General features: G+C 36.9%; 2 protein-coding genes across 4 annotated transcripts; one reads left to right on the forward strand and one right to left on the reverse strand.

Annotated features, from left to right (window-relative positions):
- Window positions 1-81,001: 81,001 nt before the first annotated feature.
- Window positions 81,002-224,479, forward strand: LOC131078261 (indole-3-acetaldehyde oxidase). 3 transcript variants are annotated; one of them, XM_059209217.1, is made up of 6 exons: window positions 81,002-81,351; window positions 81,549-81,689; window positions 167,272-167,367; window positions 167,447-167,545; window positions 182,556-182,636; window positions 224,197-224,479. In XM_059209217.1, the coding sequence occupies exons 2-6, from the start codon at window positions 81,678-81,680 to the stop codon at window positions 224,356-224,358; spliced, it is 450 nt and encodes a 149-aa protein (XP_059065200.1). In that variant the 5' UTR covers window positions 81,002-81,351; window positions 81,549-81,677; the 3' UTR covers window positions 224,359-224,479. The 3 variants fall into 3 exon arrangements, with proteins under 3 accessions (XP_059065200.1, XP_059065201.1, XP_059065202.1); XM_059209218.1 differs by having other exon boundaries at window positions 81,602-81,689; XM_059209219.1 differs by lacking the exon at window positions 182,556-182,636 and having other exon boundaries at window positions 81,015-81,351.
- Window positions 86,562-224,038, reverse strand: LOC131857118 (probable folate-biopterin transporter 6). Its single transcript, XM_059209216.1, has 6 exons — window positions 223,610-224,038; window positions 183,329-183,399; window positions 182,920-183,124; window positions 179,142-179,417; window positions 178,701-178,892; window positions 86,562-87,559 (listed from the first exon to the last, which is right to left on the reverse strand). The coding sequence occupies exons 1-6, from the start codon at window positions 223,931-223,933 to the stop codon at window positions 87,077-87,079; spliced, it is 1,551 nt and encodes a 516-aa protein (XP_059065199.1). The 5' UTR covers window positions 223,934-224,038; the 3' UTR covers window positions 86,562-87,076.
- Window positions 224,480-288,358: the final 63,879 nt, after the last annotated feature.

A 288,358-nucleotide genomic window follows, 5' to 3' on the forward strand; every position in this document is an offset into this window, starting at 1 on the left:
ACTGAACAAATGTATTGCATAGAGATCAAATCAACTATAGGATTCGGTCATTGACATATTATTTGGAAACATAAGATGTTTCAATATGTCTAGTATATTAAAATTGTGTTATACAATATTCACATATAACCTAGCAAGAAACATCTCACAACTCAATACATTATGCTTGTTAAATATATGTAATTTCAAAGAATTCAAGATGTAGCATCACAAACTAAAATAGGCAATATTGACTATTAGACAACTTCATGTGTTTGTCAATGTGCACCCCAATTAGTGTCAATGAACTTTTCACTACCATGAACTTTGAACACACTTAACAACAATTTACTATTATCTTTCCTATCTATATTGTAATAACCCACTTAACTTAACCCAAAATATCAATTGATTTCTTATTCTTACTTATTCTTAGTTGTGTTTGATTCAATCACATACTCAGGTACATCTATCCAAATGAGGTAGGCATCCATCCAACTGGGATGGGCATCTAACTATATGAGTTAGGCATCTAACCATATGAGACTACGCATCTAACCATACAAGTTAGGAATCTATCCATATGAGACAAGAGGTTTCATCTATCGAATCCGGGATAGGCATCTACCTAAACAAGGTAGGCATCTATTCATAAGAATAGGATATGCTTTAGCCAAAGACTTTATACTCATCGGGACCATCTGATTCCTAAGCCACTCTCTAAATAATCGCTCCCCTTCTAGGAGTGCACCGAGGTCACTGTCCTTAGGAGTATTAAAATAATTACATAAACAAGCTTGAGTTCTGCCTCAGAATTTGGCCTAAAGCCTCGGAACATCAATGGAATTTATATGAGATTCCTTCTGAGTATGCATTGAATTAATTTTAACCTTTCAATTAGTATTTGTACCATTTTATTAAAAGACCAAGGAGCTTCGAGAAACAACTACTCACCCATAATGAAATCCTAATCCCCATCCCCGAATGCCTAAGTACAAGGGGCAACTTCATCCCTAGATTGCCTACATATCTATTTTGGCACAGGATCAAGGTTTAAAGTATTTAGTTCTCATTTCTAACTATGGTTTAATGTAAACTATTTGGTGGGTACGCAACCCTTTCTAGGGTCAATGTACAAGACAGTTTCTCGGTAGTTGCTACCCATGATGGCAACTCTATAGAAAAAAGGCACAAGATGGCCTTATGCTTGTGGCCTAAAATAACTAAGTCCTATTTCCTATCAAATGTGTCACCCTTAAATCATTATCATTTTTTCAAATCATCAAGATAAAATAAATTTCCAAATTCATAACACACAACCAGACCCTAATGGGGTTTTCAAAGGTTTAATTGAGTGGATGCAAATTCATTTAAAATTTATCTTTTTATATTATTGATCCAAGGGGAATTACCCACCCCTTGAATTTTAACTTCAAAATGACCCTTATTTATCACCAACAATTTAGAGGGATGATGCCACAGAAGTCATTGTTGTAGCTTTATAAAACATTAAGTGCAGTAGTTCAACATGACAAAATTACCTGTAAGTGTAACCTAGAGGCACCATAGATACTGAACACTACTAAGGTTTTTGATTTCAACTCCTATTGTTTAGTTGTCTATTGAAGAATCTAACTTGAATTCATGAAAAAATTTAAGCAAAGAAATATACTAATACAACTTTAAAAATAAACTATTATATACAAGGAATTATCGCTCGAAATTAAAAATGAAAGGAACATAACAAATCAACCACTTTGGAATAGTATTTTCTTAAAATTATGATAATAATTAAAACTTTTAAACTTGAACTAAATACATGAAGTACTAATTGCTTGGAAACTATGATACTTTTAAAGATAACTTATGAAAATGACTTGATTTATTTGCTAGGCATAATTGCTTTGGAACAAACTATTACACATTAAGTATGAATCCTAGTACTGATTTGCTTGAAATAAAATTAAATGACTGAATAGTAAGACTTTGGAAATGAATTTTTACACATACTTGCTTGAAGTAAAAAGTATTTGATAATAAGCCCAACTAATTCTTCCATATGAAGTAACATAAATTTAATCTACAAATGATAACGTTACTTTAAATATGAATCCCAATACTTGAAAGGTACTAAATTGATTGAAATAAAATTTAAATTATCAAATAATAATACTTTGGAAATGCAAAGCCTCTATTTTATGAATTAATTAATGGCTCTGCAAGAGAAATACTGTCACAATGTCTATGTGACATCTAATCTGCTATTGAGTTCTCCATATGGCAACTTTCTGGGCTTCGGGAATAGATTTTCTGTTCTTTCTAGCAGTCACTGGGAAGATGGCCTTATCTTTGCAACAACAAAAACTCAGGAACAATAGACCTTCTTCACGAAAACCAAATATTCACTGATAGAGATGGGAAGGGCTCCCCCTCCTCCCCCATTCATTGATGACTGAAAGTGGTAGAAGGCTAGACGCAAGCAACCCAAATGCCTAGCTAGTGGGTCGAATCGTCAGCCATTATGCCATGACCGCCATCCTCTATATTATTCAGAGAAGGGTTTTTTAAAACCTACCCATAAAGATAGAACCTTCAACTGGGGAAGCACTCTTCGGCGGAAATATACAGCAAAGACTCTGAGGGGCATGGAAAACCTTGCTAGTCATTCACTGCAACACCATCAGAATTCAGTGGTGGACAATCATTTTAAGGTTGTCCAATTGAAGCGTCCATCAGCCAAAGAGGATTGTTCTATGTTAGAAACCCTTGGCCATCACTCTTTCAAGAATCATCACATTTCAAAGGAAGTTAAGCATCCTATGATGGATTTACCTTCAAATCCTCCAGCTACTCCTAACGGATTGGTCATTGAAATTGATACCTATACTCAGGCTAAGTATCAAATGCATTGCAACGACCGAATGATCTTTGCTTGGTGGAAAGGATGGGGGATCCCGTCTGATCAAATTGCTAACTGGGTATCATCTTCTTTCAATAACCAGGTAAAAATTGACATCCTTCCTCATAATTTCTTAGCTATTGAATGTGGTAATCAGAATTTGAGAAATTCTTTGCCAAACAGGGACATATTAACATTCAAGGGTCTAGGGTTTGATTGCTGGGAATGGCAACCCCTCTTTCTTCCATCTCAATTCAATTCCTGCATGGTTAATAGAGCAATTTCACTTGAGAAATTTCCTGTAGAATTGTGAAATAATGATTTTTTAAGAATAATAGGCAACAAAATAGGTAAATCTGTAGAAGTTAAGAAATCAGCCCTAAGCTTCTTTAACCAACTTTTGATCATTAACATGAATATTAACATTAAATCTTTAGAGCCCATAACAATTATATGCGATGATTTTTGTTTAACCCTAGAATTACCCTTTTATAATGGTTCTTTTGAATATACTATGCCAAGGAAGATCCCCTCTGAGAAACCTTCCCCTGAATCTTTTCTCAAGTCTAATGGTGCCCCATTCAGATTTGTGGAAGGAGGGGGTTTTACCTTTGAGGGCTTTAAGAATAATATTAACACTAATCATCTTACTGCGAACCTATGTCCTCATAGCTCCCCTATTAAGACCTCTCGCTCCCCTCTTCCTCCATTACCAACTATTAATCCACCTATAGTTGACTCTTTTCTTAGGGATCGAGACCTGGAAGAGGGTGAAATTAGTGAGTGACTCCCTCAGATAGAGCAGCTCAGATTGACAAATATGTCATCATCTATCTCTCTCATCCCACTAGAGGGGGTGAGTCCCTTGAGGTCTCCCCCTTTAATGGAACTAACCTCCTTTGAGCAATTAGCGGATAAGGATAATCTTTCCCCAGATCCAGGAATGGCATCCTTGCATGGTCAACCAATATCTCAAGTCTCATGTATGAAGGCCACTGAGGAGGAAGATGTTCACCCTCCATCTCTGATGGTTGTTTCTGATACAATTATAGAATCTAAGAGTGATCGTGTAGCCAGGGAAGTTAACATCATTGCCAATTTTGTGGGGGAATAAATAGTAAATGACCTTATGGATCAACTGGTTGATGAAATCTGTGATGATGAGGAATTGGAAAGATAAATGGATCTCTTTGTCAAAAATCTAGTAGATATTGTCAGAGTCGACTTAGAAACAGATGAACTCTTTATAGCATTAGATAACTTAGAAAATGATAATCCAAACACCCTAGGCATTCTCAGCTCTGATAAAATCAAAGGCTCTCCTGACTGTGCTAAACTTGGTAAGAGAAGAGGCAGGAGATCCCATGCTGAACTAAGATCTAAGGATGGAGAAGCAAGGGGTCAACTTTTAAAATACCTACTCTTTTTAATGCAGGGGAGGGGAATTTCCTCCCCACAGAGCCATGAAAATCATAACATGGAATGTTAGGGGCCTGAATGCCCCTAACAAACAGTGCATATTAAAGCATTTCATCTCTGATTCTAAACCTAACATAATTTTAATTCAAGAAACTAAAATGAACTCCTCTGAGATTGTCCTTTTCGAGAAAAAACTAGGCGTTAGACAGCTAAAACATTCCCCTACCATAGGGGCCTCAGGGGGCTTAGCTATCATTTAGGACTCTAGATTCATCTCGTTTACACCTTTAAAGATTAAGAAAAATTGGATAGGAGGAGAAGTAGTAAGCTATAAAAATAACCTAAGATTCAAATTGATTAACATTTATGGCCCTATCCAGAATAGGGATAAGGCTAGGGTGTGGATGGAACTTGAGTCTTTCCTTAGAAGTTTCCCAAATGATGTATGCATCATTGGTGGAGATTTCAATGTTATCACCAAGGTAGCTGACAAAAGTGGAGGTAGCAGCAAACTCCCTCCAACAGCTGTAGATTTCAATCATTGGATCAATAGGAATTCCCTATTGGAAATCCAGACAGTAGAGAATTCTTTCACCTGGAACAATAGAAGGACTGGTTTATGTAACATCACTGAGAAACTCGATAGGTTCTTTATCCATGGGGGGCTCTCGGAGCTTAATTACTCCCTGCAGGAAAAGCCTCTCCCTTTATGAGGATTTGACCATTTCCCACTCCAATTAAACTTAATATCTTACCACTCCCTTAAAAAATGCCCCTTCAAATATGAGAGCATGTGGTTTAGAGATGATAACTCTTTAAACCTTATTGAGAACTAGTGGAGAAGCTCTATCTTCTCTAGTTCAAAGATGTTTATTATCATATGCAAGTTAAATCTTATCAAAAGGAAGCTCTTAGAATGGAACAGGACTAATTTTGGAAATATTTTTGAGAAAAAACTCCTAATAGAAAATGATCTTAAGAATGTTAACATTGAGGTTCTTGAGAAGGGGATGGATGAACATCTCTTCCTCAAAGAAAAGGCTCTACTCTCTGAATATGAAAAGACACTCTCAAATGAAGAGATCTTTTGGAAGCAAAAATCGACGGAGACCTGGTTGAGTGATGGGGACTGAAATACTAAGTTTCTCCACAATAGTACTAAGCAGAGGCTATGGGTCAATCGAATTTCTAAAATTAAGAATTGCCAGGGTTCCATCCTATCTGAACCGGATGATGTTGCCTCCGAGGCAAGAAGGTTTTTTGATAAAATCTTAAACAATATTGAAGGCTCCAACCTCAGAGGCCAACTCAATATTATCAAGAATCTTCCAAAACTCATTAATGATGATCACAACAAAATCCTGTCAAAGAAATTCTCTAAGGAGGAGGTTAAATCTGTCCTTATAAAGATGAATCCAGACAAGGCCCTGGGTCTAGATGGCTTCCCCACTAGCTTTTTCCAAAAATGTTGGGGTTTTATGGAGACAGAGATCACAGATGCCTTAGAAGGTATTAGGAATGCTGGTAAGATTCTCAAACAAATCAACTATACCTTCTTAGCTCTCATCCCCAAAAAAGTGAATCCTGAAAGCTTTAATGATATTTAGACCAATAGCCCTTTGCAACACTCTGTACAAACTCTTAACCAAAACCCTAGCAGCCAGACTCCAGAATATTCTCCCCATTATCATTAGTGAAGAACAAACTAGCTTCATAGTAGATAGATCAATCTATGATGGGGTTATTATAGCCCAAGAGGCCATTCATTCGGTCCAGCTCAACCGGGGCCCAAGTATGCTAGTCAAATTAGACATAGCAAAGCTTTCAACAAAGTTGATTAGCACTTCTTATGCAAATTCTCGTTCTTGGTTAATGGTTCCCTGGAAGGTTTCTTCAGCAGCTCAAGAGGGCTTAGGCAAGGAGACCCTATGTCCCCCTTCCTCTTCATCATCATGGCTGAAGCCCTAGATAGATCCATCTTTAATGCCAAAGAGGAAGGTGGGATCCAAGGAATCCCCATTACCAACAGCCTCCCTTCCTTTACCCACCAGTAATTTGTCGATAATACGATGCTTTTTGGGTAGGGAAGTGTAAGGGAAGTGAGCACCTTCAAAGGCATCCTTAATTCCTATATGCTAGCCTCGGGTCAAGTGGTGAATCTGGCCAAGTCTATAGTTTTTATGTTCAACATAGACCCCTCCTTAGGAAAAGTGATCAGCAATGCCCTCAAGATTAGTGAAGGAACTCTTCCTTGCAAATACCTAGGCATTCCCCTTAACAAGGGGAGAAGACCCTCAAAATTATGGGACAACTTGGTGGAAAAAATCAAGTCTAGGATTAACACTTGGAAAGAAAAATGGCTCTCATATGTAGGTAGAGCAACCTTGGTTAGATTGGTCATATCATCTATGCCCATTTACCAGCTCTCCTGTCAACATTTATCTTCTTCTAAACTTGTAGAGCTCAACAAGCATCTTAGGACTTTCTTTTGGCAAGGTGCTAATGACAATTGTAAAATATCACTCATATCCTGGGACAAGCTATGCAAACCTAAAGAAGAAGGAAGAGCTGACATTAAAAACCTTCACGATTAGGGCAAAGCCTTGGGTGCCAAGTTGGTCTGGAGGATGTTCAGATCCCCCCACCTCAAATGGGCTCGCTTGCTGCACCACAAATACCTTAATGGAGGGAACCCTATCCAAATCTCCAGAGAAGCCAACCCTCCCAGAGGGTCCTGCCTATGGAACTTTATGTTAGACTGCAAGAGGATTATCTCTGACAGACTCACTTGGAACCTGGGGTCTGGGGATAAAGCTCTCTTCTGGTCAGATTCATGGGGTGGATATAAGGCTATTGATAATATCCATGACTTTGGTGCTTCTCGTATCCTTCTTGAATCTCATAGCGGACCCCTATTAAAAAACTATGTCTCCCCTTCGGAGGATGGGGCTAGTTGGTAGTGGGGTGAGAAGGAAGATGAGGATATCTCGGTAAGGGATAAACAAAAACTTATGGCAATTCTAAAATCAAGGAACATTGCCTTAGGTCAGAATGAGGACAAGCTCGTCTAGGATGGCTCCCTAAGAGGAGAATACAACTCCAAGGATAGGTACTCTCTCATCTCCAAAATATTTATAAGACCTATGACTGAGCTTCCCTTGAAACTTTGCTGGGATAAATACTGTCTGCCTAAGGTAGGTTTCTTCTCCTGGCTTGTGGCTCAGAACAAGCTCCTAACTGCAGACAAATTTAGAAGAATGGGTTATGAGGGCCCTAGTAGATGTCATCTTTGTGAGGCAGAAGAGGAAGACACCAATCATATCCTCCTTAATTGCCCCTTTGCTCACAAATGTTGGATCTGGTTCACCAAAAAACTTGAATGGTCAATGCCCTTCCCCCACACCATCTTCGAAATGCTTAAGGCATGGCCTCTCCCTAGGCATGGATGTCTCTTTAAAGTTTTATGGATAGCTCTTCCTTCTTCCATTATGTGGGAACTATGGAAGGAGAGAAATAGACATCTCTTTAAGAATGAAAAACTAGAGGTTCCCAGAATCATTAACAAGATAGAGTCAGCTATCACTGAGCTCATGAACAACCGACTATCATCAGGCACATTGAAGAATGCCTCTATTACTTACTGGGATGAAAATATGATAAAACGTTGGGAAGGCTTATCCTTTCCTCCCTTTGTAGGAGATGGTCCTATTGCAAGTCTTCAATCAAGGGATGCTTGCAGATGGCAGCCCCCAGGCAAAGGTTGGATGAAGCTAAACTTTGATGGGGCATCCTATGCCAACCCAGGGCAAGCAGGGTTAGGATGTGTTGTTCATAATTGGGAAGGCAAGGAACTAGCAATCCTTGCCTCTCTGGCTGGCATCAACACCAACAACTGGGTGGAACTTATGCCCTAATGGAGGGCCTACATTTATAAAGGAAACTAGGAGTTAAGAACTTGGAAATTGAAGGAGATTCGGCTATAATTGTCAATGCTTTGAGGAAAGGTAGTATGGATAAATGGAGACTAAATACTTTGCTGTCAAAAGATCTTGACTTATGCAGAGATTTTGATAGGTTCACAGTTAATCATATTTATAGGGAGGGCAATAAAAGAGCAGATGAGTTGGCCAACTTGGGAACCGATGGCATCAATCTCCTATCTGTGGCACCTTAAGGCACCCCCCTCTTTTGTCTTCATGTCCTAAGTGGTCATTAGCATGTTTCTCCTTTCAACCTCCTATGTTTCTCTTGCCTAGACTCTGTTTTAACCCCTTATTTATTCCTCTTCCTGCCCCCTGTATTTACATATAGATACTCAAACAAACATTCCGTTTAAATATTTTTTGTTTCACCGATACTCTTCCCCCATCGAAATCATCATGCCCTATCGGTGAATGGATCTATTGTCTCACTGAAGCCTTTCCTTTCCTCCCTTATCATCTTCCACTGATAAAGTCACATCGGTGAAACCATGCGTATCAGAGGCATGCCTTTTAGCTCCCTCGAAACCTATTTCCTAATCGATATCTTTTATCAATGTAGTTTCCTTTTGTTTGATCGACATCATTCTTTCAATGAGAACATCCCTTTCGGTGAATCCCTTTATGTTGTACCGATGCTATTATCTCCTCGAAGACCTTACCCCGTCGATGGAAACCATCTTCTCTTTCCTCGATATCTTTTCTCAATGTCATTTCTATCTTTGATGAGTCTTTTCTGAAGTTCATCGGTGCTCACTTTCTTTGATGGCCCTTCTATATCGATGAGACATCGTTGGGCCTCATCGATATTATTTGAACTCCATTGGGTTTTTATGTCAAAGAATCCTCGGGCTCCAGTGATCTCCTTTATTTGCTCCATCGAAACACTTCTCCCATTGAAATCATCATGCCTTGTTGGTGATTGGATCTATTGTCTCACCGAAGCCTTTCTTTATCCTCCGTTATCTTCTTCTACCGATAAAATCGTATCGGTTAAACCTTGCGTAACGGAGGCTTTCCTCTTAGCTCCCTCGAAACCTATTTCCTCATCGATATCTTTTATCGATGCAGCTTCCTTTTGCCTGATCGACATTATTCCATCGATGAGAACATTCCTTTCGGTGAGTCCTTTTTATAAGGCACCGATGGTATTATCTCCTCGATGACCTTTCCCATCGTTGAAATCCATCTCCGCTTTCCTTGACTTCTTTTGTCAATGGAATTTCTATCTTCGATGAATCTTTCTAAAGTTCATCAACACTTCCTTTCCTTGATGGCCCTTCCACATCAATGAGATACCGTTGGGTCTCATCGATATTATTTGAACTCCATTGGGTTTTATGTCAAAGAAACCTCGGGCTTTGGTAACCTCCTTTATTTGTTCCATCGAATCACTTCTTCCATCGAAATCAACATTCCCTGTCGGTGAGTGGACCTATTGTCTCATAGAAGCCTCTCCACTGATAAAGTTGCATCGGTGAATCTAGGTGTATCGGAGGCTCCCCTTTTAGCTTCCTCGAAACCTATTTCCTTGTCAACATCTTTTATCGATGTTGCTGCCTTTTGTCTGATCAACATTATTCTTTTGATGAGAACATTCCTTTCGGTGAGTCCTTTTATGTTGCACCGATGGTATTTTCTCCTCGAAGACCTTTTTCCATTGATGAAAACTTTCTCTACTTTCCTTGATATCTTTTGTCGATAAAATTGCTGTCTTCGATGAGTCTTTTCTGAAGTTCATCGGTGCTTCCTTTCTTTGATGGCCCCTCTTTTTCGATGAGACATTGTTGGGTCTCATCGATTTTATTTGAACCCAGTTATCTTATAGGTTGCTATTGCACCTGCTTGATGACTTGTGGGCTACCATGGTATTAATGAAAATGATGATTTCTTTTAACAATAAGTGGCTTTTATAATTAAACTCCACAAATAATCATTCAAAATTGATGCTCAATAGGTGGCATCACTTATCTTCCTTTAAAATCTCATGTTTCATCGTTGTTACCTTTGTTTCGATGAAACCATCACCATCATCCATGAGCCTTGTGGTTTCATCGATTTCCTCATTTTCATCAAAATCTTCAAAATTCTTAAGGGCACCCATCTCATACTCAGATGTTTAAGTATTTCCTCCTTATATTTGACCACTCCTAAATTTAGCTTTTTTAGTATTGTCGCTCTACTAGGATAAGCTTTAAGACTAGAAGGAGGCAATACCTTACATTAATGAGCATAGGTATATAAACATGCTGGCATATCTCGCTCCTGGATATATGTGAACATGGATATATAGGTATTATTATTTATGTAGATATTGCCTTCTTTTAGGACTTACACTTACCTAGATATCCTCATCTCTATTTATGGAATTTGCCTCATTAATATTTATTAAGTTTATGCTCTTCGATGGGTAATCACTCTCACATTATGTTTCTAGAGATTTTTTGAGACTAATATTTTGAGCTATGTATCCTAACAGGTGACCATCTAGACAGGTATGATATATTGTATAAGTTGACCTATTCGGTTTTTCTTTTCCTAACAGTCTAGTGAGAGATTTTCTCAAGATTTTGTGCAGCATAAGGAGTAGAGCAGGCTTAACCATGTGTTTCAGGAATAGCAAGAACTGTTGCCCACAAATGGTAGCATCACCCCAAGAGATGGGCAATCTACTCCTCATCTTTACTTAGAGGATTTCTACATACAATCTTCATTATTTTGGACAAGTTCCCTTTGTGATCTTGTATCTCCATTTTGTATCGCATTCTTAATTTTTTCTAATCCTTGAGGGATCTGGGCTAGACTGGAGGTTTTCTTCCCTCCATTCTTTCCTACCGGTGCCCACACCGAATGGAGGTGTATATGTAATTCTATCTATTTTTTAAATTAATAAAATTCTTTGGCCTTGGCCTTTTATCAATCAAAAAATAATAATAATACTTTGGAAATGGATTTAATACTCGATTGTTGAAGGGAAAAAAAACTATTCAACAATAAGCTTAAAAATAACCACATTATTCTTAATTACTAATTGCTTGAAAAATATATTAGAAAACAATCTAAACACTCTATAGTTAACCAAAGTAAATAACAATAAGTCTCATAATAAACAATTCTAATCAATCTACTTCTAGTTTCTTTTGAACTAATACCTTTGCAAGATTATAAAGTGATAACTAACTACTCCTTCCACTTCAAGTAACGTTAACTTTATCGTTGGATACTTTCTACAAACAATAGATTTATCAATTTTAAATACTTAGAAGAGAGCTTTTTTTTTCTCCTTAAATTACCCTCAATTAAAATTGTTATTTATAAGTGATCACAGAAATAGATTTCTTGAATTCATTTGATAAAACAATTTCAGCTTTGAATAAACTCTCTCTGCATCCTAATTAATACTAATACCATATGAATATTTTATTATGCAATTTACCTCTAAATTTAACGTTAATTAAATTTATCCTTACTAATTACTTGTATTTTTAAGTGTAACTTTTTGTTTTTACTAGTCTTATGTTTCTTTTTAGCTAGAAGGTAAATGTTTTTAACTATTAAAAGAATTGACTATTCTCAATGCCTTGTATACTCATATCTTGAAATATAATTTTTGTGAAAATATATTCATCTTATTGAATTGAGGAAATCCTTAACTAACATTGATTCATATTTCTTCGAATGCGCAAAGGGTATCTTTGAATGTAAACACAATATACTTGAGAGGTCAATTATTTTAAGCTTTAATACTTGCACTAATTTGAAGTATACAATAAGCTATTTGGATGGGTAATAAATAAGGAACTTCAATGTTTGAAATGTATTGAATTCTTTGAAGGGAATCTATTTACTACTAAAATTTATTTGAGATTATCTAGTGATACTCGATGATAAATAGCTAATACTTGGAATAAGTTTATTTATTTCAACTTGTGCAAAACTTTTCCAAGGTTCCACATGGATGCAATATCCTTTCTCATTACTTTTTTCTCTTAATCAAACAAATTTATTTTATTATCTACTATATCTACGTCCTAAGAAGAATTAATTCTAGGTAATAGATTTCTTAATGTTTTATTATCCATCTCAAGTTCATATATGTCAATTGTCCACTAGCCTCTTGCAAAATTTATCCATTTAAAACCCCAAGAGGCTCTTTCCCATCATTAAAGAGAAAATATCACTTTAGAAAAAGATATTTGCTAAAGGAAAAGTCCAAATTTGCAACTTAATTAGATTCATTATTCAATAAACATATTTACTATTCACTAAAAATAAATCCCTTGTTGTTAAATTTAGTAACCTATAAAAAAAAATTAATAATGTAATTAATTCTAAACATGCAAAATATGTAATTCCTCTATTAAAATTTGAAATCATGCAAAATATATTTCCTTTATCAAATCTAAACAAACAAGGGTATATGAAATTATATTTCATTTATCAAAACTAAAAACAATGAAGGATGAGAATGTAATTCCTATATTATTTAACCCTCCCTATTTTGATTTAATCAAAATATCAAAATATTCCTCCTTTAAACTACATAATTTTTAATGAAAACAACATGCATAAATATCCCCAATATTTTCTATTTAGAAATAAAACATGAAGATACAAGTATTTTAGAAAGATTAGAAGAGAGAGGAACCTGGATCTACATGATGAATGAAAACCTTGTAGTTGAATCGACTCTCATTTCCCAGCCAACCTTCTTCATTCCTCTTCTTGTAATCCAGTAAAATAAATCTTCTTCAAAGCCTCTAAAATCTTATCTCATTCTATGCAATATGTCTACAAAATTAATCCTACGACTATCATGATTTGAAATCAAATATAAGAATTCAAAGACTACTTTTCACAAAAACAATGACCTCCCCCTTTTCAAAAATCTAGAACACAATATATAGAAAAGAGAGTCATTTTTCCACTACAAAAGAAATAAATTGATTATGAGATTATTTTCCAAAATTAATTTCATGAAAAAATGATTATAGTCATAGTGGGGGTTACATGCAAAAAATTGAATTTGAGATTCTCTTCTAGAACCTTCTCATTTCCTCCTAAAACATGCGCTAAATAACATATTGAGAAATTAAGTAATTTCTAAATTAATTTCTTGGAAAAATGATTGTTGTCATAGTGGGGTTTACATTTGACCATGCATTCAAAATTTGAATTTAAATTCTCCTCCATTTTATCAAAATGCATTTTGTAACTCATTTGTCATAAAAATTTCATGAGTAGAATTATTCTTGTAATAGAATAATTTGCTAACTCCCATGTCATATATTTGTTAAATATAATATTTATTCCTTAATATTTTGAATTTCAATTTCTTTTCTAGAATCTTCTTATTTCTCCTACACCATGTGCTCAATTATGATATTGAGAAAATAAGTAATTTTCAAATAAATTATGACCTCATGTGTGTGTCACCACTTAAATTCATTTTTATTTAAAAACTTCAACCTCATTTCAATTTATCTTTACTATCTAACATTACTCATAAAATTAATATAATAATAATAATAATAATAATATTTTGTATTAAGTATCATAGAACAACATTACAATAAAACTCATTTTTTGCTCATTCAAGCATCCACGTTACAAATTTATTACAAATACTAGCTCCTTTCAAGCAAAATTATTACAAATACTAGCTCCTTTCGAGTACCAAACTAGAAACAACAATTGGAAGACCAAGGGTCACAACTTAGAAATCCACTTTAAACAATGTGACAAATACAACCAATGGAAGACGAAGAGTCACAACTTAGAATTCCACAAAGGTGTCCCTCATGGGAGTTGAACTTGGGTCTCCACATTGAGAACTCAATGCTTTAACCAACTAAGCTCAACCCTTAAGCTCAACCCCCTAGACATATTAATATTAATATTAATATTAATAATAATAGTAATAATAGCAAGTCATATCAAGGACCAAAATGAAGGTTGTGACATAAATTCAACAAACATGACCTATTTATTATAAATTTCAAATGAATATTACACATCCTGACAATGGGTGCCCATTGTAGAATATTCAATAATACGACATGCTTTTGTATTTACATGGTAAAATCAAGCTATTTTGGATAACAATCACATACAATTAAAATATCTATCAATGGTCAAAATAATCCCCCCAACAACACAAATCCATGCATAAGAGGAAGTGCTTGTTAAAAAGGAAAGGGTCATTTTTTGGTTTGTGACTAGTATGCATAAAGAGGAAATAAACCATTCATATCAACACCTCCTATTAAATAGAGTGATGTGCACTAACCATTGTAAAACACGTGTTCAACATTAATAATCTTAACTTGTATTGTTCCTTTATTGTCAATTGTAATAAAAAACTTTATCACTATATACTTGATACATTGATAGAAGTGTGTGGAACTACTCACTACGTAATAATCCCCCCACAACACAAATCCATGCATAAGAGGAAGTGCTTGTTAAAATGGAAATGGTCATATTTTGGTTTGTGACTAGTATGCATAAAGAGGAAATAAATCATTGATATCAACACCTCCTATTAAATAGAGTGATGTGCACTAACCACTGTAAAACATGTGTTCAACATTAATAATCTTAACTTGTATTGTTCCTTTATTGTCAACTATAATAAAAAACTTTATCACTATATACATGATACATTGATAGAAGTGTGTGGAACTACTCACTACATAATAATCCCCCCAACAACACAAATCCATGCATAAGAGGAAGTGCTTGTAAAAAAGGAAAGGGTCATTTTTTGGTTTGTGACTAGTATGCATAAAGAGGAAACAAACCATTGATATCAACACCTCCTATTAAATAGAGTGATGTGCACTAACCATTGTAAAACACATGTTCGACATTAATAATCTTAACTTGTATTGTTCCTTTATTGTCAATTGTAATAAAAAACTTTATCACTATATACTTGATACATTGATAGAAGTGTGTGGAACTACTCACTACATAATAATCCCCCCACAACACAAATCCATGCATAAGAGGAAGTGCTTGTTAAAATGGAAATGGTCATTTTTTGGTTTGTGACTAGTATGCATAAAGAGGAAATAAACCATTGATATCAACACCTCCTATTAAATAGAGTGATGTGCACTAACCACTGTAAAACATGTGTTCGACATTAATAATCTTAACTTGTATTGTTCCTTTATTGTCAACTATAATAAAAAACTTTATCACTATATACATGATACATTGATAGAAGTGTGTGGAACTACTCACTACATAATAATCCCCCCAACAACACAAATCCATGCATAAGAGGAAGTGCTTGTAAAAAAGGAAAGGGTCATTTTTTGGTTTGTGACTAGTATGCATAAAGAGGAAACAAACCATTGATATCAACACCTCCTATTAAATAGAGTGATGTGCACTAACCATTGTAAAACACATGTTCGACATTAATAATCTTAACTTGTATTGTTCCTTTATTGTCAATTGTAATAAAAAACTTTATCACTATATACTTGATACATTGATAGAAGTGTGTGGAACTACTCACTACGTAATAATCCTCCCAACAACACAAATCCATGCATAAGAGGAAGTGCTTGTTAAAAAGGAAAGGGTCATTTTTTGGTTTGTGACTAGTATGCATAAAGAGGAAACAAACCATTGATATCAACACCTCCTATTAAATAGAGTGATGTGCACTAACCATTGTAAAACATGTGTTTAACATTATTAATCTTAACTTGTATTGTTCCTTTATTGTCAATTGTAATAAAAAACTTTATCACTATATACTTGATACATTGATAGAAGTGTGTGGAACTACTCAAAAGCATACGTAGTGGACCACAAATTTGAATATTCCACACGCAAATCAAATAAAGTACAAGATTTGATCATTCATAATTTTTTAAATATATGACGTCTTTGAGTATGTCTAACTCGATGAAATTGAGTTGTACAAAAGTTGCATACAACCAAGAAGAAAAAATTTACAACTTGATAGATTATGCTCGTTAATTGTATGTAATTTCAAAGAATTCTAGATGCAACATCGCAAATGAAAATAGACAATTTTGATTGTTAGGAACCAAAATGTGTTTTCCATGTGCACCCCAATTAGTTGGTCAAATAATCTTATTAACTACAAGATGATTCAAATAGAGGATATTAATTATAAGAAAACAATATATAAGTCAATATAATAATACTGAAGAAGAATAAAGCACAAGATGATGTAAGTAGAGGATATTAATGACAGAGGAAAATACTTTAGAACACCTCAACATAATAAAGTAGAAGTGAAGTGTTTACAAAACACGTTGCATTTTTTAAAAAATGATGTTTTTCACAACATGGTGTGTCTTCAAAACACATTGTGTTTTCAAAAAAGTATTTCAAAATATGCTTTGCTTCAAAACAAAAGATTTTTTTATTCTGGATTTCCATTGTATTTTTGGACAAATAGATTAAAACAATTGTAAGTTTTTCCTACTTTTTCATATATAGTTTACTTTTTAGTAAATATTAGAAAAGTTTATATTCTAATGGTTTAATTTTCTATCTTTGTTTCAAAACATATTATGTCAAGTAAAACTCATTTTTTTCAAAACACAAACTGTTTTGAAAAATGTGTTTTCAAAATAAGTTGTGTTTTAAAATGCAATGTGTTTGCAAAATACAATGTGTTTCAAAACACATTGTTTTTCAAAAGAACCTTAGATAAAGGTTATTCTAATGATTAAGTTTAATTAAAATAACCTTAGATAAATTAATTCATAAAATAGAAAGCTAAATGATAAGATTTTTTGATAAATATGTGCCTACAAATGAAGGTGGGATAGTGGAACATTAAACCTATTTATGTACAAGAAAATTTGAAGGATGGAATATTCTATAATCAAACATTGAAAATAAATTCTATGAGTTCTTTTGGTCACTAAATTATTTAATTTGAACTACACATTGTAAATATGAAGTTTTGGGTTAAACTACATATTGTGTTTACAAACCTAAAAAAGTAGTCTATAGTTGCTAAGATTTAATTTTTGTGCTCATTTGATTTTATCTCAAACTAAAGGATGGATATCACAACTTTCCTCTATAGGTAAGAAAGGCATTTGCACCTCAATAGGATTTCATTGTAAATATGAAGTTCTAGGTTTAAGTACACATAGCATTTTCAAATCTACACAAACTTAGATCATCATTGATAAAATTTACTTTTTCTTCTCATTTGGTGTTATCTAAAATTATTTTTTGATATCACAACCTTATTTTTTAGGTAAAATAAGTATGTGCACCTTAACAGGATTTTATTCTAAATATTAAGTTCCATGTTTAACTACACGTCATATTTTTCAATCTACACAAACTTAGTTCGTGGTTGGTAAGATGAATTTTTTTTCTTATTTCATGTTATCCAAAATTAAAGGTTGGATATCTCAACCTTCTTCTTTAGGTAAGAGAGGTACGTGCACCTCAACAAGATTTCATTGTAAATATGAAATTCTTGGTTTAACTACATATCATGTTTTCCAACCTACACAAACTTAGTTCATGGTTGGTAAGATGTAATTATTCTTATCATTTCATGTTATTTCAAATTAAAGGTTGCATATTAAAACCTTCGTATTTAGGTAATAGAGGTATGTACACCCTGATATGATTTTATTAAAAGTATGAAGTTCTAGGTTTAACTATACATCATGTTTTTCAACATACAAAAACTTAGTTTATGTTTGGTAAGATGCACTTTTTTTACTAATTTTATATTATCTCAAATCAAATTTTAGATACCACAACCTTCCTCTTTACATAAAATATGTATGTGCACCTCAATACAATTTCATTGTAAATATGAAGTTCTAGGTTTAACAACACATAGTGTTTTCCAACCTACACAAACTTAGTTCATGGTTGGTTAGATGTATTTTTATACTCATTTAATTTTATCTCAGATTAAAGGTTAGATATAAAAAATCTTCCACTTTAGGTAACATAGTTATATGCACCTTGACAAGATTTAATTGTAAGTATGAAGTTTTGCTACTTGATCAGGCTTATAGTTTAATGGAAAACTTAATGTGTTTTTAAATATGCACCCCACTTAGTATCATTAATTTTTTCAATACCATGAAGTTTGAAAGCACTTTATAACAATTTATCACTAGCTTAAGTGTCAATTCAACATTCATGGCCCATTTGATATGCATTTCAATTCAACATTACACATATTGTCGAAGGTTGCCCATGGTAAAATGATTGATAAAATGATGTGTTTTTGTGGACTATAATAACACATTGTTATCAAATATATTATTAATGTTCAAAATAATGCCCCTAACCATGTGGGTCTGTGCATAATGTAGTTTATGATCAACACTACAACAACATCATTAATCATAGAGAATAAGAGTTTGTTGAACAAGGCACCCATTATTTTTTTGATTGGTATGCATAAAGAGGAAACAAACCTTTCACACTTCTTGTTAATTAGAGTGACACATATTAACCATTGTAATAATCGGGTGTTAAGCATTAATAAGCTTGCAACTGTATTGTGTACTTTTTGCCAATTTTAGTAAAAATACATTATCACTATATGCCTAATGCACACCAAAGTCTTATTTAAAACATTTGTAGCTCATATAGAGGCCCCAAAAGATAAATAGACTAAGTGTTGGAACACATAGAAGAATAGCTTAATAGAGGAGAGGATATATTGTAGACATGTCAATCTCTTCCTAGCGAGGTGAAATCATAACATGATAACATATAAATAAATGCAAGCACAAAATCATATAAATTATCTATACTATAGTGATATTAGTTTGGAACAAGAAATATGCATATGTTAGTGATAATTTAAAATCTAGATATCAATGGAATGTGTATAGTTGGCTCTTAGAAAAATAATGTTTAGTTGGCTCTTAGAAAAATAATGAATATTAGATTAATGTAAAACAAAAGTATTCACCTTAGTATAGAAAGATCTAGGTTTCCTTATTAAATGATAAAAATTTGAAATTTTATGTAGACATATGACTCTCTATGGATTAATTCCATGTCTTTGAAATAAATTTTAACAATGTGGATCTAATTTTATGCACAGTCTTGATCTGTTGATTGCCAAATTTTTCTACTTGATTTATGTAATATGTACTCCTCACTAATTGTTAAAGTAGTGTTATTTAGAAATACTTGATGGAGATTGATAAATATCTAGTAAGTGGAAGAATAAATATATGTCCTACCAAAGTGAGCCATATGAGAAAAAAATTGGTGAATACCTTTAAATGAAGAAACCTCATTCTTCAAGGTATAGGCAATTGCATGTAAAAATGGGGTTTTAATGAAGATACCTTCAAATGGATGTTAAGGGGATTTAAATGAATGTAATTTTTAGCATTTTAATAGAAAAAAGTACATAGAACTAGGTATTCTACTAAAGCTACCTTGGAATGAAATGAAGGACCTTCCATCAATGAACCTTCATTATAAGACCATTGTTTTAACCTCTTCATTTTACTATTCCTTCTTTTGATCATCCATTTTTTCAAAAAATTAACTATATTAGGTAAGTTTTGGAAAATTAAAAATGTCACCATGAACCACAATTTTGCTTGATTGTATTTCTCATAGAATTTTTTTATGAAAAATATAGTATGTAATATTTTTTTATTATTTATCTACTTTCTATTAAACATATATTTATACTAATCATCTAAAGCTCTAAATGAGCACATGAAAAAATAAAGAAAATTATTAAAAACTAGCCTTTTATTATAATGTTCTATATATATATAAAAAAAAAATTTATATATATATATATATATATATATATATATATATATATATATATATATATTTATTTATTTATATATATATATATATATATTTATATATATATATATATCATATATATGATATATAAAAATAAAAAATAATATATATTATTTAACAAACTCTTTTAACACAAATCTTTTGTCAAAAATTGTATATATTATTTATTATATAACATAAGTAATAAAAATTACATTTATTTATTACTTACTTAATATATATTTTATATAAATTAAAAATGATATATATAAAAAAAAAATAATATTCTTTTATATATAAAAATAAAAATGGTATATGATAAGTACAACCTTAGTTGGTCTAGTGGTGGAGAACTTGTGCTCTTGAAATAGAAGTCACAAGTTCAAATCCCACAAAGGGTGCTCGGTATGTACACCTTATTGGCTTCTACCCATTACCTATAAAAAAAAATGGTATATGATAAAATAAAAATAAAATAATTTCATGCATACTTTAAGAAGATTTGTGCATGGCAAAAATTGCAAGCGGCAAGTGATTCATACACTATTTCCTTTATTTTCCACCACTTCCTCTATTTTGTTAAAAAGTAAACACCCTATATGGCATCGTAGATTGGATGTTATCATTGTTACATAATTAGACAAATTGGGAACTCACAAATAATGTGCAAATACAAGTATGTAATGTGGTTCAGCAATTTGGTTGCATCCATAGGAAATCAAAGCAGGGATATTTATTGTCATTGCAACTTACATACATAGGGATTTACCCTCACATATCTACAATAATCTTCAACTAAAGACATAGAGAGAAAGATGGGAAGATGAAATGAAGAGTTGGAATTCATATTGCAACAATCTCCCACTTGAACTTTGACTCATGTACTACAACTTCACATCTAAACAACCTCCCACTTCAAGTTTGACTTATGTTGTGACTTCACATCTGATCAACCTCCTACTTAAAGTATGCTTTCCATGGCCTACCACCTTCTTTCCATTCTTAACCAATATTTAAAATGCAATCACCAAATCTCATGGTAATAAATAGGTCAAGTATCAATCACTATAGCTAGAATAACAACCACAGCTAATTGCTAATCACATCCAGCTAACCATACAAAATCAATGAATTCGTTCCAACATATCCATCCCATACAACAATTCATTTTGTAATTCATTGTCCTACTAAAAAAAAAACAACCATCTTCTAACAAAACACACCAAAAAGTGTTGATCTGGAAAAAACTAAAAGGCTCTTATATAGTAGTCCACATGTTGCATGAGAAATGTCAACAAGAACAACTCAAATTTGCCAATCAACATTAAAATAAAAATGTGTGCCAATAATTAAATCACAATGATTTTCTACTTGTAACCAAGTTATTGCAAAATTTCACTCCACATCATCCAATTCTAGATGAAAATACTTCATACTATTGTTAAAAAATAATAAAGAACAACAACAATAGATGAACTCAAAAAAACTTCCCGAAGGAACATCAATACAAACCATATATCCTCCTTCTACCAACAACACCAAGTGCTCAACTGTGCCAAGTATGATCTCCCTTACCTCCCCAAATGAAATCATTTACAACACCAAACCAACATGGATGTAAGCACATATATATAAGGAAGATCAAACTCAAAATCATTCCAAAACTAGGAACCATCTCAAAAATCTCCTAAACTCAAATCATAAGATGATAAATCTATCAAGTGGGCCAAGAGTGGGGACTAAGAATGCTCCTCTAGGATACACCAAGTGGCAATGACTCTCTCCAAGAACAATCTCCTCTAGGTCTAGAATAAATGTGTGTCCATCACCAGGTGTAGACTACTTAGTCTTCTTCCGAAAACCTCCAAAGAGAAACCTTCTTAGCAAATTCTCTCTAATCTCAAGAGATATCGAGCCTTACCCAAGTATCTTAGTATTTAAGAGCACCTCCAAGATCAATCCATTGATAAGCTTTAAAACAACAGTACACCATCATGAAGCTCTCCATGCAAATGACCAATGTACTCAAAACTAGGAGCATTAACAAAGACCAGTGTCAAAGCCCCCACTAAACATCTACATGACTTGTAAACACAACATGACAACATGATCTAACATCTCTACAAAAGAATACCACATGCTTCAATCAACATAACCTTCCAAGAGAACTTGGATCATGCAAATGCTCTAATCTACAATTAAGAGCCTAAGATGGCATCTAAGAATCAAAATCTACAATCACATGAAGGTAACCACCTCTTGCGCATCCAACAAAAATTCTCACTACCAAAATTAAAAACTCCTGCTACAGTGTGACACCAAATTATTCATGGTATCATAATAAGCATAATACAAGTCTAGAAAAGACACCCTAATTATTCATTTGGATAATCTATAGACTTAAAGAATCAAAAACTAGATCCACCTTAGATTGAATTTGCCAATCTAGAATGAGTAGTCAGGTTCATAGACATCATAAACAAAATCTGTAAAATGATACCAAAAATATTGCATTGAGTTGTGATAACTTAAAAATGCAATTACTCAATTTCCCTACAAAATTTGGGCCAAATCCAACACCTTCCCCCATAAACTTTGAGAAGCTTCCACTATCATAATAATTCCCAAATCCTTTCTTCCTATAGCCCTCATTTTCATCCATGCATGAGGTGGAGGGATGCACTCTCATCAATCAACTCCCCATTTGGCATGCCAATTTATCTTTGTGACAAATATAGGTCTTTATAATTTGTTGAGTTTTCATCTTTGAACTCATCATAGTGATAACCATCTATTTTTGTTCTTTCAATCTCTTGCTGGTGATGTAGATTGTCACAAGTTTCTTGGGGTTTTGATTCCCCAAGACAAGGGCCATTTGTGACTGAGCATGTCTAGTTTTGTCACCATTCTCTTAGTCTAAACAGAGCTACTCATCTTCCTCCACTACGACAATTAAGCCTACACCCATTTTGTAAATGTCTGAGAAACTCTCTATACTACACCACTTTCTTCCAGGTTATAAGATTGCAAATTTCCTATAAATCATGTATTGTGTTTTTATGTAGGTGTAAAGATCCCAATTTACTTTCTTGCGAGCTTTCAGACCCAAAGTTGTACAAAAATAAATTGAATGAACAAAAATAAAAAGTACTAACCACCCAACACCATTGCAAAGGTTGACATTTCATCCATATAAACTAACCTTACTATTGTGCCTCTTCAGCTTGCATATTTAATACCAAGACCAAAAATGATTTAAAAGAAAGGAAAATTCAGTGTCATATGCAATTGAAAGATGCAGGAATGCAAAAAATTCATCATACCAAATTAATAAATAATTAGACAAATTGGGAACTCACAAATTATCTAAAAACATAAGTATTAAACATGGTTCATCAATTTGGCTACAACCACAAGAAAGAAGAGCAAGGATCTTTATTATTATTGTAGGTTACATACATAGGGATTTACCCTCATATATATGCAATAGTCTTCAATAGAAGATGAAGGGACAAACATTATGGTTCTTGCCATAAAAATAAAAACCCCTACATTAGTGCTATTGTTCCATAGGTATTTTGATCTTCAATAGTTTGCAAGTATATTTAGATATATGTTTTTAGGTTACCTATTTCAAGTATTGGATAGAGAATTTTGACCTACTGCATTTTCTTCAAGCAAATTAAATTTTTGCAATTTTGTTTGTCATTTTCTTGTTAAGTCCTTATTTGTAGCCTATAATGTAGGTCTCTAATTATTATCATATATTCTACAACTTGCAAAAAAAAATAAGAAATGAGTAATAAGTTGATAGGAATTGAGAAGATTGTTATTGATTTTTCATTAGTTTTTGGAGAAACAAAATTGTTTACAATTTTTGTCTTTATATTGCAAATGTAGTATTTCTTACATTGTTGATGTTTGATTTGAGTTTAGTTTAAAAAATCTCTTGTGAAATTGCTATAGAATTTCTTATATAAGATTTAGGTTTGTTGAAGCACATAAATAGAAGATTTATTTCTTCATTTATCCATTTCATCATATTCCATTGCAACTATAACTTACTATTCCTCAATATTTCAGCACTAAAAGTATTATTGGTCACTTTTGTATTAGATTGGGGATTCAAATTTGTTAGTGCAACACCCCAACTCACATATAACTAATACAAACTCAAGTTTTCAAATTATTGTCTTCAATAGATGGTTAGATAGATCAGGGAATTATAAATAAGATGATTGTATAGTAATATTCTTGGTATTCTCTATTGAACATGATAAAAAATGACAAAATAATATGAATTATTACTGTTGTCTAATTATTCTTGTGAATGTGTTTTCTATGTGTAGGAAAGTAACAAGGACTTCGGGAGAAATAATTATCCCAAATCAATTTCCTCTATGAGAAAATTATAATTTTGACTATTGTTGACTTAGATGGGGTTTATTTATTTGATGTAGATTTTCTTATGAGGTTTTTTTTTCTAGGCAAAAGGTTGAGGCCTATAATATATTAAATGTAATAATAAGAGATTACAACAAGGTGGTAGGGTGCTTAATGACTATCACTCAAGTTACAATAAAGCTTCCACGATCAGTGACCAAGAATAAACCATGCAAGATAAAAGAGGACAAAAGTTACAAAATATGCTATTATGGAATGCTTCTCCAATACATGAGGAAAGAGAAGCTAGATCTGAAAATTTTGAACACTAAAGATGTATTGGGACAACCTTTGTCAATTACCAAGATCAGAAGATGGCCTATGAGCACATACAACCATTGGCAAAAAAGAGAGCTTGAGAGAATTCCAAAATTCTAACTTGCCACATCATTGCTTTGGAGTGCCCACTATGAACAATAGCATCAATACCACCCCATCACAAAAAAGAACATCCCTTATGCACAACCTATAGGAAACCATAGGCTTGCATCCACCCACACCACCAGAAATAGTAAAAAGCCGTGAATCCGCTCACACCACTCAAAAAACAACAGAGAGACCTCCACTCACAAAACCAACCCCACAAAATTTGAAGCCCAAGACTGATTATTGAGAAATTATGGATTCAAGAGAGGTGGTTGCTTCGCTTTGCAAGGAGAAGAAATTATCATTCCCAAAAAAGTCTAGCTCTACAAATTTCCTCAGAAACCATACTGTCATGAACTTCTCAATTAGAATCGACCGCAATGGATCTCCAATAAGCCAAGTGAATTGTTGAACCCATTCTAGAAAGGGGTGAGGAGATGAGTACTATAGGCCATGAACAAAGGATAAGAACACTGATCTAGGGGTGGATTCAACTCGAAAAAAATCCTTGTTTAGGAAGCCACCCCACCACAAATCTCCATTGGCCAGATTATAATTACCCAACTGTTGATTCACTTCCTCCCAAGTGAATGCAAAGGAGTGGATGAATGCACAAATCACCAATTTTGTGAGGTCCCATGAGTGGCATAAATCCATAAAATTGGAGGCAAATGTGGACATGGCAACGCTAGGAGGAGCTAGTGGGTTAGTCGCAATCCAATTCTCCTCAATAACCGATCTCATTGCCCATTCTAGGAAATCATTGGAGATTGCAAAAGTATCTACCATGTTGATCAGATAAACATGTGCAAACAATAATGGTTCATTGCGGTTCCCCTGAAGATGGATTCTATGTGCCATGAGTTGACAGGGCAAAGAACACCCCAAACCAAACCAATTCTCCACAAAGTAATGACTAGACACCCAGAGTGACTACACACCACCCTTAATCAAGAATCCCAACGTGCTGAGGAAAAGTTTGAAATGAGGCTGAGGGCAGTCCACAACACCGACATCGAAGGAATTGAGAAAACCAGTGCAGAACATCACTAAGGCCCTGTATTTCAGTGGAGTTCCCATCTGTGAAGCTCTGTAAACTGCCTAAACCATGAGAGGAGCTTGAGATTAATGCTTGGAATGACCTACACTTGGCGGGGATTCTACGACTTATTTACTACCGCCCTCAAATCATCAACAAACAATAACAAGTCTGAGATAATTAGAAATACTTTAAGCCACCATTCCTTTCATAAAGTGGATGAAAACTCATTAGTATGACTGATAATCTTCAACTCATGTAGAGTTTACATCGAATTGAAACTAAGATCATCCATCCAACTTGGCATTGTACCAAGCACGAGTTAAGATGGTGCCACATAATCCTTTGTCGTGCCAAATGGAGTGCACTAAAATGAATATTCCCACTAATTGACATCTCTGAGAAATTTACTTCATCTAAGATTGGGACTCCTATGATTACCCACATGACACCAGAATAACATTCACAGATAATCTGACATCCACTGAACAATCGACCTAGCAAAAAATCCATAGGAGGTGAGGGAGAAATTGAAGCTCAAGCCCATCCACACTAGCTTGTCCTTGGAAAGAAGAGTGAAGACCAATGTGAAGGAGCAGTTGAGTTATGTCTTATATAAAAAATTGAGCATGAGTCAATGATAAAAAATCCCATTCAACCTTATCTGCAATCAAACAAGCACTGAGTTAATATTGGGATGATCAATTATGCGACAGGTCCCTATCTGCTTGATCCTTGAGCAATTTGATTTTTTGGAAATCTTGGTGCGACAACACCACTTTCTTTAGATCTTGATCACAACCCAAATTTTCTAAGGTTTCCGCCACTTTGTTGGCTTCCCTATAATAATAAACTATTTGATAAGGGGCTAATGAAGGAATTAATTCTTTGGCCTCCTGAATGATGTAATCTACTTGCCAATTGGGAATTCTTTTCTTGAGGAGAGTAGATAAAATATTCTGAGAATCTCCTTCAATAATTAGATTGCAGGCATTGACTTTGATTGCTAACTTGATGCCTAGAAGGAGAGCCTTTTCTTCTACAATGTTATTAGAGTCATTTGGGATCCTTCCATAGCCTTCTACCAGTATTATTCCCTCTTGGTTTTTGATGACACATCCGATACCTGAAGTTTCTGGATTCCCACGAGCTACACCATTAAAGTTTAATTTGGAAAAATAGCCCATGGGGGGTTTCCATCTAATTTCCTTTCTATCAATTCTGGTTGTTTGATTTCACACTAGGCTCTCCTTAAAAGATAGCTTTATGAATTTCCATTTTTTTAGTATGTCATCATCCCACAAGGATAAAAGTGAGCTTAATTTTTTCTTTCTGGATGTGCATGCATTCACTGCTTCTAAGATTGAAGATTTGATTCTGAGCTTTATATCAGCTAACTTATTTATTTATTTTCTAAAGATTCTTTTATTTCTTTCCCACCAAATATTCTATATCAAGACAACTAGGGAAATTTCCCAATTGACTGCGAAGAATGACTCCTTATAGAGTGAATGCCAAGCTTCAAAAATCTCTGAGACTGATTGTTGCATAGGGGAAGACCAGTCTAGTTTTTGGAAAAGCCACTTCCAACATTCTTGGGCTACTTAACATTGTAAGAGGAGATGATCTAAAGTTTCAATGCATGAGTTGCATAGAATGCAATTGAAAGGTGCTACTATTTTCAGAAGTGCCAATCTATTACTTGTTAGAATGTGATCCTTCAAAGTAAGCCACACAAAAGCTCCCTCATTTTGTAGGCCACAATCGTTCCAATAGAAGGAAAACTTTCATGATTGGGGAGAAAGGTCCTGGTTTGAGAGGACTTTCATACCATCTTTGACTGTGTAAGATCCTGATTTTGATGGAGTCCAAACCATCTTGTCATCCTTATCTTTGAAATAGATCTGTCTCATTTCTAAATCTGATTGTAGTTTGTGAATTTGGAGCAGTGGTACTAGAAAATGAGAAAAACATTTTCATTTTGCTTTGGATTTGCCTTTGACCGAAGTGACATAAAAATAATCCTTAACCAAATAACCCAACTGGTTTTGCAAACATTTCTTGATGTCCTCTAAACCCTAGATTTTAGCTAAATCTAGAGAATTGTTCCAAGGGTCTTCCCAAAATCTTGCTCATCCACCATTGTGAACTACCCAAGCTAGATTTGGAAGCAAAATCTTTCTGCAGTCCACAATGAAGTTCCACATTGTTGATCCTTTGGGCGGATTGGCAAGAGTAAAGATCCTTTTTGGTTTGTTGGAGTCCAGGTACTTGCTTCTAATAATAGAGGCCCAAATGGAAGAGGGATTATCATATATTTTCCATACTAGTTTTGCGTCAAGAGCAAAATTTTTGTCTTCAAAGTTTGGGATGCCCGCTCCACCAATTCTTTTTGGAATACATACCTTTTCCCAAGCTAAAAGGTGGATTTTATTTTTGGCCTCTCTGTTTTCTTGCCATAAGAATTATTGAGGTGGGATTCAAGGATATTTCTTGTTCTAGATGGCATTGGTAGCACTGACATAATGTAATTGGGGATGGTAGACAACACTGACTTGATCGGAAGTATTCTCTTGGCTAGTGATAACCAATTATTCTTCAAAGAATTCATTTTATTTTGAATTTATGTAATAATGGAATCCCAATATTGATTTCTATTTACTCCTAAAAACAAGGGGATACCCAAATACTTACAGGGAAGTTTGGCCTGCTTGAATCCTAAGGTCTTGATCAAATTTTTTGACAAGATAGGAGAGCAGTGGAATAAAAAAACTTATGATTTTACCTCACTGACTTTTTGACCTAATACTTCACAATATGATGAAATGATATCCTTGATGACCTTGGCCACTTTAACCAAAGCTGCTGCAAACATGATTGTATCATCGGCAAAGAGGCAGTGAGTAAGGACAATTTGAGATTGGGGAATGTCAATTCCCTTCCATAATGAGGACTCCTAACTGGCCGAAATTCCTCTACTTAAAGCTTATACCATAATGATGAAGAGAGATGGAGACAAGGGATCTCCTTATCTCACTCCTTGATTAGATGAGAAAAAAACCCACCAGGGATCCATTCAACAAAACTGAGAATTTTGCATCCAAAATGCGGGAAAGAATCCGTTTGCTCCAACCTATGGAAAACCCAAATTTAATAAGGACTAGATACAATAAATTCTAGTTTACTCAGTCATAAGCTTTTAGCATGTCTAACTTGATAATCATAGCTTCCATTTTATGTTCCAAGATTGTGTGAACTATTTCATGAACCACCATTGCCCCTTCTGAGGTATCTTGGCCCTGGACAAATCCTCCTTGTTGTTTTGAAATGATCTTGGGAATGAGGGAAGCTAGTCTAAGGGAAATGGTTTTAGTGGTGATTTTGTAAATTGAATTACAAAGGGATATAGGTCTGAAATATGCAAACAATAAAGGATTAAGAATCTTAGGGATGAGAACCATAAGAGTAGTGTTAAATTGATTCAGCATTTTGCCATGTTTTCTTGATTCCTCTACTACCTTCAAGATGTCAAAGCCCATAAAACTCCAACATTGTTGAAAGAAGAGGGCAGGAAAACCGTCAAGCCCTAGAGACTTGTCTAGATGCATGGAGAAGATAGTATGTCTTATCTCATCTAAATAAAATGGTTTCAAGAGAAACTGGTTATCTTGCTCATTGATTAATTGAGGTATGTGTTGAAGAATAGCCTTTGATTTTTGCCTTATCTCTATCCCATTTGGAACCCCATTCCTGAATAAGGATGAAAAGAAGGATATTGCTTCTTGCTAAATCTTGTTTGCATCGACTAAGATATTTCCCTCATTATTTTGGATTTGACGAATTAAGTTATGAGCTCTCCTCATTTAGACCGAAGCATAGAAATATTTTGTGTTTCTATCCCCTTCCTTAAGTCATGTTTCTCTGGACTTTTATTTCTAGAATAGTTCCTCTCTAGTAAGAATTTCTTGGAGCTGGGCATTTAGTTCCTTTTGCAACTAATAAGTGTTTTGGTCTATTCCATTTTTTATTATGAGAACATTTAAGTCATTGAGCCTATTTTCAATTTGACTTTTGACTTGGAAGATATTTTGGAAAGAGGATGTATTCCACTCTTTAATTTTTTATTTTAACCATTGGAGCCTTTTATAAAACTGAAACATCTAGCTTCTTTGAATAAAAGGTGCCTCAACCCACCATTTATGTAGGAGAGGAAGGATGGAGAAATATTTGAACCACATCTTTTGGAATTTAAATGAAGGTTTTCCCTTCCTCACAAACGGGATGAGTGGGACTTCAATCTGAAGAGCAAAGTGGTCAAACCCTGAAAGTGGTAAAATTGTGGAATTTGGGATTCCAAGAGATAATATCCAATTGGGGTTAACAAAAAATCTGTCCAAGCGCTCGGCTATATATGTAAAACCCTTCCTTCTATTTGTCCAAGTGAAGGAGCCATTGATAGGGATACAATCTTTCAGTGCAAAATTAGAGACAAAATTGTTGAAATCTTGCATACTTTTAGGAGGGGGGATGATGCCCCCGGCCTTATATTGAGAAAATATAATAGCATTGAAGTCCCCACCTATAACAAAGGGGTCTAAGGGAAAGCTCAAGAGGATTTGTGCAATACTATCCCAAACTACTTCCTTCCCTGTTGTAGAAATTGGGCCACATACTACTATAAGTTGAAAAAAACCCTTGGGAGTCTGGACAAAACTGTGAATGAAATTTACCGTAGTTGATCTGATTGAAACATTTTCCACATTTCAATTCCATAATATGGCTAATCCCCCAGAAGTCCCAATGGCTTGTGAAGAAGAATAGCTCCACTGATGCCATTTTTGGAAAACCTGATCATCTCTACTATCTGATAATTTTGTTTCTTGGATGAGAACAATATCTTCCCCACAATTATCAATTTGAGATTTGATGTGGCATCTTTTATCAGGGGTATTAATTACCCTAACATTCCATGTTATTATCCTCATTGAGAACCCAAAGAGTGACTCACTCTCCTTAAATCTAGTTTGTCCTCTAGAGTGGATTGTAGGCCTGCTTTGATTTACTCATTCATCTTTCTTGTGAGTCTCTTCCTTTTTGGAGGCCTATCAACCTTTCCTTTATGTTTTGGACTTTGTTTTGAAGTTTTGGATCTTTTTTGGTAAATTGAGAGTTCAAAGGTTGGGAAAGCTTGCTGATCTTGAGAGGGTACTGAAAGGTGATCTAATGAGAGTTGATCCTGATCTTGCTCCAAGGGTATGGAAAGGTGATCTGGAGAAAGTTTATCCTTATCCTGCTCCACTATTCCAATATATTACAACTTTAGAAAGGAGCTATTGGGATCCGCCTTAAGCTTGTTCTTTGATATGATGTTATCAAATATTAGGTGAAGGTCCTATATCCATAGATTAAACAGTTCTTGTGCTAGTTGTTCATCAACAAACATTGAAACAACCCTATGAAGCTATTCTTCAATGATTTTACATTGTGAATCCCATAATTTGGGAGCTTTGTAGTGCAAAAGGAAATCCCTATTATTGATCTGATTAAGGGACATGAGGGGACATCTTGTAGGAGTTGTAGCTATTAATAATGATTGAGTTTCCAGCTTGCCAAACCCATTAGTGATCTTGATAGGCCCTACGGTATTAGACTGCTCAATGACTATCTAAGCTTGCAAATAATCCTTTTCTTTATTAATATCCCTCAATTTGGGTTGCTCGGAATGCGCATTTTGAATACTTGGTCTATTCTCCATCTGAAGCTTATCTTTGGGAGGGAGAATAAACTTGCACAACCTTTGTTGGGCACATTTCTGCTAGTATCTCTTTCCCTCAAAACCTCTGAAATTGTGTCCAAACTTAGATCAAAAGGAAGGGTTGTGTCCAGGGATCTAGGGATTAAAAATTTAACCCTTATGATTCTATGATAATTGTCCCACTATTGTCTTACTTTAGGGCAACTGAACTCCATTTTTTGTGGTGGGAGAAATGAATCCTTGCGAGCACTTAAGAAGGACGTTACTAATGGGGTCTCCTCTACCCATCTTAGCACTTCCTGAGGGCATGTTCTCTTATTGACCAAAGCTCCAAGTCCATTCCCCGCCTCTTGAGGTTGGATCTCGATTTGGAGAGGGGTGTCCATTGAGATTTACGCTGAAATGTGGAAAAAAATTTTGGATATATTTTGCATAGGCGAGCTTCAGAGGATCGGTCCTCACAGACCATATTAATTTTGCAATCCTCCCCCAAACATTCCCCCATCAAGTGGCCTAGGCATTCCAAATGCTCATTAACTGATTCTGTGTCGTCTACTAGAATCTTCTGAGAGCATCTTCCAAAGGAAGAAGTGAGAAGGATTGTTTTAGCCAACGGTTTTGAAAATTCACGTAGGAGGAAAACCCTAATGGGGAGTTGTGGATTCTCAAATGGGATAAGATCATGTCTTATGAAGATCCCCAATTTATTTGCAAGAATCTCTAACAGGTCTAGCTCTCTATATTCAAGTGGGAGATTCGGTAGGGAAATCCAAATTGGGGCAAAATTCGAGTGCCACAATATGGTGAAGAGCCCAAACCCTTTGAGGAACCATCCTTTATGTTTGTGAACTAAATCTTTGGTAGAATTTGAGTAAAAAGTAGAAATTAAAAAACTAGAGGCTTGATTGCAATAGAATATTTGATCTAAACTGAGCCACAGTTTCTAAGCCCATAAATTTAACAGATCATAGCTGGGAATGAAGGAGTTGAACTTACCAATCAATGCATACTTTCTCAGTGAGCTGATTTGGAGCTCTAGCATGGCATCTGGAAAGGATATCTTAGAAAATTTATCCATCTCATTCCCATCCGATAGAGATCCCTCAGATTTGGCTAAGACCCCATCCCTTAGGGGTTGTTTAGGCTGCCAATGATAGTTTGAAGGATGATGAGGATAGTTGTTCTGAATCCCTCTACTTTGCGACCTTTGCTTGCTGTGGAGAGATTTACGCCCTGACTAGTGTTGCTTCCTGCTAATAGAGAGACGCGGACCCAAGGGGATGTTGTTAGGAGGTGAGAGAGCTTGACCTGAGAAAGAGGTTTTGAAAGCTAAGCTATCCTTCCGCAAACTACGCAGTCCAATCAGGATGTTATTCAGGAATGTTAGACACTTCTCCCGTGAACCGATCCTTATGTTATTCGAAAAGGTTAAGCATTGCTCCTTATTTAGCCTCTTGCCTTCACTACCCTTTTCTTGATGCTTCTCAGGCCTACTCAGGGAGTTTTGTGAATCTAATGAGTGATCACTTCTCAATCTGTCTGGTATACAAATGTCAAAAATAGGTTGTTTGGCTTTCGGCTTTCAAAAGTAGGATTTTGAGGGCCAGTTCTGATTTTCATGACGAATCCTGGGATGACTTGATTTGTGATGGCTTCCTCTGCTCCTCCAATCAAACTCAAAAAACCCTCTTCGATGCTTTGATCTAAGGTACGGTTTGTGTGGGAAGTAACCCTCTTCGATGCTTTGATCTAAGGTACGGTTTGTGTGGGAACTTCCCGCCCAAACTCCTCCTCCTCCTCCTTCGCCCATTTTTATTAACTTTCATTTATGAAATTTATTATGAGGTTTATTATTGTGGGTCTTGTGGGTCTTTGATGTGAGTTTTTGAGTCAATTTGTATATTTAAATTACAAAAATATACCCCTAGGGTCTATACTCTTAAGGCGGGGCCCTATTGGACAAGCAAGAAAGGCTCTAGGACTTGATTTCACTTCGTGAAATTCCCCATTAATCTGAGTGATGAATTTAGATGATAGATAAGTTTAAGGTACCAACCACAACCCCCATTCCACATTTATGAGGGATGACTTGGGGAATGGGGTGTCCTAATTTTTGTCCCCTCTTAAATGAGGAAAAGAATTTATGGGAGAGAGGATGGGAATGTGACAAGTATCACCTCCCCATCCAAGTATTCCATGTTAATCACCCATATGATGGGTTTGTGAAAAGAGAATGGGTTGTTACCCACATCTCCTTTTGGGGAATTTTTAGTTAATTATAGAGAGAAGGGAAAGTTGGGAGAAGGATGAACATTGTATGAGGAGATGGATATCTTTATTCCTAGCTTTAGAGAGATAAGTCTTTGTTACTCTCTTTTCCATTCTTATTTATGTGTTGTAAGATTAAGATACACAAAAATTATTTCTAATTTTGGAAAGAGTAAAGTTGGTCATGTGATGTGTGAGCAGTATTTTTAGTTGATTGTGAATCTTGTTGTCATTATGTGAAAATGTGGAGAATAATTATCATTGGTCATTTATATCATATGAGAAGACTCCATGATTCTAACTTGGGTCTATATTAGTTTTCTTTCTCAAGGGTTTTGCTAGAGTGCATGAGGTTCCATGACACCAATATGATAGGGTGGAGAGAAAGCCATTTGTATTATTTTCCCATTAGTATACCCATTTCTGAATCAAATTATTAATTTCAAATAATAGTTGAAGAGACATTTCATAATGTGTTGCTTTGGATTTTTACAATGGTATAGAAGAGTGGGACCTTTGTTGCTCTCTTACATTGATATGCCTCAATTAAGCATCATAAGATTGTGTTTGAGGTGGTATTTTAAGAATTATTTTATAATGTTTAATAGAGAGATTCATTGTAAAATAGAAAAAATAGTTTGTCTCCATGGGTACAATAAAGTTGGAGCCTTCAAAATCATTCCTTTTTGTTGGAGTTATTTTTGTTTCAACATATGTATCTTTGTGGAAAACAAGAATTGTGATAATTAATGTATCTGCTCTGAAATTCATAGATATATGTACTAGTAAGATATTTTATTTCTTTTTGGTTTGTTAAGAAAAATAAAAAGAGTTAAAATTTCTATAGTGATAGTAGAAATAATGCTTTTCAAAATATTTGAGAAAAGAAATGAGAATAAGAGTTGGTGCAATAAACTAGCTAAAAAAATTAGCATTGCAAGAACTTAATGGTTGTTTACAATGAATATGTGTGACACAATTTTGCATTGTATTGGCTTGCAAAGTTTTCCCTCCATCTTGCAACCTATCTCATGAAATACACATTTAAAGAAGGATTATCCATTTATCTTAACAAGAAAATACATTTCATTTACTTCACCAAACAAATGTACAAATAAATATAAGTATGAATTAATTTTCTTCCCCTTATATGCATTCCTAGATGTAAGGGGTGAAAATTGCTAATTTGTTTGAATATTATTAGTAAATAAAATATGAAATATTCTTATTTTCATAAATCCATGAATATGTATGCATATTGTCATTCACAAATTAGAGGTTAAAAAAAATAGAGTAATACACCATTCCCGTTGCATATAAATGAAATTTGTTAAGTGAAAAAATATTTACTTTTGTAACTTGTTCAAGATAGTGCCATGCAAGTGTGCTACCTAATGTACACAACTATTATAGAGGGTGAACACAGTGGTTCATGCCCTAAATATAATTATACATCTTAACAATATGATAAATTTGCTTCAATAAAAGTAGAAACATAAAGAAAAATAGTATTCTCTTTGTAAAATATATTTTCATTATTAGCCAACCTTAAACCACATGTACAATAAGCAATGTATTAAACCTAGAGAATGTCAATCAACTTTGAGTGTTTGTCACTTTTAAACCTAAAAATCAAAACTTAGTGTGTGATTTAAGCCCTTTGTTCATTAAAGTATGGTAGATCTGTAGGAAATGGAGGTATTTTGCCATGAGAATAGATTTACTCTTGACCATCTTTGGATCCCCCCCACAGGCAACCAGTGATAGGTCACAACTAAAGAAAACAATAAAAAATATCCTTTTAAATGGCTACACATCACTATTATAATAATCTGACAGAAATTAGTGCTATAGCTAGAGTCATTAACACTAAAATCAAATATTGAAGCCAGACTTGTTATTAGGTAGATTTGCCTCTAGTAAATTGGCACATCTGCACTCTCCTTTAGGCATTTTAAAATAGGGGATATTAAAAATGACTAATGAACTATTATCTCACCAATGTACCATGCACGAGCCCTAGAGAATCAAGTCAACAAACTTAGCAACTATGAGTGATATTGTTAACTCCCCATAGTGTTCTCAATCTTATTATTGAATATGATAAAATAGGCATCTTCATGCATACCTACGTACTGAATCGATATATATATTTTTTAAGAAGAATATTAATTATTCAAGAAATAGATGCTTCTTCCTGTCGTGGCCCATTAAAGAAGATAAGTGCATTCATTAATATAAACATTTTCAAAACTATTTCCTCCTAGGCCACTATAACCAAGCAGGCGATAATAGTTTGGCAAAATTTGTACTCTCAATTTGAGGGGCTTTCTTCATGAATGGTTCATTGCGCCTAGGTGAAAATTGTGTAATCCACATTAAATCTAACACCAACCTCTATCTTTGTAATTGTTTCTCACTAACTATACTCATTGTGAAGGGATGTGCATGGGAGAAATTGTTGGTGCGAACATCACTATTAGAAGTAAGGTTGTCATTGCACCAAATGATTGACCTGTCAATACCCAATACAACCAATAGACTTATAGAATCCATAGGAGGTTGTTAAGACATGTCACAAACCCTAGTGTTGCACTTCACAACACAAGGAGACCAAGGGTACACACCTTGCAACAATCCCCCCCGGCGCAAGCGAGGGGGTTTGAATCTTTGAACCAAGCTCTAATACCACTTGTTAGAAGTCTAGAGTTGTCATTGCACTAAAAGATCGAGTTGTTAATGCCCGATATAGCCACTAGACTTATAGAATCCACATGAGGCAGTTAAGTCATGTCACAAACCTGAGCATTGCACTGCACAACACAAAGAGACCAAGGGCGCACCTTGCAACACAACACAATGCATCACTTTGACTATTGTGCAAGAAAAATAGCCACCACTTCACCAATAAAATTAAATTCATTCAATAACTCTAACATGTAATATAGCATGTGTGCCTAAAACGATAATTATGCTAAGATGAGTATTGTGTCAAAAAAATTATCAGAAAAAAAAAAAAATATAAACAAATAAACATTAAGAGAAAAGTACAAAACCATCAAGCACTAAAGAATAAAAACATATGAATGATAATTTATTTTATCATTATAATTTTCTATCTAGAGAAAATCATAATAGAATTGTAAGGAAACATTACACCAAATTAAGTAAAGGTTTTAGAATTGTGAGGAAGAAAAAATAATAACATAATTTATTAATATCATTAATATGTTCTCATGAGAATGAATGACAATCAACACACAATCATAATAACTATGAGTGTGAATTATAATATTAGTAATTTTATTGAGAAATGATATAAGTAGTAGTTATATGCTAATAATCAATATGAATTGGGAGTTTAAATGAAAGATGGCAAATAGTAATTTTTTTTAATGAATAGTTTATTTTAAAATATTTTATTTTATCTTTTTAAGTGTTAGGAAATAATAATAATAGAATCATTTCCATTTTAAGACTCGATTATTATTATAAAATTATAATGAAAATCTTTTTTTTTAATCCTATTAAATTTATTAAGAAATTATAATAGAATAATTTCTATTATATAACACAATTCTTGTTCATAAAAATAAAATGAAAAATCTATTTTTCTTTATCCTATAAAATGCATTATAAAATGATAATAGAATTATTTCCATTATATAAAATGATTTTTGTTCATAAAATTAGAAAGAAAAAATATTTTCCTTTATCTTATAAGATAGTTAAGAAACCACAATAGAATCATTATAGTTTACTATGTGATTAATCGGTTTCACAAATTAGAATGAATATTCATTTTTTTTATCCCATAAAATAATTGAGAAATAACAATAAAATCATTCTTTATTATGGTGTGATTATGTTTTAATGATTTTTTATGCATTTCTATCAATTGTAATTTAATTTTGCTAATACAATTTATTTATCTAATATTTAATGTGATTTGATTTGAAGTAAGAATTGGAATGGATAACAATTAGGTGTTTATCAAATAAAATATAAAATTAGAAATTTGGTAATTTATTTATGAGTTAAAGAAATTATAATACAATATTTTGAGAGACAAAATTAATGATGAACTTACTGGAATAAGTAGGTTTAAGAAATTGACTTTGGGTTGATATTAGTAATGGAGGCCATTTTGAAAAATAAAATGGGCAGCAATTAAATATGTTCATCTTAAAATAATAAATGGGTGATTTATTTTTTAGATGATTCATTAATACTACTATACATTTCCCAACAATATTAGTAAGTTTAATATGGGTATTAAGGCTATTCATTATGATTGAATATAAAAAATAGTAAAATGTCTATTTTGTCAAATATTCAACATGTAGAATTAATAAATAAGTGTACAATTGTATGTAAAATATTTTTATAAATTTGTCATTCATTTAAGTATAATTGACTTCCTTAGTGTTCCTTCTTATACATCAATTTAAAATTATTTGATGTTGGTTATTTTACGTGTACAAAATTCAATTTGTTATTATATATTAAATATGTCATTTGTTGCTAAATAAAAAAAAAATTATATTAATTTTCTTTTTAACAATGGAAAAATTGGACATGATAATTAACGTTGTAGTTATATAAGATTTAGTAGAAATTTGTTAAGATGGTTCAAGGATATTCCGTTAACATTATTAACAAATTAATAATAGGAAAAATTGATTCCATGTAACTTGACAAACTTAACTACAACCCCAAAACATAGAGCATGTCGTAAACCATAACAACAGACAAGATAAATCCCACTAGTAGCAACTATCAAAAAAAGAAGTATTTCTCATTTTAGAAATATAAAAACTAAGTGAAGGGATGAAGGTACTATCTTCTTAATACCTCTTAGTGTATGTAGTACCCCTACCCTAGTCTATCTCTAACCTTGGTTTAATCTTGATTAGTTAATCGTAATATTATGTTATAGTCAGATGCTGATATTACGCATAGCTATTGATGTGGTTTTCTCACTAGTTTTATGCTAGTTGTTTAGTGTTTCTATTTCATGGTATTCATCGAGCTAACGCATTCATTAAGTTATTATATACGTATGCATGTATGATCGTTGGTTGCAGGAAATTTCAGGTACGAAGTCGCATGAGTGCGAGGTTCGTCGTCACCTGGTTTTACAGGTTTGAGCATACCCTTTTTAATCCCTAGAGTCGGATTAGGTGGTCGTAAGACCTTAGTCGGCCTTAGTTGTGCTCCAGTGAGCATCGCCAGTCGTCGTCGGTAATCCCTGTTTGTTTGGGTTTGCGAGTCGTCTGTTTGGTTGACTTTCTCGATTTGCGTGCTTGGTGTGCATGGGTAATTTGGTTAATTAGTCCTTAGTAATTATTTGAGTAAATATGCGTTTGTGCATTGATGATTAATGGATTAAATTGATTGAGAATTCGTTATGCAATTTTCATTGTTAATGAATTGCCTGTTTTAAATTGGAAGTAAATTTGAATTAATGACTGTTTTTGAATATTAATGCATTTATATATGCTGTTGAAAAGGAAGTGATAGATTTTATCGCCATAGAGTTAATTGTGTTCTGTCGGCTTATTTGAATCGAAAGATTAAATTGGTTTAATTGAGAAAATCGTCTTGAATTGATAAAGCAAGTTAAATTGTTAATAATTAGAAAAGGATTAATTTTATGAATTATTTGTAAATAAAAGATTTTATTCCAAAAATAGAAATTGGGAGTCAACTCTTCCATATTACCCAAATTTGGGAAAATTTTGGGGGAGAGAAATTTTGGAAGGAATTTGGGGATTTTGGATGGAGAAAGATGGTTTTGGACAGCTGGAGATGGGGACTCCTCAGCAGATCTTGCCAGGAACGCGAGATCAGGTAGGATTCAATTCCCAATTTTAGTTATTGGTTAAATGGATATGGGAGTTGGATTTCATGTTTTTGATTGGTTTTGTGGATTAACCAGCTTGGCTGGAAGTGCTTTTGAGATGTTGTTTTCCTCTTATCGTTTGGGTGTTAAAACCTGTTTGTGCTTGGGAAAGAAACGGTTATCATCATATATCTTGTTTCCCAATACACAGTTCGTTTAAAACGAACTTGTTAATGCTGAACCTGTGTGTTTTATTAAAGAAAAATACATATTATTTTCGATCTATGGTTATATTGTTCTAGCGCTGGGCGTTTTGGTTCGAATCCGAGCTGGGCTTCGTCCTTGGTTATTATTTCGGACTGTGTTTAAAATAAAATTTATTTGCTTTTACTGTTTTGTGCTGGGCGTGTCTTTGTTTTAAGAAACCTGTGGGGTTGCGGTTTGGAGGCGGGGATCGGAGCTCCCCCGCACCTCCTCCCCCTTCCCCCGCGCGTAGCCGTTCTCCTCGCTTCCCCCCCCCGTTGTGCTTACCTTTCGCCAGCAGCAGCCGTGGCTGCAGCCCACGGCGGTGGCCGCAGGGGCCACGGTGGCCGCAGGGCGCCGTGGCACCTGCGGGCACCACCGTGGCGCCGCCCACGGGGACCCTCATTGCTTGCGGCTGGGGTAGGGTTAGGGCACGGCCCGCCCTCCCCCTTCGCCTAATGTTTTTTTTTAATTAAGTTTTCGTTTAAATGCATTTTTCGTTGGTGTTTAAAAAAAAAAGGGGGCATAGATTATTTTAAATGCATTTTCGTGGTTTTCAACGTAGTTTTAAAATGCGTTTCTTTTTTATAAGAACGTAGTTTTTAACATGTGTTTTTTTTAATGTATTTTTTTTATCAATCAAAAAAAAAAAAAATGCATTTGATTATTATATCATTTTTATGTAAGAGATTCATAATGCTAAGTTTAAAGTGCTCTTAATTACGATCAAGAGGCAATATTTGGATCGATGTAAATTTGGATATTAAGTAATTCTATAATGAAAATTTATAAGTTAGTCATTATCCAAACTCATTTTGTGGCTTATGTATTTTTGTGGTTAAGTTCTAAAATTGATAATTTCGTCATTGAATCTAATTGGCTATATTTTGGTCCAATCTTGGATTAATAAGGTTATACCATGTGCGTTTGGAAATGAGTATCTACAATTGGATTTTCCTTACGTTATATTTTCGTGATCCGCAATTATGCAACTGGGATTGAAAGTATGGAATTGTAGAGGTCGATTTTAGACCGGTATGTTAATGTCGTTTGTTGGAGATTAAATGTATCCTTGTTTAAATTGCTTACTGGTTGTCTGAATTTGATTAATATGAATTGGTTAAAACTCTTCATGGCTTAAATTGCCTGTTCGATGCTTGAACCTTAGGAGTTAGAAAACCAAGAACAACTTATCCCTTGATGAGGTAGATAACTGTAACCTGTTTTTAGATCTTGTAGAAAACTTGATCGATTTTAATGCTTAAATCAATTTGAGAAAATATTCTCTTTTCTGATTACTGCATTGCGGGTTTAATTTCTGTATTCGCCTTTAATTATGAAATGGCATGTTTTGTTTGTTTAAATAGGACCCTGTCGTATGAATTGACTTGGTGTACCTGTTTCAGTCCTCGAATGTTGAGTTGACTATGGTATTGTGATGTTGTCATAATTGGTCATATCCTCTTTGAGTGAGTTGAATAATGATTCGTGGTTAACCTTAGTTGTCAGGTCTCTAGTTAGAGTGCCGTCAGTAAGTGATTACCCTTGAGTCGTGTTTGACCTGATGATTGTTTCTCTCTTCTTGAACTCCGTTTGTCTGACCATGTGTATTCCTTGGTTCGAGTTCGTCTGAGTTAGTCTAGTGTCGTATGGGAAAGTGGCTTTCGATTGGGGGCCGCGCCCAAAGTGGCTGCTGGATAACCCGTCGAAAGTGAGTCTAATAAGTGAGAACCTAAGTAGAGTAGAAAATAATCTCTAATTAAGATAATTGTGCCTCACACATGGGACGAGTGCTAGCATAGACTCGACATGCTGTGAGAAGGCCTGAAATGGCAAACCATCTTCCTTGTCTTCACGAGAGGATGTGTGGGTCCACATGAGGCTTGGATGGGCCGGAAGTTCGGATTAGGTTGCCAGGGTTACCAGTGTATGGGCCGGGACCTATGAAGACTTGCCATGGTATCCATACCAGGTTGTGTGATGACACTTGTCCCTACGTTCGCTAGTGTGTTGTCGTTTTGTCCTGTTTTGAGTACCGTTGAGAGTCGTCCTTTGTCTCTGCCCTTGTGAGTGTCGGTTTCATGTTAGACCCTTGGGTGGTGATGGTTCATTTTTATGGATGCCCTCATGGACTCTTATGTTATTAGCTTTGATTATGTTCAGCTGGATCCTGTTCTTTGTAAGGATCGTTTATGTATTATTGACCGTTGTGGTCGTTGTATATTGCTTATGTATCGCCTTGATGGCTGGATTGTATAGTGTAACCTCTTGTACTCTTAACCTTATTATTTAGCCGAGGGGGTCTTGCAGTTGCGCAGACCCGGAGATGTAGCCCTTTAGGGGTGAACTCCGAGATCATTATGGTGTTATGTGGTGTATTCTCTTATGTCTCTTTATTCAGCTTTTTCATGTATGATTAATTTATGTAGAATGGTTAAGTGGATAATTGGAAATAACTATAAAGGCTTATATTCAGTTCTTTCTTGAATGCCATGTTGATTGAATGCCTAAGTGGTTCAGAGGATATTTATCGTAATGCATGTGTGAAATCGTCCTTTTAATGCAATGAATTGGATTATGAATGAATGTAACTTAGAGTAATGAATCATACTCAGTTGTTGTTAAGGAATTTAAATATGCTTGGAAAGATCTCTTATGTTATGATGTTATCCTAGTGTATTAGAATGTTAAATGTATGGTTTGTAATTTTAAATGAAAAGCTTGAATGAGAATTATGAATGGATCTTAATGGATGAATCTTTGTTGTGATTTATATTTCCGTCCTTTGAAAGAAATTATCCTGATTATGAATTATCTCGTTGCTATGATAATTAGCTTATTGGATTAATTGTGTGAGTTAAGTGTATTGTGAAATTTAAGTAATCTCGTTGGGAAACTCTTTAGGTGATAGTTGATGAAGTCTTCCGCTATGTAACCTGAATCTTTGATATCTTGTTGCATCTGATGTGTTGTAATTTAAAAAAAAAAAAAAAAATTTGCACTCTATTCTTGTGTTTTGGCTTAATCCCTTTGGGGTTTCCTGGCGGGGCATTACATTTGGTATCAGAGCCCATGTTGCAAACATTGGGATCTCTGGTGTCGTGTGTGCCCTCTATTTGTGTGAGGTGTATCGACCTTATGTGTATGCTTGTCCTCCTTTTGCATGTGAGTGATTGAGCAGATCTTGACTGGTGTGTAACGTGTGTGTGTTCACACCTTGTTTTCGCCTTCTTGATGTTGGTGTTTGAGTGCTTATATGTGCTTTGTTTGTTTATTGATGTTTTGGTCTACGATTACTATTATTTGGAAAGAGAGTCGTATGTACCCTTCCTTAGTGAGTGTTGTACTCTTTAGACTAATCCGTTTGGATTGGTCCGTGCTTGTCTTGAGTCTGAAAGTGCGAATTGTGTTTGTTTAAAGACTATGATATAGCTTAATGATGTCCACTTGAAGGACTTGTATGGCAAATTATTGAATGCTTATTTTGTAGAAAATTGAATGATGATCACCATTCCTCTCTCTCTTTCTAGAAATTGAAATGATTAGGATATGTGTAATTATCTCTGATTTGAGTTTCTTGTCTGCAAAAGAGAAAAGGTTGTGATTTCTTGTACCCTTGTGTGAGCCTTATGTCGTCTATGCTTTTAGATCATTAATGGGCTATGGGTTTAAAAAAAAGGATTATTTTGGTTAATGGGAGAAAACTGTATGTGTATGTTTAAAGAATTCTCCATGTGTATCTCGTAGGAGTAGCATGATTAAATTCTACCTTAGTAAGGTGCATTGATATGCGAATAGATGACTTATGTGAAACTGCTTGATTGGTAGAAGAGGTGTTAAAAGGAGCATGTTATTGTAGCTTCGAGAAAGTATTATGTGTTTTCCGAAAGATTGTTTTATGTGTTTTATTAAACCAAATTGATTGAAGATTATTTTAGCAAATGCTCCATTGAACTCGCTTTTGGGTATGTGGAATTACCTTAATGTGTTTAGAAAGTGCGAATGGAAAGCTTGTTTGATGTGCATGCATTAGTATGTTTATTTGGGTAATAGCTTTTTGATTATCTTTGATCATAATGTGATTTCTAATCGGTTGCAATTATGACTTGTGTCTATATTGCATTATTATTAAGTGAAGTGTTCTTATGAGGTCTTGCATTATCGGAAATATTGCCTCTCTTGATCTCTGCTTTGTTTGTAAACTAGAACCTCCTGTTGCAACCATAACTATTGGAAATGTTTTTGTTAGACTGATTGTCATCCTTCTAAACGGTAGCGAAATGAAAACCATGTAATTAAATGATAGGCTTATAGTGGGAAATTTAATATTATAGCGTGATCTTGTTTGATCTTGCGTGACTTTGTAGGAAATAGTTTGGTTATCAAACTCTCTTCCCTTCTCTTTGCCCAATCATAAGAATTTTAGAAATGGCATTAAAGAGTGCATTGATTTAAATATAATGTTTATAAAACATGTGAAGTTATGTGTTTGCTTTTGGCTTCATAGTGATAGATGAAAGTCTTAAGCTTTAGAAGTGAATTTGCTTAGCTAGTAATTTAATTATGAATGTTTAGTGAGATTTGAGAAAGCTATAGGAATGATGTTACTTCCTTATGTAATTGTGAATTGTAATAATTTCAGTACTTGAATCTAGAGTAAACTTGATCCAGTTAATTATGTAAAAAAGCGTAATTGGAATCTTCCTTGTATAGATGTTAGCGTACTGAAAAGTACTCCCCGTAAATGTGAATAAACCAGTATTGGTGTAATTGTGTGTATTGTAAGAAACCAGTGCGTATTCTATGTGCCCATGGATTGGTGAAGTAATCAACCATGGAGAATATGTTGCTTATGAGTATGGGAAACCATACTGTTTATGTGATGTTGCTTATTTGTTCCCTACTGAGTACCAAACCTCGGGTTGTGGGTAACTCAGTATGTTAAGGGGTAGTATTCGAAGCGACCGTTCCTTGAATAGTATGGATTGGCGTACGAGTAATGTCAGCGCGAAGCGACTTTAGCTTCTCTACTTCGAGGAATGATATAGTTGTACTTCTAAACTGTATCAAGGTGTACTCAATACTTTCCCTTTGATGAACCTATTTATAGGTTTATGTGTGTCAGCCTATTCCTCTTCCTTAATTGAGCATATAGATGGCAGTTTTTGAGCATATTGTTGGATTCTATTGGAGCATCTGTTGCCTTGTCTTCATGAGAGGCGTGTTATTGTTCTTACATAAGTTGCCAACTGACCAGTGTTGGTAGACTTGTGGGTAGACCATAGTCATGTATACCTCTGGCTTACGGGCGAGTATCCTTCTAGATATGTCGCTATGCGGGATGTGGCTTGCGCGTGCTTTTTCCGCGAGGTGCACTACCATGCGGGATACGTCCATTGTGTGTTTTCTCCACTTGGGGTATTGCCATGCCACGTGACGACGTGATGCGGGGTGATGTCGAGGTGCACACCGCCATGCCAGGTGGATAGTGTGACTATGTCGCACCACATGATGAGCTACTGCAATAGCTAGTCAGTTGTTCCTTCCTTCCTCGTTGGTGGCTAGATGTTAGTCACATAGTGATGTTACGTGCAGTTGTGATATTCCTTATATTTCTTTGGGGATCAGTAGTTTATTTTACTTTGACTTTGAAGGTTTGGCCATGATCTTGTGATCTTTTGCACTTTGATTTGGTGTTGCAATTCCAGATTATTTTCTTACCTTATTGTTGGAATTGATGATTTATTATCTTTATTTCATCTGTACTTTGGTGGCTAAACTAGTTTATCATTATTGTTTTCGGATGCTGGTCTTGTGTTGAAATGTGAAATTCCTCTCCAAGGACGTATGATACGGAATTGGTAGAGTGTGTGCGAGGAAGTTGTTGTAGGGAACCGTGAGGATGGGGGTATGTGAGGCTGTGATGCAGCTAGGATCCACTACCTACCTATGTGTGGTGACTATCTCTTGGAGGCTAAACACCTTACACAACAAGGGATATTCACAAAGGTCTTGTATGGAAGGTAGCACCGCTATGGTGTGCCTAGCACCATCGAGCCTTTGAATGAGATATTGGATATTTATGACCATATTGTTGTTATGAGATCAGGCATAGAGATGTTGATCGTGCATGTTATCATTGACCGAGCATTAGACATGCTCACATGTGGCCTTTTCTGTTATGCATTCCAGTCATGTGGATGGTTATTATTTGTATCATGGAGTAAATTGTGTTAGCTTGTCGCTATGTTATGGGACATAGTCTTTGGAAAGGTTATCTTATGCCTGGCAAGTGTAACCATTGAGTTATTTATGTTGCTCTTATTTCATGAGAGTTAATTTGGCTGTAGAAATTGATATTTTGAGCTAGTTCTATGTTGTTAAAGTTTATGATAAAGATGGATTGGTAAAGGAAAATTGATCTTATGGCATGTTTTTCTGTCATTTGTGATCGATGATTATGGTAATTGTTGTTTACCTCTTTGTAATGTTTTAATTTGGTGTAATGAAAGGAAGGAATTTCCTGTTTCTCTGCTATGATTGTGGATGATTCCTAGAATATCTTTAAGGAACGTATGGTTTAGATGTATCTTGCCAATGGATAATGGCGTTTGTGAAGGATTTTGCAATTATATTTCATTTATTTATGGAAAGTTTTCTATGTGCAATTTGATCTTTGTTGAATGAGTTTCAGGGCTGATGCGCACGACATGTTCTTCATCTAGCCTTACGACTTCCAGGAGTAAGTCGGAACCTAGGGGGGGAGAATGTAGTACCCCTACCCTAGTCTATCTCTAACCTTGGTTTAATCTTGATTAGTTAATCGTAATATTATGTTATAGTCAGATGCTGATATTACGCATAGCTATTGATGTGGTTTTCTCACTAGTTATATGCTAGTTGTTTAGTGTTTCTATTTCATGGTATTCATCGAGCTAACGCATTCATTAAGTTATTATATACGTATGCATGTATGATCGTTGGTTGCAGGAAATTTCAGGTACGAAGTCGCATGAGTGCGAGGTTCATCGTCACCTGGTTTTACAGGTTTGAGCATACCCTTTTTAATCCCTAGAGTCGGATTAGGTGGTCGTAAGACCTTAGTCAGCCTTAGTTGTGCTCCAGTGAGCATCGCCAGTCGTCGTCGGTAATCCCTGTTTGTTTGGGTTTGCGAGTCGTCTGTTTGGTTGACTTTCTCGATTTGCATACTTGGTGTGCATGGGTAATTTGGTTAATTAGTCCTTAGTAATTATTTGAGTAAATATGCGTTTGTGCATTGATGATTAATGGATTAAATTGATTGAGAATTCGTTATGCAATTTTCGTTGTTAATGAATTGCCTGTTTTAAATTGGAAGTAAATTTGAATTAATGACTGTTTTTTAATATTAATGCATTTATATATGCTGTTGAAAAGGAAGTGATAGATTTTATCGCCATAGAGTTAATTGTGTTCTGTCGGCTTATTTGAATCGAAAGATTAAATTGGTTTAATTGAGAAAATCGTCTTGAATTGATAAAGCAAGTTAAATTGTTAATAATTAGAAAAGGATTAATTTTATGAATTATTTGTAAATAAAAGATTTTATTCCAAAATTAGAAATTGGGAGTCAACTCTTCCATATTACCCAAATTTGGGAAAATTTTGGGGGAGAGAAATTTTGGAAGGAATTTGGGGATTTTGGATGGAGAAAGATGGTTTTGGATAGCTGGAGATGGGGACTCCTCAGCAGATCTTGCCAAGAACGCGAGATCAGGTAGGATTCAATTCCCAATTTTAGTTATTGGTTAAATGGATATGGGAGTTGGATTTCATGTTTTTGATTGGTTTTGTGGATTAACCAGCTTGGCTGGAAGTGCTTTTGAGATGTTGTTTTCCTCTTATCGTTTGGGTGTTAAAACCTGTTTGTGTTTGGGAAAGAAATGGTTATCATCATATATCTTGTTTCCCAATACACAGTTCGTTTAAAACGAACTTGTTAATGCTGAACCTGTGTGTTTTATTAAAGAAAAATACATATTATTTTCGATCTATGGTTATATTGTTCTAGCGCTGGGCGTTTTGGTTCGAATCCGAGCTAGGCTTCATCCTTGGTTATTATTTCGGACTGTGTTTAAAATAAAATTTATTTGTTTTTACTGTTTTGTGCTGGGCGTGTCTTTGTTTTAAGAAACCCGTGGGGTTGGGGTTTGGAGGCGGGGAGCGGAGCTCCCCCGCACCTCCTCCCCCTTCCCCCGCGCGCAGCCGTTCTCCTCGCTTCCCCCCCCCGTTGTGCTTACCTTTCGCCAGCAGCAGCCGTGGCTGCAGCCCACGGCGGTGGCCGCAGGGGCCACGGTGGCCGCAGGGCGTCGTGGCACCTGCGGGCACCACCGTGGCGCCGCCCACGGGGACCCTCATTGCTTGCGGCTGGGGTAGGGTTAGGGCACGGCCCGCCCTCCCCCTTCGCCTAATGTTTTTTTTTAATTAAGTTTTCGTTTAAATGCGTTTTTCGTTGGTGTTTAAAAAAAAAAGGGGGCATAGATTATTTTAAATGCATTTTCGTGGTTTTCAACGTAGTTTTAAAATGCGTTTCTTTTTGATAAGAACGTAGTTTTTAACATGTGTTTTTTTTTATGTATTTTTTTTATCAATCAAAAAAAAAAAAAATGCATTTGATTATTATATCATTTTTATGTAAGAGATTCATAATGCTAAGTTTAAAGTGCTCTTAATTACGATTAAGAGGCAATATTTGGATCGATGTAAATTTGGATATTAAGTAATTCTATAATGAAAATTTATAAGTTAGTCATTATCCAAACTCATTTTGTGGCTTATGTATTTTTGTGGTTAAGTTCTAAAATTGATAATTTCGTCATTGAATCTAATTGGCTATATTTTGGTCCAATCTTGGATTAATAAGGTTATACCATGTGCATTTGGAAATGAGTATCTACAATTGGATTTTCCTTACGTTATATTTTCGTGATCCGCAATTATGCAACTGGGATTGAAAGTATGGAATTGTAGAGGTCGATTTTAGACCGGTATGTTAATGTCGTTTGTTGGAGATTAAATGTATCCTTGTTTAAATTGCTTAATGGTTGTCTGAATTTGATTAATATGAATTGGTTAAAACTCTTCATGGCTTAAATTGCCTGTTCGATGCTTGAACCTTAGGAGTTAGAAAACCAAGAACAACTTATCCCTTGATGAGGTAGATAACTGTAACCTGTTTTTAGATCTTGTAGAAAACTTGATCGATTTTAATGCTTAAATCAATTTGAGAAAATATTCTCTTTTCTGATTACTGCATTGCGGGTTTAATTTCTGTATTCGCCTTTAATTATGAAATGGCATGTTTTGTTTGTTTAAATAGCACCCTATCGTATGAATTGACTTGGTGTACCTGTTTCAGTCCTCGAATGTTGAGTTGACTATGGCATTGTGATGTTGTCATAATTGGTCATATCCTCTTTGAGTGAGTCGAATAATGATTTGTGGTTAACCTTAGTTGTCAGGTCTCTAGTTAGAGTGCCGTCAGTAAGTGATTACCCTTGAGTCGTGTTTGACCTGATGATTGTTTCTCTCTTCTTGAACTCTGTTTGTCTAACCATGTGTATTCCTTGGTTCGAGTTCGTCTGAGTTAGTCTAGTGTCGTATGGGAAAGTGGCTTTCGATTGGGGACCGCGCCCAAAGTGGCTGCTGGATAACCCGTCGAAAGTGAGTCTAATAAGTGAGAACCTAAGTAGAGTAGAAATTAATCTCTAATTAAGATAATTGTGCCTCACACATGGGACGAGTGCTAGCATAGACTCGACATGCTGTGAGAAGGCCTGAAATGGCAAACCATCTTCCTTGTCTTCACGAGAGGATGTGTGGGTCCACATGAGGCTTGGATGGGCCGGAAGTTCGGATTAGGTTGCCAGGGTTACCAGTGTATGGGCCGGGACCTATGAAGACTTGCCATGGTATCCATACCAGGTTGTGTGATGACACTTGTCCCTACGTTCGCTAGTGTGTTGTCGTTTTGTCCTGTTTTGAGTACCGTTGAGAGTCGTCCTTTGTCTCTACCCTTGTGAGTGTCGGTTTCATGTTAGACCCTTGGGTGGTGATGGTTCAGTTTTATGGATGCCCTCATGGACTCTTATGTTATTAGCTTTGATTATGTTCAGCTGGATCCTGTTCTTTGTAAGGATCGTTTATGTATTATTGACCGTTGTGGTCGTTGTATATTGCTTATGTATCGCCTTGATGGCTGGATTGTATAGTGTAACCTCTTGTACTCTTAACCTTATTATTTAGCCGAGGGGGTCTTGCAGTTGCGCAGACCCGGAGATGTAGCCCTTTAGGGGTGAACTCCGAGATCATTATGGTGTTGTGTGGTGTATTCTCTTATGTCTCTTTATTCAGCTTTTTCATGTATGATTAATTTATGTAGAATGGTTAAGTGGATAATTGGAAATAACTATAAAGGCTTATATTCAGTTCTTTCTTGAATGCCATGTTGATTGAATGCCTAAGTGGTTCAGAGGATATTTATCGTAATGCATGTGTGAAATCGTCCTTTGAATGCAATGAATTGGATTATGAATGAATGTAACTTAGAGTAATGAATCATACTCAGTTGTTGTTAAGGAATTTAAATATGCTTGGAAAGATCTCTTATGTTATGATGTTATCCTAGTGTATTAGAATGTTAAATGTATGGTTTGTAATTTTAAATGAAAAGCTTGAATGAGAATTATGAATGGATCTTAATGGATGAATCTTTGTTGTGATGTATATTTCCGTCCTTTGAAAGAAATTATCCTGATTATGAATTATCTCGTTGCTATGATAATTAGCTTATTGGATTTATTGTGTGAGTTAAGTGTATTGTGAAATTTAAGTAATCTCGTTGGGAAACTCTTTAGGTGATAGTTGATGAAGTCTTCCGCTATGTAACCTGAATCTTTGATATCTTGTTGCATCTGATGTGTTGTAATTTTATAAAAAAAAAAAAAATTTGCACTCTATTCTTGTGTTTTGGCTTAATCCCTTCGGGGTTTCCTGGCGGGGCATTACAGTGTATCTTTTTAATCCTTTCCCTAATCATCTATGTATAGAAAAAGAAACCCATATCATCTAGGTAGGCATCACAATTTAGTAAAGCAAGCAAGACTGCATAGAGTCATTGGACATTCCTTTCATACAAGAGACATGTATAAGAAATGAATACTTATTTTGCACAAAATTATGATTTATAGAGGAGTCTAGGGAGAGGCATAGGTACAAGCATCTAATATTTTTAAGATTTCATGACCTTTCCTATATACAACACAAAGAGTGATTTAAATTCAAGAACATCATATTGCACTACCCACGTGATTAGGAGAAATGTTTGAAAATATTAGAATATTTTTTTATATATTTAATAAATATTAGCAATGGGCATTTTGGAGGTCTTCAGAGAATTTTCAGCCCTTGAAACTTTATTCAATCCTTTAAAGTGTTACCGTAGGCAGACTCTTATAGAGCCCAAGATACAACTCTTAGAGACCTTTCCAATGATGCAAATGGCTCGCAATTTTGAGTACTAAGTGGAAAGTTATGACTAGTCAAAGCTAGGATAAATTTTGATATAGATTTCTATGACCCTTGGAATCTCATGAACTAGTATGTGTTCAATTTCTAAATAGAATGGATCACTTTTAGGTTGTTACAATTTTGTTCTTCTAAGCATATTTTGTCAATGTCGTCAATACTCACCAAGCATTGTAATCCAAAACCATAACCCGGATCAGCATGAATAAGACACCCAACCTTAACCAGAGATCCCAGTGTTTCTGACATGGGCTCTAATATCAAATAATGTAATGCCCACCAAAATACCCTAGAGAATTAAAGCTAAACTACTCTAAAGAGGGCTATTTTTTTTTTGGTTTAATAAACTAAAGTACACTTAACTCGTACTAACGGCATGATTGGCATTGGTTAATTTAGTTTCCAACTTAATGTCGATATCTTTATCATTGGCTATTTACTAAGTTTTGCGCAAGTGGAATTCTCATTATGATACCACATCTATTTCCCTAGGGTACATTAACATTATTACTTAATCCCAACAGTAACATCTACTTAATAACCTTAATTAACCCTCATTAGCTATTAACTTAGCCATTAATAACTACCATTGTCTATCCTTATCTATCATGAGCTATCACTACCTATCCTTTGTTACCATGCAAATGCATAGATGCAATCTAGATATATGTTGCATCATGACATGCAACTACATGAACGTGGATGCAATCTATTGATTCCATATGCAAGATTATGCAACACTAGAAAACTCACTAACTTATCTATGTACATATGCAAGTACACAATTAACTACTCTTCATGATGGTTTCTACTAATCTCTATATTCTATATTATATGATGCAAGATTATCCCCTTTAGCCTAAAGTCCATTTGAGCACCGAATCCAAATACTCCTAATCCCTTAACCATCTCTTACCTATGTGAAACGTTATGCATCTATCATTATTAATCGTGTCCTAATGCATGATCATTAATTCCATTAACCTCTAACCCTATTTCTCATATATATAAATTTGCTTAGCATGATCATTTACTATCATGAACATTACATGCACAATGTAATATCTAAATACTACCCTTTTATCCTTACATAATGCATAATATGTAATACATACATTTCCCTATCATTACATGCTTCATATGAGATTTATACTCCTATTATGATAATTTCTTTCATGCAGCCCACCTACATAATGCAATGGTCTATATGCCTTTCCTATGTATTATTAGTATGAGATGCATGGTTGCTAACTTAAAAATGCAACTAAAAGAATGTTAACATTGCCTACACTTGATATGAGTCATTGAACCCATCTTAATTATTTAACCAATGGATTATTACATTCATTACTAATAATATGATTTCAGCCATGCATCTTATTTAATTTTTATAGTGTTAATCTAAGGTTCATTGCCACATAATGTTTTAGTACAACTACACATGATTTTAGCTATGTTTCTATTCCAGTTTCCATTCCACTCTTCTAAGATTCTTGCATAATATTTCTAACCACTAATTTGATTTCCACTACCTAAAAATGCTACTAACACATTGTCATGGTTCTAAGTTTTCTTCCAACATCAATGTAGCATAATAGAATCAACTTAAGAATCAATGCCTCATTCCAACAAGAACATAAACAATACATTATATACATTGCATATCAAAGTCATTTAATGATTACATTTCTTGTCCAATACTAACATGAGCATGAGTACGCTATGATTAGAGCTCATCACATAGTTCTTCAACGTGAGCATAGATCACCAAGTGTAAATACAAATAATCACCTACAACTATCACAAATGTTTACATCACATTTACTCGATCATCAATTACATCAAGAGTTTCATCCTTTCAAGTCTATGATTACTAATACATATATATGTTACCATAAATATCCTAAGCCATCAAGATGAAGATACAATCCACGCATGGGGAGAAGAACACCAGCCAAGAAGGAAAAATCCCAATGGTAAAAAGCACCAACCACCCGACCAATGTGGAACCTACAAGGAATCACCCACCATGCTAGGAAATAATGTAAGGTCCCAACACACACTCTACATCTAGGTTGATGCTCAAAGCCAAAGGAAAAGACTACCACAAGACACTCATTCATGAAACAAACACAACCAAGTAAAATAAGAAACTCCTAGAGGCTATCAACAATAAGGTATAGATGTAATGCAAAATAGCAAGGGATCACATGTAGGAGTGGAGTGTCATCACATTTCATCCATAAAACACATAACATAGGCACTAGCTTGATGGAGATGTGGAGTCATCTCAACCTATGAGAGACTAAGGGAGATTAGCCTACCATATTCACGGCCTTCTCATGCTTATCCTAAAATATCCTCCCTAGAACTAAGTCATGAGGCACAAATAAATTTATTATCTTATTAATAAACCTATCTACCCATCCCATGTTCATTTTTAGGTTATCACTTGTTTACAATGCAAGGTAAAACCCCCTTGTGCCCCAACGGTCTAGACTTCATGTATCCTTACAAGGAACCTCATGATAGTCCATCTCTCACGACCCCAGTCATCACAAGGAATCCCACTCCCCCAAAACATGAACGAATACAACAAGGAAAATATGCCCAAGAGGTCCTAAAACAAGTATGCAAATCTTGAAATGAAATTCATAGCATGCAGCCCAAAAACTCACACATAAGCATAAACATGAACAATGCAACAACAATAAGGAAAACAAAAAGAGGAGCCTCTTAGAATGCAATATAAATAAAAGGGCCACACACAAGACCATCATAATCTTCTGCCAAACATAGAAACAACATCACAACAAGGTCATTCACTTGTTGGAAATAAAACATCAGGGTGCAGCCTTCTCTCATGGAAATCTCAACATGAGAGGAACCAATAAAACCACAACATGAAGATCAGAAGTTCATATACCATCATAAAAGCTCAAATATGAATAAGATAAATTTTGGAAGAGAATAACTAATAATCAACTAGCCTCTCATACGAAGAACAATATGGAAAAAAAATCAATTCAAATAAGCAACATACATGAAAACTTTGTAAATACACAGTCATAGTGTTTTGGTCATATCTCAAAAACCCATATCCTCAATTTCATGATTTTTACATAGATTTAGAAGACTTTAATTAAAAAAAAAACCCAATTAAATTAGCGCAAATTCAGTTTCTACGTTTTGAGATATGTTCATCAGAATGCTGTAGACCTGAACATGAGAGCAGCAAATCGCGACAAGAAAATGAAATTTTGGATTTAGCTAAATGACTCGGTAACATAGACATAGAATTGCCCAAATTAGATCAACACTTAGAAAGAGACCCAAATGAAATAGACCAAGTGTGGTGAAGGTTAACATCTAGAAAATCTCACTCCTAACAAACCATGAACAATCAGCAACTCTCATAGAGTGTAAATTCCAACAATAACAACTTCAGCACTCTCACACAACAATATCAAACACTCCCAAAAGAAAGACACCAATCAAGGAAGCCCAAAACTATAACCATGATTGCATAGGAAGGAAAAGGCATTTCCATTGTCATGAATGGCACCCATAAGAAAAATATGTAGCATCAAACCATACAATATGCACAATAAAATTAAACTCCTTAATCTAATAATACTCTATTGTAAACGATATTCTATGTAAAGAAATGTTCAATACTACCCTATATCTTTCAAGAAAACACAGGCACGGAGAAGACACATGTAATTTCACAAATTTGAATAAAAATAAAACAAATGACAAAAATCCCACCTCAACCCTGTGTGATGGAAGGCAAGAGATTGATGAAGAGTTTTCCCCCAAGTCCTCCAGCGATCTAGGAAAGCAAAGCCAAGACCAAGCTCTAAAAATCAAACCAAGAAGTTGTTAAGCCAAAAACATTTCTTGTAGAGAGGAAGAAGAAGAGCCCCCAAAAATATCATGACAACAACATAAAAAGTAAAGGCAATTAATCCAAAACCCTAGCCTCTCTTCTAGCCAATGAGATTATTTCATTTGAAATATATCTCATCCCAAATCTTATGGTTAGATAATATATTTTTCCCATTGACTTTTTCAATAAAATTTAAAAACAAAGAAGATAATAATATAATATTTCAACACATTATTATGAATGGGGAGGTATTTTATATTAATTTAACCTATAATTTTATTTCCCCCTTATATAATATTAAAGCAACGATAGATATAAATGAAAATGTAAATTAATTAAATAAATCAAGGAGGTGTTATGAATAAATTACCAAGTCCCCCAAAACTATATTAAATAAGATTAATTTAAACACTAAATAAAATAAATTATAAACAACAAATAAATAAATAAATTAACTGCAAACATTAAATATCAAATGAACCCCAAGGCAATATAGAGTAATAAACATTAAACACTAAATGAATATGGTAAGTTATAAACAATAACTCAACTCCTATAAATAAAATATTAATTTTCAAATAAATGAACCAAATTCTCAAATATCAAATAAACAATAGATATTAAATAAAGCTTAAAGAAACCTTAATATCCAAAAACCATTGAGTCTAATACATCAAAATACACATAATAATCATATAATCATAAATTGATATTAAGGTAATTAATTTAACATTATTGATCACATAAATGACCACAAACTCATTCCACATACTCACATACCAAGGTGACCAAGCTAACTTGGTGATTAATGTCAACACCGATGACACACGCAAGTGAACACATAGACCTAGAGTGTGTAAGGGGAAACAACATCATCTCCGGAGCCACATATTACCATTGGGAAAGGACACACTCGCACCTGTAAGGCCAGGGGAGCTCGCACCTAGGAATCCAGGAGGAATAGATGTCCAATACCTACATGTTAGGCCCAATATGGAAAGCTAATGTATTGAGAGGGGAGGGGTGAATCAGTACTTCAAATTCTTTTATCAACAATATCTTCATTGTTATGTATAAACCACACTCTGTTGTAACATAACATAAAGCTAAAACAAATAAATAACAATCATACATGATTCACTCCATAACACATATATTTTGGTTACTTAGAAACTCTTGGTTAGAGAGAAAAACTGCAGTGGGGATGACACCCACAACTGCACTACTACAATAAAAAAGAGTGCTCAGTTAGAGCTACATGTTTAGCTATTTCTGATAGCTTACCCTATTAGGAGTATCAAGATCTTTAGATCTACCTTGCTAAAGGATTTTACAACACTTAAACTAAATGTTGCACCTAGTTAAAGGCTTTACAATTTATAGACTTTGTTAGAGTCTTTTACCCTATTAAAGGTTTCTCTTACAACTTCAAAATATTACAATAAAATCTTTACAAATATATGCAACTTTACATCTGAAATGTTATAGCAGATTCTATGTGCTCAAAATGAGATTACCTTGCTTATAGCATACCTCGGTAACCCTTAAAGTAACTCGGTAAACCCTTCTGTTTACTCTGTTCTTTGACTGTTCTCTAAAATCCTTCTCGGTGACCTCTGTGTCTCTGTAACAGTCATAACACTTAATGCTTCCTTATGTATCGCACATGTCTAGCTTCATACACCTCTATATCTCTCTCTTTGTCCTCATTTTATCCTTAATCCATGTTGTATAAATAGATCTCTTATGTCGGTGATCAAGTTCATTGCTTCAATCTTACAAACATGATTTATCGAATGAATAACCATACAAAATATTTCATTGGTTAGATGACCTCAAAATCATACACAATCTTTAAGTGCAATTTCCAATGTGATAACGGTTCTATGTTCCTCGATCTTATAACATGTTTCCACATGTGTGTCTAGGTTCAGTGAATCTGGTAACCCGTTTCACTCGGTGTATATCAACTCGGTGTATCATTGTTTATGCTCGGTAGACATGGAATGTTACTCGGTAGACAGCTCGGTGAATACTGGGCACTGTGATTACTTTCTTCTATAATCAAATGGTCTGTGCACACCAACTGAATGTTTCGGTAGTAGTAACCGACTAGAGCATATAGAATGACTTTGCATATAAAACTAATGGCAACTATAATAAGTAGTAACAATCTTGCCTTTTGACTTTAGTTGAGATGTTTGACAAAACTACTTTCAAAGTCATAACTCAAAAATCTATATACTTACAAAATTTTGACAAAACTGATAGCATATACTTTTGTCAATGAAATAGTATATTTCAGATATACTCCCCTTATCAATATACTGTACAAAACTCTGATTTTACATGCTCAGTGATCAATGTTCTGTGTTAACTGCTTGGTTCACTACTTTGTTCTATGTTCCCTGTCAAAATTGACTCTGCATTTTAATACTCTATTCTGCTCGGTATATACTCCCCCTGTATACTGCATTCCCCTGTATACTTTGATACGATACTCACTCCCCCTTTTTTACAAACATCAAAACTTAGTTACCATTCGGTGGTGGCAACTGGTCAAAAATGGATTTGTACTTTGTCTTGGCATCGGTAAGGGTGGCAGAGATGGTATCCTTAACACTATCCATAAGTGAATTCTGAGCTGTAAGGTTAGCTAACAGTGAAATTAGTCCATCTAAGGTGCTTCCCTCTTGCTAAGTGGATAGGGAGGTAGCTTTGTTGATCTATTCTTGGACAGATGAAAGATCAGGATTGAATAATGTTTGAAGTGTTATTATGTCCATCCTTATCTTGTGCTCTTCATTCCTTAATTCCAATTGTTGAGCCGTGAGCTTTTGTAACTTTGTATAAAAATTCTGAATGGAAGTTGGCTCAGTGGTCAACTTATTTGAGAGATTGGTGATCTCTTTCTCAATCACTTCAGTTTTATTTTTAATGTCCTTAATAAATAGAGAAAATGTACAGAGTTTCTGAAATAAATAAAGAATGTGCTTGAGTTGAGGGGACAACTCAGCAATAAATTTGACAAGTTTAACTTTGCCAATAGCAATAGCTTGTTGTACCTCTTTAATCATTTTAGCAGTGAGCTCTTTGTCCTTTAACTTGCTCAAATATTCGGATGCATCTACTTCAGATGTCTCTATCTTTGTTAGGAGTTCATCCAGTTGAATGTGGATGGCTACATCTTTTGTTACTATTGCTTCAGGTAGCATATCTGTTAAGAGTGCTTTCACCTTCTGAAGTACTTTATTTTTCTTTTGAATAGCCATTTGCTTCTCTTGTTCAGCTTTGGCTTTGCATAGTTCACCAAAGTCAATGAGTGCTTGCCCTTTTAATTTGGAAATATCAACATTTGGCAACACTATTGGTTTTGACAAATCTAATTTGAAACTATGCTTTTTCATTTTCTTTTCTTTACCTTTTACCGGTTGGACTAACACAATGGCTTGTGAGGATTGTTGACCCTCGGTAGGTTGCTCAGTAGAGGCAACACTTTGGTCGGTTCCTTTAACCTCTGCAGTGTCCTTTGGTGTCTCCTTTGGTGCTTCAGTGCTTGGGGTTTTAGATGCAACATTTTCAATGCTAGATGGAACTTGAGAGGTCTGTTCAAGAGAAGTAGCTTTTCCTATTGTTGACTTGTGACCTTTTGTGCCTTGCTCCATTTCCTAAGGGGCCTCAGTTGAAATAGGCTGATTGACCAGAGGATAGGGTTGAACTTGCTCCAAAACTGATTCACTAGATAAAAGTTGGGCATATGCATTCCCTTCGATCATTTCTTGTTCAGGTGCCTCGGTGTCCATGATATCCTCATCAACTTGTATAGTGTCAGTAGGGTCTTGCTCGATGATATCAGGATCTTGCTCGGTGACATCAACTATTTCAACTTCAGCTTGCTCACTATCATCCTTGTTTCAAAATATTTCCTTCCATTTTTCTTTGGTCTCATTCTCTACATCCAAGTAAAGGCCATTCATCAATTTCAAGGCTCTTTGCTTGACTAGGAATTTTGTGTGGCAGTTTTTCAGATGTTCAGTGATCTCATCTACCGACATGTCTAGGAAAAGGTGTACCAGACTTCTTTCTCTCATTTGTTTCTCTAAGTCAATTGCATACTTCCACCTATTGTCAATATGTAAATATAATTCATTTGGAAGTGACTTAGATACTTCCAGTGGGACCAAGCCGAATTTTAGAAGTGTGCAAATGACGACTTCTTCTATTTGTCTCTTTTCATCATCACATCTGGATTCATATTTTACATAGTTGAATGCTCCAAATCCACCATATTGCTTTAGATTAGTACAAAAATTGTCAACACTATGTACATTTACCTTTTTCCTCTTAACAATCTAAAATTTACTTGCATCTTCAGATTCGGTGTCACTAGACTCTTTAGTCAAAATGAGTCTCCAAGTAGATTTCTTTTAAGTTTTTGTTACCTTGGGTGTGGCAACACTCTTTTTTTTCTTACTCGGTGATGTTTGCAAATGCTCTTGTGTTAGGTCGCTTTGCTGGAGGAGTCGGTGATACCTTTGATGTATCCTGTTTCTTTCTTTTAAAAACTTTCCCTTTAGGCAATTCGGTGCTCAGTGTTATAGCTGCCTCTTGGGCTTCAGATTCCTCTTTGGTGATGGCTATAGTGCCCTTGACAGGTGTGGAGGAAGAACCTTCTCCAAATTTCTTCATTAATGTCTTGATCATCTTTGTTGCCTTCCTTGTAGCTTTGGGCACTACAATGCTCATTTTTACTTTTTCCTTCACTTCTTCATATGTTCCATACTGCAGCTCGGTAGCATGCCTTGGCAATGTCAGAAAAGCATCTATCTATTGTTGTTTGATGTCAAAATCAATCTCATAACCCATAGGTGGCAAAGATTGAGTTCTCGATTCCACAGCATTAACATAGTAGTAATCAATGTCCACTTCAAAACATATGTCATCATTGTATTTCTCCACTAACTTGGGTGGAATTCTATATCTGTTATGCATCTTCTCTTGAAACTTGCTGAAATAATCATCCATAATATCATTAAAATTATCACCTAGCTTCTTGATGAAGTCATTGATTTGATGGGTGATTGGTTGGTGTAGCTCCCAAACAACTTTACCGATTGATGGAAAGAATTTCTCAAAATAGAAAAACATGCATACTAGAAGTGATCCAAAATTTAGTGTATTAGCCAAATTGTTCTTATTTGGCTTCCTTATGGTATTGAGATTCTCAAACAAGTTTTTCAACAATACCTCACATAAATCAATTTTCATGCCTTTCTTCACAATTTTATAAGCTAAGTCTACTACTGCATAGGGTACACTGTTTTCCCTTGCTGATTGGAAGAAACAATAACCTATTACTCTGATGGAAAACTTTAGCTCTGCATCTATTACATTGTTCAATTTCAGTCCCCTGCAATCAGATTCTACTCCAGTTAAACTGACCAATTCCTTTTGTGATATCATTTTCTAAGCTCGGGCATGATCATAAATGGTGCAAGAGCACCTAACCCAAATGTACACCAGGAGGTTAAAGATCATGCCATGAATCATTTCACTCATATTTGAGTTTATATGGTCATTTTAATGTATTTTGAGTCATTTTGTGAAGCATTGTAAGACATTTGGTCAAGATGTGTATTTGAGTCCATTTTGACAAAATATGTAAAATTTGTTAAAAGTTGTCAAAATGCAACATTTGGAAAAGTTGTAAATGGGAAGTTGAAAGGTCTTGGAGGTAGTTATAAGGTCCAAACTGACCAAGATGCTATAAAATATTGTATTTGGTCGAACCAAGGGGAATGAGGAGGAGGTTAACAATTTTGAACAATTTATGTATTCATAAGCTTGCCATTTTGATAGTTTCCATTGTTACTTTGTTGTTTTCAGGCCTTGTACAGACCTATACAACCTAGAAACTATGTATAATTATCATGGTTATATAGTTATTTTAATTATCTTCCTTCTTGTTTTGGTTTGGAGTGATTACATTGAGAAACAAAGAAGTTATGGATGTTTTATGGATTGCAACTTCTAAATTTCCTGAAAAATAGTCATGTTGTAGCATATGGTACAGACGCATATTAAATATTTATGACCTCTAAATGGATTCATTGGAAATATGTGTGATTAATATTTAATTGTCTTTTGGTTTGGGTTGATTTCATTCAGTTTTGAGAAAGTTATGAAAATTTTGGTGAAAACAGATTGAAAACCATAAATAATGGAGGTGTGTATGAGGGTTTGTTCATATCTCAAATTATAACCATGGTAAAAATCTAAATCTTAGTTATTCTGAGAGGAGATTAAAGGGGCTTTTAGATGGATTTTATTTCATATCAAATGGATTTGTATTTGAGAGATATTTGATGCCCTAGGTAGATTGGGCATGCACATTTCTTGTTTTTTCTATGACAGTAAAAATAGGTCTCAATACGGGGGGAATAACTCAACAATGAACCGTTGGATTGTTCTAAATTTTTGATATGGCTTTAGAAACCTAGGTTTATACAGCCTCACCGAAGCGATCTTTCAAATATGCTCAGATTTGAAGTTATTAATGTCTGTGTGCATGTATAGAAAACTGTCATGTGAATAACTATCACTTTAATGATAGTGAATTGGATTCTTTCAATGAACAATGAAGTTTACTGGTTTGCAAAGGTATAAATGATTGGATATGTTTGAGACAGCATTAATGAACCCCTTTAGCATGCATGAAAGTATGATGATAGATTGATATTGATGGAGAAGTTGTTTTTATGCCTTAAATGAATAGTTTGGAATGAACCTTGAAGGGTTCTTGAGTGAATGTGTTTGGAACTATGGTGCTATGCATCAATAAATAGGGTAACCGGTGATCAAATGAATGATTTACTTGATTATCTTAAACGGTTGCTCTTCTAGCCACATGAAGTCATCATGAACTCTGCTTAGAACAAACTTGACCCATTGGGGTTTGAATACACGGGGATAGGTTAGGGCTTCGATCAATCCCTTGATTTTGATGTGTTCATATTTGCTATCCATTTTACCATCGGTACACAATTCATCATATGTGTCTTTGATTTCAACATGACCTAGTTCTTCAACTCAACACTTAGTGAAGAATCTCACATCCTCGACTAATAAAACTCTATCCGGAATGAGTGAAAATGCAGTTTTGTCATCTGGTTCAGATGCAATTTTGGGAGTTAAATAGTATTTTAGTGAGGGCTTTTCGATGTTCTCAACAACAATAGGATTCCAGATCTTAGGTGCCATTGCAGATTTCAGATAAATACTAACAAAAGATCCTTAGGGTTTGAAGACTTTCAAATGGAAGACGCTTTCTACTTAGAAAATAATAACAACTTGATATGATCGGTAAACTATCTTGATAATGTGTTGTGATTGATGTAAATACCTTTGAATTTGCTTCGGAGGAGGTTTGATCGCCTTTGATTCGCTTTGCTCTGCTTTCTTGAAAACTTGGTGAGTGAAAAATGACCACGCAATAGCTTTAAGTATTCATTATACCTCATCGGGCTTCATGCAGTTAAGTCAGAAAACATTAAATGCACTTGGTACCACTACTTCCCTTTTTTTTGCTTTTACCAAGTAGCCAAACTTCCTGCATTTACTACCTAGATAGACTTCCTATTTTTTTTTACCAACTTGACAGGTGTCCAAAAGACTTTGATAAAATTTCAAATTTTCTAATGCATCTTTAATTATGCAGATTTTGAATTAAGTATAAGATAAAATAGGAACTGTTAAGATTTGACCTTTTGAAAGAATTCAATCCCTTCATACCTTTACCGATTAATTTGGAATAGGTGCACCTAGCTCGATAGATAAGGTGCTTTCTTCATTTGACACAATTTCCTTCTTTTTTCCAAATCATCTATAATTTGCCTTTTATTTCCTCAATGTCTCCTCTAGGTTGATCTCTACAATCTCTAGCCAAGTGTCCAACTTTGTGACAATGAAAACATGCCATACCAAGATTTCTCCATGATCTTCGGTTGTTCATTCTAAACCTTATAAAGCAGTTGGCACTTATATGTCCATATCTTCCAGAATATTCACACCATATCCTTGTATTGTAATCCCATGGTACTGCAGAATATTGTCGGTAAGGATCTGTGTGAGTTCGGTAGCCTCTAGCATTTGCTCGGTGTGCAAACCACATATAGTTATTTTGCTTAAACCAACACTCCTTGGTACTATGTCCATATCTATTGCAGTTTTTACAAAACCCTTTGAATTTTGCCTTCTGATAATTGTTAATAGACTTTGTCCTACATTGGTTAGATGTGTGACCATATTTATTGCAATTGTAACAATAACCATTAGACCTAATGACATTCGGTTTCTTACCTTTTCTAATTTGGCACATGTTAGTAGTATGACCTTGTTTTCCACAGTAGTTGCAAATAGGCTTCTTTCCTTTGATATTCTTCTTATTTCCAACTTGCTTTTATGATTCTCCTCTTTTGGTTGTATGAATTCCCTTCTCGGTAGAGTCTTTTCCTTTGTAACCAAGTCCTGCATCTTTGTTGGGTCTTCTTGTATTCAGTTGTTCATCCAACATCTCTGATGATTCATAACTCTTCTTCAGTGTTTCCTTGGATTTCTTTTCTGTTTCAAGTTCATTGGTCAACCTTGATACCTCAAGTTTCAATTCTTGACTCTCATCATCTTTCAGATTTTCTTCATGATGTGCATAACCTAATTGATCTGACAGATTTTGTTGAATCCCAGTCAACCTTGTGATTTCATCATTGTTTTCAGATACTAATGCTTCAAGTTGTTGTTTTTCTCTTTCTAGTTCTCTTACTTTCTCCCCAACTATCCTCAATGCATCAAGATTCTCAATCATCTGTGTGCTGAAATGTTCATGTCCTCTTTTCATTTCTTTTAGCTGATCAGTCAATGCTCTATTCTTTTCTTTTAGTTGTCAAATCATCTCTTCAGTCTCTCCAAATATACTTTTCTTAGATGATGTTTCAATTTGTTCCACTAGCTCTTGAGCGTCTTGTAAATCATCAGATAATCTTCTTCTCACTTTCAATGATTTTTGCATTTGTCTTTGCATGTCTGCAATCACTTGATTAGCATGATCCAACTCTTCTTGTAGATACAAAATTCTTCGAGATTGTTTATAGCCTTCCATTGATAAGATCTTCCTCTTTAGGCTGTTAAACCCTTTTCCAAGATTCGAGCTCTGATACCAATTGTTAGGCCCAATATGGAAAGCTAATGTACTGAGAGGGGAGGGGTGAATCAGTACTTCAAATTCTTTTATCAACAATATCTTCACTGTTATGCATAAACCACAAACTGTTCTAACATAACATAAAGCTAAAACAAATAAATAACAATCATACATGATTCACTCCATAACACATATATTTTGGTTATGCAAAAACTCTTGGTTAGAGAGAGCAACTGTGATGGGGATGGCACCCACAACTTCACTATTGCAATAATAAAGAGTGCTCAGTTAGAGCTACATGTTCAGCTATTTCTGATAGCTTACCCTGTTAGGAGTATCAAGATATTTAGATCTACCTTGCTAAAGGATTTTACAACACTTAAAATAAATGTTGCACCTGGTTAAAGGCTTTACAATTTATAGACTTTGTTAGAGTCTTTTACCCTGTTAAAGGTTTCTCTTATAACTTCAAAATATTACAATAAAATCTTTACAAATATCTACAACTTTACATCTGAAATGTTATAGCAGATTCTATGTGCTCAAAATGAGATTACCTTCCTTATAGCATACCTCGGTAACCCTTAAAGGAACTTGGTAAACCTTTCTATTTACTTTGTTCTTTGACTGTTCTCTGAAATCCTTCTCGGTGACCTTTGTGTCTCTATAACAGTCATAACACTCAGTGCTTCCTTTATGTATCATACATGTCTAGCTTCATACACCTCTATATCTCTCTCTCTCTCTGTCCTCCTTTTATCCTTAATCCATGTTGTATAATAGATCTCTTATGTCGGTGATCAGGTTCATTGCTTCAATCTTACAAACATGATTTATCGAATGAATAACCATACAAAATATTTCATTGGTTAGATGACCTCAAAATCATACACAATCTTTAAGTGCAATTTCCAATGTGATAACGGTTCTATGTTCCTCGATCTTGTAACACGTTTCCACATGTGTGTCTAGGTTCAATGAATCTGGTAACACATTTCACTTGGTGTATATCAACTCGATGTATCATTGTTTCTGCTTGGTAGACATGGAATGTTACTCGGTAGACAGCTCTGTGATTACTTTCTTCTATAACCGACTGTTCTATGCATACCGACTGAATGTTTCGGTAGTAGTAACCGACTAGAGTATATAGAATGACTTTGGATATAAAACTAATGGCAACTATAATAAGTAGTAACACTATAAATCCTGCAACCTTAACAACAATACATATACATATATATATATATATAGCAGGCAAGTGATAGAATTTTGCAACGGCACATCTCACTCGCAATGAGTGATGTGATGTTGATTCTCCACAAAAATAGTCAAACAATATACAAACAATAGTCTATATCTCATGACATCATCTTATCATATGTACTCAAGAATGGGGTTAGTACATTCATAATATCATTAAATATATAACCAGCCTAATCTACAACATAGTTAAGCATGTATAATGCATCAGTAACATAAATGCACATAAAAACCATCAATATGGAAACTGATCAATCCACATAGATAGTAAGACAATATCCTCATACATAGAATCATCAGAGCAACATACGCGCACCTAATGTTAAACATTAAAATGAGTAACTAAAACATATGGAGTCCTAAACTTAACTTGAGACATCCAATAGGAATCTAAACAAATATATTAAGAGCAACACTTAGAATGGATCAAGGAAGGGCACTACATCCCCCCCCCCCCCCCCTTGAATTCGACTTACTCTTGGAAGTTACAAGGGTAAAGGTAACAACAAGCATTATTCAACCAAAACAATTTCTGCAAGCATGGACAAATTGTTAGTGTCTTTTACATGTAATTACCAAAAGTAGGCCTATTTCATTATTTAAGGTCTCATCAATCCATACATATTATTTTAATTCAAACATCTGCTAACTCAAGGTAAGATTTCAACACTCGAATTTTCATTCTTTACCTTATTTGTCTAGGATAATGCATTTCACAAGAGACAACAAGTTACAAACCTCCTACTAGTTACCATATGTATGCTAAATTTCTATGATATTATGAAGGAAACTTCATTCACAAACAAAAAACTCATAATTTCTATCATCGAGTAGGCAAAAATCAAAATAATTCATACTAGCATGCCAACACTCCTTTAGTATCTATTTGTACACACATAAGAAGATAATTATACATTTGTACAATATTTTCCGCATAAAGTCCCTAAATCACTGAAGAGGTCATAACACAGGTCTAAATGAAGGATAAATTTCTCAAAGGCACACCTTTTCAGGTCAATTTAGCCAAGACAACCAAAAATATTTAAAATTAGGTGACCTACTTATTTAGAAAAGAGGGATTCATGACACGTAGATAACATAATTTTCCACCATGCTTTCTCTATGTTACTCTGATTCAATCATCCTTATTTATATTAACCATGCATAAAATATTCACATAAGTTTTGAAGACATAAGATCAATCGACTGGTTTTTGCTCACATATTGGTGCGTCGTAAGCTACTCTATCCCAAGCACTTCTATATTTATTAGATTCGGAAATTTTCCAATACATTTACTTTACTAACATATTTCATCTATTTAACTAATATCATCATTGTCCAATTAAATGTTTAGTCTAGTGTAATTCTCTATGATGTTCTCCCTTGTACATACTATCAGACGTCTGATAGGAACATGATAGAAACAATACTTAACACATAATGAGGGTCCATAAGACATTCACATTTGGAATGGTCGCCATTAATAGTATAAGAGAAACCAGAAAGAAAAATACTCAAATCCAAAATCATGAAAAGAAGAAAATTTGTCGGTGAAATCCAATAAAGAATGAAGTATGACAAGTGCCACTTAAAGGTAAATTAAAATAACAAAAGCAAGAAATTTGTGATCAGTCCAAGGTAAGGAAAATCCAAAACCACATTAACTCCATCAATACCACTCACAAATCATAGAAAAACAAAACCAAATAAACAATTCATTCAATCCACATCACGAGGTTGCTAATGTTAGTCACACCAGAGGGAGTAACCATTGCACAACACCCAAGGGTATGATGCCCTTGAATGAGTAGAGAGTGCACGCCATGCATTTAAGATCTTTACTTAAATTTCACACTTTCCTAATTTCCTTTAATGTAATGCACCCCTTTTAACAAAGGTCTATATGAGTATCTTTTAGGAAAGTGACAATTTCAAGGGAGAGATGGAGTAACTACTACACCCAAACTGGTTATTAACATAAATCTCTTTTGCATGTTAGCTATCTCTACTACGGTTGTCACAATCCTATTCATAGAACTTACTTTTCCTTGTCACATCATTCAATGTGTACACACATTACCCTATTTAGACTCACTTCCTAACATTACTTTAAATGCAATAATTTATGGAACAAGTATTTTCAGCCTTTCTAGGGTATTATCATTTGGAAGACATATTACAAATTGATTCAATTCATTATCCTTAAATCCCACTAGAACTCTCATTGATTAAACAAAATATTCCTCCAAACCACACTAATCCTATTCAAAATCAAGAATTTTATTTTTATGAAAGGATGAAAGACACAATTGTATCATTCTCTATCCATGCCATGTATCAAGCTTTATTTTATATATCTACATTGTATGGTGGTATTCTCACTTATTGTTTTGTAAACACTTGCATCTACATAGACAAACATTCTATCTAGCTAGCTATTTTGCTTTTTAAGAAATTACAAATTGTGGATTCTTTAGCTAAATCTTACACTTCAATGCAAATTTATTCTATGCAACTCTTTTAATGCATGCAAAATTTATTTCTACCAATGACAAATCAAGATAGAAATAATCTTCTAGATGCATAAATATTTAACCAAATGAAGAGATGAGGGAGAAAGGACATTGCTAGTCAATCAACATACACACCCATAATTTTAAACATGAACTATTCAATTCTTAAATATGCTATATGTAACTAATACAATCCTTCTACGATATGCAAATCCAGCTTCCCTTGGCATTTCCTAGTATTGCAGATGCACCTAGAATTCCTTTCCATGAACGAATGATATAATTTCACCAAACATCATTTTCTTACATGATGAATCACACACAGGTAGAACACTCGATAATTCTTTTAGGTACCCTACATTACTAACCAATTTTGTGCTTCTCCAAGCTAAGCATATTCTATCAACTATCCTACTGAAGCCATGTATTAAAGGTATTCATTACGACCATACATTTAGAAACAACATAGTTATTCATACTTTAGAGGCATCCACCTACAAGTAGGCTATTACAAAAGAATTCGTTTTCACTTCTATATTGTAAGTTAGAAGAAATAGTACAACACCATCTAATGTAACTTTCACGGCCATAATCAAGTTCCACAGTAACATTCACCACCATATTTATAATTATCCAGCATACTAAGGGCTTAGCTTCACTAATACATGATCAATAACCAAATCTCCTTTCTAGACTATCACCATTATTGACATGCTTACTTAATTCCTCCCTAAATTAACTTAGCATGATCTCCAATGACATAGTCCTATTCCAGTTTCTTAACACATATCTTACAACTCACGAATACATTCTATTTATCTATATATATATATTACATTAAAACCACTCCATATACTTAATGTTCTTTACTAAACCGTAACCCACTTCATAATTAATGACATGTGTTCCATCTTACACATATCTTAACCAATATCATGAGTTAATTCTATTTCCAACATAAACCCATAACAAGATAAGATCTGAAATCACTTTCTTTCCTATTATGAATTATAACATTATAACACATCTCAATACATATTGAGGACACATCATTACTGCACTCTTCACCTAAGCCTAGGGTATCACCCAAAATTCATTAATACATCTACATACACTTAATCATTACAACATGAGCTTAGCACTTCTATTACATGATTCACCTAATTATCTATAAGGAAGTCAACATAACAAGCAAATCTTTTAAAAATAGATAGCATGAGTTAAGAGTATACACGAAATCCTTTCCCTAGTCATCTATGTATAGAAAAATAAACCCATATCCTCTAGGTAGGCATCAGAATTTAGTAAAGCAAGCAAGACTGCATAGAGTCATTGGACAATCCTTTCATACAAGAGGCATGTATAAGAAATGAAACTTATTCTACACAAAATTATGATTTATAGGGGAGTCTGGGGAGAGGCATAGGTACAAGCATCTAAGATTTCTAATATTTCATGACCTTTCCCATATGCAACAAAAAGAGTGATTTAAATTCAATAACATCATATTCCACTACCCATGTGATCAGGAGCAATGTTTGAAAATATTAGAATTTTTTTTATATATTTTGTAAATATTAGCAATTGGTATTTTGGAGGTCTTCAGAGGATTTTCAGCCCTTGAAACTTTGTTCAATCCTTTAGAGTTTTATTGTAGGAAAACTCTTATAGAGCCCAAGATACAACTCTTATTTCCAACGATGCAAACGGCTCGCAGTTTTGAGTATTGAGCAGAAAGTTATGACTAGTCAAAGCTATGATAAATTTTGATATAGATTTCGGTGACCCTTGGAATCTCATGAACTGGTATGTGTTCAATTTCTAAATAGAATGGATCACTTTTAGGTTGTTGCAATTTTTTTCTTCTAAGCATATTTTGTCAATACCGTTGATACTCACAAAGAATTGTAACCCAAAACCCTAACCCAGATCAACATGAATAAGACACCCAACCTTAACCAAAGATCCCAGTGTTTCTGACGTGGGCTCTGATACTAGATCATGTAATGCTTGCCAAAATACCCCAGAGAATTAAAGCCAAACTACTCTAAAGAGGGATAATTTTTTTTTGTTTAATAAACTAAAGTACACTTAACTCGTACTATCAACATTATTAAGCATTGGTTAACTTAGTTTCCAACTTAATGTCGATATCTTTATTAGTGGCTATTTACTAAGTTCTGCGCAAGTGGAATTCTCATTATGATAACGCATCTATTTCCCTAGGGTACATTAACGTCATTACTTAATCTCAATAGTAACATCTACTAAATAACCTTCATTAACCATCATTAGCTATTAACTTAGCCATTAATAACTAACATTGTCTGTCCTTATCTATCATGAGCTATCACTACCTATCCTTTGATACCATGCAAATGGATAGATGCAATCTAGATATATGTCCCATCATGACATGCAACTACATGAACGTGGATGCAATCTGTTGATTCCATATGCAAGATTATGCAACACTATAAAATTCACTAACTTATCTATGTACATATGCAAGTACACAATTAACTACTCTTCATGATGTTTTATACTAATCTCTATATTCTATATGATATGATTCAATTTATCCCCTTTAGTCTAATGTCCATTTGAGCACCAAATCCAAATACTCCTAATCCCTTAACCATCTCTTACCTATGTGAAATGTTATGCATCTATCATCATTAACCGTGTCCTAATGCATGATCATTAATTCCATTAACTTCTAACCATATTTATCATAAATCTAAATTTGCTTAGCATGATCATTTACTATCATGAACCTTACATGCACAATGTAATATCTAAATACTTCCCTTTTGTCCTTACATAATTCATAATATGGAATACATACATTTCCCTATCATTACATACTTCATATGAGATTTTTACTCCTATTATGATAATTTCTCTCATGCAGCCCACCTACATAATGCAATGGTCTATATGCCTTTCCTATGTATTATTACTATGAGATACATGCTTACTAACTTAAAAATGCAACTAAAAGAATGTTAAAATTGCCTACACTTGATATGAGTCATTGAACCCATCTTAATTATGCAACCAAGGGATTATTACATTCATTACTAATAATATGATTCCAGCCATACATCTTATTTAGTTTTTATAGTGTAAATCTAAGGTTCATTGCCACATAATGTTTTAGTACAGCTACACATGATTTCATCTATGTTTCTATTGTAGTTTCCATTCCACTCTTCTAAGATTTTTGCATAATGTTTCTAACCACTAATTTGACTTCCACTACCTAACAATGCTACTAACACATTATCATGGTTCTAAGTTTACTTCCAACATCAACATAGCATAATAGAATCAACTTAAGAATCAATGCCTCATTCCAACAAGAACATAAACAATACATTCTATACATTGCATATCAAAGTCATTTAATGATTACCTTGCTTGTCCTATACTAACATGACCATGAGTATGCTATGATTACAACTCATCACATAGTTCTTCAATATGAGCGTAGATCACCAAGTGTAAATAAAAATGATCACCTACAACTATTACAAATGTTTACATCACATTTACTCGATCATCAATTACTTCAAGAGTTTCATCCTTTCAAGTCTATGATTGCTAATACATATATATGTTGCCATAAAGATCCTAAGCCATCAAGATGAAGATCCAATCCATGCATGGGGAGAAGAATACCAACCAAGAAGGAAAAACCCCAATGGTAAAAATCACCAACCACCCAACCAATGCGGAACCTACAAGGAACCACTCCCCATGATAGGAGATGATGCAAGGTCCCAACACACACTCTACATCTAGGTTGATGCTCAAAACCAAGGGAAAAGACTACCACAAGACAGTCATTCATGAAGAAAACACAACCAAGAACAATAAGAAACTCCTAGAGGCTATCAACAATAAGTCATAGATGCAATGCAAAATAGCAAGGGATCACATGTAGGAGTGGAGTGTCATCACATGCCATCCATAAAATACATAACATAGGCACTAGCTTGATGGACATGTGGAGCCATCTCAACCTATGAGAGACTAAGGGAGGTTAGCTTACCATATTCACGGCTTTCTCATGCTTATCCTAAAACATCCTCCCTAGAACTAAGTCATGAGGCACAAATCAATTTATTATGTTTTTAATAAACCTGTCTACCCATCCCATGTTAATTTTTAGGTTAACACTTGTTTATAATGCAAGGTAAACCCCCTTGTACCCCGGCGGTCTAGACTTCATGCATCCTTACAAGGAACCTCATGAGAGTCCATCTCTCATGACCCTAGTCATTACAACAAATCCCACTCCTCCAAAACTGGACTAGTACAACAAGGAAAATATGCCCAAGAAGTCCTAAAACAAGTATTCAAATCTTGAAATGAAACTCATAGCATGCATCCCAAAAACTCACACATGAACATAAACATGAGCAATGCCACAACAAGGAAAACAAGAAGAGGAACCTCTTGACATGCAATCATAAATAAAAGGGCCACACACAAGGCCATCATAATCTTCTGCCAAACATAGAAACAACATCACAACAAGGCCATTCACTTGCTGGAAACAAAACATCAAGGTGCAACCTTCTCTCATGGTAAACTCAACATGAGAGGAACCAATAAAACCACGACATGAAGATCATAAGTTTATAAATCATCATAAAGCCTCAAATATGAATAAGAGAAGTTTTGGAAGACAATAACAAATAATCAACTAGCTTATGGTATGGAGAACAATATGGGAAAAAATGAAGTCAAATAAGCAACATACCTGAAAACTCCCTAAATACATAATTAAAGTGTTTTGGTCATATCTTGAAAACCCAAATCCCAACCTTCACGAGTTTTACACATATTTTAAAATACTTTAATTAGAAAAAACCCAATAAATTTAGCAAAAACCCAATTTATAAGTTTGGATCTATGTTCATCATAATTTTGCAGACCTAAACATGAGAGCAAAAAATCGTGGCAAGAAAATAAAATTCTAGATTTAGCCAAATGACTCAATAACACAGACATAGAGTCACCCAGACCATATCAACACTAAAAAACAAACCCAAATAAAATAGACCAAGTGTGGTGAAGGTTAACATCCAACAAATCTCACTCCTCACAAACCATGAACAAGCAACATCTCTCACAAAGTGTAAATTCCAACAATAATAACTTCAGCACTCTCACACAACAATATCAAACACCCCCAAAAGAAAGACACCAATCAAGTAAGCCCAAAACTATAATGATGGTTTCATAGGAAGGAAAAGGCATTTCCATTGTCAGGAATGACACCCACAGAAAAAATATATAGCTTCAAACCATACAATGTGCACAATAAAATCAAACTCCTTAATCCCATAATACTCCATTGCAAACGATATTCTATATAAAGAAATGTTCAATACTTCCCCATATCCTTCAAGCAAACAAAACCATGGAGAAGACACAGGTAATTTCACAAATTTGAATAAAAATAAAACAAAAGACAAAAAGCTGACCTCAACCCTATGTGATGGAAGGCAAGAGATTGATGAAGAGTTTTCACCAAGTTCTCCACCAAAGCAATGCCAAGACCAAGCTCCAAAAATCAATCCAAGAAGTTCCAAACCCAATTTTGTTTTAAGAGCTTCCCGAAATCTCTCTACAACAACATAAAAAGTAAAGACAATTAATCCAAAACCCTAGTCTCTCTTCTAGCCAATGAGCTTATTTCATTTGAAATATATCTAATCTCAGATCTTAGGGTTAGATAATATATTTTTCCCATTGACTTTTTCAATAGAATTAAAAAACAAAGAAGGTAATAATATAATATTTCAACACATTATTATTATGAATAGGGAAGTATTTTATATTAATTTAACCTATAGTTTTATTTTCCCCTTATATAATATTAAAGCAACTATAAATATAAATGAAAATGTAAATTAATTAAATAAATCAATGAGGTGTTATGAATAAATAACCAAGTCCCCCAAAACTATATTAAATAAGATTAATTTAAACACTAAATAAAATAAACTATAAACAACAAATAAATTAATTAATTAACTACAAACGTTAAATATCAAATGAACCCCAAGGCAATATAAAGTAATAAAAATTAAACACTAAATGAATATGGTAAGTTATAAACAATAAATCAACTCCTATAAATAAAATATTAATTTTCAAATAAATGATCAAAACTCTCAAATATCAAATATAAACAATAGATATTAAATAAAGCCATAAGAAACCTTAATATCCAAAAACCATTAAGTCTAATACGTCAAAATACACATAATAACCATATAATCGCAAATTGATATTAAGGTTATTAATTTAATATTATTGATCACATAAATGACCACAACTCATTCCACATACTCACATACCAAGGTGACCAAGCTGACATGGCGATTCACGCCCACACCGATGACACACACAAGTGCCAACATAGATGTAGAGTGTGTAAGGGAAAACAACGTCATCTCCAGAACTACATATTACCATTGGGAAATGACACACATGCACCTATAAGGCCAGGGGAGCTCGCACTTGTGAATCCAGGAGGAATAGATGTCTGATACCTACAAGTCCTGTAACCTTAACACCAATACACACACACATATATATGTATGTATGTATGTATGTATGTATATGTATTATACATACATACATACATAGACATACATACATACATACATACATACATACATACATACATACATACATATATATATATATATATATATATATATATATATATATATATATATATATATATATATATATATGTATGTATGTATATATGTATGTATGTATATGTATGTATATACAATGGGCAAGTGGTAGAATTTTGCAACAACACATCCCGCTCACAATGAGTGATGTGACATTGATTCTCCACAAAAAAAATCAAACAATATACAAATAATATTCTATATCTCATGAAATCATCTTATCATATGAACTCAAGAATGGGGTTAGTACATCCATAATATCACTGAATGTATAGCCAGCCTAATCTACAACATAGCTAAGCATGTATAATCCATCAAGCACATGAATGAACATAAAAATCATCAATATGAAAACCCATCAATCCACACACATAGTAAGACAATATCCTTGTACATAGAATCATCAGAGCAACATACGCCCACCTAATGCTAAACATTAAAATGAGTAATTGAAACATATGGAGTCCTAAACTTAACTTGAGACATCCAATAGGAATCTAAACAAATCTATTAAGAGCAACACATAGGATGGGTCGAGGAAGGGCACTACATTTTCTAGCATGAACTAGTCAAAAATCACCTTATTTCTTGTCTTTGGATTTTTCAATCTTAATGATATAAAATAGTTCATGCAGAAAGTAACAATTATTTAATCTGTATATATAAATTTTAATTTTAAAAAATTATTATTCATTTATTCTATTAAAAATAGTTTTGAAAATGTAGTAAATATTATACTTATATATCTTCCTTTTTAAATCTATGCCAAAAATAAAACTAAACACTATATTAACAACACTTCAATCAAAACATATGTGAAACTATAAAAGAAAAATAGTATTAAAAATATAGTAAATATTATACTCATATGTTCCTTTTTAAATTTACATATAATATTTGACATTTTTTATTTGTGTGATGCTAAAAACGTGGTAAATAGAAGCAAGCATACACATATAATGAGACAATAAAACTTAAATGGAAAGCTTAATTGAAAACTAAATTAAAGATGCAAACCATAAGCCTCCCTTGAAATGTCCCATTTTCCTCTATTCTTGAGGACCTTGAAGGTGTTGGATTGTTTGGCTCTCAGCGAAGCAATGACCTCCAAAGTGGCAACTCAAGAGTCGAGTAGCTAATTGATCATGATTGATTATGCAAATGATATGAAATGTATGATCTAAGAAACTAGATTAACATGCTATGATTAATCCAAAATGCTAATTACTAGATGATTGAAATGAAAATGTCTATAGTAATGATGCTAAAACTATGAATGCAAGGGATCCTCATTACTCCAAAATGGGGGATATTTATAGGAATTTCAAGGCCAAAGATGAGGTGGAAGGAATGCACGGTCCAGATTTGATCTAAAGATATCAAGGATCAAGATTGAGGAAGTTGGAGAAGAGGTTGGAAGGAGGGACACTTGTCATCTCTTTGGTGACAAGTGTCAATGAGCCTTTCTCATGAGAGGGCAAGTGTCCAAGGGAGGAGACATGTGGCAAAACTGCCATGTGTCTCAAGGGGAAAATATCCAACTCATAAGATGTTAGGATGTGCAAAGGGATAGGGTTAGTTAGACACTAAGATTAGATAGAATGGGTTAGGTTAGAGAGTGGTTAGGTTAGGTGGTTAAAAGTTAGGAGCCATGTGCTCATTTGAATTTAGAAATTCAAATAACTAGAAAATGATAATTAATCTCAACAAACTTGAGTTTGTTAATTTTAATTAGGGATTAGAAGAATTGGTTTAGACAGGGGTGGAGGATTAATTAATTTAGATTAATTAATCAAAAGGGGATATGGAATGAACTATATAAATAAATCATGTAGATTTATTTACTAGTAGATGAATAGGAAAATTAATCAAATTGCTTGTGAATTCAATTAATTGGGAAGGGAGATTAATTAAATAACTACATATTTAATTATCTTTAGACCATTTTTAGGTGTATACAATTTGTATAAATATTTTTAAAATAAAAAATATTATATTAATAATATTTTAATAAAAAAATTACTATAAATATCAAAGCATATAATGATGTTATTTGATTAATTTAAAATTTTATTTATTAGGCCACACAAAATTCAAAACTCTCCAAATAATTAATAAAAATAAAAAGGAAATGTTCATGTACCAATCAAATTTAATGTTTTAGCTTTATGTATAAGAACATTTTTTATGTTGAATAAACAGGAATCTATGTTTTCTTCATTTTGATTGTTCATATTTGAAATCCCAACATTTTGTGGAGGCATAATAAGACTATTTCTAATGACACTTATACTAACTTATTTATCCAATTTTTTGCTTACAATGACAACTAATTAGGAGAATGTGAGTGCTTTTCTAACATGAACCACTAAAAAATAACCTTATTTCTTGCCTTTAGATTTTTTAATCTTAATTAAATAACAAAGAAAATAAAATAGCCGATCACAAAATAACAATTATTTAATCTTTATATATTTTTAATTTTAAAAAAATATTATTCATTATTTCTATAAAAAATAGTTTTGAAAATGTAGTAGATATTATACTTATATCTTTTTTTTGAATGTATAATAAAAATTAAACTAAACATTATATTAACAACACTTCAATCAAAATATATGTGAAACTATAAAATATATATATTAAAAATTTAATAAATATTATACTTATATATTCATTTTTAAATATGTATATAATATTTGACATTTTCCTTTTCTTAATATTATTGATTGTATAAATATTTTAAAAATAAAATTAAACATTATATTAACAATATTTTAATCAAAACATAGATGAAATTAAAAATATCAAACTTTATAATGAAGTTATTTGATGGATTTAATATTTTATTTATTAGGCCACACAAAGTTCAAAACTCTCCCAATAATCAATATAAATAATAAAAACAAATGTCCATGTACCAATATATTCTATTTGACATTTTTCTTTTCTTAAATTATTATTTGTATAAAAGTTATAAAAATAAAATTAAACATTATATTAACAATATTTTAATCAAAATATAAGTAAAACTATAAATATCAAAGCATATAATGAAGTTATTTGATGAATTTAATATTTTATTTTTAGGCCAGACAATTCAAAACTCTCCAAATAATCAATAAATAATAAAAACAAATGTTCTACAAAATTTGTTTTTACAAAATTTGTTTTTGATTTCTATTGAAACCTGACATTGATTTTTCAAAGTTTGGAATTTCAATTGACTAAACAAAATTGTTTTGAGAGAATTTGAAGGAACTATGCTACAATGCGACCTTGTTTATATTTGTCTTTATGAAATGTAAGATAGATAACTATATAATTTAGTTTGGATTAATATAATAATTATTCACATATATATGTACTTGATTGTAATTATTTATAATATATTAATAAAATATAATATAATAAATATTGATCTATCATGATATTATCAAGATAAATAGTTTAATATAATATTATGTTAAATAATATAAGATAGAATATAATTAATATAGCTTAGTCATTCTTGAACAAAATCAATATAATAAAATATGATTCTTAAACAATTATCAATCTAGTATTAACTTACTGTTATCTCAAAAGTTATCAAATTTGAACCTTCTTCATTCTTTATATATAGTTACTGATTGTCTAATTAAATATATTTATTTTTCATTTTCATTTTTTTAATTTTAATTATTATAAAATATCAATATTAATTGTCATTTATCTATCTTATTAGAGAAAGTTGTTTTACGTAATAATTTTTCAAAACAAACATATTTACTTTCAAATCACTTTTTGATACGTTGGTCATGTACTGTTGTGTTTCTATCACTCACAATTGCTTTTATCAATATCCATTTTATGCAACTTTTCTCGATGGTGGGAGAAAGTTGTAGATATTTACAAACTTTTTGGCTTTTTCTTAATTTTTTGTTTTGGTCATAATAGATCATATCAATATTAAACATCACTTGGGATAGAGTTAGAACAAGTGTCATGTCAATACATTTTTTTTAGTATTGTAATATAAGCATTGAGTAGCATAGCTAATAAAGATGTTAGTTTTCCACAATCTATATTAGTTTTGTTATTGTTTCTGGATTAGATTGTGTGTGTTTTTTCTGCATCAATGTTTCAGATCACACTCTATGCTACATGAGCTATTCTATCACCTTGATGATGGATCGTAGAATGTGATTTTAAACATTGAAGCAAATAAACACACACAATTTAATCTAGAAGCAATAACAAGAGCATAGTTAATGTTTGATTTGTTTCTTATTAATAATGGAGTTTTTTTGTATGTAGATGGTAGAAAGTAGTAGAATTGCTATTTGACATTAAATATTCGAATTTATATGTAGAAAACCTTATCTAAAGATGTACTTCATTTTCAATAAATTTAATACTATGAAAAATTAATTACTATTTTGTTCTCAACTATTGTTGTGTTGACAAAGATTAAGTATTTTTGTTTCCATTTAATTTACATATATAGTGTTATATATATGTATATATATGAGGTATCCATGTATTCTAGCAAAATATTCCTCAATAGATAACAACATAAGTAGAGCCATTGATTTGACATTATGTATATATGTGTGTGTGTGTGTGTGTGTGTGTGTGTGTGTGTGTGTGTGTGTGTGTGTGTGTGTGTGTGTGTGTGTCATCACCCATCCTAACACCTTCCACATATTCTTTTAGGAAATCTATGCCTACCCAAGCTTCACTCCTCTCTATCATGTCCATGCCAACTCCCCACACCATAAACAACTACAATTGATCATCATCCTCTTGTCCTAGCTTTGTCCTCATGTTGCCATCTGGAATCAAACCACGCCCTAGGATGGCATGTTGTAGATAACCCATCAAACACTTGCACCACCATGACCAAATCTTTCTCATAAGAGCCTTCACCGTCTTCTCCACTTTCCTGGCATCGAGCAACATTGCAATGAACATTGAAGCGATGTTTGAGTTCACACGATACAAATTCTCCCCACTTAGGTAATTGTCACCCAAAACTAGTCTTAAAGAATGCAACACCACCTCCACTCTAGTTTTGAACAATTCCATAAACCTCCTCTCAAAAACGTCACCATAAAATGTCCTCTACCTTTTCCTTGCCTTTAAACAAATGGAGGTGTCCATGATAGCCACCACAAATTACATTTGGTGTCGTCCATGTACCAAATACTAAATCAGCCAAGTACCATCATGAAATGACGAGCCCACTTACCCTCCATAAATGATCCACCTTGGTTTATAAAATTGTTGTCTCGTTTGCCAATTCTAACTATGAGAGTTTGTATATTAAAATACTTCAAACCCTTAGAATAAAGAAGTTAGTTGAATAAAAGAGAATAATTCTACATCAAACAAAGATGAATCTAGACTCAAAAGATTACAAAATGATTGTAAACTTATAACAAACCTACAAACTTATCCTCTAATATAACACTAAATATAATCTATAAAATTGTTATCTAATAAAGAAGATGCACTTTCTATAAAGAAAGTGCAAAATATTTGATAAATCTTCATTCCAAAATCCATGTTCTCGATCATCAAACTAATTACTTTTATCTCCCCGTGTTCTAATCAAAATATAACAAATACGCTTATCAAAAACTCATAATTAACCCATTATTAATTAAGCTAGATTGATTTATATCCATCTATATGTATCTTTTAATTTAATATAGGCAATTTTCCTTTAAAGCATAAACACTTTCAAATTTCAATTCCATAATTTTGTTTAGATCTTCCTAAATGTGGAGTGGACTGTAAATTATCTGTTAAATACATATTGCTTGAGAGTAATATACAATGTTGAACCTATGCTGATATTCAAACTTCGGCCAAAGTTCGAGTCAATTGGCACAACTTTTCCCCGAAATTCCCAAAACCAAAGTTTTCGACATATTTAATTTGGTTTTTGAAAATCTCTAAAAATTGAAAAAGAAAGCAAAAATGACCGTTTGTTTTTTCAATATATCTGGCGTCTGCTTTCCTCCAATCTGTATATTACATGCTATGCATGCCATTTTAGCTGCAACAGGTTTTCCTCAGACCAGCTGGAGCTTGCAGTGATTGCAGAGATCAGTGATGAAAATTTCAATAATTCATTGGAGGCTGAGCAGATTCACTAGGCAGTGAGGTAACTTTAATTTCGGAATTAAGGCATCAAAACAGGGAAAGTAATTGTATCTAAATGTTCCCAGTTCCACTCATGCTAGAGTCCGTCCGTACCCTAAAAAGAACACAGCCAAATTCAAGATAATTTTCTTCCCATCAATTCCTTCTGCATTGATATAATTTTCATTGAATTGAATAGGACCATCTGTTCTTTTACAGGCAAGTAAAATTTAACAATGTAAGGTTTAGATTCGGTTTTTTCTTCTGGGCAGTTTCAGAAATGCTTTGGATTATTAGCAACTTGAAGAGTAGATCCATAGAGGGTGTCTTCCTCGCCTTTCTCATGACATGGGTTGTAGGGTAAGCAATCAGTCAACCCCTTTCAATCAAGTGCTTGCACATCTTTTTAACATTCCCATTCAATAGTGTTTTCTGATGGTATTGTTTGAAGAATATTGATGTATGTGCTTTCACAAGAATAGATTCAATACAATTTCTGTTCAATCTGATTTTCAATTAACAATATTACAGGGACCTGTTTAATCTTATTGGCTTCTGGCTGGGATATATAATTATCGTTACTTTTTAATTCTTGTTTCTTAAAAGATATTAATAATTATTGCATAGTTTACAGTTCCAGCTGCTACTGCTAGATTCTCTGCTTTGAACATCATTAATCATAAGTTCTTCACTTCTTTATTGTCATAGACTCATTACATATGTATAATGTTTTATCAACAGTGTTATTCTTGTAAAATGCAGTGCTACTGCTCACTGGCAAATGAATATCTGCCTCTGCCTTCAGAGTGGTGATTTTTTTATAAGTGTTATGTGATAATTGTTCATTTGTTTGCCCCAAAATTAAATTAAGCATATTAATGTCATTGAGATATGGTTAAAAGATTCCTAAAATCTGGTCATTGTTATGTATACAATTGTAGTCCTCTGAAAGGAATCTGGATGTCCATCTCAAAATAATTGTCTATATCTTGCTAACTTATTTATTTTTCTGTATTTGCGGCTAGCAACACAATTATATATGGCACTGGTAAGAACAGTTTCCAGCGATTAAAAATAACAAAGATTATATAGGTCCAGGCATAATAGGGAGATTGAAATTCCATATGTATTTTATATCTTCCCAGTTTATCAATTATTATTACGTGCTGCAGTTGCATACAATTACTAAAACATTTCTAGTTTGCTAGACAATATAGAGGTTCACATTCGCAAGTGATGGAAAATGAGGAAAGCAAAGTTTCAATCTGAGATTGTGATCTTGATTGAATTATTCCACTCTTTAAATTGTATCATTAAATAGATATTCACAATTGTTTTAGGATGATTTTCAAGTGAAGGATGATGTTATTTTTACTTAGTTATCAGATTCAACCTAAGCAAATCTCAAAATGTGAGAAAAATGTTAATAAAAAGGCAGAGCCTGTGAGCATACCAGAGAGTAATGTTAAACTATTCATCTGAAACTACAAAGTAAGAGGATTTTAAAGTGAAGGATGATGTAACTTTTACTTGTTGGTTATCAGATTCAACCTAAGCAAATCTCAAAATGTGAGAAAAATATTTATAAAAAGGCAGAGCCTGTGAGGATACCGGAGAGTGTAAAGTTAAACTATTCATCTGGAACTACCAAGAAAGTCAGTGCAGACTCTAACATCAAATTTTTAAATGGGACATTACTATCCAGTTTACACAATCCTATACCTGCTTTTTCTAGCAGGCAGAGGCCAAATACATGGAGGGATCTATATAAGATGAAATGGATTTGTATTTCCTTTCTTATTTATTACTTGTAGTTAATAGTTGCAGAAGATCCGATACACCATGACCATTGCTTAATAATAGGTATTATATTTGTCAGGTTTGGAAATTTAGCTAGCAGTCACTCTCATACTTATGTTCCACATTTGCTACTCTGCCCTGGATTTGGTAGGAGTGGTCAAAGCTATATGTTAGATCTGAAACAACATGCCCATTGCTTAATAATAGGTATTATATTTGTCAGCCTTGGATCTTTAGCTAGCTGTCACACTCATACTTATGTTCCATATCTACTACTCTCCCCTGGATTTGGTAGGAGTGGTCAAAGCTATATGCTAGATGAGTCATAGGGAGGAGGAAGAACTGCCGCTGATATCTCCAAGTCGTAGGAATTCCGGAGTTCTCCCTATAAGTTTACATACATATATTTCAACACATTTGATTGAAATTTGAATCCACTTGATTAACTACATTTAGTTATAATTTAAATGGAAAGTTTCTTTCCCTATCTCTATTCAGGTAGCTTCAAGAGCTTTAACCTCTTGCCCCACTCAAGCAGAAATGAGATCTTTTTTATTATAGCTGAAAGGAAACTTTTGCAGGTGCCTAACTGCAAAACTAATTATTCAAATTGTCTTTTGCTACCCATTCATGTGATGTAGATTGATGAATTTCAAATACTGCTTTAGTGAAACTTTTGGTGTAGTGTAGAGGTTTCTGAAATACCTGAACAATAGAAGAATAGGCTCATATTTACATTTATAACTCCTGTAGAAATCACAAAGAATTTTTCATAATGAAGTTCATTCGATCAATAGGATTGTAAAAGTACAGTTGGCTTTGAACAAGCAACACAAATATAGTTCAATCAGAAGAGCCAAAATGAATTGAGGAGGTTATAAGAGATCAACTTAAGGCAAGGAAATTCAAATATGAAAAACTGGAGCTTGAAATTGTCTCCTTAAGAAAGAATTTGGAGAAATCTATTGAACAATTGAATCGAAGCTTGAAGTTTAACAAAAGCACCAAAATATTGGATGACATCATCAATTCTCAAAGCTCACCATTTATTAAGACTATTCTTGGTTTTGTTGAACATCAAAAGAAGACAAAGGAGGCTGCAACTTCTTAGGCTACAAATGTGCCACAAGAAGGTAAACAAAGAAAAAACCAAAAAAATACATCAAGGCTCTCATGATTTCCACCAAAAGGGATGACAACAAAATGGAGGAGAATAAAGTCCCATAAAAGAACAATACACCTCCAAAGGCAAACAAGGACAACTTTAGGAGGCCCTTTCATTAAAGACAACCACATAGAACAAGGTTCTATCGTTCCTTCTTACATTATTGTTTTTCATGCAATTGGTTTGGTCACAAGGAAAGAGATTGTGGAGCATATTATGGATGGAACAAAAATAGAAGTTCTTATGACTTTTCAAAAAGGAATGAAAATTCCTTTACCCCCTTAGTAGATTATAATGTCATATGTTATAAATGTAATAATCATTGACATATAGCCCAATTTTGTAGAAGTGGTTTTGTGGAACCATCGAGATAGAACATGAAAGAGAATACCATGGCCAAACAAAAAAGGGAAATATACAAGAGTTTGGAAAGGAAGGAAGAGAAAGACAACCAAAAGAAGAATAAACCTATGCTTGTGGAAATTGCACTCCCTGCACAAAATCGAGGAGCAACATGTGTTCAGGGGGAGCTATTCATTGTATTATCTTTCAACTCCATGGAGAAGACAATTCAAAGATAGATCAGCTATTTCATTGCTATTGATTCAAGCATGAGGGAGAGTTATTGGAAAAGGGAAAATGATGCCAGACCCAAAGGACTAGGGATGTCCAAAGGACACCAACATGCCATGCTAGTGTTCCTTTGGTGTGCTAGTGTCCTAGTTGGGCACTCAAATCCACCTAAGGCTTCAGTGTCCTTAGTTGTTTATTGACACAGTTTTCGGGGCCTCAGATAGGTGAAACTTGTCCACCAAAGTTGATTGTTGGGTCCTAAAGTGTTTGGGGAACCTCTGAGGGGGTACATTTGTGTATGCAATGTTTAGTTGTGGTGTTGATTGCATCAATGTATGTGCCCTTGTTTATAGGAGCTCAATTGTCACACCTAGGACCGAGGAGATGGTTGAGATTGTTTGGCAACGTCTTGTGAAGTCTTGAAGATGTTAAAACCCCTTGTGGATCACCCCTATGGTTGGTTGACATTTAGGGATCTTAATCTTCTGCTTGTTTGTCATTGAGTTACAATAGGATTTCATATGTTTGTAGTTTGGGAGTGAACTCTTGTATGTGTCAAAAGAGTTTGGGCTTGAGTTGGTCAGCCTAGTTTGATGTGGATTGGAGGTTGATGATTCCCTCATCCCATCCTGCAGTCATTTTGTGAGAGGTCATGGTTGTGGTGTGTGTCGATCGTTCTTGAGGAGTCGTCCTTCCTCTCTTTCTTATGCCCTTTCACCATGGTGAGTGGTTCCACATTTGTTGGTCTTCTACTATTGTCACTTTGCTTGTGCAATGGTGAGGTCTTGTGCAATAGTTCCTATGTGTTGTGGTATCCCTTGCGACACTTGTGTGTACGTTGTCGTTCAAGTGCGACGTGTCATGTCGTATCTTGTGTTGAAGTTGTTAAAGATCTTTTGGAATGTTTCGAAAAAATAAAATTCCAGTTTTCTTGATTTGTGTCCTTGGGGGTTCCTTGGTAGGGCATTACATAACATATATCTTGAACCATATCAGCATGCCCCTCCTAGGTGTCACTACGAATGTTCTCCTGAGAATTTTCTGCAGCCCTTGTTAGTTAAGTTGTCAATCTTTGCTTCGAACTCTTTTGTAGACCCTGAATTTTCAGATTTGAACTTCCCAAACCATATAATAAAACGCATAGCATTTTCACATGTAGTGATTCTAGAAGCAGATATGTGAATTAATGATGAAGAGGAATATATCCTTTCACAAAAGGATTGGAGGAAATGAACAATTTTCTAGAAAATAAATGTCCCATAGGATTATCATATTGAAATGGTAATAAATATCTCCAGCTATATAAGCATGCTCCTGCCAGGCATCATCGAGAATGTTCTCCTGAGGATAGTAATCATTCTAAGAATAATAATCATTGTCATATTTCTTTGTGGACTCAGATTATTTCTGGTTCAAACTTTCATGGTTATACAAGTAGAAACATTCCTACCTCACCATCAACTTTGGGGATTAATTTTAGGAGTGCCACACACAAATTGAAAATGAATACATCAAATCAGACATGTTTATGTAAAAATGAAATTGAACAAATGAATAAAATAGAATTTTATTTCATGAAGAATCAGCTCTTATACTGTTTTATGATTTTGAAGGCATTATGAACAAATAAAAAATCAATACATTCAATCACAAATAGGTGTAAAGATGGATTAGATGAAATGAAGAGCTATGATGCAGTTACAACAGATAATTAATCTACAGACCACAGAGAGGCGGTATCTTATCTCTCTAAGACCTTGTTTCTATGAGATCTCATCCCCAAGGATGTGTCAATCCTTTCTATGCATCTCAGTAATCATTAAATAGTGGAACTTTTTCTTGCAAATATACACGACTCTTGCATATCTTATTGTTTAACCATATTTCATAGAAGTAACTAAATATTCCAACAGTTACCCAAGTGCCAAGCTCACCTATGAATGAAACTTTTTTGTTCAAGCCTTGGCATTTACAACTTTCTGACACATCTTAATGAAGATGTGTGTTTGCCAACACTTTAAACTTATTTCTGTCTTCTGACATATCTTGGATGGGTGTAACAAACCTCTTGAATACTGCATCACAGGCTCCCAATCTGGCTAGCTAGTGTGAAAATTGTTTCTAATTATTGAATTTCCATTCTTCAATGAGGTCAAACATTGCAGTTAGTAGAACTTTGACTACAACAGGTGCAAGTCATTTATCATCACTAATTTGAATCATGTACAGAGACCTTATCAAAGAGCTCAGTATCCTTTGCAGTTTCCATTGTCTTTGTGTCATTTAATAGAGAAACACATGGGGGCTTGATGTTTTCTACCGTGCAGTCTGGAATAAGAAAGAGAAACAAGAGGGGAGACAGTCTCATCAGGCTGCGGATAAGCACTGCTAACCAAAGTTTGCTGTAGTCATCCTTTTGGACATGGAGCCATTTAAGCAGAAGTGCACCAAACCAATGACCGCATGTATGTCCAAAGTTGGACATTGACATCAGGAAAGCAAAGATAGTGGCCTCAATACCTGCAGGGCAAAGTTGGGAAGATAGTACAAGCATTGGCATTATCTGAATCTTGGATATAGCATCAGTCAAAGCTTCATCACCTAAGACAAAAGCTTGATCTGGAATATGCATCTTAAGGTTCATTCTTGAGACAAGAATAATGTCAAGAAGCCCGATGAATGCAGAAACTACCTGCATTGTAGACAATATGATATTAATCAGCAATATACCTGGCATAAATGGCAATTCCACCAATCCTTATGCCTGTCTGAAGTAAGAGCTTCAAACAAGGTTTCTGATCTAAAAGAAATAATAATTATTAAAGTTGTCAACAAAAGTATCATCTCCATTTGCCAGTACAGTTTTCATATGAATTAAAAATAAAAATTGATTTAAAAAATATTTAGGACATGACTATACCTCAACATTAAGATCAACAGAGAATCAAATAAATTATAATGTACATGAATTACCAAATTATGACAATGGGACTCAAGAGGACAGCCAGTCACAATAGCAAGATTGAGTCTAAATGAACTCCAACATCTAAAATGAAACAGAGGCTATGATAAAAAATTGGACATCAAAAAATTAGAACTAGGGGTCTTGAACCCAAAATGGGTAAACCCTAAACAAGGTAGAAAAGATCTTTTATGTGACAAATATTATAAATAATCAAGTGAAAGGAAGAACATTCCCTAAAGAAGATAAAGCTGATATAAATCGTGACGAGAGATTGAAGCTGGCCCTAATATGTTGGAATGCAGAATAAAGAAATGTGTTACAGCAAAAATAGTGATGTATCAGCAGTTTCGATTTTTCGAATCCTTAGCTCATTATGTTGTTACATAAATTTTGAGTTCATTTGTTTCCAGGAAGAAATCACATGCTCTAGAGGCAATTTTTTTTCCTAATTCCCTAGTAAACACATTGCATAAAACCAACGCTTCATAAGGTTTCTCATATGCAAATTCAATATTCAACTTACTCAAGAATGTAAAATCTGCAATTTAAAAATATGTTTCAGAATTTAGATTTTTAATCTTTAAAGTTTTAACTATGCAAACATTTTGCACCTCAGTTTAACAATTTTGCAAAATTCATTTTTCCATATCATCCTTAGCAAATGAAGATGGATGGCTATATTGCTAAAATCTTAGGCAACAACTCATAGTATTCTTCTGTGCTGCATGGGTACCCGTACCCAACCCCCTAGAACGCATACCGGAGACTGGTACGCGTCTCCCATACCGGAGACCCATCAGGAGACGTCTCTACACATAGGAGACTCCGCATCAACGAACCCTCCCGTCTCCACCCTAAATAACACGTGCAAAAGTCAAAAAGTTTGACACGATGCATGGGCAGAAGCAAAAATCACCGACGTGAGCCCCATTTTCAGACATTTGTATGACATTTTGATTTGACTCAGTTCACATTTGTGTACTTAAACTTCAAAGTGAATGTTAATTCTTGTTTTGAAAGTTCAATGTCATTATATTTTCAGATTTTCTATAAATTATTAAATTATATTTTAAAAAAAATTGGCGTCTCCAAGTACCCCCATCTCCTATTTTGAAAAAATAGGCGTACCAGTACCCGTACTAGTATCCAACGTCTCCAAGTACCCCCGTACCCATGCAACCTTGGTATTCTTCCATACTGTTTTGTGTATTTGATCACCTTAGGGAACTAAGAGTTTTAGGATGGTCCAATGATGCAAGCAAAGGTTATTCTATTTTTCTAAATTAGGCAAATATATAAAAATCTACAAGCTATTTCACAATTTTGGAATCAGGTATCTAGCTCTATAGAATGAAGGTTGGATCCTCTAAAGTGGGGTATACATCAAGACAAAACAAAGTTTCCGTAGGAATAGAATAGACTAGTTGTCATGAGCTAAGGTCGGGTCCCTTAAACTTATTAACAAGTGAAGAGGAAGGCAAGAAAGCTGGAAAACCAACTCAAAAATATTTGAAGATTTCCTATGTTCCATGGAGTCTCAAAATAAGGGACCATCGGCCTAGATTTGGGGACAGTCATTTAGGGGTTGAGCCCCACGTGGGCTTAAGGGGCAATACCCCTTGTGGGGGTTTGGGGCTAAAGCTTCCAATGGGATCGAGGACTAGGGCCCCTTGTGAGGGTTTTTGGGTAGAGCCCTGTGATGTCCCCATCTAAACAATTAAAACATGATGATGACTGCTTTAACAATAGAATTTAATAATAAATAATAATACAATTAATATATATATATATATATCCAAATAAATGAATAAAATGAACTAAATAAAATCTTAATAATTGTAAATAAACAAGATTTAATATATACCTTATGAGCATAACAATAAAGACTTATCATACCTGAAGGTAATTCCTATTAGGCAACATCCTATTGATTAAGCCATTAGTCAACACATAGTTAGTGGAAGACCAAATCTGACGCATGTCAGATCTGTTTGCCTTTGCAACCATTAATTAACGAAAGGGAAGACTATCATCTTAAACAGAAGTCAAACATAATAACATTAGCAGTGATTAAACCGAGACTATATTATTGGTGATTAGTCAATGTTCAGTCTTAATTGTCAATAATCAAGATATTAATAAACAAATCAAGATGAAAGCAATTAACCAAATGATTGATCCATCACTAATCAGGGAATGGGATTAAGAGGCAGTGCCAACAATGATTAATAATATCAATTACAGTAATAATTTAGACAAAGATACGGACCAGCATCTAAAACATTGCCTGATTAAAGTCAGATGAAGATCATGTCAACCTTATGAAGAGACACGATTAAGGGAGGAGGATGCAACGCTTCACTATCACACCCTCTCATCGCATATTAAAGAAACTTCATATCATTCCCAACGGGGGGATTCATACTACCACAGAACATACTTAATAAGGAGCAATATCGATACTGCAGTAGATCAACGGGATAAGCATTGATCATAATTGTTCACAACTACGTATTTGCTCGGGGAATCGTATTACAGCCATGGAGGGTGGTTCTGATCCACCATTGGCATCATGAGAACATACGTACATAGAGACGTCAGCCAGAGACTTTGCACAGAGATGAAAACATGGGTGCAGTGATTGGCATGGACAGTCTTTAATAAAGAATGGCTATTAGAAAGGGAACAGCCATAAAGAATATAATATGGATTCCTAGCATTAGTGGCAGCAATTATTTCATTAACCTATGTGCTTATGGTTAGTGGCTATTAATACATGTATGAAGTATTAAGGTTTGACTATGAATAATTGGCAGAAGAGTGAAGCGGGATCGGTATCAAAGTTGCTTTCTAGTAAATATTATATCATAACGTCAAATCGAAACCACGTAGGGATATTGGAGACAACAGCAGTATGACAGATGCAGATTGACGTTATCAGAGATAACGTCTTTAATCATTATTGCAATCATAGGCCTTCATAATATGGACAGTCATTATATACTTTGCATAAAGACATAAGGAACGTTAGATCTTGGAAAGAAGTTGTTATGGTACATCAGTTTTCACCGGATTAAGAAATTCAAGCACAACTTCAAAACTGATCAACTGCAACAACAACAAGGATAAACACAATAACAACAAAACACATAACATCAAGATTTTGACGTGGAAAACCCTAGTAAGGGAAAAACCACGGTAGGAACCTACCCACAATAAGATGATACTCTGCAGTAGTATGTGAAAATATTACAAAGGAAATGCACATGCATTCAGGGACACTACCTAGAACTCACTTCTCAAAACAAGAAAGGGAAACAACCTAGGGAAGGCTCACTGCCTTACAAAGATCGGACAACAATCCGGATTACATGAACTGAAAGAATAACATCTCCTAATGCCCGATGATAGTTCCGGTTAAGCACATTTGTCTGCTCTACAACACTTCAATCTCTCCTCAACACTTCACCGAAAGATCAATTCGCTTGTTCGCACATACTACACTCTCTGATAATGCAAACACTTCACCTCTTCCCAAATTACATGATTATCACACCTATTTATACAAATCATCAATCTTGACAACAAGGTCGGGTCAACACATGAGACCTAATTACAAAATTACATCCCATGATACAAAGATCAACCACCAGAGCAATACAAAGATCCACGAACACGCAACATGGCCAAGATCAACTACAACACGCTACACTCATCATGTCGGCCAAGAACATGAACATCACCACCAGAATAATGAAGTCACCAACACAGTGCACAATGACCAATGCGGGCCATTAAACCAAATAGGACATGATTAGGAAACACCAACAAGCACGTTAGAACCATCCGCAACAATTGCAACGAAGAAAGATAACTTGCGGAGCACCAAATCATGAACCATCTGAAATGAAGATACAAATGAACATCCCAAACACACTCCCAAATACACAACTCAAAATCTGATCACATTGGAGCGCAATGGATCAAATACCAAACTCTACAACACAGAACACTGAAACACCAATCCACAAACCGGATCAACTGATATGATCAAATAGACTTCTGGAACACTGAAACCAATAAAGAATGAAGTAGAGATACTAGAGATACTTCATTACTGAACCACAAACCCTCATCAGCAAACCAAACCAATACACCAACCAAATCAACTCTCTGCAATCATCGGAGCACCAAAACATAGGAATATGTTGAGATCAATGACAACAACATATCCTAGCAGCAGCAAAATCCAACAATCTCCCCCTTTGGCATTGATGGCAACATATGAATGTGAAAAAAAATCAAAGCAAAGAAAGAAATCAACACCAGCAAACTCCGACAAAACTCCCCCTAAGATCATATGCACAAAGCTTCCAAGATAAGACAGTTTTTCACAGGCATCTCCCCCCCTTTGACATCAATGCAAAAGGCTCACAAAACATAAAACCTCTCCCAAGGAATATGCAAATCATGATTCTCTCCCCCTAAAACACATAACCACACATTGACTACTCTTGCTAAGTAGCAGCACCTGCTCATCAATCAGGATAAGAAGATAAGACTATGACCAATTCCAAGTATACAATTGTCTCTGTAGGTAAAGGCTTAGTAAAAATATCTACAATCTGATCCTTTATAGACACATACTCCAATTTTACTTCCTCTTCACTAACTTTCTCCCTCAAGAAATGATACTTAACTGATACATGTTTTGTTTTTGAATGCAGTACCGGAATTTTGGAAATATTGATAGTACTTGAATTATCACAGTGTATAACAGTAGGCTCATCATAAACAACACTAATATCCTTCAACATCCATTTCATCCAAACTACCTGAGTACAGTTACTAGCAGCAGCAATGTATTCGGCTTCAACAGTAGATAAGAAACAGAATCTTGTCTCTATCTCCACCTTAGCTTTGACTATCTTGAATTTCTCCAATTGTTTACAAGTGCAGTTGCCGTTGCACCAAAAGATCGACCTGTTAAGGCCCGATACAAGCACTAGACTTATAGAATCCACAGGAGCTGGTTAAACCATGTCACAAATCCGAGCGCTACACTGCACAACACAAGGAAACCAAGGGTGCACACCTTGCAACAATCCCCCCAATGCAAGCGAGGGTTTTGAACCTGTGACCAAGCTTTGCTACCACTTGTTACAAGTGTAGTTGTTGTTGCACCAAAAGATCAACCTGTTAATGCCCGATACAACCACTAGACTTATAGAATCCACAAGAGGTGGTTAAGCCGTGTCTCGAACCCAAGCGCTGCACTGCAGAGCACAAGGAGACCAAGGACGTGTTGATGCAGGAGGAGGGTGAAAAAAATGGCTTGAGATAACCTCCACAAATTTGAAGAGATAGAATCTAAAGTTCGCGTACTCACCCTCCTAGCGCAAATTATGTTGGCTCCGGGAGGAGGGTAAAAAAATGGCTTGAGATAACCTCTGCAAATTTCAAATGATAGAATCTAGAGTTCGTGTATTCAGCCCTCCTTCTAGGGCCAATTTTGTTGGCTGCAGAAGGAGGGTAAAAAAAGTCCTTAAGATTACTCCTCGCATATATGAATTGATATTATTTGGAGTTCAATTGTTCAGGAATTCATTATGATCACGCCCTCCCTCTAGTGCCAATTCTGTTGACGTGTTTTTTATGACTACGTCGAACATAGAATAAAGTTGCCAAATGGTCACTTCACTCTCTCTTCATCAAAGTACGATTGTGTGCTAAGATTGCAAGAAGATCATACAATCGACTCCAAGGTTCCTTTATGCTATGGACGTGACTCAGTTGGCTGATGTGTTTGCTGGTAATCCAAAGGGCCCTTACGTTTGCATCATTCTTTCACTTCTTTGTTCTGGCTGGAACTCCATCATCAGATATGACAACTCTGCGATGTTGTTGCTTCGAACGAACTAAAATGAACTGAAAGTAAAAGGGGAAGGGTTTAGAAGGATCTAAATCTACTCCTAAGGGTAGTGATAACAATGAATAGTGCTCTGGTAGATAAATTCCAAATAAACCAAGCTCTGCTTCGCCTAGGTCAACTACAACTCCGCAAGAACCGATACAATCTTCTAAGGATGTTGAAGAATTTTCAAATCAAGAAAGTGCATTTGAATAACCAAAACGGCACAATCCAAATGACTGTCCACAATCGAACTTAGCACAAGTTTAATGGCTCAGGCTAACTTTACACTGCAACTTACAATCAGCAAGATGCAAAAAGTATGAACCATGGAAATTCATCAAACACCATTACATTCTCCATTGAAATCAAAGCACTTTACTATTTCTAATCTAAGTGAGGAAGGTGAAACCATGCAAGCTTTGAAAAAAAAACTTAAGTGGACACCATCAGAGAACAATGTTTCACTGTTATTATCTCAAAACTTATTGCAACAATTTGATACAAGTCTCCCCCCTGTTACAAATGAGGGGGGTCACCCCTTTATATAGGCTTCAAGCCCTGGCTACATGCAAAACCCTAATTAGGGTTTTCCCAAAAGATTCTCCACTCAAGATGCAACAAGGTGGGAATCAGCAATAAATAACCCATAAAGCCCATATACAATTAATTACAATCCTATCGAAAATGGCACCCATAAAGCATTAATTAACCATTACATTTAAAAAGTGCCCACTATGCAATGAATGTACCCTCATGCAAAAATCGCCCATGATGCCATGAATGCACCATCATCTCTTGAACGTGATGGCTGCATGTAGAAGGAATCTGCCATAATGCCATAAATATGATGGCTGCATGCAAAGAGATGCTTCATCAATTCAGCGTGCGTTGACTCGGCTGCCACTTGGCGAGAAAACCTTGGAGAGAGAACTCTAGGAGAGAAGAATTTGATCCATGAAGAATTTTCTTGAAGTTTCTTGAACTTTCCTTGCTCTGGAGGAGATTTTTAATGATTTTCCACCATCTCCTATTTTCTAGAAATTTTCCACAAATGAGGGTTTCAAGTCCAGGAGGGAGAGAATTCTCCTACGAATCCAAATCTACGAAAATTTTGAAATTTGATGTGATTTCCTGCCTGAGAATGGATTTTTCAAAAAAAATTCTCGAGGGGAAATTTCTTATTCAATTCAACCCTAATTCCTTCCTTGCCTTAGAAATTGTTGTTTTTTACCTTCAATTCATCCTGGCATGGAATTCATGTTGTGAAGAAATTCTCCTTTGGAAATAAATTTGTTCCTTACCCTCGAGGAAGGAAATTCTTCATGCCAATTTTTTTGAGTTTTCAATCATGAGCATGGAATTCACTCTTCATGGTGGAATTCATCACTTCCAAGTCTTGGAAGAATTTTCAATTTTCCTGACTGGCATAGGATTTTGACTTTGATGGATAAAATTCTTTCTTTCATGTTCTCCATGGATACCTTTGGGCGGAGTTGTAGTTGACTTTGGCGAAGCAGAGCTTGGTTTCTTTGGAATTTGTCCACCAGAGCACTATTCATTGTTATCACTACCCTTAGGAGTAGATTTAGATCCTTCTAAACCCTTTCCCTTTTACTTTTAGTTCATTTTAGTCAGTTCGGAGCAACAACATCGCAAAATTGTCATATCTGATGATGGAGTTCCAACCACAACAAAGAAGTGAAAGAATGATGCAAACGTAAGGCCAATTTGGATTACCAGCAAACACATCAGCCAGCTGAGTCACGTTTGTAGCATAAAGGAACCTTGGAGTTGATTGTCTAATCTTCCTGCAATCTTAGCACACAATCGTACTTTGATCAAGAGAGAGTGAAGTGACCATTAGGCAACTTTATTTTGTGTTCGACGTAGTCATAAAAGACACGTCAACAGGACGCACACCTTGCAACAATCTCGGGTGAATGGCTATTAGCAAGGGAACAGCCATAAAGAATATAATATGGATTCCTAGCATTAGTGGCAGCAATTATTTCATTAACCTATGTGCTTGTGGTTAGTGGCTATTAATATAGGGCTGAAGTATTAATGATTGACTGTGAATAATTGGTATAAGAGTGAAGCAAGATCAGTATTGAAGTTGCTTTCTAGTAAATAATATATCATAACATCAAATCGAAACCATCTAGGGATATTGGAGACAAAAACTGTATGACAGATGCAGATTGACGTTATCAGAGATAACGTCGTTAATCATTATTGCAATCATAGGCCTTCATAACATGGACAATCATTATATACTTTGCATAAATACATATAAGGAATGTTAGACCTTGGAAAGAGGTTATTATGGTCATTACAATAAAGCAAGATAAGTTCTATCTTTCATACTATTCTTAAGATTTTGAGTTAAAAGATATAATAAAATATATACAATTTGATAAAATTATATTTATTAATGTATTACTATTCTCACTTTGAGTTAGAATGGTTGTTTCAGGACTAAATCAAACGGGGACATTACAAGCCCCCAACAAAGTTGAGATGGAAGTCTCCTATTAGAAGCTTTGGGTAGATCCCTCAATAGGGTTGAGGGGCAAGGTCCCTTAGGGGGTTTGGTGCAGCGCAAATTAAGGCTTTTAAAACCATGCAAACTTTCATGATGTAATTTTCACAATATTTTCACTATTTTTTAACAACATCGGGTCTTATATTTTTGAAATGTGGGAGTGATTTGAAATGAGGCTTAGAAGCCTATTTTAAAGTTTTTTTGCGAGTGCTTAGGGTTTGGGTGGGGCCCAAAGACTATTAAGGTTATGGTTTGTGATGAGCACAAGGTTATACTGAGGGGGGTGGGGGGGGAATACACCTTGTGGGGGTTTGGGGCTAAAGCTTTTAATGGGATTGAGGGGTAGGGCCCCTTGTGAGGGTTTTGGGGTAGAGCCCCCAACAAGATTGAGGTGGAGGTCCTCTATTAGAAGCTTGGGGGTAGATCCCTCAATAGGTTTGAGGGGAAAGGTCCCTTAGGGGGTTTGGTGTAGCACAAATTAAGGCTTTGAAAATCACACTAACTTTCATAGAGAATGCAATTTTCACAATATTATGTTTTCTTTCCACAACACCAAGTCTTATATTTTGAAATGTGGGAGTGATTTGAAATGAGGCTTAGATACCTATTTAAAAGTTTTTAATGAGTGCTTAGGAGTTGGGTGGGGCCCTGTTGACGTGTATTTTGTACACCATCATACACAGAATAAAATACCTAAGGGTATCTTATCCTCTCTTGAATAAAGCCTCTAACTGCTGAAGATTCGCATGAAGGATCAGTTAGGATGACTCCAAGGTTCCTTTTGGTAGGGTCTCTACTTGTGGACAAGCTCCAGTGGTATGATGTGATTTGCTGGAATCACAAGGGGACTTACATTGAACTTCCGATCTGCTTTGCTGGACACAGGCTCTTACTAAATTAGATTAAAAAAAAAAGGAAAAAAGGATAAGGGCGAAAAGAGGATCTAATCCTAATACTAAGAATGTAGGAGCAATGATTGATTTTTTAATGAAACTCTAACTAGGTCTTGTTTTGACATCAATGGAACATCTACACAAGACTAGTGCGATCTTCTATGGGAAGCTTTATGATGTTCAAATCATCACCGCAGGCATAGATACCATCCAAGTTGATGCATATCAATGAAGAGGCGACAAATTGAAATTGAGCTTAAGCTGAACGATTCCAGTCGACTACACAAGGCAAGTTTGCAATCAACAAACTGCTAGTAGTATGGATGTACGAATTCCACCATCAATCAATAACATTTCCTCCATACATCTAATCATCTACCATCTAAGATTGAAGACTCAACAAGAAACCATGCAAATTGCAAGAAAAACGACATATTTCACCATTACTTCAATGAAAATGGAGTTTGTTTACAATCAATGGCAACAATTTCTTGCCTTGTCCTCCTATTCTACTCTAATTGCTATTCTATCAACTATATTCTAACTCTTCCAACTATTTACAACTCTCTCTAATCATCCTTTACAAATGAAATGTTTGGGCTTCTATAGTGCCCACAATACAATTTGATGGCTTAGATCAATTCAAGATCAATGGCCAAGATTCAACAATGAAAACCCTAATTAGGGTTTGTTACAACCATTACATAACATTTAATGCTTGACCAATGATAAAATTGTATTGCTTGGACACATGTCCTCTCTAGAAAAATCGACCAATGGATAGCCAGGGTAGGTACATCGGAGTTTGTGCCACCTTCCATGAGTTAAGTACATTGAATCTGGACATGCTGAGGTGGACCTCACTGATTGGAGAAATGATGACTAGAACGCCACCTCATCTAACACTTGTAACTTGGTAGATATTCATCTTGATATTGTTGAGAAACTTGCTTTAATTAATTCCTCTGGATCTATTTTGCTTCTTCAACGAGCCCTTGTTCTAACTCCTTGCGTCCTTGATGTGCAGGAAGATGATGTACCTCACCTTGGAACGCTGGATTGCCCTTGATGATGTTAGTCCAAAGAAGGTCGTTCATGTCCTGGCTAAGACCGTCCCGGCGAAGACCGTCCTTGATCCGGCTTGATTTTCCTTGAAGAGACCTCCATTTGATGCCTACACAACATTTCAAAATTAGTACCATGATTTTGCAATACATAACATAAATTAGAGAGCAAATTTTAGGAAACTTAATGATAAGTCCTTTATTAATCATTTCCTAAAAATGACTGAGCTAAGGCAAAACAAAATTTTCAAAATTCAAAATTAAGGCAATGACAATCAAAATTTGAAATTAAAACAAGAGATCTTGCCATACCTTACTTGAGAGCTTAACTCTAAAATGCAAAATGAATAAAATTGCCTAGGCAAAATTGGCGTAAGATGGTCATCAACGTGATTCTTCTTCAAAATGACAACTTCGCCACCTTTGATATGTCCTTGGCAAGTTCGCTCAAGTGAGATTAAGTTCACACCACCTTTGGATAGATGTTTCGCCTTGGATAAAACTAGTGCCTTCTTTTGCCTTCTCCAAGTTGCATATGAGAGATGATAAATGATGATGTGAAAATGAAATAAACACCTTCCTTTATAGGCGCTCACCTTCATATTGACCTTAGGCCGACTTTTTGCAAAATATAGCAATTAAAATGATTTTTAAATAAATAATAAAGGCCGACCTTGACAAAATAAACCCAAGCGCTCCCTTTTGATTTTTATTAAATTAATAATTAATTATTAAATGCCTTTATTTTTAATTAATAAATTTCGATTTTTTACAAAGGCAAAAAATAATTAATAAATACATACCATGCGCTATTTAAATGCTTTTAATTAAATATCGATTTTTTTCTAGCATTTAAATAAATTTAAAAAATGTGTTTTAAGCGCCAAAATGAAAAAGTGAGAAGATACGTACCTCATCGCCCTGGTCCCTGACTGAGGGACAGGAGCGATCCATCAATTTGGTCATGATTCTTGCAATTTTTACGTCCAAGGTCTTCATCCTTACGTCCAAATCGCCATTTTAGCTGGGTCCTTTGAGTTAGATTGACTTGCATGTGTGAATGAGTGCCTTTGGATGTAATATCGCCCTGGTCCCTTCCTGAGGGACAGGAGCGATCCTAGTGTCCTGGCTCAAATTTGCAAACTTTTGATCTTTGTTCTTCATTCATTGTCTTCCAAAGGACGTCCTTGACCATGCCTATCTTTGCCTTGTCTTGGTTTTGACGGAACATGAGTGTTTTAGTAAAAATCGCTTTGGTCCTTGTCCAAAGGACAGGAGCGATATAGGCTCTTTGTGCAAATTGGTAGCATTTTAACGTTCAACACTTTGGTATATCACCTTCAAAAGACGCCTTAGACCTTTTACCATCTTGCAAAACCTTGGCTTGACGTAAATTTTGAGAGACTTGGCCAATATAATCAATATCGCTCTGGTCCCTTCCTGAGGGACAGGAGCGAACTTCTAGTTTTTAAGCTTGTCCTTGCGTTCTTCAACTTGCCATTACCTTCAATGCGTGAAATGACGTCCCTTGATTCCTTTTTGTGGCTTGATACTTGTTAAACTTTCAAAATCTTGGTCTTTATGGAAATTTCGCTCTGGTCCCTTCCTGAGGGACAGGAGCGAATTAGGATATTTTAGAGCAAATCCCTCAATGTGGCGATCCTTGTAACTTTGTGCTTGATGGAGATGCTTCGAAACGTCCTTGGTACCTTGTTCTTGTAACTTTGTGCTTGATGGAGATGCTTCGAAACGTCCTTGGTACCTTGTTCTTCGCCTTGGAGTGTCCTGATCTTGGAGGGACGGCAATATAATCATCATATCGCCCTGGTCCCTTGGAGAGGGACAGGAGCGATCTTGGCTTTGTATGCTTCACTTCACTTTGCTAGCTTCCAGATTTATATTCAACGGGTTCATAATGCGTCCTTCCATTCATCCATGCCTTGGAATCGGTCGTAACTTGGCGAGAAAATCATCTATAACAAAAATCGCTCTGGTCCCTTCCTGAGGGACAGGAGCGAACTTAAGCATTTTATTGTTTTGATCAAGTTTGGATGCTCTATCATGCTCATTTCGTCCTTCACCATGCCTTTGATGTCTCGATTCGTCCAAACAAGGTCAGGAATGGCTCAACTAAGCATTTTCGCTCTGGACCCTTGGTGAGGGACAGGAGCGAATTTGACTTTTCGCACTCTTTATCAGGATAATTTTTATGGACATTTCCCTTTATGTTTCTTCTTTCTTATACTTTAAGTTATATTCCATATATACTTTCAGGATGTTTGAGAGTGGTTTCAGACCTCCAGGAGTTATATTGCAAAATCTAGTTTTTGGAGGTTTTTTCAGTTTCCAGACTTAGTCAAATTCAGGATCAGGGCATTCCAGACTTAGCCAAATTTCAGGATCAGGACCTCACTCAAGCCGGACTTGCTATCCTATGTGATCCCCTGGGCGACGCTTCAAGTTATATTCATTTGATAAAATGCACCTCTCTGGACCTTTTCACATCGTCAAGACGTTAAAATCCTGCAAGGACAAAGCAAAATTGGATTTGTAGCTCCGGTCCTTCACTGAGGGACAGGAGCGATTTTTCCCCTGGAGGCATTTCTGTGCTCATGAAAATCTTCAATTTATATTCAATGGAAAGATCTCGCCCTTCTCCATCACTTCCAATTCGTAATTCATCTTGACCCTGCAGGAATAGTAAAATATTTGAAAACGAGCTCCCGTCCTTCACTGAGGGACAGGAGCGATTTTGCTCCTACAGGCCAAAATATCATGATTTTACACATTTTATCACTTCACAAGGCGAAAACAAATCATTTGAGATGCCTAGGATCAAAAATCAAAAATGTCAAAATTTGGTCAAAAATATTCAATTGGACAAAAATTCACATTTCATCTTCAACACTTAGACAAATTTAAGCTCTGCATTCAAAATTCCAATTGAAAATAGACCATTCTGGCGAATTCATTTCATTCAAAATTTGCATTCTAGAAAAGGAAACTCAAAAAGCTCTCAAAACTGACTGGATTCTGGCCTGAAAAGACGGTAATTAAAACCCTAAGGCTTGACCCTAAATCCAGACAACTAACAAACTAACAAAACCCTAAAAAAGCAAAGCGAAAACGAACAAAACGAGCAAAAAACATGGGTCCCCATTTGCAATGGGGCGATGTGTGAAAACGTCACAACAGGCCCAAAGACTATTAGGGTTAGGGCTTGTGATGAGCACAAGGTTATACTAAAGCAGAGTGAATCAGTATAACAAAAATCTTCACTTTTTCAAGCTTAATATTGTTGATGTGTTTTTTAGACAAGTACTCTATCCTCTTTTGATCAAAATCAACTTGGATGTACTATCCCCACTTTGAAATAGGATTTAATAATAAAATTAAAATTCAAAAGAATAAAAATAAAATTTAAATTAAAATATAAAGAATAAATTAAATATAATTAAAATTTAATTAAGTTAATGAATGGTCAAAAGGCATGAAATGAAAAGTTGTGACTCCCTCAAATATGAGATATAAATGGGAGAAAGAGAACCTCATTTGTGAGAGGGGAGGGAAGAAACAATGGAGCATGTGAATCAAGGAAGAATCAATGGAAGAAGGAAGGAATGAGAAGTAAATAAGGAAGTGACTCTTCCAAAGGAAAGCAGAAATTATGAAAGGTTGTGACTCTTTCAAAGGGCATAATTATGGAAGGTTGTGACTCTTTCAAAGGGCATAATTATGGAAGGTTGTGACTCTTTCAGTGGGGCATAACTGATGAAGGGTTGTGACTCTTTTGAAGGGTGGTGATTGTGAAAGGTTGTGACCATTACAAAGGGAAAACATGATGAAGAGGTGTGACCCTCCCTCACATTGGAAGATATAAGGGGAGATGGTTTCATTTGATGAGGGTATCAAAGCATATCAGGAGTTCTCATAAAGCAATCAGATCAGACTTGAACCATGATACTCTAATCTCTTGTGGGTAAATATAAGGTGATTCAAATAGGGAAATTACAAATGGTATCAGAGCATGATTCTGCCAACCTAAGTGGCATTTGATCAAAGAGCAGAATTAATGGTGATTTGTAGCAGACCTAAGATCAGACTTAAGGAGACTTTGTGAGCAGATTTTTAAAGACAATTTCCAGATTTATGGGCAGACATTTTCTAGACTTGTGAGCAGATTTAAGCAGATTGTACCAGAACTTCTTGAGCAGAAATGTTGAAGAATATTGAGCAGATTTTGAAGGTGTTTTGTTGCAGATCTTAAATGCGAATATGCACGGACTTGTGTTGCATGGATGAAGGTATGACAGTCCAAAAAGAGACATACATGATTTTCTAAACCAAGAAAAGGACACAAGAGGGATAAGGGTTTTGAGAATTAACCCTACATGGAAAGGACAACAAACAAATGGAGATTTGTAGAGGAAAAAATCTAGTGGTTATGAGACCCTTGCATCCTCAAGATCAAGAAACAAATTATCCAGTCAAACTCCATAATTAAGAAAAAAAAGAAAAAAAAAACTGTAACATTGAATTTTTTACCCAAAGGGATGGAACTAGTCATAGTTGAACGTTCCTGCCTCTTGTGGGCCAAGTGATGAATTGATTACCCCAAGGGATGGAATTGGTCATAGTTGGACATTCTTGCCTCTTGCGGGCCAACTGATGAATTGATTACCCCAAGGGATGGAGTTGGTCATAGTTGGACATTCTTGCATCTTGCGGGCCAACAGATGAATTGCTTACCCCAAGGGATGGAATCGGTCATAGTTGGACATTCTTGCCTCTTGCGGGCCAAGTGATGAATTGATTACCCCAAGGGATGGAATTGGTCATAGTTGGATATTCCTGCCTCCTGCGAGCCAAGTGATGAACTGATTACAGATATTCCTGCCTCTTGTGGGCCAAATAATGAATTGATTACCCCAAGGGATGGAATTGGTCATAGTTGGACATTCCTGCCTCTTGTGGGCTAAGTGATGAATTGATTACCCTAAGGGATGGAATTGGTTATAGTTGGACATTCCTTCCTCTTGTGGGCTAAGTGATGAATTGATTATCCTAAGGGATGGAATTGGTCATAGTTGGACATTCCTACTTCTTGTGGGCCAAGTGATGAATTGATTTCCTCTAGGCATGGAATTGGTCATAATTAGACGTTCCTACTGCTTGTGGGATGTGAGGCGAATGGCCGGGGAGGTGAAATCACATTTTATGAATTTGTTAAGTATTGTGATGAACAGGGTATCAAGAGATAGATGCCAGCTCCGAGGACACCACAATAGAATGGCATAGCAGAAAGGATGAACTAAACAATTATTAATCATATGAGGATCCGGTTAATACTGAGAGGGGGGATGAATCAATATTGATACCAATTTACAAGATTAAGCCAAAATCAAACTTATATCAGATCTGAAATCATTTATCAAATATCTCAACTTCTTTTATCAGATCTAACAACCTCTTTATCAGATTTGCTAACACATTAATCAAATCATTTACCACATCTATCAATTCTTTCACCACTTAAGCAATCATATAAATTTGATCATTTACCAACTCATTATCCTCATCTATCAGATCAAACACTTTCTCTACCAACTCTTATCAGTATTAGTAACCTTTGATAAACCTCTAATTAAACATCATAACCGGTGTACTCGGAAATAGTGCATGAAATGTAACATAAACAAGAACATCACATGAAAGCATTCCACACAAGAACACCATAAATTTTTGATGTGGAAAACCAAATAGGGAAAAACCATGGTGGGAGTTGGTACCCACAAATATTTGTACTCTTATGAAGTACACACTGTTAGGAGCTTACAATACACCCTATTAGGAGCAGGCCTTGTTAGGAGTCACCCGGTTAAGGGATTTGCCTAGCAGCCCAGTTAGGAGCTTGATGATCTGTTAGGATCAACCTCATGAGAGGATTTACCACTCTTTTTGAGAGCTACCCTGTTAGGGGACTTAAATGTTTAAGGCCTCTTAGGACCTACCTAGTTAAGGGATTTAACTTGCTGCAACTATTAGGGAACAACAATCAAAAAGTGATCTGTTACTTGCACTTCTCAGCAACTCTGCAACTCTCAGACAGATCTCACACTTCTCTTGGATGTCTCAACACATTCTCTTAAGACCACCGACATATAAACATCAACTGTGCCATTCTAAATAGCCATCTCAACTAGGTCGGCCACTAAACCCTAATTACATCATGAAATTACAATACAAATCATAAGAGATCATCTCAGATCAATATACAAATCATTACATCAAATTACCATGCAATATCAACCGTTGGTTGATCGAAACCCATCACAAAAATCTGATCTGTACTAATGTCAAAACCTCAAAATACTCCACTAAGCGTTTCGCTATTTCCCAAGAAATTCTTCCTTGAATCGCGCCAAAACAGCAATCAAACATTTCACGCGGGTTGTGCCGTGTTACCACCTTCATGTAGACTCACCGTCGATCACCACCATAACAAAAACCATTACCAGTTTGATGATTTCTTCATTGGTCCTTAAACCCTATTAAAACCCTAGCAAAACTTCATCAGAAATTTGAAACAAGCCTTCTGGTAGTCATCACAAGTTCCGGTTCAAATCAGATATTCCTTTCCATGATACAAGCTCATATTCCAAACCGCAAAACACCAATCATCGCCGATCGCCCAATTCAACCAAAACATCTCTTCTTTATCAATTAAAGTCCTATTTCATAGACTTTTGTTCTTTGCCGGTAAACCCTGTCTTTCAATAAACCAAATCACTTAGACGATAAAGCAAAACATCAGTCATCATCATTTGACATTAGTTGCCATCAATGACAACACAAATAATTGATCAAGTCATCTAATCAGAAAATCTCAATCTCTTCATCACAAAGTCTTCTATCCTCTATTGGTTCAGTCATCCATCTTCAATTGCATCACCTGCATCATATCATTTTGCATTAGTTATGCCAAATGCCAATAGAATTGACTACCCCAAGGGATGGAATTGGTCATAGTTGGACATTCTTGCCTCTTGTGGGCCAACTGATGAATTTACTACCCCAAGGGATGGAGTTGGTCATAGTTGGACATTCTTGCCTCTTGCGGGTCAACTGATGAATTGATTACCCCAAGGGATGGAATTGGTCATAGTTGGACATTCTTGCCTCTTGTGGGCAAAGTGATGAATTGATTACCCCAAGGGATGGAATTGGTCATAGTTGGACATTCCTGCCTCTTGCGGGCCAAGTGATGAATTGATTACAAATATTCCTACCTCTTGTGGGCCAAGTGATGAATTGATTACCCCAAGGGATGGAATTTGTCATAGTTGGACATTCCTGCCTCTTGTGGGCTAAATGATGAATTGATTACCCTAAGGGATGGAATTGGTCATAGTTGGACATTCCTTCCTCTTGTGGGCTAAGTGATGAATTGATTACCCTAAGGGATGGAATTGTTCGTGGTTGGACATTCCTACTTCTTGTGGGCCAAGTGATGAATTGATTTCCTCTAGGCATGGAATTGGTCATAATTGGACATTCCTACTGCTTGTGGGATGTGAGGTGAATGGCCATGATTTGGATGTGACACACTCTCGGGCTTAGTTAGGTTGGGTAGTTTTGTTTCCTATTGAACTAGGCAATGATTGGTTATAGGATAATTAGTTATTCATTATGTTTATCATAATCTTCTTCTTCACTAAATGCTCATTATTTCTTATGTTCATGTGTATACCTCGTGTCTTCATGTGTATGCTCTGTATTTTTATGTGTATACTTTGTGTTTGGTATGTCTAATCCAAGAATATCTATGATTATATTAAACATGTTCCTATCATCATGGGATTCTTATTTTTGGTTGATCTAGAATATGAGGATAACAAGAGTGAACCAAAAAAAAGGAGGGGGGAATACAAAATTATAGATGTGTCATGCTTCTAATCCTTTTCTCAATACATGGGAAGTTCGTCCTTGTTTTATCTTGAGGAGATATCCAAAGGACCAACCAAAATAGTTCTTATGGTTACAATTGATGAGAGAACTTGTCTTAAATGACAAACATTGCATACTTCCAATCATTAGTTGAGATAAACCATAAATCACATTGAACTCAATGATAGAGATATGCCCTTGAATGATAATAGAGTTGTGTTGTAGAAGCTCAATATATCACAAAGAGGTTATAAAGATTAGTTTAGGGATCCTCACATTGGAAAAGATTTGGTTTAAAACTAACATTGCTTGAGGACAAGCAATTTCGGGAAGGGCGGACTGTAATGTCTCGACTTTGAAATAGGATTTAATAATAAAATCAAAATACAAACAAATAAAAATAAAATTAAAATTAAAATATAAAAGAATAAAATTAGATATAATTAAAATTTAATTAATTTAATGAAAGGGCAAAAAGAGAACCTCATTTGTGAGAGGGTAGGGAAGAAAGAATGGAGCATGTGAATCAAGGAAGTATAAATGGAAGAAGGAAGGAATGGGAAGTAAATAAGGAAGTTGTTGGCATTGCATGAAGATTGCATTGATGAAGTATAGTGTTGTCATTGATGTCAATTACAACCGATATTGAAGTTGTATTGCAACCGGTAGTGATGTTGTAAAGCAACCGGTATTGGTAAAGCAGTGAATGAAACCAGTATTGTTATTGAAGCAGAGATCAACCGGTAACCCTAACCAGTTGAGAAGCAGAACCCTAACCGATGAAGCTTGGTGAATCGGTTGTGATGATCTATGATCAAATGATGATCGGAGATGAAGATGCCACGTAAGCTTGATGCATGTGATGAGTTTCAAAGTGGTTTTGGCAGTAAAGATAACTGTTTATCTTGGGAATGAGCAAATGCATAGCATGAAGTGAATAACACGTGATGAGCTACATGATCCAATGTGCGGTGATCCAGGAGTAGTTGAAGTTGTCTAGAACAATGTGTAGTTGATTGCTATGTAATCCAACAGTTATGATTGAACCGATATGTTTGTAATCTCTATGAGATTTGTAGGTTTTGTGATGTGTTACCAACCTATTGTATTTGTATTTAAGGTCGATGAGTTGTTTGTAATTGTGTTGGCAAATTTGGTTAAGTGTGGTAGTGTGATTGTTGCCAAACCAGAAGGAGTGTTTGCAGAATGTTGTGAAGACAAATAGGAGTAGAAAAGGATCTGATCAAGCAAGATAGTCCTATTTCTAGATCAACAAAGAACCTGTTGTTCTCTAACCATTACAACAGTTAAATCCTTTAACCGCTTAAGCTTTAATAGGCTTCTTGTTTAAATCCTCTAACCAGGTGATCCATTAGCTTGGATTTGAAATCCTCTACCGAGGTTACCTTTAATAGGGTATTATCTTTAATAGGGTATTGTAGTCAATCCCTTAACTAGGTGGTCCAAAATCGGATTTGTTCTTAGCAGGACATTATTGTATAAGCTTCTAACAAGGCTTGGCTCCTAACATGGCGAACTTCAAAAGAGTTCAAAATACTTGTGGGTATTCATCCCCACCGTGATTTTTCCCATTTGGGTTTCCACATGAAAAATCATTGTGTCAAGTGGTGAATGATTTTGTGGATGTGTTTTGATATGGTTGATATGATTAATTGGTAAATCCACTTCGATATGTTTAGATGACCGGAAGTGATCTGAAATGAGCTATTACTGATGTTAGTAAAGTGGTTTAATGTTTTGGTTAAAAGGTATTTGAGATTCAGATTTGTTACATTGTATCATTGATGTTTTGATCAACCGGTAAAGTTTGACAGTGCAGTTGTAGTTTTTGATACAATGTCTAAACCGATTAGGATTAGCAAGTTGTTTCTGAGTTGGGATTAAGTTTGGTGAAAGTTTAGTATATTTTCCATCTACTGATTCACCCCCCCCCTCAGTAGTTGACCGGATCCTTATTGTTTCATCATATTGTCATAAGCGACTCTTCCAAAGGAAGGCAGAAATTATGAAAGGTTGTGACTCTTTCAAAGGGCATAATTATGGAAGGTTGTGACTCTTTCAATGGGCATAAATGATGAAGGGTTGTGACTTTTTTGAAGGGTGCTGATTGTGAAAGGTTGTGACCCTTTTGAAGGGTGATGATTGTGAAAGGTTGTGACCCTTTTGAAGGGTGGTGATTGTGAAAGGTTGTGACCATTACAAGGGGCAAACATGATGAAGAAGTGTGCCCCTCCCTCACATTGGAAGATATAAGTGGACATGGTTTTATTTGATGAGGGCATCAAAGTATAGCAGGAGTTCTCATAAAGCAATCAGATCAGACTTGAACCGTGATACTCTAATCTCTTGTGGGTAAATATAAGGTGATTCAAATATGGGACATTACATTGGATGCTAAAATATGTGATCAACCAAGATGACTCCAAGGTTTCTATTGTTAGGTCTTGACGTGTACATAGCTCAATGGTTGATGCGATTGTTGGTAATCCAAGAGGACTTACGTAATTGTTCTTAAGAGATGAATCCCACAAGGAATGCTAAATGAATAAGGACTCAAATGATTTTCATTGACACTCTTTTCTTACTACTACTAATGATTGTTAAAAAAAATGCAAAAGATTAGGGGTTTGAGAGATGGTAATTTAAACCTAGGAATGCACGGATAATGGACAATTTTTTGGTGAAACTCAACTAGGCTTTGCTTTGACATACAAAGAACAACTCCACAAAGCTAGTGCGATCTTTTAAGGCACACAATGATATTCAAATTATTAACAGCAACATAGACACCATCAATATAACGCATGTCAATGAATGAATAGCAATAGAAGTTAAGTTCATATTGACTGCGCAAAGTACTTAACAATCAGCCAAATACTAGTAGCATGAATATGTGAATTTCGCCATAAATCATTCACAAAGACATTTCATTCATCTAATGCAATTAAGCAAACTTAAACTTTTACTTGAGAAGATGGACAAGCATGCAAATACTCCAAGATAAAAAATAAAATCACCAAGCTTCAATGTCTTATATTAATCCAACAGTAATGTAGCAACGATTCTCCACATCTCTCATTCTTTACAAATGAGAAAATGATAGCTGATATAGAGCTCCAAATACAAATAAAGGGTCAAGTTCGATCTAAAATCGATGGACACGATTGAGACAACTAAACCCTAATTATGGTTTGTCGTAACCAACTAACTAATTACCGAACTTAATAAAAAACCATCCAATAAAAGATGAACACCTTCCTTGGCACAAAATGCAAGGAAAGAGAACAAATGGCAAAATTCTATTTCAACTAGAATTGCAACAAACTTTCTTCTAAGAAAATGCTCTCTTTGTCTCTCTCCTTGAGAGCAAATACAATGAACCTAGACATCACCATCTCAAGCTCTTCCATGGATATGCTTGGCATGATGTCAAGCTTGAACTCAATAACATCCAACATTTCAACACTAGCAGAAAAGATTCTTTGCCATTCTAATTCTTTTTTTCATAATTTTTTAATGAAGACTATGAATGAAGAAACATTGTTCAAGAGATTTGTTGAAAAACTAGTTGGAAAGAAAATGCATTTCGCTATACTTTGCAAATTATCAACGCTCAATCCATTCTCATCAAGTATCTCATGCCCATACATTCTCTGATTGACACAAGGAGTTGATCCTGAATCCCCTTAAGCATCTGTTCCATTCTGATACAATCATCCTTCACCTTTTCAAGAGTTTCCTTTTTAGTTATCAAGGCACAATACCATCAGCTAAAGTCTAAGTTGCAAGGTTCACTGGTCTGAGGGCCTCGTACTCGGCCGATTCGGTTCAGGTACAGGTTTTGGTTTGGTTCGCCTGTGGGTTCGGCTAGGGTTCGTGCCCAGGTGAGATGGTTCGTCTGGGGTGAACTTAGGCACCAACCCAGGGTGAAACCAAGGCGCTTGGGTGCCCAAAAACATTTTTTTTTTGCAATCTGCCACTTGAAATCTACTAGCACCAAAAAATCTTGCAAATTTGTCTTTGACTTGACTAATAGCATTAAATTTGTGGTGAGGATTAGATTGTGAAGGATACATGCATTATCATGTTCTAGTGAAAAGTACCCATTTTCAAGTTACAAAACACACCCAGTTTGATCAATGTGTTGAGTACCACCAACATGCACGCTTAAATAAAAACAACCTTATTGCTCCTTACCACAGGGTTTATAGTTAATCTTGTATACCCTCATTCCTCCAAAAGCAAATAACATGTTTTTGTTTTTCCCTTACTATATACTAAAAAGTGACAAAGGAGACTCCAAAATGTCAAAAGATCCCAAACTAGAGCATTATATTAATCAATGTGAATGGGCATTAGATCGACTAATACAATGATAAGAGAACAACATTGGGGTGAAGAACGCTCAAATCAGAATGGTAGTGCTAGATGACCATAGAAAAGACCGTAACACAAGGCATAGGAGGTGTCACAACAAGTTAATCAACCAGAATATAGTTGGCAGGTAGCAGTGATTTCCTCTAAGAGATCTAGTTTGCTAGGTCTTCCTCTAATATAAACATTATTAATTGCAGCTTAGAGCAGATATTTAATTGTTGAAACAATGATACTTGAACTCAATAGTATTATTTTGATATTGAACTTGATGCATATGATGCTATGATGGTATGATAAAGATGCTATGATTACAAGTTTATGGTGTAATGTCCCCAATTTTCCAGGTTCTCTAGCAAGCTTTAGTAGCTGATACTCTGGGTTCACGTCATCTTGTTCATATGGGTAATCTGATGTTTCCGATGAGCTCAGTTTGTTTATTGGAGGTATACGCCACATTCTGAGGTGATTTTTGGCCTCTGGATTGGTCTCCAAGAATCTTGGAAAAGCCGTCTATTTTTAGTAAGTCACCCGATTGGCCTCATTTGTTATTATTCATCATCATGATCACTCTGGTGCGATTGGAATTTGATTCTGATGTGTTCTGACTAGTTTTCACAAATTTGGTGCATTAATGAGTTATTTTAATTATTTTACTAAGGTTGGTTAAATTAAATTAAAATATGCAATTCCAACCTTAGTGTTATAGCTCGTTGGAACCGGGATGAAAAGTTTTAAATCCAGGGTGCATGAAATAGTGACCTTTAGTGTCAAAATATGGTTATATATTTGAAAGGTCATTTTCTGAGGAAAAAAGGGGGTTTAATTTAATAAAGTGACCTAAATATTACAAAGTACAATATTAAGTCATAAAGTCACTTTATAACGAAAGGTACATTTAATTTCACTTAGGTTGGGAAGTGATTTTTTTTAAAGGGGAGTTATTTATCCCACATTTCTCATGCTTTGGGAATCGTGCCCAAGTGAAGTAATAAATAAGAGCTTCAGTGGCTGGAAAGGACATCTTGGAAATTGGGGAAATCTTGGATTTGATGTTTCTGGAGAAAATCTGGAAATCTTTCTGGCTTTTGGGGATGATTACCCTCATTAGTAACATTTTCCATGCCTGTGAAAGACTGGGTCTGGGAAATTTAAAGCAAATCAGTATTGAATTATTTCTATGACAGGGTTATACACTGCGATGACTACATAGCAAGCTGTGTATGAAATGCAGAGGAGTAACAGGTAAAACTTTAAACGCAGACCTGTATATTTAATTTGCAAACTTGATAACTGGGAAGTAAGTGGCACTCTATCATTGTGCAATTATTACGGCTCATTAGGAGTATACAGTAAGCTTGAACCTGGGAGTTTTCTAGTAAATCAGTAGTGGTCGAAGAGGAGAGTTATTATCTATAATGCAGTCGACAGAAGGGAGTGTTGGAGCAACATAGGGTATGGGTGTTCTTTTCACACATTAACTTCAATCCTAGAGTGTGGAGTTGACATCGCTAGCTTCATCCCACTTGGACGAACTGTGCTTTGTGACCTGGGCTTTACTACCAGCATTGGTCTTAACCAGGTTACACATATAAGACAGGGAGAACTCAAGACATCTGCCCAGCCATTAATACGACTTGCTGGAGTTATCTCAGGCATAACGCCACTGTTTGAAGTGCCATTGGAAGGTTGCAGCAGCCATTTCTAGAATGTGGAAGGAGTCTGCATGGAGTTAGACGTCTAGCAGAATCATTGCAGGCCAAATCAGGTTCAGACTGGGACGTGGAGCAGATTGGTAATGCTAAAAAACTATATACCAAGCGTATGTCATAGCCAGCAGTTGGTTTACGCCTACCACAGTGCTGTTAACAGGTTCATCTTGTCATCTCCATTGGAATAAAGATTACTTTAAATTGGAGTAGTTATATCTGATAATAATATTAATGTTCCATTCGAACTGTGTAATCTGGAGGTGTAGCAATTGATATTCAAGTAGTTTTGGTTGATATTGACAAAGTTAAATCTGCATGCCCTTGCTGACATTATATATATATATTCATGTTTAATTGAAAGAATGTTTGCAAAACTATTATGCCATAGAAACGCACCAGGTATCACACAAACAGCAGTACAATACATTAAGTAAAATCAGTTCACAGGGGGTTGCAAGACAACTGTTTGACCAATTTTCTCAGGACTGTCTTAATGAGAGTTTGAAGTGAATAGGGGCAGCCTATTACATATGGTGGTTTTGTTGTTTATATGATGCTATGTGACATTCTAATCTTAATTCATGCTTCTAGGCTACATAAATATATATTTGCTTTTTGATTGTGTGTAGTGTCTTCATCGTGGGGCGGTGAATTGACTTCCACATCCTTTTTCTGGATAGTTTTGTTTGATTCATTTACACTCCTATCTTGCAAAATTGGACTAATTCCATCTCCTTCTTGGGATGTGTATCCCTCCTTTGTAGCTGCATTCATATCCAAAAAGAGATCTACCACTCTTATAGGAGAGGTGCTGGTGGTGGACTGGGTAGTTGCTGATTTATGTCTCTTTTGCTGCACTAGTTCATCATGTACTCCATTCCTCTTCTTTCCCTGAGATTGTGAACTCTCGGGAATATCTCTCTCTATGCCATGACTTCCTTCTTCTTGTGTATTTACTTCATTTTCTGTGATTTCATCTTCAGATCCTTCAGAATATTCATATTTTGAACATGATGATTCTTCTTTCTCCATCAATTCATTAGTAAAAGGGATGCGTTTTTCTCTTAGCTTGTCAACTTCATGAAGTATCCATCTCTTAGTGTTATCTATCACTGGCTAATCAATTATCTTAGGTTGAGTAATCTCCGGAACAGACCAGTCTAATGAAGGAATAGGTCTACCTTTCTCCTTGTCAAAATGTTGTAATATAACCCTATAATCTTCCTCAAGTTGATCAAGCACACACAATACCTTCGTAAGTCTGATCAATTCAAGTGATAACCTTGAATACAATCTTTTGCTTATCTCATATTCATCCATTGCGTTGGCCCAATGATCTTCATGTTGTTTGTAACTAGGAAAGAGGGTTCGGATTGCCCTAAGGCAACATCCGAACCCCTTCCCTTAAGCATAACGTGGAGGACCGGCCCTAGAAGGGTTAACGTGGCCCTAAAACAAAGACCAGCCCCATTCACCACGCCACATTAAATTGGCGCGAAAATGAATATGTAAATGGAGGCCGACTTAAAGGTTATGTGGGTTAAATGATCATATAAATAATGATCATTTACCAAACACAAACACATTCTTATTTTCCCTCTTGCAAAGCGAAATACCTCTGCAACTAAGCATGCAAAATTGAGAAGTAAAATTGGGCAAACTCATCCAAGAAGGTCAAAGGCATTGGTTGTTCGAGAATTCTGTTAGATAGCAGATTTGTTGCAGACTTGGAATAATTAGAAGGGCAGATCTGACCATTAAACATGCAGATCTGATAAGAGGTTGAAGAGTTCAGCTAAGTATTGTATTGGTACAATTCAGATTGAATACATAATCTGACCTGTGGGTCTTTAGTGCTGGGTTTTTCCTCCTTGGAGGTTTTCCCAGGGTATTTGTGTTTGTCTCCTATGCACTTACTTTCATTCTATCATTACTTTACTTAATATTAGCAAATAATTAAATACTGATAATCTGATTACTAATCTGGGTCACAAAATTAACATGATATCAAAGCTAAGGTGTTACTAACTTCTGATTTTAGTAAATCATTTGTTGCATATAGCTGGTGTTTGTTTTCAGATTAAAATGTCAGGTTTGAAGGCTGAAGATAGACTTGAGGGAGCCATTGATTTTGCTGCTTGGAAGGTCCATATTCTATTGATCCTTGAAGAGAATGATCTGCTGAAATTTGTAGAAGAAGGGTTGTCTCCTCCAGAAGATGTTGAAGAACTGAAAAAGTTCAAGAAAGATTCCCTCAAGGCTAGGAGGATCATAATTGAATCCATCAAGAATCATCTTGTCACTGTCATATCAAAGTTTGTGTCTGCCAAGGAAATGATCAAACACTTGGAAGGGATGTATGAAGTCAACAACCTCAGTAGGGCACTTGCACTAAGACAACAGCTTCTTCACATAAAAATGAAAGAAGAAGACTCAATCATAGCCTACTTCATGAAGATCAATGAACTAAAGGACAAGCTAAGCACTCTTGATTGCCAAATCTCGGACAAAGATCTTGTTATGATTGCATTAAATGGTCTACCTGATAAATGGGAACCATTCATTCGTAGTATTGGTGGAAGAGCTAATCGTCCCAACTTTGAGCGTCTTCAATTTGATTGCATCAAAGAGGAATCTTGAATTGAGGTAGAGGAAAACTCAAGAACTCTCACAAAGATAATCATGTTCTCTTAGCTAAATCTAGGAAAGGTGGACATTGGAAGAAAGAAAAGAGAAGCAAAGATTTTAGATCCTCCTCCTATGATCCAAGGAAGAAGTCAAGAGATTCCTCTCACATTCGTTGCTTTAGATGTGATAAGTATGGTCACTATGCCAGAGATTGTCAGAATGATCCAAAGGAAAGGGAAGTCAACTTAAATGAAGTTGCCAAACAAAGTGAAGGTTATCTTCTTATCTCTGCTCTATCCAGCAATGTTCCTACGGACAGCAATACGTGGATACTTGACAGTGGTGCCTCCAGACACATCTCAGGTTTTTGGGAGCATCTCTCAAATCTGATTGAAAAGGACACCAACCTTCATGTAGTAATCGGTGATGATGCTCGATACTCGGTAAAAGGTTCTGGTACTACCTCTTTAAAACTAGATTCTGGTATTTCCTTACAACTCTATGATATTCTTTGTACCTAGTATTAAAAGAAATCTTATTTCTATTTCTGCCTTAGAAGATAAGGGTTTACAAATAGCATTTTCTGAAGGGAAAGTACTCGCTTGGCCTAAGAAATCTAATTTTAAATCTGCTAGTATTATTGGAAATAGATGTGATAGTTTATATAAGCTTGCAGCTAATCCAATTCAAGCTCTCATTCATGAGACCCCTGAATCATGCGAGCTATGGCATAGAAGACTGGGACATCTACACTTTCAAGCTCTTCCCACTCTTGGTAAAATGGTTAAAGGTATGCCTAAACTCAGTTTATCTCATGATGATGCTTGTAAAGGTTGTGTAATGGGCAAGAATGTGAAGAATCCTTTTCATAAAAGCGATAGTAGGGCTAAAGAAAGGTTAGAACTTATTCATTCAGATTTATGTGGTCCTATGTCTGTAGCATCTCCTAGCGGTTTCCTATATTATGTTATCTTCATAGATGATTTCTCTAGAAAAACATGGATCTATTTTCTTAAATCTAAAGAGTCTGAAGAAGTCCTAAACAGATTTAAAGAATTCAAAGCCTTAGTTGAAAATACTACAGGAAACCGAATCAAATGTCTGAGGTCTAACAATGGAGGTGAATACACCTCAAGTAGTTTTTATGGCTTTTGTATTAAAGCAGGAATTAAGAGGGAGTTTTGTGTTCCCTACAATCCTCAGCAAAATGGAGTTGCTGAAAGAAAGAACAGGACCATTGTTGAAGCTGCAAGAGCCATGATCCATGATCAAGACCTACAACCTTTTCTATGGGTGGAAGCATCCAAAACAGCAATGTATATTCAGAATAGATGTCCTCATCGCGCCCTAAAGGATGTGACTCCCGAAGAAGCCTTTACAGGAATCAAACCTGACATCAGTCACCTAAGGATATTCGGGAGTCCAGTGTATGTTCATGTGCCTAAAGAAAAATGAACCAAGTTGGATCCATCTGGAAAGAAAGGCACCTTAGTGGGATACAACAAATCTTCCAAAGCTTTCAGGATTTACATTTCAGGTCAAAGGTATGTTGAGGTAAGTAGAGATGTAACTTTTGAAGAAGATATTGCTTTCAAAAGATGTAAAGGTTCATTATCCAACAATAATGATATGGAAATTGAAAATCAAGATTCAATAGTTGATGCTAACCCTGAGATACAGGAGGAGCCTACTGACCTTCCAGATCAGGAAGTTCAGAATGACTCATCAGAGCCTATACTCCCTACCGATATACCTCAGGATATTGTTGTCTGCAAGAAGAGACCACTTTGGGTTAGAAACACGATTCAAGATGCTAAAGGTTTTGCTTCTCCCAGAGGAACTTTTAGAGATAGCAAGAGATTCCAAAATCATGTCAACTACATTTCTGTGATGTGCAATATCATTGAGTCTGAACCTCACAATGTCGAAGAAGCTATGTCCCATTATGCTTGGAAATTAGCCATGGATGAAGAGTATGGGTCTATCATGAAGAATGTCTGGGACATTGTACCCAGACCCAAAGGTAAGTCTGTTGTTTCCTCTAAATGGTTGTTTAAAATTAAGCATAATGTTGATGGTAGTATCGAAAAATATAAAGCTAGGTTTGTAGCTCATGGTTTCTCTCAAAAGGAAGGAATAGATTATGAAGAAACTTTTGTCCCTGTTGCTAGATATACCTCTATTAGATCTATAATAGCTATTGCTGCAGCAAAGGTTGGGAGCTGCATCAAATGGACGTTAAGACAGCCTTCCTCAATGGTGTCATTGAGGAGGAAGTCTATATTGAGCAACCAGAAGGTTATGTAATCTATAAAAGAGATTCTCATGTTTGCAGGTTGAAGAAAGCCTTATATGGGCTCAAACAGGCTCCTCGTGCTTGGTATGAAAGAATTGATAAGTAATTACTAAGCTTAGGATTTTGCAAGAATGATGTTGATGCTAACATTTACTTGAAAGTTTATAATGATGAGATGCTTATTTTAGTTTTGTATGTGGATGATTTATTTCTCACTGGTGAAAGTAAATTAATCATAAGATGTAAGAAGGAATTAGCCTCAGAATTTGAAATGAAGGATTTAGGTCTAATGCACTACTTCCTAGGGTTAGAAGTATGGCAAAGATCCAATGAAATTTTTCTAAGTCAAGGAAAATATACTTTTGATATTTTGAAAAGATTTAGAATGATAGATTGTAAACCTATGCATACTCCTATGGAATCTAACTTAAAGAAGTTAAGTGTTTCTGTAGCTAACTCGGATTTTGCAGATCCATCTGAGTACAGGCAGTTGATTGGTTCCCTGATGTACCTAGTCAATACTAGGCCAGATATCTGTTATGCTGTGAATGCTCTCAGCCAGTTCATGAGCTTACCTAAACTTGTTCGCCTAGTTGGTGCTAAGCACATCCTAAGATACCTGCGTGGCATGATTGGTTATGGGTTGAAGTATTCACTTAATACCTCAATCCTCTTGGAAGGCTACTCAGATTTAGATTGGGCACGAAGTGTCAAGGATAGGAAAAGTACTTCAGGGATCTGCTTCAACTTAGGCTCTGCAGTGATCTCTTGGGCATGTAGAAAGCAATCTTCGGTAGCATTAAGCCCTGCAGAAGTTGAGTACATTGCCGCATCTGTTGCATCCAGAGAAGCAGTGTGGCTTCGCAAGCTCCTTGTTGGATTATTTGGTCAAGCTAGTGGTCCTACCACCATTCATTGTGATAATCAAAGCTGTATAAAGATGTCAGTAAATCCCGTATTTCATGATCAATCCAAACATGTGGAAACACACTATCATTTCATTCGGGACATGGTGCAAAGAGGTACCATTCATCTAAAGTACATTAGCACAGATGAACAGATTGCAGACATCCTTACCAAACCGTTATCTAGGGTGAAGTTCGAATACTTCAGAGACAGACTTGGTGTTGTGGAAAACAGAAGCCTGATTGAGAGAGAGCTTCAATCTCAGTGACTCTATCTGCACCAGTTTGAATCATTCTTTGCTTGTGTGCAAGAATGAATTATGTCCAATCTATGCTTGTGTGCTAGATGGAAAATTGTAATTATGTAAAGACCCACTTTTGTATTACACTTTCTATGCTTGTGTGCTAGAACCATCCTATGCTCGTGTGCTAGGTGGAAGATGTAATTCTACGCTTGTGTGCTAGATGGAACTCTAAAGGTTCAGATTATGTATTCTCCTCTTCCCTAGTTAAGAGGGAGTGTTGTTTGTAACTAGGAAAGAGGGTTCGGATTGCCATAAGGCAACATCCGAACCCCTTCCCTTAAGCATAACGAGGAGGACTGGCCCTAAAAGGCTTAACGTGGCCCTAAAACAAAGACCAGCCCCATTCACCACGCCACATTAAATTAGCACGAAAATGAATATGTAAATGGAGGCCGACTTAAAGGTTATGTGGGTTAAATGATCATATAAATAATGATCATTTACCAAACACAAACACATTAGTATTTTCCCTCTTGCAAAGTGAAATATCTCTGCAACTAAGCATGCAAAATTGAGAAGTAAAATTGGGCGAACTCATCCAAGAAGGTCAAAGGCATTGGTTGTTCGAGAATTCTGTTAGATAGCAGATTTGTTGCAGACTTGGAATAATTAGAAGGGCAGATCTGACCATTAAACATGCAGATCTGATAAGAGGTTGAAGAGTTCAGCTAAGTATTGTATTGGTACAATTTAGATTGAATACATAATCTGACCTGTGGGTCTTTAGTGCTGGGTTTTTCCTCCTTGGAGGTTTTTCCAGGGTATTTGTGTTTGTCTCCTATGCACTTACTTTCATTCTGTCATTACTTTACTTAATATTAGCAAATAATTAAATACTGATAATCTGATTACTAATCTGGGTCACATAATTAACACTTCAAAGTGCATGAGATGAGGGAATTTCTTTCCATTCATTGTCTTGACATTGTGGCAAGTATCAAAATTAATTCTTGCAGTGTGTCTTGAGATTATAATATTGCAACTCCTCTTTGGATCCTTGTGCCACTTGCAAGGTAGAACATGTCTCAATGGCCTTTCCTATCATGATAGGGAAAGTCTCTCTTGCCTTCTTCTTTTTCTTCTGAATCTTATCATACTCCAGCAATTGCCTTGACAACTCTAGTAGCACCATCCTTTCCGTAGGATACCTTGGAAGACAGTATGCATATGATGAGTATCCTTGTATCCTTAGATAAGTAAATTTAGGGAATGAAATGTACCATTAAACATACTTTTTGATCAGATTCATAGCCTCCTTAGACAACATCATATGCATGCCTCTTTGTAACATTCTCACAACATGCATTGTGAAGGCATCATTCACTCTCTTATAGTGAGCAATGTTGTGCAAATGTAATTGAGAATAGCCGTCATATACCAACATTTGTCCTTCAGCAAGTCCAACCGGTGCTCTACAAGTTAGTCCTTTATATTTGAAATATCTAGCTAGGATATATACCACATATGAGCTCATATAAAAAGTCCTTGTCTGCTCTATGTCCTTCAACTGAAATCATTGAGGTTGTCACTCACTAAGTTTGCCCAATTGATGATATTGGCTCCCTTTGCAACCTCTTCAATGTAATACCACATCCAATGCTCATATGAAAAAGCTTGGGTGACCCCATGACTCGGTTCAGCATTATGACCAATTCTCCAAATCCTTCCTTTAAGTCAGATTTGAGAAGCTTCTTTGGTAACCTCTTATGGCGATGTCTAGGCTCTTTTATCCACTCATTGCTGATAATCTCGGCACATTTTTCAGGCTTACTATTGTATAATGCTAAGGAATCCTTCTTGCTCTTGTAAACCACAGAATCTTATATAGGAAGATCAAATACTTCTTCCATTTCTGCCTTTGTGAAGTAAGCTAACAGTTTATCATAGGGTGCCACAATTTGTCTTCGTTCTAAGTTGTAATGCTTAGCACACTCTACAATCAGATCACTACATTGAATTGCAGGGGGAAAGCCGGGAAAGCCAACAATATGAGAGATGCCATTCCTTATCAACTTTCTTGCCATCTTGGAAGTATTGTACTTCCCCTTTCCAAACTCTCGATCTCGAAAGTCATTGATGTCAATGTGACCAAGGTTGGTGTCATCAACTTTTCACCATCTAGAGGAGAGCTTGGATTCCAAGAGTACTCCTCAAAACTCATCCTCCATTTTCACCTACCTTCTATTACCCCCAGTCCTTGCTCCTGACATCTATCTACAAAACAAGTTACCTTGTATTATGAAATTGATATTGCTTAAGGTTTTGATGATTAAATGATGACAAAAGGTCAGACTGTACACCTCTTCTGCATTAAGTGTTAGTGGAATTGCAATGAAATTGATGCAAAGAATGTGAAAAAGAGTAATTCCCAATCAATCCTCGAGTAATGAAATCTGAAAAAATGCCAGACAAAACCTTAGTTTAAACTTAAATATCAGTTTTCCACATACCTGTTGACGTGTCTGAAATCGCATTGCTGCAAACTCCATACGGCCAACGCAGAATAGAATAGCCGACTGATTATCCTACTCTCTCTTGAGATAAGGAAGTCTCTAATGCTGTTTTCTAAGTTTGATCAAAGGAGACTACCTCAAGGTTTCTTTTGTCAGGTCTTGACTGCGGGATCTCTCAGTGGCTTTATGTGTTTATGCTGGAAACACAAGGGGGCTTACGTTTGATTAGTAATTTCATATGCGAATTCCCAGGGACCTCTTTTGGTTTTCTTTCAGGTGATGTTGATTTATTTGAAGCTGATTTAGCAAGACTAGATTTCTAAAAAAAGGGATAAAATTGGGAGGAAAGAAAGGAAGGGTAGAGAGAGAGAACAGTAAATATTAACTAGGACAACAGATTTACCCAAGCAGACAGACACCTCCAGGAAACCAGGTTAAGCATCATCAGTCATTCAGACACAATGTTTGCATAAACTTAGTGCAATCTTCAAAGGGGAAACCAGATTTTCATATTACCAAATACAATATTAGAACTTCTATATTCATGATATGTGTACTTTTGATAATCGAACTGAATCATAAAATAGCCCAGATTAACCATGCAGAAAGGAAAAAAAGCAATCAGCTATCCTCTAATGGTATGGACTGTGGAGATTCTATCAGATGCTTGGTAAGAACTGCTGTGTAAAATGAACAGACATAATTAAAAGCTTTCTAATTTAAATGAAGAAGGAGACCATGCACTCACAAGGAAATTTGAAGGTAATTTCAATCCATTGTATTAATTCCTGCAAAATTTCTTCAGAGCTTTCGCAACAATTCAAGAACTTCCTCCCAAATGAGGGAAAACCAGTCCCCTTAAATAGGTTTCTAAAAATGGATGAATGGCCAAGATCTAATCTAAACAAGTGGCCCAGATTCATCCTTACAAAAGAGGGACCCACACTCATAAATAGGGAGATAAATATCTACAACTACCCAAAAAGGAGCAATAACTACCAAAGGATAATTACAACTTTGAAATAATCCAAAAAGGGGAGGTGCACAAAAAACTTTACAATATGTTGACCAAAAGTCAACTGTCACCCTTTTGGGACAAAAGTGCACTTTTAAGACTTGGAGGGAAAAAAGCATTTTTGAGAAACTACTTTCTCTATCCTGGTTTCACATTCCTTTTGCAGAAATTGGTCTTCGCCATGCAGGTATTCTCGCCATAAATCACGACCTGCTGCTCGTTCCTCGCGGACATATTCCTGAAACTTGATGCATAATTGGAAGAGGGGATTAAAAGGTGGCATGGGAGGGTGGCGAATTTTGTATTGCATGCCTTCGAGATACTGGTCCACGTGCCTTAAACCGTCCTTCCAGCTGGAGCGATTACGCTCGAAGCATAATATGTCTGAATGGAACTGACCAGCAAAACTCAAGTCTTCAATGGAATAAGAAGCCTTATCTGCTCCCAATCTTCCCTCCCAATCCGGCCGGATTACACTGTCGGACAGGTCATTTATCCACCCCGAAACCATTGATCGGAGGATGGTCTTGCCTAATTCTTGCATGTTCCCCAGAATCGCCTCACACGCGTCATTTTCTTTGTCAATAATTTCCTGGGCGTCGTTCTTCATGGTGACGGTCCAATACCATTCCTTGAGAACACTGATGCTATGGGGATTCAAGATGTCAGGCAGTGTGGGAATTTGTGTATGTGTCCAGAAAAGAGCTCTTAGGAGTGGAAGGGTAGAGGCCGCTACTTCATGCATGTGAAGGGATTCTCTCTTTACTTCCAACAACCTGACGAGAGTGAGCTCTCGATGGAGAGCCATTTCCTTTACTTCTTTGAGGATCTGTTCTCCCTTTTTCTTGATGTCTTGCACCCATTCCTTAACGGCCTTTGCGGTATCCCGGATTCCTTCAAATTCAGTTGTGGTCCTTTGCGCCAATGCCATTGGGGGAATATGGGATTCAGAGGGGTTGTGTAGTGGCCGTAGGAGCTTATCGATGTATCCCTCGGCTTGTTCAGCACGAGCCCGATACATGTCCTTTTCAGCCGTGATTTCCTCGAGCTGTCTGAGTATGTTTTGCACCGAGTCCTTAAATTCCTCCTTTTCTTGCTCTTTTGTAGCTCGTCCGATGGGGACAGTCGTAATGCTATAATCTGCCAGGGTTATTTGATCTGCTAGCTTGTTTACGGGCGGGGTAGCAATATGAAGAGTGCGGTTCCTTTGCCCATCCTTGGTTATCTTAGAGTATGTTCTCGGTTTCTTCTTCCCTTTTGCTTTTGTTTGATCCATTCGTGAGAAGATGTCTTCAAGGTCGATGGGCGCCTTGGTGGCGGCCCTGCGCTGAGCTCTGGCGATCAGCCACTCTTGAGGCACCGTCTGGGTTGAGGATAGGGTTAAGTTAGCACCTTGTGCTCCCATACTTCCAACTGGCTGATCACAAATTAACAGCTGTCCCGCCATCGGAGGGGTGGAAGAAGGAGGAAGCTCTTTGTTTGCATCTGAGTTCTCCCCTATCTCACTGAATAATTGTCTGACATCTTCCTGTGATGGTGGCTCCTTGGTTCCCTCGAGCTCATGGATCTCGTTTGTTCTTTGTTCCCCTTCGACAGTTGAGTCGTCCTTGACTGCATGGAGGAGTAGTAATTCATGGCGGCTCTGCTGGGTAGGTTCATGCACTACGATCCCCTGGGTGGATGGGATTTCTCCTTCCTCTATCTGGTCACCCGGCTTAGTCGGATTGGGGCCCTTTTGCTCAGTGTCCGGCATATCTGGAGCAGGAGGATCATTGGCTTGGAATGCCTCTATGTCGCTCTGGGAAGGCGGAGCAGGTATGCAATCCAAATCTATGGCATCATCGGGCGAACTGGGGTCTGAAGATGAAGTGGTCTCTGGCCTTCTTATGGGAATCTTCTCCCTCCTTGTTCTCTTGGACGTCCGAGTCCCTCTGCAAGCCTTAGTTTTCTTCCTTTTCTCTGGTTTTTCAGCTGATGTCCTTTCATCTTCGGAAGACTGAGAGTCGAAATTGCCCATCAGATGGTAAGTAAACTGGACCCCTTCATGGACTAGCCTCTCGATCTGGTGTTGTAACCATTGATCTGTGTATCTTGCCGGGGCTGCCATGACTGCTTCGAAATCCGTGATTGGGTCTTGAGACCAATCAACGCCTGGCAAGAGATGCCTCACTGCTTCGAATTCCCGGACTTGGAGACAGTTCCCCGAGTCTGTGAGCTGATCCGGGACCCGACGGTACTCAAAGAGTCGCATTTGCTGCACACTCAATCTAGAATATTCCCGTCGCCTGACTTCGTAGTCATCGGAGCAATTTTTCCAGTAATCTTCAATTGACTCCTTTGCTCTGTAGCGCCTACCGTAAGCTCTCTTTGCCAAATTGTCATGATCAAAACATTTTCTTGGGAAATGTTCCTGTAGGCCATAAGAGGCTAGCTCTGCAAGGGACTCTTCTACTAGGGTGGGAGTTCTCAATTGGACATCATGGTTGCCTATGATCATTGGAAATGCGAATCCAGCCTGCTTGCTTTCTCTTAATAATATGCCGGCAGGGCGTGATTGCCTTGCCACTTCCATGAGGACTACTTTATCGGTTGGGTACCGCGGAAGTCGAAGGGGGGCACCTTCAAAGCCAGCAATTCGGATGTAGGAGAATCTTGGGAACTGAATAAACCAGGCCCCATACCTCTGCACTAAAATGGTAGCTTGCTCCGAGAGCCTTATGTGTAACCCTCCCTGCATTAGCCTGACTAGACGCATTGTGAAGGCGTCGTTGACACGTTCGTACTGTCCAACCGCGTAAGCCGGGCTGCTCTTTTCCCTTTGAGCTATATCCTGGTAGTGCAGCTGCGGGTAGCAATCATAAACCTTTACCTGACCAGGCCCATTCCCGATCTCACCTTTCATTATTAATCCTGGCAGTGGCTGGTTCTTTGCGAACATATAGACCAAATAGGAGGTCATGGTGAAATACTTCTTTGTCTCAAGCTCAATCAGCTGAGCGTGGATGTTATCACTTATGATCTGAGCCCAGTCAAACTTAGACTTTCCGGCAAAGACCTGTTCTGTAAAATAGAACATCCATTCTTCAAAGTAGTTGGACTTAGGGAGTCCCATGACTCGGCTAAGTAAGGTGACCATATCGCCATGTTCATTATGAAAGTCACTTCTGGGGGTCTTTTTCACAATCCTGGTGCTTGAAGGCCTTTTTTCTTTGAACCATTCTTCGTTAATTAGTGCCCTGCATCGAGCTGGGTTCATATCATACGCCCCCTATGCCTCGTCCATTGTTGTAGCTATGGGATTATTTGGAAAGGGGATATCAAATGCATCGCCGATAGCCTCAAGGGAGAAGTCGGCAATAGTGATATCTTCCAGAAGCACTAATCTGGACTTTGGCTCGTAATGCCGAGCAGCTTCCACTACTAATTCATAGTTCTGGATTGCTGGAGGAAAACCTGCTGCTTGGGCGATGCCACTTTCCAGCATTTGCCTAGGTCTGCCATATGCATTGGGTGAGAAGACCCGATCCCTGAAATCCTGAATATCAATGTGGCCAAGGTCGGTGTCACCAATGTTGTCCCAGATACTCTGGACCTTTGACTCTCTTAGCCCTCCCCTCTGATACTGATACTTCATTCTTTCAACTTTCCGTGGGATGTCTGATTTGGATGCTCGTGAGGTTTCTGCTGCAGCGGGTGTTTTTGATGATTCTGCCGCTGATTTAGGCATTTATCCTGCACAGCCAGACACGGATTACAAGGTGACACGAGAATAACGATGCGGGTTAGATAATAACAGAAGTGTTTCAACAGATTGAGATTAGTTTAAATATCACTCTGGGCTAACAATCTGATTAACTTCTACAGCATCATATTCCTGAAGATTTATGACTAAGCATTCTTACTCTCGAATTTTTTGGATTAATTTTAACAAAGGCAAAACATGAGAATTTTGAAAAGAGATGCAGTTTTCGGCCAAACTCCGGGAATAAGTCCTAAATTTTGGATGCTCGAATGATGGAGATGCAGACTCTAAGCATTTCAAATTTTGCGTATTTGCGTATTTGATCCACACATTTTAAATGACCGTACGCGATAAGGCGTACTTACCTGATCGGAGCGAATGATGGGTGATTGCTCGACCTTGCGGGGGGGGGGGGCGAGCGGATGACCCTGCAAAATTTGAATCCCAACGGTTATCCTTCCTGTTTAAATTTTCGCAGTTTGGAAGATGAAAGAGGATTTATTAATTTCACATGGTTCTGTGTCTAGCAACCTGAATTTTAAATGGTCGATGGGAGGATGATGCAGTGTCTTACCTCCTTGCTTTCGGATTTAAGAGTTCCTTTCGAATTTTGAATTAGAGGTTTTCGAATCTAACCTTCGCGGGTGTGCTCGTCCTGACCTCCGCGTTACACACTGTGCCTTCTGCGTTTAATGTTTTGCTTGCTTTTGGACTTCGTTTTTAAACTTTCACCTTGGAATTTCGGACGCTTAGGGTCCGAAAACGCTGTTTGCCCGATGATGTTGAAGCTCGAACGCGGGGGGCCGAAGTGCGTCTCGATGTTGTTTTAGAAGCTTATACTGTCTTTGTTATTCAGACGCGGGGGTCCGAAGTGCGTCTCGATGTTGCTTTTGAAACACCACACTTTCCCTTTCGGAGCTTAGGGTCCGAAGAATGTTATTTGATATGTTTTAAAACTTACACTTCGCCTTTTTCATTCGGACGCGAGGGTCCGAAGTGTGCCATGCGCTGCGTTTTTAAAACCTCAGTTCGCCCTTTTCATTCGGAGCTTAGGGCCCGAAGTATGCATTTCGATGCTGGAGAAATGCCTTTAAAAACTTACTTCGCCCTTGGTCATTCGGACGCGGGGGTCCGAAGTGCGTCTCGATGTTGTTTTTGAAACACCACACTTTCCTTTTCGGAGCTTAGGGTCCGAAGTGTGTTATTTGATGTGTTTTAAAACTTACACTTCGCCCTTTTCATTCGGACGCGGGGGTCCGAAAACGCTGCTTATGTTGCTTTAAAAAAAACTTTAACTTTGTCCCTTTTCGGAGCCTAGGGTCCGAAGTATGTTATTTGATATGTTTTTTTTTTTTAAAACTTACTTCGCCCTTTTCGGAGCTTAGGGTCCGAAGTATGCATGGTATGCGTTTTGTTTTTTTAAAACTTACTTCGCCCTTTTCGGAGCTTAGGGTCCGAAGTATGTATGATGTGCGTTTTTGTTTTTTAAAACTTACTTCGCCCTTTTCGGAGCTTAGGGTCCGAAGTATGTATGATGTGCGTTTTTGTTTTTAAAACTTACTTCGCCCTTGGTCGATATTCGGACGCGGGGGTCCGAAACGTGGTTTTTTTGACGTTGCTTAAAAAAACTTTAACTTTGTCTCTTTTCGGAGCCTAGGGTCCGAAGACGCTGTTTGATATGTTTTTTTTTTTTTTTTTTAGAACTTAACAGCTTGTGTTATTCGAACACGGGGGTCCGAAGTATGCTATTGCACTGTGTTTTAAACTTAACCTTCACTAAAATTCGGACCTAAGGTCCGAAAACGTTGTTGGGCAGTGTTATGTTTTGAAACTTTAATTTTTTGGAAATTTCAGACCTAGGGTCCGGAATGCGATTGCCACCTTATGCTTTCAAATTTTGAATTTTCACCTTCGGACGCTTACATCCAAAAGGGGGGGGAGCGCACAACGTTTTAAACTTAACGGCTCATCTTGACTTTCGCCAAGTTCGGACCTGGAGTCCGAAAAGATGCTCGCATTGCGTTAAGTTTTGAAATTTTGGAACAAACTCTCGGTATTTACACCCGAAAGCCAGATCAGTCAAAAGGGCTCATTGGTTCATTACTCCAACGTTGATCAGCTTACGGACTGATCACGAACTCGCTCGAGGAGACACGAGAAACTCTGATTCAATTCTCGGGATGACGATCAAAAAACTCAAAACTGGAAAGGGGGACCCTGTCGGCGACAGGGGGCGTGTGCAACGCACAACAATACCCTAATCAAAAGAAAACTGGATTTTGCCTTAAAACCAGATTGCAAACTGAAGATCAATTTGCAATGATGGAATTGCAGTGCTGGGTCAACTAGATCAGACCTGAAAATGATGTAAATAACTTAGAAATTTGATCTTATAATAAAATTTTAACCCTAGGGTTTCTTGAAATTTGCAGCAAATGATGATCCTGCATCAAAATCAGGGTTGTAATGAGGCTTCGATTGATGTTGATGGTCTGATTTTGATCAGCCTTGCCTTTAGTACTGCCACAAACCTGTTATAAATTCGAATTTCATATCTGCCAAGGTTTGAACTTGTATCAATGCTGCTTGATGCTTGTCTTAAATCTCTTCAACTTATCTTTAAGATGCCTGATTGGATCATCTTCCTTGTTTGGATCTGCAGGTATGATTGAATTGGATAGAATTCTTTGAATGGTTGAGCAAATGAAATGTTCAACCCATTCATATATAGGAGTTTCAACCACCAAGGGAGGTGTCTTTTCATCCTCAAGGTTGACTTCACAAAAGACAAATCGTTTCATCTCCTTCATTGAGCGCTTTTCTTCATGTGGCTGAACTAGCAAATCTTGCAACTTGACTTAGGAGCACCTTGCTTGGGTGGATATTTCACGTCTATATGCACAAGTGAGGGTGCAAACTTCATGCTCAATTGTTCAAATGAAGGCCCAAATCTTAGGTTCATTCTCACAAAATCCTCCCTTGAGTGCATTCTTGACATTTATTTACACAATGTTTTCCTTGTATGGGTGCATTTTCAATGGTTAATTGCACAAAAACTTAAAGGAGGGTGCATTTTTTTACGTTGATTTGCACGAAGGGTTAGGAGAGGGTGCATTTGCCATGGTCAATTGCAGAAATGCTAGGGCAAATCCTAGGCTCATTCACACAACATTTACTTGTTTAAACTTATTTTCTATGTCCATTTGCACAAAAGGAGGGTGCAAAATTGGGGTTCATTTGCACAATCTTGGTTGCTTGAGCTCTTTTCTACCTCTCATTTGAACAACTTAGGGTGCATTTTGTCCTTTCAGGTGCACAATTTTGAAAGTTAGGTGGTCCTTGCCAAGACTCACACTTAGTCAAATTTTAATTGCTAACATTAGGCTCACTCCTCTTCTCCATCAACTCTTGGCCCCTTGATTGATATGTTGCTAGGCTCTTGTGAAAATCTAGGTGACTTAGAGGCTTTGATGCCCCTTCTAGGTTGGGCACAAATTCTAGGTTAATTTGCACAAATTGCCCTTGGTGAGAAAACTAGTATAAGGACCATGACTTAAACAAAATTTTAACTTAGTCAAATTTTCTCTTCCAAACTTCCATGAGTTCATTGCCTTCATTCTTAGCTATTTGGGTGTATTTCATCATTGGATGGTAATTCTTGATAACCATACCTCAATCTTGACCTTTGCTATCCTAAAACCCTAGGACCTAGTCATGCTTACAATTGAGATCCTGGTGACTTCATTGATTCCTAAGGTCAAACTTCATACTTGAAGCTTAAAATTGATTGCTAGCCACCTTAACCTCAAGTAACCAAGATGACAAAAAAGAAAAAGATGGGGTCCCCGTTTGTGACGGAGTGATGTGTGAAAAAATGACAACATCCGGTGACTCCACTAGGGAAATGTTCCTAAACATTTCAAGAACAAGACTTAATCTGAACCTCAAATCTTTGATTAACTCACTCGAACATATCAAGAGGTTAGAAGACATACTTGAAGGGGAAGAAAATCCCAAATTATATCAAGGTACTTAGTCATCGATTACCTACGTGTGTGCAAATGCATTCATTTCCTCTCACAAGACAATTGTAACTCATAGAATCAATCGTGAAGAGCTAAGTGAGTTATCCTAACTCCAAAATCATCCTGGATAGACACTGGCTCCTAGCAAGCATCCATAGCCAAGACGATGTTATCACTATAATCTCATGAATATTGCTCCATTGTTAGTCAGGCATCTATAGCCCCCATGGAGTTACTCTCACATTCCCAAAGCCAAACACTTTGATATTTCTTTTCTTTTCTTTTTTCTCTTTCTTGATTCTTTCTTTTCTTTCTCATATTTTCCACACTTTAGCTCATAAGTAGTGAAGCTCAATTGGGTTTGAGAATTACAGTGGTGCTGAAGCAAAACTTTAGATTTTTCACTTGCTACGACTTCACCTAAAAAATCATAATGACTCTGAGTAACTAATTAATTATGTAAGATATAATAATTAAAAGATTTCAGCATCAAGATACAATATGTGATTTTCCTTCAAGTTGAGTACAAATTTTAAACAAACGATACATTAGAAAAGAGAAACCTTATATTTCAAAGAACTTAATAAGTGCTTATTCAAGAAATGAATTAGAGATGCTTAGTCAAATGCCAGAGAGGGTCTTAACAACATTGCCTTTCTCACAAATAGAGATCCCTCAAAACTAAAGCTGAAGCAAACCGAATAAAGAAAAAGCACACCTAAAGCAAACCAAACTAAAGCCAACCAACAACTAAAATAGGAAAATAGAAGCAAACCTAAACTATGAAAGAAAACCCACACAGAGACAGGGACTTAAAGAAAACCTATTCTAACTATGTACAAGGCAGGTTTAGGGAAGAACCTAGGGTTGGAAGTAATGTTTGAGGAATTGTCCATTGATGGGAAATGGAACATCGGAGTTGAGGTCTTCAGTTTAAATGCATTCTCTCCCAATATTTCAGAAAATTTAAGGACCCTTCCAAAGTTTGTCAAACTTATCATGCTCTCCTCTCCTCTCATGGGATTTGTCCCAATATAACACAAGGTTTGCAATCCTTCACCCTTGCATGAACCATAATCCTTCAACATCAAGGTTTGAATTCTATCTTCGCCTTCAATGTAGTCTTGGATGAACCATAAGGTTGTGATTCTTAATTGCACGGGGAAGAGATGATCTTGTCCATACACTAAATAGCAGGGAGAGGTTCCTAATAACCTCTTGGCTCGGGTTTTGTCTGCCCAAAGGGCAAATCTCAGTTGTGTGTGCCAATCTTTTGGATTTCTTTCTAGTAATTTCTTGATCACACTCAATAAGTTCTTATTTGTCAATTCAGCTAGGCTATTACACTGTGAATAGTAGTTCAATGAGAATTTAGGGTTATTCCATATTCAAAAGCCCAATTAGAAAATTTCAAAGATGTGAATGCAGGACTGTTATCACATACCAAAGTGTAAGGACATATAAACCTAGTTATGATGTTCTCTTCTAAAACTTTAATCACAACATTTGTAGTGCATAGCTTTAAGGCCTGAGCCTTTGACCACTGAGTACAATAATCAGTCGTAGTTATGATGTACTTGTGTTGCATTGAGGAAGGGGGGTTGATCATATAGATAAAGTCCATAGCCCACTTCGCGAAAGGCTTGGCCTAAATCAAGGGCTACTGTGGCATTGCCAGGTTCCTCTCTCGAAAAGCAACTACTTGGCATGTGTGGCATGTTTTCACATGTTCATGTGTGTCTCAAAACACAGTGGGCCAATAATAGCATGCCCTCAAGATTTGATGTGTTGTAGCTAGACTAGCTCCATGATCGGTCCCGAACTTGTTATGGAAATGTTCCATGATCTGCTTTGCCTCGTCTTTTCCAACACATCTTTGGGAAATTCCCTCGTGATTTCTTCGATATAAGACTAAGCCTTGGAGCATATAGAATTGACTCTTCTATGTCAATGCTCTCTTTTGCATGGGATTCACATGAGCAATACACATTAAGTAACACACGATTTCTTTATACCATTCATCTGGAGTGACATCTTGGAGTTCATAGACTTGTTGGACTAGTCCAGATCTATCTATTGCTAGAGTCTGCATTAGTGCTTGCCCCCAAACAATTTTCATAATCCAAAGTCCCTTTCAAGTATTTGAAGATTCTTTTCACTACCTGAACATGTGTTTCCTTGGGGCCTGCTTGAAATCTTGCCACGATTCCAACTGCTTTCATAATATCTGGTCTTGAGGCTGTTAGATAGAGTAAACTTCCTATCATAGATCGGTAGAGAGTTTGATTTGCTTTAGGAGAGTCATCATTGTTACTTAGTTTACATCTTGTAACCATGGGTGTACTTACCAAATTGCATTCTTCCATCCTAAACCTTTTCAACATTTCCTTAACATATTTTGTTTGTGAAATAAAAATTCCATTCTGAAATTGAGAAACTTGTAGCCCTAAGAAAAAGGATAATTCATCCAACAAGGACATTTCAAATTCTTGTTGCACCCTTTGAGCAAAGTCTTGATACATTTCCTTTTTGCTCCCTCCAAATATGATATCATCTACATATACTACTACAATTAATTGATGTTCATCCTCAATTTCAACGTAAAGATTGCTATTAGCTACGCCTTGCTTGAAACCTTGATCTTGCAAATATTTGTCCAATCTAGAGTACCAAGCTCCAGGGGCTTGTTTTAACCCATAAAGGGCCTTCTTTAGTTTACGTACATAATCTTTGTTTTTTGATAGATTGAACCCCTCTGGCTATTCACTATAAACCTCTTCTTCTAGATGGCCATTCAAAAAAGCTGATTTGACATCCATTTGGTACACTTAGAAATTTTTATAGCAAGCATATGCTAGAAACATCCTAATAGCCTCTAGCCGTGCAACTAGGGCAAATGTTTCTTCAAAATCAACTCCTTCCACTTGTGCATATCCTTTGCACACCAACCTTGCTTTGTTTCTCATTACTTGACCATTTTAATTCAATTTGTTTTTGAAGATCCATTTGGTGCCTATCACGTTCTTCTTCTTGGGTCTTGGGACAAGTTCCCAAGTTTCATTCTTCTCTATTCAGTTTATTTCCTCCTCTATGGCTTCTACCCAATGTGTGTCTTGGCTGGCTTCCTTGAAATCTTTAGGTTCAATGATGGAAAGTAAGGACATGTAATTCCTGCGGCTGAGAGGGAAATAGAGGCATAAAATCTCTTTTTAGTGGTTTCCCTGCCCATTGGCATGTATCACACCCTACTACCCACTCACGGGAGTCTGTGTGTAGGGTTGGCCACCATAGCTCTGCCAATAAAACTTTTTGTGCGGTGGTGTCGAGTCCCATGTAGCCTTCAACAAGTCTGTCGTGTGCTTCCTTCAGTATGCCTAGTATCTCCTACATCACACAACTCCAGAGAATTTGGATGGGTCCCATTTTGTACAACAAACCATTGATTAACTGGAGCGTCTTTCTCTTCAATGCCAACTTCTATTGTTCACCCGACAGTGTGTCCCTCGATAGCATTGAGGTAGACAAGTATTCACCAATGTTTTCATACTAGGGGGGAAATGTTGCTATGTGGAACAGGTGTGCATTCGGAAAATCTTCGTTGACCCCCTCGGAGGCTCTCCGGGCTCTCCGAACTTAATTCGCGTCAGCTAGTCTGCAATTATGTGGCTTTTCCCTAGCCGCACTATGATTGTGAAGGTAAACTCTTGGAGTAGCAGCAGCCACTAGCTCACTCGGCCCTAAATTATTGTCTTGTTTACTAGGTACATGAGGGCCTGGTGGTCCACATAGAATGTCAACAATGTCGCCAAGAGGTAATGTTGAAATTTCGGCACAGAACAGACCATTCCAAGTGCATCCCTCTCTGTCATCTGTAATTCAGTTCAACCTTGGAGAGTAGCCGATCGACAAAGATGGGATGGTCCAGTCCTTGTATGCCTACCTGTGTCAGGATGGCACCGATGGAATAGTTAGAAGCATCTACATGGACATGGAACTCCTTGTCCTAGTGTGGGTATGCCAAGATCAGTGCACTCACCAATGAGGACTTCAGCTCTTTGAATGCCTCTTCCTACTCTGTTCCCCACACAAACGATTCGCCCGCCCTTGTCAGCCTATCAAGAGGGCAAGAGGTTTGTGCAAATCTTTTGATAAACCTTAAATAATAGCCGACGTGTCCAAGGAAGGATTTGACTCTCGTCACGTCCACTGGACTTTCCATGCTCACAATGACCCCTACCTTGTCAGGATCTATTTTCAACCCTTCCATGCACACAATGTGACCCAACAACTTGGCTTGTACCATGAACTGACACTTCTTTGGGTTGAGGGTGATTCAAGCCTGTCGGCACCTCTCCATGCATTCTCCTAGTGCCTTCAAGTGGGTTTCTTGCTCGCTGTAGATAGACCAATCATCGAGGAAGGCTTTAAAATTTCCCGCAGACATCCTGTCAAAAATGTGTAGTATTATCCACTGGAAGCGGGTTGGAGCAGTACGTAGACCGAAGGGCATCCGATTGTATGCGTATACTTCGTCTTCCACTACAAAGGTGGTTTTCAACTTGTCCTCTTCTGCAATGCTGATTTGAGTCTAATCGGAGAACCCATCCAGGAACAAATACTTTTCTTGGCCTGTGACCTCCTCCAGGATACTGTCCGTGAACAGGATTGGAAAGGGGTCCTTGATGGTTACTGCATTTAAACATTAGAAGTCTACACATATTTTGATCGGATTTGCCTCCTCCTTTAAAGAAATGACGATGGGCGACACCCATTCACTAGTCTCAACATTAAAAATAATTGCCACCAGCATTTTTTCGATTTCTTCATTAACCTTGGTGGCATAGTTTTTGTTCATCCAGTATGGCCTTCTCCGTACGGGCTGTGCATTGGGTACGAGGGATATTTGATGTACACACAACTTTGGAGGTATCCACTTCAAGTCCTTGTACGTCCATGCAAGACGTCTTTGTACTACAAAAATATATTAAAGGCTGCTACATTTAATACGGGGTTCTAGTCATCCCCTACGAGGATCACCCTCAGATTGTTGTCATTTCCCAGGTTGACTTTCTTCAAATTGGATTCCTCATACTTGATGGATTTGTCTCATCCAAACTGATGAGTCGGTGTATCATCCACCCACACTACACCTTCTCGGTACTCGTACTCTAGAGGTAAGGTTGCACTCTCAGTACCTTCGCCTAGCTCCTCAATTTCACAGATCTGCAACATGTGGCACTCAGGGTGAATAACCTCATAGTCCTCCATTTGCCAATGGAAGAGCCCGTTGAGGGAAGCTCATCTCATCCTCTAAGCATCCTTCCAACTCCAATACACCTTCGTCGTTGGGTTCCATCTTTCCCCTTCCATCTTGTGAACCCATTCAAAATCAAGTCATTTGAATCAAAATCAGATGATGCCAATTCCTTGCTCACTGCCTAGTTCCTCAGGTCAATCACATATTTACACCCTTCACTCTCGATGGAGAGTGTATTCTTTTTCCTATTATGATTTGCCTTCACCATGATCAACCAACCTCTCCCGAGGAGAGCATCGTAGGCCTTTTTCTCCAGTAGAATGATGACGAAGTCAAGGAAGAAATGTTGGGTGCCAACAACAACAATTTGTGCCATAAGTGTTCCCAAGGGCTTGATACCATGATGGTTGGCACCTACAAGGTGGAATGTTGGAGGCTAGAGAGTTGATTTGCCGAGAACCCTCCATGTTTTCTCCGGCAAAACATTTTCTCCAGACCTGCCGTTGATAATGCTGTTTGTCAGCTTTTGTCCCATAATCTCCATTTCTATGACAGCTAGTTTTTGGCCTGTTCACGTATTTTTTAGGATAGCATTTAACAAACAATAAAGTTCCCAACAATCACTTCACTCTCTCTTGATCGAAGTTTAATCGTATGCTAAGATTGCAACAAGTTCAAACAGCTAACTCCAAGGTTCCTTTATGCAATGGACGTGACTCAATTTGTTGATGTGATATACTAGTAATCCAAGGGGCCTTACCTACACTCAAAGAAGATTAGACAATTTTCTCAACTTCAAAGAATTCAATTCGCGAATGATTTATCGATAAGAGCTCTTTTTAGGATTTTTGGGGTTTGAAACATGCAAAAAGTAAATAGGAAGGAATTCAATTCACAAATAAAATTCCCAATGGTCACTTCACTCTCTCTTGATCAAAGTTTAATCGTATGCTAAGATTGCGACAAGTTCAAACAACTAACGCCAAGGTTTCTTTATGCAATGGACGTGACTCAATTTGTTGATGTGATATACTAGTAATCCAAGGAGCCTTACGTACACTCAAAGAAGATTAGACAATTTTTGCAACTTCAAGGAATTCAATTCACGAATGATTTATCGATAGGAGCTCTTTTTAGGATTTTGGGGGTTTGAAACATGCAGAAAGTAAATAGGAAGGGTTGAGAGAGCTATGCTAAATCTAATCTAAATCTAAGAATAAGAAGACATGGATTGCTTAATTGAAACCCAAACCACACTTTGCTTCACCACTAGGAGAGAACTACACAGAGGGAATGCAATCTTCACAAGTGCAAAATGTTTTCAAAACACCAATAAACACCATCAGTGAACAATGTTTACCCGATGATCGAAGTTAAGTTTCCATGTATGAAAGGGCTCAAACTAACCTTGCAAAGTTAGCAACAATCAGCTACTAACAAAAGGTATGAGCGGGGTTTTGCACCATAAGCAATCTCATCAATCCCATTCATCTAATGACTTGAAAGCAAATCCAATCTAAGTGAAGAGAGCAAGACCATGCAAATTGCTAAAATAGAACAAGAATACACCATCAAATCAAACAATGTATTAAGTTTGCTACTTCAACGATCTTCTTGCAACAATCTCAGAAAATGATCTCTCCTCCCTTACAAATGAGGGGGGTCACCCCTTTATATAGGCTTCAAGCCTTAAGGACATGCAAACCCCAATTAGGGTTTTCCCTAAAAAGATTCACCACACATGATGCAACAAGGTGGGGATTTACAATAAATGGCCATGAAACCCATATACAATTAATCTCTAAATGCCCAAAATGGCATCCATTTGTGCATTAAACGCAACACCATCAAATTTGCCCACATGCAATGAATATCCCTCATGCAAAAATCGCCCATGCTGCCATAAATGCCCATCATTCCTTCATGCAATGCAACATGCAAAAAGGAATCTGCCTCAAAATTATAATGTGGTGGCTACATAAAAAAAATGCTCCATAAATTAGACATGCGTTGACCGGACCGCCACTTGGTCAACATATTCCAGCAATAAGTGTGCCACTACTACTTGGTCAAAAGATTCTCGTCCGGGAATGGATGATTGTTGTCTCACTCATTAATGGCATAAGTGATAAATTTGGCGATGACGGCTTCCAGTTCTCCTAAGAAGACACTTGGCACACTCTCAATCTTAAATTCTATCAAAGTAATTTTCTCTTCACTTTTGGAGACAACGTTCTCCCATTCCACCAGCATTTCCAGTGTCTTCTTCATTTTGTTGGAGAATGAAGAAACATTCTCAAAATGTGTAAAGTTCCTTGACTAAGACTGCTTGTAAATAGATGAATATACCCAAATTTAAATAGAGACATGTTATACAACACTGCAAGTGGATGCCAATGACTATCTTTTAACAGTATTATTATTCAATATGTGTAGTCTCATATTAACATTCAGGCTTACTGTTAAACATAGTATTTTCAACTGAGAGAAGTAATGACATTATTCAATAATCAAATGATTTACTGTTATACTCGGAAACAAGTCAAGGTTTTCCTTCGGAATGCACCTGTCAGTCCGCAGAGATTGGTGATGCCAACTTATTGCTGTAGCCTCCCGACGATTCTTCACATGTCCACCGATCATAGGGTAAAGGCGATATCAGCACTGTGCGTTCACCCCGAACTGCATGCTGCGGAATGCTTGAGAGTTAACACTGCATCACAGCACCACTATTATCTACTGCTCTCCAAATATACCGTGCAATACTTGCGATTTATTCCGCATAGAAATGCCCGCGCAATATATCCCGATATCAGGTTGTAGAACCATGGAGAGAAATGTTCGTCAGGTCATCTTTCGCTTGCGTCTGGGATTCTTATTTCCATCGCGTGCCAAGGAGAGTGCACAGGACTGAAACTCATGCCACCACCGTTTGTATTGAACTAGGTTTAAGTTCAGGACTGCGACTCATGCCACCATTGCAAATGCCCAACGTGAATCCATTTTCGAGCTGCATCCAATAGGTCAGCTATCAACTGACGAAAGGAGAATTGCTTCTATTCATTTTCTATTTCACCAATGATTCCAATCTGTTCCCATTTGCCAAGACTCTTCCCTGTTAAATTTGTTCTGAGATGGTGGTTCTTCAACCAAATCGAACCAATTCTCTTAACCATCGATTCATATAAGATTTTATTAATTATCTTATAAATTAATATTATAATAGACATCTACTAATTAATTATTTCATATTAGTGAATTGGGACTAATATAAAAGAATTAATATATTAATATAATTTTAACTTAGAATTTGTTAGGGGATATTATAGACTCCCCTGCCCGGTGTTGCTTGCCCACAAGCAACTGTAGGTTAGAATGCTGGAGAATATGCTCATTTTCCCATGTAGCATCATCTAAGGGCAAATCCTTCTACTTAATTAGATACTCTCGGGTAGTCCGGTTCCGCAATTTCCTATCTCGGGATTCTAAAATCACTTCAGGAATCATTTCCAATTTTCCTTCATCATTCAAGGGAGGTAGTTCCTCCGACACTGTCAGTTGTTGTCCCAAAGTCTTTTTGAGACAAGATACATGAAACACATTGTGTATCCTTCTAGCTGCTGGTAAATCCAGTTCGTAAGCAACTATGCCAACTTTCCGAACAACTGGATATGGTCCATCAAATCGAGGCTTTAACTTTTCAGCACCACTACGCTTAAGAGATGATTGCCGGTGGGGCTCTAACCTTAGATATACCAAATCACCAACTTCAAAATGTCGCTCGACTCGTTTTCTATCAGCATACATTTTCTGTTGATTCTGTGCACATTGCAAATTCTTCTTAAGTGCTTTCAAAATATCCTGGCAATCCTGAAGCAAATCACAGGATTTGGGAACGTTACTTTGATAAAAGGCAAGATGAAGGAAAGAGAGGGCATCATAACCATATAATGCCTTGAAAGGAGTCATACCAATTGACATATGAAATGTAGTGTTATAGCAATATTCACCCAATACAACCAACGAACCCAAGCTTTCTGATGGCCTACCACATAGTTACGAAGATAACCTTCAATCCATTTGTTCACTATTTCTGTCTATCCGTCTATTTGGGGATGATAACTAGTACTATGATTCAACTTTGTTCCTATCAATCTAAAAAGTTCCTCCCAAAATATACTCAAGAATTGCCTATCTCAATCACTGATAATGTTCGTCGGTAATCCATGTAAACGAAATATGTCTCTAAAGAATAGATCTGCTATCTGAATAGCTATAAACCCAGTACTGATAGAAAATAAATGTGCAAATTTAGTCAATCTATCAACCACAACAAAATTACAATCTTTACCTTGGGACCTAGGTAAACCTGTAATAAAATCCATAGATATACTTTCCCATTTTTGTTCTGGTATTGGCAGCGGTTGTAACAAACCTGTAGGATAAGTATGCTTTGCTTTATTTTGCTAGCAAGTGGTGCATTCCTTGACATAACGAAGGACATCATTTTCTAATCCTTTCCATGTGAACCTTTCTCTTATTTGTCGATAAGTTTTAAAGTATCCGGGGTGTCCTGCTAAAGGAATATCATGCACTAATTGGAGGATTTTCTCCTTCAACTTTGACCCAAGTACCAAGTAAATTATGTCCTTGTAATAGATAACATCATTCACAACCTTATATTTGTCATCTTGTACATTCCTATCTAGCAATTCACATGCAAAAGAATCCTTAGAGTACTGAGCCAACAATAAATATTTTCAATCTACTGTTACTACAGATAATGCATTTATCTCCGGCTTCCTAGATAAGGCATCTGCAACAACATTGTTTTTACCCTTCACATATTCAATTTCAAAGTCATAGGCTTGGATCTTACTGATCCATTTTTGCTGCCTGTCATTTAAATCTTTTTGCCCCAAGAAATATCTCAAACTGTTATGGTCAGTTCTTGCTACAAATTTGCTACCAACCAAGTATTGCCTAAATTTCGTTACTGCATGCATGATTGCCAACATTTCCTTGTCATAAATGGAATATAATTTCTCAAGGTTACTAAGTTTCCTGCTTTCATAAGCTATAGGATGTTTATTTTGCATTAAAACTGCTCCTATTCCCTCTCTGGAAGCATCACATTCCAAAACAAAAGGTTGATGAAAATCAGGGAGTGCAAGTACTGGACAAGAACTCATTACCTCTTTAAGTTTCTCAAAAACTGTTTGTGCTTTTTCAGTCCATCGGAATGCCCCTTTTTTGGTAAGATCTGTCAATGGTGCCCCTAGCTGTGAAAACCCTCTGACAAACTGCCTGTAATAACTGCATAAACCAAAGAATCCTCTTAACTCAGTAAGATTCCATGGTGGTGGCCAATCCAAAATGGCCCTTATCTTTTCTTGATGAACCTGTACCCCTATAGCACTGATCATATGCCCTAAATGCAAAATTTTTGTCACTCCAAATTCACATTTAGAAGCCTTTGCATAAAGTGATTGAGATTCCATAATACTAATAACTATGTCAATGTGTTTTAAGTGATCATCCTAGGTTTTACTGTAAATTAATATATCATCAAAGAAGACTAGCAAAAATTTCCTTAGCTGTTTGTTAAAGATGTGATTCATACAAGAGTGAAATGTTGCCGGAGCATTTGTTAAACCAAAGGGCATAACCAAAAATTCATAATGACCATAATGACAGCGAAAAGCTGTTTTATGAATATCTTGATCTCTCAGCTTAATCTGATGATATCCTAATCTCAAATCGATTTTAGAAAAGTAAATAGCACCATGTAATTCATCTAACAACTCATCAATACGAGGAATTGGATACTTGTTTTTGATCGTCTTTTTGTTGAGAGCCTGGTAATCAATACACATACAGAGCGTTCCATCTTTCTTTTTGACCAGTACTACTGACGATGCAAAAGGGCTAGAACTAGGCTTGATATGCCCCATATCCAACAATTCTTTAATCGCCTTTTCTATTTCAGCCTTGAATGTTTGAGGATGTCTGTAAGGAGTTGTGATCACTGGTTGGGCACCTTCTACTAGTTCAATGGTATGTTCAAATCCTCTGTTAGGTGGAACTCCTGGAGGAATATCACTGAAAACCACAAGGTGTGAATCTAATACTTTTAACAAATCATCTTGATAAGTTTTTGATTCAAATCCTAGTACCTTGTTAGAAATTAAGCATTGTGCTAACCATGCCACATCTCCATCCCTGAACATAGCCTCCATTCTTCTAGCACTAACAATCCTGAGACCATCGTTAGACATACCACGAAGCACTACATTCTTATCATCAATCTTAAAAGAGAATTCCAGTCTTTTATAACTCTGCGTGTATTCATCTAATGTTTCCATCCATTGAATGCCCAAAACAACATTTGTATCAGCCAAATCAATCACATAGAAATCATTAGTAACAGTGTAATTGCCAAGAGAAATACTCAATTTAGGAACTTTGTGAGTGCACCTGCTACTTTAACATCAAAACCTTCATGTTTTTCAGTTTGTAACCCCCGGTTTTCCACAAGAGCTGCATCTATAAAATCTTGAGTAGAACCACTATCAAGCATGACAACCACACACTGCCCATTCAAAACTCCTCTAATTCTGAAAATATTATAATGAGGTGTTCCCGTCATAGATGCTATTATCCCTTCTCCATGTTTAGTACCTATCTCTGATACTATGTTCTGAGGTGTAGGATCTATATTAGGTTCAACATTCTCTTCATCGTCACTATCTGACATAACTTCAATGTAATGAATTTTTCCCTTTCTCAAACATCTATGTCCCGGCTGTCATGATTCTCTACAGCTGAAACATAGTTTTTTTCCTTCTGAGTTCTTCTCTCTCCTCTTTATCTAGCTTGTTTTTAGGGTAATTATCTTTATGGAAAGGTTGTTTGTCATTTTCAGCTTTAGATGGTGGGGCTTTTAAAAATTTCCCTTTTGAAGATGGCTCCAATTCTCTTGCTCTTTTAATAGTTGTTTGTAAAGTATGAGGGTTCAAGGACTTAACCCAACCTTTGAGTGAATCCGATAGTCCATCTATAAATATCACAATTTTATGTCTTTCAAAAATTTTAGTCACTAAAATTGCTAATTTTTCAAATTCAAAAATGTATTGTTCAACAGTCCCAGATTGCTTAAGCTAGGTTAAATCTTTTAGATGAAGTTTAGGATCTTTGGAGTCAAATCTGTCAATAAGTTTCTCAGTAAATTCAACATATGTATTAATCTGATTATGACCCAAAGTTACTTGCCCATGGTGCCACCATTCGTGTGCTACACCATCAAGATGTAATGCTACATATTTAATTGCTTCATCTTCCAACATAGGATTTAATTGGAAGTAGGTATCAAGCTTCTGCACCAAGCTCTAGCTGTTGTTTTCCCTAACCCATCAAAATAAGGGATAGACATCTTACCTATTTTCCTTTGCAATTCAATGTTATTCCCTCGTTGTCCCCTTGGCCTATGTTTCATTCTGACATCCAAGTACTCTCTAAATGTCATGGTTGATCTAAAATCATCTCCTGATAATAACCAATCTTGATGTATCTCATCCTGTAATTCTCTAATTGTTGGTTCATTTTCTGGTTGCACATTTCTAACAGTGAACGTGGGCATAAAAGGTTTGGCTGTTCCTTTTCTTTCTGGCTGATTATTATTGACAGAATGTTCATCTCTACCCCCATTGTTTGTCCCAACATTTTGGTGTTGATTATTTCCATTATTTTTTATGTTGGTTAATAAATTGGGCCATTAAATTAGTCATTTTGTTGACATTGTCCTGCATATCTTGTTAACTTCTAATTAAGGCTGTTATGAGATCCCTATTATTTTCTGGTTCCCCCATACTGTTTTTTTCAAAAATAATTTCTTCATCAATTTCGGTATGGCTATCCTCAATCTCAAACTGAATAGAAGAGCTATTGTGTGCTAAAGGAGAGTTTTGATATCTGTTTTGACGGACCCTAGTATTCCGGAAATTATAATTTCCCTGGCGCATACTCAACTGTGCATAGATTTTACATGAATTTCCAACACCCTACAGGCTAGCAAGATTTCTAGGCTCTGATACCACTGTAAAGTTCCTTGACTAAGACTATTTGTAATAGATGAATATATCCAAATTTAAATAGAGATGTGTTATACAACACTGCAAGTGGATGCCAATGACTATCTTTTAACAGTATTATTATTCAATATGTGCAGTCTCATATTAACATTCAGGCTTACTGTTAAACATAGTATTTTCAACTGAGAGAAGTAATGACATTATTCAATAATCAAATGATTTACTGTTATACCCTGAAACAAGACAAGGTTTTCCTTCGGAATGCACCTGTCAGTCCATGGAGATTGGTGATGCCAACTTATTGCTGTAGCCTCCCGACGATTCTTCACATGTCCACCGGTCACATGGTAAAGGCGATATCAGCACTGTGTACGCTCACCCTGAACTCCATGCTGTGGAATGCTTGAGAGTTAACATTGGATCGCAGCACCACTATTATCTACTATGTGTTTACTTCTCTCCAAATACTGCACAATACTTGCGATTTATTCCACACAGAAATGCCTGCGCAATATATCCCGATATCGGGTTGTAGAACCATGGAGAGAAATGTTCGTCGGGCTGTCTTCCGCCTGCGTCAGGGATTCTTATTTCCGTCACGTGCCAAGGAGGGTGCACGAGACTGTAACTCACGCCACCACCATTTGTATTGAACTAGGTTTAAGTTCAGGACTGCGACTCACGCCACTGTTGCAAATGCCCAACGCAAATCCATTTTCGAACTGCATCCAATAGGTCAGCTATCAACTGACAAAAGGAGAATTGCTTCTATTTGTTTCCTATTTCACCAATGATTCCAATTTGTCCCCATTTACCGAGACTCTTCCCTGTTAAATTTTTTCCGAGATGGTGGTTCTTCAACCGACTCGAACCAATTCTCTTAACCATCTATTCATATAAGATTTTATTAATTATCTTATAAAATTAATATTATAATAGACATTTGCTAATTAATTATTTTATATTAGCGAATTGGGACTAATATAAAAGAATTAATATATTAATATGATTTTAACATAGAATTTGTTAGGGGATATTACAAAATGTTCCTTGGAAAAAGACCTTACAAAGAAGAATTCATGCAACTATGTTCTCAGGAAGTTCACTGTTACTCTGCCCTCATTTATTTTTTCATGAAGAAGGCCTCAATCACGCTTATAATCTCTTCTTGTACCTTTCTGATTGAGTCTTTTAAAGTTAAAGACTCCACGTTGGACTTTTCAAAGATAGCTCTTCCAGAGCAAATGACACAAAACCATCATTGAAAATCATAAATTTCATTCTCCTGAATCACTTTTCTATCAATTAGCACCTACTTTGGAACTTTCATTAGAGCTCTGAGTCGCGGAATGGTCAAATCTTGATAAATGTGAACATCATCCCATAGACCTTCCACCACTTCTAATCTGTACATAAGGGCCACAAATTTGGAGTGAAGTCGAGCCAAATCTTCAATGAATTTTCCAGCAGCAGCAAAGATGTCTTCCACCCATTCCCTAGAATACTGGGCTATTTCCTTGATTGTTTTAGCATCATCAATGACCTCTTTAGGGAGAGAGGAAGGGGGAATCACGGATGGATCTGCCTCCCTAAGTGGTTGACTTTTAATATACTCACACAAGGCCTTATTTTCTCCTTTCAACCTTTTGCATTTTTCCTTCATCTTCTGCATCTTTTCTCTCATAGCTAGGTAAGATCCTTCAAAGTCTTCCATCACCTGCCCTATAGAAGCACGCCCTAGATCAACCTCTTTGATTATGTAGTCATTTGGCGTGATGTCATTCTTGTCTTTATCCATTGCAGGCTAAGCTAAATGCAAAATTTGAGATCCATACTCGTCTCTTATGACCTTGGAGAACTTCTGAGGAGCCTTCTTCTCTGCCGATTTATCCATCCTCTTCAGGAGTTCTTCTAATTCCTGTGTTAGATCTACTTCTTTTTATAGTTTCTTCCTCAATCTATCTTTCAACCAATCAGGAGCGGAAATTGATTGATCCTGAATCTCCATCTACTCATGCTCCTATGAAACTTCTTCCATCTACCCAAGGATGGCCTCTACAAAACTATCCTGGTGTGGCTCTTTTGGATGGAGAGGAAGTTGTTGACTTTAAATTCTTAGCTGATTGGGCCTATGTGGAGCACTGATACTGAGAACATCATGCGCTGGAGCACTGTCGGGAATGTTGCTTTGAAGTGGATTTATTGGATTTTCTTGTCTAAACATTTCTACCTCTTGCACATTGGAAGAGCTAGCTAGCAATTGAGTCCCTTCCACCCTTGCCCTTTTCTGCGATGGTTCTTCTTGTTGAACTTCCTGTTGAATTTCTAACTAGGCTTCTTTCTTCCTTGTTGTTCTTGGCCTCTTCGCAGCACTCTTTCCTTTATTGTGCTCAACTTCCTTCTATCGAGCTTCTCCTTCCTCAGCTTGGGCTTGTGAAGATCCTTTAGTGGCTTCACAATGGGAGTCCAGATTTCCCATTAACTGGTAACTCAAGCGGACTTTTCCTTCTTTCAGTTTCTTGACATGCCGATCAACCCAATGTCTAGTGAATTTCAAAACAAATCCGGCGAAAATGTCCAAATCATCAATTTCAAGCTATAACCAATTTGGAGGCTAAATGGGTTGATATTTCACCTTTTCAAATTTTGGATGCATTAAGTCCGAATCCTCTTTTACCTTATCAGGCACTTGAATTATTTCACCTATTCTGATGGGTCAAGGGGTGGCCTGGAAAACATTTTCTTCCTGGCCTCAAGATCATCCTTAGCACCTGCCCAATAATCTTCTAGGTGAAACTTGTGTACAAATTTTAATCTACCAACCCTCCTGATTTTATGATATGGATCTGTTGACGTGTATTTTGTACACTATCAAACACAGAATAAAATACCCAAGGGTACCTTATCCTCTCTTGAGTAAAGCCTCTGATTGCTCAAGATATCGCGAAAAAGGATCAATCAGGATGACTCCAAGGTTCTTCGTTGTAGGGTCTCTACATGTGGATAAGCTCTCTGTGGTATGATGTGATTTGCTGGAATCACAAGGGGACTTACATTTGATGATTGAACGTCTGATCTGCTTTGAATATTGCTGGAACACAGGCTCTTACTAGCTTTGACTTGAAAAAAAGGAAAAAAGACGAGGGCGAGGAAAGGATCTAATCCTAACACTAAGAATGTAGGAGCAATGAATGATCTTTGATGAAATTCTAACTAAGTCTTGTTTTGACATCACAGGAACATCTCCACAAGGTTAGTGCGATCTTCGAAGGAAAGCTTTATGATGTTCAAATCATCACTGCAGGCATAGACATCATCAGGTTGATGCATATCAATGAAGAAGCGACAATTGAAGTTAAGCTTAAGCTGAATGATTCCAATTGACTACACAAGGCATGTCTACAATCAACAAACTGCTAGTAGTATGGATGTACGAATTTCACCATCAATCAAGCACATTTCTTCCATTCATCTAATCATCTACCCATCTAGGATTGAAGATTCAACAAGAAACCATGCATATTGCAAGAAACGACACACTTCACCATTACTTCAATGAAAATGGAGTTTGTTTACAATCAATGGCAACAATTTCTTGCCTTGTCCTCCTATTCTACTCTAATTGCTAGACTAATTTGCTATTCTAACTACTGACTCTCTCTATCTTCTATTCTAACTGCTTCCAACTTTTTCTATATAATTTTACAAAATGAAGAGTCGGGGCTTATATAGTGCCCTCAATACAATTCGACGGCTTAGATCAATTCGAGATCAATGGCCAAGATTCAACAATAAAAACCCTAATTAGGGTTTGTTACAACCATTACATAACATTTAATGCTTGACCAATGATAAAATTGTATTGCTTGGACACATGTCCTTTCTGGAAAATTCCACCAATGAATAGCCAGGGTAGGTACATCGAAGTTTGTGCCACCTTCCATGAGTTAGGTACATTGAATCTGGAAATGCTGAGGTGGACCACACTGACTGGAGAAGTGATGACTAGGATGCCACCTCGTCTGACACTTGTAACTTGGTAGATATTCAACTTGATGTTGTTGAGAAGCTAGCTTTTAATTAACTCTTTTGGAACTATTTGCTTCTTCAATGAACCCTTGCTCTGACCCCTTTTGTCTTTGATGTGCAAGACGATTGATGTACCTCGCCTTGGAATGCTGGATTGGAGAAGTCGCCCTTGATGACGTTAGTCCAAAGAAAGCCATCCTTGTCGATGCTAGACTGTAGGAGGTCGCCCTTATCCTTGCTTGATCGTCCCGAAGGAGACCGTCCTTGATCTGGCTTGATTTTCCTTAATGAGAGCCTTCTGACTTGTAGATCCTTCGAGCTTGGGAGTTGCCATCTTGATACCTACACAACATTTCAAAATTAGTAATATATCTTGAAGTCTAAAATTTAAACTTAAAAGGAAGATTCAAGATTTTAATTAGGAAACTTCATGATAAATCTTGAGTTATCATTTCCTAATTAACCATGTAATACTTAAATTTTCCAAAACAAATGTCTAAAAAATCAAACCTTGAACAAGGGTGTCAAGATGATTTCGCCATACCTCCTCTTGAGTTTTAAACTCTAAGAAATGATGTAAAAAATAGATTTCGCTAGGCAAAGTGTAGATCAAAGCCTTCTCTTGAACAAATTGCGCCTCCTTTAGCTTGGAAAAGAACTCCACCTTCCACTAGCTTCTTCAAGATCTGGAAATTCGCCTTCAAATGTCTTCAAAAATCTGGAAATTATCCTCCAAACTAGCAAGAAATTCACCTCTCCAATTTGCTCCTCCAATTCTCATTTTAAAACAATGAATGAATGATTTGCATTTGTCCACAACAGTCCCCTCTTATAGAGCGCTCACCTTCTTCAACCATGAGGCCGACCTAGCAAATAAGCCTTAAAATAAAATATAAAAAATACTAAGAAGAAGGCCGACTTCATAAATAAAGACAAAATAATGCCTTGTGCGCTCCACCTTTAATTTTTTTAATTTCACAAAAAAATTAATTTTAAATGCCTTTATAATAAAAATTCGATTTTTTTGAGGCTCAAAATTAATTTATTAAATGCCAGTTTAATTTAATTTTTCTCAAATATTACGAAGTTGGCAAATTTAGCTTCTAATGCGATTTGGAAGATGTTAACGTCCAAAATATGGTAGAAAATAGTGAATGCCAATAACTTCGCTTTGGTCCCTTGGAGAGGGACAGGAGCACTTTTTTCATTTTTAGGCTAGGATTCTCAATTTTTTGAAGTCAAACCTTTGTTCACCACGCTTTAGAAGATTCTTCCCATCTCATACAACGTTGCCTTAGCATAATCTCGGAGGGAATTTGTTGTTTTCAAAAAAAGTGGGACGGTCGTTCAGTGAGGGATGGGAGCACTTTTGAGTCCATTGCATGAATTCTTGATCATATTAATCTTCAATTTACCCTCAAGGCGTAGAATATCACATTTCACACCATCTTGAGCCTTGGTAATAAAAATATCATTTCAAAATGCAAGGTAAATGGTCATATTTGGAAAAAGCGCTCTGGTCCCTTGGTGAGGGACGGGAGCACTTTTGCCAGTTGTCGTCAAAATTTGCAACTCTCGCATCTCAATTCGACTTCAAGGCATTTTAAACACTTTTTCAAACTTGCGCCTTGGCCTCAATTTGTCTAAAATTGGTGAGAAAGGCAAGATAACATGTTAAGTGCTCTGGTCCCTTGGAGAGGGACAGGAGCACTTTTGCAATTCCAAGCCAATTCGTCCTTTGCTAGTCTTCCAAATTATCTTCAATGGATGAATCTTGCCTTCTTTCATTCATTTTAATCACGCAACTTGCCTTGCCTTTGCAAGAAATTTGTATTTTTAGAAAAGTGCTCTGGTCCTTCAGTGAGGGACGGGGGCACTTTTGAAAATCGCTCTGGTCCCTTGGAGAGGGACGGGAGCACTTTTCACATCTTGGCATACTTTTTTGTTCTTTAAACTTCTCAATTGCGTCTAAGGCATAAAACGTCCTTTCTCCCTCCTATCCGAGCCAAGTTTTGCCATAAAATATCAAACAAAGAAGAGAAACTTGAAAAAGTGGCATGGTCCTTCAGTGAGGGACGGGAGCACTTTTGTCTTGGTCCCTTGGTGAGGGACGGGAGCACTTTTTGACATTTGGGTTGATTTACTCCTTTGTAGACTGCTTAAATTATATTCAATGGACAAAACATGCTTCCCTTAACCTCTTCAAATCATAAAATCACCTTAACCTTGCAAAGATAGTGCAAATTTGAAAAAAAGTGGCACGGTCCTTCAGTGAGGGACGGGAGCACTTTTTGCGTTCTAAGCCAAATTGTCTCACTTTTCACCTCGAAATTTCTTTGCTAGGGAAGATTTCATCTTACTTCATGCTATGAATAGAAGTTAATGTCCAATAAAGGTCTAAAATTGTGCATATAAAGAAAAGTGCTCTGGTCCTTCAGTGAGGGATGGGAGCACTTTTGACCTTCTAGGCCAAAAATTCATCATTTCATTGCTTTCAATCAAGTCTGGATGCTCTATAATGTTCATTTCCTCCTTCACCATGCCTTTTGATGTCTCAATTTAAACTAACAAGGGCAGGAATGGCTCAAATAAGTCTTTTCGCCCTGGTCTCTCAGTGAGGGACGGGAGCACTTCGCCTTGGTCCCTTGGTGAGGGACGGGAGCACTTTTTCCTTTAACCTTCAAAATTCACCATTTTTGTGCCTTCAAAATCTTCAAAAATATCGAGTCATGTCCAATTATCATTCCGGAAGACCCTGCACAAAACAAAATAGAAAAGTCAGTGACAAATATGCATAAAATAACATTTGTGCTCTGGTCCCTCAGTGGGGGACGGGAGCACTTTCGTCCTTTCTGGCTAAAATATTCAAAATTTAGGTCTCCAATCATTTCACAAGGCAGAATTAGGTCATCTTCAAGGCCAGGAATCAGTTATCTTGAAAAAAGTGGCATGGTCCTTCAGTGAGGGACGGAAGCACTTTTTGTGTTTCAAGCATCATCTTGCCTCCGAAATTTGATCAAAATTTACCTAAGCAAAAATGTACAATTTCATCTTCAAAATGCTAACACTTAGACAAAATTTGAATTTTCCCAAAAAGAACCCTGACTAGACCTACCCTGAGACATATCTGACTTTCCTGACAGACTAACCTTACTTCAATAATCTCAATCTTCGAGAGGACGCTTAATAACTTTCAAAATTTGACTGGACTCGGCTTAAAAAATATCCAAAAGAAACCCCTAAGGCTTAGCCCTAGCCCAGACAACTCACTCACTCAAAACCCTAAAAGCAAAGAGAAGAACAGGCAAAACAAAAGCAAAAAGAGGGGGTCCCCATTTTAATGGGGCGATGTGTGAAAACGTCACAACAGGATCATAAAAGGATCTGGATGTGTAGAATGTCAAGCGGTAGAATGCCAATTCCTCTACTTCCTTTTCAGTTGTTGCCAGGTTCAAGCACACTTCCACACAATCACCGAGGACAACTGGGAATTCAATGGATAGCTTTCTTTCCTTCTTCTAAATTTGGTCATATGTTGTCAATTGTCTCACAAGCTCCAGCAGCACCAGTTTGTCAGATGGATATCTTGGTAATTTATGTGGTTGGTAGAGAATCCTTGCATCCTGATATAGGTGAACTTTGGAAACTGCACGAATGTGGCCCCAAATTTTTGTACCAAAGCCCTAGTCTGTGGTGATAGTCTTGTGTGAAGTTCATTGTGCATAATTCTGATTAGGTACATACTAAAAGTGTCATTTGCCAATTTGAAAGAATTAGTATTGTATAGGTGCAGTTGGGGATAGCATTCATAAACTTCCAGTTGTGCTGGTCCGCAACCCATGACACCTTTTCCTAGCAAACCATTGAAGCCACCCATCCTTGCAAGTAAATAAATTACGTAAGAACTTATATAAAAGGATTGAGTCTTCTTCTCCTTCAAATCTTTTAGCTGTTCGTGTACATAATGGTTGATTAATCTGGCCTAGTCTACTAGTCCATTGGCATTCATGACTTCGCCATTGTAGAAAAACATTCACATCTCAAAATTTAAGGCATGTGAACACCCCATAATTTTGATCAACATCATTATCAAGTCCACATACTCTTGCTTGAATTCGAAAATGATGAGCATCTTAGGCATTTTGGTAATGTGCGGCCTAGGTTTTTGCAACCAATTCTTATTGATAACTTCAGCGCATTTGTCAAACCCTGCCTCATACACTGCCTTAGCTCCATTCACAGTCCTATAGGTCATGGAATGATGAGAGGGAATTCCAAAGGCCTCACCGATAGCTTCCGGAGTTAAGGTGGCCAAAAGCTTGCCACTTGATATTGAAATAGTTCTTTTCGGATTGTGACGTTTTGCACATTCCAGGATCAACTCTGGACATTGGATAGAAGGGGGAAAACCAATTACCGCAACAATTCCTCTTTTAACAATTTTGGCAGCAATAAGTGATGGAGTATGCCCTACTGCCCCAAACATCCTGATTTGGAAAGCAACCAAGTTGAATGTTCCCAGATTTGTGTCACTGATTTCTTTCCACCTAGACACCATCTTCGATTCTGGAAGGAATCCCTTGATTTTAGTCTTTATCTGTGCCTACCTGGTAATAGTTGCCGCTTTACTTGATTCAGCCATTTCAAGAATAAATTAGTACTTCCTACAAACAAAGCTTTCTGAGAAGAATAAAATATTCTCCGAGTCTGACTTTTACACTTTCTCTCCAACTTTTCTTTCTCCAAATTCGCACGTGAGAAATGAATTGTACTTGTGCGTTTATATAGAATTTCTCCAACATGCTGCTAAGTTGGCAAAGGTCAATTTGGGCAATTGTTTTAATGGCATGTCATAGTTTCCTATCCAAGATACCATTCAAATGGGTCCCACCTTCATAGTTGAGTTCCAAAATGGAATTTTCCTTTAATTCCTTGAGTTGTGCATCATGGTTTGGGATATTCTTTCTTTTCGTGCCACCAAGTCGCCATCTTTCCATTTTTTTGAATTTTGGAAGATTCACTTGAGATTCTTGTAAAGACCCCTTGTCTTCAATACCGGTTCTCTGATGTTTTGTTGGCGAATGAAGGTTTGTTTTGGTTTTGAATTTTCTGATTTTTTATTTACTTTTTTGGGAATTTTTAGATATATTGAATGCAGGAGATATACAAGAGATCAAGGACATAGAAACTTAACAAGATGCATACATTGAAACATGAATTTCATAGAGCTAACAAGGAACCAATTGTTTTGAACCCTTATGAATTGACTAAAATCCAAAAAGCAACTACAATAGAACAATAGGAACCTGATTTACTGATCTACAACATAACCTTTGATTGGCACCTCCAAAGGCTGCGTTTTGATTTACTATAGTAAGCCACTACCTTCTAGATAAAATTCAGAAATTTTTGTGTCTTCAAACAATAAATCGCCCCTTTATAGGTAGTGCCCTTAATGCTGACTGCAGCTGCCAAAAAGCAAGTCATAGCTGAATATAGATGGCTCCAAAACTGTAATGTCCCCTTCACATTAGTCCTCAATATTTCTTGAGATTGGCCTATCATCTGACCCTCGTAGGCCAAGAGGAGTGTTTTGCGGGTCGAGTTGCAGTGATTTGAGGCTTCACATCTCATGATTTTTGAGTAAAAGGAAGAAATAAGAAGATTACACGTATTATGAGGCATGTGCACTTTTAATTTTATAATATTACTTTATAAAGCACAATTAATATAATATGTGTAATAAATAATAATAAAGTGTACCTACCCTCATAAGGCGATCTTCTAGAAGGAATGAAATGATCTCATGATTTTTGAGTAAAAGGGAGAAATTAGAAGATTACACGTATTGTGCGGCATGTGCACTTAAATTTTATAATATTACTTTATAAAGTGCAATTAATATAATATGTGTAATAAATAATAATAAAGTGTACCTACACTCATAAGGTGATCTTCTAGAAGGAATGAAATGATTGGGTAGGATTGAAATAAAAGGAGGAGTAATTCATTGTTGATCATCAGTTGTTTGCATCATCTCTTGTATGTTGATTTGTGGAGCCGGAAGGTTGTCTGTAGAAGTGTCATTTGGGAACAAAAACTCCCGGGTGATTGGCATAACTGAGGAAGTGAAAGACCTTCCAGGGGGTTGCATTGAGGGTGGGAGACATATCAGTCTTCCAATTTGAACTTATTCGAAATTTGTTACTGCCATGGTATGACTCCATAATATTTTCAGAGTTGGCGATTTGGTTCTCATAGCTAATTAAAATCATTCAAGGAAAAGGTGCCGATTTGGTTAGAAGGGTCATTGGGAAGATATAGTTAGCTGGTCCATCATTACCACGTCTGAAGACTATCGAACTGCTGTGCCCTTTGCCTTCGATTATGTTCATTTCTCCCCAAGGAGGCTTCAAACTATATACTTGAGATAGGCGATTTGAATTGGAAGGAAAGGTGAACCTTTTGGGAGCAATTTGGAGATGATTTGAAGAGAGATCGACCACCAATTAGAATACATCAGAAAATTTGGGTCAGACTGTTCATAACTTTGATTTTGCCCAAATACACCACAAGAAGTATCAAAAATCATATTGGAGTTTAGCGATTTGGCAGAAGGAGAAGGGCGCTTCAGTCAATACTAAATTGGAGGAGAATCGGCTGTCTAATCATTGTGACCTCAGTCTGTTTACCACAGCAGCAGGGGCGGCACATAAGCAAGTTCGATTTGGCACATTCGAGGGGTTTTGTGTGTGGATATTGCTTCCTTCTTCACATCGAATTGTCCAGGTTCTTTTATCATCAATTCATTTACTTGGTCATATAATAAAGGTCCTTGGCTGTCATGTGTATTCAGATTAGCTGAAAGTTATAGGTTGATGAACAAGATTCTCAAGTTATTGTTGGTACATTGTAACAAATCATTTGGTCTGCATTGTAAAAGTCACTTTAACTCAATAGAGGAGCTAGTGGTTTGCATAGAGTTTACTTTACATTGTATGAATTTTCTGAGGACACCTACCAAGTGTTTGTCAAAATGTCTTTAAGCTGAAAGTGTTATCTATGAGTCGTTTGGTATAGAATCCTTCAAATTTGTTGTTAGTGCATCTTAGATCACCCTCCTATCATAACAAGACTCTTATAATTGTTCATTAAAAGCTGTCAACTCTTGTTCCAAATCTGAGACAAACTTATCAGCAGCATATATATATAAACCAAAATTAGAGACCATTAGCAAAAATATGCTTGTTTTCAGTCATCTATTAGATGGGGGATATTTTTAAAACACTCTTAAATATCACATATGAATGCCTGCAATCTGGTTCTTCAAATCTGATTTAAAACACACTGAATTCTTATTCCAATTCGCCCAATAATGACTGCCGTGTGAAGCCAACTGATTAGCAATCCTCAGTTGAATGTTGCACAACCTCAGAAAGATGCTGCAGTGAAGAAGCTACGCTCTTCAATGCCCAATAGTTCTGAAATTTGCAGAAACCCTTGGTCTCTTCAAACCCTCAATGCTCTCCAGCAAACAAGTTTTTAGAAAATAATCACATAATGAGTTCAATTTCTCTTGCAAAGCCTTATATCTCCTCATGAAGTTCGATTTCCTCTAAAAATCATTTTTAAATAACCTTTAAAATGTTATTACATTTAAACTTAGTAAATCATTTTAATTTCTCATTAATAGTGGACTCCATAATTAATTGTAATAATGGCCCCCTTTCGATGATGACTCGACCCTCAACTTTATAAATTTCTCATTAATTTTGGACTCCATAATTAATTGTAATAATGGCCCCCTTTTGATGATGACTCGACCCTCAACTTTAAGTTAAATTATAACTTTATAATAAGCCATTTAATGATTTGATATTAATTTGGCCACTAAAATATTAATAACGTCCAAAATACTTATTATTTAGCCATACCGTCTAAAATGGGAGTCAACACTACTAATCACCATATGACCAGATGCTCTTGCTAAAAATAGAAAGGGTCCTTGATCAACCTCTGACTTACTATAAATAGTAAGTATAGCAAATGAAGCCAAATGAACATCAAAATAGAACATACTGAATACTGGAGAAAATGAGAATTGTTGATGTGTTTTTATGCACATGTGAACACAAAATAAAATACTAAGGTATCTTATCCTCTCTTGAACAAAGTTTCTCAAATGTTGAAGATTCGCTTAAGGATCACTTGTGACAACTCCAAGGGTCTTGTATGTCAGGTCATGATGTGTGGATAAGCACAGTTGGTTGATGTGATAATGCTGGAAATCACAAGGGGACTTCCGTTGAATTGTCGAATGCTTTAGTCACTGGAACTTGATCATCTGATGTTGCAATCTTGTGATGCTTCTCATCCTAAACTAGCTTGAATTGAAAAAAATAACAGAAGATAAAGGGTTGACAGAATCTATTCTAAGGCCTAGAATGTAAGAAGATGGATGAATGATTAGATGGAATCATACTGGGCAAGGTCTTGCCATCAACTTGAACAATTTGACACAAGCTCAGTGCAATCTTCTAAGGATATTTTAAAGATGTTCAAATCATTATCATCGAACATTGATCACCATTCAAATCAATGCATAAGCAATTTACGTATAACGATTGAAGTCAAGCTCATTCAATGCCAGTTGACCACACAAGGCACACTTACAATCAGCAAGAGGCTAGTGGTATGGACTAATGGATTCCATGCAAATGCATTCAACAAATTCTTCCATTCAATCTAATTATTAATCATCTAACGTGAAGATCCAACAAGAAACCATGCACATTGTAAAGAAACAACACACTTACCATAACTTCAATGAAAATGGAGTTCATTTACAACTTAGGCAACAATTTATGCCTTCTCCTATCCTATTCTTCTCATGCTACTAACTATTAACTATTCTATTGACTGTTGACTATTAACTATTAACTATTCTATTGACTATTGACTATTAACTATTAACCTTTACGAATGAAGAGTTTGAGCTTTATATAGAAAGCTCATTTACAATGAACGACCAGGATTGAATCTCAATCAATGGCCAAGATTTTTCCAATGAATCCCTAATTAAGGTTTGTTACAACAAACTCTTCTTAACCAATGAGAAAACTACAATATTTGAACACATGTCGTCCTTAGAATATTCAGCCAATACATATTGAGGGTAGGTACATAGGAGTTTGTGCATTCATGGATAGGTCTGGCTTATTGAATCTAGACGCGTTAGGTGGAACCTTTCTGATTGGTGGAGTAGTGACTGGGATGCCACCTCAATCTTGCACTTGTGCTTTGTCAAGGAATGTTGAGCAATATCGCTTGATACTCAACATTATTCAGTTGCTCAGTGTGATGATTGATGAGAAGCGGACTTTGATTAACTCTTTTGAAATTATCTGCTTCTTTGATCATGTTTGATATATGCTTGGTGATGACCTTGATTGACCTTCTCTTGCTCATGATATACTTTGAGTGAATGGTGCATTTGGTTGAATGTAGCTCTTCAATGTACTAAATTTGATTCTTGGATTCCCAAAGGGAATTCAAGATTGTAAGACCCTTATTTTCTACCATGTGAGTCATCTTTCCTTTATGCTCTAGTGCCTTGAGGTAGTTGAGTGATTTCTTCCTTGCATCCTTTGATCTCTTCGTGTCATCATGATATGGTGAGAGTCTTTGAATATCTTGAGATCTTCTCCTCCTTTGTGATTCTCTTCATTTCTTTCCTCATTTTCTGCAAAATAAACAAATAAGCATCAAACACACATGATTTATAACCTTTTCATACTCCTATTTTGACTTGATCTCTCATTCCAATTTCATGTGATTTTTCACTCAATTTAATCAAAAGTGCATGCTATAGGTGCAATTCATTCAAATTAGGAAGCACTGTACATATCTTTAAGGAAGTCTTAATCATGGGCAAGGTACATGGAAATTTTTCTTCAAATCAAGAGAAAAGGACATGGTTTGGTGTATACTTATCATTCAGCCTCTAACACTTGCCTTCAGTTTACTCAAACCTTAAGTGTTTTAGTCACTTGAATGCTGAATTAGCCTTTAAAGAGAACTATTGACGTGTATTTTGTACACTATCAAACACAGAATAAAATACCCAAGGGTACCTTATCCTCTCTTGAGTAAAGCCTCTGAATGCTGAAGATATCGCGAAAAGGATCAATCAGGGTGACTTCAAGGTTCTTCGCTGTAGGATCTCTACATGTGGATAAGCACTAGTGGTCATTGTGAATGTTGTTTCTTCAAGGGGTCTTACACACTTTGAAAGCTGGTCTGTGTTTCTCTCACTCGACTGCAGGAACAGGATTTTTCCTAATACTAACAAATGCTCAAAAAAGATCAAAAGATAGGGGTTTCAAGGGATGAATTCTAATCTAATCCAAATAATGACTCAATGTAGGCTAGACTTGGTAAGATTCTACCAATTTCAGTATTGCCAAGGGATTACAACTTTATTGGAATTGATGCGATCTTCTAAGGTGATTAGTGGTTTTCAAATCATCAAGGATTATGGATACTATCATGAAGATACATATCAATATTTCAATAATGATTGAATGTTCAAGAAATCTCAATATCTCTAGTTGACCACACAAGGCATCCTTAGAATCAGTAAGAAGCTAGTGGTATGGATATGAATCTCACCAAAGATCAAGCACAACACTTAGTCCTTCAAACTTAAATACTACTTCGACTGAGAATGATTCAAGAAGATAAACAACCATGAAGATAGCTACAAGTATTGCAATAAAACACCATAACTTCAATATTTTATTGATCTCAAAGCCAAATGGACAACAATTGTTCAAAATTCTTTCTTCACTACTCAATCTTGCTACACAAATAACTTTCTCTCTAAGCTCTCTAATCTCGAATATCTTCTTCTAATTTTCTAATCTGATCTCATCTAATCACAAAATGAAAATGAGTGAGGGTATATATAGCATCCTCAATTACAATGAACGGCCCAGATCGAAAGAAGATCAATGGCTGAGATTTTAACACCTAAACCCTAATTAGGGTTTATTACAAAAAGTTCCCCTTTTAGATGAACATTGTTAAATGCATAGCCAAATATTTAATTGGCACAAAAGTCGAGGAAACATAGACCAATGATAATTAAGATGCCACATCATCCTATAACAACCTTTCTTCTAGAACCTTGTTCCCTTTCCTATGCTCTTTCTTAGCATATCCAACGAATCTGGACACAATTCCTTCAATCTCAGCAATAGGAATCTCAAGAAGATTCTTCATTCGTTCCTCCAAGTGAATAACCTGATCGAAGCCAATGAGAAGAGCTGCTTCCCATCCAGGTTCGAGTTCTTTGATCTTCTCAATCAGGAGCATGGTAGTGAACATCAAGTCTCGTTGCTCATCCGTGATGACATTTTCCTCTTTGCAAAAGATGACCTTGATTCTATCCTCTAACTCTTGGATGTCCACATCTGTCTCAATCTCGATTCGTCAGCCAAGGATGGTACACAACACTTCAAACACTTTATCCTGAATTGGATGGATGACACCTTCAACTTGACTGCATTTGGTGCTGATGTCTTCAAAAAGGACCTCTTTCATCTGGAGCAGAGCTGACCACTGTAGTAGGTTATGAGTTCCTCCATCGATTATCTTTTCTTGTGCCAGGATCCGTCTTGGTGTCTGTCTTATTACTTGCAAGACAAGAATGATAACATCTCTAGTGTGAGCAAAAGCAGCTACAGTTATCAACAGATTATGAATAATCTCAAGGACCTGGATAGCTCGATGAATTGTCTTCATCATCCTTGTTGCAAATTCAATGGCTACCGTGTGGGATTTATCAATCCAAGAGCTCATGAGCTGAACCAAGCTTTTGACCCTTTCTGCTTCGCCAACTGATTCAAGGGGAAGTGCTTGCACAGGAGATACTGCTGGATCCTGACATCTCAAGGGCTGATTGAGATGACTAAAGTAGCCTCTCCAAGCACCGACCTCTCTCTCAAGCCTCTTATTCTTTTCCACTTCTTCCTTGAGTTTGTCCTTAAGTGCTTCAAATGAATCGGTTGCCTCATCCATTGCCTGTTCAGAAGTGAATGGACCAAGCTCAAATGTTTCTACGTCATACTCATCTGCAAGAATTTCACCTTCATACTTGTCCACTACTGGTGTAGCTATTTGCAATTTCCTTGATCCTGCTTCATCTCTTATCACTTTAGACATCTTGGTGGCCTTCCTCTTTTCCGTTACTTCTTGAGAATTTCCTATAAGGCTCTCCAAATCAATTGCATTTTCTTCTTCTTCAATCACAATCACCCTGGTCAGTCTCTCTTTCAACCAATCCGGGATGGTGGATCTTGTCTCTCTAACTTGTATTTCTTTAAGCAGGGGTTCATCTTCTCGGAGAGGAGATGTCGCTTCATCATCATTTCTTTGATCTTCCTGTAGCTCATCAATTTGGGGAGATTGACTTGATGAATGTTGAGGTGTCTGTCCCTTCTCCAGCTTATCATTCTGTACCATGGATTCCATAGATTCATCAACCTCAGGTACCATCTTCTCTTGACCTTCAGCTTGACTTGCCTTCTTTCCATGTCAAGAAGATGTGCCTGATGGGCGATCTTGATTGGCCTCCTGCTTCCTCTTGGAAGATTCCCTTTTCTCAGGTCTTTCTTTCCTCTTTGCGCCTCTAGGATGAGAAGTGTCTTCACTCACGCTTGCTCCTCCTTCTAGTCTTTCCTCCAAAGTAAAAGTCATTGGTACGTTCTGCTCTCTCAACTTCTGATGTTGTACATTCACCCATCTGCGAGTACATGATAAAACCGGAGCCATCAGAGCTCTCAAGTCCAACATCTCAGGCTTGTTCCAATCTATCTTCACTCTTTTATCTTCTTTGTCATAGGATGACTAGAGGTGTCTGCCATTGTCCTGGGCCTGATCGGCTACTCTGTAAACCTTGCATTTTCTGATGAAATCTAAAGGCATTCTGGAATGCATCTTCTTTTTAACTTCTAAATCACTTGAGAGATTCATCCAAAAGTCTTCCACCTGAAACTCATGTCCGTACTTCCTAGCAACTGTCTCCTCCATATAACCATAAGGATCAAAATTCTCCCGCGGGGCAAAGAAGGTGAATGAATACAAGGCTAATTCCTTCTTTGCATCCTCCGAAGCTTGAGTATTTGGACATACCTCAACTGAATTCCCCAATATGATAGGTACGGGAACTCCATTTCCATGCTTGTGTCTGGATACCTTTGCACAAGCTGCCAACTATCTGGTTACCTCAAGTAACACTATTCTGTCTGTCGGATATCTCGGCAACATGTAGGGAGGTGAAGGACACCCATGAACTCTGATGTATGTAAACTTTCGAAACTGGATGAACCATGCACCATACCTCTTCACAAGCTCTTGTGTATCCAGAGATAGTCGATTGTGAATCCCGCCTTGCAATATCCTAGTGATGTTCATCGTGAAGGTATCATTGACTAACTTGTAGTCACTTCTAGGTGGATGATGCAGATGAACATAAGAGTCACAAACTCTCACTTCTCTAGGTCCTCTTCTAATCACTCCTCTGTGAGGTAGCCCTGCATACTCGAAACTCCTGATCAAGGCATATATGACATATGAGCTCATGTGGAACGACTTGGTAGGCCTTAGTCTTCTCAACTGCACGTCCAGGCTATTGCTAATAATTATGGCCCAATGAAGTGTTCCTTTTCCTTGGACTATCACTTGAATGAAGAAGAACATCCACTTTTCGAAGTAGAAGCTTGAGGAGCCCCTGTAACTCAGTTGAGCAAAGTTATCAAGTCTCTGTACTCCTCCTGGAAGTCGATCCTAGGTGGTGTGTTGGGAATCTTGTTCAGGCGAGGACGACTTTTGAGCAGCCAATTCTTGTTGATGAGGTTGAGACAGGTGTTAGGATCATCTTCATACATTGACTTGGCTCCTTCTAAGCTTTTGTAAATCATATCTTTGTGCTCTGGAAGATGAAGAGCCTCACTTATAGCCTCCTCTGAAAGGTAAGCTAAGGTGTTCCCTTCCTTGGATACGATCGATCTTGATTGTGAATCATAATGGTGGGCGCACTCAATCATTAGCTCATGACACTGGACTGCTGAAGGGAAACCTGCCGCCTTGATGATGCCACTTTCAATTATCCTCTTCGCAACAGGTGATGGCTTGCCAATGTAGAGGACCTCTCGAAACTTCTTCACATTGAAGTTTCCCAAGTTGGTATCTCCGATATTGCTCCATTCGGACACGATCCTGGTCTCCAATTCGTCGTTCTTCTGATCTTCTTTGATGAGAGCTAGACGACTAGTGGATGCTCCTGCCTTTGGAGTCGCCATCTTGACACCTACACAACATTTCACAATTAGTAATATATCTTGAAGTGTAGAAATCTAGACTTAAAAGGAAGATTAAGACTTTAATTAGGAAACTTCATGATAAATCTTGAGTTATCATTTCCTAATTAACTATGCAATATTTAGATTTTTCAAAACAAATGTTCAAAATTCAAATCTTCAACAATGGTGTTAAGATGATTTCGCCATACCTCCTCTTGAGTATTAAATTCTAAGAAATGATGCAAAAATAGATGAATTTCGCTAGGCAAAGTGTAGATCAAAGCCTTCTCTTGAATGAATTGCGCCTCCTCTAGCTTGGAAAAGAATAAACTCCACCTCCTTCTAGTCTTCAATACTTGAAAGAAATTCGCTCCAAGCAAACCAGATTTCGCACCTCCAATCAGCTCTCCAATTTTGCACTTAAGGTAATGATTGAATGATTTGAAATGTGAAAAAAAAACTCCTCCAATATATAGAGCGCTCACCCCTTTGCTCCCTCTAGGCCGACTTGGCAAAAAGGAGGTTAAAAATAAATAAAATTCCAAAAAAGGGCGGCCGACTTGGCAAAATAAATCAAAATAGTGCCTTGAGCGCTTCATATTTAACTTTAATTTAATAAAAATTAATTTTAAATGCCTTCAAAAAAAGTTCGATTTTCTAAGGCTTAAAATCAATTTATTAAATGGCAAAATGCCTTTAATTTAATGCTAATTTAATTTTAATTTTCCAAATGCCTCAAGATTAGCAATTTTGGCGATCTAATGCAAATTGGAGAATGTTAATTTTTAAAACAAGGTTCGATTAAACTCCATGATGATTTCGCCCTGGACCCTCTCTGAGGGTTAGGAGCGATTTTTCAATTTTAGCCTTGAATACCTTGCATCTTGACTTGAAAATCTCCTGGAGGGTAAATTGATATCTAGTTAATGTGTTGCACTTCAAATTTGACATTTTGCATGAGGAAAAATAGGTGGAAGTGTAAATTTCGCTCTGGGCCCTCAGCAAGGGTCAGGAGCGATTTTTCATTTTCTAGCTAAAATCCACCTCAACTTGATTGTTGACCCTTCAACGTCACTCCCAAAATCCATTTCCTTGCACTATAGAGTTAACTCATCAACAATTTTGGAGGAAAAAATGTCCTTAAAGGCAATCTCGCCCTGGACCCTCAGCAAGGGTCAGGAGCGATTTTCTATTTTTTGCTCAAGATTAGCATTTTTCAATGTCCAAAACCTCTTCAAGACATTTCAACTAGGCCTTCTCATTGACTTGCAAACTTAGCTTTATCAAATTTTGGAGAAAAGGTGTGATTTTGAGGTTTTTCGCCCTGGACCCTCTCTGAGGGTCAGGAGCGACTTTTGCAAACTGGGCTTGATTCTCTATCATTTTTCATTGAAACTTCATTCGTCATTAAGCAACATCCCTCCTTTATCCACTCCATCCAAATTTGCTTCGTTGTTGTAAGGAAAAATGAGGATTTCCAACATTTTCGCCCTGGGCCCTCTCTGAGGGTCAAGAGCGATTTTTCACTTTCTGACCAAAATCATCAAGTTTCAAAAGCAAAACATCACTGACCATGCATTTGGAGGTCTCTTCGCCTTATCCTAACCTTGCCTTAGCACCATTTTGAAGAAAACATGCAGTTTTTGTGATTTTCGCCCTGGACCCTCAGCAAGGGTTAGGAGCAACTTTTTCATTTTAGGCATATTCTTTCATCTTTTGGATTCCAAATCGCCTCTAAGGCACAAAACATCATCTCCTCTTCCTATCCACACAAGATTTTGTCTCAATTCCTCAAACAAAGGAGAGAATCCTGGAAAATCGCTATGGACCCTCTCTGAGGGTCAGGAGCAATTTTTTGATTTTGGGTTGATTTCCTCTTTTGTTGATCATCCAAATTATATTCAACAGGTAGAACATGCTTTCCCTCATCCCTTCCAATCATAAAAATCACTTTGATCTTGCAAGAATAATGCACATTTGAAAATCTCGCTCTGGACCCTCTCTGAGGGTCAAGAGCGATTTTTGCTACTTGGACCAAAATGCTTCACTTTTCGTCTCAAAATTTCTTTGCTAAAGAAGATTTCATCTTGTTTCACGCTATGAATATGAATTTATGTCCAAGAAAGGTCAAAAAAAGTGCACACAAAGAAAATCGCTCTAGACCCTCTCTGAGGGTCAGGAGCGATTTTACCTTTCCTGGGCAAAACTCCTTCAATTCATCATATTCAATCAAGTCTAGATACTTTACCATGCTCACTTCATCCACCCCCATGCCTTTGACATCTCAAATCGATCAAATAAGGCTAGAAATGACCTCTATAAGATTTTTCGCCTTGGGCCCTCTCTGAGGGTCAGAAGCGATTTTCCTGTTTTCAACAAGGTCCTTCATCATTTCAAGTCAAAACTTCTTCAGGTGGGTGAAGAAAGTCATTCATTTCCCCTTCATACTCAAAACTTGGTCCTTTTCCATTGCAAAATGAAGGAAATCAAAATCTCGCCCTGGGCCCTCTCTGAGGGTCAGGAGCGATTTTTCCCTCTTAGGCCAAAAATCATCACTTTTCCTACCTTCAAAACTTCAATCGCCCTTAGTGACACTCAATCATCCTTCCGGGAGACCCTGCACAAAACAAATTGGAAAAGTCAGTGACAAATATGACTTAAACAATATTTTCGCCCTGGACCCTCAGCAAGGGTCAGGAGCGATTTTACCCTCTTAGGCCAAACTGCTTCACGTTTAAGTCTTAAACCACTTCACAAGGCAAAGTCAGGTCATTTTCAAGGCTAGGAACCAGTTAGCAAGTCCATCAAAAAATAAGAAATTGCACTTAGGATAAAATTCGCCCTGGGCCCTCTCTGAGGGTCAGGAGCGATTTCTCTGTTTCAGGCATCATCTCACTACAAAAAAAAAAGGGTCAAAACTTACCCAAGCAAGAACACACAATTTCTCCTTCAAAAATGCTAACACTTAGCCAAAATTGGATTTTACCCAAAAACCTTTATTAGACCTAACCTGAGACCTATTTGACTCCCCTGAAAGGCTTACCTTATTTCAATCATTTCAATCCTTCGGGAGGACAATTAACAATTCTCCAAAATTTGACTGGACTCAGCTTGAATGACATCCAAAAGAAACCCTAAGGTTTAGCCCTAGCCCAGGCAGACAACTCACTCACTCAAAACCCTAAAAAGAGAGAGAAGAACAAGTAGAGAGAAAGCAAAAAACAAAGCGAAAAGAGGGGGTCCCCATTCTAATGGGGCGATGTGTGAAATGGTCACAACAAGACCCTAGGAGTAATCTTGCTTCATGTTGGGAGCAAGGTACAGGGTTTAAACAAGAAATTCGCTCAATGTCCTTGACAAGTTACACTCCAAATTTCGCTCTATACATGACCTTAGCAAAAATTCGCTCTAGACCCTCCAGAAGGTACACAACCTTGGTGAAGAAATCGACTCTTGTCCCTTCTGAAGGTATATGATCTCAAAATTCGCTCTACGACCTTTGGAAGGTACTTGATCTCAAAATTTTCTCTAGAACCTTTGGAAGGTACATGATCTCAATTTTTGCTCTAAAACCTTGGTGAGGTACATGTTATCACAAAAGCTTGCACCCTTGCGAAGCTATCAACTCAGCAACCTTGTGAAACATGGAAACAACCCCGAAGTGTGGGACCTTGCACAAGGGGGTTGAATCTTCGGAGAAGGCCGACTTCCTTCTCAATCCAGGTGCAGGTGTTGAACCAACTCAACACTTCAAAACTAACTCCTAGACTTATCCTAACAATTTTGTAGAGCTAAAGGGAAGAGAAAATGCTTGAAATAAAAGGAGGTGATGCACCAAGATAAGAGATTGTTCCTCTCCCCACCCGAAATGGCACAAGCAATCAACTGAAATACCCAAGAGATGCACAAACTTCAGTTGCATAAGTGACTCAGACGCATGTATGGAGGTTGGAATTTTGCTAAGTGTCAAGAGGGGAGAAGGATTCCCACAAGTCACACTCAGAAAACCAGTCAACATAGCATATATAGAGAGAAGAGTCACAACATACACCTGTGATGAAGATAAGAAAGCATATACAACATACATAAGTTGAAAGAAGGCAAGAATGGTGATCTTCAATTAATCATAAGGCCAAAAGCCAATCTTATAGTTGCAGAAATGCAAAAGATTACAAGTCTTCAAGAGAAGAGAAAAGCATCAAAAAGCTCAAGGTAGCAGGGAGAGAACCCTTTACAATGAGGCTTAAAAGCCATTAAATAGAAAATGGTCACAAGGGTGATCATGACTCTTGCATGTCAGTCAGGAAGTGCAGGGAAGTGCAAGCACTTGGCTTGTACATGCAATCAACCTAGCCATACCCACAAAGGGAAACCTTGAGAAGGTGGATTGATTGACCTTCCAAAGTCAGAGTATGCAGTCATGACACAAGTCACCAAGCATGGCCCCGTACCTCCCTTGATGGAAATCCTGCCAAAAACACTTAATACACCCTTGTGGCTCCACAAAAGAAAGTGTACAAGTCCCCAAAACTGTTGGAGCATTAAAAGCCTTGAGTGTCGATCACGCCATTCGGAAGTGTCGCCAATCAGAAGGAAACCAAGATTTGCATGAGCGGAAAGGAGAGCATGACAAATTTGACAATCTGTGGCTCGGTCCTTTCCAAATTTCTGAAATTCTAGGAGAGAATGCATTCCGATTGAGGACCTTAACAGGTGAGGATGTTCCCTTGCCTGTAAACGGTCAATTCCTTAAGCATTACTTCCAGCCTTAGGTTTCTTTTGAAACCTTTCCTGTGTAGATATTAGAGTAGTCTTTCCGCTTCCCTGTTTTAGTTTAGTTTGTTTCCTGTTTCAGTTTGAGTTCGCTTTTTGAAGGTTCGATCTTCTGTCATTTTTGAAAGGGAGTTTGTGTTCTTTGTGCGACATTGGTATACAAAGTCAGAGTTTGTCAACCTTTTGCTTCTAGGATCTTAGCTTGGGTAGGACACTTAATTGTCGGAGCGCCCCATAGAGAGGTCGGATCGATTTAGATAGCCTTTCATCGCAGAATCCTGTTTCTTGTCAAAACCCATCCCCGGCATCGTGATTACTGCACAATACATTTTAATAATCGCATATAATTAGTTGTTCGTCAAAGGGACACTACATCAATGATAAAATCCGGAGCTTTGCTTCAGCGACCACTGTTTTGCTCAATCTTGCGTGGGCTTCATGACAGTCCAAGAACTCCTCCATTCAACCAAGTTTCAATATAGTCTAGTCTCGTGATTAAATTAGATATTTCAAAGGCCTTTAATAGATAAAAATGGACCTTTTCAACTCAGGCTCTAGGGGTTGTTGGATTTAGCAATCAAGTTATTAGTTGGATCAAAAAATGCACAACTCATACCTTCCCAATTTCAGTAAATGGGCACACGGGTAAATGGTTCAATCCATTTAAAGGGGTACACAAGGTAGTTTCTCCTAGTCCCTATCTATTTATTTTAATGGGAGAAAATCTCCTTTACTTCTTAAAAGATTCACAAGAGCATGGAAAAATTCATGGACTTTGTATAGTGTTAGGTGGATTTAGACACAGATGCTACCAATTTGTTGATGACCCTATTATTTTCTGAACTTAAATGATAAAATAAAAAGAACACATATTGCACTGACATATTTCACAAATAAAGATCATATACTTCAACGTGTCAATAGCTTTGTTTAAATTGAAGCTCTCATCACAGTTTTTACAAAAACGGATTGAAGATGTTAGTACTAGTAGTATGTGTATTGCCACTTCATGCATTACTTTGAGAAATAGATTGAAAATCTTCAAATAAATGTGGAACACAAACCCTGAGGTTTTTTCTCATTCACAGGCTAAAAGCCAATCAGTGGATCTTTCTGCACAAACTTACTGGGTTCCTGATTCAAGTGCATCACAATATCTCAATTATGGCGCTGGAGCAAGTGAGGTGAGAATGTAAACTAACTTCCTGATTTTTATTGTTATTGTAATATTACAGAAATATTCATGTCAAACTTGTTTGGCAGGTTGAGATTGATCTCCTTTCAGGAGCAACTACAATCCTTCAGACAGATATCATCTATGACTGTGGAAGAAGCTTGAATCCTGCTGTGGACCTTGGACAGGTTGGGTAAATGAATGTTGAATTACTCTGATTCAAGTAGTGTTAAACTGTCTCCTTTGTCTGAAATTTGAATAAGCTCAATGTCTGTCTCATGTTTTAAATAATGCGTTCCTGCAATGAACAAATTTGGAGTAGTTTGTGCAGAATTCTGATCATGTGTTAATGACTACTAATTTGCATAGCGCAAAAGTTGTCACTGAAAAATCTCTTGCTTTAAGGATTCTCTAAACAACTTGAAAATTATCTTCCCCTATCTAATGTCAGATTTCAACCATAAAAAACGTAAAGGGTAGCATGTCGTGCCCCCAACTGGGCATCCCAATGCAAATGAATATAAAATCAGGAAAGTCTGAATATTATCGAGTGCACATAGTTCGCTCCTCAACAACAGTGATTGGTTAAGGGAAAACAACTTGTTAAGGACTGACTAGACACAATGATTCATTAAGACAGTGAATAGTTATTAGGGAAAGACAGCGATTAAGATTCAGAAAGAGACGCCATCTTTCAAGAAAAGGTTCCACCCAAAATAACATGACTTCTCAACAATAAGAGAAGGGTATATGATGAGAGGATGGGATGGTAGAAGGGAAGCATCAGGAATAATTGAAATCACCAAGGAGTCATTTCCAGCAGACCAAGTCCTCAAACAATAATCAGACTGAAACAACACCAAGTTAGACTAGTAGGCTAATTGCATCATCCGTCATCATTCAATAATACATCTAGTGGATCATCGACTAAGAACCAATCACAGCAATCAGCGAACAAGGAACAATAATGAGAATAAAAAACTTGTAAACAGCAGACACATGTTGTCGGGAATAATCATTATGTTATGTTGTTGTCGGTAATTATGGGTTATGGCAGTCAGTTAGTCTTCCTGAAGGGCAGTTGGACGCGACAGTTGGTCGCACCCCTTCGGGTATTATATATTGCGTACCTTTCCTTCAAAGTGGGATCATGATAGTCGTATCTAGGTGTGATGTTATAAGCACTTGATGTACACAGACTGTTGAATTAATATAGAGCCTGGTTCTTTAATATATTTCCATTATGTTCTATGCATTTACTTTCTGCATTTAATCGTTTACCCGTATGTGGCAAACATTTGGCGCCATTGCCTAGACATACTCGGGAAAGGAAGGAGCGGATGGCGTACGGACACGATGGGCCTACCCGTCGGTGAGATTAACTCAGAGGCCGACGACGTGCAAACAAAGCTCTACGACGGAGAAGACACTGCAACGAGGGAATTCTCAATCCTTCTTCAGGTGGCCATCGAGACCTACATCCAAAGAGAGGCCACAGAGGCTGATGTCCCAACAAGTGTCATGTGGACCACACTAGAAGTTAGCCCTGCAGTGAATTAGTTGATGAACCACCTCCCTTGGTTGCTTGCACAAGCATCACTGGCACAACGAACTCGCCTGGAGGAGATTGCCCGTGAGGAGCGACGGCAACAGGTCCTCCAACAGTACGATGAAAACAGTCATCGTTAGGAAGCGGAGCGTGATGGCAAGAGGCCAAGGGGAAATTGAACCCTAAACCTCCAGGAGGAATAAAGAACTTTCTATATTATAATAATGGTGTCATACTATTGACACAAATTGTATCCGATGGGATGAATCAATAAAGAAGTGTTATATTTTTATGTGTTGTTGCTATTTATGAAGATGTACGGGAATTAATGCCCAACTTATTAAATAAGGACAAAAATAAGAAGGCACAAAGTGAGGAGTGGGAGGCCGCACAAAGGGCCTTGATTTTGGAACAACAAGTAGAATGTAGACAGAGGCCGAGGCAACTTGCCGAAGGGCTGCCCGAAGTGAACCAAGGAGGTGTCACAGGGGGTGCAGAAGCCGAAGGAGATTTCTATGCATCGCCAGAACACCGTAGGGTGAGAAGCCACGAAGAGTTTTTGTAGGAAACTAGGCTACGAAGATATCTGGTCGAAGAGACTCGGGATCAGTTCAAGAACTTATCCCTTATGCCGCACACAGAGGACCACCGAAGGGAGCGAATAGAGCACGAGGGTGAGAATGGAGGAGAGGGCAACCATATGACCGTAGGTGCGGAGGAGGCACAGGCACACGACAGACAGGACCCCCTCTTGGGACCCATCACACCAAGCACGCGGGTACAAAACACCATACCCCCATCCACTCAAACAGGAAACACCACCACCAGCACGGGAGGGAGTGGCGCGGGTGCACGATAGACACGGCTACCACTGGGGACATGACCCTCATTAATGGCCAATAGGCAGAAGCTGCCGAAATTGACCGGCAATGGGAAGGAGGATCCTGTAAGGCACTGTAGAACCTACGAAACCATATGGGCGGCCAATGTTGTCACGAACCAGCACGAATGGACGACGCAATTCCCAGTGACATTACGGGGAGTTGCCATCGACTGGTACTCGGATATTGATAAAACTGCAGTGGCCACATGCGACACGCTGCGGAAAGCCTTCGAGAAGGAGTTCTGCCTACTCTGGGATGATAATGAAATAGTGGCAGAGATATACAATACGAAACAAGGACAAAAGGAATCAGTTCGTGCCTACGGAAGGCACCTAAAGGAGCTAATTGGGAAAATGGAGAGTCAGTCGGCCGACGGACTCAAGAAGAGGTGGTTCGTAGAAGGCCTAAAACCCAGTTTGAAGAAGAAAATGAAGATAGTCCCTCCTTTGTCATACGATGATGCATACAATAGGGCTATGGACTTAGAAAGTGAATACAAAACGTCCAAGAAAAAGGGGAAGTCCTCCAAGGAAAATGACTCTTCCTCTTATGAGAGCGGTAACGAGGAGTCGAAAAAGAAAGTGACGGCCCTGTAGAGGGACATGGAGCATATGATGAGGGAATTTAAAGCAATGAAAGACTCTACTAGCTGGACTGAAGGAGACGTGTGGTGCACGGACTGCAAGGAGGAAGGACATGCGAAGGGTACATGCCTGAAGAAGGCCTTTTGCGAAATTTGCCAAGTAATGGGACACTCCATCAAGGAGTGCCCATACAAGATGAAGACCCGAAATATGCAAGTGTTGTTCACTGAGTAGGCAACAACATCCGCACCAGCAGGTACGACCCAGCAAACCAACACAACGACATCATCTCGAGGTTACCGGGACAACAGACGCAGCGGCAGAAGGAATAATAACAATAACAATAACCAAAGCCGTGTCCAGTATGACGCCAAGGGCCGACCAATGATCCAATGTAGGGCTTGCCATCAGTGGGGCCACTTCGCTCGGGATTGCACGAACGAAGCCACCCCTCAGCACCTCTGTCGATGGTGTGGGCTAGGCGACCATATGAGGATGCAAATTGCCCGAAGCCAGGAGTAAACCTTTTGAACATCAAACCCACGAAGGCAGAAGTGTTGGCAATCACAAGGGCACAGGCCAAAAAGGCTACATACCCAGATCCTCGCACGGAGATCAAGAGAGTGCTGGAAGCAAGAGTCGAGATCACAAAGGACATGGCAGCACAAGGACAAAACAACCATGAGGCCAAAAGCCCATCACGGACGAGGGGAGAAGAGAGAATCCTACGACAAATATTGCAAATAGAGGTACCCGTAAAGATTCAAGACCTCCTTGAAATCATGCCGTAGTTGAAAATGGCCATCTTAAACTCCGTACCCACACAAGCCAAAACGAGGGAGGTCGTAAGCCCCACGGTCGACCCTATGTTGTAAGTAGTCAACAACGGACGCCAACCGACAGTGGTAGAAATGGGCATCCTGGGGACTACCTTGATGGACACCATTATGGATGGAGGGTCAAGAGTAAATGTGCTCCCAGAAGAGACGTGGAAAAAACTGGGAAAGCCTACATTGTGGCCTCCCACGTTCAACCTACTAGGGGCAGATCAACACGAGATTAAGCCCCTTAGTACTCTCATGGGCCAATAGGTGATGATTGGCACGCAGCCATTTGTGCTATATTTTGTAGTGATTCCACTAAAGCAGAAAGGGCACGACGCCATTCTCGGACGTGGGTGGCTCATTGCAGCAAAGGCAAATCATAACTAGAAGCGGAATACGCTTTCCTTGGAAAACATGGGGAGGAAGTACGTGATCGATCTCCGTATGCAGATGGTGAGCAAGGAGTTAGCATCCTCCTCCGACTCGGAATTTGAGGGAGACCAGTTGGGTGAGGATGGAGACGGACGCCACATGGAGCCCAGTGACGAAGGGGTGTTAGAACTGGAAGCATGCTTGGGGGATGACAGAGACTCCTTGAATGGCCTCTTCCACTGGCAAATGGGAGATTATGAATTGTTTACACCCTCATGCAATGTATTGAGTATCGAGGAAGAACCAGATATATTTCCTCCAAAATATGGAGAGTACAAGGATGGGGAGGCCTCTGTGAATGACACTCCCGCACACCAATTCCCGAAGGGAGAACCTATTAAATATCAGGAAGCCAATTTGAAGGAGACAAATCTTGGGGGGACGAGTGACCCCAAGATCATCCTTGTCGAAGATGACTGGAATCCAGTGCTGAAGGCCGTAGCCTTCAAAATTTTCCTCGAATACAAGGATGTTTTTGCATGGATGTACAAGGACCTGAAGGGCGTGCCCCCAGAGCTATGTGTACACCGCATAACATTGGTACCGGGAGCCCAACTGGTAAGGAAGCGGCATTACCGTATGAACAAAAATTATGCTGCACGGGTGAATGACGAAATTGAGCAGATGTTAGAAGCGGGCATAATCTTCAAAATGCAGACAAGCGAATGGGTGTCTCCCATTGTGATTTCCCTCAAGAAAGAGGCCAATCAGATCCGGATGTGTGTAGACTTCCGGTGTCTGAACGCTGTCACTATTAAAGACCCGTTTCCCATACCCTTCACCGACAGCATCCTCAAGGAAGTGGCTATACATGAAATCTATTCCTTCATGGATGGGATCTCAGGGTACAACCAGCTATCCATCACCGAGGAGGATAAGTTGAAAATGACCTTCGTGGTGGAGGATGGTGTGTATGCATACAACCTTCTGATGCTTTATGGAAATCTTTATCTTGATAATTAATTATCTTCCCATCACACCCAAGAGAATGCAAGTCTATTAAAATACCATATGATTAGGATTGCAAGGGTTTTCAATCTCTTTACTTTTATACAACTTACGAGACTTAAGATTGCCTAGCTGTTCTTGGTTATTCCACTCAATATGAAGGACCACATAATGTCTGGCATTTAGCATCAATACCTATTCTCTTACCCATGTGGTTGGTTTGGTAAAATATTAGCAAAGAAAGGTCATTTATACTAGGTCCTTGGAATAAAAAGCTATAATAGTTGCATAAATGAAGATAATTAATACAAACTCAAAAATTTAGTGTCACTGACAAACTAATCTTCTACGAACTTTCCAAAATTACCCCTATTATCTCTCTTTCAAGTAGTAAATCCAGGGATTGCTACCGCAATGGAGAGACTAAAAGTTAAAACTGCAATTCTAAAATTTCTTAGTAGTGATACCTGTTGACGTGTTTTTTATGACTACATCGAACACAAAATAAAGTTGCCTAATGGTCACTTCACTCTCTCTTGATCAAAGTGTGATTGCATGCTATGATTGCAAGAAGTTCAAACAATTGACTCCAAGGTTTCTTTATGCTATAGACGTGACTTAGTTGGCTGATGTGATTGTTGGTAATCCAAGGGGCCTTATGTTTGCATCATTCTTTCACTTCTTTGTTGTGGCTGGAACTTCATCATCGGATATGGCAATTATACAATGTTGTTGCTTTGAACGGGATAAAATGAACTGAAAATAAAGGGGAAAAAGGTTTAGAAGGATCTAAATCTACTCCCTAAGGGCAGTGATATCAACAGTTAATGCTTTGGTGGACACATTCCAAATAAACCAAGCTCTGCTTCGCCAAGTTTAACTACAACTCCGCAAGAACTGGTGCAATCTTCTGAGGATGATGAAGGATTTTCATATTGAGAAGGTGCATTTTAATACCCAACACAATGCAAACCAAACGACTATTCACAATCAAACTTAGCACAAATTTGGTGGTTCAGACTAACTTTACACTACAACTTACAATCAACAAGATGCAAAAAGTATGAACCATGGAAATTCATCAAACACCATTACATTCTCCATTGCAATCAAAACACTTTATCTAACAACTGAGAAAATAAAATTCTACTCTAAGTGAGGAAGGTGAAACCATGCAAGTTTTGAAAAAATAACTTAAGTGGACACCATCAGAGAACAATGTTTCACTGTTATTTTCTCAAAAACTTATCACAACAATTTCATACAAAGTCTCCCTCCTTTACAAATGAGGGGGGTCACCCCTTTATATAGGCTTATGGCCTTGGCTACATGCAAACCCTAATTAGGGTTTTCCCTAAAAGATTCCCCACACATGATGCAACAAGGTGGGAATCAACAATTAATAACTCATTATGCCCATTTACAATTAATTCCAACCCATTACAATTGGTAACCAGAATGCATTAAATGTGTCACTCACTAAATTTGCCCAAAATACATTGGATATTCCTCTATGCAAAATTGCCCCATCATGTCATAAATGCACCATCACCTCCACATGCGACAGCTGCATGCAAAAGGAATCTGCCATATTGCCTTAAATGTGATGGCTGCGTGCAAAAGATGCTCCATTAATTCATCATGCGTTGACCTGGCTGTCACTTGGCGAGAAACCCTTACAGAGAGAAAACTTCAAGAGGGAGAATCTTTGACTCTGGAAGTATTTTTTTTGAAGTTTTTCAACTTTCCTTGCCTTGGAGGAGATTTTCAACAATTTTCCACCATCTCCTTTTTTTAGGAATTTTCCTAAAATTAAGGACCCGAATCCAGGAGAGAGAGTAGTCTCTCACAAGTCCAAATCTGCAAAAATTTCCGGATTCCGACGAGATCTGGTGTCTAAAAATAGATTTTTCAAAATTTCTACTGAGTGGGTTTCTGCATTTCCATTCTTCTTTGACCCTCAAAAGTTTCCTTTGCCTTGGAAATTTCCATCTTGGACTTTCAAACTTAGGCATGGAACGTGGGATTCAGCTTGGTGTAAGGAATTTCATTATTTCCATGCCTTAGAAAATTCTCAACTTCCTGGCTAGGCCTGGAATTTTGACTTTGATAGAGGAAATTCATCCTTTCCATGCCCTTCCTTGATACCTTGACTTGGGCACCTGCCTTTGGACTTGGGCAATGATTCTGCATTGGTAAGGAATTTTGTGATTTTGAAGCTTTCCATGACCATCAAGTTTTGGCGTCCTAGTACCTTCCTTAGGCACAAATCTCACTTGGTGATAGAATTTTGAACCTTCTTGGATTTTCCATGCCTGGGCCAATTTGGCGCCCTCCTGAGGAGTAGGGTGCAATTCTTCTCAAGGCGTGGAATTCACTCTGCCATGGAATTTCTTCATTCCTTTGATTTTCTTTGACTTAGCCGTTTCATCATCTTTTCATTGGCCAAGGCTTTTTTTTTTTTAATTGGAGGAGGTGGAATTTTCTCAAGTGTTCATTTTCCATGCAACACCCTTCATCATCTTTAGGCGTTATTTCTTCATGAAGGAGGAATTCATCATTATTTGGCTTCTCCATGACTCCTCTTCCCTAGCACTCTTCCATCTTGCCTAGGCGCAAATCTCCTTAAGGCAAGGATTTTTACTTTTTCGATGCTTTCCATGGACACCCTTGTTTGGCACCATTCACCTGGCATGGGCACAATTTCTTCACGAGGGAGGAATTCACTATTTTCCATGAATTCCATGGTTCCTTCTATTTGGCACCCTGTGTACTCCTTGGGCACTATTTTTACTAAGGCAAGGAAATCTTGATTTTCCACGTTCTCCATGACCTCCTGAATTTGGCGCCCTTCCAAATCCTAGGGCAGAATTTTGTACTGAAGGAGGAATTTCACACTTTGGAGTTCTTCCTTGAGTCCCTTGTTTTGGTGCCTTATGACCTTCTTGGGTGGATTTTTGCTAAGGTCATGGAATTCACAAATTTTAAAGTTCTCCTTGCATACTTCATTTTGGCACCTTAACTCACTTGTGGGCGGATTTTTGCATAGGTGGAGGAATTCATACCCTTTTCAATTCTTCCCTGACCACTCCACTTTGGTGCCCTTCCATGCCTTGGGGCAGAATTTTCACCTGAGGAAGGAATTCATTGTTTTGTCCATTTTTCTTGAGCATGCCATTTTGGCGCCCTCCTGAGGAGTAGGGCGGATTTTTCCATATGTGGAGGAATTTATCAACTTGGACCTTTTCCGTGCATCCTTCATTTTGGTGCCCTTTCAACTCTTCGGGCGGATTTTTGCCTTAGTCTTGGAATTTCGCACTTCTTCCATTTCTCCATGGGAATGTGAGTTTGGCGCCCTTCTTAGGTATAGTGCACAATTTTGCATTAGAGAGGGAATTTCATTGCATTTTGAATTCTCCATGACCCTCAGTTTTGGTGCCTTCTTCCTGATTTGGGCACTGGATTGCCTGAGGGAAGGAAATTCATCTTTCTTCCTTCCTTGATGCCAGGCTCCTTCATTTGGATGTCAGATTGACTTACTGAAGGATTTTATGTTGCTTTCCAAACTTGGATGATTTTTGGAGCTTTCCACTCCAGGACTTGATGCCAACACTTAGCCATTTTTGACTAATTCTGTCTACTTTTCAAACCTTCCGGATTTAGAAATAATCACGAATGCTTGATCTTCATCGCTATAGAAACTTTTCAAAACGTCAGTGTTAGACCCTAAAACAGGACACAAAATGACTTACTATAAATAGAAACTTACTAAAAATAGAAAATACTAAAAATAGTAAGTTTGATTTTTGGCAAAATGAAGGCATTCTGGGACTCAGTAAAATCCCTAAAAAATAGGAACTTTCTAAAAATGGAAAGTTGCTCCATTTTGGCTCAAATTTTACTGGGAGGTTCCTTGAGGGATCCTAATTCCAGTGAAATGTTTAGTTTTTCCAAAACCCTAATAGAAACCCCTAAAATCTAAGACTAAAGGCATAAACCCTAAAATTGACAAAATAGGCCCTAAACTTCATCAAATTCACTCAAACGAAAAGTAGACTTAATCAATTTGACCCCCAAACACTTGCAAAGCAAAGAGACTAGAGAGACTGCAACCAAAAGACCCCAAAAAACAAAACCGAACGACTGAGAAGGCCTAAAAAGTAGGGGGTCCCCATTTGCAATGGGGCGATGTGTGAAAAGGTCACAACAATACCAAAGAATTGTGTGATGGTGGAGTGACACATGCATCGGCTATTGCTTGATCCTTGAACAAAATGTGGACTATGTGATCCTAAAGAAAGATAATAGATGTTACTCTTTAAAAATTAAGAACTTTCAAATGAAATTTGTGTGGTGGGTGGTCCTTTACTGAAGTTTGTGGGAAAACATGAGCTAATCATGTTGGCATCTCTGGCATTGTATTTTTAATAAGAAGAGTAATCAATAAGTTTTTTTTTCCCTAGAAATTTCCCTTTGAAGTGACATTTTAGGTATGGCTGCAGGCATATTCCAATTGCTTATTCATATCTTGTTTTGTTGTTAAGACCCTCTATTAGGGAATACCTTGATGATCAGGGACAGTTGGAAAGACATGGTGTACAATAAGTTGTTTGCTTTCAATTTTCTTTGGAAGATAAGATGCAACTTTTAATAGGAATATTCTGTTATCCATTTGGCATTTTGTAAAGTTGAAAATGTTGAAAAGGAATCAGGCTATGCACATTAAAGTCAGAATTAATCATGCAGACTTCATCCCATAGGCCCAAAGTGTGAATGTTAATGTTTCTATCTTTCATGGCAGAAGAGTTTCCTTTTTATTTCATTGTTTATTTATAAAAATAAGAAATTTATTGTTTTTAAAAATACCAAGATTACAGTGGAAACAACCCTAGAGAAAATACTGTGTATAGAAAAATGGGTCTACAAAGGACAGATAGCCAGAGCATTAGAGAGTTGCCCACCAAAGGAGTTAGTTAACTAGCCTAACTGTTTTCTAAATTTTATTTTGATTGTAGAATCTAGAGTATATTGCTTGCTAGCAGCTGTGTCCTAGGAAGTCTCTTTGGATCTAATTTTAACATTTTTATTTCTTCGTTTAGCTTTTTGGCTAATGACATGAGAAACAATGGAATTATCTTCTTCTGCCATTATACCATTATTGAGGGCTAATGCGAAACAATCCTCTTCAGCTCCGACTTTAGTAGATAGTGTCTCCTTCTCAACAGATAATATATTAATATTCTGCTTAGTAACTGTCATGTCTTCAGATTCCTTGTCAACTGAGACACCTAAAATTTCTATAGTTGCCATATCTTAGGACAAGACAGAAAAGGGGTGTTGCTGGAAAGGAGATCTTTAATAGAAGAGTCTGGATTTTCTTTGTGCTTGTTTCTTTTACTTTAGATTGCTGAAAGTCCTCATTTTTGGTCCTCTTTTTGTTGGGTTGAGTTAAGCTTTTAAGGCGATTTCTTTGGAAATGCCCATGTTCATGACATAATTTATATTTAAAAGAAATATATTCATAAACAATTTTTTGGGAAAAAATCTTATCTTTCATTTTCAGATTAATGGCAACATGAATCCCATTAAGGAGGCCAACTTCCAGACAAATACTTGCAACAGAATAATTATTCTCTTTGAGATGAGTGCATGTCTTAAATGTCCCAATAGCATTGTGCATTGCCTGAAGGGTGTTCTATTTCCATAAAAAGGGGAGCAAGGGGAGTCTTGAACAAGTATTAAACAAAAGAAAGGGGCTGAACTGGAGTGCACATTTTTCTACAGAGCTTGTTTTTGGAGGATATTTCCTTTTCCTTTTCCCTCTTCACTTTATTTTTCAAACTTCAACTGATACAAATCTTGTGTTCTTTTATGTAGTATCAGATGCATTAGTTAAGGGGGAAAAAAACTAGTTATGGTTACATGAAATCCATTATTCAAGGGTGTTTGATATGTTCCTCTTGTTTATTTCTTCATCCCAAAGGACAAGTGAGGCCTTTTTCATGGAAACTTTTTGTCCTTATTTTTGTATTTCACAAGAGGACAGTTGGCCATTCTTTATCAGCATTAGACAGGAAACTTCAGGTAGAAATCAGAAATTTGAAGGAAGGAATAGAAGCTACCCTTGGCCAAAGAAACATTTTCCGCAAAGTGTGTTGCTGGAGCCAACGATTGTAACAAACAATGCCAATAATCATTGCCACCTTTCCAACTGCACTTACAAGACCCATAAATTCTTCACCAAAGCCAGGACCTACAACAGGATCTGTACGCCAGAAGAACATTGCCTCAGAAATATCTGGGCACAAGGAACCCTGCAAAAGGGAATCATAAAATTTAGAACGGGCATAAATTGAAATTTAAAAAACTGGGGCATAAAACTAAACTATGAAAAGGTAATAACACATAAGTAATGATATTATTGCCAAAGATAAAGGACAGTCTATTTCACTAAATCTGACTGTGTACAATAAATTAGAAGAGCCATTTCTTACAAAATGAGAAAATAGAAGTTTCAGTTATAAAAAAATCCAACATCTAGGACTTATTGATTGAAAAAAAACCTGTGAAAGGTAAATATAGAGTGCAGGCTTCCAAAGAACAGGATCTCGTAGAGTTTTCCCAAAAAGCTGAATTGTATGCATTAGTGCTTTGAATTGAAAACTAAGCACTGTGTTTGGCAAACGACGTTCTGGAAGGGCCAATGCTGCAACAATAAGCAGAAGTGGTCCAACTGAAACTAATAGATAAGAATGTTGTGGTCCCAAGCCATGCACTGCTGCTCCTGAAACACCACATCCAACCAAACCCCCAGCTGCCAAACTCCCCATAGCTAAGCTCTGCATGATGTAACAAACACAAAGTTAGTCTTGAAGTATACTTGTATACCTACAATATATTCATGGAAATATCATATCCTATTTCATTGAGCTTTAGAGTCGAGACCATAGTCCTCTTTTGCTCATAGAGTCCAATACCTTGACTACTTTATTTCCATTTCACTTTGGAAAGGCAACAACTATTTATAGTCATGGATCCTCATTTTATAGATTCTTCTTATTTCTTATTTAAATATTTTTTGTGTTAGGCCAGATAATCCATAAGATTTATGAGTACTGTTTATTTTTTATTTTGCACATCAGGTTTGACATTTAGAGTCCCTCCTCAGTTTGTGCACCTCCAAACACAGTTGAATCTCAAGGTCTATATCATTAACTGTCTTTGCATGACAGGCACTCAGACAAGCATTCTTTGCTTAGAATGCTACATGAAAATACATGGAAATATGAAAAAGTTTAACCAAAATCATTGCAGCTATTATTGTAAATGTCCAATTGTCAATGTCAAGAACATATAAAAATAGTGACCTCTGCTTGATGGTAGAAAATTTAGCTTGAAAACTAGGAGAATCTGTAGAGACTTAATAAGACTTGAACTTTAGTGCACTTCTGCCTCAACACAAGGAAAAGTAAATATTTGTTATATCGGTTGTGCAGCAGATTCTGTTGTGCCAGGATTCAAAGATGACTTAATTCACCTTATGATCAGGTTATTATTAAAACTTGTGTGGCTTCCCACACTCAATTTATAGGGTCTAGCAATGTGCTTACAGAGCATATCTTTATAACTTAGAACCATATTAATGGGTGGGAAAAATGACCCATTTACAAAATAAAAGAGTTGCATCTGAATTCTTCCAGTCTATATGCTGTTGAGTTACAGAACCCCGTATTTTATCAGTATGAAGTTCTGCATGTCAGCAAGGAGCCCAATAGGAAGATTTCAATGTCATTAACCTATAGCAAATAGTTAAAAAGCACTCAAAAAGTAGAAAGATATCTTTCTCCAATATTTAAATTCCTTAAATAACCAGTAATCTATTGTGAATGAAATATGGACTTGCTACATGTGGTTAAGATAACAAGATTCATTCAAGAGCTGTAATGATAGGTCTTCTGTCTATTTCAGTTGAGGGCATAAATATGAATGCTAAATTTACTAGTTCTATTCCATTACATGCTTTTGTTATTTAATGCTGCAATATATGATGCATGGTTTTCAAAAGATTAAAAAAGAAAATGTTATTCATTTTAAAATTCAATATTTCATTCTACAGTTCTCAAGTGGCAGCAAAAGATGCAACTATTAAAATGTTTAAAATGCTAAATTGTAAATAAAATCACAAATATGAATGAAATTACATGGAAGAACCCTGCTGGTTGTAACTCTCCTGAAATACTATTGCTGATTTGTTTTTTGATTTTCAAGGGTTTTTGAACAACTTTTAAATAAAAATAACAAGTGCACCAGGCAAGAATTGCTCATATAACTGAATAGATACCAAATATGGAACAATTGAATCTATATTATGCATTAAGTAACTGCTGCAAATGAAACTAATACATAAAACATACCTGTAGGTCCTCAGCTTATTTTAAATAAAGAGTTCTAGAGTTTGCTAGCCAAAACTGGGAAACTAACCAAAATTGAAGTACAAGTCTAGAATACAATTTCTCCAAGCCAAATATGAGATGAATCCACCTGATTATGCTAGGCGTTGGGAATGGTGAAACTAGATTGCAAATTAGGAAGACGTTTCAACCTCACAGTCAAAACGTCCTGGACCCCACGTGACAAGCCTAAATTGTACAGCCAACAATTGGAAACTGTACGGCTGCTTATTGAAATGAATATGTTGCTAGAAGGGGCGTCTAACCTGATTTGTTCTTTCCTTATTGCAAAATCTACAATATCTGAAATAAAGAATCTTTGTTGAAGCACAATAAGACTCTTGAATGAAGCCTTCACAATTGCAATAATTCTGCTGATCTTCCATAGCCTCACAATCACAAATCCACAAAGAATTTTCATTCTCCAATGGCCAAACCTCTAAAACCCTTGTCAAAGAATTTCACAAAGCAAAATAACAAGCAATGTCAAATAATCAATAATCAGGGTTGAATTGTTTTCTTTGCCTTTATAAACCCAAAAAGGCATAATTCTCCAAAAAGTGTGATTTCCTCTTGAAGGGAGTTAAATACATTTAAAATGTATACTTTATGCAACATTTGAATTAATTCCCCACTTGGATGTACCCTTTTGATATTCACTTTATATTATTTAAGTGGCCCACTTTTTAATAAAGTTAATAATATAATTTTATAATAACTCCAATGGCACGTTTCCCAAGAAAGTACACCCAAGGTCATTTAAATACATTTCAATGTATTTAATTTACTCTCCATAGTTTAATTTTCTTTTGGGTGTCCAAATTCACTCGAGTGATTTAATAAAAATTACTTCACAATATTTAAGTGGCTTTTAATTTTAATAAAGTCACTTTATGACTTTATAATATCCATATAAGTTAATTTAAAAAATTAACCACTAAAATATTAATATCTCTCTCAATATTCAGTCTTTTGATGTGTCGTCTGAAGTTGGAGTCAACACTGAATAAACCCCATGTGTCCAGGTGCCTTGACTTAAGATAACACTATTGTCAGATTGACTCACTATAAGTCCCTCAACTAAGTCCACACACTGACTGTAAAGGCCCTAGAACTGAACCCAAGACTGAACTGAAGAAGTAGAATTGCCACTGAGACTCTTTATCCAAACATGTTAGCCTACAAGAGTCAAAATAATAGGCTAATCCCTCGAACTTTGATGCTCACGAAAATGGGGACATTACATTACATGCTCAAACAGTTTCTATGTTAGTTTCAGTGTCAATACTAGCTAATCTAGCTTACTATTTTAAGCCACAACATGATACTGAATAAGAAAGTTCAGCACATTAGAGATGTATATCCTACTTGAGCTTGAAAATTGTAGTCCAATTTTTTTAATGGAGTTTGTAGAGAAAAGATTGTATTACAAATAAAGACATGATTTTTATGGCACTGGGTGCATATTTCGAGGATGTAATTTGTATAGTTGTAATTAATCAATGATTTCATATTTCTATGGCATAGTTTTCTGGAAAGGTGGGCTATGGGTATTGGTACAGGGAGCGGATTGTAATAAAAATTAGGATACGTGGACAAATGAATAAGGTATGGCTATTTTATATGATACAGAGTATAAACTGTATTTCTGTATTGAATCCTTTGAAATGAATGTTTATCCTGCCAATGAAAAAAGTTGCTAGAAAAATAGAATGCTCCTACAATTTGATTCTTGATATTTACTAGTGATTCTTTAATGCTTTCCCGACCAATATTATCTAGAGTTTAAAAACAAAGACTATTGTAACAAATGAATCTCCTTTTACAGTTTAAAAAAAGAAAACGAATGTAAGGAAAGAATGTAAGAGAGTACATTACATGAATTTCATACTTGTAAATCACTTGAAAGTGTGGGAGCAATTTTACTACACTGTGCAAGTGAAGCATCTGCCACAACATCTGGAAATGCGTTACATAGAGCAACTGTAGCCATCAAGAAGGTGGCTGGCCAAGGTGTTAGCTTAAGGAAAGCAAGTGCCCAAAGACAAAGGCTCCCAGTAATTCCACATATGACAAAATACGGCCACCTTCGGTACCTGAGATTTCATGGTAAAGTAGTAAGATTCCATTTAATCATATCTAATCATACCGAAATACATGTCAGCCTGTGTAATCTAAAATAATTGAACTTTATTTCTCGTCTTTGAATGAAGTGTCATTTATGTACTAGGAAAATGGTCATGGAGACACGGTAGTAAGATGAAATATAGTGTATCATTGCAGAAACCAACAGAACATACCCAGCAATTGGAAACGTGTCAGTGATGAGCCCATAGATTGGTTTCATGTCCCATGGTATACTGGATAAAGCCTGCCAAACAAAACCATAGAGATAATTGTCTACCTTCTTTTAGCTTCTTGATAAAAACTTTTAAGATGACACAAGAATTATAAGACACATTAAAATTTCATCATATTGATTGTGAGTTGTGACTAATATATGAAAAAATGGGAGAATTCACAGTTCAAAATTGCAAATAGCATATGAAATAAGGGTATCATTGTATCAGAAAATGTGCTCAATCAAAAATTTATTTAATCTTGTTCTCAAAGAAAAGTTAAAAGGTTATTAGCTCCAAAGCTTCTATCAATGTTTGACTACCTATCAAATACAACACACTAGCTAAAGAGGGTCAAAATTCATATTAACTTAGAGCACCAAATTGGAGACAATCATCAAATAATCTCTTGTAAAGGTTTCAACAAGTTATGAGAAACCCATTAACAAGTATTGACTTTCAGCTAGTCAATTGATTACAACCAACAATATTGGTTTAGTTTTCAAGTTTTCATGGCTTGAATAATTGCAGGTTCTTTGTGGAATATGGGGTGCCCATGTTCAGCATCATTCATTTTCTTACTTTTATGGGCTATAAGCTTACTTTTTTTCTATGTTACCCGGGGATAAGTCCCTAGCTATTAGAATAATATCTTTCTCTTTGTGTTAGTAATGGTCATTTAAGTTGTTTCTAATTTCACCTCTAGTTAGCGATTGTTTCTTTTAGAAACATCGTCTTTGTAACTCTATTTAAAGGAGCTTTATCTCCTTGATTAATTGAACAACATCGATTCTTTGAAATCCATATGCTTTTGCATTTGTATTATGGTATCAGAGCCTTGGTTAATTTCAAAATAATTTTTCAATTAAAAATTCGTTTTGAAAAATTTCTTTGTTTATTTGAAATTGCTACTTTGGCAGTTCGTTTTGGCTGCAGCTACTAGGGTTTTTTCCCTTCAGATCAAGTCGATTTATTTTCTGATTGCAAATTCTTGGTGGGTTTTTTGAGATCTCAACTGGGTTGTCATTAGAATTTTCTGGGTGCCTCGATTTTCGAGCCAACGGATCCAGATTTCGACAGTAGATTCATTTTGGGTTTTTTGCAAGGATTTCTGGGTTGTCTTTGGATTTTTCTGGGTCAGCCGGAATTTTTTTCTTGAAATTTGTGCCCGCCGTACATCATTTTTTTAAGTTTGTACCTGCATTTGCCTCTGTTTCTATATTGGGATTCGAATTTTTTGAATTCCGTGCCAACGCCTCTTCTCAGTTTTTCGTTTTCTGTGCATTGGGAAACATGCAAGATGGTGTCATTGACCAGCCGTACTTCATTTTTTTAAGTCTGTACCTACATTTGCCTTTGTTTCTGTATTGGGATTCGAATTTTTTGAATTCTGTGCCAGCGCTTTCTCAGTTTTTCGTTTTCTGTGCATTGGGAAACGTGCAAGATGGCGTCATTGACCAACTTGATGTTGGAAGGCAATCAGGTTTTGTGCACTTAGCATCTTCTCAGTAGCTCATTTTTTGTGCCTCAAAAAGCGTGAAGATGGCTTATGGGCATCGATGTTTGTTTCGGTTTTTAATATTTTTTTACCTAAAAAAAATTGTGATGGGTTTTAATATTTTTTTTTCCCTTGAAAAAAATCTATGGGTTTTAATAATTTTGTCCTAAAAAATTATCTATGGGTTTTTAAATATTTTTTGTCCCTGTAAAAAAAAATCATGGGAGGTTTATGATTTTTACCTCAAAAATTGTACTTTGCTGCAGTTTGGTTTTAGTCGCACCTGGAGTTGTGCGAACATCTGCACTAGTCTCTTGTTTGCAGTCTATTTTTGAGCATCTTACTCATCTACAATAGTTTGGAGGGTTTGCCGATTTTTTCCTCAAAATCGTGATGGTTGTTCTTGGTGTGTCTCTGGTTACAGGGAGGACAGTTGTCCAACAACAGGTTGGACGGTTGGTGTTGTTTTGGGTATCTCCAGAAGTTCTACAGTTTCTGAGAGGGTTGGTGGCAAACTCATCTCAAGTGGCAGAGTTAGTGGCAGGCTCTTGTCTTTTGTTGCAGCGTGTTCTGAGAAGAAGGGGGCAACCTTCTCTGTTATTTCTCTTGGTAGTTAGAACGATGACCATTAAGGGAGGGTATTAGAATAATATCTTTCTATTTGTGTTATTAATGGTCATTTAAGTTGTTTCTAATTTCACCTCTAGTTAATGATTGTTTCTTTTAGAAACATCATCTTTGTAACTCTATTTAAAGGAGCTTTGTCTCCTTGATTAATTGAACAAAATCGATTCTTTGAAATCCATATTCTTTTAAATTTGTATTACTAGTGATGCCACTGTCCCTATCCCCAAAATTTCCCAGGGACATAGGTATGCGGGGATGGGGCAGGACAGGGCTTTTACATTTTGACAAAAGGAAAAGTTTAAATATTTGAAATTTTCTATATTTAATAGAAAATGCACTGCACCTTTGTGTTTGCACAGCTTCTTTGTCATTGTGCATGCCTTATATGAATATTTGAAATTTCCTATATTTTAATAGCCATCCCTTAAAAATAGCTCCCTCTCACCCCCATCCCTGCTCTACCCAAGAGTAACTGCCAGTGTCAAAGTATCGATTGTAATTAGTTTTTCTGGGTTAACTGATGTTTGTAGTTGTGCTTCTAGTAATCACTTATAGGTTTTGGAATGCTCAACCCTACGGTTAGATAGTCTTTTTCTTCATATAGTTGATTTTCTTACATTTGTATCATTCTGATATGATTCTTACATGTTCTATAATGTTGTTTTTGAAAATCCAGTTATATCTTTAAATTATGCCATAGTTTCTAATTGGAATTGATGTCAAAATCCAATATCACTATATTGCTGGAATGGTATTTTGTGCAGGTTTCTTTTTTGAATCGTGTTATTTGTACTCTATATTTGTAAGTTGACTGAGTTGTATAGATGTTAGCCTGTTGGAGAAAATTGTTAGAGGCCTATTAATGTGTGTCATAGATCTACATTTCTAGTTGGAATTGATGTCAAGATCCAATATCACTATATTGCTGGAATGGTATTTTGTGCAGGATTTTTTTTGAATCGTGCTATTTGTACTCCATAGTCGTAAGTTGACTCACTTTTGGAGAAAATTGTTAGAGATCTATTAATGTGTACGTCATAGATCTACATGAACTTAAAATTCCTTTTCGTTTGGTTTCTTTCAAGCACTGAAGTTCAGTGAAGTGAATTATTTGATCAGTATATAGTATATACTGATTTTTAGCGGTTCAGAAATTGACTTTTCTTATCCATGAAAGGTATATTTGTTAATTTGATTTCTTTATGTGTTTGAGCTGTGCTTAATTGAGTTTTTCTCCTCCAAAATTTTTAGAGATGGAATCAACATAAAGTTTGTGTCAGACAAACCACTTTTATTTTATTGATAATTTTTTTCTTTGTTTAAATAATCCTCTTTTTGCAAGGATGGATTGCAGCTTTTTTTTCAGATCTTTATTTTGAGGACTTGTTGGAAGCTTGTGCTAAAGCTTTTGGTTTGTTTTGGGACTATTACTATGTAAAACCTTATATATATTTAATTATTTGGTATATTCCTTAAGATTGGGTAAGTTTTTGAGAGATCCATGATGTAAGGATAACTGACTTTCGGTCTGATGTGCATTAATTTTTAGGATAGCTCTTTCTATGAAACCTGCTTATCAGCATATTCAAACTATTTTTAAACAGAAAGGTTGTGTCTATCTTCTTGGTTATAATCTCCCATCACTTTTCTCAATATTTTGTCATCCCTGTATTATGTGGAAAACTTGGACTTGGCAGTTCAATATATTTACTGACTTGGGCTCACGACTCGTTAAAAAAGATGTAATTACACACAAAAAAGAACTAATGTATTTAATGAACACATAAATCTATTTTGAACACCAATTTGTCATAATTCAAAGATTATATATGCCATATTACCTTCAAATTAACAAGTTACATAAGTTTAATAGATTCTTGGAACCTGATCATCACATAGTTCCATAGAGGCTTGGAATACAGGAAGAAAGGTCTGGGATTTGGAGACAAAAGGAAGATGGCAGTAGGTGGTTGTCTAGAGGCAGCACGCTTGGTAAATTCCATGTTGTCATACAGGGCAGGGTTGAGGGGCAGAGCCCCCACCACCAAGACCAAATTGAAATATTCAAGACTGCATCTACCTTCATGGTGCAGACCATCTTTCGCAATTTAATCTTAACATGTTTGACACCTTTCTGCTAAAGACTTCTTTTGCTAGGTGAATTAAGAGCATAATATGTCAAAAACAGACCTAAAGTGACAAATCATGGGTATCTTTTAGTTTCATGCTAGGCAAGTCAGCACTAGACAATTGCAAGTCTTTCCTCAATTGGTCGAGTCTTTATGCAAAACTTGTGAATCCCTAGTGAGGACTTCACCCTGACTCAACACACGAGTAACGTCGACTTGGTGTGGCAAGCAAGAAAAAAGCCCTGTAAATTGAGTCATGTTTGGTGAGTACTCAATGAGTTTTCAAACTACAATCCATGGAATGTTGCTCCATTTTTGTAGAATTCAAGATCCACCTTTTTCATACTGCTGTTCAAAGCATGGTATCTTCAGTCAATATTCAACATAAGGGGGTGTAACTGTATGGTAATGTATATTGTCAGCACTAGCTATTATTCCATCTCTACGCATTGTAGACAGTATTACTATTCATCTCATAGGGTTCCTGGCTATGAATATATGACATCCCAATACTTGCCTATTGTTAAATCTTTTGTGTGGTAATGCTACAGAGTAAAATTTTATATGATAATACTTTGTGTAAAAAAAAAAAAGGTTCTTTTCCACAAATTATGTGTGCTGTGTTAATACAATACGAAAATGCTTTTCATTTATCTGTATCATGTGCTTGTGCACAGATATGGCTTGCAGTGTTTGATTGTTTTCATCTCAAGTTCCATCAAGCAGGTTTTCATTGTTCAGAAGATATCTTCCTTCCTTTTGTGGCAAAGAAGAAAGGATTTATCTTTTAAAGCTTTGCTTAACATTTTGTTTGTTGGCCAATTGGTTAAAATGGATGTGTCTAATTTTCTCTCCACAATCAAGAGTAGAGGCTATTCCGATGATAAAAATGTGTCATTTGTGTGCCACAGCGCATGCCATTTCTTTTATCTTGCTTGGTGCATCCATTCCATCAGAATTGTTCTTTATCTTTGGGGAATCCCATCAGTATACACATTGGTCCTATGCCACCAGAATCGGGAGATTTGCTTCATGGAAATCATATCAACCGTAAAGTAGAAATTAAACTTCAAAGAAAGTAGTAAGTCCACTCAAGGACAAGCTGCCATAATGGGGTTATTTGCAGCCACACAGGAAAGCTAAGACATGCTTACAATGCCAGAATAGCCACCCAGCCAAATAAATTGGCAGAAATAATTAGGACTTTTCAGAGGATTGCATTCCCAGACTCCCAATAGATTATTTGTCCAATTCAGTTACTAAACTGAATTCAAGATATTACATATATTTTTTAATTTGGCTATTTTTTTGTAGGCTATGAATGGTAAGCCCAACCATTTGTCTTTTATAAATTCATGCGACCATCTTAATATCAACTATATTCTCTTACTCAGTAAATAGTTATTTAGCTCACACTCATTTTGGCCCTTTCGGTTCATTATCAAATTAGATACGGTGGATTGTTCCAAATTATGGTATCTATTCTAACATTTAGGCTTGAGCAGGCACTTAATGGTTTTCAATTGTTAACATTTTTAACATGGATTTCTTAACTGTGTCGTGGAATAGGTGGTCCAGTCGATTTTGTAGCCTTCAATTTGTCTTATAACAGATAACATTAATAAAATTGCATGCCCACTATGGATGGAGATGATCTCCTACAGATTCTTGATTCTCTAGTGGATAGGGCTTCCTGCAGGCCGAAATTTTCTTTCATTGGGAAATTTTTAGGAGCTAGGCCGAACATTTATTGTTTCACAAATCGGGCCAAGACAAAATGGAAATATTGTGGCCATTTGGAAATTGTTGCTGCGAGGAATGGTTTCTTCTTGATATCTTTCTCATCCTATGAAGATTGTGGCTCTTCCTAGAAAAATGGGAAACAGTTTTTGATTTGAGAAGGAATGTACCAACAAAGTTCTTGTCTTGGTGAAGCTCTCTTGCTTGCCATTGGAATACTGGGAGGCAGAAGCCTTGGACGGTATTTGGTTAGCTCATTGCCATCAACACATTGACCAAATCTAGGAAACACCTATTGTTTACCACATATTGTGTAAATGCTAAGGTGGTTTTGATGCTCTCTTCCTTTATAACTTTTTGTGACTTGTCTTCTAAATTTGGGGAATAGAAGTAACAAATTGTCTACAAAGTGTCCTTCGTATCCACTCTTCTCTCTCTAGAACGAACATCAGGAGGAATCCATATCCTAGCCTCTTAGGCTTTGGATTTTTTTTGTGAGTGGGGTTACTGTTGCTGACCTTTCTCTGGATGGGTTTCTCCCTAGCAGCAACAGTGCTTTGGTCTTTTGTTCCTCTTCACTTTGTTTGGATCGGTTCGGAGATGGTTGTTTGGGAGTAGAATTTGATTAATGTAGACATGGATTGTAATGTCCCCTTCCTGGGTAATAGCTAGTTGGGCAAAGATTGGCCTATCATCATGTTCCCGTAGGCCAGTGGAGTGAAAAGGGAACCCATATTGAGGCTTCTGGAGCTTTGCAGAGGCTCTGTGAGCCGTTTTGGACCTTTAGACGGTAGTTCCTACTTTTTAGGGAGGTCTCCTATTTTTTAGGGAGAACTGGTAGTTCACTGGATGACCACCTGAGGGACCAGGGGCCAAAGCAGGATCCTTTTGAGCAATTACAGGTGTTTGGAAAGAGGTTCCTATTTTTTTAGGGCGAGTCCCTACTTTTTCGGAGGAACCATCAATTGGTATGCAGGACTCGGGTAGATTTAGATTTTATGAATAATTCGAGAAATACTTTGATATTTCTTAATTTGGTTGGAACAAATAAATAATTATAATGATACTTTATATTATTATAATAAAGCAACAAGTTGGGGCCCCTTTGTGCCATGATGCCTAGGAGACATCAGTTAAGTTGTTTTTTAAAAACAACTTAATTTTATTAATAAGGGAACATAAAGGGTTTGAGGGAGACATAAGGAAAAGAAAAAAAATATTAAAAGAAAATGCAAGGCAACCCTAAAAACGAATTAGGGTTTGAGTCCAATAAAACAACAAGTTGGAGGCCATTTTGGGCATCTTAGAATATTTTTTTACAATCAGCTTTTGGAGATTGAGCTCTGCAACTCAATTCAGCAGCTTTGCAACTTTGAGGAACGAAAACTTCTCAAAGGTAGGTGAGTTTGGATGCAATCCCAACTCACATAGCTGAAGAATTTTTCTAGAATTCTTGTTTGTGCACCAAAATCAGACCTACAACAGTATTATCAGACTGGTGACAACAGATTGATCAGGTTTTAGAGGCCATTAAAGGCTGCCACATCCATTTCCAACTCCCACGTGGCTTCCTGTTGACGTGTATTTTATACACAATCATACACAGAATAAAATACCAATAGGTATCTTATCCTCTCTTGAGAAAATAGTCTCTAACTGCTGAAGATCTGCAAAAAGGATCAGTTAGATGGACTCCAAGGTTCTTTTAGTGGGGTCTCCACGTGTGGACAAGCTTTTTTAGTGGTATGATGTGATTTGCTGTTTCCTCCAAGGCGTCTTACGGATTCCAAAGGCTCGAAGATTCTACTAAACTAAAAAGGAACTTTCAAAAAAAAAAAAAAAAAAAAAACAAAAGGATAGGGTTTTAAGAGGTCTAATCTAGCCTAACCCTATGAATGACTTAGCATGGACGAGATTTGGCAAGACTCAACCAACTTCAATTTTGCCATAAGATAACAACTCAATTGAAATTAGTGCGATCTTCTAAGGTAATAATGATGTTCAATGCATCAAAGACCAAGGACACTACTACGAAGGTACATATCCTAGATACGAAAATGCTTGAAGGTTAAGGACTCAAAATGTTCTCCAGTCGACCACGCAAGGCGTTCCTACAATCAGCAAGAAGCTAGTGGTTTGAATTGCGAATCCTACGAAATATCAAATCCCACACTTAGTCTTTCAAATTAACAAACTACTTTGATAGAGCGTGATTCAAGTACATCCAACAACCATGAAGATAACTTAAGAAATTTGCAACAAAACACCATAACTTCAATATTTTATTGATTTCCAAGTCATCATATACAACAATTGCTTGAATTTCTCTCTTCAAGACTCAATCTTGCTACAAAATAAAATTGCTTACAACTCTAATCTCTCTTCTCTATTACATCAACTATTACTATTATCTGACTATTAACTATTACCAAATGAAATGAAAAATGGGGGTATAAATAGCATCCCTAGTTACAATGAAAGGTCCAGATTGAAAATAAATCAACGGACAAGATCATGACACCTAAACCCTAATTAGGGTTTGTTACAAATGACCTCCTTTTTACTGAACAATATTAAATGCATAGCCAAATATTAAATTCGGCACAAAAATCTAGGAGGTATCAACCAATGAGAAATAAGATGTCATGTCATCTGTAACAACCTTTCATCTAGAATCTTATTCCCTTTCCAATTCTCTTTCTTAGCATATGTAATGAATTTTGTCACGATTCCTTCGATTTCTGTGATTGGAATCTCGAGAAGATTCTTGATACTCTCTTCTAAGTGGATGACCTGATCGAATGCATCTAGAAGAGCTGCGTCCCAAGTAGGTTCAAGTTCCTTCGTTCTATCAATCAGGAGTATGGTGGCATACATCTGATCATACTGTTCATCTGTAACATCTGCGTCCTTGCGAAAGATGATCTTGATTCTATCCTCAAATTCTTGTATATCCACATCTGTCTCGACCTCGATCCTTCTGCCAAGAATGGTACGAAGTACCTCAAATACTCTGTCCTAGATCGGATTGATCACCTCCTCAACTTGACCACATCTAACACTGATGTCCTCGAAGAGAACACTCTTTATATGGAGTAAGGTTGACCACTGAAACAAACTGTGAGAATCACCTTCTAAGATCCTCTCCTGCGCTAAAATTCTTCTGGATGTGTGTCTTATTACTTTCAAGACAGGGATGACAACGTCCTTGGTATGGGCAAATGCAACTACTGTTGCCATCAATCTGTGGATTATCTCAAGAACTTGGATAGCCTGATGAATGATCTTCGACATCCTTGTAACAAACTCTATGGTCACTGTATAAGATCTATCCATCCAACTACATGTACGTTGGACCAGGTTCCTAAATCTTTCTGCTTCATTGATCGATTGAAGGGGCAATGCCTGCACTGGTGACCTAACTGGATCCTGACGTCCCAAAGGTTCATTGATGTGACTGAAATATGTCCTCCATGCACCGACCTCTCTTTCAAGCTTTCTATTCTTTTCCACTTCTTCTCTAAGCTTGTCCTTCAATGCCTCAAATGTGTCGGTAGCATCATCCATTGTCTGCTCTGCAGTGGATGGTCCTAACTCAATAGTTTGTATATGATAGTCTTCTGCTAGGATCTCACCCTCATATTTATCTGCTGCCGGTGTAGCTATCTGCAGTTTTCTGGATCCAGTCTCATCTCGAATCATCTTGGACATTTTTATAGCCTTCTTCTTCTCTGTTATCACATGTGAACGCCCAACAAGGCTCTCTAAATCAATTACACTGTCCTCGTCCTCAATTACGATCACCTTAGTCAATCTTTCCTTCAACCAATCTGGGATATTCGATCTTGTCTCTTGAACTTGAATTTCTTTATGTACTATTTCTTCTTGTCTGGGAGGAGATGTTACTTCATTACCTTCTTCTAAATCATAGTCTTGGAGAGATCCATCTGACGAAACATGTTGTGCCTGTCCTTCCTCCTGCCTGTCATTCTGTACCATCGACTCCATGGACTCTTCCACTCGAACTGTTCTATTTTCCGGTCTGGAAGAAGTACCTGGTGTTTGATCTTTGTTGGCACCTTGCTTTTTCTTGGAAGACTCTTTCTTTTCTGATCTTTCCTTTCTCTTTGAACCTCTCGAATGGAGATTGCCCTCACTGGCACACCGAAGGTTACCTTCACCGGAATTCCTAGGATTAGGATTGCCTTCACTAACACTGGCTCCACCTTCGGCTGGTTTTTCTTCCAAAGTAAAAGACATAGCTATGCCTTGTTCTCTCAACTTCTGATGCTGAACGTCTACCCATCTGCGAGTACAAGACAAAACTGGTGCCATCAAATCATCTAAATCCACGGCCTCGGGCTCATTCCAATCCAATCTTATTGTTTTGCTTTCTCTATCATAGGAAGACTGGATGTGCCTGCCATTGTCCTAAGCTTGGTCGGCCACTCTGTAAATCCTACATTTCCTGATGAAATCCAAAGGCAATCTAGAATGTATCTTACGTTTCACTTCAAGATCATCTAGGAGGTTCATCATAAAATCTTCAATTTGGTGCTCATGTCTAAATCTTCTACCGACCGTCTCTTCTAAATGTCCATATGGATCAAAGCTCTCTCTCCAAGCAAAAGATGAAAAAGAATACAAGGCTAACTCCTTCTCTGCGTCATCCATGGCTAAGACATTAGGACATACCTCAACTGAATTACCCAAAATAATAGGTACCTGGACTCCATTCTGATGTCTGTGTCTGAATGCCTTCACATATGCTGCCAACTGCCTTGTTACTTCAAGTAACACAATTCTGTCTGTCGGGTACCTCGGCAACATGTATGGAGGTAAAGGACATCCATGCACTCTAATGTAAGTGAACTTGGGAAACTGAATGAACCAAGCACCGTACCTCTTGATGAACTCCTGGGCATCTTGAGATAATCTGTTGTGAATTCCACCTTGCAACGTCCTTGTGATGTTCATCGTGAAAGTGTCATTGACTAACTTGTAGTTCTTCCCTGGCGGATGATGCAAGTAGGTATAGGATTCACAAGCTCTGACCTCGCCGGGTCCTCTTCCAATCACTCCTCTGTGAGGTAGTCCTGCGTACTCAACGCTCCTGATTAAGGCATAGATGACGTATGAACTCATGTGGAAGGACTTAGTAGCCCTGAGTCTTCTCAACTGTACGTCTAAGCAATGGCTAATTATCCTAGCCCAATGTATCGTACCCTTTCCTTGAACAATCACCTGGATGAAGTAAAACATCCACTTCTCAAAATAGAAGGCATGAGGTGCTCCTGTAACTCTGTTGAGCATGGTAATCAAATCTCTGTATTCCTCCTGGAAATCAATCCGGTGTGGTATGTTAGGTACCTTGCTTAGACGGGGACGACTCTTGAGTAGCCAGTTCTTGTTAATTATGCTTAGGCAAGCATCTAGATCATCATCGTACATTGATCTGGCTCCTTCAATGCTCTTGTATATCATGTCCCTGTGCTCTGGAAGATGGAAAGCTTCACTTATGGCTTCCTCTGAAAGGTACGCCAAAGTGTTTCCCTCATTGGACACAATTGTCCTGGACTGTGGATTGTAGTGACGGGCACACTCGATCATCAACTCGTGGCACTGAATAGCTGGAGGAAAACCGGCCGCCTTAATGATGCCACTCTCTATTATTCTCCGGGCGACAGGTGATGGCTTGCCGATGTAAGGGACCTCTCGGAACTTCTTCGTGCTAAAGTTCCCCAAGTTGGTATCTCCAATGTTGCTCCACTTCGACACGATCTTGGTCTCCACCTCTTCGGTCTTCTGATCTTCTTTCATGAGAGTTGAGCGGCTGGTGGATGCTCCCGCCTTTGGGGTCGCCATACCTACACAACATTTCATTATAAGAACTCGATTTTGCAATAAATAGCGTAAATAAGAGAGAAAAGTTTTAGGAAACGTCATGATAAGTCTCTAGAGTTATCATTTCCTAAAAAACAACGATTGAGCTAAGAGATTCAAAATTCAAAATTTGAAATACGACGATGAATGAATAAAGCAATAATAATTAAAATCGCCATACCTCGATAGAGAGCTAACTCTAAAAATGCAAAAAGGAAAAGATCGCCTAGGGAAAATTGGAGGAGTAAAATAGTCTTCAATGTGGTCTCCTCAAAATCGACTTCGCCACCTTTGGATTTCAATGTGATCTTCAAGTATCGCCTTTGGCCTTGTCTTAAATGGATCTTCAAATTCGCCCTTGACAAATCGCATCAAATAGATCTTCAAGTTCGCACCACCCTTGATGTATAAAGCGCCACCCTTTGGATGAATGAAATTCGCACCACCTTTGGTCTTCAACGCAATTCGCACTCCACACTTGATGATATACTTCGCATCACCTTCGCTTCTCCTCAAGATCGTATGAAGGATAAAAAATAATGATGTGAAAATGAACATTTCACTCCCCTTATATATAGCGCTCACACCTTTTCATCCCCTAGGCCGACTTGATAAATAAAACCATTTTTAAAAATGATTTTAAATGATTTGCAATAAAATAACAAGGCCGACTTGCTTAATTGAGCGCTCTAAATTCGATTTTATATTAATTAATTAATTAATTATTAATGCCTTGCGTTTGCAAATTTCGATTTTTTAATAAAGGCAAAAATAATTAATAAAAGATAACGCCATATTAAATGCTAAATAAAAATGGATTTTCAATTTTTTAATCGATTTAGCATTTAAGGAAATTTAAATTTGTTTATTTAGCGCCAAAATATGAAAATGGAAGGGACGTACCTCATCGCTCTGGTCCCTTGGAGAGGGACAGGAGCGATTCAACATTTTTGTCCTGATTTTGCATTTTTTCACGATCAACTCCTTCATCTCCACGTTAAAAATCGATCATCTTGATAGGTTCTTCGCATTTGATCATCTTGCATGTGTGCTTAAGTGCCTTTTGAGTGTACATCGCCTTGGTCCTTGTCCAAAGGACAGGAGCGATCTTCTTGTTTCCACGTCCATCTTGCATCTTTTAACTTCGATCTTTTATTGTTGGCGAATAACATCCTTTGTTCATGTCTTTTGCGCTTATTCCATTTGCTCGCATGAAGTTTTGGGCGTATTAAAGGGATCATCGCCCTTGTCCCTTGGAGAGGGACAGGAGCGATCCATGTTTTCTCCTTGACCTTGTCAACTTTAAACCTTGATCTTTGTTGTGATGTCCTTCAAACGTCGTCCTTCACCTTACCTAACCTCGCCTAGCTTGGATCTTGAAGGAAAATGAGTGCTTTTGATAGTATCGCCCTGGTCCTTGTCCAAAGGACAGGAGCGATGGGAGCTTTTCACCTTGATGGGCAATGTCTGGACGTTGAAAAACTCTTGCATTTATCTTCAAACGATGCCTTGGACCATGCATTACTTTATGAAATCTTGTTCTTACGTAAATCTTGCACAAAATGACCAATGCATCTAACATCGCCCTGGTCCCTTGGAGAGGGACAGGAGCAATCTATGTCCTAGGATGCGAATTTCATCATTGTGACGACCTTTGAGTACTTTTGCTTGCTAAAGACGCCTTGAAATGTCCCTCGCCACCTTGTCTTGACTTGGATCGACCTTGAACTTGCATAGGAAGTAACATCACCATTGTATCGCCCTGGTCCCTTGGAGAGGGACAGGAGCGATCCTCCTTTTGTAGCCTTTATCTCACTTTGTCAGGTTCCAAGTCTATATTCAACGGATTCGTCTTTCTTCACTCCATTCGTTCATGCCTTAACATCATCTGTAACTTTGCAAGAAAATCATTTATATCAAAAATCGCTCTGGTCCCTTCCTGAGGGACAGGAGCGAACTAGACATTTAGGACCTTTGTGGACGTCCAAAAAATCTTCAATTTGTATTCAATGCGTCCATCTCATGTTTTCCCTTGTTTTTGAACGTAAACTTGCCTTGACATTTGCCTGGATTCTGTCTAATGAAGGAAATCGCTCTGGTCCCTGGGAGAGGGACGAGAGCTACAAGGTACCTCGCCCTGGTCCCTTGGAGAGGGACAGGAGCGATTTGGTCATTCTAGGTCATTCTCCTTCACCTTTGGCATTTCAAATTATATTCATTTGGTAAAGCATCTTCCTTCGGACCCTTTCAAATTGTTAAGTCATCGAAATCTTGCAAGGACAAGGCGAAATTTGATTTGTAGCTCCGGTCCTTCACTGAGGGACAGGAGCGATTTTCCTCCTGGAGGCATTTCTGTGCTCATGAAAATCTTCAGTTTATATTCAATGGAAAGATATCGCCGTTCTCCATCACTTCCAACTTGAAATTTGTCTGGACTCTGCAGGGATGATGAGATATTTGAAAATGAGCTCCCGTCCTTCACTGAGGGACAGGAGCGATTTTGCTCCTACAGGCCAAAATAACATGATTTTTCACATTTTAACACTTCACGAGGTGAAAACAAATCAATTCCAATGCCCAGGATCAAAATCAAAAAAGTCAAAATTTGGTCAAAATATTCAATCGGACAAAAATTCACATTTCACTTTCAATACTTAGACAAATTTAAGCTCTGCATCAACATTCCAATTGAAAATTAGACCATTTTGGCGAACTCATTGCATTCAAAATTTGCATCCTAGAAAAGGAAGCTCAAAAGCTCTCAAAAACGACTGGATTTTGGCCTGAAAAGACAAAAATAAAAACCCTAAGGCTTGACCCGAAATCCAGACAACCAACTAACAAAACCCTAAAAGCGAAAGCGAAAACGAGCGAAAAACAAGCAAAAAGAGGGGGTCCCCATTTGCGATGGGGCGATGTGTGAAATGGTCACAACACTTCCTAAGGCAAGTCGTACACTTGGAGGCACCTAAGTGCCAAATAAATAATCCAGCAGCAAAGAGTATGAAATTTGTTAGAAATTCATTGTTAGCAGTAATAAACAACAAATAAATCTTTCCTATAGGTTTATTATAGCATATGTGATGGCTATCAGCAATTCAGTGTGGAAAATGTGTCAAATTTAGTGATCTTGCCTGGAAGCCTCAAAGGAATTGTAGTTGAACCATTTATTTTTACCATAATTGTTTTTTATAATTATAGTAGATGCAAATAAACCTCATTGGAGGTATTGGCACCATTGGGAGATTCCTATATTGCTAGATTCACCAGTTCTATCAATAAAAAGCACCTTTCCTGGCTAGTGTTGGACTCCGAGTATGCTATGCACTATTTTGATTGCAACAAATTATTCAAATTTGGTATTGGTGTTTTTCTGTTATAGAAATCAGAATTCAGCATTTTATCACAGTCATTGTTTATTGTAATCAATCTTCCAAATTGCTAAAATCCATCAAAACACAAAAAAAAAGCATCAAAACATCCTTCCATTCACTGGTCAAAGATATATTTCAGACTTAAACATCAAAAGGGAGGCAGAAATCCGTTTTGGGATATTACAGTAGTATCAGAGCAAAAATCCCACCAGCCTGTGGGATGTTGAGGTTCATTATAGAAATGGAAGAGTGGGAAAATGAATTAGCAACCATCAAAATTGCTAGTTGTTATAATAGGTATCAAAAGAAGAAGAACCATCTAACATTTCAAGAGTATCTAGCTCTAACAAGGAAAAGTATACCTGTGCATGAGGAAGTTATTAGAATCTTTGATGACTACGCATGTGAACCTGAGGAGATCAAGAGCGCGGAAGGAGGGACAAAAGCCTTAAGATTATTTCTTCAAATGTGATGTGACTTATCAAGATCCAACGTTCAAATGCTCCGCCCTCCTTCTAGCGCCAATTCTGTTGAGCGCGGAAGGAGGGACAAAAGTCCTGGATAACTCCTGCAAACATAAATTGATAAAATTTCGAAGTCCAACTGTTCATGCATTCATTGCGTTCAAGCCCTCCTTCTAGTGCCAATTCTGTTGATGTGTATTTTGTACACGACCAAACACAGAATAAAATACCTAAAGGTACCTTATCCTCTCTTGAACAAAGTTTCCGACTGCTGAAGATCTCGCCGAAGGATCAGTCGGAGCAACTACAAGGTTCTATTATGTAGGTTCTCTATTCGTGGATAAGCTCTTTGCGGTACGATGTGATTTTGCTAGAATCACAAGGGGACTTACACTTGATGACTGAACGTCTGATTCGCTTTGAATATTACTGGAACACAGGATTTCACTAGTCTAGACTTTAAAAAAAAAGGAAAAGGATGAGGGCGAGGAAAGGATCTAATTCTGACACTAAGAATGTAGGAGCAATGAATGACCTTTGATGAAATTCTAACTAAATCTTGTTTTGACATCCCAGGACCATCTCCACAAGGTTAGTGCGATCTTCGGAGGAAAACTTTATGATGTTCAGATCATTGCTACAGGCATAGACACCATCAGGCTGATGCATATCAGTGAAGAAGCGACAATTGAAGTTAAGCTTAAACTGAATGATTCCAGTTGACTACACAAGGCAAGTCTGCAATCAACAAACTGCTAGTAGTATGGATATACGAATTTCACCATCAATCCAACACATTTCTTCCACTCATCTAATAACATGAAATCAAATATGAGAAGTATAGAGACCATGCAAACTGTTGAATCGACCCATAGATTTCACCATTTCTTCAATGAAGTTTTACAAGTCTTTTACAACAACATCTTGGCAACAATCTTTGCCTTCTCTTTCTATTCTACTTTAATTGCTATTCTATCAACTAACTATTCACTATTTCTAACTATTCACCTTCTAACTACTGACTATTGACTAACTATTAGCCTTTACAAATGAGGAGCCAGGGCTTATATAGCGCCCTCAATACAATTCGATGGCTCAAATCAACTTGAGATCAATGGCCGAGATTTTACAATGGAAACCCTAATTAGGGTTTGTTACAACAAACTCAATTCTGGCCAATGAAATAATTGCATTATTTGGACACATGTCTTCTCTGGAATATTCGACCAATGGATAACCAGGGTAGGTACATCGAAGTTTGTGCCATTTTGATGAGTCAGGTACATTGAATCTGGACACGCTGAGGTGGACCAATCCGACTAGAGGAGTGATGACTGGGATGCCACCTTGTCTGACACTTGTAACTTGGTAGATATTCAATTCGATGTTGCTGAGAAGCTAGCTTTAATTAACTTCTTTTGAAACTGTCTGCTTCTTCAACGAACCCTTGCTTTAACTTCATTTGTCTTCGATGTGCAGGATGGAAGAGGTCTCCCTGATGATGCTGGACCGGAGAAGGCCGTCCTTGATGATGTCGGACTGGAGAAGGTCATCCTTGTCTTGCCCTGGTCCCCTTTTAACTGCAAGACAAACAAAAAGATGATTAAGGACACATAATAAATTCATTTCAACATAGCATTTTATACCTTAAATCATCAACAAGAAGACATCAAAATCAAGTTTGTTCTAGAGTCTTTCCAGGGACAGGCCCTATAAGAATTTCGCCCTGGACCCTCTAGAAGGGTTAGGAGTGAATTTTGCATTCCTGGCTCAAATTGTTCTCACTTTGCAACCGTACTTTCTTAGATACATGCCCAAGGACGTCCTCATTCAAAACCAACACCAAGCTTGATGTAAATTTGAGGCAAAAATGGAGGTTTTAAGAATTTCGCTTTGGACCCTTTGGAAGGGTCAGGAGCGACATTCAAGCTTTAGGTCTTAATTCCTCATCTCCTTCACTTCAATTCATCCTACAGGGCAAAGAAACATCATTTCAACCTCAACTACGCCTTAGGACTCAAAGTCTTGTCTTGACACAAGGAGAAAATAGGGATTTTGATGAATTTCGCTCTGGACCCTTCGGAAGGGTCAGGAGCGAAATTCCAATTTTAGCTCAAAATTCACATTTTGAAGGTGAAACATCTTTCCAAGGCATTCTAAATAGCTTCTCTTACCCTAGTATAGGCCTGACTTAGCACAAAATTTGGAGAAAAGGATGGTTTTAGTGTTTTTCGCTCTGGACCCTTTGGAAGGGTCAGGAGCGAATTTCTTGCTTGTAGTTCACTTCTTCATCATTTCAACTTCAATCCACCTCACAAGGCAAGGAAATACTTCTCTTCTTTCATCCAACCTAAGTTTAACTTGATTTTGCAAGGCAAAATAGGTGATTGAAGGATTTTCGCCCTGGACCCTTTGGAAGGGTCAGGAGCGATTTTCCTCCTCTGACCTAAAATCATCATTTCTGGAGACAACCATCAACTCAAGGGCAATCACAAGGGCATATTTTACCTTGGTCTAGGCATAGCTTAGCAAAAATTTGAAAGGAATAGGTAAATTTTGGGATTTTCTCTCTGGACCCTTTGGAAGGGTCGGGAGCGAAAATCTTGTTTTAGGGCTATTTCTCCAACCTTTCAACTTCAAATTACCTCCAAGACTTAGAACACCTCGCCTCACTCCTCTCTAGGTCATAAAATCAAAATCTTGACTTGATTTGCAAGGAAAAAGGGATGATCTTAAGAATTTCGCTCTGGACCCTTTGGAAGGGTCAAGAGCAAAATTCTCATTTGGCTTCAAAATTTGCATTCTTGGCGACCAAAATCCATTCTAAGGCAATCCAAATGACTTCTCTCACCCTTGTCCAAGTTTAACTTTGCTCAAATTTTGGAAGAAAAGATGGTTTTTAGGATTTTCGCTCTGGACCCTTTGGAAGGGTCAGGAGCGAAAATCACTTTTAGGCTCAATTCCTTCATCTTTCATGGTTTCTAGCAACTTAAAGTCACTCTCAGGGGCAACTTCTCCTTGATTTTACCTTATCCCACACTTGATCTAGCAAAAAATTGATAGCAAAGAGAGGTTTTGAGAAAATTCACTCTGGACCCTTTGGAAGGGTCAGGAGCGAAATTCTCATTCTTGACCAAAAATCATCATTTTTTCAACTTGAAACTTCTTTGCAAGGTAGAATTTCATCTTTCATTGCCCTAGGAACAAGGTTTCATGTCCAAGAAAGGTCAAAAAGTAGGCTTATAAGGAATTTCGCTCTGGACCCTTTGGAAGGGTCAGGAGCGAAATTTCCTTTCTTGGCTAAAATCCTTCATTTTCATAACTTCCAAGCATCCCCAAGGATTCCAACATTTCAATTCTCTCCTTCAACATGCCTTGGTCATCAAGATTTGGCCAAACAAGGAAAGAAATGCCTCTTAGAGAGATTTTCGCTTTGGACCCTTTGGAAGGGTTAGGAGCGAAAATATTGACTTGGGCTAGATTCTTCATTTTTTCAATTCAAAACATCTTCAAGAGGCAAAGACAAGCTATCTCCCTTCCATTCAATTCATAAAAGACCAAGAACTTGACCTTCTTCAATGCCAAAATAAGAGTTTTTAGGAATTTCGCTCTAGACCCTTTGGAAAGGTCAGGAGCGAAATTTCCTTTTTGGTCCAAAATCCTTCATTTTCAATGCTTTCAAACATTTCAAAGGCAACAAGAATGTCCAACCTTCCTTCCAAGATACCTTGCAAATCAAAATTTAGTCAAACTTAGGGGGAAATGAGCTTCAAGAAGATTTTCGCTCTGGACCCTTTGGAAGGGTCAGGAGCGAAAATCTCATTCCAGGCTAGATTGCTCACTTTTTAAACTTCAAACCATCTCATAAGGCAAAATTAGATCATTTTCCACATTAGGAACAAGGTTTCTAGTCCATTCAAGGCAACAAATAAGGTTAATGATGAATTACGCTCTGGACCCTTTGGAAGGGTCAGGAGCGTCAGGAGCGAAATTCTCTTTTAGGCCAAAATCTTGTTCTTCAAAATCAATCAACTCCATCTCCAGGCAAAAACATATCAATTCATCCCCAAACATGCCTAAGGAACTATGAAATTGGTCTTGACAAGTGATAAATTGAGGTGTATAAGGATTTTCGCTCTAGACCCTTTGGAAGGGTCAAGAGCGAAAATCACAATCTTGGCCAAAATCCCACCTTGGTTCACTCCATCCTCCATCAAACTTGATCAAATCAAATTCCTTCTGTCACTATCAAGATATTCCATCACCCAACTCGGTCTAGGCAAGGTCCAACTGGGTTTTCAAGGCCAAGGAAGGCAAGACAGGGAGATTTCGCTCTGGACCCTTTGGAAGGGTCAGGAGCGAAATTCACCTTTTGAGCCAATTTCTCACATATTTTCTCCTCCTCACACCTTGGACAAACTTCATTAGGCCTCCTTTCCTCATGATCATGCAAATTTCTCCTTTAGGTTGATATATAGCTCCAGTTTTTGTGGAAAATAGGGTTTTACATGAATTTCGCTCTGGACCCTTTGGAAGGGTCAAGAGCGAAATTCACCTTTCTAAGCTCAATTCACCTTCAAACTGGCTTGACTTTGTCCTAGGGTATATCTTTGATTCATCCCTTCCATTCCTCAGCCAAATTTGCTCTACCACTCACTGACTTCCTCGAACTCAAACAGGACACCACCAGCAAAACCAAGCCTAAGGAAGACCTTGAAAAACACCCTTAACTTGGAGCATCAACTGACTCACCCTAGCTCAAGGAGAGCCTGCTATCCAGCGATCCTCCTGACAGCACTCACCATGCAAAAGCTAACAGACTAAAACCTAAAAGACCTAGAAAACAACCCTAGCGAGCAAAAAAGCAAGGGTCCTGTTGACGTGTATTTTGTACACAATCATACACAGAATAAAATACCCAAAGGCATCTTATCCTCTCTTGAATAAAGTCGCTAACTGCTGAAGATATCGCAAGAAGGATCAGTTAGGATGACTCCAATGTTCTTTTTAGTAGGGTCTCTACGTGTGGATAAGCACCAGTGGTCGTTGTGATTGCTGTGTCATCAAGGGGCCTTACGTCGCCGAAGAATTTCTAAACTAAACAAGCTTTCAAAAATATCAAAAGAGTAGGGTTTGCAAGAGATCTAATCTAGTCTAATCCTAAGAATGACTCAATGCGGACAAGACTTGGCAAGATTCTACCAACTTCAATATTGCCATAAATTAACAACTCAATTGAAATTGATGCGATCTTCTAAGGTAACAAATGATTTTTCAATACATCAAAGATCAAGGACACTACCATGAAGGTACATATCCAAGACACAACAATGATTGAAGATTTAAGAGATTCAAATATCTCCAGTCGACCACGCAAGGCGTTCTTACAATCAGCAAGAAGCTAGTGGTTTGGAAAGCGAATCCTACCAAAGATCAAGTCCAACACTTTGTCCTTCGAATTAACACACTACTTTGATTGAGAATGATTCAAGAAAATGAACAACCATGAAGATAACCACGAGAATTACAATAAAACACCATAACTTCAATATTTCATTGATCTCAAAGCCATCATGTACAACAATTGTTTGAATTCCTTCTTCAAAGCTCAATCTTGCTACAAAAACAACTTGCTTCTAATCTCTAATCTCTCTAGTTCTCTAATACATCAATAATCTAATCTTCTAATTTCTAATGACAAAATGAAATGAAATGAGGGTATAAATAGCTTCCTCAATTACAATGAACGGTCCAGATCGAAAAGCAGATCAATGGTCAAGATTATGACACCTAAACCCTAATTAGGGTTTATTACAAATAGCCCCCTTTTTACTGAACAATATTAAATGCATAGCCAAATATTAAATTTGGCACAAAAATCTAGGAGACATAGACCAATGATAATTAAGGTGCCATGTCATCTATAACAACCTCTCATCTAGAATCTTATTCCCTTTCCAATGCTCCTTTTTAGCATATGCAATGAATCTTGATACGATTCCCTCGATCTCAGCAATTGGAATCTCGGGAAGATTCCTCATTCTTTCTTCCAAGTGGATGACCTGATCAAATGCCTTGAGAAGAGCAGCGTCCCATTCAGGTTCAAGTTCCTTAGTCTTTTCAATCAAGAGCATGGTAGCAAACATCTGGTCTCGTTGCTCATCTGTGATAACATTAGCATCCTTGCAAAAGATGATCTTGACTCTATCCTCCAATTCCTGCAAATCCACATCTGTCTCAACTTCGATCCTCCTGCCAAGAATGGTACGTAGTACCTCAAATACTCTGTCCTGGATCGGGTTGATCACCTCCTCAACATGGTTGCACCTAGTACTGATGTCCTCGAAGAGAACTTCCTTCATCTGGAGTAAGGTTGACCACTGAAGTAAACTGTGAGGTCCTCCATCCATGATCTTTTCCTGCGCTAAGACCTTCCTTGATGTTTGTCTGATTACTTGCAAGACAGGAATGATAACGTCCTTAGTATGAGCAAAGGCGGCTACCGTTATCATCAAATTGTGGATGATCTCAAGAACCTGGATAGCTCGGTGAATAGTCTGCATCATCCTCGTTGCAAAGTCCATGGCAACTGTATGAGATTTGTCCATCCAAGAGCTCATAAGCTGGACCAAACTCCTGAATCTCTCTGCCTCACCAATTGATTGAAGGGGAAGCGCCTGTACGGGTGATCTTGCTGGATCCTGACGTCCTAAAGGCTGATTGAGATGGCCGAAATATGTTCTCCATGCACCGACTTCTCTCTCAAGCTTTCTATTCTTCTCCATTTCTTCCCTAAGCTTGTCTTTCAATGCTTCAAATGAATCGGTGGCATCATCCATTGTCTATTCGGCTGTGGATGGACCTAGCTCAAATGTCTCTACATCATATTCTTCTGCGAGGATCTCACCTTCATACTTGTCCACGGCCGGTGTAGCTATCTGCAATTTTCTGGATCCAGTCTCATCTCTGATCATTTTGGACATCTTAGTAGCCTTCCTCTTTTCTGTCACTTCCTGGGAATGTCCAACAAGGCTCTCTAAATCAATTATATTGTCTTCGTCCTCAATCACGATCACCTTTGTTAATCTTTCCTTTAACCAATCTGGAATGGCAGATCTTGTTTCTCTAACCTGTATCTCCTTATGCAATGTTTCTTCTTCTCTGAGAGGAGATGTTACCTCGTCATTGTTCTTGTCTTCATGTAGCTCATTATCTTGGAGAGATCCACTTGGTGACCTTTGAGGTGCCTGCCCTCTTCCTGTCTATCATTCTGTACCATCGACTCCATAGACTCTTCTACTTCAAGTGTCCTCTTCTCTTGTCGAGAAGATGTGCCGGATGAACGATCTCGGTTGGCCTCTTGCTTCTTCTTGGAAGATTCTCTTTTCTCAGGTCTCTCTTTCCTCTTCGAGCCTCTGGGATGGGGATTGCCTTCACTTACGCCTCGATGATTGCCTTCGCTTGTATTTCTAGGATTAGGATTGCCTTCTCTTACACTTGCTCCACCTTCAACTGGTCTTTCCTCCAAAGTGAAAGTCATAGCTATGCCCTATTCTCTCAACTTCTAATGCTGTACATCCACCCACCTGCGGGTACACGACAAGACTGGAGCCATCAAAGCATCTAGATCCACAACCTCGGGCTCATTCCAATCTAACCTCACTGTTTTGCTTTCTCGATCATAGGATGATTGGAGATGTCTGCCACTGTCCTGAGCTTGGTCGGCCACTCTGTAAATCTTGCATTTCCTGATGAAATCCAAAGGCAATCTAGAATGCATCTTTCTTTTCACTTCGAGATCATCTAAGAGATTCATCATAAAATCTTCTATCTGAAACTCATGCTTAAATTTCCTACCAACTGTCTCCTCTATATATCCATGTGGATCAAAGCTTTCTCTCAAGGCAAAGAATGAAAAAGAATACAAAGCTAACTCCTTCTCTGCGTCATCCATGGCTAGAGCATTAGGACATACCTCAACTGAATTGCCCAATATGATAGGTACAAGAACTCCATTCCCATGTCTGTGTCTGAATGCCTTCGCATAAGCTGCCAACTGTCTTGTTACCTCAAGTAACACTATTCTGTCTGTCGGATATCTCGGCAACATGTATGGAGGTGAAGGACATCCATGCACTCTAATATATGTAAATTTCGGAAATTGGATAAACCAAGCACCATACCTCTTTACTAACTCTTGTGCATCCTGAGATAATCTATTGTGAATCCCACCTTGCAACGTCCTTGTGATGTTCATCGTGAAGGTATCATTAACTAGCTTGTAGTTACTTCCTGGCGGATGATGCAAATGAACATAGGAATCACAAACTCTGACGTCGCCGGGTCCTCTTCCAATCACTCCTCTGTGAGGTAGGCCTGCGTACTCGAAGCTCCTGATCAAGGCATATATGACGTATGAACTCATGTGGAAGGACTTGGTAGCCTTCAGTCTCCTTAACTGTACGTCCAAGCAATGGCTAATCATTCTAGCCCAATGAATTGTTCCTTTTCCCTGAACTATCACTTGGATGAAGTAGAACATCCATTTCTCAAAATAGAAGGCTTGAGGGGCTCCTGTGACTCGGTTGAGCAGTGTAATCAAATCCCTGTACTCCTCCTGGAAATCGATCCTATGTGGTGTGTTCGGGACCTTGCTCAGGCGAGGACGACTCTTAAGTAACCAGTTCTTGTTGATGATGCTTAGGCAAGCATCTGGATCATCTTCGTACATGGACCTGGCTCCTTCTATGCTTTTGTAGACCATATCTCTGTGTTCTGGAAGATGGAAAGCCTCACTTATAGCTTCCTCTGAAAGATAAGCTAAAGTGTTTCCTTCCTTGGACACGATCGATCTCGACTGCGGATCATAATGGCGAGCACACTCGATCATCAACTCATGGCACTGGATTGCTGGAGGGAAGCCGGCCGCCTTAATGATGCCACTTTCAATTATCCTCCTGGCGACAGGTGATGGCTTGCCGATATAAGGGACCTCTCGAAATTTCTTCGTACTGAAGTTGCCCAAGTTGGTATCTCCAATATTGCTCCATTTAGACACGATCTTGGTCTCCAGTTCTTCGTTCTTTTGATCTTCCTTCATAAGAGCTGGACGACTGGTGGATGCTCCCGCCTTCAGGGTCGCCATCGTAACACCTACACAACATTTCATAATAAGTAATAGATTTTGCAATGTATAACTATAGATTAGAGATTAAATTTTTAGGAAACTTCATGATAAGTCTTTGAGTTATCATTTCCTAAAAACGATTGAGATACTGAAATTTCAAAATTTCAAAATTCAAAATTCAAGGCTATGACGATCAAAATTCAAAATTAAAACAAAGGAAGACTTCGCCATACCTCTCTTGAGAGCTAACTCTAAAATGCAAAATTAAGAGATTCGCCTAGGCAAAAATCGATGTTTGGAAGATTTCAACGTGATCCTCCCCAAGCGAACGTCCTCCTTAGCAACTTCGCCACCTTTGGGGGGGGGGTCTTTGTCGTGATGATAGCAAGTTCGCCTCACTTGAAACTAAGTTCGCACTCCCCTTTGATGATGTTTCGCACTTCTCCTTTATGAAATTCGCACTTCTCCTTTATTCTCCAAATCGCATGCAAAGGAATGTTCGAATGATGATTTGAAATGCAATAAACCACTCCCTCTTTATAGGCGCTCACCCTCTCAATCCCCTTTAGGCCGACTTTGTAAATAAAGAGATTTAAAACAAATTTTAATTTTAAAAAATCAAGGCCGACTTTGTAAAAATATAAGAATTAAAATCCAAGTGCTCACCTCCCCTTTTTTAATTAATTAATTAATTAATTAATGCCCTTGTGATTAATTAATTCGATTTTTTAAAGGCAAAAAATAATTAATTAAATGTCCATGTGCAATTTTTAAATGCTATTAAAATTTCAAATTTTATCGATTTTAGCATTTAATATAATTCAAAAATGTTATTAGCGCCAAAATTTGGGAGATGGAAAAATACAAACCATATCGCTCTGGTCCCTGGGAGAGGGACAGGAGCGAACTTAGTGTTCTTCTTGATCCTTGTTTCTTTGATCACCAATCTATATCACAAGGTAAATAACAACGTTATCCCTTCATTTCATGCATACTTTACTTGTCGTTAACAAGGCACATGTGATGTTTGAATGATTTTCGCCCTGGTCCCTTGGTGAGGGACAGGAGCGAACTTTGTATCCTAGCCAAAATTTATCATCTTTTAACCTTAGCTTCTTGTTCATCACCTTCCAAATGATATCTTCAACCTTGTATAATCTTGCTTTGACGTGAATTTTGAAGGAAAATGAGTGATTTAATTAATATCGCCCTGGTCCTTGCCTGAAGGACAGGAGCGATTTAGCTTCTTTGCTCAAGTTGATTACTTTTTGACGTTTAACTTCCTCGCATATCATCTTCTCAAGAACACTTTGACCTTTTGCAACCTTGTACGTCCTTGACTTGACGTGATTTTTGAAAGAACTGGCTAGTGTAATGAATATCACCCTGGTCCTTGCCTGAAGGACAGGAGCGATCCTTGGTGTCTTGGGCTCATCCTTGTTCCTATCAACTCGCACTCGCCTTCACAATGTAAAACGATGTCCTTTGATCCCTCTTGAACACTTGAAATGTGATTATCATTCAAAACTTAAGCCTTTATAGAGATTTCGCTCTGGTCCCTGACTGAGGGACAGGAGCGAATTTGGGCATATAGTGCAAATCCTTCATCTTTGGCGGTCTTTGTAACTTCATTCTTCGTCGAGGCGTTCCAAACATCATTGCTTCCTTGTATCCTGACTTGGAGTGACTTAAACTTGGGTGGAAGGCAAGATAACTAACATTTCGCCCTGGTCCCTGGCTGAGGGACAAGAGCGAACTTGCACTTGTAGGCTCCATCATACTTTGCCAATGTTTAAAATTATCGTCAACGGACTTGTTGTGCCCCCTTTCACTTATCCTTGGCCTGGAATTTGTTCTAACTTGGTGAGAAATTGGTCTAAGGAAGAAATCGCTCTGGTCCCTGGCTGAGGGACAGGAGCGCCTAGGCAAATATGGGCCTCACTTCGGTGTCTTGCAATCTTCAATTTATCTTCAACGGATTCGTTACACCTTCTTTGCTTGCTTCAAACTTAAAACTTACTCGTCCTTTGCCCAAAACTTGCCTTATAAGAAAAATCGCTCTGGTCCCTGCCTGAGGGACGGGAGCTACCATTAAAGTTCGCCCTGGTCCCTGGCTGAGGGATAGGAGCGATTTTGCCTCTAGGTCTAATTTTCCTCATGATTGCACTTCCAAGTTATATTCAACTGATGAAATATATCTCCTTTGATCTCCTCAAATCGTCAAATCGTTCAAATCTTGCAAGGACAAGGTAATGTTGGATTTTAAGCTCCAGTCCTTCAGTGAGGGACAGGAGCGATTTTGCTTCCACAGGCCAAAATATCAAGATTTCAGGACTTTAATCACTTCACAAGGCAAAAACAAGTCATTTCCAATGCCCGGAATCAATTATCAAAATTCTCAAAATTTGGTCAAAATCATTCAATCGGACAAAAATCAAAATCTCATCACTAACACTTAGGCAAAATTTTGGAGTTGCACTCAAAATTCCGACTGAAACCAGACGAATTTACTTGACCTCTGACGAATTTACCTTATTCAAAATTGCATCCTACGAGAGGAAGCTCAACAAATTCAAAATTGGACTGGACTCTGGCTTGAAATCATCAAAACGGAAACCCTAAGGCTAACCCTAATCCAGACACCTGACACACTAAACCAAAACCCTAAAAAAGCAGAGAGAAGAACAGGCAAAACGAGCAAAAAAGAGGGGGTCCCCATTTTAATGGGGCGATGTGTGAAATGGTCACAACAGGTCCCCATTTGCAATGGGGCGATGTGTGAATACGTCACAACAGTACTACACAAGGAGAAGGAAAGAAGATTGGCTTCAGCTAATCCATGTTCAAAATAAAAACAAAATTCAGTTATGTGGGAGCCCTATGGTGGAAGAAGAGGACGACGAAGATATATTGAAGAGGTATAAGCATAAGTTTGATTTTCTGAGTTTGATCAGCAATTCACTTTCATCTAATGAGTCAAATTTGAAACCTTGCATTGAGAACATTCAAGAAGGGATGGCTAGTTGTGAAGTTGATTCCTTCCTGCCTAGAGTTGATGAGATATTGGGTGGTGTTCATAGTGGACCAACCACTAAAAGGTCATCTATATTGCAAAACGAAAACATCTACTATTCATCCGTAGACTTGTCACCTCTTTCATATGATAGGGCAGCAATGTACTTATTGATTGGTGACTCGGTTTTCTTAGATTTGACAATGGGCTATGAAGATAAGAATGTAAGGGACTTCTTTGGTTGCATGGCTAAACAAAGCATTTACTTAGCAACCTTTAATGAAGGGACATTAATTTGTGGAAATATAGGTAAAGTTACAGCAGCTGTTTGGAGGTCTTGGAAAAATATTCAACACACTTTCCTTGCTGAAGATTGGCTCATTCATGAATTTCTAACAGCATTGGTTGTTGGTGGTACTTGTGGCTTCAATTGGAGTGAAATTCTCAGCTGGTTAGGTGTTCGGATTCACAATAGCAACATAATGAGTATTGACATGATGGATGGATATGACACTACAATGATTTGGGATCCTGGTATCAACATGTGTGGTGCATTCCTTCAATGGATCCGTGATGAATTGGTTCACTTCGGGTATACAAATGTTTATATTAGAGTAGCACAACGGTTGGGTGAAGCAACATTTCTCAGATCAATATGGGATCCAGGAATTGGTTTTTAGCATGCAAGTGCAGATTGCTTGAGGGCAAGCAATCTTCAAGAACGGAGGATTGTAATGTCCCCTTCCTGAATAACAGGCAGTTGAGCAAGGATTGGCCTATCATCAGGTTCCCATAGGCCAGTGGAGTGAAAAGGGAACCCATACTAAGGCTTGTGGAGCCATTTTGGACCTTTAGACGACAGTTCCTACTTTTTAGGGAGGTCTCCTATTTTTCCAGGGAGAACTAGTATTTCATTGGATGACCACCCAAGGGACCAGGGAGCACAGCAGGATCCTTTTGAGCAATTATAGGTTTTGGAGAGAGGTTCCTAGTTTATAAGGTTAGTCCCTACTTTTTAGGAGGAACTGTCAGCTGGCCTGCAAGACTCAGGCAGCATCAGTGATCACAGTGCTTCAATCGGAATTTAGTTTTGAGTCCAGATTTGGATTTAATGAATAATTTGAGAAATATTTTGATATTTCTTAAGTTGGTTGGAATAAATAAATAATAATAAAGGTACTTTACATTATTATAATAAAGTAACAAGTTGGGGGCCCCTTGTGCCATGATGCCTAGGAGACATGAATTAAGTTTCTTTTTAAACAACTTAATTTTATTAATAAGGGGCCCTAAGAGGGTTGACTGAGACAAAGAAAAGAAAAAATTAATAAAAAAAATTGCAAGGCAACCTTGAAAATGAATTAGCCTTTGAGGCCAATAAACAAAACATGTTGGAGGCCATTTTGGGCATCTTAGAATCATTTTTTACAATCATCTTTTGGAGATTGAACTCTGCAACTCAATTCAGAAACTTTGAGGAACGAAAACTTCCCAGAGGTAGGTCAGTTTGGACGCAACCCCAACTAACATAACTGAAGAATTCTTCCAGAATTCTTGTTTGTGCACCAAAACAGACCTACAACAGTATTATCAAACTGATGAGAGCAGATTGATCAGGTTTTAGAGGCCATTAAAGGCTGCCACATCCATTTCCATCTCCCACGTGGCTTTCTAGGGCAGGTTGTGTTAGGATAACTAGTGGACAACTTAGAGGGGGGAGGGGCGAATCAGTTGTCAACAGATTATGAAACTTTAAACACACAAAACCTTTTACCGGAATAGCAGATATATCAATTAAGCACAAACATAAACCATAAGCCAAATACCATGCATCCACAACACATATCACCAAGATTTGTACGTGGAAAATCCGGTAAAGGAAAAAACCACAATGGGAAGTCTACCCACAGTTAGATGATACTTCTGCAACAAGTATGTGATTACAATAAGGGGCCTGCACATGCAGGAAGGCCATCGGCCTAGAGAGCACTGCTCATCACAAAGGAGCCTCATTGACTACAAAAGATCTTTGAACTACAATCCAGAAATAAGAATGAACTGCAAGAATAGCATCTCCTATGCCTGAATACAGTTCCAATTCAGCTCAATACCAGAGGTCTTAAACCTCTTACACAAACCCAATTCGATCACCTATGATCGACCAAAACCTTTGCATATGATTACAACTTTATTCGCACATAGATAATCCCATAACCATTCCTTGACCACGATCTACAAAGAGACCTTATATCATATTTATACCAACCCGGGACCTAAACAATTAGGTCGGTCACCTAAAAGATAATACAATAAATTCATTACTTAAACCCGCAAACCAATGATAACCCAAGGCGGCATAAGACCGAAACAACATTAACCAAACAATAAATCCAACCGATAATGCATCAGGAGCATCCACCAACACAATACATAAACCGGTCCATAACCTAACAGAATAACACCGGACCTAAAACAAGTTGCCATAAGCCAAATGAAACACCATCAAACAACTAGAACACAAATATGATAACCATTAGCATCCTGAAAACCTTCTAGAAGCCGCACCAACACCACTTATCGAATCCATCAAAAGATCTTCAACAAAGCTCTGCCAATAAAACCCTTACTGGTAACCAAACGGCCTACTAGAACATATGATAGCTTCTGGATCATCAAATCTCAAACCAATTGAATGTGACATGCATCTGAACAACATGAATAACCTCCAATCATAGACTCGTACCTTGTAGGACTTAATGGAGCTGATACATCTTTCTTTGTCAATTTCTCACTTGTAACCATGGGAGTACCAACCAGTTTAGAATTTTCCATACCAAATTTCTTCAACAACTCTCTAGCATACTTAGTTTGACAAATGAAAATACCTTTATCAATCTGAGTAATCTACAAACCTAAGAAAAATCTCATTTCTCCAATCATGGACATCTAAAATTCATTCTTCATATTATCAGAGAATTTCATACATAACTTTTTTTCACCTCCAATAATGATATCATCAACAAAGACCTCAATAATCAATATGTCATTATTAATGATCTTATAATACAAGTTACTGTCAGCATTACCTTCAGCGAAACCAAGCTTCAAAAGATATTTATCCAATCTAGCATACCAAGCTCTAGGGGCTTGCTTCAATCCATATAAAGTTTTCCTCAATTTGCAAACCATGTTCTTGTCATCTGAAAATGAAAATCCATCAGGTTGCTCAATGTAGACTTCCTCTTCAAGATCTGCATTTAGAAATGCACACTTAATATCCATCTAATAAACTTTGTAGTTCTTATGGGCAGCATAAGCAAGAAATAATCTCACAACTTCAATCCTAGCTACCGAAGCAAAAGTTTCATGATAATCAATTCCTTCCTTCTGAGAATATCCTTTACAGACCAATCTAACCTTGTTCCTCACAACTTGTCCATCTTCATTCAGCTTATTCCTAAAAACCCATTTAGTCCAAATAACATTCTTATTTTTAGGTCGGGGAACTAAAGTCCATGTGTTGTTCTTTTCTATCTGATCTAGTTCCTCTTCCATCGCTTTCATCCAACATTCATCCTTACCTGCTTCATCTATTGATGTCGGTTCAATTTGAGAAATTAAGCATACCTCTTCAGCTGCCAACCTTCTTGTCATCACTCCTCTGCTTTTGAAAAAGAAACTGGCTGGCTGGACCAGAAAAACCTGTCTACTATCTCTCTTTCTTCAAGATTTCCAATTCTATGGCTGAGAAACTCGAGAAAATCCAACGAAGCTTTCTGTGGACCGGATTGGAGGAAAAGGCCAGAATCAGCTTAGTCAACTGGGAGAAGGTGTGCAAACCTAAGCTCATGGGAGGCCTAGGGATTAGAAATTTTTTTGATCTGAATAAGGCCTTGTTGACTAAAATCAAATGGAACCTTATGAAGGACAAAACTGACTGGAGCAAGATTATGAGGGCCAAGTACTTCAATCACACCCCCTTGCCCTCCCTCCTCTCTTCTAATGAGCTCCCTCCAAGGTCTAAAATATGGAACAACTTTGTTAAGAACAGGAAGTTGCTTAAACAGGGTCTGAAGTGGCAAGTTGGCAATGGTGAGAAGATTAGATTCTGGGAGGACAACTGGATTGGAGACAGATCCCTTGCCTCCTCCTGTTTCAGTTGCCTCATGGTCACTCTCAAGGATTTGTTTGGCTCCCTTGTGATAAACTACATCTCTCCCTCCCACTGCTGGTTAAGGCTCGTTGATAGTCTAGGAAATACCCCCCGGTGGATCCATTTGGCTGAAGAGTTACAATCCCTTCTTGAGGGGATTAGGATCCCCTATTTTGCTCACACTGATAAACTTGTTTGGACTAAGAACCCCTCAGGGACTTTCAGTGTTAAATCGACCTACAATCTCTTGTTTTCTCCCATGACTGATTGCTACAGCTGGAAAGAAGTTTGGAACTCTCAGCTCATCCCTAAAATTAACTTCTTCTGGTGGACGGTCCTTCATGGGAAGATCCTTACTATTGATAATCTAAAGAGGAGGGGATTTATGCTTGCCAATAAGTGTGTTATGTGTAATTGTGCTGAAGAAAGCATAAATCACCTCTTTATCCATTGCCCCTTCGCTTCTATGGTGGACGACCCTTCACGAGAAGATCCCTACTATTGATAATCTGAAGAGGAGGGGATTTCTGCTTGCCAATAAGTGTGTTATGTGTAATTGTGCTGAAGAAAGCATAAATCACCTCTTTATCCATTGCCCCTTCGCTTCTATGGTTTGGTACAAAGTTTTACTGAAATTTAATTTGGCTTGGACATTCTTGGAAGACTTGCAGTAGTTTATCAGCAACTGGAAGTGCCCCTCCGCTCACCCATCGATCAGACATTTTTGGAGACTCATACCTCCCCACATCTGTTGGCATATCTAGAAGGAAAGGAATAATAGGATCTTCCGTGACACCAACAACTCGGTTGACACGGTGGCTGACATAGTTGAGAAGTACCTCAGGTAAAACGCCCTCATCTGCAAATGGAAAACTCCACAATCTACCCCTATGGTCTTGGATAGGAGTTGGATTAAAACATGGAATCTGTCAGATAGCTTCCTTTGATATGACAATTCAAAAAAAATGGAGAGGATTAATACCAGATGGTCAACACCTCCCCCCCCTTGGCTCAAGCTTAATTTTGATGGTGGTTCTGCAACAAGAGGTGGAATTATTAGGGACAACTTGGGCAACCTGGTTCTGGCCCATGCGGGAAATTTTGACTCTGTCTCGAGCAACATGGCCGAAGCCCTTTGTCTCTTTTGGGGGCTTAAGATGGCTCTCAGCATCAATGTTAAAAGACTGATCATTGAAGGGGACTCTAAGATGATTATTGAGGCAGCTAAAGGAGTTTCAGGGATTAGCTGGATGATCAACAACGTCATCAAGGACATCTGGTCCATGATAGTCTGGCTAGAGGAATCTCAAATTCAGCCCATCTATAGAGAGGGGAATGCGTTGGCAGACTCTCTAGCTGGGACGGGGTTGGAGATAAAAGCTACGAGGTGCAGGAGACACCTAGATTCTCTTACTGACAAGAAGGACCTTATTAGGAACGAACGAATCGCCTCTATCCATGAATGAAGTGCCACATCCTCCTTCTCAACAAGTCGCTTTGGGCCAGCTGCGATGTTGTGCTGCTGGCGGGAAATTTAAATTCAAATTGGGCGGGCTACACCATACTGGCTTCAAGTGGTCCCCAACTTCTCCTCCCGATACCGACATGGTTGGCCACCTATTTCTGCGTCGCAAGTGAATTGAAGTGCCAACTTTTAATCATTAATCACAACAAGGACTCCAATTATTACCTTAACTGGAACCTAAGATCTCTCCATAATGACGATCTTTGCAAGTTGGTAGAGATATTAAGAGGTGTCCCTTCGCATGCTTCCCGGAGCTGGCAGACGCATGCCTTGGGAATCACACTAAAAATAATTATTGCACCTTGCACAATACTTTGGCTAATTCTTGGTTGATTTCTCTTAACTCCAGCTCTGGGTTTTCCCTCTGCATTTCTTTTTCTAGGCTTGCACTGCATCTCAACTTCACTCTGGAGGAAGCTATCATGGGGGGGGGATTTAGTCCGAGTGGAACCGGACATTATTGACGACTGTTTTCGTGACAACCCGTGCGTCTAGATGTATGCTAAAGAAGGGGGAATCATCCCGTTCATGGAAGCCATGATGGGATTTGATAGAAACCTCTCCATGCAGTTTGTCAACAACTGGAAGGACAAGAGAGTGGTCATGGATGACATTTCATTTGAAATTAGTGAGTAAGTATCGCCCAGGCTACGGGTCTCTCTACTGAAGGCAGGAAGTGGAAGAAAACCAGCAGGGTTGCGGAAGAGACCAACATGAACAGCTTCTTCAAAAAGGGTGAGGAACCGGCCAAAATGCATGGGTGTTTCAACAGGGAATGTTTACCCTACCTGTGGGATCAAGTTTGCAAAAATATTATGAAATACTTTACCCTTGAGGGAAGGTATGGTGTTTTCTATTATTATCATTTCCCATTGCTCAATCACTTTCGCAACCATGACACCATTTCTTTTCCGTTCTTCTTGCTGCATGCTCTTGAATCTACTGTTAAAGATGTCCGCCATTGTATGAGTCAAGAGGGTAATTTTACCATCCTCCACCAGGGGCTGATGTTTCGGCTATACAATTTTCACAAGGCCCTTTGTCCCCCTAAACCTATCTCGGTTCAACCTGCCCCCTCCATTTAGGGTCCCCTTGCTCGCTCTAAAAAAGCCCTCAAAAAGACCTCGAAAAAGTCGATGACACCTTGTCAATCCCTCGACCAAGCCCCACCCTTCCCCCTCAAAATTGGGGAAAAAAACAAAAGCAACCCTTCTACTGCGAAACCCACCTCCAAGAAACCCAGAAAGGAAGCCAAAATCCTTCTTGTTGAGTCTGATGCAGAGGATGGTATCACCCCGCGAATATCCCACAGATTTGCAAACAAACCCCGGATGAAGCAAATCGTCATGAGAAAGAACTATGCTAACGAGGAAGAGGAAGATTATGAGAAAGCAGAGAGTGAAAAGGGGGAGGATGAAACGGAGGCTATAGAGGGCTCGGATTCCTCCAATCTAGGCACAAACGCCCCCGACTCGGAGACCATTAAGGAGGATATTAAGAACACCTCCCCTTTTTCTAACACTTCCCCTCCCTAGACCTTTGAGGGGGACGAAAGGAATTCTGAAGGTGGGCAGACTGCTGCTGATGGCGGGGAGAAGGAAGAGGCGGTGTAGTGTTCGAGTTGCAGTGCTATCTCTGAAGACTTAAATGGTGTTAAGAAAAAATTGGAGTATCTGGAGTCCTATGTCAACAAAATTGGGAAATTTGCTGTCAAAGTTATGCACTCTTCGGCTACCTCTCTGTGCTTGCTCCATCAGGAAAAGGCTGAACAGGGCCGGCTGGAAAGCGACACCACTAAGGAACTGTTCAAGTTCCTGGCGGATGACTGGATCGGGCTTATGCTCTCTAAGCACATGGGTGTTGATAATTAGGTTGTATGGTTGGAAATTTTCTTTTATGTTATAGTTTTTGTCGCTGGAACGTTTGGTTCCATGGTAATATTGCTACTCTTAAAAGTTTTTATAGTATTGACAATATGTTGGTTTACTGCTGCTTAAGGCACTTTTTGGATGAGATTGGTTTCAATCTCGGGTTATACAATAGTGGTAGGCAGTTTTTGTTTTTGAAGACTAAAGTTGGGATTGGCTGACTGCGGCTAGGCAGCTGTGTGTGTACTAGTAGTGACTTTTTCTATTCCTTTGGGTCAGCCCCCAGTTTTGGCTACTTTATAATAAAAAACCTTAAGCATCCTGAAAACCTTCTAGAAGCCGCACCAACACCACTTATCGAATCCATCAAAAGATCTTCAACGAAGCTCTGCCGGTAAAACCCTTACCGGTAACCAAAAGGCTTACTAGAACATATGAGAGCTTCCGGATCATCAAATCCCGAACCAACTGAATGTGACACGCATCTGAATGACATGAATAACCGAACCAAACCAATTCCACCAATCGGAACATACCAGAGACAAATCTCCTGATCATCATCAAAGTCCAACCACTCTACCGGAATCCGGTAGACAACCAAAGAAGCTAGTGTTGACATCAATGCAACACATAATCAATTCCTCCAAATTGCCAACAAGTTGTACACTTGGAGGCACCTGGGGTGCCAAATAAATAATCTAGCAGCAAATAGGGTATGAAATTTGTTAGAAATTCATCGATAGCAATAGTAAAAAGCAAATAAATCTTTCTTTCAAGTTTATTATGGCATATGTGATGGCTATCAACAATTTAGTGTGGAAAATGGGTCAAATTCAATGATCTTGCCAGGAAGCCTGAAAGGAATTGTAGTTGAACTATTTTTTTGTCCCATAATTGTTTTTGATAATTATAGTAGATGCAAATAAACCTCATTGGAGGTATTGGCACCATTGGGAGATTCCTGTATTGCTAGATTCACCAGTTCTATCAATAAAAAGCACCTAAACTGGCTAGTGCTGGACTCTGGGTATGCTATGCACTATTTTGATTGCAACAAATTATTCAAATTTGGTATTGGTGTTTTGTTGTTATAGAAATCAGTATATAGTATTTTATTTCGGTCATTGTTTATTGTATTCAATCTTCCAAATTGCTAAAATCCCTCAAAACACAAAAAAAAATAAAAAGTATCAAAACATCCTTCCATTCACTGGTCAAAGATATATTTCAGACTTAAACATCAGAATGGAGGCAATAATCCAGTTTGGGATATTACATGGATTGTAATGTCCCCTTTTTAGTTCATTCCTATTCCAGAGTGATTGGCCTATCATTCTGACCCTCGTAGGCTAATAATTGTGGATAGAGGGTTTTCTGAGGCAGGGACTTGGTCAATAGAGGTTCTTGTCTTCTCCAGTATTCAATATGTTCCATTTTGATGCTCGTTTGGTTTCATTTGGATTTCATTTGCTATACTTACTATTTATAGTAAGTCAGTGGATGTTAGAAAGGGACCCTTACTATTTTTAGTAAGGCGGTTGGATGCGTAGAGAATGCAATGGTTTACCTCCTAGAATAGATGAAATTGAATTATGTGCATTATTCTAGAAGTTAAGGCATTTTTATTATTATTAAAGTTGTAATTTAGTAATAATAATTAATTAATTAATTTAATAATGCACTCATTTAAATATCTAATTGACTTTATTATTATGAGGAGGTTATTTAATGAATTATGAAGTCGATTATTTAAAGTGCATTTAAGTTATATTTGGGGCCCACTTTAAGAGATGATATATTAAATGCTTTAAAAGTATACTTTGTTATAAGTGATAAAGTGATAATTTAAAGGGAGATATAAGTGTTAATAAAGTATACTTTATATTGTGCACCAAATGGAGGGAAAAGTAAATGAAATTAAAGTGAAATTAAATGAGATGAAGCCAAATGCAAATTAAATATTATATAAAGGCATTTGAAAAGGGATTTCATTCATTCTGTGAGCATTTGATAATTTGACATTTATGATTACCTGGCATTTGGAGAAGGCAAACCCAAGGGTTTTTGGATTATTGGAGAACATAGTATCTTCATTTTGACAGCTACATGAGGTGGTGAAATATCTTCTGAGGGTTGCTTTTGAGTTGGCTGTAACCAGCAATCAAATTTGAGTTTCATTGGTGAAAGATCTAGAAGTTGTGAAGGGTTTGAAGAACATCTATTTGCAGATCAGAAATAATTGAAGGTTAATCTTATTTGGTAAATCTCTATTGCTGTTTGTGCCCTCTTTATTGGCACGTGGGAGTTATTGTAGTGCAGATTGGAAAGATTGTACAAGGGTTTGAAGAATAGCTGATCAAAGACTCCATTTTCAATAGCATGAGGATTATTCTTGACTGTTGCAACTTTACACTTTATTCTGGCATCCATTTTCGAAGGGTTTCAAGGCATGTTTACCTGTGAGTTCATGAAATGTAACTCCTAAATTTTTTGGGTATTGTTGATTTAGATAATAGAGGATATTTTATGAACTGGGTTGTCGATATTTTATGAAAATACTGAGTATCTAAGCTGATGCAAAAATCTGGAATTTCCAGTTGTGTATTTGCAAAGCAATTTCAGTTTTTGAGTAAAAAATTATTATTGCAACATCTCCTATTTTTTCTGCATTGAATTGTTGTATCCAACATTGCAAATATATCTCAAACATTCATCAAAACAAACCAAAATATCAAAAGAAGGAACTACAACCTGCACGTACAGACATTGCAAACCAAGTGTTTGACAATATTCCTTGCACACAGGGTCAGATTGTCAAGGGATATTACATGGATGGTGCTCTTTACTCATCTATTTCCAAGGATCAAAGGAAGATGCCTATGGATGAGAGGTTAACATCAAGTTTGGAGAATTCTCGAGTAATGCTTGATGGTTGTATGCATAGCTCTTTGGAGCATGTTGGCTTCAAGCTGCGATGAATGACAAGTATTTTGTTGTTTTCTTTAACCCATAGTTGCTTTTACTCCTTGTTGGGAATTTTGATGGGTAACTTTGCACCTTGAGGCTATTTTTGATCCTTGCTATGGTCCTTCATTTGGGAACTAGGCTTCAATATTTTTATAATTCATTGTAAAAGGTTTGAGGGTCCTTCCAAAATTCACCCTTTGCCCTTTATCCAAAAATAAATAAATGCATGCACGATTAGGCATTGATAATCACCATTTAGAAACCAGAATTTTTTTAATTAAAAAAGAGACCTAATCCTCATTTCATTAAGACAGAGTATGACAAGATTCCTTGAATTCTAAAGTGGAACAAAGGAATATTGAACTCTTAAGCATGGCCATATTACCTGAACATTATCAAGTATTTTTTAAAAATATATAGTGAAGAGGGAAAGAAACCTGTGGTGATATGTATCCAATGCCCAAGAAACTCTTTGTTGATGAAGTGCACATTGTCCAAGTGTGTGCAGAAACATTAAACTAGAGTTCCAATTAGCTTATACTGGGGAAAGTCCAGAAATGGTTTCCTCCATAGCTTTCTAATTCTTAGATAACATGCCATAGATCTATAGAGTTAGAACCCAAAACTACTTTTGAAGATAGAGGAAGTAAAAACGATATCATCACTTGAACTAAGTCACCACAAACAAGAATGGTCAACATCATCACATGTAAAAGGAAATAATTTGAGGGTGAAAAAGTTCGCAGAGAAGAAGAATGAAACGAGTCTTTGCATTTGAAATCTGCCACAAAACATGTTGATTTAAATTTCACATTTTTTTTATGGAAACAATAGATTTTACAAAATTTAAATAAATTGATGTCATCCTCTAGCAACGGTTGCACGTGTCCACCTAGGTTCATATCCCCATGACAATACGGTGACTCATCACTCCAACCATGAGGTTATGATATCACAATTATGTGGCACTTCTGTGATGACCCATGTTTTTACGTCTTCAAAATGTGGTTCAAGCTTATCCCACCTACAATTCAAGGCAAACTATAAGCTCACCAAACATTTATTGGGCTGAAAAATTATTGTATAGCATGTCCAAGTAAGGACACACTATCCTGGAAGGTAAATTGATCATACTCATTGTTGTCATTTTATGTGGAGCATATTCAAGGGGGCCTGAATATGAGCCATCATCATGCCTTTCGTTCCACCAGACAATTATTTATACAGTAGCCCATTATGCTTGCGAATTATTGGCTGATTTTGGAATGGTGTGCCAAATTAGTAAGTCGGTGGTCCTGTGGAGTCCACTTCAGGAACTACTTTTGTGGAGCAGGGAGTGTTACAGGTTTTTTTTTGGTTTTTTTTTTTAAATTATAGAATACAATAAAATCTTGAGTAGGAAAATATAGATTTTAGACTTTCATGGGGTGCCTTTTGGGTTGGGTGAGAAATTTTCCTCACCATCTATAGTTTTAAAATTTTTGCAAGTTTAGAAATAATTTCTTGATTGTGTTTTTTGAGCTTTCGAAAAAAAATCAGCAAAACTTTTTAGCAATTGCTCTTGTTGAAAAAAATTATTATACTACCAACTTCCTAAATTTTTAGAACTTATACATTTTATGCTTTCCCACTGCTACAATATCCACAGGATTACCTGCTTCTGAAAGCTCTTAAAAATTTGCGACACTTGCTCAAATGTTTTAGGAAACCCCCCTCCATGGGACGGCTATGTAATGTAATTCTGATTTGTTAAGGGATTTGACATAAACCATGTTATTTGTGGTACATCACTTTAAATTGTTATACCCAAAAAAAAATGGGTGTTCTGCTAGAAAAAAATGAAAAATGGAGAGCAGAGCGGAAGAAAAGAGTACCATGAAAGATTGAGCATAAACTGGCTGCATCTTCTGCACATCTTTCCAATAATAATTACTTACAAGGTGCTTCATTGCCTTTGCAAAGCCTTGAGTTACACCATAAACAATCATAACAAATACAACAAAAGGACCTCCAAATGTGTCCTTCATTATTGCCATCCATTTCAAAAATTGCCTTACATATCCCAATGGACTGCTCCATCCAACTCCTTTACTATGTCCGTTTGTTGTGAATTCATCCTCATTGTCAACATCCGTTTCTGTTTCTGTCTGGGGTTGCAGCTCTAATAAAATGGGAACTTCCTCATCTTCTTTCTCCATCCAAAACAAAGAAACAACCACTCTTTGTTTCTGGTTCTTGTTCAATTAAAACATAAATCACTCAAATTCGTAGCTTCTGCTTCTATTTATCAGATTCGGGATCAGAATACGGTGTTGTTTCTTTAAGAAGAAAATTCATAAATTTCAAAGCAAATGTTTCGATATTGTCAAGAATTCAAAATATTGTGCACTCGTTTACAGTTGCATTAAGTAACCTTTTGACTTTTTGAACAACATTTTTTTTTATTTTGTGTACCATGCAGGCAGATCAAGTTGACGTTTCAGATTCTTCTTTGAGTTCGGTTTTTTATATTCCAAGACCACGTTGTCAAGTTGACATTACCAAAATCTCGCTTCATTTAATTGCAGCTGGTTGTGCACGTAGTCCTCGTCCCTCGCGTCATACAAACATGGACACTATATAATATTATTGTTTGTTTTTTTTCAATTACGCGTAATTTTTAACTAATATTAGAATTGTTTTCTAAGTATTACATTGAGATTCTCAAAATCACAATCATATTGAGTATTTTTATTTCCCTTGAATTATGTGTTGTAATTGTGTAAGAAAATAGATACAAATTTATGTAAATGGTTTATGTCAAAATTAGTACTGATAGATAAACAATTTTATGATCGATAGTTAAGATTTTTTTTGAGATGAATTAGATTATATACCTATTATAATTAAAATTAGAAAAAAGTAAAGCATTTGCAAAGCATGCCCAAAATAAAACTAGTTAAGCTAAGAGATTAAGTTTTAAAAAAGTAGTGGCTTCAAAGAGGAAACAACCATAGAAATCATTATCTCAAAAATAAACAATTGTATAAAATCTTCTATTAATGGTTATGATTGATTACAATATGAAACAAAATGTTCGAAATTTAAATAATAAATCAATACTTAGTTCTTAGATTGATCTTTCTTAGATTTTTTAGGGTTTGTCAAAAAAATTGCATATGAATGAGTAATTTTTTCGTTTGATTATATGGCCACTTCCAAGACTAAAGAATTTCTTGGATCAAATCTTTTGTGCAGATCCAAAACATTAATTATGAAGTTTTAAGTTCAAATAAAAAATATATTCACTTTGATTGAGAAAATGCCATGTATAATAATACTTTGATACTTCTATATGTGTGCAAGAGGGGTTCTTTCATTGCATTAGATTCTAGATGTTCAAACAAATTAGAATTTTAAGTTGACATATGTAAGTTAGACAAAGGGAAGGAAGTGGGTTTAAAATTTGAATTTGAGTTTTAAAACATCTAGGTTCTTTTTCATAAATCTAATGAAAATTTTGAGGATCAAAACCAATTTCGCAAAGTTAGTATAGATGGACTTAGATAAGGTTTGAGTTGTGTACTAGATTTTGTTATAAAACACACTACTTAGATTTAGCATTTCACAACATTGGGGCAACTAGGACAAAGGGATCCCAAAATGAAAGGTTGAAGTGCAAGGTATGCAATTTTCACTATTGCATTTTGCCCCCACTTTGACTTGCATGTGATTTATTACGAAAATGTTTTCGAAGTAAGATAAGAAACCAACATGAAATTAGATTTATTTATAATGATAATGATGATGATCATCATCATCATCATCATCATCATCATCATCATCATCATAATGATGATAATAATGATGATAATAATAATAATCATAATCATAATCATAATAATAATAATAATAATAATAATAATAATAATAATAATAATAATAATAATAATAATAATAACTTGTAGAATGATAGAAAGTTATGTTATCTATGGAATAAGATGTGATTATGATAACTTGTAGAATGATAGAAAGTTGCACCCATCATTATTTCCATTATGTATAATCAATTAAATGCTAGTAGCCATGAATGCAAGGTAAGAATATTGCAAACTATGTGTGATAAAGTGTTAGGAAATACAATCATCCTAAAATGTGTGATTATAAGATGCAAATGTTGTTAGCATAAATATGAGCTAGTAAGACTAGTATAAGGTACAAGCATAGCAATTGTGGATGATTCTATAATCATCGTGAGAAAATGTCATGTTAGTGAAATGATCAAGAAGGAAAAGCATAACCGTGAGAATTATAAGGATAATCATGTAAGTTTATCTTCTATGCAATAGAAATATGGTAAATGCTCCCTCTAGGATATGGATCAAAGTTGATATAAAAAATATTTCTAATATGAAGGAACAGTTTGGATTAATATTTCATTGTGTTTTGTAGTTGTAAAATGCTCTCAAAAGTTGTGTAAGCCATGAAAAATAGTTAAAAAAAAACATGAAAAATTTATCATACACTAATACATTTAGCCTAAAATTCCAACGGAGAAGGTATATTGTGATCAAACTTGATTTTTTTTTGAAAAAATGCCCGATTTCGTCGAAATTTCGATGATAATGCAATGACATTAGGGTTTTTTAAGAAAAAGTGCTCGTGTTCGTCGAAATTCCGACGACCGTGTTAGAGTAATTGGGTCTTTACTTGATTAATTAAACATTATTTGTTTAATTCTTTAAGTTTTCAATTATCTTTTTACACTTAAGCTAACATTAGGTGCATATAATTAATTATTTTAATTAATTATTATGTGCAAACCTAGGGTTTTCCCTTTTTAGGGTTTCTTGACCTATTTGAGGCTACTTTTTCCTTTCATTGTATTATTTTTTCACAATACATTTTTCTGGTGAATTGGAGCTCTCTTGTTTGGAGAATATTTTTCTTGTGTTTTTCTTGTTCTTCAGATTTTGCTTCATTGCTTCTCCTTGTAACAGGTTATTCAACTTGCAGCAGATCTTCAGGCTACTGTGGGGTTGTATTTCTCAACTCCTATATGGTATCAGAGCTCAGATCTGCAGCGACCTGTTCTTGTTTTTTGAGAATTTTGCATTTGAAGCAGATTTGGGGTTTCAAGCATTTTTTGTGTGCTTAGGGTTAAGTTTTTTTCTGAGCACTTTGGGCCTAAACGGACCTCACCATCATGCTCAGAAGACCCAAAAACCCCTAGTCATATAAAACCATTTTTTACCCCTGAGCATCTGGGTGATTTTTTTTCTCCAATCCAAGCCATACGACCTTGGCACGCACATCGAGAAAAAATTGAAAAAAAGAATTGCCTTTTTATGGCATGCAAGCCGAATTGTTTTGATTTTCAAAAAAAAAAAATCAAACAAATCAAAAAAAGGCATTCAAAAAAAAAACAAGTTTTTTAACAAAGCAATTTTTAGGGTATCGAACCTGACAGTCCGGCGCCGTACGGACCCGTCAGGCTAGCCCCACTGGCGTCGCAGGCCTCCGGCTCAGGCTTCGGCTCCGGCTCTCGCCGGCGTTTGCTCGTCGTCTGTGTTTTTTTCTCGACCGTCCGTGTCGTCCTCGCCGCCCATGGAGTCCTCGCCGCCCGTGGAGTCCTCGCCGTCCGTGAAGTCCTCGTTGTCGGCCGCTGCTCCATCTCCCGTCGGTGCCTTTCCTTTCGCTCCGACTGCCGCTCCCGCCCCGCCGGCGAGCCACCACCGCCGGGCAGAGCTCCGCTCTGCCCCAACACCTCTTGTGCCTGGCCCGAGCACCACCTCTGCCCGCCCCGAGTGCCACCTCCGCCAGGCCCAAGCCCCACCTCTGCCCGGAGCACCACCAGCCCCTCCTCTCTAGTCTTTTTGAGAGGGGGTTGGTTTTTTGGGCCTAGATCGTGCATCCGGAGTCGGATTTTGGTGAACGAATAGGCGTTGGAAAGGTGATTCCGAGCCGGACCTCGTGGTGGTGGATTTTTTTCCTGGATTTTCTGTTTGACTGTGTTTTTTACCAGTCAAAGTTGGTCTTCTTTTTTGCACTTTTGGGGCCATAGAATGGGCAAACGGACTCCGTTTTTCGAAAACGAATAGGCGTTGGAAAGCTCTCAGCATGCTCTATTCAGATTTGTGATCTTTTTTCTCAAAATTTTCACCAAGTACATGAGATATCAGTTTGAAGTTTTTTTGCTTATGCACTACTTCCTTCTCATTACTATGTACTAGGGTTTGGGTTTCTCCATTGTGGGGGGGTGTTTTTTTTCTCGCTTTCTGTCATTTATATAAAAAATCAGGAACATCTAAAATCTCAAAACAAACAAACCCTTCTGCATCTTCTGTCTATTCTAAAAGATCACATAATAAAAACAACCAACAAGCAGGTGCAGGTGCAGAGTTTTTTCTTTGATCTCATGGAAAATCCTTCAGTTGAGTTGTTGACTTCACACAACTATCACACCTAGAAGCCCCGCATCACAAGGCTTCTCAGGTCACGAGGGTTGTGGGCTACTTTGAATGAGGTTCAGCCAGACCTTCACCGTCCTTATGAGGTTCTTATGTACTGGAACAAGTTGGATGAGGCCATGGGTTTGATCGCTTTACATGTCTCTGACAGTCTTCAGTTTCACCTTGATGAGTTACTTACTCCTCGGGATATGTGGTTGAAGTTTGATTCTCTCTTCGGGAGGGTCAATGAGATTTGAGCATTACAGATTGAGGCAGAGTTGACTTCATTGTTACCTGATACCTTTCCCACTATTGAGGATTTTTTGAACAAATTCAAGACTACCAGATCTGTTCTTCAGGGATGTGGAAAGAACAAGACTGATACAGAGTGCATTCATTTGATTCTTTCGAAGCTTTGGGGTCCCTTTCAGTTTTTTGCCTCTGCTTTCTACTCCACCATGGATGGTTTGGGTACTAATTTCACCATGCCTAGCTTTGATGTTTTTTGTGAGCACTTGTCTCGTGAGCAGTCTCATCTTTCTCAATTGGATACACTCTTAGGCTCCAAGAACAAAGCATTGGTTTCTCAGTCCTCTAAGGAGAAGGACAAACAGAAGTAGAAACCGAAGCAGAAAAAGCCTTTTGCAAGTAGTGAGAATTCCTCCAAGCCTGCTCCTAAGTCTGATTCAAAATCAGTTCCTCCCAAACAAGGGAAATCTTCACAGTTTGGTGAGTCTTCCTCCAAGACTAAGAAGAAATCATCAGACACTTGCAGTTTTTGTGGAAAGGATGGACATCCAGTTTCCAGGTGTTGGAAACAATTAGAGGCTTTAGAGGAAGCCATGCAGCAACATCACATTTCCTCACCTCAGGCATCTTCTCCTTCCACAGGGAAAGGTCATGCTCTCACTGCTAGAGCTTTGACCTTTGGGTCCACTTGGATTCTAGATTCTAGTGCTTCTCACCATATGACACACACTCAGCAGTTGGTTACTTCTCTTGCCTCTTGTGGTATTTCACAGATTGCAGTGGGTGACTCAGTTCAGCTCTCCATTGGGTTCTCCCGCAGTCATTCTGATCACACCGTCTACTTTCAGCTTCTTGAGGGTGACATTTTGATTCTTGTGCTATATGTTGATGATCTTCTCCTCACGGGGAGCTCATCCTCCATGATTCAGCATATTCAGTGTGCCTTGATGGATCAGTTTGAGATGACAGATCTCGGTCTGTTGCACTATTTCCTTGGTCTTCAGGTGATTTAGTCTTTTGATGGGATCTCTCTCTACCAGTAGAAGTATGCTCTTGACATGCTTCAACGCTTCGGCATGCTTGATTGCAAGCCTGCTCCCACACCATTTCAATCAGGGGTTGTTTTGACCACAGCTTGTCCCACTCCTTCAGTCGATTCTACACTTTACAGGCAGTTGGTTGGCAGTTTGTTGTACCTGACTCACACCCGTCCTAATATTTCCTTTGCGGTTGGTCTTGTCTCTCGATTCTCCCATGATCCTCATGAGAGTCATTGGCAAGCTGCCAAACGTATTTTGAGGTACATTCCGGGCACTAGTTCTCATGGCATTCATTATACATCAAGGGAACCTCACATTGTTGGCTATATTGACTCAGATTGGGCTGATGATGTCACTGATCGGAAGTCTACTTCCGGCTTTGTTTTCTGTCTTGGCTCTGGTCCTATCACATGGTCTTGCAAGAAGCAGACTGCTCATGCATTATCATCTACAGAGGCTGAGTACCGCTCTGCTGTGCTCGCTAGTCAGGAGATCTTATGGCTTCGATAGTTGATGACTAAGTTTGGTTTTCCTCCTGATAGTCTCACTGTTCTTTGGTGTGACAATCAGAGTGCTATTCATATTTCCCGCAACCCGGTAGAGCATCAGCGGATGAAGCACATTGAGCTTCACATGCATTTCATCTGTCAATTGATTCAGGATGGTGTTCTCATTCTGGAGTACATTCCCACTTCTGAGCAGGTTGCAGACATCTTCACGAAACCTTTTGCATCGTCGCGCTATCTTCAGTTGTGCTCTATGCTTGGGGTGAAGGAAGTTGTCCTTGGGGGGTCTTTATGAGGCCTTCCTTCCTTCTTCTTTCAGCATGTTCTTTTATCTCTTCTTGGAGAGGAGTTTTTTCCCACTGGGTTTTCTCCTTTGTCTCCGTTTCATAGAGATTTCATTGTATTTGGGTACCTGATCAGGCCTTGTTGCCGAGACCCATCTTTCATGCTTTTAGTAGTTGTTCTAGGTTTTAGCTTCTCCCTAAGTCTAGCTTAAGGGGGGGTGTTAGAGTAATTGGGTCTTTACTTGATTAATTAAACATTATTTGTTTAATTCTTTAAGTTTCCAATTATCTTTTTACACTTAAGCTAACATTAGGTGCATATAATTAATTATTTTAATTAATTATTATGTGCAAACCTAGGGTTTTCCCTTTTCAGGGTTTCTTGACCTATTAAAGGTTACTTTTTCTTTTCATTGTATTATCTTTTCACAATACATTTTTCTAGTGAATTGGAGCTCTCTTGTTTGGAGAATATTTTTCCTGTGTTTTTCTTGTTCTTTAGATTTTGCTTCATTACTTCTCCTTGTAACAGGTTATTCAGCTTGCAGAAGATCTTCAAGCTACTGTGGGGTTGTATTTCTCAACTCCTATAACCGCATGCATTACTTGAAAAAAAAAGACAAGACCAAGTCATTTCATAAATCCCGCCTCTCATTCGTCCTGCCTCTGTAGCGATCATTGGTGTGACAAACACGACCACAGTAGGGAACGAGGGAATGAAGTGCCACGGGCACAAAGTGCCAAGGGCTGGCACATAACCAGCGAGGACAACCACAAGGGAGCCCAATATGGGCTATGTAAACGGCGACGCTCGGGCCTCCATCAACAACAATAAGAGCTACGGACAGAGGAATAAGTCATCTTTGAGAAAGAATTATGGATGCGAGCGCTCTTGAGGAATGGTATTTTTGCAGTGAAATTTTCTTGAACTTGTGCTACAGTTGTATCAACAAAATTCCTTGCTAGTTAGGGTATTAGAACAGAATCAAGAAAACTTTTGGTTCATTTTCGTTACATTATGGTCCGAAAATAAATCTATATCCTGATACAAGATTGTAATCTCCTCCCCCATCACCCCCATTTCTCCCTGTGTAATACTTATCCAGAGAATCCAGACAGAGAGGTAGACACAGTGATTGGCCAGAAGTAGGAGATAATATGTAAGTTGGAAAATATCAAGGCCGCAACTAACAATTTCCATGAAAATAACAAGCTTGGAAAGGGAGGATTTGGCGCTATATACAAGGTAACATAATCCTTAGTGGCCCTCTTTTCTATAGTTCCAAAAATGGTTATAAATTTATAGTCAGATATAAACATAGGATTAATGAGTTTTCCTTAGTGGTCCTCTTTTCTAATCTCGATTAATTTATCTGAACAAGTTTCAAGCAGTATTTTACTCAATTTATAGTTCTGGAATCGGTTATAAATTCATAGTGAGATATAATCATAAGATTTTTGTGTTGTCTTTCTGTTAGGGGACAATGCCAAATGGAATACAAATAGCAGTAAAGAGACTTTCCATTCAATCAACGCAAGGAAAGAAGCAATTTCTAAACAAGGTTAAGTTGGTGGCGAAAATACAAGATAAAACAATTTTTTTATATTATATATCTCATCAAGATGAGTATTAGTCATTCTTGTTTAGGTATGGAAATATTTTGCGAGAGGAAATATTGTGGATGTGATTGACAAAGCAATAGTAGAAAGCATATCCAATGAGTAAGTTTTAAGATGCATTCATGTGGGCCTTTTATGTGAACAAGTAGATGCATTAATTCGGTCGTCAATGATCGATGTACATGCAATGCTTTTAAACTCTCCAACCTCTAGAATTATAGGCACAAATTCAACTACTTCACCGATCACTCATTCAATCCATCCATCTATTAATGATGAAACCGTAATAGATTTAATTCCTAGATAATCTTGTTTATTCTTTGCACATTAGAATAATAATAAATTTAATATCAAGTAGGTAGTGTTTTTTACAATTTTAATTATATAATACTTTATCATTATATATCAGTGCATCATATGAACTCACACTTCATGATTAGTATGTAATATCTCCAGTTAGAATATTAAGTAATATTTCACTAAATTTCTCACCTCAAAAATTTCTCCACCTTAATGATAGTTAATGTTAAGGATTGAATGAAACAAACTCTTGTTCATGGATCACCTTCTTAGCCTCCTATGGAAGTCATTCTTTGTGTGGTCTACCATGACCATAATCAGGGTCTTAATAAATTTTATTAGATACTCTCTATTATCAATAAGAGAGTTATCAGAATATAGTCGTGGCGAGTGGTTACAAATAAGATTAGTGGGTCCATAGTTCCCGCTTGGTTTGTACTTAGAAACATTATCATTTCTTAGTTGTATGGAAACTACAAATTCATGCATCTAGCCAACAATACACACTAGCTATTATATGATTCCACTAATGAGAAAAGCCTAGTCAATCTTATAGTTTGTGGAATTAGTCATGTCCCTCATATAGAATATCTATATATGGAGTATTCTTGCCTATAGATTACCTATTATTTTGCTTAATAATGTGATTATTTCACATACATCATAAAAGTGCCCTTCTAATATGTTTGTGCATCAATCTTGAAACCATATTTTTATTAACCAACCAATGATAAGAATTATCTTAAACACACCTCTATATTTGAATCCCACTAGCTTTGATAATCAACCATAATAACCTTAACAATGCATCGACGGCAACAATGCCTAATAAATCATCAATTGTCTTAGGTGAATCTAGCCAAAGCCAACCCATCAAATCCACTAATCTCCCTTGCATCCCAATCATAAAATTTTATGGTTGTTGGAACAAGCTTGGGAGATTTAGTTCTTCCTTTGCAAATCAACATACCCTATTTTGGTTTCCCAAATATTTACTAAATAACTTTGAAGATAATTGGGAAGAGAATCCATCATATAGATATTTCTTTTCAACAGCCTTAGAGGACATTGTTTTGTCTATCATTTATTATAATAGCTAATACCCAATTTTTTTATAAGATAACAAGCAAAACCTCCTCTTCACAAACTATGTTTTCCTTAATAATCCAAGAATGAAAAAAGGAACCCACATAAAAATTACTTACTCCCTACCATGAAGGCAAAAGAACATCCAATTTAAAGATAGATGTACCAAAAGGAAAGAAATATCACCTCAAAATCTGTCTTGAACTTATACATTGAATCTATACACACGAGAATCCCCTTAATAACTCTCTCACAACTTTCAATGCTAGAAGAATGAGTGTTTTCACAAGACTTCCATACTATGATATTTATATCAAGATTCACTTGCATAGTTTTAGAGGCAAGCTGACCCATTCTCATGAGTAGTTTACATGAACCCCTCATAAGAATGGATCACTTAGTACTCATTTTATCAAAGTGATGCTCATAGTATTATTGAAAAATTGTATTATTGTTCCAAATTTTGTGGATATTTAGGAGACACAAATAAAATATAAATGTAATCATTCCATATTTTTGTAGGAGATATTGGAATGAGACTAATAGGAAGAGTAGTAAACATGAGTCACAATGAGCACTTTAGAATAAATCTAAACATTATAAGGAAGAGTAGCTTGGAAAAATAGAAGCGTAATTTATTTTCCAATATGCAAGATTATTACTTGGGAAAGAATCTTGAAAGAGGATTGAAAAGATTCCTTGAGCTAACATTGTCTCACTTATCCAAAATTATGAGGAAGGATTCATTAATGAAATGGTCATTAACAAGATGGAGAGAATAATAATTAGGAAGAGATAGATTTCACATGCTACTAGGTGACTAGATTGGAGAGAAACTAGAGGCAAATAATTTAGCTTGGCCATGACACAAAGTCTTAGAATAGATGCCAACCTTGGTGAATGGAATGAAAATCCCAAACAATTAATGAGTGGTGAGACAAGTAGAGGCATCTATAAATTTTGTTTTGAATATATATAAAATAAAGAAAAAATAGGACTAAAACCAAGGGAAATGCACTTGGAAAGGATATGATGAAAATCAAAATAAATAGTTTGAAGATAATATTAGTTACCTAAAGGATATTCCACTTGATTATTTGGTATATCATAAATATTTTGACAAATTTTGAAACCATTAGAGGTACCTTTTACTTCTGTAGATGAGGCATTCATTCATGTTGAAGTTGTGATAGCTTATTTGCCTCTTTATAGACAACAAATTATCCATACGAATTATCATATATACTTGTAACCTCCATCCCAAACCACCTATTTCACTCTTCTTCCTTTGTGTACCTCTTTTATTCTTCCATTACCTCTTCGCTTACCTAAATTCAATCCAAAACATAGTGTATATAGCATCAAAAAAATTCCATATTTGATTAATATTATCCACAACATATTGAAAAGACAAATACGACACTTAATGTGTCATCAACCAAAAATAATTTACTTACATATTCAAAGAGTTCAATAATGGAGAAACATCCATGCGGTGCTCTACACATGTCCTTGAAGGTTCAAGAAATACTTATCCTCTATTGGTCCAAACTTTAAATCACTTTCCATGCATGAAAATAATTGCAACCATACACAATTTCCCACCCAATAGATTCTCTCAAAATAGTTTACTATCTTAACATAGGGTCAAGGAAAAGCGGGCCAAAATAGGAATCCAAGTGTCTTAAAAGCCTTCAAGACCATAGTGGTGAGGATTGAATTTCTTTCTTTAGTGGTATCTTTCTGTAGATTAATTAGTTGGGGATTCTATTAGGACCTTTTCCTAATTAAAAAAAATATATAAAGATTACATCCCTAAATATTGCATTCATAATAGAATAAATTTCTGCAATATTGAGACTATATTCATAATAGATTTATAGTGATGAATAAAGAAATATTTAAGATTATCAAAAATTTGATGTTTTCTTTCTCCCAACTGTCATTGGATATTGGGTGATCTTTGAGGCATTATGTCAAATAGTTCATGTGCCCTATCTAAGCTTACATATTTTGCATGCATGTGTACCTGGGCAGTTGCACTACAACATCTATACTCACTAATCACATTTGGTTGGAAGTTTCTAAATCCATTTCAAACACATCTTGTGCATATCCTGCAATCTATACTTCCACATTTTCCAAACATGTCAAACAGAGCATTTCCAACCGTAAGCATCTGATATTAATTGCCCTTACCTTCTGCTTTGATGGAAGCCCATACTCTGTTCCAAAGCTCCCATTTTGGCATAGGTAGAGAGTGCGTTGGCAAATAAAACTGATCTAAATGGAAATCTATTTGTTGCATCGACTGCATTGTGAGGACGCTTATGTATTTCATCAATAGCATAAAGCAGGAAAGGACAGGAGAATATCTCCTTGGGGAGGTATTCTATGACAGTTGCGAGGTAGATGAGAGTTTCTTATGCCATTTGCTTTGTTCTATGTAGTCAAACGCGAGAACACTATTTGAATTCAAATGCTAACAGTGATTGTCTTTTTAACGGAAACAGACGGGAAGGGACGTCAAGGGAAGGAATGGGCCCACAACACACCTAAGCAGTCAAAGCTTAGTGTGTGTTGTTTAAGGCTGCCCCATTAAGACATCATAATTGATTGGCTCTTCACTCCTAAGACCTTCAAAAGTCTTTAATGGCTTCATTGAGTCCTTTTGTATTCCAAATTCACCTGCACCAACTTGAATTCTCCTTCAATGCTTGATTGCTTGTTCACTTGGAATTGAATTGATTTTATAACTAAGAGATCACTTGATTTTATATGTCTTGAAAGCATTTTATCTCGATGGCTTTAAATTAAAGTACTTTCTCTTCTATCTGGTATTGGTGGAGCAGATCTTTTTATGATATGTAAGTTGAGAATATTTTATGAAAGGTCCCTAAATGAATACACTTTAAACTGATTTTAATCTACCTTGAAGTGTGCAATATGGAAGGTTTGTATTCTTAATCTCCTGCCCATTTCTTAATTTAAAAGATGATATCTTTATTAACTTGATTTCTCCTTCAATTCTTGATGAATGCTTGATTGCATGTTCACTTGGAATTGAATTGATTTTATAATTAAGAGATCACTTGAATTGTAGGTAAACCCCTTCAAATGACAGGGTAGGCTTCCTTTTATACCTAATATATGTCTTGAAAGCATTTTATTGTGATGGCCCTAAATTAAAGTATTTTCTCTTCTATCTGGTATTGGTGGAGCAGAGGTTGCATTGCATCATCCTAGGATACATATTTCCACAGATACAACACAAGTTAAATGTATCCTAGGTCGATGCAAAGCAACCTCTGCTCTAGAGATCACCAAAAAATAGAGAAAGAACTTTAATTTAATGCCATCAGGATAAAAGTCTTTAATCAAGACAGATAAAATTTGAGTTTGATTGTCATCATTTACTTTGCCAAATTCTTCACACGTAACTCCTGAATCAATTTCCTACTCACAAGAATTTTATTATGTCTCAAATATAGGGAAACAGAAGGCTTCAAATAGAAAACTTGAACATGCAACTAAATCCATTGACTAACTAGAAGAACAAAATTAATAAACAGTTTGATCATCTGAGAGATGTTGTAGACTTGCAACTCACCAAGTAAGTTTTTGCAGGTAAGAATTTTTTTTGTTTTGGTTATGGTTGTGGTGTTTATAGGGAGACATTTACAAATTTATATCTATTTTCACTATTTAATGGTTTATGGGTTTGCAATGGTAATTTAATGTTCTTTCATATTTTTGTATATATTCTTTATAATAGCCTATTATATTGATTTGTTCTATTATGCATAATGGTGTGGGTCAGACGGCTTTGCCGTCGGTGCATGAAAGCATTGAACGAGTTCTACTTTTAAAAATTACATGAAACATTTTTAATTTATTTGATTCAGTGTTATTTGCAAAAAATGATTATCAATGATGTTTCCTTTCTCCAAGAATTGTCTAGGATCTTTCCATCAGATAATATGTAACATCGAATGACTAAATCTTTTCATTACAAATGCTTATTTTATTTAATTATTATCTGAGCGTGAATTAAAATTTATATCTATACAGAAGCAAAACATACAAGTTGAAGAGTCATGTGCAAGCAAATTTCCTAAAAGAAAGCAAGCAGACATTATCTTGAATGACATAGAAACAAGCTCGTCAGCTTCCTAGAAGAGAGCAATTGGAGAATGGCAGAGGAAAGTGTTTAAGGGTGATAAATAGATAGATAGTATGCAATACAAACAAACAATGTCTGGAGTGTCTGATGTGACGTCTCTAATTTATGTCCGGAGAGTCTAACTGGTTTTGGAGTTCCTGCGAAACCTATTGGGCCACGCTTGGAGGAAATCAATGTGTTCATGCAAGGAGCACCTTTTTTCTATTATGAGAATGATACTTTTGCACCGAGGGATATTTGGAAGTCAATATCCAAAATTTTTTATAGTGTGGAACAAGAGTTGGTGGACTCGAAGTATAATTGTTAGCTTTCAAAAGACCAAGAGGTTATGTACACAATCTCCCAATAGAAGAGTGATTTCAAGAATTACCTCTCCCCCCCATGACTATTCAGGAAGCACTTCCTCAAACAGAGGACTATTGGCCTCCATGGGATCAAAGAAAAAAATTAAAGCATAGACTCTAGACGATGTGGTGGTGTCCTTCGTGAAGAACTCTACACTATAATTGAAAATTCACGAGGGAAACTGCAAGATAGTGAAGAGAAATACAATCTTGAAAAGTGGGAAGAATGGCTCTTGGTTTGGGTGGGGCCAAGTCAGGTGGCTCCTCTAGAGGTTGACGAGATAGAAATCATATTAGGATTTGAAAAAGATCACACTCATGGAACTTTGTGTGCGAGTGATCGATTGTGGTGTTTGGGTAATGCATTCCAAATAGATACAGTTGCATGCCATCAAGACATTACCCATTTGGAATGCAATTGTATCTATTTGGAATGCATTACCCAAACACCGCAATCGATCACTCGCACATGAAGTTCCACGAGTGTGATCTTTTTCAAATCCTAATATGATTTCTATCTTGTCAACCTCTAGAGGAGCCACCTGACTTGGCCCCACCCAAACCAAGATCCATTCTTCCCATTTTTCAAGATTGTATTTCTCTTCACTATCTTGCAGTTTCCCTCGTGAATTTTCAATTATAGTGTAGAGTTCTTCACGAAGGACACCACCACATCATCTAGAGTCTATGCTTTAATTTATTTTTTTGATCCCATGGAGGTCAATAGTCCTCTATTTTAGGAAGTGCTTCCTGAATAGTCATGGGGGGGAGAGGTAATTCTTGAAATCGCTCTTCTATTGGGAGATTGTGTACATAACCTCTTGGTCTTCTGAAAGCTGACAATTATACTTCGAGTCCGCCAACTCTTGTTCCACACTATAGAAATTTTTGGATATTGACTTCCAAATATCCCTCAGTGCAAAAGTATCATTCTCATAATAGAAAAAAGGTGCTCCTTGCATGAACACATTGATTTCCTCCAAGCGTGGCCCAATAGGTTTCGCAGGAACTCCAAAACCAGTTAGTCCCTCCTGACATAAATTAGAGACATCACATCAAACACTCTAGACATTGTTTGTTTGTATTGCATACTATCTATCTATTTATCACCCTTAAACACTTTCCTCTGTCATTCTCTAATTGCTCTCTTCTAGGCAGCTGATGAGCTTGTTTCCATGTCATTCAAGATAATGCCTGCTTGCTTTCTTTTAGGAAATTTTCTTGCAAGAGACTCTTCAACTTGTATGTTCTGCTTCCGTATAGATATAAATTTTAATTCACGCTCAGATAATAATTAAATTAAATAAACAATTGTAAAGAAAAAATTTAGTCATTCGATGTTACATATTATCTGACGGAAAGGTCCTAGACAATTCTTGAAGAAAGGAAACATCATTGATAATCATTTTTTGCAAATAACACTGAATCAAATAAATTAAAATGTTTAATGCAATTTTAAAAAATAGAACTTGTTCAGGGCTTTCATGCACCGACGACAAAGCCATTTGACCCACATCATCTCTCGCTGTCAGAATTTCGACGACAACTAATGAAACGCCCGACAAGGATGTTGTGCATCCGACGACACTCCTCTGTCGGAATTTTATACTTTGGAGTCAGAATTCCGACGACAGCCTGAGATGGTGACGGTATTCTTTCATGGAATGAGCGTCCATGGTGGCCGTCGAAAAGGTTGGAGGTGATGTCGAAATTGCGACAACCACAAGGATAGTCGGAACTTCCGACACAAAGTTTTCGACGACCTTTTTTGTCAATAGTGCGACAAAATGTTGTCAGAATTCCGACGATTGGCCATTGAAATCTTGACCCAAATGTACTAGTGATAATTGCCCCATGTAAATGTAATGTATTAATGTACCATAAACAATCATACCATGTGCAACAATATGCTACATGTATCTTGTTTTAGAAAGGTAAATATTGTAATCAATCTTGGTATGGAAATCATCTCTCCAAATTTGTGTACACAATATTTTTCTTTGTGCAATTGTCATTCAAAATTTCTTTATCTCCTCAACTTTTTGGTTTGTCATATTTTCCATCAATTTCGTACCAACTTATGATAAGAGAAATTTCAAATTCATTAGGTAATTAAATTTTATAAGTTTTATTGGAAAATATATTCACTAGCCTACATAGTCTTACTTTTCTTAGCTTGTTATGTGTTTTTGCAAAAATATCTTTTCTCAAATAAACCGTGACTAAATATCCAATATTTCCTTCTTTGTTGATTTTCATATACTCGTACTTATTATCCATCTCCTCCAATTATCTTCTTACCCTGTGATGTACTTTCTTCATATGTTTTTCACAATATTTAGCTATTGCACTCCTCTTATGTTTTTAATAAAATTTGTGGATAAGCAATAGGAAATGGTGTTTTACATGTACTATTTATTGAATTATTGTAGGAAAATTAGCTTTTGGTAACACCAAGTCCCAACTACCTACTCTTTCATTTGATAGATACTTCAATAAGTTTTCCAACTTCTTATTTATAACTTTAGTTTACCCATTTGTCTGGGGTGGTGTGTTGAACTAAAGTTGAAATCTTTATTTATCTTTCTTTGCAATGACCTTAAAAATTAACCAATTAATCTTACAAATCTACCTAATACAATTTTCTTAGGTAACTTATGCTTCCTTTCAATTTCTTTGACAATAACTTTGTTATATACACAACATCATTATTTTTCATGCAATTAAAACAATGTGTCATCTTGGAAGTGTTGAGACATGGACTAGTTAGGAATCGAACCTAGGATCTTCCATACGCTGTTGGAGTGCTCTACCACTAAGCTACTGGCCCCTCTTGGACCACTCCATCGTCGGTCTAGGTGTGGCTTATTTCCAACACCAACACCCCCCCTTAAGCTACACCTCTTGTGTGCTTGGGACTCCTAGCCTAGACCTGGCTCTGATACCATGTTGAGACATGGACCAGCTAGGACTCGAACCTAGGACCTTACATACACTATTGGAGTGCTCTACCACTGAGCTACTGGCCCCTCTTGGACCAGTCCATTATCGGTCTGGGTGTGGCTTATTTCCAACACCAACAGGAAGATCTATCAACTAATACAAAAAATGAGTCAAATCCTCTCTAAGTTATAAACAAACCTATTGAAAAATCTATACTAACATCATTTCTGATGATCTCTCTAGAAGAGGCAATGACCGATATAAACCCATATTCTAACATTTAAATACTTGATTAATTTTACAATTATGAACAAAATTTGTAACATCCATATCAACTTAAGCCAATAACAATTTTCACTCATTAAAGCAATTATTTATTGATTCTAAAATGATGACTAGCTAAGCCACCACTATATTGTTCTCTTATCAAGCTATCTCTCATAGAACTCCTATGAATAAATAATTGACTTCTCGTAAACAACAAATCGTATTGTTTGATAATTTAATTACTTAGTTAATTTATATGCTTCTTATGCCCAAGAAAATTAGCTTCATTCATCTATAAATTCTTTATAACATTCAAAGTAACAACTAAAATTCATGTTTTCATGAACAAATTATGTTTTCTACTTAACACAACGTCTCTTTATTAGATATACCATTCCCATGTTTCCACATAAATGAAGAACTACATGAATTCAACTCATTTAAGATTATCTTTGACTCAATTTACCCTGACTATTTAGATATTGTAATTCTTAATGACCAATGTACAAAATAATGTCATCGTCTCCTCTGTCGAAATCTCCATTTGTACCTTTTGGATCTATTGCCTGCACACAAAAAGAGGGGAAATGGTGTTGTTGATAGGCGTTCGCCCAGGTCAAAACCCAAATTTTGGAATAACCCTTGAATTGAAATTGAAATGGAATCGAATTGGAATGGAAAAGCTTTTCCTTTTGAGGGCAAGGCTAGATCTGAATTGAAATGCTTAAATTGGAACTTGATACCTTGATGAATCTTGTCTTGAAGTCTTTATGCTAGGGTTGGTGTTGCCATGTTGAATGCTTCATAATGTCTTGATCATGGATGCCATCATGAATGCTTGAAATCTAAACTTGAGCTCTCCTTCATTGCCTTGAATATGCTTAATTGAGCTTGCTCACTTGAATTTAAAAATTGATCTTGTGAAATTGCAATTGAGAGATGATAAATTGAGAGGGTGAGGCTTGGTTTTATACTTAACCACACCAAACATGTTTGAAATTTTGAAGTGGGCCAACATGGATAAAGTTTTCTTGCCTCCAAAATATGAACATTGAGGGATCCAAATTTGGGCCCCTTTTGGAAGGACAAGGGTGCCCACGGCATCCCTGTCCAAGGAAAAGGGCATCTTTATCCTTCCCATCAGGGCTGAAATTTGGACAGTCCCAAAGAGGTGCTCAAAATGTTTATTTTAGGTTTGTGTGAGTGGAATCAAAACAGAGTCAAGGCAAGGGAGGTCGGAATGCTAAAGTGAGGCCTGGGGACGAAATTGTATAGGGTTACAATTTAAGATTCTACACTAACTCAAGCACACAATATATAGGCATGGACAAAATCATAAATTGTGTGTTATAAAACAATAGCTAATTTAGGCATCCATATCTTGTTGATCAGGTTGAAAGCACCAGAATACTAAGAGGGGCGAGTGAATCAACATTCCCACATATTTAAAAAAAAAATTATACTAATAATAATTTTCCACAAAAATATCAAACAAACTTGACTGATATAAAGTAGTTAATGCAGAATAAACATGAAGAACACAACCACAAGCTAAACACTAGGTTTTATACATGGAAAATCCAAATGGGAAAAACCATGGAGAGTGTTAACTTGGGAGGATATAACTAGTTATAGTTTATTTACAAAGGGGTAGCTCACTACCAAATTACAAAAATGGATCACTGTCAGACTACTCATTGTAGATATAGAAAGAGATGGCTAACTACCAGAATGTTCACTGTAACTGAAAAGGTTTGTATCTCCAAATGTATGGGATCAATTATAAGTTTAAGCTTAGATTACAAATCTCAAACACTATAGTAGATTCGATTAGAGATCTCTACACAACTATCCTACAACAGGTCCGTTAAAGGACTAGTGCACTACTGCAACATTGTTTGCCTTTGTTGTCCGCAATTCACACTTCATACACTACTATCTTCACTTCCATCTTTCTTTCGCACATCACATACCTTCACACACACTCTTGATCGATGATCATTCACACTATACTACTACATATGTATATGTATATATATTGAAGAGCACAAATACAAAATAGTGTGTCGGTCAAGCCCAACACATTATCAATATGCTTATGTCAACCTGCGCAAGAATTCTACATGCTTCCTTTACATACTCCAATTACCAATGCATATACTGAGATTACCGCAAAAGGGCAGGGTCATTTGGACCCAAGAATACTGACCTGTTATTACAAGATCAAGCTCAAAATCTCCAAAACATAGACTCCAAACGTACCAAGGAAACCAAAACACAAAACTCAAAGAAATACTTTTGACAATTACCAAAGATGCTAACACTGGGACATATAACTCAATGAGAACTCAATGAAACCTCAAGAGTCATTATCTAGAGTTGTCCATATTGCATAATAACTACTGACCAAAACCGCAACATATGAACTGCACATACATATAGAGTGCACATATATACTGAATGTATAATAACCATAACATTCAGACTAATATCTAGACCTCATACATTGTTCAGTCTAAAACCAAATGGCAAGTTTGACATCAATAACAACATTATTCACACAAGTCTAACAATCTCCCCATTTGTCATTGATGGCAAAACATATTCAAAACATAATTACACAACTCCCCCTTACTCATGCAATTCCTCAAGACCATATTCCTTGAAATCGTATTCCTTTCTCCCCCTTTTGACATCAAGGACAAAGGATGCCTTTGATGAAAAAATGGAAAGAACAAATATATACAACCAAAAACTGTCAAAAAAAAATCTTACACACGAATTTTCAGTTGCTCTTCTTCGGCAATTCCTCAAGACCATATTCCTTGAAATCGTATTCCTTTCTCCCCCTTTTGACATCAAGGACAAAGGATGCCTTTGATGAAAAAATGGAAAGAACAAATATATACAACCAAAAAGTGTCAAAAAAGAAATCTTACACACGAATTTTCAGTTGCTCTTCTTCGGAAATATAAGCTTGTATTTCTCCTTCAGATATGGAATAGAACCTTCCAAGAATGTATAGCCATTTTGTTACTCATTGAAAGACTTATGCACTCAACTAGCAGATCAACTGAATTTGAAAAATTATTTGGAGCAGTTGGATTTTGCTCATACTCAACTGCATTCTCAAGCAATACAGAGAAATGCTCTAGCTTAGCTTCAACAATCTCCTTAACTTTCCAAAACATTCTCACAAAGTCTTCTTTCTGCCTTTGTAGCAAAAGGAGCTTAGTTTGAAGAGAATTAACTCTTTTCCTCTAGTCACCATCCTTATCATTCAAAAAATCAAAAGGCTTGCCTAGACTTGTTAGTTCATCTTCAATAGCACCAATCTTACCTTTGAGCTTCACTGCAGCTGCCTCCCAAGAGATACAATATTTGTAGACTCTGCTAGCACTATGGATACAATCTCCCGATTCCTCAATACACGTTGACAAGTTCTTTTGTGCAATAATGCATTCATTTAGTAGATTTTGTATATCCAAAACTTTTTCTTCAACTAACTTCTCATACACTCACTTTAGGACTTCATTCAAAGATTTTGAAAGGAAATTACTGATATCTTCAAGCTTCATGTTGTTCTAGATTAAATGCTTCATCAAAATGCTCTCAATTTTGTCTGATTCGACTGAGGTCAGCTATTTCACACCAATCTTTTGGACTCCATCCATGTTGTCAACCAATTTTATCAAATTAGACTCATCATCTGAGTCTCCAACTTCTTGCTCATCAACTTCTGAAACTCTTGTAGATACAAGATATTATGGATCTTCAATTACCACGACATTTTCTGCCTTGCTTCTCTTTGGTTCTGAAACACCAACAGGATCAAACTATCTCCATTTCTTCTTTCTGGAGGGCAAATCTCTAGAATCAAAAGAGAAAGACATAGAAAATAAGCCAACTCTCCACATATCCATAGATGATTTGAAATAGCCATTGCAAATTTTCTCTTTGTCAGCCAAACTATTCAAATATCTAAATATCTGTCTTGCAATTGGAAAACTATGTCGGTTAAAAATTTTGTACACCTGGAAAGATGTGCAAAATTGTGGTTTCAACCACAGTGTGTGAGTATAAAACTCTCCTAATTTAAGGGAAGGCTCACCCTTTCCTACTATTTCTTACTAAACACTAATCTAATTCGAGTAGAACAACGTCCTTTTCTCTTTTTTCAGAAAAGATATTCTATTCTCTTATTTCAGAAAATAAGTTACATCAACAATAGTAAATACAGAAATGAAACTTTATGTAGGATTTTTAGAACATAAAGGGAAGCAAAGTTTCCATGAAAGAACAAAGACTTTCATCACTTCCCCAAGACGAGAAAATAGAAATGAAAGCACAAAGTATTTAACACTCTTACTGTCCTATCAACCTTCTCAAAATGATACTGGTGTACAACACATAACAACTCAAATTATGTCTATATGATGCACTTCACCTTACATTCACAAGTCTTGAAAATAAAAGCAGCACAAAGTCTACAAGTTATCTCCTTACTTGAGCTTCCTACACTAACTTCAAACATGATAAGCAACACAAAGTCTACAATACCAAGTTTGAAAACCAAACCTATAACCCTAAATACAATTAGCATCTCAAAGTCTACGAGATTGAATTTAAATCCCTCTTGAACAATAGAACAAAAATCACAATCAACTCTAGAAAATGCCATCACATAACAACTTGAATTGGCACAAAGTCTCTTTCATTGAAAGCAATTTGATTTACATCTAGGCGTAAAGTCTTAGAGTGCACATACAAACTAACAAAATTTTGTTGCATTGCCAAAAGATATAGATTACAATAGACGCTCTCCAGTATATATAGGAGGGGAACTTTGAGAAAAAGGTGGGAGGATCCTAACTAACTCAAGAAATTCTCTCAGCCACCATGACTTATTCTAACTATAGTCCTAATCCAACTCAACTTGTAGTTTCTTTACATGTAATTACATTTTACAAAAATGCAAGTGAATGTGACACTTGCAATTACAAAACTTGTTTTTACATGTAACTTGTCGAAGAAAAATTACAAATACACAATTGAAACTATTATGTGTCTGAAGACATGACTCTAACTACATCATCCTTTGTATGTGATGATCTTCATGCTACTTCAGGATTTTAGAACTTGAAGTATTTAGGATTAGTGAAGACATCTCAAATAGGAATGGGAATTTGCATACTTAATTATCTTTGTGTCCTTGGCCAACAAACTTCAACTTTATCACAGGCTTGGGGTAGTACCATTTCTTTAGGAAGAACATTATTCTCTTCGTTATGTTCCTTATTCATGCTTGATTCACTTTGTCACTAGATGACTTAATGAGGATTACTAACCCTTGGGCTACCTTCCTCTTTTCATGTCATGACCATTTCTATCTTGAAATCATTCTATAATTTGCATCCATGAATTATTATTGTATCTCTTCTTCTTTTGTTCACTGATAAAGAACCCATAACACCTTATTCAAGATGAAATTGCTATAAAAAATTGCCCATGCCATGATTTGTTGGTTTGATAGATCATGTGTGCAAACAAGATTGACAAGGGAAGGGATAAATTGATGCAAAAATGGGCTCACAAGTGAATTTTGTGTTTTGAGGACTGCATTACATGTGTGGAAAAACAAGAGCATTGACTTGCAATTGTGGAGAATGAACATGCAACTTCATATGTGTAATGGAAAAATACAAGTTTGCACTTGTAATTGGACCCTAGAGATTCATTTTCAAGTGGTTTTTAGTGCATTTTGGACAAATTTCGGGTTTTGGAAGGCTGACTGCAAGTGCAAGTATAGGGAAAAACTTTTACACTTCCACTTGTAATTGGGTCTTGGAGATCCGACTACAAGTGTTCTTTTTTTGCAAAGAGGGAACATTTAAAACTTTCTTATGAATGAAAGAAACTTGCAACCGCCTTGTGGAGATCCGACCATGGAGGGAAGGGCACTAAAATCAAACTCAAATCTGCAAAAATATGGCAATGGTAGAGAAAAATGGGGGATTCAATAAAGTTGCAGACCTTGCCAAGTGTTCTTCATGCCAAATATCTCTCCTACTGGGATACATATGAGCAAGAGCAAGTTAAAAATCTAGAAAAACACTTGCAAAACTAATTTTGGGCTTGGGGAAACTCATTACAAGTCTAAAATAACTTGTAATTCCTCATTGCAAGCATTTCGGGTTTCTCATGACCCATTACAAGTTGAAAATGTCTTGTAATGCTTTACTTGAAGCAAATCAGGTTATTTTTGGTTCATTACAAGTTGCTTTTTGAAAATAACTTGTATTGGGAGCTTTTAAAATCACTTTACAAGTTTGAAAAAATGACTTAAAGGCCAATTTTGGGCTTTGAAGGACACTTTACAAGTTGAAAAGATTTGTAATTTTAAAACACTTGCATTCACCTCAAAAAGTTCCTACAAAATCTTAAAGTGAAAAAAGCAACATAAAGTGAAATTTAAAACTTGTAATTGCATCAAAAAATTTCCTACCTGTAGTGAGTTTACTTGCAATGACATCTAAAAGTTCTCCAACTTGTAGTGACTACTCTAAAACCTGCAATTGCATAGAAAATGGCCAAAAAGAAGGCGAAAAGTAACCAAAATTTGCATATAGATGAAAAATAAGCTCGTGATTGATTTACCATCAAGAAATTTAGAATTTCCACCTTGGGAAGCATTCCCTAGAGCCTTAAAATCACAATTTTCTATTTAAATCTTCTACTTGCAGTGACTGCTCTAAAACCCAAAATTGAAGAAAACCCCAATTTTAAGACAATGAAGATTGATAAAAACAAAGGTGACAAACTTGGATTCATCAATGGATTCCGAGGTGATGGAAAAATATCTTGGAAAACATGTCTAGAGCCTTAAAATCACAAATTTCAAGCAAAAATCTATGGGGTCATCCCAATTTGTGCAAGTTCAAAAATTAGGACAACACACTAAACTCCCATATGACATTATCTTTTGCTAGAAGGGATTCTAAACAATACATAACCAAACTCACAAGCAATGACCCAAACTGGAAAGCATAATTCTTCTCTTTTGTCATCTTAATATTCTCTGACAATAATTCTTTCAGCAATTCACACAAGTCGAACGATTTGTTCTCAATCACAAGCATATGTGTCATATACACTGCAATTGTCAAGGTGGCACCTTCCCTATTTCTAAAATAGATTTTATAAGAGATGTCATAAGCAACATACCTCACCACAGGATTGATGATTGTGTCAATGATTCAAGCTCATTGATCACCCTTCACGTCGATTAGGGCTTCTACTTCCCTCATCAAGATTGACTTCTTTGTTGGAACTACTCCATTGTCACACAAGCTAGTGACCATAGAAATGATTCCTTCGTGATCAGATAGGGTTTATCCAACACGATGCAATAATCTCACACACGGCTAAGAATTATCTTGATAACCTCTGCATTCTCTAACCGAGGGAAGTCGGTCCATAGATTCAAACCTTTGCCTTCCAATTTAATCCTTTGCCATTCATCATCATTAAGACCAGCTTCAACAACTTTGATCCTCTCTGGGTTAAACTCATCTAGGGCGCTTTATCCATAATCTGAAATTCCTCGCTGCTAGATTCTCCAACGATCAATTTGTTAGACACAATGTGCCACCAAGAGGGGCAGTGAATCCATGGTTTCCAAACTTTTCCGTTTATCTATCCTATGTGTGTATACCGGTTCTTAGTTCTAACAAAAAGAAAACTTACCGGTTAGATTGGAGACAATCACAAATGAACTCACACATAAAAGGGACATCACATAACACCAGCATATGTGAGAAAAACCCAAGATGGGAAAAACCTCGGTGAGAAATGTTGTTGGAGTTTACTGCTCCAATCGAGCCTCACAATGAATCTCTCATTACAATGTTCAGGGCACCAACCCAAGGAGCACCAACCACTGATTTAGGGCACCAACCCAAGGAGCCACAACCCCTGCATTGAGCTCCAACTTAGTGGTCTACTATGAGTATATTCAATTACAAGAGTAATAGTCTTGTTACAAATGAACTTTGTAACTCTTCTGCAATTCCCTTTGTCAGTTATCTTCTCACAAATTCACTGTCAATTCTTTGTTCACCTCTCCTCTACAACCCTATCTCCTAATGCAACTTCCTCTCTGTTGCACCTTCATTGGTTCAGTCTCCTATTCTTCTTTGTCGATTCTCTCTCTATCGTTTCTTCTCTCTGTCGGTTCTCTCTTTCCATTACTACATTGTTGCTCTCCATTGGTACTATAATCTACCAATTCTATGCTTGCCTTCTTTGCAATCTTCTTCTCTTTCGGTTTGGTCGCTGCTAGTTCACTCCTCTATCAGACTTAAAGACTAACTTTTTGTTCTCTCTCTATTTTGAGTTGAACATTTCAACCTTGTTCTTCCTCACATAGTCTGTTCTTCTAATACTCTTTGAGCACTTGACCGATTTCTTCTCACATGTAGCAATACTCACTTATTTAGTGACAACCTTCATCGATTTTGGCTTGCATATTTATAAACTGGTTTTCCTGTCAAAAACTAATTCAAACTTCAAGCGGTTAGGATTTCCTTGTCGACCTTGAGGAAAACCAAATCCAATCAACTCTCATCAGATCTGATCACCTAGATTGATGAACTACAACTCATCAATCAATACCGCCATTATCGTGCCTTCTAGAACACACCTTTTTATATTTGGCAATCTTCTTTTAACTTGCCAGTGGATTTCTTGGCCGATCACCAAAAATAGTTTCCTGGTTCCCTTCACCCACCTTGATCTGGTCAAACAGTCTATGTTGGATCTCTGTTGTCCGCATGACCTTGAGCTGCAAACCTCTACTATGCATCCTGTGAATCACCCAGTTGACATAAATGCCAACCTGTCACCTTCTACCTCGCCGCTTGACACTTTACCATCTCAACAAGATGACCTGTGCATGCATGTCGCTTCACCTCTAGATGGCCACTATTGTCGACATCCATCTCACCAAAAAGCTTTGTGTCGGCTAGACTTGGTCACCGATAAACAACACACAACTGGTCCTTCTTTTCTGTCAGTTTTCTAGCCCTGTCGGTATCTCACACTTTACTGATTAACCATCATGTCTGCACTTTGTTTCTCTGTCAGTGGGACACCTTAATCGATCACCAGACATTCCTATCCATAGCACGCTCATCTTCATCAGATGGGAGTCTTATGCATCTACGCTTTGTCCACTTACAGATGGACATACTTACCAATAAACACCTTGATGACACCATGTCATCAAGCTTCAAAAAACTCTATCTTCAATCTGACAATGTCCCTTGTCTACAGTTTCTCATCCTTGCCTTCTTCATCATCAGCCTGGACATCATCTCAACCGGTTTATCAAAGTGACAAACACATCACTTCTTTACTCTTCGTTCTTTGTTGGTCTAGTGAATATCCTTGATTTCATGCACTTGAGGCATCTTTGTGATTCACCAGTAGATCCGGTGTGAGCCTTCAAACACCTACCTTTAATACTTCTATCTTATCTCACAAAACTATGATGCACACTTTGCATAATAGCAAATAAGCTCCACTTACCGGTGGGAGTGGATCCTTGTCATCTGCATCCTACAATGCACTCATGTGACTTCCTTGTTGAGCAACATATCTTTAAACAAGCACATGTGATCCAGTTGGAGCACATTCACTTTCAGTCATCTCTTCAAATGGTGACTACATATTTATCTGGTGGGAGTCCTGCTATTCTTCATCCACACAGCATACCGGTGACCTGTGCATACTTATCCTCTAGTGTTGATGTGATTTAGGTAACATCCCCCCTCTTCATCATAATCAACCAACCAACATCTTGCTCTCTTGCAGATGTCATCACTTACCAGTTGTTATATCATACCAGTCTCCTCTCCATATCTTCAACACAAGTTAACCACTAACTTGGGTAAATGCACAAAGATGGTGGTCAAAAAGGGGGGTATAAGTGGACACTTTTTTTTGAAATCATGAACCTGAACTTAGAGGCAAAATTTGAAAGTCATCCACTCAAGATATGAAGATAATCAAAGAACAAATGTTGTAGTACTCTGAATCTAGTTTCCAAACTACTAAACTTTTTCAAAATTGGATAAGATTAAGGAGGTCAAATCCTTCGTACACGAAAAATTGACCCTATTTTTTTTTTCTGAAAAACATAACATAGTGTTTGACATGCGCATCAAAAAAGTCATAGTTAGATTTAGTATTTTGACAAATCCTTTGGCAGAAAGATAGATAAGAGTGAGCACTAAAAGATGTGTATTTGTTTGTAATTTTTTGTTGAGTATTTTTTTTTTAATGATTTTTCCAATCGAGCACATCCTGAAAATTCGGTACCTGTTCGTGCGCGAAGCATAAGTTGCACTAAACAAATCGAAAATACAATTTTTTTTTTAAAATTGTAAAGAATCAAGTGCACTACAATAATATATAAAGGTTTTTAAATTTGGATACGTATATCAAAAGTTATTCAAAAAATGGTGCACCTATGTCTGTGAGAACTATGGAGACACTAGTAAAAGAAATTCAATAATAATATGTTATTGTTGTTCAAATTGAAAAAAAATTATATGGTTAGAAAACTCAGAAGATGGGTGAAAATATGGTGGCAATTTTAGAAATACCCACTTTATGAAGTGTAAACCTGATGATGACAAAGTTGATAAACCAAGTTGATAAAATAAAACACATCAAAAATGAGAGAAATGGAGGGTAATCAAACTTCCAATCCATAGCTTTGTCATCCAAGTCTATTTCCAAGCCTAAAAAGTCAAAAGCGCGTACGGGGGTACTTATGGTTTAAAAAGCGCGTACAGGGTATTTAAGTGTAAGAAGCGCGTACGTGTGTGTTTCCCATTAAATAGCACATACGCGCTATTGTATAATATTATATTCTATGTATAATATGTGTATATTCATATAATATATGTAATATATAATATGTGTATAATATGACATTGTATATATAATATGTTTATATACATATAATATATTAAACATATATATACACATGTAAGTGTATCATTTCTCCCTCTCAAATGCATACAAGGTCTCTCTCTCTCTCTCTCCATACCCCATCCCTCTTTCTCTTCTTCTCTCCCTCCATACCCCACTGCAACTGTGTCTGCACTTCTATAGAAGTAAGTGAATTTATTTCTTATCTGCAACTTCCTCTTTGATTTTTATCATGTATTCTCTCCCTCCCTCTACCTCTCCCTTCCCCCCATGTTCTCTCCCTCTCTCCCTCTCTCTCCCTCTCCCCTATCCTCTCCCTCTCTCCCTCTCTCTCTCTCTCCCTCCCTCCCTCCTTCCCTCTCTCCCTCTCTCTACCTTCCCTCCCCCCTCTTCTCTCCCTCTCTCCCTCCCTCTACCTCTCCCTTCCCCCCATGTTCTCTCCCTCTCCCATCTCCTCTCCCTCTCCCACCCCCCCCCCCTCTCTCTCTCCCACCCCCCTCTCTCTCTCCCACCCCCCCTCTCTCTCTCTCTCTCTCTCTCTCTCTCTCTCTCTCTCTCTCCCTCTCTCCCTCTCTCTATCGTCCTTCCCCCCTCTTCTCTCCCTCCCTCTACCTCTCCCTTCCCCCTCTCCCCTCTCCCTCTCCCCCTCTCCCACACCCCCTCTTCTCTCTCTCTCTCTCTCTCTCTCTCTCTCTCTCTCTCTCTCTCTCTCTCTCTCTCTCTCCCTCCCTCTCTTTATCGTCCTTCCCCCCTCTTCTCTCCCTCCCTCTACCTCTCCCTTCCCCCTCTCCCCTCTCCCCCTCCCCCTCTCCCACACCCCCTCTTCTCTCTCTCTCTCTCTCTCTCTCTCTCTCTCTCTCTCTCTCTCTCTCTCTCTCCCCCTCCCCCCTCTCTCCCTCTCTCTCCCTCTCCCACCCCCCCTCTCTCTCTCTCCCTCTCCCTCTCCCACCCCCCCTCTTCTCTCTCTCTCTCCCTCCCTCTCTATCCCTCTCCCACCCCCCTCCTCTCTCTCTCTCTCTCTCTCCCACCCCCCTCTCCTCTCTCTCTCTCCCACCCCCCCTCCTCTCTCTCTCTCTCTCTCTCCCCCCGCCCTCTCTCTCCCTCTCCCACCCCCCTCTTCTCTCTCTCTCTCTCTCCCTCTCTCTCTCTCTCCCTCTCTCTACCTTCCCTCCTCCCTCTTCTCTCCCTCACTCTCTCCCTCTCTCCCCTCTCCCTCCCTCTCCCCTCTCCCTCTCCCACCACACCTCTTCTCTCTCTCTCTCTCTACCTCTCCCTTCCCCCCATGTTCTCTCCCTCTATCCCTCTCCCCTCTCCTCTCCCTCTCTCTCTCTCCCTCTCCCACCCCCCTCTTCTCTCTCTCTCTCTCTCTCTCTCCCTCTCTCTCCCTCTTCTCTCCCTCTACCTTCCCCCCATGTTCTCTCCCTCTCTCCCTCTCCCCTATCCTCTCCCTCTCTCTCCCTCTCCCCTCTCCTTCTCTCCCTCTCCCCTCTCCTCTCCCTCTCTCTCTCTCCCTTCCCTCCCCCCTCTTCTCTCCCTCTCCCCCTCCCTCTCCCTCTCCCTTCCCCCCATGTTCTCTCCTCCTCTCCCTCCTCTCCCTCTCCCTCCCTCTCTCTCTCTCTCTCTCTCTCTCTCTCTCCCTTCCCTCCCCCCTCTTCTCTCCCTCTCTCCCTCCCTCTACCTCTCCCTTTCCCCCATGTTCTCTCCTCGTCTCCCTCTCTCTCCCTCTCCCCTCTCCTCTCCCTCTCTCTCCCTTCCCCCCCTCTTCTTTCCCTCTCCCCCTCTCCCTTCCTGCATACCCCTTCCATAACTTTTTTAAGGCTTAGTAGCGCATATGCGGTACTTATTACTCATAAGTGATACTATTCCCATTATTCGATACCCTGGGATAACATTTTTAGGCTTAGTAGCACGTACATGCTACTTATCAGCCGAGAATACCATTGGGCTTGCCAACATTTTATGGCCTAGCAGTGCGTACGCGGTTTAGAGAGATAGTTTTAGTTTCCTAAGAGCCTCAACGACCTCAAAAGAAGTTTTTGAGGTTGTTGAAGGCCCCACTTGAAATGTGTCTGCACTTCTATCACTGTTGTATACATAAAAGTAAGTGAATTTTTTGTTTTTTGCATGATTTCAAATGATTGAATTGTTGTTTTTATTAGTTTTTTGTTATTGCATGGTTTCAAATGATTAAATTGTGATTGTTTAATAGTTTGATTCCAAAAAATAGTGATAAGATGCATACTTATGGTTATTTATTTATTTTTGAACTTTTCTTTACATATATATGTAATATGATTCTATTTAGGTCAACCGATCTCAACCATGGGAAAGAACAAGCGAGGAACGATGGAACAACGAGAGGCTCAAAAGGAAAGACAAAGGCAACATATGAAGAAATTGCGTGACATAAGAACAATGGGAGAAAAAGGTATGTCAACCTCAACATCTCAATTTGATTTACCAAACGAATATAATGCACCTAATGCAATTGAAGAAGAAACATTTGATAATTTACCATTTGAACCTAATGCAATTGAAGAAGAAACATTTGATAATTTACCGTTTGAATCTAACGCAATTGAAGAAGATACCCCATTGAATAATCAATTAAATGATGAACATATTACACCTTCTCTACTTGATGAATTGAATGTACATAATACACCGATGTTAACACCTCCTAGAATCATTCGTAGGAAACCAAAGTATCTAATTGACATTGATGAGAATATATTGAAGTCAATGCCCAATAAAATGAATGAACGAACTTGTAAGAGAATGGTTAAAAGAATATGGAAAAACTATTTTAAAAACTTAAATCAAACCGCAAGATGTCAATTAATTGTTGAAATGATTAAAAATTTGAATTTTAGAGAGACAATGAAAATTCTAGGCCTAAGATCATCTAAAAGTAACAGTGAAAGAACTATTGTCAAAAATCTATTTGATGCATATCAATCTATTGGTTCAAAATCACGTAGTAAAGATTCTAATGCTACTTGACGTGTCATTACATCAACCATAATGAACAAGAAAATAAAAAAAGATTGTTTGATAAGAAAAACAAGTAAGTCATTGAACGTTAGTAGAACAACATTAAGTAAAGCATTAAATAGGCGAGAATAAATAGAGGAACCTAACAATAATTCTCTTTGGGCATTCTCGGATAGACTACCACGCAAAGACAAGGTTGTTGTAGATGCACTTAAAACATCAATTGAAAATTTTTGGCATGACAACACAAGAGTATCGCCCAACCAAAGAGATGTTGTTAGAAGGCGAATTGGGTCTAAAAAATGTGAGCCACATGCGAAACACTATTTGGATATGACTCAAACTAAATTTTATGAAAGGTTCCTTCAAAAGTTTCCTCAAATAAAAATTTCTCAAAGATTTTTTGAAATGGCAAAACCTTTTTATATTAAGATTAATCATGTATGCACCACGTGTTGTTGTAGGATGCATATTGAATTTTCCATGCATTATGATATTTTTTGTCATATTTGTTCTACTTTGCACACTAACGATGTTTTGCAGGAATGTAATATACAAGCACCTCCTAAGTCGACAAGATAATTTTTTTCAAGTGTGTTATGTAATAGACATGATGGTTGCATTTATTATAAGATGTCTTGTTTGGAAGGGTCTTGTGCTATATGTGGTGGTTGGCAATGTTTACCAAGTTGCATACATTTGGAGAGCACACATGAAATTGGTACGAAACTAGTTTCTTTTGGAAAATACAAGACAGTCACATATGGAGTTAAAGATGGAAAAGATTTGAAGAGATGTGAGCTAGTGAAAAATGATATATGTGTAGCTCAATTTATGAAAATGTTTCAAGAGAAACTAGTTTATGAGTACATAATGCATACACATAGAGCTCGATGGTTAGATGAGAAATTCAAGTTGTGTAAGGACACATTTCCTCTTGGCACCATTGTCTCTATCGTTGATTTCGCTAAAAATTATACACTACAACCTCAAAATGAAGTGCAATCCATGTATTATCACTTTACACAAGTTTCTATTTTTGTACACATAGCATTCATGCATGCAGATGATGTTGGTATTTTGGTATGGTTTTGTCATTGATGTCAACACCTACTGAAAACAAGCACTTTGGAGATCCAGCAACATTCACCGGCAAGCAAGTAACTATTGCACAATTACTAGTATATGGTTCACCGACAGGATATAATGTTCATCGATATCTGGAATAATATGGAAGACACTTGGTAATGTTGAAGACATCGTGTGGACACTTTGTTTTGAAGAATTAATCATTGGTATATTCATATTTGCATATTTTCTTTTACCGGCAAATAGGTCCAGGTTATCTAGGGTTACACCGGTAGGTTTATCTTTTCCAGATCAGCATGGCACGCTATGGAGATGATTTATTATTGATGTAAATGCATTAAGCCAACATGTTTAATCGGTTATTGCATCAGATATTATATTGTTTGTAAAATGTTTTTATTGTAATATCTTGTAGAGCCGACCTACTAAAATTGGTCTTAGGGTATGGTATAAATGTAAGATCTTATTTGTAAGATCAAGTGTGGAATGCAAAAAAGAATTGTGTGAAGGTATATGCGAGATCAAGCAGAGGAATACATGAAGACATCATTTGAAGGTGAAGTTAGGTTATTTTTATAAGCATATCAGGATTACACCGGTACTAAATCCAGCATATGAAGATGCTATTTTGTGGAGTATATTCTTGTTGGATTTAACCATCCAACTGTAGTCAATGTGACTCCCATTTTGTGATTGAGCAGTGAGCTCTAGGTTGTTGGCCTTTCTGCATGTGCAGACCCCAATTATGTACACTTACTATCTGCAGTAGTATCATCTGATTGTGGGTAAGGTTTCCCACCATGGTTTTTCCCCTTACAGGGTTTCCACGTACAAATATTGGTGTTATGTGTTGTGGATGACTTTATGTTTGTGTTTCATGCATTAATCTTTACCAGTAAAGCAATTTATTGTTAACATTGTCTACCGACATACTTAACTGGTTTACCGGTATTAAGCATTAAGTTGGTTAATTGGTTTTTGGTTTGAATTTATTAGACAACTGATTCACCCCCCCTCTCAGTTATCTCCGGGACCTAACAGATCATAGCACAGAGGAGGATAGAAAGGTTGTAAGAGAGTATCACTTCTACATAAGTGATTATCGTACTCATTCATTGGAGTTTGTACAAGGATGCTTTAAAGTTTTCTATGATAGTTTAAGAGAAAGGAACATAGGATACAACCGACACTTAATATGGTCAGATAATTGCACCACACAATTCAAGAATGCAAGGATGTTTTATTGGCTGACAAGGATGCATGTGACAAGCAGTGTACAATATTTTTGGAATTTCACTGAGGCTGGACATGGTAAGGGAGAGCACGATGGTGTAGAAGCATGTGTGAAAAGAGCCCTAGCCAGGGAAGAATTGAAGTACGAAGGTGGTGCTGAGTTGGTAGATGTAGAAACAATTGGCAATGGTGTAAGTCTATGATGGGTCTAGGTAATCTAGGTATGTCATTGGTTCGTAGATATTTTTGGTTGATTACTGAATCTAACATTGAAAACTATCTAGATTTTTGTATAGTTGTAGGATCAAGTGACGTGCATTCATTTATGAGTTCAAATTCAAGTTCACTGGTAATTTATACGAGACAGATGGTATGTTTTTGCTCTTCATGCATGTATTATTTGTGGGAAGAATGTGAATCAGAAGAGTGGGTTGACAAATGGTCTTGTAGACCGTTGGTTCCCATTGATTCATATCAAATTCCCAAAGCACTACAATTGAGCCAGATGGAGACATCAGTGGATTTTGACCATGTATCCGACCTATTGGATTTAGGTGATTTTTTGAGTTAATTTTTTTGCTAGTATTCTTTTTGGTTCATTTTGTTATACATCATACTTTATTTTTGGTATTAATTAGCACTTTATAAAATGCAGGTCATGTGTATGCAGTTGTTGCAGAAGAGAACAATGAAGAAGGAACAAATTACTATTTGTATCGTTGTGTTGAGCCTAAAAGAAAATTGACAACCACAATCATTGACGGAGAGGGTATTGAGTACCCAATAGGGTCTATTGTCATGACAGGAACATGGCTTCGGAGATACCCTATCAAGAATTTTGATGTTTGGTTGTTCGAGGACTTTGAAACACATAGACATATTCTTCATTTTTCTAACCTTCTTGTTGCAACAAATATTCATTTGATGAAGTATCATGGTAGACCTCATAACAAGATTTTATGGAAAGTTCGTGAATCTAACCACGAGACAATACTTGACACAATATGGGTTAGAGCCGATCCTGAAGGCTCACTTTATTGATTCTACGGTTCAGAGTAGAATGATTTTGAAAATTTTGTATAAATCATCGACAAATTGTTCTATATTCATTTTTTGTATATATAAATGCCCATGAGCTGATTTTTACATGTTTAGGGGCATAATTTTGTATATTTAAGTGGCAATGAGCTGATTTGTACATATGTACATGCCAAATTTTGTATATTAAAATGGCGATGAGCAGAATCACACATATTGTAATGCCAAATTTTGTATAAAAGCCCATGAGATGATTTGTATATTAAAATGGCGATGAGTTGAATCGCATATATTGTAATGCAAAATTTTGTATAAAAGCCCATGAGATTATTTGTAAGACAATTTTTTGTATAATCAAATAGCCAAGAGCTGATTTGACCATATTTAGAGGCAAATTTTTGAATAATATGTGACAATGTTTTGTGACTATTTTGTGTGTCAATGTTTTGTGACTATGTTTTGAGTATATGTGATGTGTCCCTGGTCAATCATGAGCATTCTTGATTCTTGTATAATCATGGATAATTATTTGAGTCATTATCAGGTCATAGGGGTGATAGATTGAGACTAGATACAATTTGAGCAAAAATTGTCATTGTTGTCAAAAAAATTATCAAAAAAGTTGTCAAGCAACTTCTACATTACGTCGGTAGGGTATGACTCTCGATGTTCTGGTGCTTTGGGATGCACGACAGGGGCATGCCCACCCAGACGTGCTCGCGACATCGGTTTGTGCACACGAGAAACAAAATCAATTCTAGCCAATCTTGCAACTTTTCTTTGCAAGCAACTGACGATTTTTTGAGCAGGTGAAAAAATGCTACTAATTGAAAATGGCTTCGAGTCGTCGAAAACTAAGATAGACCATTGTAGAGGAGCCTCACGCGAACACATGGGATCAAACAGATTGACTGTATGTGTCATGGATTCAAAGAAACGGTCCGTCAAATTTTGACAATTTTTTAGACTCAGGGCACTTGAGAGATCTCACCGGTAGGGTATGACTCTCAACGTTCTGGTGCTTTGGGATGCATGATAGGGACATGCCTAGCATAAACATGCCCACCTGGATGTGCTCGTGATGCTGGTTTGTGCACATGAGGAACATAATCAATTCTAGCCAATCTTGCAACTTTTCCTTGCAAGCAACTGATGGTTTTTTGAGTAGGCGAAAAAATGCTACTAATTGAAAATGGCTTTGAGTCGTCAAATAATGAGATAGGCCATTGTAGAAGAGCCTCACGTGACCCCACGAGATCAAACAGATCGACCGTATGTGTCGTGGATTGGAAGAAATAGTCCGTCAAATTTTGACAATTTTTTGGACTCAGGGCACTTGAGAGATCTCACCGGTAGGGTATGACTCTCGACGTTCTGGTGCTTTGGGATTCACAACAAGGGCATGCCTAGTGTAAACATGCCCACCCGGATGTGCTTGCAACATCGGTTTGTGCACATGAGGAACAAAATCAATTCTAGCCAATCTTGCAACTTTTCCTTGCAAGCAACTGACGGTTTTTTTAGCAGGCGAAAAAATGCTACTAATTAAAAATGGCTTTGAGTCATCAAAAACTGAGATAGGCCATTGTAGAGGAGCCTCATGTGACCCCATGGGATCAAACAGATCAACCATATGTGTCGTGGATTGGAAGAAACAGTCCGTTAAATTTTGACAATTTTTTGGACTCAGGGCACTTGAGAGATCTCACCGGTAGGGTATGACTCTCGACGTTTTGGTGCTTTGGGATGCGTGACAGGGGCATGCCTAGCGTAAAAATGCCCACCCAGATGCACTTGCGATGTCAGTTTGTGCACACAAGGAACATAATCAATTCTATCCAATCTTGCAACTTTTCCTTGCAAGCAACTAATGGTTTTTTGAGCAGGCGAAAAAATGCTACTAATTGAAAATGGCTTCGATTCGTCGAAAACTGAGATAGGCCATTGTAGAGGAGCCTCACATGACTCCACGGGATAAAATAGATCGACCATATGTTCGTGGATTGGAAGAAACAGTCCGTCAAATTTTGACAATTTTTTGGACTTAGGGCACTTGAGAGATCTCACCGGTAGGGTATGACTCTCGACGTTCTGGTGCTTTGGGATGCACGATAGGGGCATGCCTAGCATAAACCTGCCCACTCGGATGTGCTCGCGATGTCAGTTTGTGCACACGAGGAACAAAATTTGACCATTGCGAGCGTGAGAGTGCTCTCGCACCAAACATGTTGTTTAAATTCATATTATCGATTTTTGTTGTTTATATTCATATTGTTAATTACATATGCAAATATTCATTTAAATTTATAAAAGGGCAGCCACCAAATACAACGAATACACAATAATGAACTGAATACAAGGAGTTTTGTAGGGTTAATTCAACATTTTAGAAATTTTATCAAATCATATTTCACAATTGCAATGTTTTATATCATATATTTTTGTTGTTTATATTCATATTGTTGATTACATATGCAAATATCCATTTAAATTTATAAAAGGACAACTACAAAATACAACGAATACAAAATAATGAACTCATTACACATTTATTGGATCGAATATCGATATTTATATTTATAAAAAAAGGCATGTCTGCCAAGTCAATACAAGTGTTACAAAAATGTGGCATATGCCATGTCCAAATCGATATACAATAAAAATGTAGAATATATCTACATGTATTGGTCATTCTATGACCAAAACTAACACTATATGATCCTAAACTTCTGGTGGATCATCAAAATCAAGCCTCTTCGGTGCAGTACATGGCTCTATAGATGGCTGCAAAACCACAATTCAAAAGCCAAGTTAGAATTCTTTTGTAGAAAATAGTTCACAATTAACATCATAACTATGCATTTAACTTTAATTCCTTTGCAATTGAAATGTAGATTACCTCATCAGCTGATCCAGGAGCTAATGTCTTTGCTCTCTTCTCCTTGTCACTCTTAGGAGTTTTCTTGAAGACATACTTAAATAGATCCACGTTATGGCCATACCGCGAACAAGTCTATTGTAGATTAAATGTACAATTAATACAATGTACTAACATAAATATATCAAAAACACTTAAAAGCTATAATATAGAGAACAATGATGTACCTGTGCCTCAGATGCTTCTCCAATGGACTGAGGATGGCTCACCATCGATGTAGAAACGGTCGCTATTACCTATACAAAAAATGTACAAAGATTAAATACAATTAATATAATGATAAGTGTATATGGTGAAAATGGAAACAACAATATTGAAAGACTAAATGAATTCAACCACAAAACCCTAGCCTAACAACAACAAAGATCCACCATAACATATGAATATTACCTAAGACAATGCAAATCAAATGAAATCACAAAGATTATACCATCACATGTCCAATAGGATTTGGATCTCTATTCTTCCTATCTCCATTGATCTTGCTTGATATATTTGCTCTCAGATTTTATATGTGTATAAGAGCTCAACAAAGAACGGAAATGTGGTTGCAAGTAGGCTTGATTGCATATGCAAGTTCGAAAGCGTAGTCGGGGCTGAATGCATAGTGAGTGTTTGATAATGAAGGAAGAATCTCCTTATATAGAAGGCACTATATGAAATGGAGAGATAAGATTGAGAGGTGTAAAAGAGGTCGGCTATGATTAGAGGGTAGGTAAAGAAAATAAGAAAATAATAAGAGGGTAGGTAGTGTATGAACTAAGAGATGAATGACATGTGTCATGGGTAGAAAAGGTTAATGAATTAATTAATTAAATAAATATTTATTTAATTAATAGAAGAAGTGGGATCAATTAAATAAATAAAATATTTATTTAATTTAGGAAAAAAGATAATTTAAATAAATAAAGGTATTTATTTAAATGAGAAATAAGGCTAGAAGAGGATAAATGAATTAATTAAATAAATAAAGATTTATTTAATTAATAGAAGAATTAGGCTAAAGTAATTAATTAAATAAGATATTTATTTAATTAGACATGACAATTTTAGGTGTCTACAATAAGTATTGAAGGTTGAAAACAATTAATTTTACATATCAAACAAAAGTGTACTGGATCTTGATATGCTTCTCCAGTACAAGGAGGAGGGTTCGCCATTGACGAAATAGGTATGGATATTTCCTATATGAAAAAAAATATAAGATTATAATATATCACAAGTTCACATGTACGCATGCATATAATCATGAAATCAAGAAAATAAAGTAGAGATACATACCTCCGCCCTCTCTTGATTCACGGGTGAATCAGGTGCATTCAACATATCCACAAAGCTCAATAGCCGCTGTACATGTAAAATAGACAAAAAACACTAATCAATCTACAAACCCCAACTAATACTTGATTTCAACATTTTCAAACAATTGTACAACTAAAAATATGTTCAATTACCTTCTTCACATGTTTTGGTGTCTTCGAGATATTCTTTTTCTTCGGACGAGCCTTAGACGCGGAGGGGGTGCCCTAAAAACATAAAATTAACATGAGATATTAGTACAGATAATAAATTAAACATAATTTTAAAAATCTAAAATGAAACAACTTGCATATTCCATCAAAACAATACATAAAAAGAGTTGTACAAAATATGATACTGTATAGCCTTGTAGGCCAAAATCGATCACCGACAGCATGATGTCATCAATCTGAGACATTTCATCCCCTATCAACACCTACAAACCAAAAATTGGACCAAGCATTAAAGATGGTTAGTATATCTTGTATTTTTTTGAATTCAAAGTGTACTATTCTATTTTAACATGTTACAAAATTTACACCTCAGGCGTCGAAGTTGCAGCTATGGTAACTGGGGGAGGTGTATGGGATACCGCTACTGCATCCTGAAATGCATATTATTTGTCTCAATTTAAATTGATGTATAAATGAAAATTCATTTATGTAATTACAAAATTAAAGTGACTGATAAATAAAATGTTATGAATTCAAATCAATACAACTTTGTCTATGGCTCATGGGCAAACACCATGTCCATCAACTCATCTGTCAGTACGACATCCTCAACCGTGTGAGCCTAAAATCTACAACTGCAAAATCGTGCATAGATGATATGAGTATCCATCTGCACTGGCTACATCATCTATCCCCAAGCATATCCTCGAGCAACTGATACACATATGCTCGATGGGCTCTCTGTCGCCCTCTAACGGCTCATCATCCAATACAATAGGGTGTACTAATGATGTCCCATGCTGGATGATGGCACCAGTCAATGTTGTGGCCACCTGAAGAGTTTGTAGCTCCATTGACTCTTTCAGCTCTAATGGGACAACCTGATGCACCTTGAGTTTGGGTGCTAGGGGGCAACGACTCTCCGCGGCTAATCGCCTACGGGCTCCAAGTCTATCTTGGGCAGAGCCACCACCTCTACCATGAAAATCTCTCATGTCAAAATAATTTGGGTGCACATTGAGCACAAACTCACAATATATTTTTCTCAAAAAATATAATGGCACCTCATAATTATTACAAGGTGGATCGTCAAAGACCATCCACCACCTCTACCAAAAAAGATTCTTCATCTGCACATTGATACACCAATGTATGAGAATCCTCTTTGCATTAGGAGGTAATGACTGACCAGTTTTGGGGTCAACAAAAAGGGCACATATTTGTTGTTTAGAAATATTTTTGTTTTTAACTCCATCGTATGATAGCCCATTGGCATAGAATTGACAACACCTATCCCTAAAGCTTCCCCATTTGGTAATTTCTATGGAAACAGTTATGACACCACTAGCTAATGTTTCTAGGCTAGTGGTGAGGGATTGATGATGGTCAAGCTCAGAAGTTTTCAATTTTACAATCAGTCTTTTGATTTTGGATGTATTTTGCCCTAACTAATTAATTAATTCTTCCTGTGTTTCGGTTGTGCGGTCAAAAGGAGGAATTGGGGGTTGTTCTTGTGTGTTTTCAAGAGGTGCATTTGGTTGTTCTTGTAGGTTTTCAGGAGGTGCATTTGGTTGTTCTTGTTCTGGATTAGAAGAATTTGGTTTTTGAAACAAAAAATGAAAAAACCTAATCAAAATTAATGAAATTAAATTCAAAATGTAATACAAATTGCATAAACCAGAAAGAAAGAGAAAAATAAACAAAAACTAACCTTGATCCATAGCCTAGAGGACAAATTTAACACCCCGTTCATGGTTTAGGTTAGAAAATGGAAAAAAAACAAACTAAAAAATGCGCTTTTTGGGTAAATGAGGACACAGATTTTTTTAAAAACTTTTTTTATCAGGCACTGCGTATGCGGTTTTACTAGGATTATTAGCACGTACATGCTCATTTTCTTATAAGAAGTGCGTACCCACTAATTTTCCTAGTCGTAGCATGTACACGCTCAATTTCCTAAACTCAACACGTACGCGCTACCTTTTCTAGGCTCGGGAAGAACAAACCTAAGCGCGTATGTGAGAATTTGAAATTTTAAAACTACGTACGTGCTGCCTGTTTTTCCAAGTTTTTTTTGGGTGGTGTCCACTTTTCTAACTACCATCTTTGTGCACACACCCACTTGTGTACTAGTAACTCCAATGGTCATTGAATTGAACTATTGGCATTACAATAAGAAAGATTGTTGATATTCAGTAAGGATATTGAGAAGGTTGTTGAAGATTATTTTATATAACTGAAGAAGGATGATAACTATCTTTATAACATTATTTTGTCATTGATGTCAAGAAATTGATTATCTGATTCAGTATGATGTTGCCATATCTTGAGAAGATTGATTAGAAGAGAATTAAGATGTCGGTAAAAGACACAGAAAAAATGTGATGAATAAGGGGAGAAATAAGTTATTCAATGGGCAACTATTATCGAGTTAGACAATGATGAGATCATAATATTTAGATTGTTTTGATATCCTACATATGTTGTTAATTGTAAGGTTAATACTATACTATGCAACCAAGCAAAGAACCTAGTCGGTAAACCCTAAGGAACCTAGTTGATAAACCCTAAGGTTATCGATATTGGTTAATGAAAGCAAAATATCTAACGAGTAAAGTTTAGTATTTACCGAGTTGCAACCGGGTTATGACTGTACGCATGGGATGGATAAAAGCATTATTTAATGAAGGACAATGATTAGCTGGAGATGTATAAATGAGTGGTATGTCATGAATGAAGTTTGTTAAAAGATCTATGGCAAAGGAAAATTGAGAGAAAGATCTATAGCATAGATTGAACCGCAATAACCTTGTGCAAGTTCCAAGAAAGGACTACGAGTCCCAAGGCAAGGTAAAATGTTTTTAGATCGAAAGGATACATAGAACCTGGTCAAGTTTGAAGATCTTATGGCTAAGATTGATCATGGGAAATGTGATCAAGGAGATTAAGCGGTTAGCAATTTTTTATAAATAAGGAATTGTTGATAAACAATGTATGCAAGCAAGTGTAAGCATAGGGATGCTACATAGTGATTACTGAGCACAGAAGCTTGAAGACCTGTTTGATTAACAGTGTAGAGAGCCCAGCAGAGGGACAAGATAAATCTTATGACTAAATTGCTTTGAGAAAATAAGAATATGCTTTAGCATTTTAGATGTGAAGTTACAGATAGATTTTTATTACTGTTATTTTGTAAGTGACAGAAAATCTCTCAACCAAGTGGACTTAACAGTCTTATATGTAAACCCTCTAGCAAGGTAACATTCTAAATGAGTGTTTGAAATCCTTTGACAAGGTCACTTCTAACAAAATGAAGACCCTAACAGATCTGAGGGAAATCCCTTAACCGGGTCACATCTGGCAATGTGTTTGTAATCTTTAACAGGATTTGCTTTTAACCAAGCATACTCTAGAAGAGTATATTTCTTAGTGGGTCTGAAATCCCACAGTGGTTTTTCTCTATTTGGGTTTCCACATTAAATCTGGTGTTATGAGTGTTATTATGATTATGTGTTCATAAGTTTGTATGTGTTAGCAGTTTTTGGTTAAGTTGCTGAAGTATATGTTACCGAGGTTGAATCTGTTGATTTTATGGAAGTTTAAGTTTGTATGATTCACCCCCCCCCTTCTCTCATCTTGTTAGCTATTGACATTTATACTTTACATCAAGTATCAGAACTATCAATTGGTATCAGAGCTTTGGACTTCAGAACAAAATTTTAAAGGTACTTGAGGCAAAGATCCGAAGATGTATAAAAGGGATGCACTAAAGCTGAACAAGTCGAGTTTCTCCACATGATAGAAAAGGATGAAGCTGCATTTATCAAGAATTGGAGAATATGCAATATATTATCTGGAGAGTGATTACATTTCACCGAGCACCAACCCTATGACCTTGGAAGAGATTAAGGCAAAGCAAGAACATATTCAAGCTATGATTAAAATTACATCAGCATTGACCGACTCAGAGTTTAATGATCTAGAAGGGTGTAATGATACAAAAGCAATGTGGACTAAGCTCATATCTGTGTATGGAGGTGATGAACATGTTCAAAGAGAAAAAGTAGATAGTCTGAGAGGACAACTTGAATCCATGAAAATGAATGAAGGTGAGAACATAACCCAATACAGTACAAGACTAAAGGAGATTGTCAATCAAATTAAAGGAGCAGGTGGAACTATTGAAGAAAAGGATATAACAAGTAAGTTGTTGAGAACCCTTCTACCAGCTTATGCTATTCGAGTCTCTGCAATCAATGAATTGAGGTATGTACCTAACATGCCAATTTCTTTGGATGCTACTATTGGTAAGCTATATGCATTTGAGTCAAGTAATTTTGATAACAGTGGGTCTTCGGTAAATAAAGTAGAATCTGCATTTAGTTCTTTTCATATTGGTGAATCTGATGATTACAATGATAGAATGAGTAAGTACTCTGAAGGAGATCACAATGGAGCAAGTGAAAGATTTTGCAAGAACATGGAAAAAGTGCACAAACTGTATAAGGAAATCAAGAAGCAAGAAGAATTTGAAGCATTATTAGCCAGAAGGTTACCAAGGGGAAAAGGTAAGTATAAAGGAAAGCTACTTTTAAAATGTTTCAATTGTGATAAAATAGGACATATGGCTTCTAACTGCCCTGACAAAGAATCTAGTGAAAAGAGAGAATACCGAGATAACAGGCAGAAAGATAACCAATACAGAGGACACCGAGACTTTAGAAGGAGAGATAGAAAGACATGTCTAGTAGCTGATGAGGAATCCAATGATGATGAATTTGATGAAACTGATAATGAGGAAGTTGTTTATGTGGCTATTAAGGATGGATCTGATGAGGAAAGGTATGAAGAAAAAGTCCTAATATCCCACATAAATAATAATGATTCTTGGATCATAGATAGTGGATGCTCACATCATATGACAGGTGATAAACACAAATTTGTTAAATTAGAAGACTATGATGGAGGCTATGTAAGATTTGGTAATGATTCACCATGTTCGGTAAAAGGTAAAAGATCTATAACACTTCTTGACAATGCTAAATGTGATGATGTATACTGGGTTGAAGGTTTGAAATATAATTTGTTGACTGTAGCACAACTAAACAATATAGGATACCGAATAGAATTTCAAAAAGGAATTGTCAAAGTTCATAACAAGCATGGAAAGTTAACTACTACTGGGACACAAACAAAAGGTAACACATTTCATCTTGACTCAACTCAGAACAAGTGTCTTTATGCAAAGATAGATGATATCTGGTTATGGCATCAAAGGTTTTGTCATGTAAATTTTGATAATCTGATCAAAATAAGTAAGAAGCACCGAGTAAGAGGTCTACCGAGTCTGGAAAAACCTGAAAATGCTATGTGCTGAGAATGCCAGATGGGTAAGATGACAAGATCAAGCTTTACAAGTAAGTCCTACACTTCTAAAGGAATTTTAGATCTAGTACATACTGATCTTTGTGGTCCTATGAAAGTTCAAAGTTATTATGGTGATAAATATTTCATATTATTTGTGGATGATTACTCAAGGATGATGTCAGTCATGTTTTTAAAAGAAAAATTAGAAGCTTTTCAAATGTTCAAATGGTACAAGGCAAGAGTTGAAAATGAAACAGGAAGACAACTGAAATGTCTTAGATCTGATAGAGGAGGAGAATTCACTTCTGATGAATTTAACTTATTCTGCAATGATCATGGTATAAAGAGGCAAGTATCTACACCAAGAAAACCTCAACAAAATGGGATAGCCGAGAGAAGAAACAGATCAATTATGGATTGTGCCAGAACCCTGATGATAGAAAAGAGGGTACCTCAAACATTTTGGAGAGAAGCAATCAACACTGCAGTTTACACCCTGAACCGAGTTCAACTGAAGAAAGGAACTACAAAGACACCATATGAGATCTGGTATGACAAGAAACCTAATATAAGCTACTTTAAAATCTTTGGAAGTAGATGCTATGTTCACAAAGATGACAAAAATGGAAAGTTTGATCAGAAAAGTGAAGAAGGAACATCTCTTGGTTATTCTTCTAGAAGTAAAGCATTTAAATGTTTGATCAAATCATCTAACAAAATAGTGGAAAGTGCAACTGTAAAAATTGATGAATTTGCAGAAAGAAATGATGAAGGAAATTCCAAAGAATCAAAAGATTATGAAGAGTTCGTTTATGTTCAATCGAGAAGTCCTATCGAGAAAGCTGCTAAAGAAAATGAAGATAATGTCTAGTTACCGAGTGATAAAGAAGATCATACAGAACCTACCGAGCCTATATTAGCCAAGTATATTAGAAGACATCATGCATCAAGTCAGATTATAGGAGATAAGGATGATCCAGTGATGACAAGGAACAAACTGAGACATAACACATGTTTGATCTCTGAATTTGAACCGAGAATAGTGAAAGAGGCATTTAACAATGAAGATTGGGTAAATGCTATGACAGAAGAGATTGATCAAATCAAGAAGAATGACACATGGACACTGATCCCAAGACCAAAGGACAAAAATGTTATCGGTACAAAGTGGATTTTCAGAAACAAGCTAAATGAAAAAGGTGAGGTCCTTCGCAACAAAGCAAGACTAGTTTGCAAAGGTTATGCTCAAGAAGAAGGAATAGATTATGGTGAGACTTTTGCACCTATGGCTAGACTTGAGGGAGTAAGAACATTGTTGGCATATGCTGCTTTCAAAAATTTCAAGATATATCAAATGGATGTTAAATCTATATTTTTGAATGGCATACTAGAAGAAGAAGTTTACATTGAACAACCTGAAGGATTTGTTGAAGACAGGAGTAAAGATTAGGTATGCAAACTGAACAAAGCTTTATATGGTTTGAAACAAGCACCTAGAGCATGGTATGAAAGACTGCAATCTTATTTGATCAAGATTGGTTTTACAAGGACAAGTGAAAACAACAATATGTACATGAAGAAAGATGAAGACAATGGAATACTGATCTCAGCCATATTTGTTGATGACATTATATTTTATGGTAATGACTCCTTATGCAAGAACTTTAGAAATGAAATGTGCAAATAATTTGAGATGTCACTAGTCGGTGAGATAAAGTATTTTATAGGTTTATAGATATTGCAAATGAAAGATGAGATTTTCATTACTCAATCCAAGTACATAAAGAAAATCTTGAAGAAATTTGGAATGGAGGATTCTAAACCAGTAAGTACTCCTATGACTACTAACTGTAAATTTTCAAAGAATTATGAATCTGCATCTGTTGATGAGACACTTTACCGATCTATGATTGGAAAATAGGAATATGTTGTGCATAGTATACCAGATATAGCACATGTAGTAGGTATTGTAGCAAGATTCTCTGCAGATCCCAAGGAGACACATATGACAACAATCAAGAGAATTTTCAGATACCTGAGAGGCACTGAAGATTATGGCTTAGTATATGAAAAGAGGAATAATTTTGATTTAAAAGTTTATACTGACGCTGATTGGGTAGGCAACATAGATGACAAGAAAAGCACAAGTGGTGGAGCTTTCTTTTTGGGAGAAAGACTAGTGAGTTGGCTTAGCAAGAAACAAGGATGTATCTCACAGTCAATAGCAGAAGCTGAATATGTTGTTGCAGCATTGAATTGTACCAATATAGCATGGATCAAACAACTGTTGGAAGGTATAAATGAGAAAGTTACTGAGCCAGTAACTATATTTTGTGATAATACTAGTGCCATTAACATTTCAAAGAATCCAATAATGCACTCCAAGACAGAGCATATATCTATAAAGTATCATTATCTCAGAGAAGAAGTTCAAGAGAAGAAAGTTGTGCTGGAATATATCAGTTCAAAGGAGCAATTAGTAGACATCTTCACCAAGCCGTTGCCAAGGGACACTTTTGAGTAGCTCAGAAGCAAGTTAAGGGTCCTACCCCTATCTTCTACTCACTGACCGAGTTCGGTGAAAGCATCAGTTCGATGAATCTATAGAATATTATGTGTGTATTGATGCTGATTTATGCACTTTAGAAGGTTTTCTAAAGTTGTGCAGTAAATTATGAATAGAGACAAGTTGCTCTGACTGAGACTGAGATGTTACAAAACAAGGCAAATCACTTCACAGAGGAAGAAATCATGATTTAGTTCTTTTATGATGTAGAGCATCATGAAAAACTACTCAAAACTCTAGGATCATGTTGATCCATCCATATTTTAATCATGATAACAATTCATTAGAGACATATTTCATCATTCTTCAACAATCAATCAATCAAGAAAACTTAATCTAGGTATCAAACTTGCCAACTTGCTGCCCCTTTGGATAGACCTATACACAAAGGTCTATAACTTTTTAAAAAGATCTAAAAATTTCAATCCCTTTGGTTAGACCCTGAATAACTGTATTATAAACAACATATCCAAAATTCATAAAGATCCAATGGTGCAATAAAAATTTATCATCTCTGCACCGAGACCAATTTTGACTATCATAAATCTGAAAAATGTATGCTTGCTGCCTGCTAGGGCATCATATTTCACAACAAATACTTAACCAAACTAGAACAATACCATACTCAAATGAAATCCCTCTAGGTCTACTTTCATAATATTCAAGTTATTAATTTTTCCAATGGTAAAATCACAAGATAAGTACAAACCCTTTCCAACAACTCCATTTAAGATAGTTTAAAACCAGTTTTCACCAAAATCTTCATAACTTCCACAAATAAAAACAAAAATGCCTCAAACTAAAGGGAAAAGAAAGATGATTCACATATATTTCTAATGATTCTATTTAGAGGTTTTAATAATCTCATATGAGTTCATACCATACGCTGCAATGTGACTATTCTCAGGAAGTATCAAATCTGCAATTAACAACTTCACCAAAACTTCCATATCTTCTTCATTTCTAAACATAATAACTCCAAACCAAAAGGAAAAGAAAGGTAATTAACATATCTAACTATCCATTATATATATACAAAGGTTTCTAGGCTATACATGGTAATACAAGGCCTAGAACCAACACAAAAACTGGAAAGCCAACCAAAATGACAATAGTAGAATGCACCAAAATGTATCCAAGATGTTCTCTTTTCTTCTCTATTCTTCCAATTATGATTTGGTTCTATCAATACAACATATTTATAGACTCTTTTGTATTTATAAACCATCCAACTACCTTTATGACCCTTCATCTTCCCTTTTACAACTTTATGTGCAATTTTTGCACTTTTACATTTTTGCAAATGTTGCACTTTTGCAATTTTCTTGCAACTTTGACACTTTTTCCTAATGACTCTCCAAATTGTAAAAAAACCCTAAACATGTCCACATAATCTACTTAATACCTTTTACATACTTGATAGCCTTCTCATGACCTTTTATACAATTTTGACCATCTTGACCTATAAGGGCCTATATGGACAACTAGGACATAATCAGGACTTGCTTACATTTTTAGGCTTCCAAGCCTTACAAATCATTCCAAATGGATTCAAATACATTATAAATGACCTTTAAATATCAATTATATTTCAAATGATTACTTTGACCATATATTTTCCTTACACCATGGGTGCTCCTACACCATACTACCGACCTTGAAAGATTTCCAAGTCTCTTGGAAATGAGTAACATGATGCCTCTGCTACATTCTGCTTCAATCAAGACTACTATCAATGGATTTTATATTGGCTTCTTCCAATGGTGCAACTATCATCTGAATTCCACTCTTCCAAGTTGCTACAAACACTCAACAACTTATGTCCCTCACCTGGGAGTCCTCTCTTGCCTCTCTCCCCAAGACTCTTGGCGACACACTGGACCTCCTTCTCAGGCCCTTTGGACCATCTCCTATGGCCCCCTCTGGTAGACCTTCCTATCCACCCACTTACAATTTAGTGAACCTACACCAAACCTACAACCAAGATACTTTAATCACAAGAATCAAATAAACAATCTCATGGGCTAGGTCCTGGTGTGGATTGCCTCTTTCGGCGCTCTACCCACACACTCAAGCTCTTCTAGCTCTGATACCAATTTGATGCAGAGCATCATGAAAAACCACTCAAAACTCTAGGATCATGTTCATCCATCCATATTTTAATCATGATAAAAATTCATTAGAGGCATATTTCATCATTCTTCAACAATCAATCAATCAAGAAAACTTAATCTAGGTATCAAACTTGCCAAATTGCTGCCCCTTTGGATAGACCTATACACATAGGTCTATAACTTTTTAATAAGATCTAAAAATATCAATCCCTTCAGTCAAACCCTGAATAACTGTATTATAAACAACATATCCAAAATTCATAAAGATCCAACGGTGCAATAAAAAGTTATCATCTCTGCATCGAGACCAATTTTGAGTGTCATAAATCTGAAAAATGTATGCTTGCTGCCTGCTAGGGCATCATATTTCACAAAAAATACTTAACCAAAATAGAACAATACCATACTCAAATAAAATCCCTCTTAGTCTACTTTCATAATATTCAAGTTATTAATTTTTTCAATGGTGAAATCACAAGATAAGTACAAACCCTTTCCAGCAACTCCATTTAAGACAGTTTAAAACCAGTTTTCACCAAAATTTTCATAACTTCCACAAATAAAAACAAAAATGCCTCAAACCAAAGGGAAAAAATATATGATTCACATATATTTCCAATGAGTCTATTTATAGGTCTTAATAATCTCATATGAGTTCATACCATATGCTGCAATGTGACTGTTCTCAGGAAGTATCAAATCTGCAATTAACAACTTCACCAAAACTTCCATATCTTCTTCATTTATAAACATAATAATTCCAAACCAAAAGGAAAAGAAAGGTAATTAACATATCTAACTATAAAGTATACATATACAAAGGTTTAAATGCCATACATGGTCATACAAGGTTTGGAACCAACACAAAAACTAGAAAGCCAACCAAAATAACAATAGTAGAATGCACCAAAATGTATCCAAAATGTTCTCTTTTCTTCTCTATTCTTCCAATTATGATTTGGTTCTACCAATACAACATATTTATAGACTCTTTGGTAGTTATAAACCATCCAACTACCTTTATGACCCTTCATCTTCCCTTTTACAACTTTATGTGCAATTTTTGCACTTTTACATGTTTGCAAATGTTGCACTTTTGCAATTTTCTTGCAACTTTGACACTTTTTCCTAATGACTCTCCAAATTTTAAAAACCCCCTAAACATTTCCAAATAATCTATTTAATACCTTTTACATACTTGATAGCCTTCTCATGGCCTTTTATACAATTTTGACCATCTTGACCTATAAGGGCCTATATGGACAACTAGGACATAATCAGGATTTGCTTACATTTTTAGGCTTCCAAGCCTTACAAATCATTCCAAATGGATTAAAATACATTATAAACGACCTTAGAATATCAATTATATTTCAAATGATGACTTTGACCATATATTTGCCTTACACCATGGGTGCTTCTACACCATTTTACTTTTTGGCATTGTTGTCAAAGGGGGAGAAGATCGAACATCAGAAGATTTTAACAGCTCAAGGATAATAGGAGAAGTCTTACACTAATCTAAATCCAAATCAATTTTAATAACTTGTTGGTACTACCATTTCATTGTTGGTGTTTCCATCAATGCCAAAGGGGAGATTGTTGGCATTATAGTAAGAAAGATTGTTGATATTGAATAAGGATATTGAGAAGGTTGTTAAAGATTATTTTATATAACTGAAGAAGGATGATAACTATCTTTATAACATTATTTTGTCATTGATGTCAAGAAATTGATTATCTAATTTAGTATGATGTTGCCATATCTTGAGAAGATTGATTAGAAGAGAATTAAGATGTCGGTAAAAGACATAGAAAGAATGTGATGAATAAGGGGAGAAATAAGTTATTCAATGGGCAACTATTACCAAGCTAGACAATGGTGAGATCATGATGTTTAGATTGTTTTGATATCCTACATATGTTGTTAATTGTGAGGTTAATACTATACTATGCAACCAAGCAAAGAACCTAGTTGGTAAACCCTAAGGTTATCAATATCAGTTAATGAAAGCGAAATGTCTACTGAGTAAAGTTTAGTATTTACCGAGTTGCAACCGAGTTATGACTGTACGCATGGGATGGATAAAAGTATTATTTAATGAAGGACAATGATTAGTTGGAGATGTATAAATGATTGGTATGCTGTGAATGAAGTTTGTTAAAAGATCTATGGTGAAGGAAAATCGGCAGGAAGATCTACAACGCAGATTGAACTGCAATAACCTTGTGCAAGTTCCAAGAAAGGACTGCAAGTCCCAAGGCAAGGTAAAACATTTTTAGATCGAAAGGATACATTGAACTTGGTCAAGTTTGAAGATCTGATGGCTAAGAATGATCATGGGAAATGTGATCAAGGAGATTAAGCGGTTAGCAATTGTTTATAAATAAAGAATTGTTGATAAACAATGTATGTGGGCAAGTGTAAGCACAGGGATGCTACATAGTGATTACCGAGCACAATCGCTTGAAGACCTGTTTGATTAATAGTGTAGAGAGCCCAGTAGAGGGACAAGATAAGTCCTATGACTAAATTGCTTTGAGAAAATAAGAATTTTCTTTAGCATTTTAAATGTGAAGTTGCAGATAGATTTTTATTATTGTTATTTTGTAAGTGACAGAAAATCTCTTAATCGAGTGGACTTAACAGTCTTATATATAAACCCTCTAGCAAGGTAACATTCTAAATGAGTGTTTGAAATCCTTTGACAAGGTCACTTCTAACAAAGTGAAGATCCTAACAGATCTGAGGGAAATCCCTTAACTGGGTCACATGTAGCAATGTGTTTGTAATCTTTAACAGGATTTGTTTTTAAACGAGCATACTCTAGAAGAGTATATTTCTTAGTGGGTCCAAAATCCCATAGTGGTTTTTCCCTATTTGGGTTTCCACGTTAAATCTGGTGTTATGAGTGTTATTATGATTATGCGTTCATAAGTTTGCATGTTTAGCAGTATTTGGTTAAGTTGCTGAAGTATATGTTACCGAGGTTGAATCTGTTGATTTTATGGAAGTTTAAGTTTGTATGATTCACCCCCCCTCTCATCTTGTTAGCTATTGGCATCTGTACTTTACATCAAGTATCATATCTTCAACACAAGTTAACCACTAACTTGTGTGCCAGTAACTCCAATGGTTATTGTACTGAACAACATTCTCTCCCTTACCGATGACCTGCAATACTAGGTGACATCAAATACATCACATCCGATATGCATCAATGACAGTGAAACACATACATCTCTTATATCAAAAGCCATCTTGTATCAGTTGACATCAATGACAACACAAAGCCAACAATTTACCCCTTTGGAATTGATGTCAACACATATAGTATCCGACATACTGCATATTCTCTCTCCCCCTTAGTGTGATCCATGGTTTCTCACACATGTAGTATGCGGTACACTGCAAAATCTTTCTCCCCCTTTGACAACAATGGCAAAGGGCATTGTCAGGGATTCTCTCCTGCTTGTGTCTACCAGACACTGTTCTAACTCCCCTTTTGCTTTACCGGATGCTTCTTCTCCTTCTACCATCATTTGTTACATCTTCTCAAGTCACAACACTTGAGATGGAGGGATCGACCACCAACTGACACCAATTGTGTATATCAGTCCGATATCAATTGATGAAATATGTGTCAATGAATACTGCCTACATGTCTGTCAAACTACATCATCCCCCATCTGATCCCAATTTATCTTTAGAATCAAATTTGATTATGCTATGAATGCAACCAATTGGGAAAGTAGATACCCTTAATCATGAAATTTTTCCTGGGTATTCCTACAACAATTTTCATCATCTCCAGTTGATGTAGGCAGCATATCCATAAGTTCAAGCATGTTGGGTCTGCTTCAAAAGCACTTGAACTTCCCCTAAGTCATACATCTGAGATCCACAATTTCGATCAGGTCCAATATCAGAGCTCCAATAATCTCCATATATCGGTTGAGCTATGCATATGTGATCAATCTAATGATCTATCAGCTTCATTATATCCACCATAGTCTATGACATGATCCTGGATGTACAATATCATAGTCATGTCATAAATCAAACTGGTTAGCCCTCAAAGGATGCATGCATACATAATCAACAATCGGGCCATCATATATCATTCAGGTCTTTTCCAATACCACCTAAGATATAACTTTCTCATTCCATGCTACCAGAGTTAATGCAATGATCTCGAACCTCATTGTCTTACATAGCCTACAAGAACCTATTTAGTATTCATACCGGTAACATCCTGCACATATCGGTTTCTTGTACTGATCCATCATCACTACCGAAGCACCTTCTTGTATCTTGTGACATCTTGTGTCAAATTGCATCCAATTCCAATTGCAAATTTGCCATCCTTTGACACATGTAGTAGTGATTCATCTCTCATATGTAGGTGTGTAGCCAAAGCAACCACTACACACACTTATCATCTCATTTTCTTCCTCCATACCGGCAACAACTTGTTCTTCTATGTGTCCTTCTTCAATAAGGAGGTGAATGATAAGTTTAGTATACTACTCTCCCTAAGGTCTTGCATCTCCTTTAATCGTTAGGAGATATCACTTGTGTATTGAATGTACAGTGCTGGTCCATGAATGCACCTTCTTGCTTTTTCCTCCATTCCTTCTTGATCTCATTCTTCTTCCCATTTTCAATCTTGGGAGTAGGTCTTACCTTCTTCTTCTGATTGGTCCTTACATTTGTGGATTATGCATCATAACTGGAAGCAATGCTATAGTAGCACATTGATGATATGATGAAAGAATAAGTATCTAGTAGAATACTGAGAGGGGGGGAGGGTGAATCAGTATACTGAAAAACTGATACAAAGTTCCCAAACTCAAATTCAATCACACAAAGTAAACATATCTCAATCAAGATCAATATTCATAAGAATACTTGACATCAACCGGTTTGACTGTTATGACAACTTAACAATAAACAACTTCAATCTTTATGAACATCAACAATGTTTAAACATAACTCAACATATTCATCTCTCAAATGCTTCTAGATATCACGCTTTATCAAAAATTAATCTAATCAACATATAAGATCACAACCACAAAAGCATTCACCACTTGACACAAAAGTTTATACATGGAAAACCCAAATAGGTAAAAACCACGATGAGATGAGACTCACAAGGATAGCTATCTAAACTCTTTTGAAGTTTGCCCTGTTAGGAGTGAAGCCTATTAAAGCTTTAGAATAAGTCATGTTAAGAGCTAATTCTTGTTTAGGAATCACCCGGTTAAGGGATTTACAAATATGGCTTGATGAAAAGCATAATACCCTATTAGGAGTAACCTTGTTGGAGGATTTAAGAATCCAATCTAATGGACCATCTTGTTAGAGGATTTAATGAGTAACCAAGCTTGTTAGAGTTTACCTAGTTAAGGGATTTAACTTCTATTGTAATTGTTAGAAAATAATAGGTTTTGTTGATCTGTCTGAATAGAACTACATTTGCTTGATCAGATCTTTCTATAACCATCAATCTACCTTTACTCAAAGTACAAATCCATCCACTAGTTAGGCAACTGCACACTCATAGGTTTATGCCAATCCTGTCAACTTTGCCAACACTTTTACAAACAACTTCATCGACCTTAAATACAAAAACAATTAGGTCGGTAACACAACAAAAACCTAATTCTCATCATCAAGATTACAAACAAGTCGGTACAATCTTGACCGTTAGAAATCATGACAATCTCTTCACACTCTTCAAGAAAATTCCAACCTCTCCATCGGAATTTGTAACTCATCACGTGTCATGCATTAGATGCAATCCACTTTTCTCCTTTCCAAGAAATCAAACAAATGCGCCAAAATAATTTGAACTTATCCTCATACAATGATCACTCGTGTCTCCATCATTTTTGCTCATCAAATAATAAACCAACAAACTTGATCGGTTAGGGTTTATCAATAGGTAGGGTTTACCAATTACAATGCATAGAAAAGTTTAACCCTTTACACTGGTTTCCCGGTTCAACTCACAAACTTTACATGCTGGTTTACAACATTTTCCACAAATCTCTTCTTATCGGTTACTAGCCAATATAAAAAACAATAATATCAACAATAACATGAGTACCATTATTGGTTCAATTGACATCAATGACAACATATCATTAATGCAATCTATATGCAAAATGCCAACAATCTCCTTCTTTGGCATTGATAGAAATACAAATATCAATGCCTCTGATTGTTGTCGATATTGGTGAATAGGAATCCTAGTTTACATTACCAAGTATTCGCCTTGTTGTGTCTATCTTCAGTTTGTTGTTGGTTCACCTAATCAGACACATAATTCTTCTCCTCAATCACATAATTCTTTTCTCCTTTTGACAACAATGCCAAAGTGAAAGTAAAAACATGTAATTCCGCTCTCACTGTACATCAACATCATACTGCAACTTGATGCTCCCCCTGTGAAAAATATCCACTTCTTCATCAATCCATGTAAAATTCTACAAGTAATTCAGGGACTGGTGCAATCAACACCATTCTCAACTAACTTCATGAAGAGGGACAACCCCCAATTGACTTCTAAGATACTCAAAAGTGGTCTTAGGCAGAGGTTTGGTAAAGATATTTGCAAGCTGCTCCTTGGTAGAAACATGCTCCAAGATAACATCTTTACAATGAACTTTTTCCCTCAAGAAGTGATACTTCAACTCAATGTGCTTAGTCCTTGCATGCAAAACAGGATTTTTAGAAATTTTTATTGCACTTGTATTAACACACAAAATCTTTATTGGTTCTGAGATTTTCATCTTCAAACCTTCCAAAATGTCTTTCATCCACATAGCTTGTGTGCAATTCATATAAGCTGCTACATACTTAGCTCAGCAGTAGATTGTGAAGTACAAGTTTGCTTTTTACTACTCCATGAAACTAACCTTCCTCCTAGAAAAAATGCTCCACTGATAGTACTCTTCTGGTCATCAATATTTCATGTCCAATCAACATCCGTGTATGCCTTCAAATCAAAATTTCCACCATATGGATACCATAACCCATATTCAATAGTACCTTTCAGATATCTAAAAATTCTCTTGGTTGCCATTAGATGTGCTTCCTTTGGATTCTTCTGAAATCTAGCAACAATACCAACTGCATGGGCAATATCTGGTCGATTGTGAACAACATAGTGTAATTTGCCAATCATTGATCTGTATTCCTTTTCATCTATAGACTTAGATGCATCATCCTTGGACAACTTACAACCTATAACCATTGGGGTTCCAACTGGTTTATAGTCACTCATACCAAAATTTTTCAACACCTCTTTTACATATTTGGATTGAGTAATGAAAATACCATTCTTCATTTGTTGTATCTATAAGCCTACAAAATTTTTTATTTCCCCTACTAATGACATCTGAAACTCATTCTTCATTTCATTTGTAAAACTATTTCTCATGTCAACATTTCCTCCAAATATAATGTCATCAACAAATACTTCACTGACTAGTATTTCTTCTCCTTCAAACTTGAGATAAATGTTCCTTTCATCACTGGTTCTAGCAAAGCCTATCTTCATTAGATGAGTATGAAGTCATTCATATCATGCTTTGGGTGCCTACTTTAATCCATACAAAGCTTTATGCAATTTGCATACCATGTCTTCCTTATCTATCAATGCATAACCATCATGATGCTCTATATAAACCTCTTCTTCCAATATCCCATTAAAAAATGTAGACTTAACATCCATCTGATATACTTTGAACTTCTTATGAGATGCAAATGCAAGTAATGTTCTGACACCTTCGAATCTTGCTACTGGTGCAAAAGTTTCTCCATAATATTCTCATTCTTCTTGTGCATAACCTTTGCAAACTAATCTTGCCTTGTTGTGAACTACAACACCATCTTCATTTAATTTGTTTCTGAACACCCATTTAGTACCTATAACATTCTTGTTTATCGATCGGGGTACCAAGGTCCAAGCATTGTTCTTCTCAATTTGATCCAATTCTTACTCCATAGCTTTCACCCAATGATCATCATGAAATTCCTCCTTATAACTTCTAGGTTCAAAGGTGGAGATCATGCAAGAGTTCTCTCTTATTCTCCTTCTAGTTAGTACTCCAACATCCTTATCCCCAATTATCTGTTCAGGACTGTGATTCGGTCTCATATACCTGGTTATAACATGATCATTCTCTTGAGGTTCAGCTTCTTCAATTTCATCTTCTTTTGAATTTATTTGTTTCGGTTGAACAAGTACATCAGGATTTGCTTTACCAATTTTTGTCTTGACAATTTCAGGTTCCAAAAGTAAAATGCAAGGATCTTCATCCTTTTTGTCTGAACTTGTTCCTTCTGCAACTTTAGGATATTCATCTACATGAACATCAACACTCTCAACAATTATCTATGTCCGGTTGTTGAAGCATTTATAGGCCTTACTCTTGGTGGAGTAGCCAAGAAATATGCCTTCATCACTCTTAGCTTCAAACTTGCTTGTGTAATAACCTCTTTTAATAAAACATTTGCTTCCAAACATCTTAAAATAGCTAACATCAGGTGATCTCCCATACCAGTAATCATAAGGGGTTGTGTCCTTACCTTTTTTCATCAGAACTTGGTTCATTGTGTAGATAACTGTAGTTACAACTTATCTCCAAATTTTTTTTGCCACACCTCCTTGTATCAACATTGTCCTAGCCACTTCAACCACTAACTGGTTGTTTCTCTCTGCTATACCATTATGTTGTGGTGTGCTTGGTGCAAAAAGTTGTCACTTGATACCATTCTCATCACAATACTTAGTGAATTCCATAGAAGTAAACTCATCGCCTTGATATGTTCTTAGACATTTTATCTTTTTGCCACTCTCTTTCTCAGCTAAGGCTCTAAATGCTTTGAATTTACCACAAGATTCATGCTTATCCTTCAAGAGAAGTAGTAATTGGTAAAGGATGGCATATGACTTACAAATTTGTTCTGCCATGCATGGGGAGGTCTTATTGGTTTGGTAATTCCATGTCTTCTTCTTCGGGGATGGACCCTAGGATGTTCACCTTTTGTAGTTCTTCCATCTGGTCCCTTCTTCTTTCACACTTACCTTGACTTGTGGACAGTAGCATTTCCTTGTCCTCTACCGATAGGAGGTCTTCTTTGCTATCTTCTCTTGTTCTTTCTTCCGGTGAAGCTATCTTCTCCCATCTTCCCTATTCCTTTAGGATCTACATTGTTCCTCCTTGCAACATCATTCTTCATCCTTGTTTGTATGTCTTCACTGGTTGTGGTTAGATCTACCTTCTTCCGAGGAGTATTTCAGATAGTGAACGTCTATTCCTTATTCTCTCCATTTGAGGAGACAAACAAAATGTCATTGTAGGGGATATTTTTGCTGGTGGAGCATTCACCGACACCACTTCCTAATCCTTCAGTGTCCTTGGAATGCTTTGGCTTTTTCAATATTTTGTCCAAGGGATCACTGCTGCCATCAAACTGGATTCTCACCTTGAGATCATCCTGATATTTCTCAAGGTCATTTTGGAGAATCTCTATTTCTCCAACCAACTATTGATAATCTTTATCTTTTAACTCTAGCATAGATGCTAGATCTTTACACTAACACTCCTTGGTTTCTTCTTGTTGATTCTTCAACTCTGAGATACATTTCTCAGATTCTTCAAGGCATTTGATCAACCAGTTCTACTCCACAACTGCAACATTCTTGAATAACTTGTATTCATTTCTTACTCTACTAAGTTCTTCAAGTGCATTTACAAGTTCTCCTTCAAGATCAACTTCTACTTCCTCCTTTTTTTCTCCTTCACTATCATTGCCAAACACATCTTGTTGGTAAGAGTGATGTGCATGATCATTCTCAAATGTGTGCCTCTTATCCTCTAATTCTTGAACCATGAAGAGGTGGGTTTCTTCTTCATCATTATTGTGGCTACTAGTAGACCTACCTTCATCATCTGTAGATGCATGAGTTTTATTTCTCATCTTTTCTTCACAAACTGGTTTTGTAGTAGTAGGCTCATTTCCATAGAGCCTCTTCAATTTATCCCTTAAACTCTTAGCTGATCTGCATTTATCCACTAGTGAGGAAATATAATGTGATAGCCCATAAAGTATAGCCTTCAATGCTGCATCATTACACCAGTTTCTCCTTTGTGCATTTGAATCGGTGGGAGGACTGACTTTACTAGGGCAGCCATTTACTATAGAAATCCACACATCAAACCCTAAAAAGGATAAGTAGACTTCCATTCTACAACTCCAAATAGAATAGTTTGACCCATCAAATACTGTAGCTGGGATTGACACTAAACAGACCATTGTGTCCTTAAGACAAAATCTACCCAAGAGGGAGAAAGATTATCAACCAAGAACCTACGCTCTGATGCCAATTGTTAGACATAATGTACCACTGAGAGGGGGGTGAATCAGTAGTTTCCAAACTTTTCCTTTTATCTATCCTATGTGTGTAGACCACTTCTCAGTTCTAACAAAAAATAGATTTACCGATTAGATGGGAGCCAATCACAAATACACTCACACATAAAGGGGACATCACATAACACCAACATATGCAAGGAAAACCCAAGATGGGAAAAACCTCAGTGAGAAATGTTGTTGGAGTCTACTGCTCCAATCTAGCCTCATAATGAATCTCTAAATACAATTTTTAGGGCACCAACCCAAGGAGCACCAACCCTTGATTTAGGGCACCAACCCAAGGAGTACCAACCCCTGATTTAGGGCATCTACCCAAGGAGAACCAACCTAAGGAGCTACAACCCTTGCACCGAGCTCCAACTTAGTAGTCTACTATGAGTATATTCAATTACAAGAGTAATAGTCTTGTTACAAATGAACTTTGTAACCCTTATGCAAATCCCTTTGCCAGTTTTCTTCTCACCAATTCACTATCGGTTCTCTTCTCACCTCTCATCTGTAAACCTATCTCTTGATGCAGCTTCCTCTCTAATGCACCTTCACCGGTTCCGTCTCCTCTTTTGCTTTGTCGATTCTCTCTCTATCGGTTCTCTCTTTTCGCTGCTACATTGTTGCTCTCCACCAATACTACAATCTTCTAGTTCTATGCATGCCTTCTCTACAATCTTCTGCAACTCTTCATTGTCAGTTTCATTACTGCTAATTCACTCATTTGTCAGACTCAAAGGCTGACTGTTAGTTCTCTCTCTATTATCAGGTGAACACTTCAACCCTATTCTTCCTCACACTCAGTCTCTTCTATTGATACTCATTGAGAACTTGACTTATTTCTTCTCACATGCAGTAATACTCACTTATTCGGTGACAACCTTCATCGATTTTAGCTTGCATATTTATAAACTGGTTTTGCTACCAAAAACCAATTAAACTTGAAGTGGTTATGGTTTCCTCATTGACCTCGAGGCAAACCAAATCCAATTAGATATCATCAGATCTGATCACCTAGATTGATGAACTGCAACTCATCAATCAATCCTGCCATTGTCGTTCCTTCCAGAATGTGCCTTCTATCTTTGGAAATCTTCTTTTAACCTGTTAGTAGATTTCTTGGTCGATCACCAAGAATAGTTTCATTGTTCCCTTCACCTGCCTTAATCTAGTCAAATAGTCTGTGTTGGATCTTTGTTGTCTACCTGACCTCGAGCTACAAATGTCTGCTATGCATCCCATGAATCACATAGTCAACATAAATGTCAACTTGTCACCTTCTACCTCACCGCCTAACACTTTACCAACTCAACAAGCTGACCTATGCATGCATGCCACTTCACCTCCACATGGCCCCTGTTGTTGGCATCCATCTCACCAGAAACCTTTGTGTCGGCTAGACTTGGTCACCGACAAACAACACACAATCGATCCTCCTTTTCTGTCAATTTTCTAACCCTGTCGGTATCTCACACTTTACCGATTAACCATCATGTATGCACTTTGTTTCTTTGTTGGTGGGACACCTTAATCGATCACCAGACATGCCTATCCATATCATGCTCATCTTCATCAGATGGGAATCTTTTGCATCTATACTTTTTCCACATTACCGGTGGACATACTTACCAGTAAACACCTTGATGACACCATGTCATCGACCTTCAACAAAATATATTTTCAATCTGACAATCACCTCTGTCTGTAGCTGGTCAACCTTGCCTTCTTTATAATTAGCATAGACATCATCTCAACCAGTTTGTTAAAGTAACAAACCCATCACTTTTTTACTCTTCCTTCTCTATCAGTCCTAGCATATCCCTAATTTCATGCACTTGAGGAAACTTTCTGTTTCATCAGTAGATTCAGTGTGAGCCTTCAAACACCCACCTTTAATACTTCTATCTTATCTCACAGAACTATGATGCACACTTTTCATAATAGGAGATAAGCTCCACTTACCAGTGGGAGTGGATCCTTGTCATTTGCATCCTGCAATGCACTCATGTGACTTCCTTATTTGAGAAGCATATCTTCAAATAGGCACATGTGATCCGGTTGGGGCACATTCACTATCAGTCATCTTTTGAAATGGTGATTGCATCTTTATCTAGTGGGAGTCATATTGTTCTTCATCCACAGAACATACCAGTGACCTGTACATACTTCTCTAGTGTTGATGTGATTTAGGTAACATTCTCCCTCTTCATCACAATTAACCGACCAACATCTTTCTCTCTTGCAGATCTTATCACTTAGCGGTTGTTATATCATATCAGTCTCTTGTCCATATCTTCAACACAAGTTAACCACTAACTTGTGTACCAGTGACTCCAATGCTCATTGTACTGAATGACATTCTCTCCCTTACCGATGACCTATAATACTAGGTGACATCAAAGAAATCACATCTGGTATGCATCAATGACAATGAAACACATACATCTCTTATACGAGTAGCCATCCTATATCGATTGACATCAATGACAACACAATGCCAACACGATTTTCCTTCCATGATTGCTCACATTACTCATTCTACTACTGCTCTACTATTCACAATATTCTCAAACACAAATGACATATGAAAGAAATGAACTCAAAAGTTGATACTTATCTTGCTAAAGATATTTCATTAGGGTTTTGCCACCAAAACCTATCTTTTTGATGATGTCATCAAGATTCCTCTAATTTTTGGATACCACTCAAAGCACTGTCATGTCGGATTAGAGACATGGTCCACTCAGACGGGGAGGATAGAAGATTTTTCTTTTAGATCAAAACTCCCTGTGACCCAAAACTCTAAATTTAATTATTGGAGGAAGAGGTACTTGCACCAAATTCCGGTATATGAGGCTCACTTCCTTTGTTCTCACTATTATTTCTCCATACAAAATTTTATTTCTTCTTTGATTCATCATTATTCATCACATTCTTCTTAGCAAATTTCTCCACCTTTTCATTCCTGCATTGATTTGCATAATCTCTGGTCTGCTTGCATTTGAAACAACCAATAATATTCCTCTCAGATATTATCAGATGTGATTTGTATTTGCATCGACTTGCCTTGTGTACATAGTTATTGCAAATGTAACAATATCCACGAAAGTTGTAACTCTTCTTATTTGCAACAACTGAATTAAAATTTTGATTCACAACATTATTTCTACAGAGACTTGCTTTATGTCCAAACATCTTGCAACCATAAAACTGAATGCTTCTTTATTTTACTACCTTATGTCCAAGTTTATTGTATTTAAAACAATAGGCATTAAAAGATGTGTATCTTTATGCATTAGGTTGTCAGACCGGTGGTCTTCTTGCATTTTATTTCTTATTTTGGGATTTTTTCTCATCTTCTAACTTCTTCTGTACTTCATCTTTGACTTCTTTGTTTTCTTCTTTATCATTCTAATCTGGGCACATACTGGTTTGGAAACCAAGTCCAATTTTTTTTGTATTACCTTATCGCATGTTGATCAAATCTTCCAAGAGCTTACTACTATCAAAGATCTTATTTTTTTCCTTTAGACTCTTCACCTCTTGTTCAAACTTTTCACATTCTCCAAACTTCTTCTTTAATGTCTCTTTCAAGAGCTTCTCTCTCTTGTCTTTTTCCTCAATCTTCTACACTAGATCTTTGATAGCCTCATTTGCCTGTTTCAACTGATTGCTAACCTCCTTCTGTCTTAACTTGAACTTTTGGATTCACTCTCTCAGCTTTTTCACGCATTCATTTGCTATTTTAACATCCTCCTTCAATTCTTCATTCTTTGATTCAACACTTTCCAAATCTTCAAGTCTTCAAATCTTCATCTGCCTGAAAATATTCTACCAAGCATATAGGTGTCATGACTCAACCAACATGGATCTACCTCAAACAGTTAAGCTTTCCTAGAAAGGAACCAAAGCTTCGATACCAATTTTTGATCAGGTTGAAAGCATCAGAATACTGAGAGTGGGGGTGAATTATTATTCCCACAGATTTTAAAATGTTTTACCAATTATAACTGTCCACAAAACTATCAAACAAACTTTACTAATATAAATTAGTTAATGTAGAATAAAAATGAACACAGTCACAAGCTAAAAATCATATTTTATACGTGGAAAACCCAAATGGGAATAACCACGAAGAGTGTTAACTCTCAAGAAAATATAAATAGTTATAGTTGTGTTTACAAAGGGGTGGCTCACTACCGAACTTCTCACTATAGATAGATAAAGAGATGGCTAACTCCTAGAATGCTCACTGCAACTAAAAAGGATGAACTAAAAAGGTTTGCATCTCCAAATGCATGGGATCAGTTCCAAGTTTAAGCTTAAATTACAAATCTTAAACTCTACATTAGATTCAGTTAGATATCTTTTCACAACTATCTGACAATAGGTCTAGTAAATCACTACTACAATAATGTTTGACTTCGTTGTCCACAATGCACACTTCACACATTGCTATCTTCACTACCAAATTTCTTTCGTACATCACACACCTTCACACACTCTTGATCGATGATCATTCACACTATACTACTACATATGTATATGTATATATATCAAAGAGCACAAATATAAAATAGTATGTCGGTCAAGCCCAACACATTATCAATATGCTTATGTTGGCCTCTGCAAGACTTCTATACACTTATTTTACATACTTTGATTAGCAATTCATATATTGAGATTACTGGAAAAGGGTAGGATCATCCAGACCCAAGAATACCAACCCATTATCACAAGATCAAGCCCAAAATCTCCAACAATATAGACTCCACATGTACCAAGGAAATCATAACACAAAAATCAAAGAGATACCTCTAACAATTACCAAAGCTACTAACACCAGGACACATAACTGATATTGGGATCAATGAGAACTCAATTAAACCTTAAGAGTCATTGTTCAGAGTTGTCCATACTACATAATAATTACTAACCAAAACTGCAACATCTGAACTACAAATACATACAAACTACACATATATATTGACCGCATAATAACCATAACATCCAGACTAATATCCGAACCTCAGACACTATCCAGTCCAAAACTAGATGGCAGGTTTGAAATCAATGACAACATTATTCACACAAGTCTAACATACCCTTGGATGAATCCC

The sequence above is a fragment of the Cryptomeria japonica genome, chromosome 7, assembly GCF_030272615.1.
Source record: "Cryptomeria japonica chromosome 7, Sugi_1.0, whole genome shotgun sequence".
NCBI classification, from domain to species: domain Eukaryota; kingdom Viridiplantae; phylum Streptophyta; class Pinopsida; order Cupressales; family Cupressaceae; genus Cryptomeria; species Cryptomeria japonica.

Coding starts and splice junctions, on each gene's coding strand:
- LOC131078261 (XM_059209217.1), top strand. Junction 167,368..167,446: donor ATGGCGCTGGAGCAAGTGAG/GTGAGAATGTAA, acceptor CTTGTTTGGCAG/GTTGAGATTGATCTCCTTTC. Junction 167,546..182,555: donor CTGCTGTGGACCTTGGACAG/GTTGGGTAAATG, acceptor TCTATGGCATAG/TTTTCTGGAAAGGTGGGCTA.
- LOC131857118 (XM_059209216.1), bottom strand. CDS start 223,933: ATGGAGAAAGAAGATGAGGAAGTTCCCATTTTATTAGAGCTGCAACCC. Junction 183,125..183,328: donor GACACGTTTCCAATTGCTGG/GTATGTTCTGTT, acceptor ATGAAATCTCAG/GTACCGAAGGTGGCCGTATT. Junction 179,418..182,919: donor CACTTTCAAGTGATTTACAA/GTATGAAATTCA, acceptor TACATCATGCAG/AGCTTAGCTATGGGGAGTTT.